Below are 288358 nucleotides of genomic sequence, written 5' to 3' on the forward strand. Positions count from 1 at the left end.
TCACATCTGTCAACATCTGCTTTCTTTGGGATTGGAATTATTATATTCTTCTTGAAGTCAGAGGGAATTTCGCCTGTCTCATAGATCTTGCTCACCAGATGGTAGAGTTTTGTCAGGACTGGCTCTCCCAAGGCCGTCAGTAGTTCTAATGGAATGTTGTCTACTCCTGGGGCCTGGTTTCGACTTAGGTCTTTCAGTGCTCTGTCAAACTCTTCATGCAGTATCATATCTCCCATTTCATCTTCATCTATCTCCTCTCCCATTTCCATAATATTGTCCTCAAGAACATCGGCCTTGTATAGACCCTCTACATACTCCTTCCAACTTTCTGCTTTCCCTTCTTTGCTTGGAACTGGGTTTCCATCTCTTTTCTCGAAAGGTCTCTTTAATTTTCCTGTAGGCAGTATCTATCTTACCCCTCATGAGGTAAGCCTCTACATCCTTACATTTATCCCCTAGGCATCCCTGCTTAGCCATTTTGCACTTCCTGACGATCTCATTCCTGAGACGTTTGTATTCCTTTTTGCCTGCTTCACTTACTGCATTTTTATATTTTCTCCTTTCACCAATTAAATTCAGTGTGTCTTCTGTTACCCAAGGATTTCTGCTAGCCCTCGTCTTTATACCTACTTGATCCTCTGCTGCCTTCACTACTTCATCCCTCAGAGCTACCCATTCTGCTTCTACTGTATTTCTTTCCCCCATTCCTGTCAATTGTTCCCTTACGCTCTCCCTGAAACTCTGTACAACCTCTGGTTCTTTCAGTTTATCCAGGTCCCACCTTTTTGCAGTTTCTTCAGTTTTAATCTACAGTTCATAACCAATAGATTGTGGTCAGAGTCCACATCTGCCCCTGGAAATGTCTTACAATTTAAAATCTGGTTCCTAAATCTCTGTCTTACCATTATATAATATATCTGAAACCTTCTAGTATCTCCAGGGTTCTTCCATGTATACAACCTTCTTTCATGATTCTTGAACCAAGTGTTAGCTATGATTAAGTTATGCTCTGTGCAAAATTCTACCAGGCGGCTTCCTCTTGCATTTCTTAGCCCCAATCCATATTCACCTACTACGTTTCCTTCTCTTCCTTTTCCTACTGTCGAAATCCAGTCACCCATGACTATTAAATTTTCGTCTCCCTTCACTACCTGAATAATTTCTTTTATCTCATCATACATTTCATCAATTTCTTCATCATCTGCAGAGCAAGTTGGCATACAAACTTGTACTGCTGTAGTAGGCGTGGGCTTCGTGTCTATCTTGGCCACAATAATGCATTCACTGTGCTGTTTGTAGTAGCTTACCCGCACTCTTATTTTTTTTATTTATTATTAAACCTATTCCTGCATTACCCCTATTTGATTTTGTATTTATAACCCTGTTCCTCCTGCCACCGAACATCACCAATTCCCACTATATCTAACTTTAACCTATCCATTTCCCTTTTTAAATTTTCTAACCTACCTGCCCGATTAAGGGATCTGACATTCCGCGCTCCGATCCATAGAACGCTAGTTTTCTTTCTCCTGATAACGACGTCCTCTTGAGTAGCCCCCGCCCGGAGATCCGAATGGGGGACTATTTAACTTCCGGAATATTTTACCCAAAAGGACGCCATCATCGTTTAATCACATAGTAAAGCTGCATGCCCTCGGGAAAAATTACGGCTGTAGTTTCCCCTTGCTTTCAGCCGTTCACAGTACCAGCACAGCAAGTCCGTTTTGGTTAGTGTTACAAGGCCAAGTCAGTCAATTATCCAAACTGTTGCCCCTGCAACTACTGAAAAGGCTGCTGCCCCTCTTCAGGAACCACACGTTTGTCTGGCCTCTCAACAGATACCCCTCCGTTGTGGTTGCACCTACGGTACGGCTATCTGTATCATTGAGGCTTGCAAGCCTCCCCACCAACGGGTAAGAGTCCAGGCTCCATAGGCAAACAGCCAGCCGACATTAAGAAATAGTCCACCAGGACGTAGGGACAAGATAAGCGGCGGAGGCTGCCAAGTATGGCTTGTTGATGAAATAACTTAGTGTTTGACTTCCTGCCAGAGGAAGCAGCACGAATCAAACTTGCGCAATGGAAGACGCAAACACCAGGGCGATAATACAGCAAAAGAGAATGTCAGTCACGTGCGGAAAAGACTCGAGTGGAACCAAATTAAGTTGTGTGCAGCTAGAAACGAAAGTGTCGTGTGGAACCGAAGGCATTCTTGCGCAAGCCGGCCAATTAGAAACGAGAGTGTCGTGTGGAACCATAGCCATTCTTGTGCAATCCGACACTTAGAAATGAAAGGGTCGTGTGAAACAAATTAACTCGTGTGCACCAAAGTACATAAGAAACGAAATAAAAGGCCAGGCAGCGGAATAGCAAGAAGCAGAGATTCAGATGCAGATTCAGAGCCAATGCCGGCAGTTTGGAGATTCCGCAGCGAGACGCCAGTGGGGCCGAGTAGGCCCACAGCAGCCGATACAGCTGATAAAGACTTCAACTACGAGGAGACGGTGATAGACTCTGGTGGACGCTCAGGAACTGCAGGTCAAGTAGGATTTTTGGAGTTATATTGGAATAGTGTTGAACAGAGGCTGTCAGTCTTTGTCTGTTACTTAGAGAGATTTCAGTGCTAACCAAGAACAAGTGATTGCTTTGTACTTGTTTCTTATATGTACCAGCAATTAGCTTTGAAGAAGCAAGGCCGAATAAATAGACTGAATCTTACTAAGGGGTTTATGGTCCAACACCTCACGTAAGTATATGTGAGAATAAAATTGATAGAAACTAACCAATCTTTTCTGACTACTGCAATTCTGTAACCTATTTTGAGGAAACTTATTTGCTTCAAATCACGGAGATTCTCGCCCTCTCATCTCCGATATAAAGGTTGACAGCAATTTATAACTAACCCATTGTCATTAACATTCCGATTACGTTATGCAGTTCGCACTTACTACATTCTGGGGATACCAATTCGATTCTACACAGAGTACGCGAAAGAACTTGCCCCCCTTCTAACAGCCGTGTACCGCAAGTCTATAGAGGAACGGAAGGTTCCAAATGATTGGAAAAGAGCACAGGTAGTCCCAGTCTTCAAGAAGGGTTGCCGAGCAGATGCGCAAAACTATAGACCTATATCTCTGACGTCGATCTGTTGTAGAATTTTAAAACATGTTTTTTGCTCGTGTATCATGTCGTTTTTGGAAACCCAGAATCTACTCTGTAGGAATCAACATGTATTCCGGAAACAGCGATCGTGTGAGACCCAACTCGCTTTATTTGTTCATGAGACCCAGAAAATATTAGATACAAGCTCCCAGGTAGATGCTATTTTCCTTGACTTCCGGAAGGCGTTCGATACAGTTCCGCACTGTCGCCTGATAAACAAAGTAAGAGCCTGCAGAATATCAGACTAGCTGTGTGGCTGGATTGAAGAGTTTTTAGCAAACAGAACACAGCATGTTGTTATGAATGGAGAGACGTCTACAGACGTTAAAGTAACCTCTGGCGTGCCACAGGGGAGTGTTATGGGACCATTGCTTTTCACAATATATATAAATGACCTAGTAGATAGCGTCGGAAGTTACATGCCGCTTATCGCGGTTAATGCTATAGTATACAGACAGGTTGCAGCATTAGAAAATTGGAGCGAAATGCGGGAAGATCTGCAGCGGACAGGCACTTGGTGCAGGGAGTGGCAACTGACCCTTAACATAGACAAATGTAATGTATTGCGAATACATAGAAAGAAGGATCCTTTATTGTATGATTATATGATAGCGGAACAAACACTGGTAGCAGTTACTTCTGTAAAATATCTGGGAGTATGCGTGCGGAACGATTTGAAGTGGAATGATCATATAAAATTAATTGTTGGTAAGGCCGGTACCAGGTTGAGATTAATTGGGAGAGTCCTTAGAAAATGTAGTCCATCAACAAAGGAGGTGGCTTACAAAACTCTCGTTCGACCTATACTTGAGTATTGCTCATCAGTGTGGGATCCGTACCAGATCGGGTTGACAGAGGAGATAGAGAAGATCCAAAGAAGAGCGGCGCGTTTCGTCACAGGGTTATGTGGTAACCGTGATAGCGTTACGGAGATGTTTAGCTAACTCAAGTGGCAGACTCTGCAAGAGAGGCGCTCTGCATCGCGGTTTAGCTTGCTCTCCAGGTTTCGAGAGGGTGCGTTTCTGGATGAGGTATCGAATATATTGCTTCCCCCTACTTATACCTCCCGAGGAGATCACGAATGTAAAATTAGAGAGATTCGAGCGCGCACGGAGGCTTTCCGGCATTCGTTCTTCCCGCGAACCATACGCGACTGGAACAGAAAAGGGAGGTAAAGTAACCTCTGGCGTGCCACAGGGGAATGTTATGGGACCATTGCTTTTCACAATATATATAAATGACGTAGTAGATAGTAAAGACCGTTACCTATCAAGCGCAAATGCTCTGACCGATTGCTCAGATCCACCCAGTAGTGAGCAGAATAACGGCTAAGAACAGAGCGTGTATGTAAATCACTTAAATGGTTTACCAACAGAGACCACGTCAAGCTCGTGATAATCTTATAGGCAGAAAATCCTCTGTTTCTGCTGAAATTAGCCTCGGTGATACTAGCGTTAGTAGAAACAGAAGTTGAAGACTGGGGGGGGGATCCTCGAATAAAGGAAACGAAATCCTTTGTGAGCGTTTCTTCCGGCTCTTTAGGAAAACAGCAGATAAGACTTTTTAAGAAGAGAGAGAGTGAGACAGAGGGAGCAAAACTCCTCGTGCGCGGCTTGTCCCTTTATTTGTCGGGGAAATTTTTCCTTAGAGAAAAAAAGCAGAGGAGGTGGAGGAAGAGAATGAAAGAAAGGAGGGACTAGAGTATATTAAGCATAATTAATTTGGGGAGCAGCAGCGGCACGAGCAGCTTTGTGCGGTGGGAGCTGAGGAAGCCGCCGAGAGTGGAAATAAAGCGAGTAGTCTGTTCGGTACCCGAGTGACAGACGGACCGAGCTCCGACTGCGTCTGCTGTGGTGCGGCGTGGACGCAGGGGTAGGGGTAGGCCGCAGCGCGGGTAATGAACAGCGGCTAGAGGCTGAGAGGGGAGGCAGAGTCGGGGCCCTGCCGCAAATGAACGTTTGATGATATTCCCAAACTCAATTTACATATTTATTACGCCGCGCAGCGGTATATGTTTAACTCTCGGACTCCAGCAAGACAAGTTCCATTTTATTTTCATGTAATTTGAAATGTAATGGAATAACGTTGCTTTTTTAAGCTGCGCTGCAGATTTCTTTAACGAAGGGCAGTCGTTACTGCAAAGCGCTGGAAGCGGTAACTTAGTTTTTCGGTGTTTTTATAGGAGTTGGGAGTTTGACCTGCCCGATGTTCGTCAAAAATGACTCCTACCCTGACGGCGGAACGATGTGCGCTAAATACAACCTAGTATATACTGAAGTGACGAAATTCGTAGAACAGCAACATGCACATATGCAGATAGCGGTAGTATCACGTACACAAGGTGTAAATGAGCAGTGCGTTGGCGGAGCTGTCATTTGTACTCAGGTGGTTCCTGTGAAAAGGTCTCCACTTAACCCTTAACTGCTCTAGTGGGGTCCCGGAGAACCCCAGACGATAGAATAGAATACATAGTACGTGAACGGAACAACAGATGACACCTGTGTTCCTGGTAATCCTCAGTGAAGTGCTGCCTTTTAACGCGGTGTATTGAATGCGGTGTTTCCAGTATTATTGTGTGGGATAAAGAAAAAGAGGTCTCAGAATACCCCACCAGAGTATTAACGTAAGTTGTTTTTGACTATCTCAATTAGTGTTTTACGCGACTGAAATCTTAGAGTACTTCGAAAACAGCACACCTTCCATGATAACGTTAATTGTTAAGGTTGTGTGAATATGAATGCATTATTTTTCAGAATTGCATTATCGAAGTCATTAACAGATGACGAGTTGGTAAGAATAGTGAATGATCCTGCGTTTTTGCAATCTGATGAGGAAACCACAGCAGATGAGGATGAATTTATACTAAGTGATCATGATTCCATCTCTGAAGCTACATCAGAAAGTAGTTGTGAAGAATCAGATGAAGAGGCGTGTATTAGACCTTCCGCTGACAAATATTTTTTTGGAATAAAGCAGTGCTACAAGTGGTCAAAATAAGCTCCTCCTACAACTCGTATCCGTGCTCACAATATAGTTAGTCATCTTCCAGGTGGTAAACGTGAAGCAAAAACGATTGATTCAACTGACATATTATGTGTTTGGGAACTGTTCATTAGTGAAGATTTATTGCAACTAATACTCACCAATACAAATTTCAAGATACATGACATGTCAAACAAATACAGAGCTCCTAAGCCACCGTTCATAAAGTCGCTAGATATAATAGAATGAGAGCATTTCTGGGTCTACTTTATTTACCTGGAGTAATGAAATCCAATCACGAAAATGTTGTTGGACTTTTTGCTAATGATGGAACTGGTCGTGATGTGTTTCGAGCCACTATGAGCGTTCAGAGATTTTTATTCATTTTGTCTTGCTTGCGATTCGATTGTGCTGCTACAAGAGATGCTAAGAAGGCTGATGACAGACTTGCAGACGTGACAATCGATGAAATGTTAGTATCCTTCCGTGGTGGGTGCAAATTTCGCATGTATATGGTCTAGGGGTAGCGTCTTTGATTCATAATCAAAACGTCTTCGGTCCCGGGTTCGATCCCCGCCACTGCCTAAATTTTGATAAATAATCAGCATTGGCGGCCGAAGACTTCCGGCATAAGAAGTCAGCCTCATTCAGCCAACGGCCTTGTCAAAGAGGGCGGAGGAGCGGATAGAGTTTCAGGGCACTCTCTTGTCCTAGGGGTGGGAAATTGCCCCTAAAGGCGGAAGAATCAGCAATGATCAACGACATGAGGATGCAGAAGGCAATGGAAACCACTGCATTAAAGACCCGTAACGTGTATCCACAGGACATGTGACCTGTAGTTGAAGAAGTGTCATGATGATCTCTACATTGGCAAAAGATTCCGGGATAGTCCCCCATTCGGATCTCCGGGAGGGGACTGCCAAGGGGGAGGTTACCATGAGAAAAAGATTAAATGATCAACGACAGGATAACGTTCTACGAGTCGGGGCGTGGAATGTCAGAAGCTTGAACGTGGTAGGGAAACTAGAAAATCTGAAAAAGGAAATGCAAAGGCTCAATCTAGATATAGTAGGGGTCAGTGAAGTGAAGTGGAAGGAAGACAAGGATTTCTGGTCAGATGAGTATCGGGTAATATCAACAGCAGCAGAAAACGATATAACAGGTGTAGGATTCGTTATGAATAGGAAGGTAGGGCAGAGGGTGTGTTACTGTGAACAGTTCAGTGACTGGGTTGTTCTAATCAGAATCGACAGCAGACCAACACCGACAACGATAGTTCAGGTATACATGCCGACGTCGCAAGCTGAAGATGAACAGATAGAGAAAGTGTATGAGGATATTGAAAGGGTAATGCAGTATGTAAAGGGGGACGAAAATCTAATAGTCATGGGCGACTGGAATGCAGTTGTAGGGGAAGGAGTAGAAGAAAAGGTTACAGGAGAATATGGGCTTGGGACAAGGAATGAAAGAGGAGAAAGACTAATTGAGTTCTGTAACAGGTTACAGCTAGTAATAGCGAATACCCTGTTCAAGAATCACAAGAGGAGGAGGTATATTTGGAAAAGGCCGGGAGATACGGGAAGATTTCAATTAGATTACATCATGGTCAGACAGAGATTCCGAAATCAGATACCGGATTGTAAGGCGTACCCAGGAGCAGATATAGACTCAGATCACAATGTAGTAGTGATGAAGAGTAGGCTGAAGTTCAAGACATTAGTCAGGAATAATCAATACGCAAAGAAGTGGGATACGGAAGTACTAAGGAATTACGAGATACGTTTGAAGTTCTCTAACGCTATAGATACAGCAATAAGGAATAGCGCAGTAGGCAATACAGTCGAAGAGGAATGGACATCTCTAAAAAGGGCCATCACAGAAGTCGGGAAGGAAAACATAGGTACAAAGAAGGTAGCTGTGAAGAAACCATGGGTAACAGAAGAAATACTTCAGCTGATTGATGAAAGGAGGAACTACAAACATGTTCCGGGAAAATCAGGAATACAGAAATAGAAGTCGCTGAGGAATGAAACAAATAGGATGTGCAGGGAAGCTAAGACGAAACGGCTGCAGGAAAAATGTGAAGACATCGAAAAAGATATGATTGTCGGAAGGACAGACTCAGCATACAGGAAAGTCAAAACAACCTTTGGTGACATTAAAAGCAACGGTGGTAACATTAGGAGTGCAACGGGAATTCCACTGTTAAATACAGAGGAGAGAGCAGATAGGTGGAAAGAATACACTGAAAGCCTCTATGAGGGTGAAGATTTGTCTGATGTGATAGAAGAAGAAACAGGAGTCGATTTAGAAGAGATAGGGGATCCAGTATTAGAATCGGAATTTAAAAGAGCTTTGGAGGAATGACGGTCAAATAAGGCATAAGGGATAGATAACATTCTATCAGAATTACTAAAATCATTGGGGGAAGTGGCAACAAAACGACTATTCACACTGGTGTGTAGAATATATGAGTCTGGCGATATACCATCTGACTTTCGCAAAAGCATCATCCACACAATTCCGAAGACGGCAAGAGCTGACAAGTGCGAGAATTATCGCACAATCAGCTTAACAGCTCATGCATCGAAGCTGCTTACGAGAATAATATACAGAAGAACGGAAAAGAAAATTGATAATGCGCTAGGTGACGATCAGTTTGGCTTTAGGAAAAGTAAAGGGACGAGAGAGGCAATTCTGACGTCACGGCTAATAATGGAAGCAAGGCTAAAGAAAAAGCAAGACACTTTCATAGGATTTGTCGACCTGGAAAAAGCGTTCGATAATATGAAATGGTGCAAGCTGTTCGAGATTCTGAAAAAAGTACGGGTAAGCTATAGGGAGAGACGGGTCATATACAATATGTACAACAAACAAGAGGGAATAATAAGAGTGGACGATCAATAACGAAGTGCTCATATTAAGAAGGGTGTAAGACAAGGCTGTAGCCTTTCGCCCCTACTCTTCAATCTGTACATCGAGGAAGCAATGATGGAAATAAAAGAAAGGTTCAGAAGTGGAATTAAAATACAAGGTGAAAGGATATCAATGATGCGATTCGCTGATGACATTGCTATCCTGAGTGAAAGTGAAGAAGAAGTAAATGATCTGCTGAACGGAATGAACAGTCTAATGAGTACACAGTATGGTTTGAGAGTAAATCGGAGAAAGACGAAGGTAATGAGAAGTAGTAGAAATGAGAACAGCGAGAAACTTAACATCAGGATTGATGGTCACGAAGTCAATGAACTTAAGGAATTCTGCTACCTAGGCAGTAAAATAACCAATGACGGACGGAGCAAGGAGGACATCAAAAGCAGACTCGCTATGGCAAAAAAGGCATTTCTGGCCAAGAGAAGTCTACTAATATCAAATACCGGCCTTAATTTGAGGAAGAAATTTCTGAGGATGTACGTCTGGAGTACAGCATGGACTGTGGGAAAACCGGAACAGAAGAGAGAATGTGGTGCTATAGACGAATGTTGAAAATTAGGTGGACTGATAAGGTAAGGAATGAGGAGGTTCTACGCAGAATCGGTGAGGAGAGGAATATGTGGAAAACACTGAAAACACTGATAGAACATCTGCTAAGACATGAGGGAATGACTTCCATGGTACTAGAGGGAGCTGTAGAGGGCAAAAACTGTAGAGGAAGACAGAGATTGGAATACGTCAAGCAAATAATTGAGGACGTAAGTTGCAAGTGCTAGTCTGAGATGAAGAGGTTAGCACAGGAAAGGAATTCGTGGTGGGCCTCATCAGACCAGTCAGTAGACTGATGAAAAAAAAAATGCCCAAGAAGCCAGCCAAATACGGCCTCAAAGTTATGTGCCTTTGTGACTCACGAACATTCTATTTATGCAATGCATTTGTTTACATAGGAAAGGGGACAAATAAAAGTACATTATCAATCCCAACACAGGATGTTTTGAAATTAATAACGCCAATTGAGGTAATCAATAGACATGTGACAGTAGACAATTGATTCATGTCACTTGAACTCTGTGATCAACTAGAAGCCAAAAAGTTGACTGTCTTAGGCACTCTAAAGCAAAATGAACCGCAGATCCCAGAAGAATTCAAACCAAACATAAAGCGCCCAGTAGAATCTGCATTATTTGGGCATAACGAAGGAAAGACAATTTGTTCTTATGTTCCTCGGAACGGTCGAGCTGTTGTGTTGCTTTCATCTATGCATCACGATCAGAAAATTAGTATTCTACAGAAAGAACCTGAAATGATCATTGATTACATTGCCACAAAACGAGGAGTGGACGCACTGGACCAAATGTGCGCCAACTATTCGTTATCACGGCGAACACGCAGATGGCCAATGTCTGTATTTTATGCCATTCTAAACATAGTAGGAGTCAATGCTGCTGTCTTGCTTCAGTGCACCAAACAACTTGATGAAACAAATGATTTAAAAAGAAGAGAATTGCTACAAAAGCTTGGAATGGATTTAGTAAAGCCCCATACACAACGTCGAGATGTCCGACCCCTTTCTCCTGAACTGAGGAGAGACGTTGTTGTTAAACTTGGTGGTACTCCTCTTACCTCAACATCTTCAGAGCCAGAACCTATGAGGAAAGCAAGATGCTACATGTGCGCAAGAAATGTGGACAAGAAAACCAAAATAGTGTGTGAAAAATGCTCAAAACATGTTTGCCCCAACCACAGATTTTCAGTGTGCCAAAATTGTTTGTAATCATATCTCAAATATGTAAAAATGTTTATAATATTCAGTGATAAAAGTGCAATTCAAAATAAAATTTCCTTAAATTACAGTTTCGTTGTTCTTATTGGGGTACTCCGAGACCCCACTAGAGTATTAGTGCATGAGCATTTCACTAGAGTAGTTAAGGGTTAATTATGGTGGCACGACGCGAATTAACAGACTTTGGTCGCGGAATGGTAGTTGGTGGCAGACGCATGGGACATTCCATTTCGGAAATCGTTACGGAATTCAATATTCAGAGGGTGTGCGGACATTTGCCACGCCGGACATTCGTCACGATTTTACCTGCTCCGATGGGTTGCGTCCCTTATCTCCCCCTCCTCCTCCTCATCGCTCTATCACGCAGTAAACGTACTTACTGAGCCTTTCCGCTGGTTTACTTAACATAGGACCAAAATCTCCTTGGATTTTCCGCCACATTTCAAGAGTGACTTTTGTTGTGGAAACTATTAAATGCATCTCGCATTGAAATCCGCAACAAATTTCGAGCCTCAGTAAAACTTCACCAATCTTGGAGATTTTGCGTTCGTCTAAATTATACTTGCCTATTTCGGTGCTCCTGCAGCAGCTTTCTGACGTGTTTTGTGTACCATCGGGGATCAGTTCCGCCTCTTATTAATTTATTTAGTATGAATCTCTCGAGTGCTGTTGATACTATTTCTTTGAACTTAAGCCACATGTGGTCTTCACTTACATAGTTCGGAAACATTGGAGACTGTCTCTTAGAAAGACGTCAACCGAATTTTTAGCTGCTTTTACAAATAGATATATTTCGCATTTAGTTTTGGTGAATTTCTTTGTTACGGAATTGAGCCTCGCTACGACTGTGTGTTCACTAATCCCTCTATCCGTCGTAATGCTCAGGATTATTTGTGGCTAAGAGGTCAAGTGTGTTTTCGTAACCATTTACAAAGTGAATGGCCTCGTGAACTAATTGTTCAAAATAATTTTAAAAGAAGCATTTAGAACAATTATGGAAGTTGTTTTCTATCTACAATAGGGTCTGAAAATGTATTTTTGTCAGCATACGGAAGGTAGATTGAACTCACTGCCAACTATAATTGTATCAGTAGCGTACCTATTTGTGATGAGACTCAAGTTTTCTTTGAGCTGTTTAGCAACTGTTTCATCTGAGACCGGTGGTCGGTAAAAGGAGCCAGTTGTTAATTTATTCCGGTTTTCGAATATAACCTCTGCCCATACTAAGTCACCGGAATTATCTGCTTCAATGTCGCTTGTGAGCTGAAACGCACATTACATTATTTTTCCTTAAGTGGGCTTCTTGTTTCTGTTGTAGTGCAGATCATCACAATTACGCCTTTTCTCTCCAAAACCTAGGATGCTTTCTCTGACCCTGTAAATACCAGAGCTAAACAATGTAGAACAACAACGTTCGTTACAAGCATAACATTCTGTATTACTTCATTTCCTTATTTCTAACATTTTAAAATTTTACGTCGACTTTAGATGACACGCCAATCATAGATGTTCTTATCTCTATTTGGTGAACGTATTTTCAGTCATGTTTTGAACATTGTCCCGCTACACTTTATTAACTAATGTTTCGCCGCAAGGTATATCGGATTTTAGAGAGTAAATTAATATGGAGTATGTCGTTCTTCTTTTCAAACTTTCACATTCCCATTTCTTCTTTCCTTATTGTCTTTTGGGCGTGCAGTTGTAGTAATTAAAGTAGGTACAAATGCAGCGATCAAAAAGAAATGATTAGCTTACATTCGCATTGTCTTTGTCTTTACATCGTTCCTTTCTTGTTGCTGCCATGCCGATGGACTGTTTCTATCGCAATCAGTAAGCGTTAAAGGAAGCTACCCTACAGACAGAGGGATCCATATTTATAGTTGGCAGAACTAATTACATACTGACATAGTCGTCGGTATTGCTTTCGTTTCCCAAAAGTTATAAATATTTCGATTTCGGAAAAGAAGCTCTGTATTTGGCTAAGATGTCGAAGAAGAAGGTCCCTTACGTACTGGTTGTATCGAGTAAGATGTGGAGACAGCGGTTTCAAAGCGGACAGAAGTAGTACGAGGAAGGTCGTCCCTTACCTGAGGGATCGTTACTCAAGCTACCTGTCGAAGGGGCAAGTGTGGCAAATTTCCGGCGTGGCAAGTGTACGGCGTGGCAAATGTCCGGCGTGGCAAATGTCCGGCAGTCATTCTGATATCCACAGTTTCAAGAGTGTGCCGAGAATACTAAATTTCAGACATTACCTCCTACCACAGTGAACGGAGTGGCCGACGGTCTTCATTTAATGATCGAGCGCGGCCGCGTTTGCGTAGAATTGTCAGTGCTAACAGACAAGCAACAGTGCGTGAAATAAAGGAGAAGTTTATATGTGATATATAACGGACGTATCCGTTGGGACTGTCGGTGAAATTTCACGTTGATGGGCTATGGTAGAAGACGGCCTGCTCGAGTGCCTTTGCTAACAACAAGACATCGCCTGTAGCACCTCTTCTGGGCTCGTGACCATATCGATTGGACCCTACACCACTGGAAAACCGTGACCTGGTCAGATGAGTCTCGATTTCAGTTGGTAAGAGCTGTTCGGATGTGACGCAGACCCCACGAAGCCATGGATCCAAGTTGTCAATAAGGCACAGTGGAGGCTGGTGGCCTGTGATTACATGGAACGCACCAGGTCCTCTAGCCCAACTGAACCGGTCATTGACTGTAAATGGTTATATTCTGCTACTTGGACACCATTTGGAGTCACTCATGGACTCCGTGTTCCCAAACAACGATGGAATTTGTTTTATGGATGGAATGCGCCCGTGTCATCGGGCCCTACCTGTCCGCGATTGGTTGCAAGAGCGTTCTGGACAGTTCGAGGGAATATTTGGGCCATCCAGATCGCCCGGCAAGAATCCCATTGAACATCTATGGGACAAAATCGAGAGGTCAGTTCGTGCACAAAATTCTGCACCGGTGACACTTTGAAACGTCCCCTTTTGAAAAATTATTACTTGACTGTGCTTATCCTGACACACAATATTTTTTTAGCGCAACGCAATCTGACTTTCAAAAATCCATACAAAAGAATGGCCCTGACTAACATTAACCTGTACCTTTCATAAATCACTTACCTCACAAAAATCTTCGTTACTCAAGCTACTGCAATACAGCGAGCGCCCCTACTGCCAGCTAAATAAAAGATTCAAACTACGGAAGCCACTAACTACTGATAGGCATAGTTAGCAAATGAAAGATTTTAATAGAGAACAAACAATGTATTTACCTTATTAGTCATAAAAAGTCATAATATATACAGCAGTTCATGACATCCATTTTTACAAATTTCAAAACTCCGCCATTTCTCTCCCCACATCCACCACTGCTGGCGGCTCACCTCCAACTGCGCAACGCTACGCGCTGTTAACATCCAGCTGCCCAACGCTACAATGGCGAGTATTACAACAATGCAATGCAGCCACAGACTGCACACAGCACAGCCAGTGATTTCCATACAGAGTGCTACGTGGCGTTACCAATAAGAAAACATAAACAGCCTACTTACAGCTTTCGCAATTATGTATAGCTGCAGAGGCAGCATGAGTCATTATTTCTGCAGAGGACTTCCAACGTCCTGTGGAGTTCACACGACGTACATTTAGTGCATTACGCCGGGCAAAAGGAAGTTCTACACCCTATTAGGAGATATCCCATTATTTTTGTCACTTTAGTCTACACGAGTATACAATTGTGCACTAAAACTCTAGAAATGTTCGGTAAAATTACAGGTACCAGCACTAAAATATAGCAGGTATGATTTAAGAAATACTGAAAGTTCCATCCGCCTTGTCCTCGGACCTTTCGTGACGACGCGAAAATCCCACTAGCAGTCGCTGACAGATTCCTTGCGCCGTTAATGTCATTCTCGCACGAGACGCGAAAGCGAAAGTAGACATGCAGCTGGTGGATTTTTGCGACTTCAGAATGTGAAAACTCATGTTGCGTAGCACTCACAAAGTTGAAAGGCAGAATAAGGCGCGTCAAATTTTTGCCTGGAGAGAAATATGGACAATAAGATGCGAAATCTATTTTACGTCACAAACAGTACTTAGTAAACGTCGTACTGGGTAAGATGATTTGCTGTAAAAGCCCTTATTTGGTGGCTTTTATAACTTACATGCTAAGAATATATGGTGTTACAGAGGACCGACACACTGAGAATCTCTCGAAAACCCTGTCGTTCGAGGTACGATTTCTTATAATAAAATAACGGGAAACGACTTAAGGTTTTTGTATTGCAACCTGCTTAGTGTGAAATTTTGCCGTTTCTTAGGACGAACACACTGAAGATTTATCAAAAACGCGTCATTTCTCGTACAATTTGTTACCATCAGGTGCCAGTAAATGGCATATCGGTGCTTAAAAACTTCGCATTGTAATGGTTCTTTATTTGCGAAACCATTACCACCCGCCTACCCAATTTTTCGATACTGTAGATTAATGAATAGTTTTCTACGTAATGTCACATATTTTCCACTCTATTCAAATTTGGTTTCATTTTTATATGTGGGTACGTCGATATTTTGAGATGTTGAAATCGATATATTATCTAGTGTGAATATCTTTGTACTTATTGTCATCTTCGAGGCTGGCTTGTGACTTTTGGCACAGAAGCGTACAGAGTAGTCAAGTTTTTGTGTTGAATATGAATAGTCTTGACTGTGTTGGAAAGGAAAAGATGAGTCTGAGTTGTGGACAATGAAAAATGTTGTGAGTTTTATTAAGTGCAGTAACGGCTGCGAAATTGTATGATGAAGTAATGTTTAGAACATGCGAAAGTATAATAAGTTTAATAAGTGTGAATTTTTCTGAAAGATTGTCTTCATAAGTTCTTCAAGTCGGCGTAATTAACGTCCGAGTGGCTTTCGCACCAACAGCGATAGTCATGCTACCTAGACAACATTTTTAATTACGAGCCAAAGCCAGAGCGAAATCGTCGTTGGATTGCAAATACAAGATAAGTGATATTGTTAATTTTCCTCAGTGACTGTAACCAATTGATGTAGCAGTACCTGCCACATTAAAGACCTTTTAGTTGCGCAATCAAAAGATCATACTTCGAGTGCGCGACGTGATAATTTTTGAACTAATTAATTGTTAGTGGAGGTATTGTTACAACATATCGTAAAATCAGATACATACAGTTCGGTCTCGTAAACTGACATACTGCCGGGAGTGCGGTGTGCTGACCACATGCTCTTTCATATCCGCATCATCCAGTGACGCCTGTGGGCTGAGGATGGCACGGCGGCCGGTCGGTACCATTGGGCATTCATGGCCTGTTTCGGCGGAGTTCAGATTTTTAAATACATATAGTTGAACTGACATCTGACAAATATAGTATAACGAATAAAGGCAGGCATTAGGATCTGAAAGACAGCATGATCGCTCTGGCTTTCATTAACAATTTTTTTATTCACGTTTAAGTTTTCTAAAAGATTCTAAGACTCTCTAATTAACTTAATAGGAGTATGACCTGTAATATTCGATTATGTATACATAAAAGTGATCTCCGTTAAGGAGTGAGTTTGAGCAATTTATTCAAGGTCTCAAGGAGTACGGACCATTGAATAGCAAGACGGTTGTCTACGCCAAGGAATGATTCCGTTGCGATACGTTATTTATTTATTCGTTCATCCACAATACGCTCCAGACACACACACACACACACACACACACACACACACACACACACACACACACACACACACACACACACACACTTACTCTTACATGATATAAAGAAAGTGCAACAGTTATACTGCGGTAAATAAATGTTTTTTCGATTTTATCTACATGGGAGCTTCCACTAGTCGTAGCAGTAGATTTTGCACGTTCTTCTTTTAAGTCTTTTCTACTTCACATTGTTCCAAAAATTCTGCTGCTGAATAGAAGTAGTGATGTAATAAGAATTCCTTTGCAGTTTTGCGAAAATGTGAGAATCATAAAGTAACTTTTATCTTATGTAGAAGGCTGTCGTAAATTTGTATCACACTTTTAGCAGTTGAAGTTTTAAAAGCTGGTATCATCACTGCCATGACACGAAACTTTTCTTTTTTTCTTGTATCATGTTTGTTGAATCGCTGCATTCGACCGAGTGACTGAAGAATGCTGCCCTCTCTGGAAGTATTTGTACCAGAGGGTCAGTTGTCAGTAGGCTACGGCTCCAAGGCTTGCTTAAACTCTACGCCTCTCACGTCACTACCTTGAGATCATGCTAATGCCCAAGTCCTCACCTCAGGTCATTTGTTGATTGGAAACGCAATCACAAACTGAGCGAGTTGGCGCAGTGACTAGCACACTGGACTCGCATTCGGGAGGACGACGGTTCAATCCCGCGTCCGACCATCCTGATTTAGGTTTTCCGTGATTTCCCTAAATCGCTCCAGGCAGATGCCGGGATGGTTCCTTTGAAAGGCCACGGCCGAGTTCCTTCCCCGTCCTTCCATAATTCGATGAGACCGATGACCTCGCTGTCTGGTCTCCTCCCCCAAACAACCTAAACCCAAACCCGCATCCCTCAGCCAGAGCTAAGAACAGCCAACCCGATCTTGGATAAAGGTGGGAATTACTGCAACAAGGATTCCAGATCTTTCGGCGGCGCTGGTCTACTGGCTAATTGCATCATATGCAGCAGCCAAGAGGACGGTCCTGAGTCAGAACATGCAACGTGGCACTTTGGTCGTAGTAAGAGAGGACAACCTGCCATCCTTAGGCTGGAAGCTGGCCATCATTGAAAGAGTACACCTGGGTGCCATGGAATGGTGCGGGTGGCTACTATTCGTACACACCAAGAGGTTTTCAAGAGACCAATCTGCAAGCTTTTTCAAAAGGGCAATCTACAAGCTATATCCTTTACCGAGTGAAGTGATACAAAAGCGAACAGTGTATTCGTGTTTTTTGTGTCGCATGTTTTCTGTTCTTTGTGTGTATGTGCCTAACAGCAGACTCGGAGCATTTCATCATTTTTTATGTTTCAGGCAAGTTTTTGTTTATGTTGTTGTGAGTTTAAGGCATCAGTATGGACAGGACACCTGGTTGAAAGAAGCAGTGATATGTGTATTTACTTGTGTTCTTCTCCATGATTCAGGACTTTTGTTACTTGTATTATTTTGGAAAGAAAGAAATATTTCTTTGGCGGCCGGTGTGTTCGCTTACTGTAAAGTGCTGCCCTCGAGGGACAACGCACAATAGGCCACCCCTCCAAGTGCGCCTAACGACACACTCGCTCATATGAGAGCAAGAACAGTTGTAAATGATGTCTCTGTCGGTAGGCTGCCCTAAGCTCGTGGCCGCGCAACGAATACACTAAATGGCAAATATGTACACGTACTTTGATGTGTGAATATTAAGTTATTCTCAAACAGTTGTTATCATATATTGCAATCCGAACGGATCCCAACCACTATACGATTTTCACGTAACATTTTAAGGTTTACATTTTCGTCTGGGGATGCTGGCAGTGTTAATGGATATTGAAGTTTTTGTTTGTTTATACCACCAGACAGAACACCATGGCTAGCATATGAACAAGGGGACAAACATGCCAATTTTACGAGTGTTCATTTTGATAAACAAACTACGTGATTTGCACACCAGACAAAGCCGACAACTGCCGCTGGAGAGCGCTGCAGTAGCAAATCAAACGGACGAGAACTTTCCGTCTGAGGCACCAGCTAGTTTCTGAGCGTGCACCAAACAACATGCAAACCACATCTGGCGTGCTAGGATACTAGAAACGCGTCCCGTGTGAGGACGGTCTTAGCGATATTCGACACATGAGACAAATTACGTGACGTATTGCTCGGCAGAATTGCTTTGTAGTTTATAGGAGGTCCGAGATGAATTTATGCTCCGCTACACTTACAAACACAGCCTAATAAAGATCCCCATCCTCACTTTGACAGGGTTAAAATTGTCAGTATTCCCATTTCACTAATAAATGCTCTGCAGCAATGAAACTACTGTTCGAAAGATTCCAAGATGCGACCACTACAACCGGGAAATGTACAATCCTAACAGTTCGTACACCGCATCCAGCTGGCGCCTTACATCTGCCTATCGCCTCCCTGTAGAAAGAAAACACGATACGTTTTCAAAGTCAAATGGTCAAAAGACACATAGAAACTCGCCACATCAAATTTCCATTGCAGCTCGTCAAGTCTACCTCGTTCATTAAACAGCACCCTCTGTTAGATATTGGCTCTCTGGTCCGGTATGAGGTCTATGCCAACGGAATACGTGCATGGTCACCAAATCGTAACACTCGCCTTGGTAACCGGAAAATAACTTGTTAGGATTCCATGCCTGACGATGTATGAACTCTTTTGAAAACATAACGCTTATAGAATGAAATTTTTCACTCTACAACGGAGTGTGCGCTGATATTAAACTTCCTGGCAGATTAAAACTGTGTGCCGGACCGAGACTCGAACTCGGGACCTTTGCCTTTCGCGGGAAAGTGCTCTACCAACTGAGCTACCCAAGCACGACTCACGATCCGTCCTCACAGCTTTACTTCTGCCAGTACCTCGTCTCCTACCTTCCAAACTTTACAGAAGCTCTCCTGCGAACCTTGCAGAACTAGCACTCCGCTGTAGAGTGAAAATTTTATTCTGGAAACATCCCCCAGGCTGTGGCTAAGCCATGTCTCCGCAATATCCTTTGTTTCAGGAGTGCTAGTTCTGCGAAGTTCGCAGGAGAGCTTCCGTAAAGTTTGAAAGGTAGGAGATGAGGTACTGGCAGAAGTAAAGCTGTGAGGGCGCGGCGTGAGTCGTGCTTGGGTAGCTCAGATGGTTAAGCCGGCACGGTAGCTCAGCGTGTTGGGCCAGAGAGCTGGTTGGCCTCTGTAATAAAAAAAAAACTGAGTGGAAGGATTAACAAACGAACTTGAACGGATGTCATGTGACGTCCGCAACGACCAGACACAACGATCGAAAAAAAAAAAAAAAAAAAAAAAAGATGGTAGAGCACTTGCCCGCGAAAGGCAAAGGTCCCGAGTTTAAGTCTCGGTCCGGCACACGGATTTAATATGCCAGGAAGTTTCAACATAACGCTTGTCACGAAGGATCACTCAGTCCGAACTAAACATACGCCAGAGTTCTTGAAACGTAAGTTTTGCCTCACACCACGCACAGCTGGTTTGCTATAACTACGAGAGCTGCCGGACGATTCCACCGATTTCACTAGCTCCAAGCCACTCCATGAAATTACACTGGCTGACACAAAAAGAGAAGCACCTAGAAGGGGAGGAGCGAACTTAATGAAACTTCACGGGGTGAGGTGGTATGTGATGTTGCACCAGTGATTACAAAATCGAGTAAAATTTACAAAGCGGTTGCAAGTACGAGACCATCATCACTACGACGTAGCGTCGTCTCTCGTATGGATACATGCACTGATTCGTCTGGAAAGGGTGCCATAAAGTCATTGTACACCCTGCCGAGGCAAGCTTGTCCACAGCTGTTGTAAACTGTCGTTTATATCCTGGTGTTGGCACTGGGGTGGAGTTGACGTCCGGACTGGTCGCACACACGTTCGATCGGAGACAAATCTGGAAATCGTACTGACCAGGGCAGTGCATCAACATCACGCAGGCGGTTTTTAGAAATAAGTGGCATGTGTGGACGTATTCTATCCCATTGAAAAATGGCTCCATGGTAGTTGTATTGTCGCCTAGAAATGGAAAAAGTGCTACATAAATATTTTCTTGCGTGTGAAAAGACACGAAGTGACAAAAGCACAAAATCCAATAAACTAAAATAATAGTCGTACCTGCGACGCAACAAAATCAAAGATAACACAATGTTCATTGTTAACACTAACTGGGTGAAGACGGTGATAGTGTTAACACTTACTTCTGTTCGAGTCCTTGGAAGAATAAGAAGCAACCATGTACGGAAACATTTTATTATGTAGATGGAAAAGTCTGCGATCTAATAATTTTTATTTGTTATCTCAGAATATAATTATTGTTCGTAGACATAAAAAACTTATTTTATTTAATGTTCGTATGTGCGAAAAGCACCTTTCCTCCGAGTTATTGTACGTTAATTATTGGCCGCCATTGCTGCAACATTCTCTAAACTCACCTGAAGCTAGGCGTGGCGCCCAAATATTCGCAAAAAAACTGACTTAATTAATCAAGAGAAGAAAAATGTGCAAGCAGTACAAGCACATATGGTCAGAATTTTAAGTTACCTCAGGCACACCAGGACGCAGGCTGCCGCGTATGTTAACGACGCAGCTCATTTTCTTTTACTATTTTCAGCTACTTGTAAATGTTTTCTAGGTCATCGGTAGCCGTGCATGCAAAAACCACATTTACCCTGAAAATAAGATAGCTCATTTTTTCCTGTCTAATCTGCTGTCCAAGAGAGTAATCATCATCACATTCTTACGAAGCTAGCCACATCTTTTTAAGCAAAGAGCGCAACAGAATACAATTGTGTACATATTTGTTAGTCTTGAAACTATTTTAACATAACATAACCAGAAACAGACAATATACAATCAGAAGCTCCGCCGAACAAAAACTTGTCTTTTTTTAAATATAAAAACCCTACACAGTTCCTGTAGACGAGCACAGCATCAGAAATGCAACCTGACGCATAGCCCAACGGCAGACAACATATTAAGTAAAAAAGGAAAGTAAAGGACACGCGAAGAATATTCAAAAAATACCTTGAGATCATATATTATATACGAAATCGAAGTAAAAAGATATCACTTGATGTTCCTTACATCAATGAACAGATTATAGTTTGACATTTAACTATGAATAAGGATATTTCCTCATATATACAAGGATTTTTCTCGTCTGTTGTGCTGTATGTATACAGAGATTTGTCATAACGCTGCCACCTTCTTTTTGTACTTTGAAGTGCTTTTATCATCACCCGTCACTTTCTGTAAAGTTTGCTGTGGTACACCTTGATATATACTACATGTATACTCTTTTCTTTACGCAGGGGCCTGAAGATGTCATAATGAATTGCCAAAAATAACATCTCAATTGCACGACTGTTTTGCGAATTTCATTGTTAAACCAATACACTCCCGCGGCCAATCACAGAGAATTGCATTTCTAATCATTTACACACCTACCGTTGGCGATACGAAGCTAAGTTAACATCTGACCATGTCTTCTGGGTGCCTTATTTTCTGGTAGTGTACTTCGACATGCAGACTTTTCAATCATCTGGATTCAGGAACGGAATGGAGACCAGTTCATTGACATTTTCTCCTTCCTCTGATAGAATTTATCTGCAAAACACTGCCCTTTGCCGGAACATTTCAAAAGTTTATTTCCAGCTGGTGCTGGGCTAATAACTAGGCATTAACCTAACATATTACATCTCAATCATAGTAGCGGAAAGTCCAATCGTCTCCACATAGGTCAAAGCCCATATTCACAGGAGTCAGGAAATGGGCTCTGGTGGCAAAAATACAAAGGCACACTAGCCGACAGGTGGGTGCAGGAATGATATGGTACATCAGCCATTAGCTTAGAAGAAACGCTAAACAGAAACTCTTTTGCACACTGGATATTACAGTCACTCTAACAGGATGAAGTGACTCTAATACACCCCAGTCCATGACGCCTGTGACTGGCAAACCATTGTACTAAACTTATTAACTGAGTGCATTTCGTATCTTGACGGGAGCGAGTAATAGAAGTATTAGTGTCAGTGGTGTTGAAAAACAGCTGAAATCACTATAACTGAACGAAGGTCCAGGGCCCGATGGGATTCCTATCAGATTCGATACCGAAGATGGGGCTGAGTTGGCCCCTCTTTTAACTATATTCTTCCGTAGATCCCTCCAACGAAACGCCGTGCCCAGTAATTGGAAGAAAAACGCAAGTTACACCCGTCCGCAGGAAAGGTAGCAGAAGTGATCCACTAAACTACCGTGCAGTACCTTTGATATCAATTTATTGTAAACTCTTATGTTCTGAGCTCCAAAGCAATGATACATCTCGAACGGAATGACCTCCTACACACCAATCAGCACTGATTCCGAAAATACCGATCACGTGAAACCGAACGCGCACTTTTCTCACATGACATACTGGAAGTCTTTTATAAGACAGCCTGGTAGATGGGGAACTTCTCGATTTCCGAAAAGTATTTGCCTCAGCACTACATCTACGCTTTTTATCGAAAGTACGACCGGTTGGGGTATCAAACGAAATTTGTGATTGGATTTCGGATGATTTAGCATGGAGGGCGCAGCATGATACCTTGGATCGGTAGACGTCACGTCATCGATAAACATAGAAGTAACTTTGGGTACGCGCAAGAGAACCTTGCTCTAGACCGTAACTGTTCATGTTGTACACTACTGGCCATTAAAATTGCTACACCAAGAAGAAATGCAGATGATAAACGGGTATTCATTGGACAAATATATTATACTACAACTGACATGTGATTACATTTTCACGCAATTTGGGTGCATAGATCCTGAGAAATCAGTACCCAGAAGAACCACCTCTGGCCGTCATAACGACCTTGATACGCCTGGGCATTGAGTCAAACAGAGCTTCGATGGCGTGTACACGTACAGCTGCCCATGCAGCTTCAACACGATACCACAGTTCATCAAGAATAGTGACTGGCGTATTGTAACGAGCCAGTTGCTCGGCTACCATTGACCAGAAGTTTTCAGTTGGTGAGAGATCTGGAGAATGTGCTGGCCAGGGCAGCAGTCGAACATTTTCTGTATCCAGAAAGCCCCGTACAGGACCTGCAACATGCGGTCGTACATTATCCTGCTGAAATGTATTTCGCAGGGATCCAATGAAGGGTAGAGCCACGCGTCGTAACACATCTGAAATGTAACGTCCACTGCTCAAAGTGCCGTCAATGCGAACGAGAGGTGACCGAGACGTGTAACCAATGGCACCCCATACCATCACGCCCGGTTATACGCCAGTAAGGCGATGACGAATACACGCTTCCAATATGCGTTCACCGCGATGTCGCCAAGCAGGGATGCGACCATCACGACGCTGTAAACAGAACCTGGATTCATCCGAAAAAATGTTCTGCCATTCGTGCAACCAGGTTCGTCGTTGAGTACACCATCGTAGGCGCTCCTGTCTGTGATGCAGCGTCAAGGGTAACCGCAGCCACGGTCTCCGAGCTGATAGTCCATGCTGCTGCAAACGTCGTCGAACTGTTTGTGCAGATGGTTGTTGTCGTGCAAACGTTCCCATCTGTTCACTGAGGGATCGAGACGTGGCTGCGGATACGACGCCTGTCATCTCGACTGCTAGTGATACGAGGCCGTTGGGATCCAGCATGACGTTCCGTATTACCCTTCTGAACCCACCGATTCCATATTCTGCTTACAGTCATAGGATCTCGACCAACGCGAGCAGCAATGTCGCGATACGATAAACCGCAATCGCGATAGGCTACAATCCGACCTTTATCAAAGTCGGAAACGTGATGATACGCATTTCTCCTCCTTACACGAGGCATCACAACAACGTTTCACCAGACAACGCCGGGCAACTGCTGTTTGTGTATGAGGAATCGGTTGAAAGCTTTCCTCATGTCAGCACGTGATAGGTGTCGCCACCGGCACCAATGTGTGAATGCTCTGAAAAGCTAATCATTTGCATATCACAGCATCTTCTTCCTGTCGGTTAAATTTCACGTTTGTAGCACATCATCTTCGTGGTGTAAGAATTTTAATGGCCAGTAGTGTATGTTGATGACCTTGCAGACATCATTAGTGGTAACTCAGACTTTCCGCAGATGATGCAGATGTCTATAATTAAATTTTCTCCGAAGAAAAGCTGCGCAATTATTCATTCAGAATCTGAAGATTTGAAAGCGATGCAAACGTTGGCAACTTGCTTTATATATTCAACCAATTGTTAGTCTCATTTATTTATTGTGCTGTTTTCTATCTCTCACTGAATATTTCCTTTTTAGTGAAAGTTTTAGACCTGACAGGCGATATGATTTTAGTACTGTGTACATTGAAAGTTTGCAGCATAGTCGGCCCTATGTGTTAGTATTATTGAGAAATTAACCAAATGAGACAGATCACATTACGTGTCAGCACTCATGTTGACGTATGCAACTTATTGAAGCACATGTTCGTGAATGCTAAAGCTTCTGCTGATTCATATGTACGCCACAATGAATACTCAGTCAGTGCAGAAACGTCATCGAGATTATACTGTATGCAAGTATCACTTGACAACGTTCAGAAGCCGAAAAACGGCCTGCAGTGAATGTGAGTAAATTTTTGATTTTTAACAAAAATTGTAGCTATCCACCGCAGTTTTTATACCGGCCTTTGGCCCTGGGATTACGGCACTTCATTTTCGTATGTTCCAGTCGCCACTGATTTTTTTTCTGCTTCAATTATAAATCACAATCACCATCAGCCTCATCAACTGCATTTAATATTTCACGTGCCGCTTGAGAGGCTGGCATAAATTTTGTTTTACTAGGACAGCAATCAAAAATAACAGCGCTCTCTGAATTCTAGAAGAATCTTGTGCTCCTCTTGTGAGAGCCACTGAAAGCTTCATCGCCTTATTGCTTTCACAGAACTCGGCCGGAGTAGAAAAGCCACGATACCGCTACCGCATGAGAAGACTGGTCTCGAGCGGTGATTCATTTCCTATGTACCCAGAGCAGGCATCAGTTGCAGAGGGAACAGTGGCCACAAGAAATAAAACTGTGGAACAGCCATGAGTCGCAGACATGAGCGTTTTCGGAAATTTTTAGAAGCCACTGGCCAAACGTTCAGTGTAAGCAGCTGTGTTCAGAAGCAACGTCAGACGTCATTAACAAGTTGCTATTAAAAATTTCTGAGGATATGTTTGACGACCTAACCTGCTAATAAAGGAAACTGTATGCAACTTGTGGCCGTGCCACGACTTCATTTCTTTCTTTTTTTTCCAGTAAGAATTGCAAAGGGAACTCGTGAAGACTAGTGGTATGAGGATATATTGTCCCAAAGTATGAACCTATTGTTTAGATGTTTAGGTGTTTCCAAGATCAACAAATCACAACTACAGTCCGACAAATTGTGGCATCAAAACTGTCCTTGAAGAATTTTCACCCACATCAAAATAAATATTTATTAAAGGACAGCATCAGGTATACTTAAATGAAATAATATTTACTTTTATTCTGACAAGCATCTGTGTAATGCAGCGTTGCATGAACTTTGTAACGGTGACCAACATAAAAAATACTGAAAGATGAAACTGATAAAAATACAACAAAAAGAAGTGTAATACTGAGGAAAAATCTCTTTTTATCTGACTCTTACTCTAAGGCTCTGGCCTCCATCGCTCTTTTGTTATTTTACGCTACGGTACCAACTAGATTGTCGCTGTACTGTAGAATTTCTTGTGTCATAAAGCGGTAGCACATTAAAAACTCTAAAAAACACATTTTCGCGTATAGCCTACGTTATTTAATCATCCTTTCAGTTGAAAGCATAAAAAAAACATACCAGTGAAAGAAAGTGAAATATTCAAATACAGAAATTTTTTCGGTTGGTTCCAAAGGGAAAACAGTGAACTTTGGAACTTTGGGGCATAGCCAGTTTCACGGATCTAGCCATGGATCTGACAATTAAACTGAAGTTTTACTTCAAATTGCAGGCAGTAACTTTATAACTCCATACACCTGTTTTAGAGTAACAGTGTTTAGACATATGGAAACAATCGATCTCTCTCTACCTGTGAATGAAGCGGGTTGAAACCTCAATGTACAGGGTGAAAAGCCTGAAACTGCCAATAGATGTATGCGACCATTATTATTAATATAACTGACTAGATTTGAGAAAAGCTGAGTAGTCGCAAAGAAACAAGTACTAGTCGTTTTTTGGTGCATTTATTTCAAACGCCGTGTTTCGAGCTCTGACCATCATCAGATTTCCTTGTGTAAACAGTGTAACAAATAATTAGTTACACATTCTTTTTAAAACATATTCACGAATCAAAAGGTGTTACACATAATTTAAACTTGGAGAATGGGAATGTTGGTCGTCAGAAGGACTACGAAAAACTCCTTCAGTGCGCTCGCACTTGCTACGTAGACCACGCTGTGCAAGAGGGCACCACCTTACGGCATTCGGGCTGTACAAACGACGGTATGTTTACTAAAAATTAAAACGGTAACTAATAACATCCAGACTTACGTATTGTGAGCCTGCTCACAGGCACATTAAAACACACATTACAGTAGTACAGAATACAAGAAAGTACATTACCAAATTGTAGAGAAATAGGCCGACCTGAGTGGCCGAGCGGTTCAAGGCGCTACAGTCTGGAACCGCGCGACTGCTACGATCGCAGGTTCGAATCCTGCCTCGGGCATGGATGTGTGTGATGTCCTTAGGTTAGTTAGGTTTAAGTAGTTCTAAGTTCTAGGGGATTGATGACCTCAGAAGTTAAGTCCCATAGTGCTCAGAGACTTTTTTTTTTTTTTTTTGGTAGAGAAAATATTTTGTTTTGGAAAGACATGATTGTCAAAGATTACAAAAGGATTTGTTTAGAATTGCAATTACTCTTCTTGCCTATTCGTCAAACATAAAATCTTAAGACCTATGTCCCATCCTGTGGTTTATTATTGCGGCTATCCATATGCCAAAATGTTTAGTGCAAGTTGAAACAGTAAAATACAACAACAAAAATACATGTAGTGTGCCTGCACGTAAGCACAATAAGAGATGCATCGTTGAAGTACATGGGCTCGAGATTGTACCTTTCAAAATATTAAAATATTTATTTCTATCAAACGTGCCATAATTACAGAAGGACTTGTTTTGATCTGCCAATGCACTTCTTGACTAAAGGTCAAATGTAGAAACCGAATACATTTTCCTCCTGAACCATTGACGAATCTAACTAACGTGGTATTCAGTAACCACTGTGGGGCACAAAAAAAAAATGGTAAAGCGAAAGATGGTTGTTATATACGCTATTTCAGAAAATTAGTTAAGAAAGTTATCATAGTTTCCACGTATCTATCACAACAAATCTTCAAAAAACCTAAGAAACTATTTCCTACCACTACTGATTTACTGACTGATTAGCAGTTTTAGAGCCACTTGACTGAATTAATGTATTTCCAGTTCTTCCAAGATGTCCAAATTGTTTCCTTCTCCTCTGCGTGCAGAACTGTTACGTTACTTTCTAATTATGCCAGCGTGTGGCTTTCATCTTTTAAAAGGAAACCTAATGCGCTACTGTTGCTCGCATATCCATTTTCATTAAACCCCGTTTTGAACTCTCGCCCTGTTTGTCCCACGTAAACACTTCCACATTATCCGCACTTTATTTTATTTACTTCCGTCTTATAAAACTTATTTTTCCAGACTATACCTCAAAAGATTCCCGACATTATTAACCGTTTGGAGTCCTACTTGAAGGTTAAACTTTTAGTTAAAGTTTGCAATCTTTTGTGAAAGTTGTCCAAAAAACATTCACACGATGTGTTTACTTCTTTTCTACGTTCCATTTTGCCTGCAGCAACCTTAGCGAAAACTTTTTCACCTAGCCTCCTAATATCAGCTACATCTGAGAGATCGATCTGTACATTTGCCCTATTTCCTTATTTATCCTGGACTCGCGTTCTGGAGGACAACGGTTCGATCCCGCGTCCGGCCATCCTGATTTAGGTTTTCCGTGATTTCCCTGAATCACTCCAGGCAAATGCTGGGATGGTTCCTTCCCCATCCTTCCCTAACCCAACAGGACCGATGACCTCACTGTTTGGTCCTCTCCCCCAATCCAACCAACCAACCTTATTTATCCCATCCTTGTCCAAATGAAACTTTGCTAATCTGTGGAACATAGCCGAAAAAAAACGACTTTTTTCGGTTTCAGGGTGGCAAGAATCTATCGGGATGATAAGATCTGGTGTTGTTGGTTTCCGAAAAATACCTAGTTTGAACCTTGAATTTTCCCTGGTTATTTGTGTATCTAAGAAGCTAAGGGTATCTTCCTTTTCAAATTCAGTCGTAAACTTAACATTTTTATGCATAGAATTTAATTTCTGGGATAAGTGTTCTGCTTCTTCAACATTACCTGCAAAGATAATGGAAATGTTTTCCTCATATCTGTAACACGTAATGATTTTTTCTTGTTCCCTATGGACATCAAAAAATTTATTTTCCAGATCATTATAAATATTTCAGGTAAATTTATAAATTGTTGTTATTTGTTTACACCAGGAAATCTGACGAGGGGCAGAGCCAGAAACATGTAATTTTGGAATGAAATGAAATACCACGTGGCGAGTGCCTCCCGGCGGGTGCAGGTCTTTTGAGGTCATGCCACTTCGGTGAGTAGCGCGTCGATGAGGATGAAATGATGATGATGAAGACGACACAAACACCCAGTCCCTGAGGGGACAAAATCTCCAACCCATCCGGGCCCCACGGCATGAGAAGCCGTCACGCTGTCCACACAGTTACGGTGGTCCAGTCAATCTATTATTGTAGGCGGTGCTGAGAAATTATTGTTAAGAAAAAAATGTGATATGCTGCGCCGTTTCCGATTTAATTGGCATTGAAGGTAGCTAGTCAGGTCGTAGTGCCCGCAAATTCAAGCAGCCTGCCAGAGATGGTGTCCCCAAACGTGTTCGTTTGCTTTCCTCAAAGCGAACAAACGTATCTTTTGCTGATCCAGCTTAAATATATTGCTTCCAACGAAGCACATTTTAACTCGTAATGAGCATTAGAACGGGAGATAACTCAAGGATCTTCAGATGTCTGTGCGTTACCGCTTTACCTGATTGCTTGACTTCACTGCTAATTAAATCTAAACCGGCGCACCCATCGAATTTTTTCTCAACAAATACTTCTCAACACAATTCATCCTGCAAACCCCTACAAGCTTTTCATACTGTTAATGACCATTCTGTGTATGGTAAAACAAAAGGTAGCTTCTGGAGTACACATCACAGTAGGGGAGAGCCGGGCAAAGTGGCCAAAGTGTCCATTGGAATCGTTAGGGTGCTGATAAGGCGCGGGAAATGCTTCAACTTATTCTCCCAGGAAGGCCAAGTCACACCATGAAGTCTAACTTGTCTGCTGTGCCGCTCCTTAGAGTTATCAAAATTTTTGTGCATTTTAATTATCCTGATGTAAATTAAGTGGGCAGTCAGTGTATCAGTTGTGAAGAGGGAATGTGATTTACGGTTTTTTAATGAAATTTTGTTGAAAGTGTCATTTCTTGACTCCATTATCCTACTTTGGTTACTGAAAATTCGATTATGCTATTGGAGGGTATTCAGCTTTTGTGTGAAGGCATCAATGCGGGCAAAGTGGTCAACTCGGCAGTGGCTTCTGTGATTGGAGTAAAATGTAAAAGCAGCGGCCGAGAGAACGGTTCCGCGGCCATCAAAATTATCCGGACACCTAGATGAAAATAACTTACAAGTTCGTGGCGCCCTCCATCAGTAATTCTGAAATTCAGTATAGTATTGGCCCACCCTTAGCCTAGATGACAGCTTCCACTCTCGCAGGCGTACGTTCAATCAGTTGCTGGAAGGTTTCTTGGAGAATGGCAGTCCACTCTTCACGGAGTGCCGTGCTGAGGAGACGTACTGATGTCGGTTGGTCTTGCCTGGCAAGAAGTCGGCGTTCCAAAACATTCAAAAGGTGTTCTGTAGGATTCAGGCCAGGACTCTGTGCAGGCCAGTCCATTACAGGGATGTTATTGTCGTGTAACCACTCCGCCACAGGCCGTGCATTGTCAACAGGTGATCGATCCTGTTGAAAGATGCAATCGCCATCTCCGAATTGCTCTTCAACAGTGGGAAGCAGAAAGGTGCTTAAAACATCAATTAGGCCTATGCTGTGATAGTGCCACACAAAACAACAAGGGGTGCAAGTCCCTACGTGAAAAACAAGAAAAATACGACCACACCATAACACCACCACCCACGACTTTTGCTGTTGGCACTACACACGCTGGCAAATGACATTGACCAGCCATTCGCCACACCCACACCGTGCTATCGGATCGCCACATTGTGTACCGTGATTTGTCCTCCACACAATGTTTTTCCACTATTCAAACGTCCAATTTTTACGCTCCTTACACTAAGTGAGGCGTCGTTTGGCATTTACCGGCGTGATGTGTGGCTTATGAGCGGCTGCTCGACCATGAAATCCAAGTTTTCTCACCTCACGCCTCGCTGTCATAATACTTGCAGTGTATCTTGATACAGTTTGGAATTCCTGTGTGATGGTCTGGATATATGTCTGCCTGTTACACATTACGACCCTCTTCAACTGTCGGTGGTCTCTGCCAATCAACAGACGAGGTCGGCCTGTACACTTTTGTACTGTATGTGTCCCTTCACGTTTCCAATTCACTATCACATCGGAAACAGTGGACCTAGGTATGTTTAGGAGTGTGGAAATCTCGCGTACACATGTGTGAAACAAGTGAGACCCAATCACCTGACCACGTTCGAAGTTCGTGAGTTCCGCGGAGCGCTCCATTCTTCTCTCTCACTATGTCTAATGACTACTGAGGTCGCTGATGAGGAGTACCTGGCAATAGGTGGCAGCAAAATACACCTCATATGAAAAATGTATGTTTTTGGGGGTGTCCGGATACTTTTGATCACATGGTGCACATCCAGTCCTTATAATAGTGACTTAGAAGCGGCAAATTAAGCTAATAAAACAAGAGAAAAAAAGAAAGTAAAAAGAAGGGAAAACGGAAGAAAACCGAAGAAAGTAAAAAGAAGAGTGCGAAGCACAGGTAACCCAACCCTAGACGAATTCTTTTAGACGACAACGATGGAGACTGAGGGTTCATGTACTGCGAAGAAAACACTTCTGATTCAAGGCCAGAAGAGTCTGGATTAAGTGATAACTACCTTCCTTCTGGGCCGACGAACGTTGTACAGAACATGAGGGACACAGTTTCACTTGTATTGTGAAAAGTATAATTCGAAACGTGTTCCACAAAAAATATATTTACTGTTAGTAACTTGAATACAACGTATTAAAGTTCCACTGTAATTTTTTACTAGTTCTTTATGAACCGGCTTCGGCTTCTTATGCCATCGTCAGATAACTTCATGTTGAACAGATAGTCCACACAATTTCAGCAAAAATGATAGCTGTACAAAGAATGCTGTACAAAGATATTGACACATTATGACTATATCGACACAAAACGCAAGCATGAAGGAATACCTGAAGAGACACTGAACAAATAAATCTTAGATTACATTGTATTCAAATATTAAAACTATGTGAGTGTATAAAACAGAAATGTTCTACAAGTGACTACTAGCACGGGAAATTATGTCTTAAGGACAAACTGGTGTATGTTATGAACAGGCAGAATAAATGGAGGGGAAGAAAGACGTGTATGGAATGTGGGTGTGGAACAGTTATAACAAGCTTATTAGCTAATGGTAAGAGGAATAATAACTGACTGCTACTTTCATAAGGGTGAGTAGTGGAACTGTGTTTGGTCATTAAGGACCAGGTTAGGGTTTTGTGATTGTTGCTTATCAATGGCGGTAATTTCAAGTAATGTTAGTTTTCTCCCTTTAGTTCCTTTACAGAGAGCATCACATTTCACGTCATATGAATGACATTCATTCAGAGTATGTTCAGCAAAGATGGAATCTTTCTCTGTCAGTCTCCAACTCCTTTCATGCTCAGTCACTCTAGTGGTTGTAGTCCTATCTGATTGACCGACATGTAATTCACCACAGAGATTGCACTCTGTTCTAAAGGCGGAATCTTTTCTTTACTGTGGAACAGAAGGTGGGCAACAGCATTCTTGGTGTAACAAGCTGGAGTATATTTGCTGAATTTTAGTTTCATGGCCAGAACCTGTGAAGTCCTACAATATGCCATTGAGACCCAATTGCTATCAGCGTGGTTTTGTGCTGTCTGAGGTGGATAAAGGAGAAGTCGAAAGCCGCTTCGTAACGAAATAATAAATATTAGCGTGGGACATTAATACGTTGTATTCAAGTTATTAACATATCTATGTTCCTCCAAGAACCTTTTGTATTTCTTATCTTTGAGTTCAAAGGTAACTGGCCATTTTGTTAGCTCATTTTGGATATAGTGGCCATTTTGCCACTTCGTGAATGCTGAATAGTTTAAAGTACTGCATTGTATCCTGAGGTAAGTAAACTATTCACTGTTATACTTCCATATTTACAGATTCTAATCATTCATTTATATGCACTTCTGTCTGTTGCTAGTCAGCTTAAAAAATAGGAATACCTTAGCCTGTCCACTTGGTCCGGTTCTCCCCTTTACGAATTTAATGTGGATGTAGATTCTCGTGTAGTACTGAAACAGTATATATTTAAAGTCATAAGGAAAGTAATGCATAAATTGAATACCAACACAAAATTATTTACCGAAGCTACTATTTTCACAAATATCTCTCAGTTGAAGATTACAAGAGTAAGAAAGATTATGAAAAAAATTTAGTAACGTCGCAAATGATTTTGCTAGGAAGAACGATCCGACACGAAATGGTGTGTTTGTTGCTAAGGATGACGCAGTGAGTTATATCGCTCGTAATCAATATCCAACGAAACATTCGTGTTCATACAGAAATTTTATTTTTTACTCCATCTGATGCTTTTTTTAAAAATATGTAAAAATCAGCCAACCGGTTGCATAGGTTTTCTATATTCCTTGACCAGGTTTCGTCACCTCTAAGGGAGACTTCATCAGAAGGTAAGATAATTACCTGTGTTTAGGAACTTCTTTCTGATGTCTTTGTACTTTGAGACAGCCTTTGATACATGGGCGGGTAAGAAGCGTACAACTTTGAACATGGCTGACGTTTGCAGCAACCGTATACACAAATTTGAAAAATATGTAAAAACCAGCCAACCATCAGCCATGTTCAAAGTTGTACGCTTCTTACTCGCCCATGTATCAAAGGCTGTCTCAAAGTACAAAGACATCAGAAAGAAGATCCTAAACCTTCTTATGAAGGCACCATTAGAGTTGACGATACCTGGTCAAGGCATATAGAAAACCTATGCAACCGGTTGGCTGATTTTTACATATTTTTTAAATTTGTGTATACGGTTGCTGTAAACGTCAGCCATGTTCAAAGTTGTACCATCTGATGCTATTTGTTCTTTCATCCAGTACACAACTCTTCAGTCGATAAGGCGAATGATCAGTGTTCGAACCCGCCAAGAGGGATATCATCATGTACGTATTTACTCCAAAATAATGATGTTTCAGAAGCACATATGTCTAGTGATGATCTTGGCGGTTTGGTGCTCATTAATTAATGCCTGCATTTGTTTGACATTAAAGCTATTCGCCGTCACTGCCTAAGGCAAATCACAGCTGTACGCTTGTTTCCATGCTGTTATTACTATAATTTCCCTTTACGGAGCCCGTGGGTTAACAGTGATTCGTTAGAGAGCCTTTTGCATGTGAGCGCCATTGTACTTTTGTTTTTCGGGTCCCGTTTATGATGCGAAATATGTTTCTTGGTTAATCATGAGTCATCCAGTCGTTCTACATGTCCATAAAATTTCAGGCATCTTTTCCGTGCAACGAAACTAAAATGTTCCTTTAGAGAATACTTTTCTTCTGAACAATGAGAATCCAGATACCGGTTTGAATCTTGGTTCCGAATATTTTCACAAATAATTTTAGTTTCTTTAGTATCATTATTAGCTGATTTGTATTTTTGTGAGATTTATGTCATGGCAGGCAAGGAAATGCAGTCGTTCTGACCGTTTACAGACTCATGCAATAAATCAAGATCTGGGTTTATACAGGACGGTCAGAAACAGTCTGAAAAGCTTGTAAGGGTGTCGCAGAAGAGACCGTGTTGAGAAATAATTGTTAAGGGAAAAAATCGATACGTTGCGCCGTTTCCGAGTTAATTAGCCTAAAGTTAGCCAATCATGCCGCCGTGCGTTGCAGATTCAAGCAGGCTGCCAGAGATAGTGCCGTCAAACGCGTTCTTCCTCAGACGGAACAAACATAGCTTTTGCTCAACAAGCTTAAATTTATGACTTTCGGAGTAGGCACGTATTACTGGTAATGAGCATTTGAAGAAGTGGTAACTCACGTAACCACAGACGTCTATGCATTACCGCATTTTAGCGCAAGTAAGTGCTCGAGTTTGCGCACGCGACGACCCGACCGGCTAACGTAAATGAGAAGTAACTCAGAAACAGCGCAACGTGTTGATATTTTTTTTTCTTAAGAATTATTTCTCAGCACAACCTCCCCTGCAACACTCTTACAAGCTCTTCAGACTGTTTCTGAGCACTGTGCGTATTGCCATCTTCAATAGACGACATAAGACATATACTTGTAGAAATTGTCAAGAGGAACTAAAAAAGTTATACCATCAGCATAGCGAATGTTACATCAAAATGTGAATTTGATTTTTCTTCATTCAGTGCACGCTGTGGGTTGCTACTCTTTAACTGTCCAGAGTCAAGCTCGATCCTTGAGTTACTTTACAACTGTGTAAGTTTACACCGATATTTACATTCTGAAGATCATTGTCATGTGCATAGCATGTGAGACTTCTCGCTGTAATGTGTATTGGAATGGATTACATTCGCATTAACGGATGAGGAGTCGCTAAAACCATTGACCGTCTTTTCAAAAACCGTTATTAATGTAATATTACGTTAACGATCTCGATGGTAGCGATGGTCTGAGGAGGAAGAGCATTAACACAGTCCACCTTGATAACCAGACCAAGGCACTCTTTGAATAGATTCTTGACGCATATTTACCGTCTCTCTTAGCTACAACTGATGAGCCTTTCTTTGACTGTACCGTCAATCGAATCGGACAAGTGTTTAGCCATTTCGGCACTGTTGTATGTGCTCGATCTCCCTGATTATATCAATCTGGTATACACACAACACAAAGGCATTCCAGCGCAAGTCGTCCAAGTTTGGTTTTTCTTTTGTTTTTGTTTTTTTTATATTTTTTTTAAGCGGCTTCTTCCAGTGGTGAACTGCAGTTTCCCAGTACTCCACCAACCAACAAGCCGATCGTCAGCGCTCGGGAAACTGAAGCCTGAAAATAATAAGCACATCCCAGGAGAGATCACGCAAATTCTGTGACGTAAATCAGTCTTTAGCATTCATATTAGCCTCAGTTTAGCGCGTAAGAATCTCCAGAAGTTTCTTCCCGTCACTAAATGATCAAGTGTATCAGCACACCTATTACTGGAGATTAATATGGAGTCTGTCCCCCATTGCCTTTATGACGGTGTTTATGACGGATTGAATGGTGACTGTCTTATTTGTCATGACAATTTTCAAGAAGTTTTGCCCGTAAATATGAATGAACTTGCGAATCTGATAAATGTCCTCAACATCTGTAACATCGATATAACTATATTCTTTGTAAGTCTGTTGCTGAGACCACAGATGTTGGTCAGGGAGGTTATTGCTTTTGAGGAGAGTAGCAGGCAGTGTGTGTTAGACAGTCTAGCTATATACTTGGTTTGAAAAGGATGGAAGCTGGCCTGTAGTGGAGGCAGCATCATTAAGAAGAATTTTGTACTAACATGTTTTGAAAAAAGAAAACTAGATCGTATCTATTGAAGACTGTCAAGAGAGGATTTTGTAAGATAATTAGTTTTTTAATATATATTTCAAACTGTGTAGTTTCTTAGTGTTAGACCATTGCGCTCGATTGAAGTTTGGTGTAGAAATTTTATAATTCAATACATGGTCTTGTCTTACAATTGGAACAAGTGTCAAGGAAAGTAATTGTGCACAGGAAAATTATCAAGAAATATTTTGCTGACTTGTCAAGTTGTTATGGCTTATTGAAGCGTAGTTTAACTTGGAGTCTTTGTTCTCATTTATCAGCCGTTAAGTTTAGTTCCGCATTTTTCATTCTTTACATTTATGTATGTTTCTGTATACTCGCACTACACACCTCTAGTTGTCTGCTGCTGTAGCAGTTTCATGAAAAGTGATAAAAATACCGTCTTGCATTGCACCTCGCATGTACGGTAAATGAAATTTGATTTTTGACAGTTTCATCGGTATTTTAAGTAGTAACAGGTTGCAGTATAGACGAGCGTTCCGTGCACACAGGTAGGCCGATAAATTTAGTTATTATAAAGCTTCAAGTCCATTGCAAGTCACAGTAATTGTCATAGTGCATTTGTGAAAGTAATTTCATATTTCAGATATTTAATACTAGTAGAAGATTTCAGTATAGTGCTATCTTGTGAATTTTCAAGCAGTTTTATCAAACAGTTCGATGCCTTTATTTTATGTTCATTTTCTGTGTAATTGGAATAACAGTTCTGATACAGTGATAATTAGCATGACTAAAGGTAAAGATTAGTAATAGTCAGGGCCAACATTTCAATCTGAGTCATTTATTATGCAGTCAAATAGCAATGTAAATTTCATTGAATTCGTAATGCTTTCTCGCAGGCGAATTGTTTGATGTACTGGTTAGTACATCATATACATCGTGTAGCGTCGGTTTCACATGCTTTCGTTCAGTATTTAATTTTAACACAGTTTTTTTACTCTGCACTGAGATTTACATGCTTTTGAGTTGAAATAAGCTTCATACATTTATCATACTCTTACAAACACGAGTTTAGAAGCTATTTTAGGTTTGACCTTTCTGAAGGTATGTGGAGGAATGGCAGCCTATGCTTCCTCAAAATCCGAAACCAGAGAAGGTAATGACTCTAGACTGGAGCGACATCGACGTTCTAACTCATCCCAAGGGTATTCCATTGGGTTCAGATCGGGATTATGGACGGAACAGTCAATTTCAAAATTATCCACAAACCATCACCCACAGATGGCTGCTTTAAGACAGGGTTATTTTCATGGTTATGCAAACAGCCGTCTCCTCCTTATTCCTCTACAGTATCCTTCCGAATTTTGCTTCTAGTTAACTGCAATAGGAACACCACAAGTTAAGCAGGAAAAACACCCCGCCGAATTTTGCGTCTACTTAATCGCAATAGGAACACCACAAATTGAGCACGAAAAACACCCTGATACCGTAATACCACCTCCTCCGTGCTTCAGTGTCGGTACTACACATGATGGCAGGTAACTTTCTCAACGCTTTCGCTTAACCCAAAGCCGTCCATCGGATAGCCACAGGACGTAGCGTGATTCACCACTCCAAATGATTCGTTTACAGTCATGCACTGTCGAGTGACGTCATTCCTTACAACACATCAAGCATCGCTTAGCACTTAGTGCAAAAATGTAAGGCTTCTGTGGCACAACCACTGCACCCCATTGAACTCCCTAAGCACAGTCGCTGTGCTTGCTGAATTGCTGGTAATACTTTGGAACTCACGAGAGACTTCTTGTAGTGATTTACGGCGATGTCTTGCAACCACCCTCCACAGTGCTAGACTTTCCCTGTCCATCAATACATGAGTTCTGCCTGACATTGGTTTGGCTGTGGCTGTTCTTCGCGGTTCCATTTCACAATCACTTTACCAAACGTCACAGAAGGTTTTAAATGTCCCTAATGGATATGTTAACCGGGTGACATCCAATGACTACACGGATCATTGACTGGAAATGTTTATGTTGGGCTGCTTGGAGACGCTTTCCAGCCATTCATGGACTTCATGTTCCTAAATGACGATAAAATTCTTGTGGATAACAATGCACCATGTGATGGGCCACAGTTATTCGCGATTGGTTTGAAGAATATTATGGACAATTCTAACGAGTGATTTGACCAGCCAGGTCACCGGACATGAGTCCCATCGAAATTTATGGGACATAATCGAGAGGTCAGTTCGTGTAAAAAATCCTTCACCGGCAACACTTCCGCAATTATGGACGTCTGTGGAGGCAGCATGGGTCAATATTTCAGCCAGGGCTTCCAACGACTTTTTTAGTGCGTGCCACGTCGAGTTTCTGCACTACGCCTTCAAAAGGAGGTCCGATACCATAGGTATAGCAAGACTTTTGTCATTTGTCATCTCAGCGTAGTATGTCCTGTGAGCTTATGTACTCCGCAATCCACTATACAGAGCTTGGTGGGAGGACTATCCTTCCCATTGTCAGCGCATTGCTGTCCCAATTCCATTCACGTGGGCGTTGGGGGAAAAAATGGCTCTAAGCACTATGGGACTTAACATCTGAGGTCATGAGTCCCCTAGACTTAGAACTACTTAAACCTAACTAACCTAAGGACATCACACACATCCATGCCCGAGACAGGATTCGAACCTGCGACCGTAGCAACAGCGCGGTTGCGGACTGAAGCGCCTAGAACCGCTCGGATACCGCGGCCGGCTGTGGTGAAAAAAGACTTTGTGTTTCAGTACGTAATCTCTCCTATTTTATGCTCGCGGTTCGTGCACGAGATATACGGCAGTGGCTGCAGAACTGTCACGCACACACAGTCGCTCGAATGGTGGTTTCCGGTACTGACTAATAATTCCTGCTGTGACTTTAATCAGCATATTTATCAATCCACGTCGTTGATCGGGTACAAATACGAAACTTTTAGCTGTTGTAAGCCAAAAGTTGCCCCCGAGAGTTGCGTACCACAGAGACGAGCTTCGAGCGTCCGCAGCAAGTTTCAATACGTGGCAGACGGAAAAGAAATAAAAGGGGTAAAAGAAAAAAAAAGACAATATCTACTGGAGCAGAGCGCGCGCAGCGAGATGTCGGCAGCGACCGAGGTATCAGCCGTGACAGAAAGCCCGACAGCCGGAAAATGCCAACCGCTCATTACCGTTCACATGCGCGCGCCATGCCCGCTCCCAACTTTTTCTCCGGCGCCTCCGCACCTCCGGGGCACGCGAGCTCCGAGTTGACGGGGCAAAAGTGACGTTTTAATTACGGGATCGCGACCGCGGAGAGGTATCGGATGAAGTCGGCCGCTACAGATGTAATTAGTTGCTCGACGGCGGCTGCGGCGGCGGCGGCGGCGTCTGTGCGGTACCGAGAGGCGGCCGCCGTTTCCGGAACGCATCACGCAGAGCTCAGCTCTCCGCCGGAGGCCGCGAGCGACCTAGCAGGCCGAGATTAATCGCCCGCCATTAAAAACGCATTTGAGTCGGGGCTCGAACTGGCAGTCCGCTCGCGGCCGCCGGTAATGACACCGGGTACACACCGGTCGTGTAATGCTCCCCGACCCCGCTGCGGCAGGTGGATGGGGTTACTGGCGCCCAAGCCAATAGACGCACTACTTCACCTTCATCCCTGTATGTATGTTGTGTGTTAACCGGGGACCTAGGAACGACGGAGAGGCTCCGTCCCCGCCGCAGCCGCAGTGGTCCACAACCCCAAGACGATTACCGTAGTCCACTTCACCCTTCCGCCGCCCCACACCTAGGGTTATAGTGCGGTTCGGCCCCCGATGGACCCCCAAGGGAATGTCTCACACCAGACGAGTGTAACCCCTATGCTTGCGTGGTATTGTAAGGGTGGTGTACGCGTACGTCGAGAACTTGTTTGCGCAGCAATCGCCGACACAGCGTAGCTGAGGCGGAATAAGGGGAACCAGCCCGCATTCGCCGAGGCAGATGTAAAACCGCTTAAAAACTATCCACAGACTGGTCGGCTCACCGAACCTCGACACAAGTCCGCCGGGCGAATTCGTGCCGGAGACCAGGCGTTCCTTCCCGCTCCGGAAAGCCGTGCGTTAGACCGCTCGGCTAACCGCGCGGGCGCCTTGATCCTTAGTCGGGAAGGGGGCCACTTTTGGAATGCTGCTACTCACTAGTGAGTGAAGAGGCACTACACTAACATTTTCCCCTTGTCACATTTGTAAAAATTTATCTTAGCACATATGCTCGCTTTTACTCCAAAAGTGTTCTGTTTTCTACTGTGCGTGAGCCTGACTAAGCGAAAGTAAAATAGGCTTCCCGTTTCGCGCAGCTCAGCCACATTGGCGGGTTAAGAGCAACCATCGACATCAGTCGCCTACGGGCTTTGAGATAATCCAAAGACGACCGCTGAAATTTTGTGACGGACGGGGACTCGAACCCGGATTTACCGCTCATTGCAAGCTGTCGCCTTGACCGCCTAGACTATCCTAGCACGCTTCCCATCCAACGCAAATTTTCATCCCGTCGTACGCAGGTAGCATCTCTGTCCATTCTCCTTCTGCTGGTACTTCACCCTGATTACCATAGAAGTTCGGATATAACGAACATCCGCACTGAAATCATTGTAATAGCCGTTGAGCTCATAAACGTGAAGATGTACACACGTATATATTCATTGAGTCTGTTCTGTCGGACATACAAAGCAGATGGCGGTAGTATCGCATACACAAGGTAAAAAAAAAGAAGGCAGTTCAATAAGTTTCCTTTAATTTACGTCTATGGTCACAAACTTATTGTTAACATATTATTGGTTTCGGTCTACAATGACCATCATCAGATCTGTTCTATGAAAACAAAGTCCTAATGTCCTGCAGCCATAGTGGCATCGTCAAATGTTAAATGCAAAATCAGCACCATTTGACGATGCCACTATGGCTGTAGTACATTAGGATTTTGTTTTTATAAAATAGATCTGATGATAGTCATTGTAGACCGAAACCGGTAATATGTTAACAATACGTTTGTGACTATAGACGTAAATTAGAGGAAACTTATTGTATACACGAGTCACTGTTTTGTTTGCGACAGTGTCACAGTTTCTGAAAAGGCAGTGCATCGCCGGAGCTGTCGACTGTACTCGGGTGATTCTTGTCAAATGGTTTCCAACATGTTTATGGCCGCACGACGGTAATAAACACACCGCGAACGCGGAACAATAGTTGCAGCTAGACGCTTGGGACATTCCATTTCTGAAATCGTTAGGGAATTCAAGATTCCCCGATCCAAAGCATCAAGAGTGTGCCTAAAATACCAAATTTCAGGCATTACCTCTCACCACGGACAAAGCAGGGGCCGGTGGCCTTCACTTAACAACTCTGAGCAGCGCCGTTTTTGCAGAGTTGTCAGTGTTAACGGACAAGAAATACCGCGTGAAATAATCGCAGAAATCGATGTGGGACGTATGACTAACGTGTCCGTTAAGGCAGTGCGATGAAATTTTGCGTTAATGGGCTACGGCAGCAGACGACTAACGCGAGTGCCTTTGCTAACAGCACGACATCACCTGCGGCGCCTCTCCTGGGCAGGATTCGAGTGTGGCGCAGACCCCACGGAACCATGGACCCAGTTTGTCAAACAGGCACTGTGCAAACTGGTGGTGGCTCCATAATGTTGTGGAATGGACTGGGTCATTTGATCCAACAGACCCGATCACTGACTGGAAATGGTTATGTTTGGCTGCATGGAGACCATTTGCAGCCATTCGTGTACTTCATGTCCCCAAATAATGACGGAATTTTTATGGATGACAATGCGACATATCTTTGGGCGACAGTTCTTCGTGAATGGTTTGAAGAACATTCTGGACAGTTGGAGCAAATGATTGGGTCACCCATCGAATATTTGTGGAACATAATGGAGAGGTCAGTTGGTGCACAAAATGCTGCACCGGCAACGCTTTCGCAATTATTGACGGCTACAGATGCAGCATGGCTCAATATCTTTTCAGATGACTTGTAATTACTTGTTGAGTCCATGCAATGTCGAGTTGCTGCACTTCACTGGGCAGAAGGATTCCCGACACGATACTGGAAGGCATCCCATGATTTTTGTCATCTCAATGTGTATATGTGTGTATATCCTGATGGGCAAAGCTAAAGGCCGAGCGTACCTGTATGGTTGAAACGTCCCCTTTTAACAATTATACAAGACTGTGCTTAACCTGACACACAATATTTTTAGCGCAACGCAATCTGACTTTCAAAATTTCCTACTAAAGAATGGCCCTGACAAACATTAAACTATACCTTTCACAAATCACTTACCTCACAAAAATCTTCGCTGCTCAAGCTACTGCAATACAGCGAGCGCCACTACTGCCAGCTAAATAAAAGATTCAAACTACTGAAGGCACTAACTACTGATAGGGATAGTTAGCAAATGAAAGATATTAATAGAGAGCAAACAATGTATTTACCTTAATATCATCACAAGTCATAATATATATATCAGTTCATGACAAATTAGAAAACTCCGCCATCTCTCTCCCCACATCCACCACTGCTGGCGGCTCACCTCCAACTGCGCAACGCTACGCGCTGTTCACATCCAGCTGCCGCTGCCCAACACTACAATGGCAGACAACAATGCAAACTAGCGACAGACTGCACACAGCACAGCCAGTGATTTTCATATTGAGCGCTACGTAACGTTGCCAATAAGAAAACATAAACAGCCTACTTACATGGTTCCTGTAGCAACAGTGATGTCACTGGCTTAAATTTGACTATGGAGGCGAGGTAGACGGAAATTTCATTCCTGACTACTTCCAGTTTCAGTCACCAAACAGTAAAGCAGTGGTTGTTGTGTGCTTCTCGTGCTGTATATTTTAAATGCGAATCCTGGTTATGATATGATGTACCTTTTGTTACAAACACCATTTTCACTTTGTATCGAGCCTTATGTTACGAAATTCGTAATCACGTTCGATGGAAATGGATGAGAGATTTCACAATTCTTTGTTTGCCTTGCTGATGCCATACAATTTGAAGAACATCACTCGTGTTTTCCTTCATGTGCACTTGAAAACCTCCAAAATTTCTTTGGGCCTATCTTCTCGAAGACACAACGCCTAAAAAACGAATTCTCTACTTTTTGTGCCGTCGAGAAGTACAGAAAGATTTCCACCGGATATATGTTAGAAATGCTTAGTGAGGATAAGGAAATTTCTACGGATACTTATTAACTGTTCTACCTTACACTGTCCATCTCTTCCACTACTGCACTTGTGGAATGAACATTTTCTTGCCTGAAGCTTGTAAAAACGAACGCAATTTTAGAAGAGGTTCTAGAGCAGTTAATAAAAGCACCATTATATTAAGACATCAAAGACAAGTTTTCAGCATTAAAGGACCGAAGGATTGATTTGTTGTACAAGAAATAGATTAGTTCAGTTATTGAGATAAACTTTTGTAAATATAGCTTTTTTTTCTTTCCTACTAGCTCTTCACCTAGCTTCCCAGACATGGGACGCCATTGATTTGTACATGGAGAAGGGTACCTTGTACTAATAATTCCCTATCTTGTTCCACTCGCAGATGGAGCGAGGAATAAAATGAGTGTCTATTGCTTCGTTAAAGCCATGATTTCCCTTATCTGGTCTTTGTGCTCTTTACGTGAAATGTATGATGGTGGCAGAGGAATCGTTTGGCGGAATCGTTCTGCAGACAGCTGCAAATGTGGTTCTTTGAATTTGCTCAATAATGTTTCACGCAAAGAACGTCGTCCTTCCATTTGAGTTCGCAAAGCATCTCCATAATGCGTGCGGGTTGATCGAATCTACCGGTAACGAATCTAGCAGCATGCCTCCTAATTTCTTCCATGTCTTCCTTTAATCCGACTAGGTGAGCATGGCAAGCAGTCTAGCAGCACTCAAGAATATGTCGCAGTAGTTTTTTATCCGTGCTCTCCTCTAAAAGTGAGCTACACACCAAATTTGGCCATCCGCCATCCCTACTGCCCAACCCATGAAGGTTTGCAGCGCTACGCCTAAATATTTAATCTAAGTGATTGTTTTAAGCAGCATACTGCTAATGTTGCATTCGAACCTTAGAGGAGTGAAACTTCCTGGCAGATGAAAACTGAGACTTCATTTCTGAACCTTTGCCTTTCGCGGGCAAGTGCTCTACCGACTTTTTTATAACATTGTTATAACTTTTCTTATTCCCTTTCCTAATTATAAAGGATCCTACAAAAAAGGGGTCTGTTTGGTACCATGCTTCATCGTTCTCTAAGTTACCATGAATAGTAAACAAAATTGTATATATACATTTGTACCTTTTCTTCTTCTTACTTCGTATAGGCCAACTAAGGACCACGACATTCAACTATTGCGCTTGGATTGGGCTTTGAAGTTTTCCCAGTAGTTTCGCGTTCTCTGGCTGTGTTGTTCCTTCCTCTCCTTTGTCCTGGAACCTCTTTTGTCCAAGCTTCTTTCTGAGTATCGTCCGATCCTTCAAGTTTCCTTCTGTTATTCCCAGTTCCTGAAGATCTTTCTCCACTTCCATCAACCATGGTGACTTGGTCTTCCTCTTTTTCCAGTAACAGAGAAGCTGGTTGGTCAATCTGGCACGATGTATCCTGTAAACGTGTCCATAAAATGCTAGACGCCTTTTCCTAACTACATCTCTGATACTTTCACAGTACTCGTAGAGCCCTCGGTTGGCTCGCCTTTTAGAACTGTCGCCTTCCTTGACTGGCCCCAGTATCTTCCTCATTATCTTTCTCTCCTGGATTTCGAGCTTTTCAGTCCCTTCCTATTGAGTTTTAAACATTCTGAAGCTTATAAGGCTTCAGGACGGATGCCTGTATGGTAGCGATACAGATTAGTGTTACGGGAGACATTTTCTATTGTAAGTATTCTTGGTCAGCTGGTATGCCAGCTCTAGCTTGTTGACTCGAGTTGATAGTGCTGTTCCTTCAAATAGATTAGGTTCCAGCCATTCTCCCAAGCACTTAAACCTGTTGGTTTTCTTGATCTCTCCCTGGTCTAGATGCAGTGTACAAGGAGATTCACCTATGTTCGTGATGCACTGCGTTTTTTAAAGTGATACCTGAAGCCCAAACTTTGCTGCTTGCTGTCTGAGAACGTTGAGTAGTTTCACTGAAATTTCTATTGAATCTGATAGAAGTTCTAGGTTATCGGCAAATGCCAGGCAATCAACATTGAGCCCATTGTACTTATGTCCCAGAGAGATACCATTTGGAATCCCCTCTCGAGCTAACTCCTTCCGCCAATCTCTTATTACCTTTTCCAGGGCACAGTTGAAGAGGAGTAGTGACAGACCATCTCCCTCTCTTACTCCCGATTTGATTTCAAAACTTTCTGAGAGGGTTCTTCTGATCTTTACTCATGACCTGGTGTTGCTTAAAGTCTGTTGGATAAGGTTGTGGGTCTTCTCATCTAGTCCTAGTTCTTGCAGGATCTTCATATGGGTAGGTCTATCAACTGAATCATATACCTTCTTGAAGTCAACGAAGATGACGACATACTTCTTACCAGCCATTTCTACTTGTCGTAGCACCGACTTCAGGTTCAGTATCTGTTCAGTACAAGAGCGTTCTTTTCTAATCCTGCTTGGTATTCCCCTAGCTGTTGAGGTTCGGCTCTGTTTAGTAAGGCCTTGGAAAAAATCTTGTATGTGACAGGTACCAATGAGATTCCTCGATAATTATTGATGTCAGTCAAGTCCCTTTCTTGTGTAAGATATGAATCAAGGCAGAGGTCACTAGATAATGTTTCAGTCTCCCAAATGGTTTTTAGGATTGATTTCCGTTAACTTGATTACAGTCTTGTCTCCCACCTGCTTCCATAGAATGGCCACTATTGTGTCTTCTTCTGATGCTTTGTTGTTTTTCAAGGACTGGATGACTTCTATTACTTCTTCTTTCGTCGGTGGTTGCGAGTTTGGATGCTTGGTGCTGTCCTGGTAATCAAAGAATGTGTCAGGTGATTCACAGTTCAGGAGATTCTCGAAGTATATGGCTATCAGATTGCAGTTGTCTATATCGTTGTAGGCTACCGTCCCATCTGATCCTCTGAAGTGGAGGCTAGGTGGACTGTAGTGGCTCAGCTTCCGTTTAAAACTTCTGTAGAAATTTCTGGCGTTTTTTTTTTTTTTTGTAAGTCGTCATTCAGTTGTGCCAATTGGTCTTTTGTGAACTGCCGGTTTACTTGTCTGATGGTTCTGGCAGTTAACTTTCGTTGTTCTATGAACTTGTCTGTGTTCTCTTGTGTCTTCTGCGAGTTCCACTTCAGCCAGACCATCTGTCTCAGCATCTCTGCTTCCTCACAGGTAGTTGACACCAGGCATGTTTCCACAGTTTCTGTAATGATGCAATCTCTGTGGCAACTTTGACTATGTTTCTTTCTCAATTCATCACAATCTCTACTTTCGAGTGATTCTAGTTTCTCTGTGAATTGGTTGCAAATCGACAGTTTTTATGTATCAAACTTGGTAAGCTTGAGTGACTTGGTTCTCTTAGTGTTCCTAGGCAGAAATCTCAGCTTTATTTTGGAGAGGTAGTGGTAAGAGTCCAAGTTTGCTCCTCTCAGAACTTTTACATTGTGGATCTCTCTACGGGATTTCCTTGAGACGGCAACATGATCAATCTGAAATTCTCCCAAGACGTTGTTGGGTGATGCCCAGGTCATCTGCTTCTTTGGTAGTCTCTTGAAGGTCGACCAAGTTGAAAGCTTTATAGAGTGCCACAAGACGCTATCCATTCCTGTTGGAGAGTCAATGTGTCTATTTTGAGTAGCGAGTTGATGTTCAATGTGTCAAAGTAGTTCTGTTGTTTATATCTGTTTTTCTTGTTCGTAGTTCCAGGACGCTCCGATTCGTCCTCAAAGCATATTGGTGTGGGCTTCCCAGAATCCAAAGGCCCACTGACACCACCAAAGGCGGAGGTGCATCTGATACCACCTGTGGTAGTAACTTCCGTGAGTTTGTCCTCCGTGCTTTAGTTGAAGACTGTCTTGGGAGACCAGAGGTTTGATCCTCTGATCAGGTTGCTACAGAGGTTGTGACCTCCGGTAGTTTTATTTAGTATTTCCTCCCGTAGACTGGTTACCTTTCCAGGCTGAGGAGACCAATCTTCCCACAGTGGTTCTTCCGCCCTCCTTGCCGTTGAGATGATGCCAATCATCTTCGTCCGCCTGCGAAGCCGTTGACCAGTTTTCGCCTGTAGCCTAGGCAGGGGCCTTACAGGGAGCTACCAGCCGGGGCAGTTGGACCCTGCTTTTTTTTAGGAGGTTGTTACTCCTTCCACTCTTACTTCCTCTACTCTTGCACTTAGAGGCCTCGGGTCTGCGGCCGGTATAGCGGAGTTTGTACCTTTTATATATATAAAATCTGCTTTTTTTGTCCTTTTGTAGAACTTTCAAAAATGTACTAGTAATAAAACTGAATTTGTGTGATATAACATGTAAAATCACACAATGTAGGACCTGCTGCATAACAACAGTCAGCAGATCTTTGCTTGAGAAATAAATAAATAAATACCCCATTTTGACACTTGAAACAAAAATATCTACTGCACAGGCTGCGACATGGTAGCAGATTAAAAAAGGAAGTAGATTGAATTTCTTTTATTTCCGTCATTTTTGGTCCTTGGACTACCCGTTTCGGTCAGCAATGACCATCTTCAGATTTTAAGACATGTTATAAAACAGATCTGAAGATCTACCGAAACCGGTAGTCTAAGGACAAAACGTTTTGTGATAATTTTCGGAATTAGAAGAAATTCATTTTAATATCTGCTCCAACTCAGGTGTTGGTCTCAAACTACGCCTATCCCAATAGTTCTACTACACTGTGAAAGCAGAAAAGGAAAGAAGGGAAAGGGAAAACAGAATGAAGAGAAAAAAAGTTCTTTTTTCCTCCGACTTGTGCAGTGAAGTCCATGAAAGCGCAAGTAGCCCTGGAGAAATAATGCACGTTTTGGGGATCTTAGTATCAAAAAATCAGAAATAGTGCATCATATCAACTACTCATTGCCGGTCGCAGATATTATACCAAAGGAATTTGGAAAAGTACTGCCTGACCATCGGATTACGGACAGTGACGCAACGATAATACTTTTCTCACCAGTAACAAAAGAATATCGAACTGCAATGGCACAGAACCGATTCACAGTGTGAGTCTTCGTCTGCCGTTGCTACACGTCATCTGGAAACAACATCGTTTGCGTTGTTTTTCGATCAGGAGCAGCGAATGTGAGGAATCCCAGAATTCGCTGGATCAAGTGCCAGACTTCTACTGCTGGACCACAAACGAAGCGATGTTCGTCCGTCTTCGGGACGTCGCACGTGGCGCAAAAGGAGGCGTCAGGGAGGTGAATTTGGTGGAGGCGGGAACAGATCGGTTGTTTCTAGAATGAAATATTACCTTGCAGAGGACTGTGCGGTGATATAAAACTTCCTGTATACCGGACCGAAACTCGAACTCGAGACCTTTGCATTTCGCAGGTAAGTGCTGTACCATATGGGCGGACTGAGCTACCCAAGCACGACTCACGATTCCTCCCCACAGCTTTGTTTCCACTAGTGCATCGTCTGCTACCTTTTGAACTTCACAGAAGCTCTCCTGCGAAATTTGCAGGAGTAGAACTCTGGAAAGAAAGGAGAGTGCGGATGTATGGCCTAGCCACAGCCCGGACGATGTTTCTAGAATGAAATTTCCAGTCTGTAGCGGAGTGAGCACTGATATGAAACTTCCCAGCAGGTTAAAACTGTGTGCAGGGCCAAGAGTCGAACTCGGAACCTTTACCTTTGTGGGGAAATGCTCTGGAAGGTAGGAGACGAGATACTGGTGGAAGTAAAGCTGTGAGGAGCGTTCGTGAGTCGTGCTTGAATAGCTCAGTTGGTAGAACACTTGCCCGCGAAAGGCAAAGGTCCTGATTTCGAGTCTCGGGCCAGCACGCAGTTTTAATCTGCCAGGAAGTTTCATATCAGCGCACACTCCGCTGCAAAGTTTTCATTGGACGTTTAGTTTTCCTACTCATCCACTTTAGCTTACACTTTTCCTCATTCATTTCTCGATGTGCTTAAAATGCACGCCGGCCGGAGTGGCCAGGTGGTTCTAGGCGCTACAGTCTGGAACCACGCGACCGCTACGGTCGCAGGTTCGAATCCTGCCTCAGGCATGGATGTGTGTGATGTCCTTAGGTTAATTAGGTTTAAGTAGTTCTAACTCTAGGGGACTGCTGACCTCAGATGTTAAGTGCCATTACGCTTAGTGCCATTTGAACCATTTGAACAAAAATGCGGAAACGCCGCGAGAAATCCATGCTTGAACATAAGTGCAGATGCCAGTCAAACCTGCAGGATGCGTTGTTGAATTTGACCACGAATGGCTCCTGTGCAGTGTCCTCTGTATGTTACAAGTGCCAGTCGTAGTCAGAATAACGTTCTGTGTGGTTATGAGTGCATTTTGTCGGAGATAAATGAATTCGAACGTAGACAAATAGTTGCTGCTGGTATGGTTGATGCATCCATCAGCAAAGTGTATGTGTTTGTTGAGTGTTCGTGACAAACGGTCAGTGTGGAGCATTGTGGCGAAAAATAAGAGGACTACACTTGCAAAAGTCACTGTAAAACTGAATGTCGCAGTCGCGATCCCTGGCTGCACCGAAACAACACGGATCGAGTTCCATATGCAAAGAATTGTAGGGCGAGCTTCAATTCCAAAACCACCGCTCGCTGACGCAAACGCCCGTAACAGGAAAACGTGACGCCGAAATCATAAACCCTAGACTATGGAGCAATGGAAGAAAGTCAATCGGTCCATTGAGACTTGTTTCAGACTATTTCTAACCTCTGCTGAATTTTTGTCCCAAGAGTGAAACATGGCAGGGGTTCGGTGAAGATTTGGGCAGTCATGTCGTGGTATTGCATGGGTCCTATGGTTACTCTGCAAGGTAGCATTACTGCCAAGGGTAATGTGACCAGTTTGCTTGATCAGGCCTATCCCACGGTACAGTGTCTGTTCCCCAATTGGGAAGCTGTGTGGCAAGACGACAGGTCACGTGTTCACACAGCTCGTACCGTCCAGGACTGGTTTTATGACTACGACGATGAATTGTCGCATCTCCCCTGGCCCCTACATTCACCAGTTCTGGATGTTATTTAGCCTTTGTGGACTACTTTGGAGAGAAAGGTGCGTGCTCAGTGTTCACCTCCACCATCGCGACTTGAACTTGCCAATGTTTTGCAGGAAAAATTGCATAAAACTCCTTTGAAAACCATACAGTAGCGGTATTTATCCATTTATAGGCCACTGGAAGCTGTTTTCAAGGCCAGTTGCATTTCTACACCATGTTACACATAGTAATGCGTTGTGTCTTCAGTGCTTCCATATTTTTGTCCATCCCCTGTATTTCTCTGGTTTCCGTGTACTACTTGGCGTATATGGACCTAATAAATAATTAATTGGTTTCTGGATCCTGCTGAAACGTGGTTGCTGTGGCGCGAACGACTTTCATAAATCGCATAATCGCGTACTTCAACAAATGCTTGTCACCTATAAATAGAATCTTTCGTATAAAATGCAAACTTTCGAGGCCGGAAACGTCACAATTAAAAAATATTTTGGGCTGTTACGCCGCGGTCGGACGGATTTCACACTAAACCCAACGTTTCGTCGCCATCTGCGAACATTTTCAAGTGAAATTATAAAGAATGTAGCAACTAGTAGCGGAAACATAATTTATTTATCTAGTTGCAAATAGATTTCGACTGATATCGGTCATCATCGGTGCTAAAACAAATAAAAGAGACAGGGCTTAAATAACAACTGCTATAACAAATGAAAAAATTGACAATAAAACATACCATAGTTACATCAATTACAACGTATACAGATGTCTGAAATTAAAATTCAAGTCATAGCATACCATTTTTCTAAACGATACATGCCATAAGTAGAAGTACTGTCCTTGGCAGATTTCTGTCATGAAGTGACACATCACAGGTCAACACTACAACAAGACAACATGAGGTGGCGCCACGCTGCAGTAAGCACCCTCTATGTAAAATACAAAAGTAATGTAAAATACAAGCAATAAGGAATACATCACATTACAAAGAAATTATACAGTGACGGTAATTGATAATACCAATTTAAATAATTACAACAAGTGAAAATATCTGACCTTTATTTGTCAGATGATAATAACAAAGTAAATATACACGTTAAAACTACGAACGTCAAAATTGTAAGAAGAGATAAACTCGCTAAAAAAATGATTCCATCCACACAAATTTAGGAAATGAAACTTATTTGTCATAATTACGAAACCGAATACTGGTATCAATGGCCATCTGCCGTTCTACGTACGAACTACAAGTGCATCACAATTTTTTGTAATAAAATATTAAAAATATTTGTTTTAACTTCTTTTTTGTTTTTTTCAACTAATTTCCATGTCTGCATTCAGAATTTTTTAGATGTCGGAGATATTAACCAGGATATTGAAATATCTTTAAGGACTGCAGTCACAAAACAAGCCCAAAAACAAACAAATGCAATTGGAAGAAAATCAAAGTACTCTGAAATTATAAGTGCCACAAAAGTAAACCTTGCAAAAATAAGTAAATAAGCAAATAGCAAATAAGGTGATTTCCATGGATGGATACATGTAAGTTGATCTAGTGATAGATGTGAAATTACTGGTTAGTTAACAAATTCCTTTAATGAATCATATTGACTATTTTGTTTCTATTCCTTTATTTAGTCTACTTTGAAAAACTTGTAGAAGATACAAACTAGGTGAAATTAGTTCAGACTAGGACGTACCAGCTCATCCTGAAGCATGGAAATTCTTAGGATAAACTGATTAAACCTAGGCTAAAATTTTTTATCCTATCGGTAAGAGCATAAACGAGATTGACCTAGGCGAAACTAGTTCATGCTAAAATCGAGTTTGCCCGGTAAAAAGTATATCAACGATGTAACCAGAACTTGGCTACATACAAGAAAGCATTTTAAAATTAACAATGTGGATGTCAGGACACTACTTTTTGCTGACGACCAAGTAATTATTAGAATGAAAATGGTTAACAAGAAGCCGTCTTTAATTTAAATAAAATAGCCGGAAAATAAATCTGAATGTCTCCATCACAAAAACAACGTCGATCGTATCTTTAAGACACCAGCCTATCCGAGTTAAGATCGGAATTGACAAGCACATGATAGAGAAAGTTAATACATTTAAGTATTTAGGGTGCAGTAAACAATGAAATACAAAATGTTAGAGCTATTTCACTATTTCTCTGCAACATTATGCAGAACATTGGGAAGAAAGTCCACGGACACACTCTACTAAAGTTCTACAAAGTTGTGGCTGTACCTGCTCTGCTCTATAGATGCGAAATGAGATGAACGGAGAATAGAAGCATGTGAAATGAATTACCTTAGACACGTAGCTGGATGTACTTCGATAAATAAAAAGAGAACATCCGAGATGAACTGAATTTGCGAAACATAATTAACACAAAAAAAACGATATCAGTTGGGATGGTAAGAACATATAGACTGTATGTCAGATGCAAGAATCACTAAAACCATAAAAAATATAAACAAGAAGCAAAATATCTTTAGGAAGACCAATGAAGAGATTGCTTGACCAAGTTTTAAGGGCACGGAACGAACCAAAAGGTCCAACCCTTGATGTAGATACAGATGTTTGTAGTTCCACTCGCATGAATGCTTAAATGTTGCACACTGTTCACATGAGTATAAGCCTAATCTGAAAGAAACACATGAGACTGCCTACCCTTTGTTAAAGCGGTTGCGACTAAACGACTGCCTGATAGACACTGGGCAAGACCCCATATCAAAAGAAAAAACGTCAAGGAATGCTCAGAAACTTAATGAATGTGAATAAACGAAAGCTCACTGTGATATGAAGTCGTTGTGCTTTAAATGTGCTGAAGGCGCCACTTAATTAAATTTACCTAAGTTCTAATCACTGACTTCACTCGAAAGATTATAGCAAATGGTGGTCCAATATAACGCTAACTATGACAGTCGTGAAAAAGGACGGACAAATTATTTTAGTTACAATATGTCTGACGCTCTGAATTTACTATTCAAGACACATACAGAGCTGACCCATCCTCTAAGCCAGGGGCGAAAAACGAGTGTCGAAAATTGCGGGCAGCCACGTAGCGGGCACTCTGAGTTTCCTTGAGAGAGTGGAGAGGTCGCTTTTACCACAACAACAGACGTCTCCAAGCACTACATGATGAAAAATGTCAGTTTCACCAAACGCGCAAGATGATTTTTTGGGGGTTTGCGACCTCGTTCTTAACGGGTTTGCCATTTCCGGTTAGCTGAGACATTCTTTTCTCTTCTCTCACACATAGGCACCCTTTTTCGTCACCTGTAGCAATGTTCCAAAGTAATGGGTCAGCAAAGATGTCGCTGAGGTTTTGTTGGTGTCGCTTGACACATGAATTCCGCTTGTACTAAATTTTTGCTTCTTACCCAGTGAATGCAAATGGTGTACGATGTTTGCGTAACCGCATTCCGTAATTGGTGCCAATTCCCGCTTTGTTTGTCGAGGATTATTGTGAACCAACAGATTTAGCGGTTTTCACAAAAAAGTGTAGTCTTCCAAGGAGTGGCTCACTAAACTAGTCGCATTTTCCTCGTCGGAAACCACAGAACCCATTTCTGGGCCGTCCTCTCAGCGAAAGCTTCGCCTCCCGTAAAAATTTTTCTCGTGGTTTCTGCAGCACTGGATCCTCGATTAAACTCGCAGCGGAGAATGTGTCGGAAGTGTTCACTTTTCTTTAATTGGCACTCCATACTGAGCAGGCTTGAAATTGGCCACAACAGACTGTTGACAGCACATATGCTCCTTTTCGCAGCAATCAAATTCCAGACTGAAGAAAACAATTCGACAACGAAGAAAACGAAGGCTTTACAATGTAATGGTGCCAAACCAATTAAGCACTGTAAAAACTTAAGTACTGGCCTAATATTTTAATAGCTAAGTTAAACATCGATAATCTCTAGTCTTGCGGCATCTTGCTTAGTGTGCGGGATACAGCTGCGCCAACTCGTTTATTGGAAATGTGTCGAAAGTTGCGTCGCGATGCAAAGGACGAGTATCCAGCCTTCAGTGAAAACTGGAAAGACGGGTTATAAGAACATAAGAAGAAGGGACTTACAGGGATTCCCTGCATGCAATGTGAGATATTAAAATTCCGGAGGGGGTTATATTGCAGCTGCCGGTGTGCGAGCGTGTAGGAGGCGTGCGCAATTGCCAGCAGGGCTCCGGGTTCCAGGTTCCAGGCTCCAGGCTCCAGGCACCTGCCCGCGGCACAAAGGGCGTGTGCGGCACCGCCGCCGCCAGAGGCCGCCCCCGCGCCACCCCCGCAGCCGCCCCCGGCGACATCGATTTGCCGGCTTTGTGCCGCCCCTCTTTGTCCCCGAAACTCGCACCGCTCCTCTAGACGGCGGCGGGGGGTGGTAGGCTCCACCGCTACCTCTGAGCGGAACTGCTCTCTTCCGCGATTACTGCACACTCTCTCCACGTTGATCGTGAGGTGTGTGAACTTGCCGCCGAGTTAAGTAACTCGTTCCTCGCGGACTGACGCCACTGTTCCTCAACATAAATAGTAGGTAAATAACAGCACGTAAACCCTTATTTACTTGGCTGGCAACACAAACTGCAGTTGGTCTTTGACCTCACTAATCAGCCTCCCTCCTCTTCCGTCAATGCACACTACTGGCCATTAAAATTGCTACACCAAGAAGAAATGCAGACGATAAACGGGTATTCATTGGACAAATATATTATACTAGAACTGACATGTGATTACATAATCACGTAATTTGGGTGCATAGATCATGGGAAATCAGTACCCAGAACAACCACCTCTTGCCGTAATAACGGCCTTGATACGCCTGGGCATTGAGTCAAACAGAGCTTGGATGGCGTGTACAGGTACAGCTGCCCAAGCAGCTTCAACACGATACCACAGTTAAACAGGAGTAGTGATTGGCGTATTGTGCCGAGCCAGTTGTTCGGCCACCATTGACCAGACGTTTCATTTGGTGAGAGATCTGGAGAATGTGCTGGCCAGGGCAGCAGTAGAACATTTTCTGTATCCAGAAAGGCCCGTCCAGGACCTGCAACATGCGGTCGTGCATTATCCTGCTGAAATGTAGGGTTTCGCAGGGATCGAATCAAGGGTAGATCCACGGGTCGTATCACATCTGAAATGTAACGTCCACTGTTCAAAGTGCCGTCAATGCGAACAAGAGGTGACCGAGACGTGTAACCAATGTCACCCCATACCATCACGCTGCGTGATACGCCAGTATGGCGATGACGAATACACGCCTCCAATGTGCGTTCACCGTGATGTCGCCAAACACGGATCCGACCATCATGATGCTGTAAACAGAACCTGGATCCATCCGAAAAAATGACGTTTTGCCATTCGTACACCTAGGTTCGTCGTTGAGTACACCATCGCAGGCGCTCCTGTCTGTGTTGCAGCGTCAAGGGTAACCGCAGCCATGGTCTCCGAGCTGAGAGTACATGCTACTGCAAACGTCGTCGAACTGTTCGTGCAGATGGTTGTTGTCTTGCAATCGTCCCCATCTATTGACTCAGGGATCGAGACGTGGCTGCACGATCCGTTACAGCCATTCGGATAAGATGCCTGTCATCTCGACTGCTAGTGATACGAGGCCGTTGGGATCCAGCACGGCGTTCCGTATTACCCTCCTCAACCCACCGATTCCATATTCTGCCAGCAGTCATTGGATCTCGACCAACGCGAGCAGCAATGTCGCGATACGATAAACCGCAATCGCGATAGGCTACAATCCGACCTTTATCAAAGTCAGAAACGTGATGGTACGCATTTCTCCTCCTTACACGAGGCATCAAAACAACGTTTCACCAGGTAACGCCGGTCAACTGCTGTTTGTGTATGAGAAATTGGTTGGAAACTTTCCTCATGTCTGTACGTTGTAGGTGTCGCCACCGGCGCCAACCTTGTGTGAATGCTCTGAAAAGCTAATCATTTGCATATCACAGCATCTTCTTCCTGTCGGTTAAATTTCGCGTCTGTAGCACGTCACTTCGTGGTGTAGCAATTTTAATGGCCAGTAGTGTATTTTCCAGCTATATTTGTAGCCAAAAACGCTGGCGGTCGAGTTTGGGTTCGTTCTGCGAACCTACATCATGCATTCTCCGACAGCCAATGAGCGTTCAGTAATACTCTGCTGTGAATGTCGTACTCAAAGCGAGCATTAAACGTGATCGCAGCGAGTTATTTAGTAAAAATCTTTTTCCATTTGTTCCGAGTTATCATGACTGATGTTCTTGGGAAGCAACAAATTCCACAAGAGCAAGTGAGGCACATAATTTGCAGGAGATACGCTTACATCAAGGTGCGTGCGCGTACCGCAACTGTCGCTTGGCATCAGCAAGAACGTGGTCTCCATCCGTTTCTCGGTCTGCGCGAGCCTCCCTCGATAGTCCATCGGACTATAGTCCTGTGGTACTCATATCCCTTCTGATCATCAATTCACATCAGCCGTGGCTTCCCTTGTCTGTTGCCTCTAATGCCTTCTTCGGCCACCTGCATGGTGATCAGGCCTTCTCGATGTACCTGTACCACTTCAGGCTCCCCTTTTTAATCACAACCACAATGTCTAACGATTCGTACAACTCCTGCAATTCGAGGTTTTCGCTGGTCCAAGAATCTCTCAAGACAGCATTCTCAAATATGTGATATTTTCTTTCTATGTTCTGTTTTAGGGTATAGGTTTCTGCTCCATATGGGAAGACAGATTGTATTACTGCCCCGTAGGTCCTAATCTTCGTGAATCTCGACAAAAACAAGGACCTCAGCAGCTTATATTGCAGCCTGTTTTCTGCTTGTATTCTTGCTATTATTTCCCGATCCATCTCATTCCTCTCATTGATTACTACCCCAAGAAATCTGAATTATTTAAGCATTTTAAAGATTTCTACTATCCACATCTAAAAGACTGTCATCGTTCTCTCTGCTCACTAAGAGATATTCGGTCTGCTCCCACAGCCTCTTCCAATAACACTATGAAACAGAAAACTACATCACCCGCATATGCCAGGGATTTTATCCTTCTACTCAGCTGAATTCCTGACTGCAGGCTTCGTACTTTGCTCAGTGCTCTTTTCAGAAACAAGCAAACAGATGGCGTCTGGGAGGTGAGGGGGGGGGGGGGGGGGAGGGAGGCAGTGTCCTTGTCGCACTCCAGTCCTCTCCTCGACATTTTTCCATTCGGTTTGACTGTGCAACTTTTCTCTCAATATAATACGTCCGTTAATACAATATGGCAGGCGCTATTAAAGAGGTGGGAATTTCGCAGAGAAGCGTACAAAAGTACATAAAACTATTGTAAGATGGCTATAATTTCGCACCTTACAAACACTCATCTACACACTTTGCTGAGATGTACAACCATAATTAGGTATCATTTGATAGGTTGTACATAGTATATATAAATATTTAAAGAAGACGGACATAGTCACGTACAACTTGTAGATAGTAGTTAACGCTTACTGCATGAAAGCTGGTGGATTGTCTTTATTATCAAAACGGTGTAATGAATGATTGCCTGTACTAGCAGAGGTTGGAATGCCAGTGGAAATGAAACAGCAGGCCTAACTCAAGCCCTGGGTGGAAAATCCTGCACAGTTGTGTTGGTCTGCTTTAGACAGGAAGTAGCCCAAGACGGACGGTCGGGGCACCTGAGCGCTGAAGCACAATACAGCGGCGACCGGCCGGGTCTGTAGTGGTGCTGGAAGGATAACTGGATAATATTTTGGAAACTCTGAAAATATTCGACGCCACAGGGAGGAACAAGGGAGCGTTACTTCGGAAATCACGTAGTCTTGATTATTTCCGAGGATTTTTACTCTGAGAAGTGTACCATTGTATGAACTCCTAAATAACGGGATAGGTATTTCCTCGCAAACTTTCCGTGCTGGACGACAAAAGACTAAAATATGGTTGATTGGCGTTCGGAAGAATCTGTAGAGAGGGAGAATGTTCCGTGCTTACGAGAATATGATTCGCCTTCTGCAGTTACGAGGGAGGGGAGTCGAGATTTGCTGGGAAGCCAGCAGTGGAGAGAATGAGGTCTTCTGTTTTGAGTGCCCGCGTTTGACAGTGGCTTAGTATCAACTTTTGTTGGTACAGACGGACTTGCTGTCTTTGCTCTCAGGAGATTTTATAGTTAGATCGGTTAGGCACTGTAATGTTGCGAACTATACGATTCTGGACTTCACCTCCGGGCAGGGTTAAAAAAAGGTTCAAATGGCTCTGAGCAGTATGGGATTTAACATCTGTGGTCATCTGTCCCCTAGAACTTAGAACTACTTAAACCTAAGTAACCTAAGGACATCACACAACACCCAGCCATCACGAGGCAGAGAAAATCCCTGACCCCGCCGGAAATCGAACCCGGGAACCCGGGCGTGGGAAGCGAGAACGCTACCGCACGACCACGAGATGCGGGCTCCGGGCAGGGAGTCGCCGTTGAGTACGCAGCGTTCAGTGACTGAGAGCACTTCCTCTGTCTATATTCATGTAGAGACGTTATCTGAATTCCGTCCTTGTGGCTGGGAGCTCGCCTTTCTTGTCTGTAGAACACAGAGAGGAGAAGACAGCATTAGATCATAATAGTCAGAGGACCGCCTTCTGCCGTCCTAGTGTTTGAACGACTTTTTTATTTTGTGGCTAGAGTATTTCGATCGTCGCAGACGTGTACGAGAAGCATCACTCCGACGCATCGGACGCAGTTCATATGGTGATATTACTAATTTCTTGTGCTTATTAGGGCTATAAAGCTTAACAGCTGTGACCACGTAAGTTTTATTTCCTCTGAGGTTGCACACCACTGTAGATCATCATTAAAAGTATTGTCTTCTAGTCTTTGTTATGTAGATGTTGTCAGTCATCTCGCGTTATTTATAATAGATCGCATAGCAATAAAAAGGGGCAGATTTGAGCAATTGATCAGTAATATTAGTTAGGAAATTCATTTGTGTCTCTTTATGTCCATTGGACATTGATATATAAATATTTGTTATACATAAAAGGGGTTTTAATGTACAATATATGTGTAAGCAGAATCAACATTCATCTTTTTGTAGTTACTTGTTCCCTTAGTCATTCATTTATGTGATTTATATGTGAAAGAGGAACAAGGAGGAAATCATATCACCATTAAGAGATCCTAAGATCTGCTTCAGGGGGTAGTCAGACAGAGTCAAATGTTCAGTTTCGCATTCAGTATTTTCCGTTGCGCACATTCATTTTTACACCTGCCTGGAGTAGCAACTTGGACTATCAGAAAAACAATGGTAATCTGCCCCTTAAACGAAGACACCGGTCGCTTTGGAGCGCATCATTGCTTAGGACTGGTTCCAGAGGGTCATGTGGCCCTCTACCAAAGATGTGCGTCATATCAATGAAATGGAGTGTACGTGCCACTTTGTTGTACATAATCAGTTGGTTGTGTGGGTTGACGTGAAGACATAACAGAATGGCAGGAAGGAGCTACCATGTTTGGACATGCCTCGACCACTCCAAGAATGAAGTTTCATGATTTGTTGGAATATCAGCAAACATTGTCCACCTTGTCAACGACGAATAGGGTACCGCTCGCGGAAAACTAAGCCGACACAAAAACCGAGGACGTAGAAAGATCCGGACAGGCAGGGCATGGAGGCGATTGTCACACTTTGTCAAAGACAGCTGCCTTCAAATCTAACAGCAGTTGCTGCTGTCAGAGAATCTAGATCCATCTTGATCAGTTTCCTAGCGAACACTGCGAAGGGTGGACGTTTAAGGTCGAGTAGCTAACAAAAGGCCATTGCCCACAGTGGAACGTAAACCTGCCTGACTTCAACGGGCGTATTTTTGTTTGTTTTTTGTTTTTGTTTCTTCATCAGTTTTTTGACTGGTTTGATGCGGCCAACCACGAATTTCTCTCCTGTGCTAAACTCTTCATCTAAGAGCAGCACTCGCAAATTACGTCCTCATTTATTTGCTGGATATATTCCAATCCCTATCTTCCTCTACAATTTTTACCCTCTACAGCTCCCTCTAGTACCATGGAAGTCATTCCCTCATGTCTTAGCAGATGTCCTATCATCCTGTCCCTTCTCCTTATCAGTGTCTTCCACATATTCCTTTCCTCTCCGATTCTGCGTAGAACCTCCTCATTCCTTACCTTATCAGTCCACCTAATTTTCAACATTCGTCTGTAGCACCACATCTCAAATGCTTCGATTCTCTTCTGTTCCCGTTTTCCCAAAGTCCATGTTTCACTACCATACAATTCTGTACTACGGACGAATTTTCTAAGAAGTTTCTTCCTCAAATTAAGGCCTATGTTTGATACTAGTAGACTTCTTTTAATCAGGGATGCCCTTTTCCCATTGCTAGTATGCTTTTGATATCCTCTTTACTACGTCCGTCATTGGTTATTTTACTGCCTAGGTAGCAGAATTCCTCAACTTCACGTACTTCGTGACCAACAGTCCTGATATTAAGTTACTCTCTGTTCTCATTTCTGCTACTTCTCATTACTTTCGTCTTTCTTCGATTTAGACTCTATCCATATTCTGTACTCATTAGATTGTTCATTCCATTCACCAGATCATGTAATTCTTTTTCACTTTCGCTCAGTGTAGCAATGTCATCAGTGAATCATATCATTGATATCCTTTCACCTTGAATTTTAATTCCATTTCGAAACCTTTCTTTTATTTCCATCATTGCTTCTTCGATGTACAGTTTGAACAGTAGCGGTGAAAGACTACATACCTGTCTTACACCCTTTTTAATCCGAGCACTTCGTTCTTGACCGCCCACTCTTATTATTCTCTCTTGGCTCTTGTATATATTGTATATATAGAGCTTACCACTATTTTTCTCGGAATTTCCAACATCTTGCACCATTTCACATTGTCGATCGCTTTTTCCAGATCGCCAAATCCTATGAACATGTCTTGATTTTTCTTTAGTATTGCTTCCATTATAAACCGCAACGTCAGAGTTGCCACTCTCGTGCCTTTACCTTTTCTAAAGCCAAACTGATTGTCATCTAGCACATCCTCAATTTTCTTTTCCATTCTTCTGTGTATTATTCATGCGTGAGCTGTTAAACTGAGCGATAAGTGTCGCACTTGTCAGCGGTTTCAGAAATTCTGATGGAGTGTTATCTGTCCGTTCTGCCTTATTTGATCTTAAGTCCTCCAGCGGGCCTATCTTCACAGGAACTGGACAGCAGCTGATTGTAGTATTGTGGCACCTCAGTTTCAAATCGTTCAAGGCGTCAAGAGGGTACTATTAGACGTTTAACCCGCAATGCGTGTGTGGTGGGTGTAGATCAGGCCGGAGGTAGTCCCTGATGCTTCTGGTGAACATGAACGACGATGCTTACCTCGACATTCTCGGTCCATGTGTTACCCTTTTTCTATAGTTTCACGCTGAGTATTCACTGGAGGCTTTTGTTCAAGAAGACGACGACGCTGTTCACAGGGCTGCAAGTTTACGTCTCTGATTTGACGTACACTCCGGCCCCTATTGCTAATTGACCGACCCGCTGAATCTCCAGATTTTAATTCCACAGAAAATGTCTGTGACCTTTTGGAGCAGCGCGTGAATCGTAGCATGCAACGTATCCCACATTTTTTAGCTGTACGAGGTTTAATCATCAGTGGTTCAACTGGATATGGCATACCAGATAAATCTTGTAGGACTGTGGCGTTTCCTTCAGTCTGGCAGTGAGGTATTCAACTGAAAGTTTCTCAAAAGAATGATATTAAATATCAGTTCACAATATGAATGAAGTCACATAAATTAACTATCGTGACAAGGAGGCAAGCCACTTTGTTGATGGACAAAATTTCTTTTCTCACAGGAACTTCCGTAGTTATAACTGAAACTTTACCTTTTGTGGTCCATCATCTCATCCATTTTCTTATAATCGGGGCTGTATCAAGCCTGTGAATAGGCTGGTAGGCGTCATTTTTCGACAGAGGTAATCTATCAAACCCACAGAGCTCTCACGATAAAATGTTACTTACAACAAGGAAAATTATCAAATAAAATATCACTGGGACCTTCTAGCTTTCAATTGAAGAGCAGTTAACGAAAGAACACAAATGATGTTCGGTCGACCACCCCCGAATAATTTGCCTCCAACCTCTCCTATTTTGCTACTGTAACACATTCAAAACACAATACAAATCAGATATATCGTAAGGAGACAGGACGGGGGTTCTTATTAAATAACTGAACTCAACTATTTACAGTGAAAAAGATAATTATTAAGGCAGCAGAAGTTCACATTACAGGAATCCAAAATGGCAGTAATAAGACAAGTGAAGAAGTCCCTATCATTTTTTCCCTGGCGACATTACGTTACCATTCTCCTCAGAGCTTGAGGTTTCTCTAATCGTAATATTCATTGGGTTTACAAAACTGTTCGTTGGTTTATTGACAAACATATTTTTCAGATGTATTAAGGAGTACTTTCTTGTTTTTACAGTAATGTATCATTTAAAATTAGTTAAATAAGTGGAAAAATAAAAATTAGAAACGCTTTAGACTGTTCATTCCATTCAACAAGTTCACTAGTTTTTCTTTACTTTCAATGAGGATTGCAATGTAACCAGCAAATCTTATCATTGATATATTTTCACCTCGAATTTTATCCCACTCCTGAATATTTCTTTTACGTCCGTCATTGCGTTTTTGCTGTATAGATCGAAAAGTAGTGGTGAAAGACATCATCCCTGTCTTGCCCTTTTTAATTCGAGCACTTCGTTCATGGTCTTCCATTCTTAACGTTTCCTATTCATTTTTGTGCTGTTTGTACGAGTATATCACCCGACTTTCCATAAAGCTTACATCTTTTGAGAATTTCGAATACTTTGTGCCATTTTACGTTGTGGTAAATATTATGAATGTGTGTTGATTTAACTGAAGTTTTGCATCCGTTATTAAACGCAAACTGCTTCTCTCATGAATTTACCTTTCCTAAAGTCAAATTTATCATCATCTAACAGACCCTTACTTCTCTTTTCATTCATCTGTATATTATTCTCGTCACATCTTACAAGCATGTGATGTTAAGCTGATTGTGGGATAATTATCGCACTTATCTGTTCTTGCTATCTTCAGCATAGTGAGGATGATATTTTTCCGAAAGTCGGAGGATATGTCTCCAATCGCATAGGGTCTACAAACCAAATTGGATAGTCGTTTGGTTGGCATTTACGTAAAAGACTTCAGAAATTTCATAGCTATGCTATTATGCCTTCCACCTCATTGGGATACAAATTTGCCGAAGCTCTGGAAACGCTGACTCTAATACTGAACCCACTTTACCTTCGATATCAACTCCCATTTCTCCTTCTATCGGGTGATCAGATAGCTACTCTTCCTCGTGCAGACCTCTTTCCAGCTATCCGCTCTTTCGTCTGCGTTTAACATGGGAATTCTTCTCGAGGTCTTCATGTTAACCCCCTCACCTTCAGTTTCACAGAAAATTGTTTTAATTTTTCTACATGCTGAATCAGTTTTTCCAACGACCACTTTTTTTTTTTTATTAAAAACAATTCTTCACATTTCCTGCAGCCATTTCCTCCTAGCTTCCTGTTTACGTCAACCTAATTTACTGTGTCTACTGGGTGGTCTTGGGTTTAAAAAAATGTAAACTAAATATTACGATTAATTTTGTAAAGAACCGACAAGTTATGCCAAAGAAGAAGAGATAGAACTACAATCGACATGTAATTCCATGGACTTTTGCGCTACTATGCAAGAACTATCTTTCCGTTGTCATTCGTATATCTTATCTGCTTCGATTCGGACCGAAGGGGACGTTCTTGTGTAAAGCTCATCTTGCTGTACCAGATAATAATGTAAGTTGTACTTAAAACCAGAAAAATGTAATGGTTATTTTGTCAAAAGAATTTGTGTATTCAGTCAATCAATTTGTAATCTGATACCTGGATTCTTTCTTCGTTGATCTATTATGGACCATGGGACAACGGCTGGCATCTATTTCTTGATGCAATAATTTACCAACAGCCGTATGTATTGTAGAAATTTACACTCCTGGAAATTGAAATAAGAACACCGTGAATTCATTGTCCCAGGAAGGGGAAACTTTATTGACACATTCCTGGGGTCAGATACATCACATGATCACACTGACAGAACCACAGGCACATAGACACAGGCAACAGAGCATGCACAATGTCGGCACTAGTACAGTGTATATCCACCTTTCACAGCAATGCAGGCTGCTGTTCTCCCATGGAGACGATCGTAGAGATGCTGGATGTAGTCCTGTGGAACGGCTTGCCATGCCATTTCCACCTGGCGCCTCAGTTGGACCAGCGTTCGTGCTGGACGTGCAGACCGCGTGAGACGACGCTTCATCCAGTCCCAAACATGCTCAATGGGGGACAGATCCGGAGATCTTGCTGGCCAGGGTAGTTGACTTACACCTTCTAGAGCACGTTGGGTGGCACGGGATACATGCGGACGTGCATTGTCCTGTTGGAACAGCAAGTTCCCTTGCCGGTCTAGGAATGGTAGAACGATGGGTTCGATGACGGTTTGGATGTACCGTGCACTATTCAGTGTCCCCTCGACGATCACCAGTGGTGTACGGCCAGTGTAGGAGATCGCTCCCCACACCATGATGCCGGGTGTTGGCCCTGTGTGCCTCGGTCGTATGCAGTCCTGATTGTGGCGCTCACCTGCACGGCGCCAAACACGCATACGACCATCATTGACACCAAGGCAGAAGCGACTCTCATCGCTGAAGACGACACGTCTCCATTCGTCCCTCCATTCACGCCTGTCACGACACCACTGGAGGCGGGCTGCACGATGTTGGGGCGTGAGCGGAAGACGGCCTAACGGTGTGCGGGACCGTAGCCCAGCTTCATGGAGACGGTTGCGAATGGTCCTCGCCGATACCCCAGGAGCAACAGTGTCCCTAATTTGCTGGGAAGTGGCGGTGCGGTCCCCTACGGCAATGCGTGGGATCCTACGGTCTTGGCGTGCATCCGTGCGTCGCTGCGGTCCGGTCCCAGGTCGACGGGCACGTGCACCTTCCGCCGACCACTGGCGACAACATCGATGTACTGTGGAGACCTCACGCCCCACGTGTTGAGCAATTCGGCGGTACGTCCACCCGGCCTCCCGCATGCCCACTATACGCCCTCGCTCAAAGTCCGTCAACTGCACATACGGTTCACGTCCACGCTGTCGCGGCATGCTACCAGTGTTAAAGACTGCGATGGAGCTCCGTATGCCACGGCAAACTGGCTGACACTGACGGCGGCGGTGCACAAATGCTGCGCAGCTAGCGCCATTCGACGGCCAACACCGCGGTTTCTGGTGTGTCCGCTGTGCCGTGCGTGTGATCATTGCTTGTACAGCCCTCTCGCAGTGTCCGGAGCAAGTATGGTGGGTCTGACACATCGGTGTCAATGTGTTCTTTTTTCCATTTCCAGGAGTGTATTTCATGAACTTATGTGCAACCAGTTTCGGCATTCCATTGATGCCATCTTCAGGCCCCACACGTCATTATCGTAAAATCATTACACACGGAAGGAGCCATATAACTGGATCCGTGAATCAAATCGTTATGCAACAGCTCTTGGTAGCCAGGCGACACAGACTCCTAAGTACTCGTAGATATGGTTCTTAACAAAGAATTTTCATTGTTAGGCGTCATATTAGAAAATCTTTAACGTTTTTCTTTTAGCTCATCTACGAGACTTGCCGTTGATCCTACGAGCCCGGCGGCCGCTGATAATAATTTAACAATTTTTACTTACGGCTTTTCTTTATATAACGAGATAACATTCCAGTCAGAAAAGGCCTGGTCACAGGATTCCAGTTCCATTATAGGATTTCATTTGTAGATGCTACTCTCGTTATCTTATATTGGGCATTGGATTGGGTTGGGTTGATTTCGGGGGAAGAGACCAAACTGCGAGGTCATTGGTCTCATCAGATTAGGCAAGGATGGGGAAGGAATTCGGCCGTGCCTTTCAAAGGAACCATCCCAGCATTTGCCTGAAGCGATTTAGGGAAATCACGGAAAACCTAAATCAGGATGGCCGGACCCGGGATTGAACCGTCGTCCTTCCGAATGCGAGTCCAGTGTGCTAACCACTGCGCCACCTCGCTCGGTGTATTGGGGAATCGAGACGAAACCACTCATATTAAGTTACGTATTGCAGTAGTTTACATCGAACAGACTTGTGAAATATTCTCTGGTGCAATAAGCACACGATTTCTCACGAGCCTTGAATAATATCTGTGGTGTTGGGTAAAGAAGGAAAGGACAATTAACTATCGACAATTACGTAACTACCCTGAGAACTGAGCTAGTTTATTAATTACTGATCTGTGTCGGGCTAACTTAAAAGATATTGCACTATTAAGAACATTCTTGTGGGTCATTTTCAGAGAGGTGTTTTCAACCGCTACTGTTGAGTCATTAAGAATACGATTACATTGGCTGACTGCCGTATATTTTTTAAACATCATTGTTTTTGTATTTTTACATTACACTAAGTGACTCACACTGCTGCATTCCTTTCTTTTCCTGAGCATTATATTCTTCTTTCAATCAACGATCAACTGAGGTATTAATTCTGTTAACCAAGGTTTCTTAGCAGTTGTCTTCCTTGTACCTACTGTTGTATTCATTATGGCAGTATCCGTAGCCGAAAAGAGCTCTAAACAAGCATCATCATTCCTTAGTAGTTCAGTATCCTGTTCTTATGGCACTGATTCTCTTGAACTTCAACCTTCTCTTCGTTATTAGTAAACACCAGTCTCACAAGACTGGCGGTGGTAGCGCCTCTGTGAGGATGCAAATAGGGTTTGCGTTAAATACAAGCTGTAACGGTCGTTAGTTACCTTTGAGATTGGACGTGGTGAGCGTGATGTCAGTGAAGAATGCCTTTAAGGCGAAAAAGACGCCATTATCAACAGCTCACTGAGTTTGAAAGAGGTCGCGTAACAGGGCTACGAAAGACTGCATGTTCCTTCTGCGATACTGCAGGAAGACTTGGCAGGAATGTAGCCACTGTACATGATTGTTGGCAACGGTGGTCACGAGAACATATGGTGGCAAGAGGACCGGGTTCCTGATGGCCACATGGCACTATTAGAGGGATCAGGGAGGAGCATGGTGTTCGGCGTATGGCTCTGGCGCATCGTATTACATCTCCAACAATATTCTCGGCAAAGAAAAATACACCATACACCTTTTCCCATGGAACTGCACAAAACACATTCCATTTTGGAGAGTCTCTTTCATGTTGCACAACTTCATGTGACTGTTCCGTACCCGATATTGTCGCATTCTGACGGTTCACCTTATCGTTTACGTGGAATTTTGTCTCGTCACTAAACATTAAGCTTGGAAGAAACTGTCATTCTCAATCTTGCCAAGAGCTCCACAGGATGCTGTTTGTCACCTTCACGAGGACCTTGCAGTAGCTGAGTGAAAACGTCGACGCAACACATGCCAGACGGACATCGGGGCACCTTGAGCTGTCGAGCTGCACGGCGAACGCATTTCTGCTGACTCCTTGTGAAACTATGACGGATGCTTTAGGCATCTGTGTGAGACACTCGGCGACGGCCCGCCGATTTGCCTTTCGCTCAAACAACCTGTTTCTCGGAATTGTTCGTGACATCGTCTAATGCTCTGTGCTACAGGAGGATCCACACCAAACCTAGTACGAAAGTCACGCTGAACAGTTATTAATGACCCTCACTGCGCAAAACGTAGAACACAAAACGCTTTCTGCTGTCCCGACACCATTTTTACTAGAACTGAAGTGCGCGCGCCCTGCCGCTACCTAGCGGGATCCAAGTAAAACTCGAGAGTTTGCTTTCTACAACAGTATGTTGTTCACGCACATACGTCAAAGTACATAATAGTTATTTTTTTTTAATCGGTTGTTTCTTTTTGATACACCCTGTGTATAGACTGAGACTTTACATTTCCATTTTTAGATTTTCTAGTTTTCCTACCATATTCAGACTTCTGACAGTTCACGTTCCGACTCGTATAATGTTAACCTTTCGTTGGTTATTCACTCTTATTTTCGTGGTCACCTCCTCTTACAGTCCCGTCCGGGAGATCCGAATGGGGTACTAATATTGATTTCAGATTCATTTCCCTTGTGTAGCCTTTCTCTATTCCTTCCACATTTCAGTTTTCCCTTCAATGCTTAGTATTGGCTTGTCATCTTCATATTCATACAGCTAGTTCTATTTTCTCCTAAAGTCTTTTTAATTTTCCTCTAAGCAGCATCTATCTTTCACGTAATTATACACGATTATAGTCTTCTCTTTGTCTTCTAACCACTCATGCGTAAGTATTTTACATTTTCTGTCTATCTTATTTTTTTAGACGCGTGTATTCCATTTAGCCCACTTCATTTGTTGTAGTTTTATGTTTTTCGGTAGCTAGCATCTATATTTCTCCTAGTTACGTATGATTCTACAGCTTTCTATTTGTCCTCTATTTCTGCTTAGCTATTTTGCATTGTTGCTGTTGTCGTGGTCTTGAGTCCTGAGACTGGTTTCATGCAGATCTCCATGATACCCTATCCTGTGCAAGTTTCTTCATCTCCCAGTACCTACTGCAACCTACGTCCTTCTGAATCTGCTTAGTGTATTCATCTGTTGGTCTCCCTCTATGATTTTTACCCTCCACGTTGCCATCCATTGCTAAATTTGTGATCCCTTGATGCCTCAGAACATGTCCTACCAACCGGTCCCTCCTTCTCGTCAAGTTGTGCCACAAACTCCTCTTCTCCCCAATTCCATTCAATACCTCCTCATTAGTTACGTGATCTACCCATCTAATCTTCAGCATTCTTCTGTAGCACCACATTTCGAAAGCTTCTATTCCCTTTGTGTCCAAACTATTTATCGTCCATGTTTCACTTCCATACATGGCTACACTCCATACAAATACTTTCAGAAACGACTTCCTGACACTTAAATCTATACTCGATGTTAATAAATTTCTCTTCTTCAGAAACGCTTTCCTTGCCATTGCCAGTCTACATTTTATATCCTCTCTACTTCGACCATCATCAGTTATTTTGTTCCCCAAATAGCAAAACCCCTTCACTACTTTAAGTGTCTCATTTCCTAATCTAATTCCCTCAGCATCACCCGACTTAATTCGACTACATTCCATTATCCTCGTTTTGCTTTTGTTGATGTTCATCTTATATCCTCCTTTCAAGACAATGTCCATTCCGCTCAACTGCTCTTCCAAGTCCTTTGCTGTCTCTGACAGAATTACAATGTCATCGACGAACCTCAAAGTTTTTATTTCTTCTCCATGGATTTTAATACCTACTCCGAATTTTTCTTTTGTTTCCTTTATTGCTTGCTCAATATACAGATTGAATAACATTGGGGAAAGGCTACAACCCTGTCTCACTCCCTTCCCAACCACTGCTTCCCTTTCATGCCCCTCGGCTCTTATAACTGCCATCTGGTTTCTGTACAAATTGTAAATAGCCTTTCGCTCCCTGTATTTTACCCCTGCCACCTTTAGAATTTGGAAGAGAGTATTCCAGTCAACATTGTCAAAAGCTTTCTCTAAGTCTACAAATGCTAGAAACGTAGGTTTGCCTTTCCTTAATCTTTCTTCTAAGATAAGTCGTAAGGTCAGTATTGCTTCACGTGTTCCAATATTTCTACGGAATCCAAACTGATCTGCCCCGAGGTCCGCTTCTACCAGTTTTTCCATTCGTCTGTACAGAATTCGCGTTAGTATTTTGAAGCTGTGACTTATTAAACTGATAGTTCGGTAATTTTCACATCCGTCAACACCTGCTTTCTTTGGGATTGGAATTATTATATTCTTCTTGAAGTCTGAGGGTACTTCGCCTGTCTCATACATCTTCCTCACCAGATGCTATAGTTTTGTCAGATCTGGCTCACCCAAGGCCGTCAGTAGTTCTAATGGAATGTTGTCTACTCCCAGGGTCTGGTTTCGGTTCAGGTCTTTCAATGCTCTGTCAAACTCTTCACGCAGTATCACATCTCCCATTTCATCTTCATCTACATTCTCTTCCATTTCTATAATATTGTCCTCAAGTACATCGCCCTTGTATAGGCCCTCCATATACTCCTTCCATCTTCCTGCTTTCCCTTCTTTGGTTAGAACTGGGTTTCCATCTGAGCTCTTGATATTCATACAAGTGGTTCTCTGTTCTCCAAAGGTCTCTTTAATTTTCCTGTAGGCTGTATCTACCTTAACCCTAGTGAGATAAGCCTCTACATCCTTACACCTGTCCTCTAGCCATCTCTGCTTAGCTATTTTGCACTTCCTGTCGATCTCATTTTTGAGACGTTTGTATTCTTTTTTGCCTACTTCATTTACTTCATTTTTATATTTTCTCCTTTCATCAATTAAATTCAATATTTCTTCTGTTAGCCAGGGATTTCTACTAGCCCTCGTCTTTTTACCTACTTGATCCTCTGCTGCCTTCACTACTTCATCCCTCAGAGCTACCCATTCTTCTTCTACTGTACTTCTTTCCCCCACTGCTGTCAATTGTTCCCTTATGCTCTCCCTGAAACTCTGTACAACCTCTGGTTTAGTCAGCTTATCCAGGTCCCATCTCCTTAAATTCCCACCTTTTTGCAGTTTCTTCAATTTTAATCTGCAGTTCATAACCAATAGATTGTGGTCAGAGTCCACATCTGCCCTGGTAATATCTTACAATTTAAAACCTGGTTCCTAAATCTCTTACCATTATATAATCTATCTGATACCTTTTAGTATCTCCAGAATTCTTCCCTGTATACAACCTTCTTTTATGATTCTTGAACTAAGTGCTAGCTATGATTAAGTTATGCTCTGTGCAAAATTCTACCAGGCGGCTTCCTCTTGCATTTCTTAGCCCCAACCCATATACACCTACTATGTTTCCTTCTCTCCCTTTTCCTACACTCGAATTCCAGTCACCCATTTTGCATTACCTATATTATTTTTTTAGATGCTTGTATTCCCTTAAGCCTGCTTCATTTGCTGCATTTTTATATTTTCTTCTTTCCTCAATTAAATTAAATATCCCCTATGTTGTCCAAAGATTTCTACTAGGCTTTTTCTTTTCACCTATTTGATCCTCTGCTGACTTCATCATTTCGTTTGTCAAAGGCAATCATTCGCCTTCTGCTGCATTCATTTCCCATGTTTCCGTCATTCGCTGCCTAATATTGCTTCTGAAACTCTCAACAATCACTGGCTCTTTCTATTTCTCCAAGTTCCATCACCGTAATTTCGTACCTTTTTGCAATGTATTTAATTTTATTCTGGAGTTCATATTCAAGAAAGTATGGTCAAAGGCCGTAGCTTAAAAATCTCGTTCCGGAATCTCTGTCTTATAGTTATTGAATCAATCCGAAACCTTCCACTGCGTCGAGAGGCAGGAAATGCCTTACCCCACGAAGAAAAATGAGTTTCACAAACATATCGAATCTTTTGGCGACTCAGACGAATTAATTCAATAGCGTTTTGAAGAAAGGAGAGGAACCTGTGTAGATTCTGATGTTTGGTTTGGGGCTGGCAGTAGGTTTATGAAAATGACATATATCGCCTGTCACTATTTCCCTTTCAGCAAATGAAAACAATTCCCCGTACTAATCTTCTGTTCCCTGGACCGTGGAGACATCAGCCTTCATCGCCTACAGCAGGGGATTCTATTGCCCATAATATCGATTAATGAAGGAGGAGGGGGCAAACCTACATATTGGCAACTGATAGTGAACTGAAATTAAATTAAATATATTCATGATAAATACAAATAAATGAGACGTAGTCTTGTCACAAGGAATGGAATTTAGCCACATTTCAGTTATGGGCTTTGTGGCGCGCTGCCATCTTGCTACAGGACAAGATGAATTTACATGAAAAATAATGTTCAGAAGACGTTATTGCATTTCCAAAATGCTTAGTTTCCTAAATAATCTGAAAGAATTCTATTCACTGCCAGTCATAATGATTTGTTATTACGATGTGTTCTCAGGTAGAATGTGCTCTGTATGTAGTAACACAATTTTTTATCCACATGAAGTGACATTACTGGAGTATGGCAGCTCTGCGCGTCCTTTGCATAGGGTGTATTCCTCTGGCAGGAGAAAAATTGAAAAAGGACAAAAGCAAACGCTAAGGGGAATGTCGAACTACTAAGGAGAAGGGGAAGGAAGAAGGTGGTTTGGAAGACACTAAACTGAGAAGGAAATGAAGATGTTTGAAAGGAAATCATGAGGGGCTTCGGACTGAGGTTGTGTTGAACAACACTTGCGTAAGACTTACCTCTCCTGGTAGTTAACGCATGTTTTTGTTTTCAAGTTGCTCTTTACATCATATGAACCAACGCATCTACGGTGTGAAGATTGTATTTGGATGTTTTGCTTGTTACTGGTTGGCGCTGATCTGCAACAATGAAGAAGGGGTCACATTATTATTGTAAATTATGTGTCTTTGGGTTGTGTGTTGTGGCAATTTTTGGATTGTATCACACAAAAAATATTTGTCGAAATAAGATCTTGTACGTCATTGTAAAGTTGTGTTGCTCACAAAATACATTGTAATTCTATCATAAACGTCTAAGGAGTTGTGGTATCAATTGAACTGAATTGGATAGTATCCTGAAGGGAGGTTATACCACGCATGTCAACAAAAGCAGTACAAAGGTAACGGAATGTGGTCAAATTAAATCACATTATGGTGAAGAAATGTGATATGGAAATGGGATAGTAAAAATAGTGTATGAGTTTTGTTATTTCGGCAACAAAGTAACTGATTGTGGTTTGCAATAGAGAGAAATTAAGTGCGGACTCGTCTTTGTAAACAGAATCTGTTGGAAAGTCTATTCTGAATGTATTTGTTTGGAACGTAGCCTCGTACGGAAGTGAAACTTAGACAATGAATAGTTCAGTAGAGAAGATAATAAAAGCACCTGAAATGTGGTGCCACAGAATAATACCTTACATGATAGAACGAATAATTGATGAATCGATTTGCGGAAGAAAGATATTTGTGGCACAACTTGACAAAAGGCTGGCTTCGACTGACAAGATGCATACAGTGGCATCAAGGACTCGTCAGTTAGGCAACGTATGGAAGCGTGGGTGGCGTTAGGGTTTAGGGCGGCGGTGAGGTGAGGGGAGCAAGAATAACATACCGATGCTAAGAGCATGTTTAAATTGATTTAGGTTGCAACAGTCATCCTTTTCAGACCACGTTGTTCAGTTTGAAGCCACCTAGGATGTTGTCATTTCGTGCATATGCACAACAGCTACATCCACACTTTACGTTTCACTCTGGCAGCCGCAGCTTTAAAATCATCATATGTTTCAAGTCTGAGCTGTTAGACGAGTAAACGCAGGAGCCATTTTTGTGTGGGTGAACGATTATCTTTGTTTTCAAACTGTAACTGTAATTGTTTCTGTAAAGCGGTTATACACTGCGTATTGCGATGATAATTTATGAATTTATTTTCGTAATTATTGTGGTGGTTTCTCTTGAAACCGCTGCGGTTCTAAGAGAAACATGACTTGCTGTGAGAGGTTGTTACTACAGTCTGGAATCGCACAACCGCTACGATCGCAGGTTCGAATCCTGCCTCGGTGATGGATGTGTGTGATGTCCTTAGGTTAGTTAGGTTTAAGTAGTTCTAAGTTCTAGGGTACTGATGACCTCAGCAGTTAAGTCCCATAGTGCTCAGAGCCATTTGAACCATTTGAACAGGTTGTTACATTTCCGGTTTCACACGATGTTCTCTCGCAGAATAAAGGAAGAGGAAATTCTGGCGTACTTTTTGGAAGGGATTTCTTCTGTTGCCGACTCAGGGACTGACAATAGCAGTGAAAGTGGAGACAATGTGTTAGCTGAAGAGAGTGATCTCGATCTGGAGACAGTATGCTATAACAAATACTTTTCCTGGCCAATCAGAAAGTCGTAGACGTCTCAGTATAGCATCAGAACCATAAGTAAAAAATGTAAAACTGTTGTTCCAGTTGAAAAGCATACAACAGAAGCAAAGCACCTACCCATACATGGCACTTCAACCTACTGTGTGTACTGTAGCACAAAGATGGAAGCCTGCTCTCTCTCAAGTAGCTGTACTTCTGTGTGTAGAATGGATCTATATTTTACCTTACCACAAAAAATAGTTACATTTCCTAAGAAATAGCTCCATTTAAAACCACCCCATATGTGTTCAATGAATGTATGTAACACCTGTTTTTCACATTTTTCTGTCTCAATGCATATCTAATAATCTATTTAAAAAAAGAAAATTCAATACATCTAATTTTTAATATTTCGAGTATGGGAGGTTTATGAAGAAATAATAAAGCTTGCACAGGACAGACTAGCGTGGAAAACTTCATGAAAACCAGTCTTCGGACTGAAGACAATAACTACAAAGAAACCCTGTGAGCTGCACCCTGTGATCTGTTGTATCAAGTTTTATTGTTTTTATCTGGCTTGCCTTTGTTCTGGCTGCAGAAACACAACATACCCCAACGAAGCTTACACGGTTTATGAACTCGCGCTTGGCACCTGGTCGTAGTGTGGGAGGAGCCACGGGCATTGCATTCTCCGTCAGCCATCTGCCCGCCACGCGACCTGAACAAGTGGCTGTTTAGGTCGGCCCGCACGCTTCTTGCCTGCGGCTATAACGGGGTATCCCGCCAGGCTGGGAATTACTTGTGATATGGCAGGGAGCAATATGATCGCGTGGAAGACTGCTGGGGCAAAGAACCGCATAGCTGAGTCTGCTGCGGGGTCCACTTATTACCGACCGAAAAAAAAGTTGCTGTCCCGCCCACCGAACCCCCCGCTAAATATTCATGTGGCATCGCCCTTGACCTCACAGCTGTCCCCCCATGCTGCTACGCGCTTTAGCTTCGTTCTCCGTCTATTACTCACCCCAGGGACTGATGAATCAGTCACACATTATATGTTTTTCGAACTACTTTGCCTTAGTCTGGAGATCAGTAACTAAGATCTGAAGCTGGTTAAAGATATCGTGAAACCATTCGTCATTTCTCTTAGTGTCTTTTCATGGACCTTGTGAGGTACCCCTTATTTACTTATAAGAGCGCATTTTACTTTATTTCCAGTTTTACTATTTCATATACGTGAAGTGAATGTATCAGCAATGCAATACGTACTGAGTAAGGAGAGAGCGGTAGGTTCCCACGCTGGATAGCAGAAGTGGTTGTCCATCTGGCGTTTTCAGAGCCAGTGGGATGAGGTGTCCATGCAGAAATCTCTCGTGACGTTACCAAAGAGATATGCAGGGAAAGTACATTTATTCTGGCGTTAATCAAGTAGTTGTTATTCATAAATATTCACTAACAAAGTTGCATTTTGCCACTCGGATATTAGGGGGAGCCTTCGTGTCATAAATACTGTTGTTATGGTCTTCAGCCCTGAGACTGGTCTGATGCAGCTCTCCATGCTACTCTATCCTGTGCAAGCTTCTTCATCTCCCAGTACCTACTGCAACCTATATCCTTCTGAATCTGCTTAGTGTATTCATCTCTTGGTCTCCCTCTACGATTTTTACCCTCCACGCCGCCCTCCAATACTGAATTGGTGATACCTTGATGCCTTAGAACATGTCCTACCAACCGTTCCCGTCTTCTAGTCAAGTTGTGCCACAAACTCCTCTTCTCCCCAATTCTGTTCGATACCTCCCCATTAGTTATGTGACCTATCCATCTAATCCTCATCATTCTTCTTTAGCACCACATTTCGAAAGCTTCTATTCTCTTCTTGTCCAAACTATTTATCGTCCATGTTTCACTTCCATACATGGCTACACTCCATACAAATATTTTCAGAAACGACTTCCTGACACTTAAATCTATACTCGATGTTAACAAATTTCTCTTCTTCAGAAACACTTTCCTTCCCCTGCCAGTCTACATTTTATATTTCTCTACTTCGACCATCATCAGTTATTTTGCTCCCCAAATAGCAAAATGCCTTTATTACTTTAAGTGTCTCGTTTCCTATCATATATATATATATATATATATATATATATATATATATATATATATATATATATATATATATAAAATCATAAATACTATCTTTCAATAATTTTATAATGCCAGGAAATGTTAATATTAATAAATAAAGGAATAACTTTGACACAAGCGAAGATTTAGGATCTTTTACGAACTATACCGATTGTACGCTCAAGTTACAGACTGAGTGCCATCGTCGGCAGTCAGCGATAGGATACCTTTCAGTCCAGCCATGCGGTAGACTATGTTCCAGTACTGTTAATAGTCAGCTTATTATCAGTGTGAATAAATTTATTTTACTGCATTTCTTAAATAAATGCACCATAATGGCATCGCATGCAAAAATTATTTGCACAAAAAACTTCTTCAATTTTTATTACGTAAAACATAGAGTAGTATTGCACTTTCAGAATCCGACGGCGCTGTTACGGCTCTGGAAGAGAACATAAGACTACGAGAGCTACTCCAAATAACAGGTAGGAAGAAATCCTAAGCGTTGGCTTGCTAAGTCAGTCAAAGAGTGGACTGGCTTAATCATCACAAAACTCGGGGTTGGTGGTGGGGGTGGGGGGTGGGGGGGGGGCGAAAGCGTGGACCCTTATACCACATCTACGGACTCACTAGCTCAACCGAAACACTTCTGAAGATTTAGGACGAATGGGGTTTCTTGCCATTTGTGGAAAGATTTGAGTTCATCGAATGAGTTTCTTTTTTCTATCTGTTCATGTCTGTTTCTTGTGAAGTTACAATTTATACTATCAATATTTATGCTGGTCTACTTCTGTCTTCGGGACGGCGTTTATCGTTCTCCGGTGTTCCGGACCACGTTAATCGGGATCCCACGACTGCCACATGGATTGACTCCACACCGTCGTACGATTAGCAGAGAGAGTGTTGTGCAGGACGGACGTATGCCGTATCGGCTCGTAGCGATTGCGGACTGTAGATCGTATCTCTGGTTCGTTTTCTCTCTGGTCACCGCGTCTTCCGGATTTTTTTTTTTTTTTAATTAGTGGTAAGATCTTATGGCACCAAACTACTTAGGTCATCGGTCCATAAGCCTACACACTACTTAATCTAACTTAAACGTACGCGATGGGTAACACACACACACCCATGCCCGAGGGAGGACTTGAACCTCGGAAGGGGAGAGCCACACGAACCGTGTCAGGGTGCCCTAAACCGCGCGGCTCTTCGGGATTGAAATGTTTGTGAGGCAGGTGAGTGGTTGAACGGATAGTCGCCGGAAGACGAGGAGGAAGGAGATCGCTTGGAGCAAACGCGTGTTATCACGCGGCGGTGGTCCGTGTCTTGGCTGATTCGCTGTGAGGGAACCGTAGCAATGGGAACACCTTTGGTTACGATTAGCTGATTCCGGCGCTCTGAGAGGGCACCTCTTTCCTGTTGACGGGCCGTGTTTTGTGATCTAGTTTGGCATTGAATGAACTGTGATAGAAGCCCGAACAACATGGAAATGACGTACTAGGACACGTATTGAAACTATGAAATGTATTCATTCAGTATGGGATGAACTGTGACAGAAGCCCAAACAACAGGCGCCGAACGGTTCTAGGCGCTCCAGTCCGGGACCGCGCTGCTGCTACGGTCGCAGGTTCGAATCCTGCCACGGGCATGGATGTGTTTGGTGTCCTTAGGTTAGTTAGGTTTAAGTAGTTCTAAGTATAGGAGACCGATGACCTCAGATGTTAAGTCCCATAGTGCTTAGAGCCATTTGAACCATTCAAACCAAGAAGGGAATGACGTACTAGGACATGTATTGAAACTATGAAATAGTGCATTGATATTTGCTATTCACTAGCCAAAATCTAGATTTGCTTTAAAAAAGCCAGATTCGTTGAGTGCATTCCACATTCATAATGGAAGTTAACTTGATGAATGTTCCTCCTTGCCACATGGTGCCTAACATTACCACTGTCACCGTATGTGCAAGCGGTGGAAATGCGACAGCGGTCGCAGGTGCTATTGGTGCTGCCATGAACAGCTCTTTTAATTGTTTCAGATTCCGATCTGGCCAGATCTATGAGTATACCGGGTACACTGCCTGAGAGCTGTGGAATTTTCCGTATTGGCGCCCTTCGGTGTTGTAAGGTGAGCTTCCTTAACTGATTCTTGGAGTCTGATTGGGTCTGCTAGCTGTCATGTACTGGTATCGGACCATTATATTATTAATAGAACCAGAACTCAAGAATTTTTGTTTAAAAATCAATCAAACTATGTTTGTAGCTTGGTTATACAAGTATACTTATTCTTGGTTCTCGCCAGTGTTTCAATTGTATTATTTTTGAAATTTTTAATTTAATATGTTAGTCGGCATCTGCCACGTGTTGTAACCTATTTCGGATTGCTTCTATTGTATTGTATTAAATCGGGGACCTAGAAACGACAACCCCATAACAGGCCACAGCACTCCACTCACCCCACTGCCGCCCCACACTGAACCCAGAGTTATTGTGCGGCTCTGCCCCCTGTGGGCGACACCCCTCCCACCCCCACCTCCCCCACCCCTCCCCACGGAACGTCTCATACCAGACGAGTGTAACTCCAGATGTTTGTGTGGTAGAGTAATTATGGTGCACGCGTAGTTGGAAATGGTGTTGGCGCAGCAGACGCCGACACAGAGCAGCTGAGGCGGAATAAGGGAAACCAGCCTGCATTCGCCGAGGTATATGGAAAACCGCCTTAAAAATCATATACAGCCTGGCCGGCACACCGGACCTCGACACTAATCCGCCGGGCGGATTCGTGCTGGGGACCAGCACGCCGTCTCCCTCGCGAAGTTCAGACTGCGAGATTATGGATTGCTTGCTCAGGCAGCTATTTGCTGAAAGTGCGTTATTGTTCTAACTGACCTTTTGGTGTTCCTATGCATCTTATTATAGCAGGACGTTTATTTTACGAGCGCCCTGCTGTTACCTGATGGTTGAGGTACTATTTCTGCAGTCTATGCGTACAATTAGCCCGGCTTGACAAGGGTGAGTTCACCAGCGGAACGACATTACTGGACAACATTTGGGATTCGCCGCTGCCGTTACCCCGTGTGAAGCACCTCCAAGGCACCGTGACTGCTGCTTTAAGTTTTTCTTCTCTGGTTTGCTGGGCATAAGTCTTTTCAGAGTTTGCATAGATTTGTCTTTTAGCTTCGATCCATTCTGGTTCCGTGCCCTTTCTGTTTCAAGTTTTCCTTAGTCAACCGGACCATTTGCTGGACCTTGTATCGCTTAAATTTGTCAGCTTTCTCAAAGGACAGTGTGAACTTTGATTTATAATTTAAAACCATTCTATTTGCTTGAACATATAGATTTTTTCAGACATTTTAAAAACCAAACTCCTCCAGAACACGCCACGAAGGCCCAACGGTACCAAGGGACCGATGACCTCGTAGTTTGGTTCCTTCTCCCGCCTTTAAACCAACCAACCAACACAATGGTACCGACCAGCCGCCGTGTTATCCTCAGCCCATAGGCGTCACTGGATGCGGATATGGAGGGGCATGTGGTCAGCACACCGCCCTCCCGGCCTTATGTCAGTTTACGAGACTGGAGCCGCTACGTCTCAATCAAGTAGCTCCTCAGTTTGCCTCACAAAGGCTGAGTGCACCTCGCTTGCGAACAGCACTCGGCAGACGGGATGGTCACCCGTCCAAGTGCTAGCCCATCCCGACAGCGCTTAACTTCGGTGATCGGACGGGAACCGCTGTTACCATTGCGGCAAGGCCGTTGGCTTTCAAACATCTTACATGTACTAAATTTGTGCTAGTCTTTGTGACATTTGACCTTCAACAATTTTTTGCTTTAAATTTGTCAAGTCTCTTAAGCGATCGTATTACACGTTGGGTCTGTAGTTCAAAACTATTGTTAGCGTGTTACCATTTTGCTATCATTACTTTAATATTTTTTAAAAGTTGTTCAATGGATGTCGTAAGCTAGAACCTAGCTCTTCCGTGAATTCCTGCTTCCTTGGCTCCCTGCAGCTCATGGACCTAGAGGGAGCGCCCAACTCGAGCAAAAATAATTTAGCCGGTGCGAGTCGGCAGGAAGTTGCCGCGAGGACGTGGATGCAGGTGCTGGATCCCGCAGACAGTACCCTAGTGGCCATAACATGCTGTGTACAGGTCCGTGCGGACCCATTTTACGGGAACTGTGTGTACTTCGTCCTGTTTGCGCTGCCCCTGGTCTAGCGACAGCGTGAAGTCGGGCGTTTGGGCACAAGTGGCAGGGTCCAACTGTGGGAACTGACCATGAGGAGAGCTGCTTATTAACCGTTTCATGCTTCGAGTAGTAGCATTTCATCTCCTTGTGTGCGAACGTGTGTTCGCCGGTTGATCTGGTTATATGTCAAATACCTTGTTCGAAGTGTGCTTTCCTAACTTCGGGGCCGTGTTCTACTTCTTTGAACTAAGGAAGTTGTTTTATGGAAACCTGTGGACCAATGTACTGTGCAAGATCAGTAGTAGACGTCAATGTGGTGCAGTACTAACTGGCGTATCGTATTCTTGTCGAACACGTGCTCACGCCGCTCATAGCTTTGCCGATGGCGGAATTTTTATCTAGCTGCCGTTCATTATTTCCACCGCTTGGCGTGACTGTTGGTGCAGTAAATTTTAAACTGTTTGTAATTACTGTAATAGGGTGATACATCCTGTTTAGGAATCCTCCGCACGTGAAGAATAAGGAATGTTTATTTGCTAGAAACTAGTTGTTCAATACTAGGTCCGTTTCTAACTAATTTATTACCACTGTATAAAAAGAAAAGAAGATTTTGTTATTTCAGTTTGTTAATTTTAGTGGACAGCGATCTTGGACTGGAACTGTTTAAAAATCTTGTAATGGTTAAGGGTTATGAGTACTACTATCTCAGTCAAAAAATTGGCCTTTTAAATTGCTTAATTTTCGAGGGCTAGTGCTCTTCTTATGGACTTAAGGTTACTGTTTCTTCTAAAAAAGGAGTTAGTTTGAGCAGCTATTTCTGTATCTCTTAGTAGCACCAAATCTGGTTGCTACTTCATACTAAACCTACCTAATTAATTGTGGCAGATTAGGTCTGTGATTTTATTGATTAAAATTTACTGCTTTTAAAAATTGCTCTTTATATTTGTTGATTCATGTGAGCAAGTGCTCTTAACTGACTTTCAGTTGTTAACTTTAGTGGTCTGGCGCTCTTAGCTCGAGTGCCCATTTCTATTTTCCGACAGCAATGTTCCTTTTGTGTTTACTGACTATTCGTGCTCATTAGTTGCGGCGAACTATATAGGCCATTTCGTTGATCAATGTTTAATGTTTAAAAACTGTCTGTTGGTTGCTAAATTATGTGTGTGGGTCAGTACCTTTAGCCTGCCAGTCTGAGGTAGTTCTCGATGTTATACAAGTGCAAAACTATCTGCTGTCAAATTTAATCTGTTGGGCGTAATATACCACCGCAATGTTAATGTTCATCCTGAGGGCTATTTAAAGCTTGCTGATCTAAGAACTATAGTTTCTACTTTGAGTCATTTAACTAGTTCCAGTAGCTCTGTTCTTGAAACTATTGTTATTTGAAAGGGTAGTTTCCTATGAGTAAATTGTTCGTGTTTACTACCACTACATGGGTTACAAGTGTTCCGGTGTAACGATAAGCGCCGGCACGACGATGAAGAATGGAAGGGCACAGAAGGCTGAGAGACGACGTCAGCCAATAGTGTGATGACTAGCACAACACCAGGACAGGAGTGGCATCTAGGCAAACAAAATATAAGCACCGCTCCGCCTAGCCACGGCGGCAGTGGAAGAAGAGCCGTCACACAAACGCTACAGCAGTGACTTATGAACTGTTGTGTTTTGCTTGCATTGAAATTGTATATACCGAAGGACATTGATCATTTTGCATGTCGCCATTTGCCTACGACACATCTTTGTGAACACGCAATGTATTGTCAATTTAAGTTACTGTAATTAATTCCAATAATGCGAAGGCTATTTAGAAAGTAGGGAACGTTTTGGCATTTAAAAAAAGCTGCAAGAAATACATTTTATTATATACATCTGAAAGAGCGACTGACATACTACTTTTCCACATACTCATCAAACACATTGAGGCACTTATCATAGCGGTGGACAAGCTCGCATCGTCATCAAAGCGCTGCGTTGTAAACCAATTCTTCATCTTGGGAAACAAGTGGAAGTCGCTTGGTGCAAGATCGGGGCTGTAGGGTGGATGAGGGAAAATTTCCCATTTGAATGAATTAAGGAGTTCTTTAGTGCGGTTTGCTATGTGAGGTCGGGCACTGTCGTGCAAAAACTAAATTTTGGACGTCAGCTTTCCTTGACGTTTGTCTTGAACTGCTCTTCTAAGGCTGTGTAAAGTTTGAAAATATGTGTGAAATCTTATGGGACCTAACTGCTGAGGTCATGAGTCCCTAAGCTTACACACTACTTAACCTAAATTATCTTAAGGACAAACACACACACCCTTGCCCGAGGGAGGACTCGAACCTCCGCCGGGACCAGCCGCACAGTCCATGACTGCAGCGCCTAAGACCGCTCGGCTGTAAAGTTTGACAGTACTGGGCAGAATTTATGGTTGCTCCATGTTCGAGAAAATCAATAAGAAGCACACCTTGTCTATCCCAAAAACACTCTCGCCACCAAGTTTCCTGCTGACAAGGTTTGCAAACATTTTCTTGTTTTTTGGGGGAACCTTATGTGCCCCCCTCCATGGACTCACAATTGACGTGTTTCACTCAAGTCTCGTCACCGGTTATGATTCGATCCAGTAATGAATCACCATGTTTATAGTAGGCCTCCAGAAATGTCAACGTTGCCCACATTCGCTGCTCTTTATGGTGCTCTGTAAGCATTTTGGGCACCCATTGTGCACAAAATTTGTGGTAGCCTAGCTTTTGAGCGAGAATTTCAAACAACAAAGTCCGTGAAACTTGTGGAAAAGAAAGCGAAAGCTCCGTTAGTGTGAAGCGACGCTTTTCAAGAATCATTTCATCAACTTTAGAGACAAGATCGTCAGCCACATTGCTCGGTCGTCCACTCTTCTCTTCATCATGAACGTTGGTTCGGTCATTTCTAAGCCGAATGCACCATTTCCGGACGGAACGTTCACTCATTACGTTGTTTCTGTACACTTCGCACAGTTCACGATTAATTTCTATAGGTTTTAGGTGTTTCGCCAACAAAAACCGTATCACAGACCGCACCTCACAACTGTCGGGATTTTCGATTGTAGCGCACATTTCTAATTCCAATATCGAAAAAACCAGACGTGCAGACACTGTCATGAGTGGATGCCGACTGAGCTGTCGAGTACGCACATACCAAAATATACGCGATCGGCGCGCGCCTAGCGGCGACAGACGGAAACTTTCCCTACTTTCTGAATAGCCCTCGCATGATTTGCTTGAATTGTTGTCTAGCGATCCAAGAAAACAGCTTCCTAGGCACTCCATATTAGACGAGTGGACAGGATACTACATTGAGGACGAGTTATAAGAAGAACCCAGTGCCTGGCGGCCACGGAATTTTCTTTTGTGTTTTGCTGCAGCCTTCTCTCTTGTCTTTTCTTTTCAGGGGTGTTTACTTGCTTTAACAGTCTCGTATCGTATTCTTGCTAATCAGTGTTTTAGGTGGGCTTTGCAGAAATTTTCTTTGCTTATTTTTCTTGTTTGCCTTCTCTGTTTCTGGCATTTGTCTCTTCCAACATGCCCACCCCACCTCTCCCACCCCCTGCTCAGGCGCCACAGCTGCCAGCTTTAGATGCAACGCGGCTAATGCAGATGTTTCAGTTTCAGAGCCTGCAAATATCCTCGCTGCTAAACAAGGTACAGCGTCTCCTGGCAAACCAAACTACTACCGCAGCACAAGCAACATCCCCACCAACTCGAAGTCCTATACAGCCTTTTCGCCAGTTTCATGAACAAGAAGTTCTTGTTTTTTGGGGGAACCTTATGCGCCCCCCTCCATGGACTCACAATTGACGTGTTTCACTCAAGTCTCGTCACCGGTTATGATTCGATCCAGTAATGCAGATGTGTTGCAATAGTTTGAAGCTCCTTTAATTGCTCACAACGTACCAGGTACTGTGAAAAGCAATTAATTTCTCTCACCAGTTAGCAGTGATTAGGCTCCTGCAAAAACTGTTCCCAAACTCCATTCCAAGTAAACTTACGTATGATCAGGTTGTACATTCGCTAACTACACTACTAGTCATTAAAATTGCTACACCACGAAGATGACGTGCTACAGACGCGAAGACAGGAAGAAGATGCTGTGATATGCAAATCATTAGCTTTTCAGAGAATTCACACAAGGTTGGCGCCGGTGGCGACACCTGCAATGGGCTGACATGAGGAAAGTTTCCCACCGATTTCTCATACACAGACAGTAGTTGACCAGCGTTGCCTGGTGAAACATTGTTGTGCTGCCTCGTGTAAGGAGGAGAAATGCCTACCATCACGTTACCGACTTTCATAAAGGTCGGATTGTAGCCTATCGCGATTGCGGTTTATCATATCGCGACATTGCAGTTCATGTTGGTCGACATCCAATGACTGTTAGCAGAATATGGAATCGGTGGGTTCAGGAGGGTAATACGGAACGCCGTGCTGGATCCCAACGGCCTCGTATCACTAACAGTCAAGATGACAGATATCTTACCTGCGTGGCTGTAACGGATCGTGCAGGTACGCCTCAATCCCTGGGTCAACAGATGGGGACGTTTGCAAGACAACAACCATCTGCACGAACAGTTCGACGACGTTTGCAGTAGCATGGACTATCAGCTCAGAGACCATGGCTGCGGCTACCCACGACGTTGCATCACAGACAGGAGCGCTTGCGATGGTGTGCTCAATGACGAACCTGGGTGCACGAATGGCAAAACGTCATTTTTGTAGATGAATCCAGGTTCTGTCTACAGCATCACGATGGTCGCATCTGTGTTTCGCGACATCGCATACTGGTGTATCTCCCGGCGTGATGGTATGGGATGTCGTTGGTTACACGTCTCGGTCACCTCTTGTTCGCATTGACGGCACTTTGAACAGTGGACGTTACATTTCAGATCTGTTACGACCCGTCGCTCTACCCTTCATTCGATCCCTGCGAAACCCTACATTTCAGCAGGATAATGCACGACCGCATATTGCAGGTCCTGTGCCGGCCTTTCTGGATACAGAAAATGTTCGACTCTTGCCCTGGACAGCACATACTCCAGATCTCTCACCGATTACAAACGTCTGGTCAATGGTGGCTGAGCAACTGGCTCGGCACAATACGCCAGTCACTACTCTTGATGAACTGTAGTATCGTGTTGAAGCTACATGGGCAGCTGTAACTCTACACGCCATCCACTCTTTGTTGACTCAATGTCCAGGCGTATCAAGGCCGTAGTTACGGCCAGAGGTGGTTGTTCTGGGTACTAATTTCTCAGGATCTATGCACCGAAATTGCGTGAAAATGTAATCACATGTCAGTTCAGGTATAATATATTTGTCCAGTGAATACCCGTTTATCATCTGCATTTCTTCTTGGTGTAGCAGTTTTTAATTGACAGTAGTGCATAATGACCAACGAGTGAATGTCGTAGCAGCTAGATATCAATTCTTTAATTGTAAGAAACGGTCAGAACAAACTTATCGCGAGTAGGTAACAGATTTGCAGGGTATGACGCGGAAATGCAAATTCAAATGTGTCTGTGGTGCTTTATACTCAGGTGCAACGTTGCGTGATACAATGTAACTGATGTCAAACTCAGAGAACAGATTTTAAAACATTCTGATCTATCATTTCACAGGTAGTGCAAATACTAGATCAGTACGATTCAGGTGCCCTGTTGGACGATAAATTTGAGCAACCAGTAATTTGACAGGTTGAGTCCCTTGTTTACGACCAGCCCATTTGGCAGTGGCAGCTTACACTCTCCATGCTGCGTAAGCAACTCTCCACACCGAGTAAGCTACTCGCTAAACAGGCGGCTACACAGCGAGCTGAATTAAGTCATGCCCTAGGTGTTTACTCACGACACAAACACCAAGAGCCGGCCGAAGTGGCCGTGCGGTTAAAGGCGCTGCAGTCTGGAACTGCAAGACCGCTACGGTCGCAGGTTCGAATCCTGCCTCGGGCATGGATGTTTGTGATGTCCTTAGGTTAGTTAGGTTTAACTAGTTCTAAGTTCTAGGGGACTAATGACCTCAGCAGTTGAGTCCCATAGTGCTCAGAGCCATTTGAACCATTTTTTTGAACAAACACCAAGACTGCCCCTCCTGACAAGCACAGTGTTACGCTTGTGGCAATAAAGGACATGTACAATCCTTCTGTTTGCAACGGAACAAACATAAGACTTCAGCCCACTCACAAAAATCTAGTCGCAAGGACCATGCCATTAATGCAGTATATTCAAAGTCTGCAACAGGCATTAGCAAAATTAGCAGGTGAGCAGTTTCCTCTATGCTACGCCAGTCTAACAAACTTTTTGTTCATTTCCTTCTTTGTGGGAAACGTGGGAAAATTCAGTTGGACACTGGTGCCTCTGTTACATTGCTGAATCGTCACATGTATAAAATGTTAGGTTCCCCGTGCCTGTCTAAAACTAGCATGCACCTGATGGCTTATAATAGACAAGACATTCCCGTTCTCAGAAAATGTACTTTGCCTGCCATGCATCACACATATACGTGAACAGTGATTTTTACGGTGCTACAATCACACACACGATTGTGAGAACATATTTGAAATTGATTCATTTGATTTGTTTAGCTTTAACATTCAGGACAATCCGATGTCAGTGTCTGCATTCCATACAAAGGCCAGTGTCGCTAGCTTGCTGAAAGAATTCCTGGAACTCTTTTCTGAAGGTTTAGGCAAGGATAACAATATTGTTGCACATGTTACCCTGAAAGACAATGCTCAGCCGAAATTTTGCTGGGCTAGAACTGTTCCCATTGCATTACAGGACAAAGTCGCTGCTGAATTAAAGAATTGCAAGATAGAAGAGCTGTTGCCCCCATACAGGGTTGTCAGTGGGCCAGTCTACTGGTTTTGCTCCCCAAACCTACAGGTCACATTCACGCCTCTGTTGACATTAAGTCAACACTCAATCAACAAATTGTGACTGATATATACCCCTTGCCATGCTCAGAAGGCCTGTAATCTTATAATGAATAAAACACTAAATTCAGTGGTCTATATTTTCGTCCACTGTAAAATCTTTAATTTACTAAAAAATTGATTTTATGTATGGCGACCAAACAGGAGGGGGTTTATAAAAATATTGTATCATCCAAGTTAAATTCCTGTTATCTTTCAACCCTTTCCTCTTCTTGTAGTATTAATTTTATTAATTCTGTTTTTCGAGTACTCTTACTAACATTAATATAAGAATATCAATGAACTTTATATTCTTTTTCTATTAGTTTTAATTCAACAACTTTCTTGTAATCTAAATGCTTTGGAAATGGTTTTTCTAGCAATAATTTACAATTCTGTATTGTATCTATTAGTTCTTGTCTCTGTCAGTTATAGTATTTTTTCTAGCTTTAATATTTTTGCAATAGCTCTAAGTTATTTTACATTTAACATATCTATTTCCAAATCTTTATGATACACAAGTTTCTTCGAATCATTGTGGTTATGTCATACTTTATCGATAAGTTCCATTAAATTTTGTTTACATCTGTAAGAATAAACTGTTATATTTCAATCTTTCGCTATTTCACACAGTTCTAAATATTCCTTCTTTAAACATTCTGTGTTCTGTACTTTATATGTTTTATATATTTTGGAGAAGTTGTTATAACTATCAGCTAATATTCGTAAATTATTACCCATTTCTATCAAAACTTTTCCATTAAAAAGTTGAATTTTTATATGGTGGACGAAAAGACAGATCCTTCATTTTATTAAAAAAGTTGAACATATGTGATAGCTGTGAATAACTGGCTACCTGGTAATTTATTGATAAAAGTTAAATTTTTATGATTGGTCTGAATAGTGGGAGGTTAATTTAGAATGTGAAAATTACAACTCAATCTGATCGATATTAATTATGTCATTATTTAAATTTTCCTGTATGTAGCCATCCAAAATATTAACATCATTATGCTAACAAATAATATTCAGTCTCTCTCTCATTCTTTGGTATAAATTTATTGCATTAGGGTCATAATTAAGTCTTAATATTTCTTCAAAATTTGGATGACTACCTTTTTTAATGTTCAGTTACTCTTACAAACTTTTCTTTGTACTCTGATGATATAATAATTATATTTACAGTTATCATTGAATAATCTTAAAAGAAGAAAAGTTGGTCATAACTTTGATCATTTGTTTGAGGAACCACCTGAGTTAATAATGTATATATTTCTATGCTTCTTTGCTTTATTACATCTAAAGCCATATCAACTGTTTTGTCCAAATTTTTTATTTGTTTCTCATCCTATTTACTTATTTCTTGTAGATGTTTTAGTTGAGGACTATAGGAATTCACCAATTTTTTTCTAAACTTATATTCACCACGAATTGATAGTAAAACTTGTTTATAATGTAATCTTGGACTTTTTGAGCTTGTTTCATTTCTGGCTGCATTAAAACACACTGTATTATATTTACAATTTGTTAAGTGAATGAATGGTTCACCCAGATATCACTAGATATTTTACACTGTTTTTCTCGAAAATGATCATGAACTGCTTTCTGAGGATTAGTGAATTCCAATATTTCAGCCATATCTTTAGCTTTAGATCAAGGATTGTTATTTTCATCAATTACTACCACGACTTTATTGTTATTATATGCTAGCTTATTTTTACCAAGGTCTATGAATGACTCCATTTATAAAGAGTAGAAAAATATTAGGTAAGGACAAATTAATATTCATGTCTGAAGGGTGTAACTCATGGCTACACTTAAGCCCTTTATAATTTTTATATTTATTAATAAAACATTTATCTAAAACTGCATCTGAGAAAATTAGCCCTTTCAATTTTTCTAGGTGTATGTTATTCCAATAATGATGCATTCACATTCATAAATCAGTTAACTAATAAAATTGTGAATTATTTATTCAACCTCAAGGAAGATGAAATCTGTATTGTTTATGAATACTACAAATGACAACTAAAATCTTCAATCATATCAATAATTTAAATTAAACTAATAAAGAACTGCAATCATAACAATGTGAAGTAGAGCTGATGATTAATAATTTTTACCCAAATATATACACAAAGGATAATTTACTTATTTGTAAGGAATGTAATAAAACTGGGGAAAAATAACTATACAAATAAGGATGTTAATTTCGAATATTTTACATCTAATTATTAGAATTATTTAAAACAGATTTCAAATGAAGATTATTCGAAAATATTACTGTCAATTAACAAAGATGAAGAACAACAAACTGAAGCTTCCTCAAAAAAGTTTTATTTGTCAAGAAGTTAAAGATTCAGATCGTTTTTACTTGAGTCCTACAACTAGGGACAAACTCTCACATACATCCAAGATCTGTCAATGAGATGATAGGAATATGGTTCAAATGGCCTTGAGCACTATGGGACTTAACATCTATGGTCATCAGTCCCCTAGAACTTAGAACTACTTAAACCTAAGCTAACCTAAGGACAGCACACAACAATCAGTCAACACGAGGCAGAGAAAATCCCTGACCCCACCGGGAATCGAACCCAGGAACCCGGGTGATAGGAATAAATGAACAATACTGTGTAAATGTGGAAAAGAAATAATTAAAAGTTATCTTAAAAATTTATAGACAAAGACACACACAATATTAACTGAAAATGAAATTTAACCATTTTTCAAAACATTTTTATCCTTAATAAGTGGAGACCCTAGAAAGTTTACAGTCACCCAACTTTGTGATATTTGTAGAAGAAATAATTTAACCAACTGCAGCAGATTGAAAAAGTGTGAGTTAATTAATTTAATTACTTCACTTAATTTACCAATTCCTACCAGAAATCTCATTATCTTAAAAGTTTCAGAACTAATGTTGGGGTTAAAAATCTTGGTATTAGAGGATAAAGTAAATTAAAGAAATCAGTATTAATTCATTTAATTGTTTTGCCAGATTTTCCTTTTTATCAAGGATTATTATGAAAGACTAGATCAAGATTGAATAATGTACCAAATATAAATTAGGTTTACAGATTTGATGAAGAGGACTTTGAAATATCTCAACCACTGGAAAAAGAAAAAATGAGACTTGATCAATTTCATCCATTCAGTAGTAAACTATTTGAAGAAGTTGAAGAACAATTCATTTGATAGTAAAGAAATGAAAATCTAGATTTAACGAAATATTTCAAGCTTGGTCTGCCAACTACAATATTGTTTTTAACAAAATATTAATAAACTTGGTACAGGTATTTAGAAAACAAATTATATAATGAAAGCATTTAACTCTGTGGTACAAGTAGCTAAAAAAGAACTAACTTCAGAAAAGGAGATAAACTAAACATAACAGTTAAAAACCCAAAACTGCATTATACAATTTCTTTAGGTTGTATAACATCAAATAATATTCAACAAGCTGTTTTAGTTTTGTGTAATAAACTTCGATATATATTACCATCTGATAAACCTACTGATACTGCAAATACTTTATTAATATTCAAATGTTGGCAGTACCAAGAGGTGGTAGAGGATGTGTAATAATAAATTTAACTGATGATAAAAGGACCAAACGATGTATTAATGGAATTAAAAGTGATGATAATATATGTTGTCCTAAAGCTATAATAGTTGCATTAGCATATCACAGAAATGTTATTTTAGGCAGAGAAATAACTGCTGCTGAAATTATGAAATTCAAAGAAGGTGATAAATACAAATTACAAAAAGAACTAACAACAATTATATAGAATCAACTGGATGAATACAATTCTGAAGGATTTACTCTAGATGATATTAAAAATGTTGAAAAAGTATTGGATTTTCATAATAAACACTGTATGCATTAAAAATTTCAATTTGTTTATCTATCTCTTTTTCTGTATAAAAATCACAACCATTTCGATGTAAGCAAAGTACATAAAATTATGTACATTGTGCAAAGTCCAGAACATGAAACCACTGAAAATAACATATATTGTAAAACTTATGAAGATACTTTTATAAGGAAGAATGGTTAAACAGTCAGCCAGAAGATTGTGACACAGGTTATAAATGAGAAGAATGTGATATGTTTGATATAATAACAACATAAATGAGGTTTTGAATTATGCAGAAACTGTAAATAAGAAGCAGTAATTAATGTTACATTCAATACAGTTTACAAAACCATGAAATTTGTGAAAGGAAAACTGCAGAGTGTAAAGTCAAACATTGCACAATATGTAGTAAAAATAGTTGTTACATTGGTGACAAATTTAAAAATTATTATGTTTTTGAATGTTCTCAATGCAATAATAAACTTAAAGGAAGAAATTTGTGTTGTAAACAAAGGAAGCGAAAGAGAATTCATTGTGCTTACAATGAAAAATATGTGTTATTTAATATGAAGCTCAACAAGAAACAGAGACACATATTCCAAATCTCATGACTGCTCACAATTTCAATTGAGATATTGTTCACAGATTTAAGAAAAATGAGGAATTCTGTCATCAGCTGATGTCTAAAGAAAATAAAAGTTTGACATTCATAGCTCATGCTAAAGGTTATGATTCATAATTCATTCTAAAGTATTATGTTGAAAATAAAATGAAACCATGTACTCAGAAACCCTATTAATGTTACTAAGATCGAACAGACTGGTCTAAAAATTATAGACAGTATCAGTTTTGTACAAGCATCACTTAGTAGTTTCCCAAAAACATTTCATTTGAAAGTATTTGGAAAGAATGTTTTCTACATTTGTTCAATGCATGTGAAAATGAAAATTACCTACGACTGATTCCTGATCTCGACTGTTATAGTGTTGACACTATGTACCAAAAGCAAGAGAGGAATTTCTCAAATGGTATAATGAAAAAGTTAAAGAAAATTATATATTCAATATGAAAAAAGTACTTACAGAATATTGTAATTCTGCTGTAGATATTTTGAGAAGAGGTTGTTTGGAATTGAAAAAACAATTTCTAGAAATATTTAATATTGATCCATTCTGTTATTTAACAACTGCTAGAATTTGTAAACAATATCTAGAAATATTTAATATTGATCCATTCTGTTATTTAACAACTGCTAGAATTTGTATGGCTACTCACAGATTTCAATATTTACCTGAAAAAACAATTGTTATATTGCATAAAGAACAAAAAGAAAATTATTGTAAAGAATCTGTGAGTTGGCTAAAGAGTTTAAACAATAAAATATTTAGCATCCAATTAATGGTGAGAAGTAAAAATAGGTGGAACAAAAGTAAACAAATGTGATATATAAACAAATATTGTTTATCAGTACCTAAGTTGCTTTTGGCTTGACTGTAAAAATTGTTTTAAAAAATTATAAAGAATAGATACTTCATATCAAAAGACATTAAGTGCATTAAAAAGAAGTGCAGAAATACGAAATGCTGGATGCAATCTGGTTGAGATGTGGGAATGTGATTGGATTAAATTACCTATGTATAAAAAACTAAAGAAATTACGTGAAATTGTTGAACCATTGAATCCAAGAGATATTTTTTTGGTGATCATACAAATACAATAAAATAAAGAGGTGAAGCAGATAGTGTTAACACAAAAATAAATTTACTGATATAAGTAGTCTTTATCCTACTGTATAGTTTTATGATTTTTATCCTACATGTCATCCAATAAAAGTATATAAACCAGAACATTATAACAGTGAATGGATGGTTTAATAAAATGCAAAGTATTAGCACCTTGGTGCTTGTATCATTCAGTTTTACCAGCATGAATAAAGATTGATAAAATTTTTGTTTTGAGTCATCTGTCTTCTGACAGGTTTGATGTGGCCTGCCACAAATTCCTCTCCTGTGCCAACCTCTTCATCTCACTGTAACACTTGCAACGTACATCCTCAATTATTTTCTGGATGTATTCCAATTTCTGTCTTCTTCTATAGTTTTTGCCCTCTACAGTACCCTCTAGTACCAAGGAACTCATTCCTTAATATCTTAACAGACATCCCATCATCCTGTCTCTTCTCCTTTCCTCCTTGTCATTTTCCCACATATTCCTTTCCTCTCCAATTCTGTGCAGGACCTCCTCATTCCTTACCTCATCAGTCCACCTAATTTTCAACATTTTTCTATAGCACCACATCTCAGATACTCTGATTCTCTTCTGTGCTGATTTTCCCAAAGTCTATCTTTCACCACCATACAATGCTGTGCTCAAGATGTACATTCTCAGAAATTTCTTCCTCAAAGTGACTTCTATTTACCAGGAATGCCCTTTTCGCCATTGCTGGTCTACTTTGATATTCTCATTGCTCTGTCCATGATTGGTTTATTTTGCTGCCTAGGTATCTCGTGACCATCGATCCTAATGATATTTTTCTCGCTTTTCTCGTTTCTGCTACTTCTCATTACTTTTGTTTTTCTTCAATTTACTCTCAGTCCATGCTCTATACTCATTAGACATTTCATGGCATTCAGAATATCATGTAATTTTTCTTCACTTTCACTCAGAATAGCAGTGTCATCAGCAAATTGTATCGATATCCTTTCACCATGAATTTTAATTCACTCCTAAACCTTTCTTTGATTTCTATTATTGCTTCTATCATGTACAGATTGAACAGTGGGGGCAAAAAACTTCTTTGCATATTGACTCTTACTAACTAATCTCTTAAGCTTCAGCCTGCTCTTCATCACTACTACATTGTGAACTGAAGTATATCTGGTCCTGGGTATGCCTTATAATCTAGTATCTTATTTTAGAATATCCGTCTGACCATGATGTAATCTAACTGAGATCCAAAGAAGAAATGGTATTGACTTATATCTTGACAAAATAAAAGTAAATCCAGGGAAATGAGCTGTTGTAGAGATATGTTTGAATTCATTATAGGGGAAATTTGGACAACATCAAAATATGAGTAAAGCTGAGTATGTGAGAGAATTCCAAAGAATTTATGAAATACTGTTGGATGACCGATTAGATAATACTGATATAAATTTTATTACTGAAGAAATGGTTGAAATGAAGTACAATTTCATGGATCATTATATTGAAAACAATACACATATAAATATTTTTATCACCACTTTTACTATGTCAAATGCAAGACTCAGAATATATTATATGATAGATAAACTTGGAGAAGGTGTTATATATTTTGCTACAGACAGTGTAGTATACACTGATAATGGCAAAAATACTGTGGAAACAGGTTGAATGTTAGAAGAACGGACTGATGAATTAGGAGGTAATAAGTTGATTACAAATTGGGCTTCGACTGGACCAAAAAGTTATTATTATGAGAAAAATTATAAAAAACAGAGAGGAAGGTAAAGGGATTCATGTTAAATTATAAGAATATTCAAAAGCTGCATTGTGAATCGATGATAAAAGCAATTAAAGATGAAGTAAAGGGAAAAATGTAATTAGAGTACAGTCAAATAACTAGAGATGTAAATACTAAAAATTTAGTCAACAAGGCTCCTAAGAAAGAAGTCTTATTTCGGTTTAATAAAATAATTGTTCAAAAAAATTATGGTACAATATCATACTGCTATTAAAATTAATAATAAAATTTTATTATATGTAAATGGAAGCCTTTTTGAAGAAGCTCAGCAACATTGTGAGTTGGAAGTAAAGGCTTTACATAGATTACGGATTGTGAATATTTATGTATCAGATATGAAGAAAAAATTTGTATGGAGCTTAATACTGAGTATAAGATTATTTTTCCAAATAAGTATTTCAAATTAATTACTAATGGCATTTTCATTATTTTGAAGAAGGTAATGTTAAACTGAGATATGAAAGAATGAAGCGACTTAAAAGTAATGATTTGGAATTTATTATTTGAATTACCTCAATTCATATTTAATCGAATAATCTCTTATTCGAGTTTCAAACTGTCCAGATTTTCAGATGGGTAAATTCTTACCCCATAGATTTTCTTGAAGTACATTCCTCGATTAACATACAATTTTTAAATTAATTCAACTGCGTACATTGTAACCAGAAAATAATGTGATATAAAATTATTAAGTGAGTATGTAAATATTAAATTAATTCGTCAAAAGCTTGTTCACGGAATACCTCCCCTCCCCCTCCCCCAGTGCATTCAACATGCCCACATACTGTTTGCATGATTTCCATGCTAGAGACCTTTTATTTACTCACACTCTGTTACAGAGACTGCAGTCTAATAAACATTGTACCATGCGGCCACAGTTACAGCATGTGCTGAAAAGGGTTTCCATGTGCCTCAACGTATGCAGGTACACGCTGCAGCATGTTCTGTCTCACACATTCATATCAGCCAGGTTCCATATGAACAGTGTTAAAGGCAGCATGAATACACTGCATCAGTATTTCCACATCTGGAATGGGCTCTGTATACACGATACTTTTGAGATGGCCCCGTAACCAGAAATCTTACGGGTTGGAATCTGGAGAACGAGCAGACCATGAAAATGGATCCCATCGTCCGATACATCACCAGGGAAGGCACGATTGAGATGCGTCTGAACGTTAATGGTGAAATGGGCTGGAGCACCATCATGTAGCAGCCACATAACCCTTTGAATCATCAATGACACTTCTTCCAGTAGCGGAGGCAAAGTCACTCGCAAGAAACGCCGTCAGTTCCGGCCTGTTATGTGACATGGAATAAAGACTGGTCCCAAAATATGGTCGCCAATTATCCAAGCCCCCACATTCCGATTGCACCAATGCTGATGATTCGCTATCCCCACACCATGGGATTTCTGTGTACTACCCCACAGATGACTGTTATGGAAGTTGAAGATACCACTCCACGTAAGGGTGGCCTCATTTGTGAACAGGATGGATGACACAAAACGTGGAAGCGTGGTCGCCAGGATTACACTTGTATGATTTTCTTACGGAGTGGAAATCTGTGTGTCACATCTTTTCTGAGCACTTATATTACTCGTATTAATCTGATTGAATTAGGAATCAATTATGTGAATTCGCATTCAAATAGCCTTCCAGAGCAATTTTCTTTCCGACTCATTACATTTTTTAGGCACATTATGCCGACCTTCACACAGCAGTTGAAATACGATAACTTGGTGTGAGACGTTCTCCTTGACTTAAAAAATTGTTAGAATCTTTAGATATTTTTCACTGCATTAATATCAGGAAGAGTAGTAACCACTACGGATATTATATTACGCATTTATTTTCAGCAAAATGTAAGAGCCGACCAAAAATTTCCGTTTAAGTGTGTTACTGCTGCGTAATAGGTAATATAGCGCAACTCCGATGCGAGTATATAAGCATCGACATGTAGGCAAGGGATTAGTGTGGCATTCGTATCTTCCTGACGTGCGTGCGGTAAATGTGGAAACACTAACTAAGGAGGCGTTATTACCAAATGTGTCCAATAAGACCCAACGTGCTATCATTCTTTTCTTGGATGGCGAAGAACAAACATCGGTAGACATTCATCGGAGAATGAGGAATGTCGATGGGGTAACATGTCTACGAAAACCACCGTTGCGGAATGGTGTGCCAACTTTCGTTTTGTTGCTTCATGAAAAAGCACGTCCCCATGTCACAAATTTCGTAACGTAGAAGTCACGCCAACTCAAGAGGGAGACATTCGAGCACCCACCCAACAGTCCTGATCTCTCCCCATGCGATTATCAAGCGTTTCCTCCCTTAAAAAAGGCGTTGAAAAGTAGAAGATTCCTGCCGGACGAAGATGTGTAGCAAGCAGCTACGTACTTCTTCACGCAACAGTACACGGCGCTTTAGCAAACGGGTACCCCCTACTTGTTGCGTAGGTGGGATGACCGCCTTAGTGCTCAGGCGATTTTTTCATTTTGGAGCGAAACTTTTTTATCGCCCTTACAAGTAGGTGTTGGTGTTGACGCCGCTGGCAGGTACACGATGTTTTATTATAAAGGAAATTTAGTTATCTGATGCCTTGTATCTGTGAATTATTATAACAGGCTATGTCCATATGTCAACTGCACTGCAAGGGCAATAACTTAACCGCTTTTCTTCTTCTCTCTGTGTGGAACTTCCTTAAACCGTCTACCAAAACTTCTAAAAAATAATTACCAAACGAACTCATTCCTAACTTAAACTCGTGTACTAGGCAAAACGCAGACTATACTGAATTCTACAAATGCTGTATTTAATATGGTTTGCTCAACACTGTCTACAAACTTGAAGCTAACTGTTTCCATCAAAATGCAGTGCCATCCTGCATGTAACCTGACTTCTGAAATATATGCACAACTGAACTTACAAAGAAATTCCTGGCCCTAAACTATGTTTTCACTTACGTCGGGTCTTGACAAATGTTTTTGCAGGTTACTCGAAAGCAGCACACAGCATACAGCAGCAAATCAACATTAAAAAACTATGACTGAAAATTCTGCACCACAAAGTGCAATGTGTGTGTTTGCATATAATAAACTGAACGAAGGGTGGGCAATTTAACTGGTGAGAAATGACTTCTACAAAATTCAAATGAAGCTTTTCTTCAAACGTAATGCTCTAAAAATCAACTGAATGTTTGCAATTGCATTTCATAACGTGGCTTTAAGAAATATGTTTAAGCAAGGAGAGTCTATCTTCCTATCAGAACAATCAATGTAACAGTCCTACTACCAGAACTTCGTTAATACAGTCTCAATGACACAAAGCAGTGCTACACGCTTGCGCGCTTACCTCAATCTCTCAACATTCCAGAAAAACTCAGAAATAATCTCCTAGCTTCTTTCTCCATAAATGCATCAAAAACATTCATACGAGCACTCCAATCCCATCATACTCATCTCACACGTATTAAGAAAATTCCCTGGCCGTTCTCCAAAATACGTCTGCTACTCAATATTGCTCAACTTAGAAATGGAAATTTGTGGTAAGGTCTTACGGGACCAAACTTCTGAGGTCACCGGTCCCTAAGCTTACACACTACTTAATGTAACTTCAATTAAATTACGCTAAGGACGACAGACAACACACGCCCGAGGGAGCACTCGAACCTCCGACGGGGGAAGCCTACATAAATAATTTAGCGGAAGGATGGGCATAAACTAGCGGTTGTTTGCTGATGATGCCGTGGTATACTGTAAGGTATCGAAGTTGAGTGACTGTAGGAAGATACAAGACGGCTTAGACAAAAAACTTCAAATAATAAGGTAATGAATAAGCAATCAAAGACTTTAAATCAACCCGACGAAAGCAAATAAATCCAACAATAACACCACATTCCTAAAGATAACCAGAAATTATTAAACCATAAACCCAAATAAGAAATAACCTTCATCACACAGAAAATACCGTAACCACCTAACGCAAGCCGCTGTGGCCGAGAGGTTCTAGGCGCTTCAGTCCGGAACCGCGCTGCTGCTACGGTCGCAGGTTCGAATCCTGCCTCGGGCATTGATGTGTGTGATGTCCTTATGTTAGTTAGGTTTAAGTAGTTCTAAGTTATAGGGGACTGATGACCATAGTGCTCAGAGCCATTAGAACCATAACCACCTAACCTTAACAAAACACCCGGAAGAATTGATGGCAGCTAGTTTTAAACGGAGAAAAATGTAAGTTAATGCGGATGTTTAGGAAGACCAAATCTGCAGTGTTTGGGTACAGTATTACTAGTGCCGTGCTTGACACAGTCAGATCGTTTAAGTATCTAGGTGTAACGTTGCAAACATATATGACGTTGAAAGAGCATGTGAGAACTGCCGTGGGGAAGTCGAATGGTCGATTTCGGTTTATTGGAAGAATTTTAGGAAGGACTGGTTCACCTGTAAAGGAAAAAATGGAGCGTTTGGCGTCATTGGCCGGGAGGCCCCTTACGGGGCAGGTCTGGCCGCCTTGATGGAGGTCTTATTACATTCGACGCCACATTGAGCGACCTGCGCACAGGATGGAGATGAAATGATGATGAAGACAACATAACACCCAGTCCCTGAGCAGAGAAAATCCCCAACCGAATCGAACCCGGGCCAGTAGGGCGGCAATCCGTCACGCTGACCACTCAACTATCGGCGCGGACACCTGTAAAGGAAACAGCATATAGGGCTCTGGTACGACCTATTCTTGTTACTGGTCCAGTGTTTTGGATCCGTACCAGGCCGGATTGAAGGAAGACGTCGAAGAAATTTAGAGACGGGCTGCTAGATTTGTTAGCGGTAAGTTCGAAGAGTACGTAATTGTTTCAGAGGTGCTTGGGGACATTCTCTTAGAGAAACACTATTGAGATAATTTTCAGAACCGGTGTTGGAAGCTGATTGCCGAAGGTTTCTACTGCCACCAACATACACTGCGCGCAGCACCACGAAGGTAAGATACGAGAAATTAGGGCCCGTACAAAGACATATAGACTGTCGTTTTTCTGTTTGCGATTGGAACAGGAAAGGAATTGAGAAATAGTGGTACAGGCTACCCTCCGCCACGCGCAGCGTACGGTGGCTTGCGGAGAATCTATGTAGATGTAGATTAACTTCACTCTAACTGCTCCATCTCTTTCGTCCTGTCACCGTCCATTCATTTCCGTCATTAGCAGTGAGACAGAAATGCTACATTTCCAAAGAATGAGTGAACTGTGTTTACTACGTATTTTTCACATAATAATATATATTGTGTGATACTTTTCTGTTTAGAATGGGTCTGTACCTTTGGATACACAGTAATCTGACGAGACAAGAATTGAGAAAAGAGTGGGAGGGAGAGTGAGAGAAAGGTGAGAGTATATATATATATATATATATATATATATATATATATATATATATATATATATACTCGTCCATTCATTTCCGTCATTAGCAGTGAGACAGAAATGCTACATTTCCAAAGAATGAGTGAACTGTGTTTACTACGTATTTTTCACATAATAATATATATTGTGTGATACTTTTCTGTTTAGAATGGGTCTGTACCTTTGGATACACAGTAATCTGACGAGACAAGAATTGAGAAAAGAGTGGGAGGGAGAGTGAGAGAAAGGTGAGAGTATATATATATATATATATATATATATATATATATATAGAGAGAGAGAGAGAGAGAGAGAGAGAGAGAGAGAGAGAGACAGACGTGAGTGCAGTTGAACAATAACATAATCTGATGTATAAATGGTTAGTTTTATGTTCTTGTATTTTTGTTTCTGAGGTGTATATCAGCCAGCACACTTCTTTATAAAGTAACATGACCCGTGTCATAGCAAAAATTGTTTTCTAGAAGCAATAAATGAAATAATAACAAGGTGTTTAGAAAAATATTCTTCTGTAGTAACAGTTTGGTCCTTCTCAAATTCACCCATTTGATGGTTTAGGGCGTAATTATCGCTCTGGCTGAAAACGAGAAAGACCTATCGTCGAAATCACATTTCTTCTCATTAACGCTGCGAGGGGGAGAAAAAAAGCACAGAAGTATTCCAGCATCCACCATCGGCGTAACTTCGTCTACGTCGGCACAAAACGAGAGCGTTTGAAAAAAAGAAAGAGAAGGAAAATCAACTTTCTAGGGAATTTCCGAGGGCGAATGGCGGAACAAAGAAATTCAATTAAACGGCGGTAATTAATTTTATTTCGACGGCGCAGGTGAATTAGTGGCCGAGTCCGGAGGTGGAAGCAGCGGCTGGACCCCGGGCCATACTGGCGGCGAAGCCGTCGCGCCGCCCCCGTGGCCGACGTCAAAAAACACGCCGGCCAGCAGCGGTGGCGCCGGAGCTTTGCGGGGCGGCCGCTCGCGCACAGTGGCGCTGCAGTCGCCCGCGCTGTCACGGAATAATAATAATGAAAAAAGAAATCGCGCAGGACGGGCGCAGGCCTCGCGCGTGTGTCGTCAGCTGGCACCGGGACTGCGGCGGCGGCAAAATATTTTTACTCTCGCTAAAAAATTTGTCAGGCAACGAGCACTTTGTGGCCCGTTATCCAAGTGGAGCGGAGTGCGTTGTGACTGGTGTCCCTGGTGACTTGTCACGATGGCTGCAGGCGTAGCCCAAAACTGTCCAGCCGGGTAATTCCAGGTTTAAATTTATTTTGACACTGCGCAACTTGTATTAACAGCGGCAGTGGACCTACTGCGCTTAGCAGTTCGCCCGAACCTTTCATGAGCGAAAAAGACAATTTACATTCTAAGCTTTTGCAAGTTGAAAATACACGACACAGCTAGAATATTACAACAGCTTGAAGAATATGGTAAAAACCATTAAGTGTGTGAGACATACACGAAGAACTGATTAAAATACACTACTGGCCATTAAAATTGCTACACCACGAAGGTGACGTGCTACAGACGCGAAATTTAACCGACAGGAAGAAGATGTTGTGATATGCAAATGATCAGCTTTTCAGAGCATTCACACAAGATGTAAGTAGGCTGTTTAGGTTTTTATATTGGTAACGCCACGTAGCGCTCTATATGAAAATCACTGACTGTACTGTGTGCAGTCTGAAGCTGGTCGGCATTGTTGCAATATTCGCCATTGTAGCGTTGCGCAGTTGGAGGTTAGCCGCCAGCAGTGGTGGATGTGGGGAGAGAAATGGCGGAGTTTTGAGAGCGGATGATCTGGACGTGTGTCCATCAGAAACAGTACATTTGTAAGAATGGATGTCATGAACTGCTATATATATTATAACTTTTGAACACTATTAAGGTAAATACATTGTTTGTTCTCTATCAAAATCTTTCATTTGCTAACTATGCCTATCAGTAGTTAGTGCCATCAGTAGTTTGAATCTTTTATTTAGCTGGCAGTAGTGGCGCTCGCTGTATTGCAGTAGTTCGGATAACGAAGATTTTTGTGAGGTAAGTGATTTGTGAAAGGTATAGGTTATTGTTAGTCAGGGCCATTCTTTTGTAGGGATTATTGAAAGTCAGATTGCGTTGAGCTAAAAATATTGTGTGTCAGTTTAGTGTTGATCAGAATAAGTAAAGAGAGTAATGTCTGAGTACGTTCAGTTTTGCTCAGCTGTTTGAAAAGCAAATAATGTAAGAGGTTTATCAACACAGTCATTTCAATAATTTTTCTAAGGGGACACCTACAATGTGCTGACATGAGGAAAGTTTCCAACCGATTTCTCATACACAAACAACAGTTGAACGGCGTTGCCTGGAGAAACGTAGTTGTGATGTCTCGTGTAAGTATGAGAAATGCGTACCATCACGTTTCCGCCTTTGATAAAGGTCGAATAGTAGGCTATCGCGATTGCGGTTTATCGTATCGCGACATCGCTGCTCGCGTTGGTCGAGATCCAATGACTGTTAGCAGAATATGGAGTCGGTGGGTTCAGGAGGGTAATACGGAACGCCGTGATGGATCCCAACGGATTCGTATCACTAGCAGTCGAGATGACAGGCATGTTATCTGCATGGCTGTAATGGATCGTGCAGCCACGTCTCGATCCCTGATTCAACAGATGGGGACGTTTGCAAGACAACAACCATCTGCACGAATAGTTCGACGACGTTTGCAGCAGCATGGACTATCAGCTCGATGACCATGGCTGCGGCTACCCTTGACGCTGCATCACAGACAGGAGTGCCTGCGATGGTGTACTCAACGGCGAACCTTGGTGCACGAATGGCAAAACGTCATTTTTTCGGATGAATCCAGGTTCTGTTTACAGCATCATGATGGTCGCATCCGTGTTTGGCGACATCGTGATGAACGCACATTGGAAGCTTGTTTTCGTCATCGCCATACTGGCGTATCACCCGGCGTGATCGTATGGGGTGCCATTGGTTACACGTTTCGGTCACCTCTTGTTCGCATTGACGGCACTTTGAACAGTGGACGTTACATTTCAGATGTGGTACGACCCGTGGCTCTACCCTTCATTCGATCCCTGCGATACCCTACATTTCAGCAGGATAATGCACGACCGCATGTTGCAGGGCCTGTACGGGCCTTTCTGGATACAGAATATGTTCGACTGCTGCCCTGGCCAGCACATTCTCCACATCTCTCACCAATTGAAAACGTCTGGTCAGTGGTGGCCGCGCAACTGGCTTCTCACAATACGCCAGTCACTACTCTCGATGAACTGTGGTATCGTGTTGAAGCTACATGGACAGCTGTACCTGTACACGCCATCCTAGCTCTGTTTGACTCAATGCCCAGGAGTATCGAGGCCGTTATTACGGCCAGAGGTGGTTGTTCTGGGGACTGATTTCTCAGGATCTATGCACCCAAATTGCGTGAAAATGCAATCACATGTCAGTTCTAGTATAATATATTTGTCCAATGAATACCTTTTTATCATCTGCATTTCTTCTTGGTGTAGCAAATTTTCATGGCCAGTAGTGTACATTACATTTTTTAATTAGTGCAAGTAAATTTCATCACGTCGATCGGTAAATAAACGCTAATGTAAGCCGAGGCAGCCAATCCGAGAGGCTGATTAAGTTCTCGAAGTATGTATTCCATAGGGCCTGCAGTATAAAGAGTGTTCAGGCTCGTTGCTGTGTGATACTAATTTTCATTCCTCTCTCTTTCGCTACAGGTCTTTTTTGGCTAAATTGCCGTTATCGAGTGATACATATATTATCTGTAAAGACTGGCATACACACAGGAACGTTAGCAACTGTATTTTGACTGTCGTTATATATTGAGAACGTAGCTGCAGATCTGTCAGAGTACTGTCATAACAGATTAATTATTATTTTAAATCGGCAGAAACAAAACGATTTAGATATTACATAGTAACTGCAAAACTGTCAAAATACTGGCATATCAATTTAATTACTGCTTCGATTCAGCAAATATACAACGGCAGTCACAGTATAGTTGCCAACAATGCTACATGTATGTCAATCCATGTAGACATTATATGCGCCATTCGATAATGGCAATGTAGCCAAAACAGATCTGTAGTGGAAGGAAAATAATAAAAATTAATATCACACATAAGCGATTCTGAACATTCGTTATACATTTTTTAAGTATTTTGTGCTAAACTATTGCGCTAGTATCTACAATCCACTTCTCACTTCTTCATAACACTGGTGGCACATTATTTGTATATAAAAACTTGGTGACCAGGTTAATCTTATTGATTTGTTACATCATAGTTCAGTGACCTTCAAATAGGAATTATGTTCTTGCATATTACCAGAGAAATATAATTTTGGAAAAATTAAACCCAGAAACAAGCTTAGCCGCAAAGAGTAAATTAGGATTCTAATTTAAGGAACACCTTTTAAATTTTTTAGCATAATTTACTATCGGAATTATTAAAATGCCCAAAACTAAAACGAATAGAGACTGGAACTTACTGTGACAACCTACATTGTGTGAAAGACTAACTTGCGTAATTTGTTACTGTTAAAAACAATTGAAATAAAAAGAGTGCGAAATGGTCGGTAATATGAAATAGTTGGGTAATACGAAATAGTGGGTTGAAAATATACACAACAAACTAATTTGGCAAAAAAATTAATGCAATTAGACTCAGGTAATACATCAGTTTAACACAACACTCAATACAGTTTTTTAGTTTAGTAAGACAACTTAACCTATTTCATTTGAAGAAATCACAAACATAATCTTTCTTCTCTGTTACAGTACAGTCGAGGTGGATCCGTAGTGAGAAAGCCAAATCTTGCACCAAGATCTCTCCTTTAAGTTCCGAAAAATTTCCGTCCCTCATTATAAATTCAGATATTCAGACGATACATCACAATCGAACGATTCAGGATTGCCACTTGTGTCAACCTGAGAAGTAAAATATAGTTTGTTGAAAAGTCTCCTTCTTTTGCTGATCGGTTTCTGGTTCTTGAGTTTTAAGTTTTTCCCTTAGAAACTTTTTTCCCTTTATACTGTTACCTGGTTTTTGGTTCGATCTCTGAATGATTTTTCTATGAAAAATAGGTTACTATATTTGATGTCACGGCTTTTCTACCTTTACTGGCCGTCTTACGTTTTGGTGTGGTGTTGTATGGTAGAAGTAAAATTTTCAATTAATAACAAACACGTGGATGAGAACCTTGGGGAAAATATGGAACAATACAACAGCACTTACATACCCTATGTAACTCCCTTCTGTAACCTCTGCATCTACATCTACATCTACATGGATACTCTGCAAATCACATTTAGGAGCTTGGCAGAGGGTTCATCGAACCACCTTCACAATTCTCTATTATTCCAGTCTAGTATAACGCGCGGAAACAACGAACACCTATACCCTTCCGTACTAGCTCTCATTTCCCTTATTTTATCGTGATGATCGTTCCTCCCTATGCACGTTGGTGTCAACAAAATATTTTCGCATTCGGTGACTGGAATTTCGTGAGAAGATTCGGTCGCAAGGAAAAACGCCTTTCTTTTAATGATGTCCAGCCCAAATCCTGTATCATTTCAGTTACACTCTCTCCCATATTTCACGATGATACAAAACGTGCTGCCCTTCTTTGAACTTTTTGGATGTACTCCGTCAGTCCTATATGGTAAGGATCCCACACCGCACACCAGTATTCTAAAAGAGGACGGACGAGCGTAATGTAGGCAGTCTCCTTAGTAGGTCTGTTACATTTTCTAAGTGTCCTACCAATAAAACGCGGTTTTGATTAGCCTCCCCCATTAAATTTCCTATGTGTGCCTTCCAGTTTAAGTTGTTCGTAATTGCTCTTCCTACGTATTTAGTTGAGTTTACGGCCTTGACTGATTTATCGTATAACCGAAGTTTAACGGATTCCTTTTAGCACTCATGCGGAATACCTCACACTTTTCGTTATTTAGGGTCAACTGCCAATTTTCGCACCATTCAGATGTCTTTACTAAATCGTATTGCAATTTGTTTTGATCTTCTGATGACTTTATTAGTCGTTAAACGACAGCGTCATCCGCAAACAACCAAAGACGGCTGCTCAGATTGTCTCCCAAATCGTTTATATAGATAAGGAACAGCAAAGGGCCTATAACACTACCTTGGGGAACGGCAGAAATCACTTCTGTTTTACTCAATGACTTTCCGTGAATTACTACGAACTCTGACCTCTCTGACAGGAAGTCACAAATCCATTCTCATAACTGAGACGATATTCCATGAGCATGCAATTTCACTATAAGCCGCTTGTGTGGAAGAGCCTTCCGGGTATCCAGAAATACGGAATCGATCTGAAATCCCTTGTCAATACACTCAACACTTCATGCCAATAAAGAGCTAGCTGTGTTTCACAAGAACGATGTTTTCAAATCATGTTGACTGTGTGTCAATAGACCGTTTTCTTCGAGGTAATTCATAATGTTCGAACACAATATATGTTCCAGAATCTTGCTGCATATCGACGCCAATGATGTGGGCCTCTAATTAAGTGGATTACTCCTACAACCTTTCTGCAGAAATCATCTTTTTGTCTTTTTCTTTTACTGTATCTTTAACTGCCCTATTCATTCCCTCCATCACAACATTAAAATGTGCAGGAGATAGAATACTTCCTTGTTTAAGTTCTTGTCTTATTTCGAAGTATTCGGAGTTCCCCAATGGTATTCTAATTCTATAATTGTGTACATTGTCTTTATTACAGTAATGTATCCATCTTCCTCATTTCTTCCCAGAGTCTTTCCCTGTTAACTGAGTCATACGCCTTTTCTATGTCTATAAAAACCATTATCACTCTTTTGTTATACTCCCAACTTTTTCCATCAGTTGACGGATATAAAAAAATATCATGTCGATCGTGCTTCTTCATTTCTTAAATCCATGCTGTTCTTCACTCAGCTTCTTTTCTGTCTTTTCACTTATTCGATTTAGTAAAATTCTTTCAAAAATCTTGGCTGGATGATTCATAAGGGCTATTCCTCTGTAGTTTCTACAAAGTCTTTTATTGCCTTTTTTGAAGATGGGAACAAGGTCTCCTCTTCTCCAATTGTCAGGTATTGTACTATTTCTCCACACATTTGATAGTACTCTATATAGCCACTGCATTCCCTCTGGACCTGCTGCTCTTATCATGTCCATTGATACTTCATCAAGTCCTGGGGCTTTCACACCATTCATCTTCTTCATAGCTATTTCTATTTCTTCCCGTGTAATTTGTCCTAATTCTGCTTCCCAACTTCTCTCAGTTTCTCTATTATTTGTTGCTTCCTCGTGTACCTGTTACTCAGCGTATAACAATTTCTTAACATGTTCTCTCCAGAGATCTTTTATATTCCGTGGATCTTCAATCACAGTACCATCCTCTGTTTCCATCTTTACTGGTACTTCAGAAGCCTTCCTTTTATTTTTCATCATTTTATAGAACATTTTCTTATCGCTATTCACATCTTCTTCAAGTATATTTTTAAACTCTTCCCATGCCTTTTTCTTTGCTGTTTCCACTATTTCTTTGCACTTCTTCTTTATATATCTTTTATAGTCCTCGTCTTTTTTAGTTTTCCACCACTTTCTCCATGCTTCATTTTTTCTTCTAACTGCTTGGATTGTGGTATGATCCCACCAACTAGTCTGTCTTACTTCTTCCTTTCCAGATGTTCTACCACATACTTTTTGTGCTGCTTCGACTAAAGTGTCTTTGAATAAACTCCATTCTTTTTCTACATCGCAGAAAAATTCTTTTGGAAATTTTTGTGTGATTGATTCTCTATACTTCTCAGCACTTTCACTCTCCTTCAGTTTCCAATCCCGTATTCTCATCACTTTCTTCTGTTTTATATTTTTCACACACTGATTCATTTTCCATTGTCCCACCAGTAATCTATGGCATCCATCTCGCTCACACTTGGAATTACCCTCACATTTGTTACTTTCTCTCCTCGTTTTTTATCTACTAGAATATAATCAATTACACTCTTGGTTTTTCCATCCCAGCTGTATCTGGTGATAACATGAATATCTCTCTTCATAAACCAGCTGTTTGCTATTTTCATTCTATTCCTCTGGCACAAATCCAGGAGTCTTTCCAGTTCTTCATTTCTGCCTCCGTATCCAAAATATGCCAATACTTGCTCAAATCCCTTTCTGTCTTTGCCAACCTGTGCATTAAAATCTCCCATCACTATATTAGCACTCTCTATATGGTTCTGTAACTCATTTTCAAAGTCCATCTTCTATTCTTCGCTACATCCCACTTGAGGTGCATAAATCTGAATAACTTTTAGTGTTTCTTTTTAGAATCTCAGATTTAAGATTATGATCCTGTCTGATATGTATCTCTCACTTTCAATACAGCTTTGTACATTCTTATTCACCATCACTGCCACACCATTTCTTCCAAACCTGTTATTCCCACTCCAGTACAGTTTTCCTCCTCCTCTCAAATTCTTCTCACCTTTTCCCTTCCACTTCGTTTCGCTTAATCCCAAAATATCTAACTTTCTGTCTGTTAGTACATCTCTCATTTCTTCCATTTTTCCATTGAGGGTTAATATATTTAAGGGGGCCAATATTTAGGTTATTTTTTAGCCCATTTGGTTTCATCTTCTTGTACTGATCAGGTCTCCCATCATTCGCACCATTACTTGAAGATGCATTGTGGTCAAATCCTGAGTGATTCGTTCCGAGGCTCGTCTGTGTTTGAAAGCAATATATGAAGACTTTCCTACGGGCTTGCTAGGCCTAACGCAAGAAAGGATTTTCTCTTGGATTAGTCTCCCTTAGCCTTTGGAGTTTCTCCTCCACCACAAGGCATTGGTTCCCTTCTCATTTAATCCCCAGAAAGGAGGGTTGCCTCATCTGCCAGTTTTGCCAATCCAAAGTCTTTCTTCTTCACCGTCGCTGCTATTAAGGTCTTCAACCGTAACCATGGGCGGGGTGGGTTCCGTGTTATACACCACAGGGTGGGGTCCCCGCCTGAACTCAGCCATCTTATCACTCTGGCCTACTGAAGTGTAGGATGCCCACCCCCGCGACGTGGATGCGCCGACAGGAATTACCCCAGTGGAGGAATAGGGAAGGGGACCCTAACTCCCTGGAGCCGGGTTAATGATTGTGTATGGTGCCGCAATCAAAGAGATCGGAATACATCCAGCAAATAATTGAGGATGTAGGTTGCAGGTGACACAGGAGAGGAATGCTTGGCGGGCCGCATCAAATCACTCAGAAGAAAACTTCTCACAGACAAAATTACCAGAGTCGCATAGAAGACGTCACATATAGTGAGGAGCGACGAACGTATCGTCTACGAGACAACTTTTAAGGCTACACTGAGGTGATGAATGACGTGGGATACCGATACGCACATATGTAGTATTATTACAGAAGGGCAGTGCACTGGCGTAGCTGTCATCTGTACTTAGGTGATTCACGTGAAAAGGTTTCCGACGTGATTATGGTTCAAATGGCTCTGAGCAGGGACATAATCGAAAGGTCAGTTCGTGCAAAAAATCCTGCGCCGGCAACACTTTCACAACGATGGACGACCATAGAGGCAGCGTGGCTCAGAATTTCTGCAGGGGACTTCCAACGACTTGTTCAGTCCATGCAATGACGAGCTCCTGCACTACGCCGAGCAAAAGGCTGTCCGACATGATATTAAGGGGATGGCATGACTTTTGCCATCTCATCGTATTAGCACTAATAAACCAAAATCCTGGATTTTAAAACACAGGTAACGAAACAATACTCGCGCTGATAATTGGCTTTTGAAGGACAAGAGGCCTCGTCTTGAAGATGGATTATTTATGAATGAGACAGTGCAACACCTGTGTTTATAAGTGAATTGAACTGATTCGGAATTAATTCGTGAAACAGGCATACTCTTGTGACTCGGTGCTGAATTTAATGTACGAAACGGATTTACTAACGCTGTAAATTATTTTGGTCCTGCCAGTGAATCTTAATATGGGGAATTGACATAACATGAAATGTGATAGTAAACTCGAAATTTAAACTCATTCTATGGTTTATCACGAAAGCATTTGGATCCATAAAGCATTCACAATGTTTCTGAAATTATTAAAGTTACAGTGGCATGCGTTCCGATGAGAATTGCAAAACTGAGACTGTTAGTTGGCAAACAGCTGGTTTATGAAGAGAGAAAGTCATATTATCACCAGATACAGCTGGGTTGGAAAAACCAAGAGTGTAATTGATTATATTCTAGTAGACAGGGAATGGGGAGAGAAAGTAGCAAATGTGAGGGTAATTCCAAGTGTGAGTGAGATGGAGACTATAGATTGCTGGTGGGACACTTTTTTTTTTTCACTAGCTGCTTATATTTTATGACCCACCGTCTAATTTCTTATGGTGGGTCGTATATTGCCACTTAGCCGCTGTGACTTGGTCCGGGGTCCGCAGTGACTGAAAGTAACACCACACCAGCTCCCGTCCCCACTCACACCGTTGCCCGTGTCCCGCCACGTGGAGGCTCTGTTTAGATCCATTTGATATCTTTTTTTTTGTGCAGCATTAGAAAAACTTATAAGTAATACAAAATCAAGTAAGATATTAATAAATAAAACGAAATTAAATATTTAGAAAGAAGGAAGGAAGAGAACTGAATAGAGAAGTTATAGGTATAATATTGCCCGTCACCTGGTTGTGGGCGGCGGCCCGGGTCTTGGAATGACCTTCAAGACGCTGGCCGTTGCTCACCATGCCTAAAAACTACCTTAACTAGAAGAGATTAGGGTACGTTAAAGCTAGAAACTAAGACTAAGACCTCCATGTCCAGCCTGCTAAACTATTTACAATATACAATAGAGAGGTAACTGATTTTGTGCTTGGCTCAAAGTTGCTAATGAAAGGGTACTCGTGGTAAAAGTAATAAGGTAATGACGCTAACGGTTTGTGTTGAACCTACAAGGCTCCTAGTAGAGTACATCAGGCGCAAGCACCTCCCGGCCCCGCCGACAACACGACCTGAACGGTGGTTTTCCCCGATCTACCATAGGTATCCGTCGGGCTGGGCTCAAAAGAGAGGAACCACAATTAAGATCCTTCCATCCAGGACGTGCGCCGCCTCTTACCAGGGGCCGTAGGTCCCTTGAAGAGGTGCCCAACTTTAAGCTTCAGATGAGAAGTTCTTAGTATAGTGGAGGTTGAGGTATAGGCTGTGTAGGTTGGTTGTACAAACAGTTCACACTGAGCCAATGAGACTTACAATGATACGTGGTGTTGCAGTTAGCACTTTCCGGCCCCGCCAGCAACACAGCCTGAGCGGTGGTTTTCCCCGATCTACCATAGGTGTCCGTCGGGTTGGGCTCAAAAGAGACGGACCACAATTAAGATCCTTCCATACAGACTGTGCGCTCCCTCTTAACTGAAGGCATAGGTCCCTTGAAGAGGTACCTAGCTTTAAGCTCTTATTAGACATGGAGATGCTGTTAACTATTTACATATAAGGTGCAATCTGTTTTTAGGATTGTGTGTGACTTGTGCACCTCTTGTCGGTTGCTCCACTCTGTTCTTTGAAGTTGACTATGGATCATCCGCGCTGGACGCTTCAATATCTGTGTTGGTGCCCTGGTCTGTATCTGTTTCTTCTTCATCACTCGTGGTGCTAATCGTATCTGTGTCCTCCTGGGCATCGTGATGTCTGTTTGGACCGACTTGCCTTCGGTAGGGTCTGTTGCGCAAGTATTCTATTTGTTGGATCTTCGAGATTTCGTCAGTTAGTTTGTTGAGTTCAGTCCACCTTTCCGGGTCGCGTATTATGGCATGTAGTTCGTTCTGTGTGTTCAGGCGATTTATGTGTAATGTGTGTCTTATGTTAGTGCGTTGTCCGCAGAAGAAGACAGTATGTTCAGGGGAACCTTCTTCCCCCCTTGTGCATCTATTTGTCTGCTGCAGACTCACGCGGTACAGGTGCATGGGATAAGGGCCATGTCCTGTGATGAAATGTACCGTACCGCGGCTGGGATCGATATGTTTTAGTTTTAGTCTTTCCCGGATGTCAGGGAAGAAGTTGTATACACGGCGGCCCTTATCGCTGTTGGCCCACTCGCTCTGCCAGGTATCCACTCGCCATGCTCTGAGTTGGCGTGTTGTCTCAATCGGTACACCAGTGATCTGCCGAACCTGGTCTATTCTCCCAATCCTAAGCCAGTACATTGCTGCGCGGTACCTGATGGTGATATCTATGGGGAAAATTCCCATGACGACACATAGTGCGTCATTTGATGTTGTGTTGAATGCCCCTGTTAGTCGAAGTAGAACACTTCTTTGGCCTCGACATACAATGGTTCTGTTGGTTGAGAGATTTAACCTGTCGGCCCACGTACTGGCAGCAAAGCATAGTACTGACTCGAAGAGAGCGCAATGGTATGTTCGTGTCACTGACAGGGGTAGTCTGAATTGTTCCGAATTTAGCCTAGCCAGTTTGTGTAGTATCTTTTCTGCTTTGTTTGTGCATATTCGCATGTGTTCGTGGAAGTTCAATCGTTCATCAATGTGTACTCCTAGATAGCGTGTGACTGCTAGTCTTTTTATGTTTGTGTCCCCGATTTTGACTATTGGGTTCCTGCGCAGGATACCCTTTAGCAATGTATAAGTTGTTTTGTTTCCTGCTATCTTTAATTTATTATCTGTGCACCATTGGGTTATTATCCTAAGTGTTCCATTGGCTCTTTCTTCTAGCTGGGCACGGTTATTTGCTGAAACTACGACGAGTAGATCATCAGCATAAGCGACAGCTTCATCTGTCAAGATGTGCTCCTCTAGTAACTGTAGGAGCAGTTCTATAACTATGTCCCAGAAGATGGGGCCGCAGATCGATCCTTGTGGACAGCCTTTTGTAATTCGTTTAATCACTTTCTGGTTGTCCATTTTCCAAACGACCGTTCTGTCTCTGCAGTAGTCCATGAAACTGTTATACAGAGACTCCGGTACCTGCAGGTGTCTGAGCCTCTTGAACAAGGCCGGCCACCAGAGGTTGTTGAAGGCACCTGAGATGTCTATCATAATTGCAAGTGTGTATTTGGAGGGTGTGTCGTGTACTATTTGGAGTGCTCTGTTAATTGCGTCGTCTATAGATTTCCCTTCCCTGAAGCCATATTGGTGTGGTGTCAGTCCCCATAGTGTTCGGTGTGCTTGTAGTCTTTTGCAGAGTAGTTTTTCTTGTACTTTACCGAGTGTATTGATAGGGCAAATTGGTCTGTATGACTTGGGGTCTGATGGGTCTTTGTCTGGAGCCTTTTTGATGATAACCGCCTTCGAGGTCTTCCACACTGCAGGCACATGGCCCAGCCTTAATGCATCGTTTAACAACGTTGTGAGAAACGGGGTGATCTGCGGTGCAATTTGTTTCAGTACCTCAGAGTGGATACCATCCGGTCCAGGCGCCTTTTTGTTTTTGAGTTCTGAGATCGCTGTCGCCACTTCTTCCTGCGCGAATGGACAGGTGACGGTTGGTGTGGTGTATACTGTGTCTACTTTGCGTCTCAGTGCTGCATGTTGTGGTGTGTCTGTGTCTGCGATGTCGTCGGGCAGGAGTTTGCTCAGCAGGAACTCCGCTGTGCGTCTCCAGCCCTTAGTCTTCTCACCATCCTCCTGTCGCAGCATTCCCAGAACCAGTGGGCTCTTAATTTTCTCTGTCACGATTTTGTATGGTTCCCCCCAAATGTTTAGTTGTGTTTGTGCTGCTACATGGCTGTTCCAATGGTCTTTCCTGGTCTTATTCAGCAAAAGTTTATATTTATCCTTGGCAAGCCGGTAGTCGTGTAGTCGTAATTGTCTTTTTCTATCTGAAATTGCTCGTTGGTAAAGTTTACGTTTACGTTTTGAGTCGTGTTAATTGTGTAGTCCAGGGAATATTTTGGTGTTTTGTCATTCTTTGTGTGGGTATGCAGGAGTTCTGTGTGTGTGTGATGATATCTGTCAGCATGTGTGCTCTGTAATCAACACTGCCGGTGATGTCTTGCGGTATGTGCTCATGTATTTTTTGTCTGACCCTGTCCCAGTCTGTTTTGTCAAATAATAGTCTTTTTGGTAGTGTTTCTGTGTTGACGTTTGGTGTGCCACTTAAGGTTAGTGTGATGATGTTGTGGTCGCTAGCAGTGATCTGGTCATGTACGGTCCAGTCTCGTACGTGGTTGATGGCGGCATTATTAACGAGGGTGATGTCTATGTTTGATGAATGACCGTTGTGTCCGATGTGAGTCGGGTGATGTCCTTCCTTGTTGAGTACGTGTAGTCTGTTTTCTTGGATGATGTCATTTATTATTCTACCTCTGTCGTCAGTTCTGTCTGAATGCCACAGGGTTGATCTGGCATTTATGTCTGCACAGATGAGAAGTTTTTTGTTGCCAGCGTATTGCGCAACATCTCTGATGAGGTCTGCGTATGGTTTGATGCAGTGACAGAATTGGGCGTACAGCGACGCGATGATCCAAGTATCCCTCTTGTGTGTGACTTTAACTGTAACTAGGTGCTCGGAACAGAGTTCTGTAATTTTGACTGGATGTATTTCTTTGTTTAGGATTATGACAGATGCCATGCAGCCTGTCCCCTCTGCAACTGTCACCGCACTTGGAGGAAAGCTGGGGATATGCCCTTGTCTAGTGTAGGGCTCCTGTATGCACAGAATGTCACTTTTTAGTTCACGTAGGACCCGTGGGAGCTCCGAATTTACAAGTATACTCCGCATAGCATTAAGCTGTGCTATTAGCAGTTTGGGTATTTTACTGTGGCGTAGCACTTGCTGCCAGTTTGACTGTAATCGAAGTATGTTCTCCCATGAGCCCTTACGTGATCCTTGTAAAGCTTGTCCATATCGAATGGTTCCTTCCTGCGGGCGCACACCTGCATGAGCAGGTCTAGTAGGCTGTCTGGATCTGTTGGAATATTCTCCGTTTTGAGAATCAGTCTATCGGTTTGCTCTGATGTACGGAAACAAACTTGGCCGTACGGGTGTAGGGTGCGGATGAGCATCCGCTGTGCCGTCTCTAAGATGTCTCTTTTTTCTAGCCTACTTAATTTTATGTGACTACGTAGGCTTTCCCGGCGTAATAAGTCTTGAAAGTCTTTTCGGGTTTGCTGCCGGAACCTAAAATCAACTTGACTCGATCTTTCGGCGATCCAACTGTTCGCCATCTTCAGGAAATGCTGCTTCTGCTGATGAGTCCCGCTGAGAACTGTCGCAAGATTGCAATTCGACGTCCTATATAGGCCACCGTTCAGTACACGGCGCATGCGCCGCCCATCACGGTTTCTGACTTCCAAAACAGGGAGGTGGCGCCGCCCTTAGTGAAACCCTGCTGGCAACGATATATCGCAATCAAGGCCGCATCGAAGAACGTTCAGTTTTGATGCGAGATAATACAGGATTCCACGTTTTGCTAAGAGGAAACCCATTGTCCCTGTTGATTAAATTATCAGCCAACCTAATTTCGATCGCCTCTTTATACACACTATTCTAAAAACCGAAAATGTTGGCAATTACAACAGTTTCCTCAAATTTCATTTTGTGTCTCTCATTCAGGCAGTGTTCTGCTACGGCCGATTTTTCCGGCTGTTGTAGCTTCGTGTGACGGCGATGTTCCACACACCTGTCATTCACTGTGCGAATAGAACGGCCAACGTAAGCTTTCCCACATTGACACGGGATTTTGTACACCCCGGGTTTCTTAAGTCCCAAATCATCCTTCACAGAGCCGAGCAGAACCCTAATCTTAGAGGGTGGACGAAACACACTCTTAATGTTAAAACTCCTTAAAATTCGTCCAATCTTAAACGATAAGCCTCCAGCATAAGGAAGAAAGGCCACAGATCCATGTTCCTCTTCGGACACCTCCGGAGACGGTCCAAATTCCATAGCCCGACGAATCTGTTTCTCGGTGTATCCATTTTCCTTAAAAACAGTCATCAAATGCTCAAGTTCTTGGGTTAAGCTGTCTGCGTCGGAAATGGCATATGCTCTCCGTACCAAAGTCCTAAGGACGCCACTACGTTGGTGTGGTGGATGACAACTCTTAGGGTGCAGATACAAATCTGTGTGTGTCGGCTTTCGGTGAACGCTGTGTCCCAAAGTTCCATCTGGTTTTTTATAAACCATAACGTCTAAAAATGGAAGCATCCCATCATTTTCAACCTCCATAGTAAATTTGATACGGGGATGAAGACAGTTGAAGTGGTCCAAAAACCTGTTAAGAGCATCACGTCCATGCGGCCATACGAAGAAGGTATCGTCCACGTATCTCCAGAAGCACGTTGGTTGCAAAGCTAAAGTCCTCAGTGCCATAGCCTCGAAGTCCTCCATAAATAAATTGGCGACTATGGGTGACAAAGGACTACCCATAGCCACTCCGTCATTCTGTTCAAAAATGTTACCGTTAAATAAAAAATACGTGGAGGTCAGCACATGACGACAAAGCTTCACCAGCTCTTCATCCAGTTTTTCACTGATCAAACTAAGGGACTCTTCCAGAGGAACTCGTGTAAATAGGGATACCACATCGAAACTCACTAACAGATCTGAAGGACTCAACTTCAAAGATCCCAATCGTCGAATAAAATCCACCGAACTGGATATATGGTGTTCACATTTGCCAACAAATGGACTGATACCTTCTTCGTATGGCCGCATGGACGTGATGCTCTTAACAGGTTTTTGGACCACTTCAACTGTCTTCATCCCCGTATCAAATTTACTATGGAGGTTGAAAATGATGGGATGCTTCCATTTTTAGACGTTATGGTTTATAAAAAACCAGATGGAACTTTGGGACACAGCGTTCACCGAAAGCCGACACACACAGATTTGTATCTGCACCCTAAGAGTTGTCATCCACCACACCAACGTAGTGGCGTCCTTAGGACTTTGGTACGGAGAGCATATGCCATTTCCGACGCAGACAGCTTAACCCAAGAACTTGAGCATTTGATGACTGTTTTTAAGGAAAATGGATACACCGAGAAACAGATTCGTCGGGCTATGGAATTTGGACCGTCTCCGGAGGTGTCCGAAGAGGAACATGGATCTGTGGCCTTTCTTCCTTATGCTGGAGGCTTATCGTTTAAGATTGGACGAATTTTAAGGAGTTTTAACATTAAGAGTGTGTTTCGTCCACCCTCTAAGATTAGGGCTCTGCTCGGCTCTGTGAAGGATGATTTGGGACTTAAGAAACCCGGGGTGTACAAAATCCCGTGTCAATGTGGGAAAGCTTACGTTGGCCGTTCTATTCGCACAGTGAATGACAGGTGTGTGGAACATCGCCGTCACACGAGGCTACAACAGCCGGAAAAATCGGCCGTAGCAGAACACTGCCTGAATGAGAGACACAAAATGAAATTTGAGGAAACTGTTGTAATTGCCAACATTTCCGGTTTTTGGAATAGTGTGTATAAAGAGGCGATCGAAATTAGGTTGGCTGATAATTTAATCAACAGGGACAATGGGTTTCCTCTTAGCAAAACGTGGAATCCTGTATTATCTCGCATCAAAACTGAACGTTCTTCGATGCGGCCTTGATTGCGATATATCGTTGCCAGCAGGGTTTCACTAAGGGCGGCGCCACCTCCCTGTTTTGGAAGTCAGAAACCGTGATGGGCGGCGCATGCGCCGTGTACTGAACGGTGGCCTATATAGGACGTCGAATTGCAATCTTGCGTCAGTTCTCAGCGGGACTCATCAGCAGAAGCAGCATTTCCTGAAGATGGCGAACAGTTGGATCGCCGAAATATCGAGTCAAGTTGATTTTAGGATCCGGCAGCAAACCCGAAAAGACTTTCAATACTTAATTTTACATTTATATCTAGCTTGTCGTAACTAAAACTACCGGTGTCGATGGCGTGTGTTGGCGTCTCTGCAGCCGTGACGTGTCGTGATGATGTAGTGGCGTTGTTGTGCACCTCTGCGGGGGGCGCTGGATTGGCTTCCTCGTTGGTTGTTGTGGGGGTTTCCTTGGGCGTCGGCATTGAGGTTGTTGGTTGGGGGGCTGCGAAGGTGTTGGTATCATCAGGGGTATGCACTTTCGTATCACTAGGTTTTGAGGCAGCCTGCGATTGCCGCGATTGGTCGTCACACGCTTTCACTTTCGGGACTCTCTTCGGCTGTTTGGGTTTTCTATGCGGTTTTAGTTTCCTAAAGGCTGCGATGATTCGTTTGTTTTTTGTGTGTGTTTCGTTTTTGCAGTCTTGATGTGTATCAGATGTGTTGGTTGTTTGTGCCTCCATTCTGCATTGATTTGACGTGATTTAGTTCCCACTTGACTGCTCGTCTACGCTACCTGTGACAGACATAACAGCTTTTGGTATGTTACGCGCACTGTCGCCTCTGTTGCCAGACCCTCCGCAGACTTTTGTTGCGGTTGTCGCTGCGGCTTTTTGTGTGGCATTCGTGGTGTCTGCCGGCGCTGTGGCCTGTTCAAGGTCGGTATTACGGTTTCGAATATCATTGTTATGAACACTACAATCTCTGGCGTAAGGGCAATAATAGACGTCGTCTTCTTCCTCTGTCAGTGAGTCAGAGAGAGTTATTTTGCGTTTGATTTGATTACAGTCTGAGGTGTCTGATTTGTCCATGTTTTCCGTTTGGACTCCAGTTGTGCTTGCTTGCGTTACGGTTGTGTTTAGCACCGTTGGGTTCAAGGTCTCACCTTGTATGAATTTGATTGGTTCGATGCGTCCTTCGCATTTTGTAGTGTCGTATGTGCGTCGTTGTGCTGGAGTGGATGGGTGATCTTGAGTCGTTAGCAACGCTGTTTTGTGCAGTTGCTTTGGTTGGTCATGTGTGGTATGGTTTTCTGGTCTGTCGGTATCAGGATTTGGGGTTATCATGTCTATTCTCAGTAGTTCGTCTTCGAGTTCGTCTATCCTGTTCATAAGGGTCGTCTGGAATGTCATCCAGTACATTATTTGTCTTTTGATTAGTTTGGCGGCTTCTGGTGACATTTGTCCTGTGAGTGTTAGGTCGTCTATGTATTCAGTGATTGCATGATGGCTGTCCTCCAGGTTTGTATTGTGTATCAAGCCTGGAATGTGACCATTGTTGGGGTAGTCGTCAGGTAATAGTTTTTGCCTCTTACGCCAGAGTATTGCACGTAGATGGTTTCTGTGCCTGGTGGATGGTGACTTGTATGATCTTATTTTTTCAGGGGTTGATTTATGGAGCATGTTGTTTGACTCAGGGGGGTGTTCAGTTGCCATAGTCAGTACTGTCAATTCGTCTATCATGCAGCTGTTTGTAGGTCTGGCAGACGCCACCCCTGCTCTTATTGCAAATTCGGTTTCTGTTCCTGCACAGGATGCAATCGATGGGCTCTGATGCTCGACAGTCCGCGCGTTTGTGGCCCTTTTTGCCACACCTTGAACAGGTCGTACCTGTGTCTGCGCAGGCTTTGGCTGTATGGCCAAGGTCACAACAGTTGTAACACTGGCTCACTGACGTAAAGTCTTTGACAGATAGGGATTGGAAGTCTATATACACCCTTCCTTTTTTGGTGAGGTACCAATAAATTCTTGGTGTGACTTCCAACACTTGATGGTTGTATCCCTTTCCTTTGGGCCCTGTGCGGAATCTGATTTTCACGTCTTTGTCGAATTCGTCTTTTGTGAAATCGTCACAGAGATTTTGGTCGTATAAACACTCAAGAAATTCTCTATCCGAGATAGTGTCTGTCACTCGATAGACTATCACCAAAGGTTGCCGCTTTCTGGGCCCCTCACACGCGATATTCTCAATATCTTTCGTCTTTTCTATTATTTTCCTACAGTCCTCCTGTGTTGCTGCTTCGACAACCACAGCTGTCTTCGTGTTTCTTATTGGCTTAATGTGTAGGTTGTCTCGTCTTGGGTTGATGTTTTTTGTCAACGTTTGTTTTATTGTTTTCATGTCTTGGTTGTTGGTAGACTTTATGAAGAGAGTGGTGGGACAATGGAAAATGAACCACTGTCTGAAAAATATAAAACAGAAGAAAGTGATGAGGATACTGGATTGGAAACTGAAGGAGAGTGAAAGTGCTGAGAAGTATAGAGAATTAATCACACAAAAATTTTCAAAAGAAGTTTCTTACTACACTCTCATCTGACTATGTGTCCGCCCCCGATAGCTGAGTGATCAGCGCGACAGAATGTCAGTCCTACGGGTCCGGGTTCGATTCCCGACTAGGTCGGAGATTTTCTCCGCTCAAGGTGTGGGTGTTGTATTGTCCTAATCATCATCATTTCATCCCCATCGACGCACAAGTCGCCGAAGTGGCGTCAAATCGAAAGACTTGCTCCCGGCGAACGGTCTACCCGACGGGAGGCGCTTTTCACACGACATTTACATTTATCCGACTCTGTGAAATTTGTCGTAGCCTGTCTATACAACGATAACAGTGACCGTTTGTCTGATTTAAGAACCGAAGAATTCCAAAGATCTGATGACGGACTGACCAACACGAGGCAGTGAAATCTGTTGTGAATCTAAGCTAAAAACTCTTGCTTATCCTAATATGCTGGATCTGTTAGTGGCGCTCATCATAATCTACCGTGTAGTACGAGCAGAGTGGAGACTCCGCTCCCTTTTTCCATCAAGTTCAGCGCTGCGACGGTCCACTGATAGCTCCACCATCGGAGCCCAGATGGCTGCTACAGTTGAGGACGTAGCCTACAGAGCGCCAACTGTTGACCTCCAGGCCCCAGCACTAAGTTATTACTTTTCAAGTTCGTAAAAAATTATATCTTCTTCCAGCCAACAAAACGTGACCATCAATCCTCTCAAAAGTTACGACAGCCCGCCAATGGCGTAATTGTTTCTTTGACAAGGTATCCTACCATGAAAAGGCGAAATGTCAGTAAGCCAATGAATTGAGTTTCCTTCTCTTGTCTCTAGCCTCATTCTATGGGTCCAGAGAAATGTTAAAAAACTGTTCACAAGGCTAGCTGTTGACTCCTGTGGTACTTCTGAACATTTAGTAAGTTGAAACCTTCCCATCTCCTCTCTATATCTCTTTTTTTTGTTACGCAACCGTCCGTTCTACAATAACCTATGAAACCTTCCCTTTGGATTTCTACCTCTTGCTTAATAATAACAAATGAAATCTTCCCTTTGAAATTAAGTCTCTTTCTCAATCTTCGCATACAAATTTAAATGCTGCTTATTAAAAGTTATTTTCTGATTATTTCGACGGAACATAGAATGTGTCGTCGTCGTGGCCCTCAGTCGTTACCTGCAATAACCCAAAACTGTTCCTTACCTTTTTTACTGTTACTGGATCGCCATCTGACTGCTACATCGAACTGCGACATGAAAGTACTTACTCTGTTTTACTATACTCTATTAGCTGTTGGTGGGCTGTCATAATAAGTGGCTGTATTTATTACCAAACCTGACGTTATTCTTTAATAGCAAAACTGACGATATTCTTTAATTAATTTGACTGAAGTTACGTAATTCATAGTTAAACTTTTTCTTGACAACAATAAAATTTTGCGAAGTTTTACTTTGATGGTTTTTGAGATGGATTATAATCGGTAATGCAATATTGCTGGCAAAAATTAATTATATTCTGAATGAAATGATTTTACAAACGTTCAAATGGGACTTACTTTTTGCAATAATCTTACAACTAGCAATGCGCAAACATACCTTCAGTAGTCTTGAGTTTCTCAAAGAAAATAATTCAATAATATTAGTGCCTCTTATAATAATGGTTAGCTGATGTCTCTGTACATCCGTTTATAATCTCTTGTAAATCATAGCTGGTGGCTGGCAGGCACACCGTTCCTCTCAACCTCTCGCTTCAGACCTGCTACCGACTCGCTTCACATCTCGCTTACTACTGACTTCCTACGAACGCTAAAGTGCGGTCTCTCCTGCCAACATTGCTTTCTGGTGCAGACAATCCCTGCTACCATTACAAAATGTATCAATGCGCGGTCTTTCCTTCTCTTTTCCTAAAATGTATCCACACACTGTCTCTCCCGTCCTTTTTAACATTATGTCAATGTGCGGTCTCTCTTGCCAACAATACTTTGGTGCAGACATTCCCTGCTACCACAATTATTTCCGACAAGACAAATATTAATTACTCCTACTTAATCCTATTCATAAAATATAAACATCTTTCGTAAATTGTGTTTTGAAAATAGACAGTAGAAATATACACGTCTTACAAAATCAGAGCTGTTTCGGCATGGTTTTTGGAAAGCTGAGAGATACTTATCCGCTGAAATATTTCCCTTATCCTTTTCGCTGCTGTGGTCATGTACGCATGTCTTCCTACGTCGTTACCGAGCCATCGTGGACGTGTACACATCGCCGCTTGGATTTTCCTACAGTGCTGCGGACGTCTGAATGCGTCCTGAGCCACCGACCTCTCACTACTGCGGAGGAGCTACTTTCATACGTCGGCGAATAAAAATAGTTTAGAGCATCCACTATGTAACATACACTGATAAACCAAAACATTATAACCATTGCCCACCTTGTGACAGTGTGGGCACGTGACGCGATAACAATAGTAAGTAAGTGGAGCAGCAGCAATGTTATTGGCTGCAAATGGGGAAATTCCATTGAGATAAGCGACTTTGAGAAAGTTGTTATGCAGAGCCTGTGAATGAGTATCTCGAAAATGGCGAAACTGGTCAAATGATCACATGCTACTGTCGTGAGCTTCTTCGGAAAGAGGTAGAAGGACAGTGTAACTACCACTATGAGCTAAATGGTTGGACATCCACGACTCTTCAGCGAACGTAGGCCTCGGAAGCTTGCCTGCTCTGTAAAGTAGGATAGATGATGATCTCAGCCATCTCTGTCGAAAGAGCACAATGCTGGTGCCCGCACAAGTGTTTCGGAGCACACAGTTCATCGTACGTTGCTGAAGATGTAGCTATGCAGCAAACCACCCCTGCATGTTCACATGTTGACCTAACGACAGCGTCAGTCACGATTGTAGCGGGCACGGGACCATCGGGATTCGACCGTTGATCATTGGAAACGTGTCGACTCTTCGGGTGAACCACATTTTTGCTACACTAAGTCGATGATGGTCGTCTCCACAAACGCCGACATCGAGGTGAACGATAGCTCGAAACGATGAATGCGCCACGGAGGCAGGCTGCTGGGAGCAGTATTATGCTGTGGGGGACATTCTCCTGCGTTTGCATGGGACCCGTGGTAGTAAGACACGCTGACACCTGCGAATCACCTGCATCCCTTCGTAGTTGATGTCTTTCCCTACAGTGACGTCACCAATCAGCTGTATAATTGTCCATGTCTCGGAACCGGAACCGTGCTACAGTGGTTTGAGGAGCATTATAGTGAACTCAACGTTGATCTCTCGGCGACCAAATTCTCCTGTTGTAAATCCCATGGACCCCTTCTGGGTCGCTGTCACCGTATACGCAAATCAGCGGAAGCTTCGGTCTCTGTTGCAAGTGACCCTCTTCTTCTGAAGGAGGGCCGACGGGAGTGGTCGTGCGGTTCTAGGCGCTATAGTCTGGAACCGAGCGGCCGCTACGGTCACAGGTTCGAATCCTGCCTCGGGCATGGATGTGTGTGATGTCTTTAGGTTAGTTAGGTTTAATTAGTTCTAAGTTCTAGGCTACTGATGACCTCAGAAGTTAAGTCGCATAGTGCTCAGAACCATTTGCACCATTTTTTTTCTGAAGGAGGCAGTTGCAACAGGGACCGAAATGTCGGTAGTTTTATATATTGACAATGCGATCACAAACCCAGAAACATTTTATTGGACATACGATACCTGTGTAATCTTTACAGAAAAGTTATTAACCTAAATTCGAAAAATGGTATGGAATGAACATGCACCTGAAGATGCCCCCAGCGCTCTAAATGCATTGCATATTGAAACATAAATGATGTTTTGTGACTGAAGCTATCTTTCATTCATGTGGGTACAGTGCTGCCAAATTATCTTTCTTTGACGTCCATTTTGTACCAGAAATATGCATGCGAAAAATTTTGTGATAGACATTTTTGACCGAGCGAGGTGGCGCAGTGGTTAGCACACTGGACTCGCATTCGGGAGGACGACGGTTCAATTCCGGGTCCGGCCATCCTGATTTAGGTTTTCCGTGATTTCCCTAAATCGCTCCAGGCAAATGCCGGGATGGTTCCTTTGAAAGGGCACGGCCGACTTCCTTCCCCGTCCTTTCCTAATCCGACGAGACCGATGACCTCGCTGCTGGTCTCCTCCCCCACAACAACCCAATAGACATTTTTGTACTGTTAGTATGCAAGGAACGGCGCTGTGGCGTCCGACTGTGCGTATTTTGGTACAGCCTGAATACCTTTGTTCAATTAGAAAGGACGTGACAGGATAGATGTTATCTCATGTTCTATCTTCTTCAACGTTCTTTTACATCTGACGAGACACCCTTCGCCAGTTACCATTAAAATGTGTGTTGAACAAAACAAGTACGTAGTAAAAGTAAGTAAGTAAGTAATAATAATAATAATAGTAATAATAACCATCACCAACTGTAACCCATTTGAGAGGTTCAGGTTCAAAGAGAGGAAAACATTAAGAAAAATTTCTAGTCCCTTAACTCCATAACTATTCCACATCAGAAATGAAACCCTTTGCCAAAGAAGAAAAAAACTCTCATGCACAGTGAGGGAAAGAAGAACTGATTCTTATCGCCACATACTCAGAATAAAACCACACAGACTGCTTCCACAATGAAACTACCAAATCAGATTAGTTTAAGGAAACGGAGAACTGAAAAGAACTCCAGATTACAGAAAATATGCTCACAAATCAAACTGAAAAAAAGGACAATAAAAAGAGGATCGAAGTCAAAATCAGTACCAGACGAAAATGATCAAAATCTTTGGAGAGTAAAGGAAAGAAAAATCAGAAACAATAAAACATTTATAAGTTAAAAGAAAGGCATACAACATAAAAAGTGGTTGCTCTAACATACTTCAAAGTCGTGTGAAATGAAATAATAACAATAATAGTGATAATAATATTGTAACGAATATATGATGTTTCAGAAATGTCGTCGTACTAAACCCAGAGTCAAGTTTCATGGTCCAGTCACGGTAACGTGACGAACGCTTATGTTCGACGTAAACACGCAATAGGCACTCACAGAGGGCAGGGGGAAGCACTAGTAGTGGAGGTTATATAAAGCGTGTCTGGGGAAATTCGGAAAACAGTGCAATCGTTGTGGTAATGAATTTTTGGAATTTTGTGGTAAGGTCTTATGGGACCAAACTGCTGAGGTCATCGGTCCCTAAGCTTACACACTACTTAATCCAACGTAAACTAACTTACGATAAGGACGACACAAACACCGATGCCCGAGGGAGGGGGGAATGTCGTAATGAGGAAGCGGAGCAGTTTATCTGACATCCATTTTTTTAACTGTTCGCTTGCCGCCATGGTTAAAGTATACCTTCTTTTCTTTTTTCGCTTGTGCCTTTTCCTGCAGTTAGGCAGGGTCGGCAAGGGTAACCGGATTTGGCAATGTTAGTTTAAGGGGTGGACGGATGCCCTTCCTGCCACCACCACATACCCCCCCGGACTGAATTAGTGTACCCCAACTGTCTGCGACTAGTGTAATCCATGGAATAGTGCGAAAGTGGTCAAATGTCTGCGAGCCGAAACTGAGGCGGAATGTGGGGACCAGCCTGGTATTCACCTAGGGGGATGTGGAAAACCGCCTAAAAACGTGGTTAAAGTATACCGCGCGTGATAAAATAGCGGTATCCAGAACCGGTGCCAAGGCAACTGTGGTGCACCACGCCATAGACGACAAGAGTGAACGACTGATGCGGAGATGTGTACAGGCGGACCTGTAATCTCTTGAGGGCTGATTGGTTGATTTTGGGGGGGGGGGGGGGGGACCAAACAGCGAGGTCATCGGTCCCATCGGCTTAGGAAAGGATGAGGAAGGAAGTCGGTCGTGTCTTTCAAAGGAACAGTTCCGGCATTTGCCTGAAGCGTCATAGGGAAATCATGGAAAACCTAAATCAATATGGCGGGAAGCAGTTTGAATCGTCGTCCTCCCGAATGCGAGTCCAGTGCGCTAACCACTACGCCACCTCGCTCTTGAGGGCAGAGTGGTGTTGAATAAGACCCAGCTCACTGGGTAGTTTATTCCAGAGTTGTGTGGCTGAAACGAAAAAGAAGATGAAAACAGATTGTGTGTTGTGTGTATATACAGTCAAGGCTAAATAAATAAATAAAATCAATATATGAGAGAAAAATCTGAGTGCTCGTTACTGGAATTTTTATGATGTATCATTGTCATCGCAGTTCAGAAACCTCTTTCCTAATAACGATCCTGTCATTATCAGCCACTTGTTTTTTCGACGAAAAGTATGTTTCTTATTGTTCATTCTTCTTCTTTCGTTTCACCCTCTTTGGAGTACGCTGGATCAATCATTTCTTTGTGCCTTTTTCTTTTCTTAGGACCCAGTATTTCTTCATTCTTTCTGATCTTCTTTTCCTCTCTTCTTCCGCGATGAAGCGTCATAGGGGAATCATGGAAAACCTAAATCAATATGGCGGGAAGCAGTTTGAGTCCAGTGCGCTAACCACTACGCCACCTCGCTCTTGAGGGTAGAGTGGTGTTGAATAAGACCCAGCTTTTGTGTAGATTTGTCTTGGAACCTTATGTTTTCATCTTCAGTAATTAATTCAGCTGATAGGTCAATAAGTGAATTTTCTGAGATCTTTAATTCTACTAGGTCTTTCTCAGTTTCTTTAAACCAGTTGGATTTCGTTTTGCGATTACGGAAAAAGTCAAAGATTTGTTTAGTTAATGTGTTGGAATTCATTCTGAGAAGAAGACCATAAAAATTTATCCTCCTTTTTCGCATAGTATCTGAAAGTATTTCAATTATCTTGTAGAGAGTTTCATCGAAAACACACTGCAGGGATGTAATTGCATTTTTGTCAGCCTTTTTACATAGGTCGGTCACTATTTGGTTTTCTCCTGACGCTTTGTTGTTTCTAAGTTCTGAAATGACCTTCTGCAGTTCTTCAGTCGTCGGTGGTTCTGAATCCGTCTTCTCACGGTTATTTGGGATGTATTCACATTTTTCAGGCATAGGTTCACAATTCAAGAGTTTCTCAAAGTAGCCTGCTGGTAATTTGCAATCTTCCTCGTTACTGCGAGCGATGGTCCCATTTACATCTCGGAACTGGAGGGTGGGTACTTTGTATCTTTATAACCGTTGTTTAAAGTTCTGTAAAAGCTTCTTCCATTGTTTTTAGTAAATTCTTCATCAGTTTGGAGGAGAGTTTTGTTTTAATGTGTCTCCTTAATGCTTTTTATATTTTTATCTGCCAGTTTTCTAACTGTAATTAAATTCAATCTGCTTTCTTCTGTTTTCTGTGACTGCCAGTTTTGCCATGCCTGTTTTCTTGCTTCAATGAGGGTATCACATTCCAGCGACCACCAGGCATGTTTTTTACTTTTTATGTTAGGTGCTATCCGTTCGGCTGTAGTAATGAGGTTTTCCTTGATATCCTCCCAGCTTTGTGTCTGAATGGTTTCTGTTGCTTTTGTGAATTCATCTGATTTTAATATCTTTTCCGTGCTGTACTTCCCACCCTTAATTTGTTTCATGCTGCGTTTCCTGTTTGGGATGACTTTGTACTTAATTGTAGAAAGGTAGTGGTCTGAATCCAAGTCCGCACCCCTGAGTACCCTAACATTCATGAATTCTCTGCGAGAAATCTTCTTGATTGCCAGATGATCAAGTTGAAATTCCCCAAGGCTAGGATTTAGGGATATCCATGTCTTTTGTCTTCGTGTTAGGTTCTTGAAATCTGTAGATTTAAGAATTAAATCGTGTGCTTGGCAAAGTTCTATTAGCCTCACACCATTTCTGTTCGTTCCCTAGTGTGCAGGATAGTCTCCAGCTATTTTCTTATATCTTTTTCTTTACCAATCTGTGCATTAAAGTCTCCAAGGACAATGACGATGTTTTTAACTGGAATTTTCTGAATAATGCTATCTAGATGATTCCAAAAGGCCTCCACTTTTTACTTGTTTTTCCTGTCGTCCTCATTTATAGGGGCATGTGTATTGATTATTGTGTAGATTTTGTTTGTTGTTGTTGTTGTGGTCTTCAATCCCGAGACTGGTTTGATGCAGTTCTCCATGCTACTCTATCCTGTGCAAGCTTCTTCATCTCCTAGTACCTACTGCAGCCTACATCCTTCTGAATCTGCTTAGTGTATTCATCTCTTGGTCTCCCTCTATGATTTTTACCCTCCACGCTGCCCTCCAGTACTAAACTGGTGATCCCTTGATGCCCAAGAACATGCCCTACCAACCGATCCCTTCTTCTAGGCAAGTTGTGCCACAAACTCCTCCCCAATTCTATTCAATACATCCTCATTAGTTATGTGATCTACCCATCTAATCTTCAGCATTCTTCTGTAGCACCACATTTCGAAAGCTTCTATTCTCTTCTTATCCAAACTATTTATCGTCCATGTTTCACGTCCATACATGGCTACACTCCATACAAATACTTTCAGAAACGACTTCCTGACACTTAAATCAATACTCGATGTTAAAAAATTTCTCTTCTTCAGAAACGCTTTCCTTGCCATTGGCAGTCTACATTTTATATCCTTTCTACCTCGACCATCATCACTTATTTTGCTCCCTAAATAGCAAAACTCCTTTACTACTTTAAGTGTCTCATTTCCTAATCTAATTCCCTCAGCATCACCCGACTTATTTGGACTACATACCATTATCCTCGTTTTGCTTTTGTTGATGTTCATCTTATGTCCTCCTTTCAAGACACTCTCCATTGCGTTCAACTATTCTTCCAAGTCCTTTGCTGTCTCTGCGGAATTACAATGTCATCGGCGAACCTCAAAGTTTTTATTTCTTCTCCATGGATTTTAATACCTACTCCGAACTTTTCTTTTGTTTCCGTCACTGCTTGCTCAATATACAGATTGAATAGCATCGGGGAGAGGCTACAACCCTGTCTCACTCCCTTCCCAACCACTGCTTCCCTTTCATGTCCCTCGGCTCTTATAACTGCCATCTGCTTTCTGTACAAATTGTAAATAGCCTTTCGCTCCCTGTATTTTACCCCTGCCACCTTCAGAATTCCAGTCAACATTGTCAAAACCTTTCTCTAACTCTACAAATGCTAGAAACGTATGTTTGTCTTTCCTTAATCTTTCTTCTAAGATAAGTCGTAGGGTCAGTATTGCCTCACGTGTTACAGCATTTCTACGGAATCCAAACTGATCTGCCCCGAGGTAGGCTTCTACCGGTTTTTCCATTCGTCTGTAAAGAATTCGCGTTAGTATTTTGCAGCTATGACTTATTAAACTGATAGTTCGGTAATTTTCACATCTGTCAACACCTGCTTTCTTTGGGATTGGAATTGTTATATTCTTCTGGAAGTCTGAGGGAATTTCGCCTGTCTCATACAGCTTGCTCACCAGATGGTAGAGTTTTGTCAGGACTGGATTTCCCAAGGCTGTCAGTAGTTCTAATGGAATGTTGTCTAGTCCTGGGGCCTTGTTTCGACTCAGGTCTTTCAGTGCTCTGTCAAACTCTTCACGCAGTATCATATCTCCTATATCATATCTCCTATTTCATCTTCATCTACCTCCTCTTCCATTTCCTTAATATTGTCCTCAAGCACATCGCCCTTGTGTAGACCCTCTATATACTCCTTCCACCTTTCTGCTTTCCCTTCTTTGCTTAGAACTGGGTTTCCATCAAAGCTCTTGATATTCATGCAAGTGGTTCTCCTTTCACCAACGGTCTCTTTAATTTTCCTGTAGGCAATATCTACCTTACCCCTAGTGAGATATGCCTCTGCAGCCTTACATTTGTCCTTTAGCCATCCCTGCTTAGCCATTTTGCATTTCCTGTCGACCTAATTTTTGAGACGTTTGTATTCCTTTCTGCCTGCTTCATTTACTGCATTTTTATATTTTCTCCTTTCATCAATTAAATTCAATATTTCTTCTGTTACCCAAGGGTTTCTACTAGCCCACGTCTTTTTACCTATTTGATCCTCTGCTGCCTTCACTATTTCATGCCTCAAAGCTACCCATTCTTGTTCTACTGTGTTTCTTTCCCCCATTCCTGTCTATTGTTCCCTTATGCTCTCCCTGAAACTCTGTACAAACTCTAGTTCTTTCAGTTTATCCACGTCCCATCTCCTTATATTCCCACCTTTTTGCGGTTTCTTCAGTTTTAATCTGCAGTTCATAACCAATAGATTGCGGTCAGAGTCGACATCTGCCCCTGGACATGTCTTACAACTCAAAATCTGGTTCCTAAATCTCTGTCTTACCATTATATGATCTATCTGAAACCTGTCAGTATCCCCAGGCTTCTTCCATGTATACAACCTTCTTTTATGATTCTTGAACCAAGTGTTAGCTATGATTAAGTTGTGCTCTGTGCAAAATTCTATCAGGCGGCTTCCTCTTTCATTTCTTATCCCCAGTCCGTATTCACCTACTACGTTTCCTTCTCTCCCTTTTCCTACTACCGAATTCCAGTCACCCATGACTATTAAATTTTCGTCTCCCTTTTATTTCATCACACATTTCTTCAATTTCTTCGTCATCTGCAGAGCTAGTTGGCATATAAACTTGTACTACTGTAGTAGGCGTGGGCTTCGTGTCTATCTTGGCCACAATAATGCGTTCACTATGCTGTTTGTAGTAGCTTACCCATATTTCTATTTTTTTATTCATTATTTAACCTACTCCTGCATTACCCCTATTTGATTTTGTATTTATAACCCTGTATTCACCTGACCAAAAGTCTTCTTCCTCCTGTCACCGAACTTCACTAATTACCACTATATCTAACTTTAACCTATCCATTTCCCCTTTTAAATTTTCTAGCCTACCTGCCCGATGCTAACGATTTGTATATCACAGCATCTTCTTCTTGTCCGTTAAATTTCGCGTCTGTAGCACGTCATCTTCGTGGTGTAGCAATTTTAATGGCTAGTAGTGTATGAAAGAAAAATCTGAGTGCTCGCTACTGGAATTTTTGTGATGTATCATTGTCATAGCAGTTCAGAAACCTCTTTCCTAGTAACGATCCTATCATTGTGAGCTACTTTTTTTTTTTTTTTTTTTTTTGAACGAAAAGTACATTTCTTATTACTCATTCTATTTCCGTGTTTCCGACTTGTTTTACGCTGGAAGAGACTCGGGCCTGATACTCTTGTTCACGGCGGAGATCGGCACCCAGGGAAACCTTGGCGACTTCCTGGAGTTCCATCTCCAACAGGCAGCCAGCGACGACCCTGCAGCGTCCTCGCCATAGTATCGCTTCCTGCCAGTATCGGTCAGCGAAACTTTCCGCGCGCCCGGGGACACAAAAAAAGGGGAAAGAGGAGAACGAACAGAAAGATCGGGAGCGAAAAAAAAGGAGGGCGCTCAGGCAGGCTGGCAGGCAGGAGAGGCGAGGATGCGTCCGTGGCGCGGTGGTAATGGCTGCCGTGAGAACGGCGGCACGTGGCGGCCGCCCGCCCCACCCCACGGGCGTGTGTTCCATTAGCTGTATTAGGCGGCCGCATGTATCCATCTCGTGGCGCGGAGCCGCTCGCGGGCCGCCCTGCCGCTTCGCGCGTGTGTCCGCAGCCGCCGGCACCGCCCACAACTTTGCTCCTCTGGCTGCAGTGTTCGCCGACATCTCTCCGTTTGGGCTCACATGTTGCTCTACATACACGAAAGAAGCATCTTTCCATCAATTTGTACAACAATACGCACAGATCTTCTGAAACGAGGTCTACAGAATGGATATTTCTTTACTTAACCTGATCTGTTTAGGTCCATCAGGCCGGCTCTTACAGTGGAACTGGGTTTCACACATACAGTATACTTTTTGCATCATTCTTACCTAAAACTAACAATTTTAATTTTTTTTCTTTATTGTTATTTTTCGCCTTATACAAAGGTGGGCTGGCAGCGGATAAATCTATTCCGCTCTTCAGCCACAAGTATTTCAGTAAAAAAGAAAATGAAGATTGGAAGGTAGCAGATCTGTGGTTAAAAGAACAGTAGATACAAAAATTAAAAAACGCGAAGCCGTTCACACTCGACGAAAGGTCACCAAAAACTGTCGGCACTGCGCTCAAACACTGAGGACGTAGACGGTACAAGTGAACGAAAGAGCGTGGCGGCGAAAACACTAAATCACAACACGATGGCACACACACGAGAAACTGGTGGCGATGATATCCGGCGCGCGAATGTCCACTTAACGTGTGCGAGTCAACAACTTTAATTTTTTTTTCTTTATTGTGATTTTTAATACCCATATAACAACAGGTAGGCTGGCAGCAGCACATTACGCCGCTCTTCAGCCCAAGATATTGCAATGGTAAAACAGAGAAGACACATGAGTTGGAACAAATCGGCGGGGAAAAAACAGTAGACACATGAACATAAAAAACATGAAGGCGCTCACACTCGATGACAATCCACACTACAAACTGTTGACACGACGCACAAGCACTGATGACTTTTCCTTTATTGAGTTTCGGTTCCCCCTAAAGGGGGCGGGCTGGCAGCAGCTTATTACGCTGCTCTTCAGCCTACAGAATTTGTTTTAAAAAGATGAAGATAATAAAAAAATAATAACAGTTGGCGACAAAATCGGTGACTTAAAGGTAAAATGGCAGAAAATTCTGGAGCTTAAAACATAAAACACAGAGTAGATGATGCTAATAAAATACACAGGAAGCAAAAAAATAATAGACAGACAATTAAAAAACACGGCGACAGTCTGGGTTCTGTTCGCAAGAGATATAAAATGCACACGCAGCGACAGCACGATTTCTGTTCGCAACACTGTGGAAAGACGCACAACACTGAACACTCACTTAAACACTGCACTAAAAAGTTGGCACAAATATGATATACCACACCCGAGAGCGGGTGGGGGGAAACTGGTCAGATGACGGGAAAAAAAGGGGGAAGGAGAGGAAAAGTGAAGGGGGAGGGGGGAAAGGAGCCAATGGAAGATGAGGATCCATAAGAGGGGTGGGGGTGCTGAGCAGACGTTCCAGGGAGTGGGGAAGGCAGAGGAGGGGAGTACAAAAGGACTCAGGAGGGGTGGGGGTGAGAAAGGAGATAGGGAGAGGGTAGGCGGGGAGAAAACACTGGATGGAAGGGGGGAGGAAGAGGGAGCCCAGGGAAAGGACAGAGGAAAGAAGGAGGGTGAGGATCAGAGTTGATAGGAGGGATAAATGGAGGGAGAGAGGGCACCATCCGGGAGGGGGAGTTGATGGAAGCCACCTTGGGAAAGGAGATGTAGGGTATAGAGATGGAGGGTAGGGGGGATACAACAGTGAAGACAAGGCAGGGGGTGGGGATGAGAGAGGAGAGGGGCAACCAGGGGGTGAGGGGGTTCAAGGCGGCGGGAGGTGTAGAGGATGTGGATATGTTCGAGGAAGAGGAGCAGATGGGGAAAGGAATGAGATCACAGAGGATCCTCGTGGGGGACGGGAGGCGTATACGGAAGGCGAGGCAGAGTGCATGACACTCAAGGATCTGGTGGGACTTATAGAATTTGGGGCGGGGGGAGGGGGGCAGATACCCAGGCAGGACTGGCATAACAGAGGATGAGACGGATTAAGGATTTGTAGGTGTGGAGGATGGTAGAGGGGTGCAACCCCCATGTCCGGCCAGAGAGGAGTTTGAGGAGTCGGAGGCGGTTGTGGGCTTTGGATTGGATGGAGCAGAGATGAACAATTTTAATATAACAACTATTATTAAAATGATATGAGTGCCTGAAGTGGCAATGAGGGTAAATTGTACTGACTACTGACTGTGAATTAATACAGTTAATACTGGCAGCGCTGGCACTACCGGTCTAATAGAGATAATACTACTAATAATTCGAGGGCGCTCAATTAGTAACACAAAACTTTCTTTTCTCGGTCAGTTTCGGTTGAAAAAATGCGGAACTTGTTGTGGGACATTGTAGAGTATTCCCGCTTCAGCCCCTACAGTTTCACCAGGTTCCGACAGGTGGCGGCAATATGCTTCGCTTTCAAAATGACGTCCGTAACGGAGGCGCGTTCCAAGCAGAGATCTGTCATTGTGTTTCTTTTGGTGGAAAAAACAGCATCGCAAATATTCACAGGCGCTTGCAGAATGTCTCCGGCAGTGCTTCCCAACCCGTGTGCAATCAGATATTAGCTAGTACCCCAAGCACTAACGTCATCAACATCAGTGCTTAACTAAATTTTAGAATGAAAAAAGATGTCGTTTGAACACCTTTTATTTTTAGAAGTACTGTAACCTCCCTCTTACTACTCGGCCTATCCTGCTTGCGATATAAAATATGACCGTGGATCGCGTGTATGCCTAATGGATTTTTTCTAATTGTATAAGGCTATCTTTCCGGAAGAAGTGTAACCGATAAGTAGGAGGCAAGTGTACAACCGACCCTTCTGATGGAAAGGCTACTGAAAATAAAAAGTAATTAGACCGAACATGGCTATAATTTGGAAAATGAAAGTTATTTTGTGCATTCACTCACGAACAACACTGGAAAAAAAGGAATACCACTGATCATGAATCCAAAAGTTACACTAATGAACGAAAAGGAAGTAATCAACGGTAACCAGCCCGCTAGGGCAATTTACATCCAAAATCCTGCACAAGATGATGGGAAAGAAAAACATGTATTATTAAACACTGACGTGGCAACTGAAGGTTGTCACGTTTTTTGACACTAATTATAAGTGAATATGTAATGATAAAGAAAACTGAGAAGTCACTCTTACGTTATGTTTGGCATTAAATTTTGAAAAAGGCAATCGAGTAATGATTTGAAAATATGTAATCAAACTGTTTGTTAGTACTGAACTTCGTTACGTGAACAATGACTTCCAGTGACCTCAGCATAATGTCATCAAAGAAATTTAGAAAAAAAGCAAGCACTTTTTACTTTGCCATTACTTATTTTGCAAATTGGATTTCATATTATTGTCTAAAAAACTGAGCCTTTTTTACTGACTTGAACAAAATTAAATACTAGAATACGTACCAAACCAAACAGCCATGTGCTCCAAGCTATATGTAAAACAAATAAAACTTCCACACTCTTCATTTGTGCATTTCTTTAGATTTGGATTTTTTCCAGTGATTCATTCTCAAACTTGAAAAATGAAATTGCTTTACTTTAGCCATATTCTGAAGTCTCTTTTGTACAACAGTTAATTGAAAGTAGACTGAGGCTAAAATTCTTAAAAGGAAAAATATTAATTAATAAACTGGCTGTAACTATTCAATTTGTTTCTTATGACACTTAGTTAGCATACTAGGAAAAAAAGGAGCAAGGATCCTGCTTGGTAAAAATGTCTGGTGGCAATGAGGACACAATCGCCTGAGTTTAACTGATTATTATTTGAATAAATCTTATCAATCAAATCACATTCAGTTGTACTGCTGGGTTAGCCATTAATACTTTTTACCAATGAACAGTCTTACTTCAGTGCTGTACATACGACGAAACTCGGAGCCGACGACGAAACTGTGTCGCTGGAACTGCTGCTGTTGTTGAAGATGGTAGCATATTGTGGAGCTGCGGCTAATTATAGGAAGTAGTAACAATTATAGGAAGTAATAACAATTCCTTTGGCTTTTTCCCAGAGCTTATAAGTTCCACAGTAAAACACAAATAAATACAATGAAACGTCAGCAGACTTCTATCTAAGTGTACACATACAGTGAAGCAATGCCCTTACTTATTAAAAGAAAGCATTTAAATTACAAATATTTACATACATTTCAAAAAAATTATACATCGGTAGCAGGTACCATGCATCCTGCATTTTCGGTGTTACAAGACGAAAGATAGTTTCTGTGGATGTTTTGTTATAACATGAACTAATGATTTTGCTTATTTCTAACAATGTTTATTATAGAACGATGTAAAATTTAGCAGTTCACCGTGTTGCTCCTCTTCAGAAAAGAAAAGCTATCCACATTCAGAATAGACATTTCTTACAAAATATGCTTCCTCTGTACCAATCCTCTTCCTGGTGACTCTTGCTTCACCCACACTCCACATTCACATTTAAAAGCAACCTAATCAAAATGCGTGCGCTACGCTTGCTGTTTGTAAATATTGCTAGACTCCTTGCTTCTGAACTGGTAGAAACTGGAACACCTTAGGCTGCTAAAACTCTATGTCTGACAACCACTACTAATAATAATAACACTGTGAAGACCCTGCAGCAATTTAGTAACCATTATTTAGTTATTGTTGCGCCGTGTCGTCAATTAGATGGATTATTTGTTGCCAAATGAATAATGAAACCATTTGTGGTCCATTGCGGGAACTCCCTACATCTCAGAGAAGACATTTTGATGCGATATTAAAGCAAATGTAATGTATACGTCTCAATTTTGCTGTCATATATGCTTGGCACAAAGTAAAAAGTTTGTGTGTAAAATGTGAACTATATGAGTAGAAGATGTTCATACATTCGTCTCATAAGCTTTAACGTCTACCAATTGCTTCATGGGTTAATGTTCTTGTTTGAAAAAAAGATAAGGACTGGTAACTTAGTAATCAGTATTAAGTCTTACGAAATAGTTATAATAATAATAGCAGCGCGGGGTATCCGCGTGGTCTTAGGTGCCATGTCGTAGGTTCAGGTCCTCCCTCGGGCGTTCGTGTTTGTTTCGTCCGTGGTGTAAGTTAGTTTAAGTTAGAATGAGTAGTGTGTAGGCTTAGGAACCGATGACCTCAGAAGTTTGGTACCATAAGACCTTACCATAAATTTCCAATATAATAATAATGAGCTTTAAGAAAATAATTTAGCTTCGCGGGAAGACGTTCGTGGATGATGGGAAGCTTTTTGTTGCAGAAAGATGTCGGCTCTGACGTCGGATGGTGGAGCGGTACCATGCGCGCATATAGGCTATCGCAGTAAGATGACATGAGGAAGTTCAGTGAACGGAGACTACGTTGAAAATTAGTGTTTTGTGGCCAAAAGAGTGTTGTGTAACGGAATATTTAAAAAAAACAACTTGCTATCAGAATAAAATATGTTGCGTTACTTACTGAACGACCCTCGTAATGATGATAATAATAATAGTGGCAGATAAAAGAAGAACTTATACGTCTACAAAATATATGTTTTCTGATACAGCGAATTCTGGGGAAAGGAAACTCAGGGAGGTCGCATCGGCTAAGAATACTGGGATATGAGGAAGATCTGATTGGAAAGAAGGATGTACAAGGTTAACGAGTGCGTACGGGAACAAAGGCAGTCCTATACTTGCTTTACCACGAGCAGGTGTCATTAACTGTCTTCTGAAGCTGGAGATTTTACTCTGAAGTGTAATACGGGGCACTACTACGGACTCGGGTTCCTGCTACTAAAAAGGACTTGGAGAAAGTGGCTGAACGATGGAGTGGTACCGAAAGGATTTTCCTCTGATGCGAGCGAGTGTTTCTACTATGTTGCTCTGACAAGACACCAAAGGTCGAGGAAAGCTATGAGGGTCAGTTAGTAGTGTTCGTTGATAAGACGGTAGAGAAGACACGGAGCCAGGATAGCTGTGCTTATGATGATATGTGATCAAATGGTCGAATATCACAGATATAAGGAACACAGGGATTCATAACTAGCTCCACGCGCCGTAAGCGTCTTTGAGAAACGCTGTAATCGTTAACTGAAAGTATAAGCGTTCGTACAACTTTCTTTTTCAGGTCAAGAGGGAATAGCTTTTTATATTTTTGTGAGGCATGGTGAGTCGCTGATGTCTTTTCCCCACACTGCAGTTACGTGGTCGTTCCAATTTAGATTTTCTTCTACAATTACTCCTCGACTAACTGCTGAAGGAGAGAAGTTGGTAGCTGTCCCATTTAGGATTAAAGATGGTAGGGATTCCCAAAATTTCGGGCTAATGAGCCTTGAATGACCGACAGCAACATCCAAACAGATTTTCGTCTTAACCCTGTAAGTAAACTGGTTAATGTATATACTACTGGTCTTAAATGTTGTTTGATAATTTATTTTCTATAAACAATCTTTTTATTGGTTTTAATATAGTCACAACAGTTTATCCAATATGTATTAATAGTATTTTTATCTGGGGGCGTGAAATGTTAACGAACAACTGACATGTGGTATGAATATTTACCGAGGACCTTCGAGACACTCGTTTTCAGAGCAGGTTTTGTGTTCAGCTGGCGTTTGCTAGCTGCGGACTTACGCTTCTAATATGTTCTGATCTAAACGACGGTAAGTTCAATTCACAGCACCATTTCCTAGATTATGAAGTATAAAATCAATATGGGAGTCTCATGTAGGCATACTTACAGCTAGTTTCCTTCTGCACCGTACATGTAAGCAACTAGATTGTCGTGAGTTCAGTTCCTACTTATATTCAACTTTATATGTTGTGAAATGCTTCTTCTGATTGAGAGGCAAAACTGCAGACAATCGTGTTTCACAAATTATCTGAAAATGTTAGCCGTTGAGATAATATAAATTATTTCCGATGGCAGTGCACATATATGATGATTACTGAAAATACGCAACATGACGAAAACATACATGCACACGTTTGAATGTAACTGGTATATTATGTACTCACTTTCGGTTGGTTTTTGTAGTTCGAGGAGCCATACCGACATCCGTGAAAACTTCTTTTAAATGTGTAAGAACGACTTCTCGGTGGTGGCAGTGTGCCATGGCGGATGAAATTCTGGCTGATCATGTAATTAACTGCTGGAAACAGGTTACAAAAGTTCACCCAGAATATTCAGAATTTGGAGGAGGCACAGATGCAGAGGATGTAGCTACCATTTCTACAGTTTCAAACAGTACCCCAGTAATTTATGGTAGTACGAGTAACGCATTATTAAGTGGACCAATGCGTGAAACTTCTAGTGCAGATGTAGCAGATGGGGTAGACTGCTTGTCTGTGCTTGAAGAAACATTTCATGGAAGTCTTGGAACTAACGCTGATTCTTAAGCGACTCCAAATGTGGATTTATATGTACAGTCTAAAGTTATTTGAGAATCCCATTCATTTGGGAAATATCTTTCTCGTGAGAGCATATGCTTACTAACAGAAGCTGACTCCTGCAGTTTTTTCTAAACTTTTTCAGCACGGATGTTGTGCTCCAATTTTATTGGTATCACTTCATAACTCACTATGGACTTAGAAATGAGTTGGGTAGAGTCACAGATTTTGAGAAGTAGAACGTACTGGATGATTACTGGTTGTTAACGAGATATTTTTGATCACTTTATTTTACTCTCAACAGCTCGTCATAAATACAACACTGCTGAACAGTTACATCGTATCCTACCACATAACTGTTGTTACCCACAACGTTTAATGAATTTAATTTGATACCTTACAAAGTACACTAACTTTTGACCATCCAGACTAAAGTTTAATTCAAGTTGGGTGTACAATAATGTAGTCTCATTAAACTAGCAACCTTCGCAAACATAAAAACCCTTCCATAATTAAAAATGTATCACACTGAATTATCCACCGTTTTTAAAACTACAACTTGAGATTACCTTTAAACAAATGAGCTTAAAAACATTTACCGTTACGCGCTGCATAATGTTCAGTAAGGTCTTTTCTAATTTTCAGGCTTATGCGCAATGAGAATTTTCATATACATATACTTTCTGCCTTTAGCCTTAACCCGTGCAATAAAAATTAATCTGACTTCTTAATACCTACCCTCCAATTCTGATCGGTCAGGTTACCGTCAGTTCTGCTACCGTCTCTCTCTAGTCTTAACATTGACGAGGTGTACTAGTGAATATGATCCAGACTTCCAAGCAGCTCATCTTACTACCAGTTTTAATTATTATTAGACCAACCGCGCTAATTCTTTGGCGGTTAAGTTACGCTTGTGTGGAAACAAGCCCGCAGTACAGTTCAGTTATGTTCAATAACATAAAGACTTCTTACTTTGTGACGTAATACCGACATCCTTGCTTTACATTTTCACAACGCCTTTTGAAGATTCCCAAGAGAAAAGCCCCATTTACTTATGCAACGTAGTCCATCATCAGCTCCAATGCTCATCAACAAGCAATTGCCGGAATGGAAAATGGCTTTCAGTGAGACTGTGTGTCACTAATCTGTCAATTTACATTCCTGAGAAACACTTCCCTCTGATTTGGTGGAGGATGGTCTTGGTATTGCGTTTACTGCTTGGTATCTACAGAAAACAAGGGCAAAATGGAGTGGCTTGTTTGGCGAACACCCTAATGCATAGAATGTACGAGCTGCTATTCGAAACTAACTGTGGTGCCGTAGGGTTTTTTTTCTTTTTTTTTTTTGCTCTGTGCTTTAGGCTTGAGTTAACCCCGCAGTTATTTAAAAGGAGTTTACCGGTTGTTCTAATTTATATAGTAATTTCTGCCTATAGTCCTGTTAATAACTAATTAATATTAGACTATATAAGTTGTTCCTGTAAGCTGTTGTGGAAGTAAAAAACCAAGTTAAGTTGTTCTGACTTAGTTGAAGGTTTCTTTCTGCCTATGTTAAAGATACAGTAAAGGCATGGTCGGCACTACACACAGACGGTAAAAGATATAACCTTAGTCCTTTCACAGCCCAACAGAGGGATACTTTCCCCGACAAGCAATGTCCATTAATCGTTAGTTTACTTTGGCTTCTTGACTGAAATACACAAGGAGAGATATGAGTGCAGCTGACGCGTCGTGGTTTGAGGATGTGTTTTTTATGTAGCTACCCAAAAGATCCGAAAATGAGTCATGCCGCGGCGTCTAAATATACGGGGAAATCAAAGTCACTTGCACAAAAGTCGATGTTGTTGTTGGGGGGTCTTCCGTCTATAGACTGGTTTGATGCAGCTCTCCATGAAACTCTATCCTGTGCAAGGCTCTTCATCTCCGAGTAACCGCTGCAACCTACTTTCTTCTGAATCTGCTCAGTGTATTCATCTCTTGGTCCCCCCTTACGATTTTTACCCTTCATGCTTCCCTCCAATACTAAACTAGTGATCCCTAAATGCCTCAGAACGTGTTCTACCAACCGATCCCCTCTTCTGGTCAAGGTATGCCACAAATTTCTCTTCTCCCCAATTCTATTCAGTACCTCCTCATTAGTTGTGGTTCATGGTGTGGGTTCCTCGTATCATGTCCTAGTTCATGAACCACGCGCAACGTATGAGTGGCCAAGTAAGTGGTCCTGACAGTCGGGATACCAGTTACTTTGGAATAAGGCTGGGCATCTCGGACATATTCCGAGTCGTGGCCACCTTTGTACTCAGACGGCAAAGACTACCAAATCCACCGGTTAGTCCCTCAACTGTTAGGGGTAAAACTCAATGGGACCTGGGGCAAGTAAGGCTAGCAACCTGCTTCCCTGGTACTATAAATATGATGCTGGGAACAATCAGAGCAAAATGCCTCGGACCTTTGGAGGTGACGGAGTCCCACCTCTAATTGACAAACCAGGAACTCCGAAGATACGACTCGGCAAACGAATGGTAACGAGATGGGGAGCTATTAATATCAATGGGGGCTACTCTGGGAAGAAGGTAGAGCTGGCAGAGGCTGCAAGTAAGATGGGGTTGGACGTTTTAGCTGCTAGTGACATTCGGATAAGGGGTGAGAAAGAAGAGTAAGTGGGAGAATACAAGGTCTACCTGTCAGGAGTCAAAGCAGGAATAGCACAATGGAGTGTAGGCCTTTTCATCAGGAAAGAAATGGAACCAAGTGTAGTTGCAATAAGGTATGTAAAGGAACGACTGATGTGGATAGATTTGACAGTGTCTAGCAAGAAAATTAGGATTGTGTCAGTATATTCGCATTGTGAAGGGACAGATCAAGATAAGATGGAGAGTTTTTATGACGCACTCAGTGATGTAGTTGTTAGAGTAAAGGACAAGGACAGTGTTCTGCTCATGGGTGATTTTAATGCCAGAATTGGAAATCGAACAGAAGGGTATGAAAAGGTTATTGGTAAATTTGGAGAGGATATGGAGGCCAACAGGAACGGGAAACAGCTCTTGGATTTCTGTGCGAGTATGGGCTTAGTAATCACAAACTCCTTTTTTAAACATAAGAACATTCATCGGTATACTTGGGAAGGCAGGGGAACCAGATCTATCATTGACTATATAATAACAGATCAGGAATTCAGGAAGGCTGTGAGGGACACTCGTGAATTCAGGGGATTCTTTGATGACACTGATCACTATTTAATCTGCAGTGAAATTGGTATTATGAGCCCGAAAGTGCAGGAGGTCAGGTCCATGTGTAGGAGGATAAGAGTGGAGAAACTTCAGGATAAGGAAATCACACACTACTACATAACAGTGATCTCAGAAAGGTGCCAGTTAGTTGAATGTAGTCAACTGCAGTCACTGGAAAAGGAATGGACAAGGTACAGGGACACAGTACTAGAAGTGGCCAAAGAATGTCTTGGAACAGTAGTGTGTAAAGGTAGGATGAAGCAAACAGCTTGGTGGAATGACACAGTCAAGGCAGCCTGTAAAAGGAAAAAGAAGGCACATCAAAAATGGCTACATACTAGAACTCAGGTAGACAGAGAAAGTTATGTTGAAGAAAGAAACAAAGCCAAACAGATAATTACAGCATCCAAGAAGAAATCTTGGGAAGACTTTGGAAACAGGTTGGAGACCTTGGGTCAAGCTGCTGGAAAACCATTCTGGAGTGTAATCAGCAGTCTTCGAAAGGGAGGTAAGAAGGAAATGACAAGTATTTTGGACAGGTCAGGAAAACTGCTTGTGAATCCTGTGGATGCCTTGGGCAGATGGAGGAAATATTTTGAAGAGTTGCTCAATGCAGGTGAAAATACGATCAGTAATGTTTCAGATTTCGATGTACAATGGGACAGGAATGATGATGGAAATAGTATCACATTTGAGGAAGTGGAGAAAATGGTCAGTAGATTGCAGTGCAATAAGGCGGCTGGGGTGGATGAAATTAAGTCGGAACTCATCAAATACAGTGGAATGTCAGGTCTTAAATGGCTACACAGGATAATTGAAATGGCGTGGGAGTCGGGACAGGTTCCATCAGACTGGACGAAAGCAGTAATCACACCAATCTTTAAACATGGAAACAGGAAAGATTGTAAAAACTACAGAGGTATCTCTTTGATCAGCGTTGTGGGTAAAATCTTCTCAGGCATTGTTGAAAGGAAAGTGCGAGTATTAGTTGAGGACAAATTGGATGAAAATCAGTGTGGGTTTAGGCCTCTTAGAGGTTGTCAGGACCAGATCTTTAGCTTACGGCAAATAATGGAGAAGTGTTACGAGTGGAACAAGGAACTGTATCTATGTTTTATAGATCTAGAAAAGGCATATGACCGGGTTCCTAGGAGGAAGTTATTGTCTGTTCTACGTGATTATGGAATAGGAGGCAAACTTTTGCAAGCAATTAAAGGTCTTTACATAGATACTCAGGCAGCAGTTAGAGTTGACGGTAAATTGAGTTCATGGTTCAGAGTAGTTTCATGGGTAAGACAAGGCTGCAACCTGTCTCCACTTTTGTTCATATTATTTATGGATCATATGTTGAAAACAATAGACTGGCTGCGTGAGATTAAGATAGGTGAACACAAAATAAGCAGTCTCGCATATGCGGATGACTTAGTTGTGATGGTTGATTCTATTGAAAGTTTGCAAAGTAATATTTCACAGCTAGATCAGAAATGTAAGGACTATGGTATGAAGATTAGCATCTCCAAAACAAAAGTAATGTCAGTGGGAAAGAGATATAAACGGATTGAGTGCCAAATAGGAGGAACAAAGTTAGAACAGGTAGATGGTTTCAAGTACTTAGGATGCATATTCTCACAGGATGGCAACATAGTGAAAGAACTGGAAGCGAGGTGTAGCAAAGCTAATGCAGTGAGCGCTCAGCTACGATCTACTCTCTTCTGCAAGAAGGAAGTCAGTACCAAGACTAAGTTATCTGTGCACCGTTCTATCTTTCGACCAACTTTGTTGTATGGGAGGGAAAGCTGGGTGGATTCAGGTTACCTTATCAATAAGGTTGAGGTTACGGATATGAAAGTAGCTAGGATGATTGCAGGTACTAGTAGATGGGAACAGTGGCAGGAGGGTGTCCACAATGAGGAAATCAAAGAAAAACTGGGATTGATCTCTATAGATGTAGCAGTCAGGGCGAACAGGCTTAGATGGTGGGGTCATATTACACGCATGGGAGAAGCAAGGTTACCCAAGAGACTCATGGGTTCAGCAGTAGAGAGTTGGAGGAGTCGGGGCAGACCAAGGAGAAGGTACCTGGATTCGGTTAAGAACGATTTTGAAGTAATAGGCTTAACATCAGAAGAGGCACCAATGTTAGCACTGAATAGGGGATCATGGAGGAATTTTATAAGGGGTACTATGCTCCAGACTGAACGCTGAAAGGCATAATCAGCCTTAAATGATGATGATGATGATGACCTCCTCATTAGTTACGTGATCTACCCATCTAATCTTCAGCATTCTTCTGTAGCACCACATTTCTAAAGCTTCTATTCTCTTCTTGTCTAAACTATTTATCAACTCTGAAAGGCATAATCAGTCTTAAATGATGATGATGATGATGACCTCCTCATTAGTTACGTGATCTACCCATCTAATCTTCAGCATTCTTCTGTAGCACCACATTTCCAAAGCTTCTATTCTCTTCTTGTCTAAACTATTTATCGTCCACGTTTCACTTCCATTCATGGCTACACTCCATACAAATACTTTCAGAAAAGACTTGCAGACACTTAAATCTATACTCGATGTTAACAAATTTCTCTTCTTCAGAAACGCTTCCCTTGCCATTCCCAGTCTACATTTTATATCCTCTCTACTTCGACCATCATCAGTTATTTTGCTGCCCAAATAGCAAAACTCATCTACTACTTTGTCTCATTTCCTAATCTAGTTCCATCCGCATCGCTTGATCACAAAATTCGATAACACCATATATGGTTAAAAACATGGATAACATTGAAGAAAGTGGCTGAATCGGTAAAGTGATTCCAAAAGTGGAAAAAATGATTATTAACCATTTTTCCGGAAACCCATTTTTAATACAGCGTTACGCGCAAGGAAAATTCACTTTGAAACAGTTGTCAACGCCAGTTCGACGCATTTGGAGATCTCTTCCACGTGAATACGTAGAAAACTTGGTTTTAAGCATGCCTAGGAGATGCTAAGCAATTATCGACGCTGTAAGTGACTGGACGTATTACTTTGCATTTTTCCTTTGTTCGTATATGATGTATCTACATGTTTTAGTTTGTTGTCAAATACATTTCTCTGCTGATTAACCCGACCACGTTCTTACTTAACAGACTTTATTCCTGTCTGTCGTGTTTGAGCCTCGTTTGCAATTTATCAGTAGTGTTTGTGCCGACTTTGGTGCTCAGGGTTAATTTTACTACTTGTTGTTGAAGCTATCTGAGCACTGTCCTTTAAATTTTATTCATAAGTCTTTTATCGTTGCCGATTTGTTTCATAATATTCTTCTACAGTAGTCCATTGCCTATTCTGATCAGGTAACTAATTTTTTCCATGTTTGAGTCATTTTCAATTGCAATGTTTTTCTGCATATTTCAGTTCATACTGTGCTTTATTGAATCTGTGCTGGAAGAAAACCTACACATGAGCCACGCTCGATAGTTACAGCGGCAAAGTAAACAATTTAAAAAATAAGTTACAGCTCAAGCGAAATAAACAAACAAATAACGAATTTTGTATAATTTACTGAAATTGTGGAACAGCGTACACAAACAAACAAATATACATTGCAGGTTGCTATTTTCATTCACCTACAAGATATAGTCTTGTAGAATCGGATGAAATTCTTTGAAATCCCATTTTTTAATGAACGGTACACTACATGTTTATTTTCATATGCACCACATTTAAATGTATTCGCAACTGCGAACATGAATAACCACCAGCTGTAGAACGGAATGGCGACAATGAAAATTTGTGCTGGACTGGGACTCGGAGCCATCTAATTTCCAAATGTTTCTTTATTTGGCTACCAGTTTCATTTCGACGATTTACTACGTCACCTTCGGTCCCCCTGACCGACGTGTAGGTTGAGTCCAACCTCATTCAGGTCAAAATAGGGGCCAGAATTGAAATACTGATATGTGTAGATTTCTGCTTGATACAGCGATCACTTGAGCTATCATAACTGTATCAAGCAGAAATCTACAGATACCATTATTTGAATGCTGGCCCCTATTTTGACCTGGATGAGGTTGGAATCTCCCTACACGTCGGTCAGGGGGCCTGAAGATGGAGTAAATGTTCAAATGTGTGTGAAATCTTATGGGACTTAACTGATAAGGTCATCAGTCCGTAAGCTTACACACTACTTAACGTAAATTATCCTAAGGACAGCCGGCCGGTGTGGCCGAGCGGTTCTAGGCGCTACAGTCTGGAACCGCACGACCGCTCCGGTCGCAGGTTCGAATCCTGCCTCGGGCATGGATGTGTGTGATGTCCTTAGGTTAGTTAGGTTTAAGTAGTTCTAAGTTCTAGGGGACTGATGACCACAGTAGTTAAGTCCCATAGTGCTCAGAGCCAAAGGTGTCTGATTTGACATCCTGTACCGAACAGCCGAGTCCTGCAACCATCTCCGAAAAGGTGGACGTACAGAGACAAACACCAAACATCCAAAGTAACTTTGCATCGTAATTGAGAATAATGCAGGCACGGAAATATTGCATCCGTTATTTGTTCGTTAGGTTGTCTAGGGGGATATGACTGTACGAAACAGCTAAACAGCCTCAAAGGTTGGCTTTCAATCTGAGCTAGCAGCCAGTGAGGCAGGAAGGGAGCCCAACGCTAGTGAGGACCGTAGCGGCGGGCGCATGCGCAGTGCGGATAGCGGGCGCAGATCTGATCGCTTGTCAGCGGCGTTCACAAACAGCAGCAAAGGCAGTCAATTCTGCCGATATCGAATTTGAAACGCGCTTCTCTTTTTGGGGCCTAGAGGGTGGAGGGGGAGGGCGAGGGCAGGGGAGAGCACAGTAGCGGCTGTTCCAGCAGCTGGAGGCGGCGGCGGTCGCGGGGGCGGAGGTGGAGGCGGCGGTGCCGCCCCCAGACGGTGCATTGTCAGAGCACGCGACCTGTCCGCGACGTGATCTGCCTTCCGGCCTCCTGTACGCACGGGCTAAGTAAACGGACTACAAAAATATTTATAAACAAATACGGTTTCCCGAAATTGAAAGCGTATCGGCGCGGCAGGGATTTCCACTGACAGGCAAGTGATGCTTGCAGTTTGCAAAAATTTCGGCACATCTACACGCTGAGATGTATGGATATATATTTTTAAACCAGATTTTATCTTCCGCATGCTTGGCGCCATACTGCGCGAGTCCGTGATAAACGAAACAAACCCTGATCTGCCTGCCGGCGTCCCTGGTACACGCGAAACGCCTCCGAAACAAAACGAAATTTAAATAAATTCGTTTGGGGAAATCGCGAACGTATCGGCTGTGTGCTGAGTCGTATCGACAGGTAAGTGATACGTACTGGATGGAATACGCCACAATGTTTTACTGACTTCCTTTTTATTCCCCCGTGTTTTTCAGACTAACCGAGTGGATGCAGCCAAGACCATCGGAGCAGAACTGCGGATAACTAAGTAATAAATCGCAGAATCCGTATCCAGCACGGCGTGTTACGCGATCGACATGTTAAGCTGGACGTCCTCTGTTCGACACCCACAGTACGCAAGAAAGTTTAATATAGCTCAGTCACAGTTAATTTTTCTCTCGAATCAGGAAATAAAGCAAAAACTTTGGAGAAATGTTGCAGATGTGCAAAATAAATAACTACATCAGTTTTTCTGTGGAAAACAACTTGCTCATTTAAAACAGGGTAATAATACAGACTGTAGCTGCTAGCGAACATGCAGATTCCGTCTTCCTAGAATTCTGAACGGCGTTCGACATTGTGCAACGTAACTTGCGTGCAATGACGAGGAACCAACGGCAAAAAGCTCCTATGTGATCGCAGAAAAAGCGAATATGCTCCTGTTTAAAAATTGACTGAAAAGTGAGGTACCTTTTGCATCACTCTACCTTCCTCAGCACATTTAAGAATTTTCTCAAAAATATTGGCATGCTAACACATTCGCGCTCTTTTTTAACATGCTGTAAGTCGTTCGTGCCCATCAATCCCAGTTGCCCATCTTCACTCTCTCATTCAGCCCAACTCATTGTCGTTATCTCTGTCACTGTCTCTGTCTCACAGCCGCCGTCTCCTTCGTTCTGTCGTACTGCTGCTCTCTCCTCTGAGTCACTGTCTCCCTCTTGCTCCTTCTTACTGCTACTGTCTCATTCCTTCCTTCCCACTGCGCTCTCTCTTCTCACTGTCACTATCTCTTCCTTTCTCGTTGTCCTTGTCACAGACTCTGCCTCTCATTATCACTTGTTCTCACAAGTTCCACTTTCTTCTTCTTCTTCTTTATTCCTTTCCCACTGACACTGTCTCCTTCATTCTTTTCCTAGCACTGTTCTGTCACTTTCGACTATGTTCCACTGCCACTGTATCGGTTTGTATTTTCTCTCATACTGTCATTCTTCGCTCTTTCTATATCACAAGGCCGTCTACCATATTCCAGTATTTTACCGTCTCTTTCCCACTGTACTGTCTCCTTCGCTCTCTGCGCAGAAACGCGAATACGTTCGCATGCCAAAATTTTTGGGAAAATTTTTAAAGGCACTGAGGAAGGCAGAATGAGGAGCTTGTACCCCACTTTTCAGAGTCTTTTAAACGGGAGCATATTCGCCTTTTTTGACCTCTGGTAGGATCATTTTCTGTTGGTTCAGTTCTTTTCCCTGCGACAACAGGGCATTTCACTCACATGAAACTTACATGGGTCATGTTATATTTTTATAGTTTACTTTCGTGAAAATTAAGTAACGACAAAATAATTTTACAACTTAGAGTGAATTCTACGTGCACAAAAATTTTTCATGTGTTTCAGTACTACAACATGGCGTTCCCAAAACCCTTCTGATGATAACAACGACACTGTACAGCATTTTTCGCAGTGCTACGTCCCTCATAACCTAAGTTTCCGCCTTGCACCGGATTTTACGTGCGTAATTTACGTGCAAAAACAGAGTAACTTTGAACCTCTGTATCTCGGAAACAGATCAAAACATCAAGAAGGGGGATTTTTAGGTTGTTCGAGATTGGGACCTTAGGAATACATAGTAAAAATTGCAGACATTTTCTGTGCATAGCCGTCTTGGAACCCGGGGTTCCCTTTTGCTTTCTCGGTAACTAATAGAGATTGTTGAAAACGGGAAGAAATGCCGAGACAATATACCGTTAAATTTTGAACAGTTTGCTGCGCTCTGTTGTTTAGATATCCGCTGCTGACGACGAAATAATAATGAAAAACGCCTTTCTCAGGTTTTTCTTAGGAACCTCCCTCGAATTAAAAGCTGCCTCTATAGCCAGCACGTTTTGTATTATCGCGAAATATGGGAGTGTCACAGAAATGATACAGGATTTAGGCTGGAAATCATTAAAAGAAAGGCGTTTTTCGCTGCGACAGAATCTTGTCACGAAATTTCAATCGCCAACTTTCTCCTCCGAATGCGAAAATATTTTGTTGACACCGATCTACATAGGGCGGAAGGATCACCACGATAAAATAAGAGAAATCAGAGCTCGTACGGAAAGATATAGGTGCTCATTCTTTCCGCGCGCTATACGAGATTGGGACAATAGAGTATTGTGAAGGTGGTTCGATGAACCCTCTGCCAGGCACTTAAATATGATTTGCAGAGTATCCATGTAGATGTAGATGTCGATGCAGGCCTCTTAAGGTGCACTTTAGAGTACATACAATGCAAAAAACAATTTACTGTTTGCCTAAGGTGGAGGAAGAGTGTAACACTCAAAATTTGATCCCATTCTGCCCGTCCTGTAGAACACAATAAGACGATCCTACTGTTGGGCACACAAATAGTCCCTCGCACAAGCTGATGATGCTGTTTGAGGGAAGATATCGTTAATGGATGACTGTAACGATGTGCAGAACGATCGATACAATAGTGTTACTCGGTACATCAGATGTCAGCTCTCTTAAAGAAAACTGAGAAAGAAATGGTCAGAAATGTTTTGTGAAAAGATTCGTCTGAAAGTAAGAAATAAAATACTGCAGATTAGAGAAACATTGGGATACCTCTGAATGATGTTCGAAATAATATGCATCAGCTGAGATGCTCAAACATTAGTGGATAAAGGAGACCACTGAGTGAAATTTCACCAGTCCGAATATCCTCTAGTACTCACTAAACTTCGAATTTAAATGCTGAACTTTAAATTCTCAATCGGCACCTCATTTGTTGCGCTTAGTTTCGAGCATCATTAATAGATTTTATCTTTAACTTTTAGACAAATCATTTAACAAAACAGCTGACGGTGTTGCTCAACTATTTTTTTCGTCTTTTTTGTTTGTTTTTAATTTTCATTTAAATACGGATCAAGAAGAAACAGAGAAGTTTCCTTGTACGGTATGATTTGATATTTTTGACGCTTCATGTACAGAACTAGCAGCAGCTGTACGTGAAATATTTCAGTTTTCCCTCAAATCATTAATTAAGTTTTTCTTAACTACCCAATTTCCTTTAAGCAAATTTTGTCCATTTTCCACTCTTCGTTAGGCTACCAAAATTAGAACTACTGCGTTTCCACAAATCTCTATTTTTTTTCCTTTGGTTTGTCCCATACGTACACGGGGTCGGCACATTGATTACCAAATATGGCATTGCTAATGTTAGTTGGGTGGCCGGATGCCCTCCCCGTCGCCATCTCTTCACCCCTACAGGACGGAATACATATTCTCCAACTGACGCCGTGTAGTGCTACCCATGTGAAAGTTTGAGAACGGTCAATTTCCAACAACAATGAAACACGTATTTTTTTTCATTTCTAACTGTGAAGCCAAATATCCGTTTTCGAAGATTTAGCATTAAAAAATGCTTAAATATTTTCATTAAACGTTTCACCCCCTTAGGGGTTGAACTTCCAAAAACAGTGTTTTTTTTATTTCTAATACAGAAGCGAAATACAAATTCCCATAGACTTAGCTTTAAAAAAGCTTTCATAATGAACTATTTCATAAAACATTTCATCCCCTATTTCACCCCCTTAGGGGACCAATTTCCAAAAATACTGGAACACGTAATTCTTTACTTGCAACCGAGAAGTCTAATAACCATTTTCATACTCGTAGATATAGCTTTCAAAATGCTTTAGTAGCTATTTCTACTTCTTCCGTATCACCCACATTGAGGTACGTCAGATCAATTATTTTTTATTTGTTGTTCATTTCTCAGAGCTTAGTATTTCTTCATTCTTTCTGATCTTGTTCTCGTCTCTTCTTCCGAGATGATGCGTTTGGATTTCTTGTGAAAATTTGTCTAGGAATCTTATATTTTCACCTTTAGTAATTAATTTAGCTGTTCGATCGATTAGTAATGCTACTTGATAATGATATTTTTTTTAAAAAAATTCACCCATTATTCATCCCCATATGGGTTAAATATCAAAAATTCTGAAACTCTTATTACTTTATTTGTGACAGAGAAACTAACTACCACTTTCCTTAAGTCTAAGCGTGAAGTGAAGGGGATGACTGCTATCAGCTGCAGCGGGACATTACGGGGAAACAGTGGTCACGAGTGATAATGTGTATCGGACCGAGATTCGAACCCGGAATCTCCTGCTTGCTAGGCTTCGAATCCCGGTCAGGTACACATTTTCACTCGTCACCGCTGATTCCGCGTGATGTCCCGCTGCAGCTAATAGCAGTGAAACCCTTCAGTTTACATTTAATATTTCACAGATGTGGATTCTGCCCCGTGTCTGCGCATTTACATTATTCCTCAGGTCTAGTTTCGAAATTCCCTTAACAGCGACAAATTTTCAAAAAAGCTGTCATTCCATGTTTCAGCCCCCTAAGGATTGAATATCGAAATCCTTTTTCACACTACGTCGCATGATAAGATCAACACCCTCTGCATATTTCAGTTTTCTGTCCTTAGTGGTTTGGGCTGAGGGATGATGAGTGAGTGAGTAAGTCGGGACACTGCCTTTTATATGTAGAGATGAGTGGTTAAATATTGGTTAAGTAATAAGTGCGTTCTACTTATCGACTTTCCACTATCGTATTGAATAACGTGAGGTCTCGCTTTGCACGAAAAAGATTTAATTGCTTAAAAGTAATTACGTTAATTAAGAAAAACTTAATTAGTTATACAAAAAGTGTAGCAGTCAATCGGTTGCACACACCTTTTTTTAAATAGACCGTAACGAGGTTTCTTTAGCTCTAAGACTGTCTTCATCAGAATGGTAAAAATTACATGAACTTTTAAATTTCCAGCAACAGTGCTTTTACAGTTCTGATTAAGACAGCTTTAGAGCTATCGAAACCTGGTTAATGTGTTTTTTAAAAAAGTTGTGTGCAACAGTTTGGCTGTTATATTTTATATAATGGCATACACGATTGCTGAGCGCACAGCCACAAAATGTTTAAAACTTAGTTATTTGAGAGAAATCTCGCCCGGATAGCCGCGCGTGTTAACAGGCGCACCGGCCAAGGAGCAAGTCCACCCGGCCGGCCTAAACGTGGTTCTTCAGGTGCTCTTCCCCTCCGACTAGGTGAATTCCGGGCTGGCACCCACGTCCCGCCTTAGTTACACGATTCACAAACGGCAAAGGCAGTGTCCCGACTGACTCACCGATTCATCTTCGCTCAGCCCAAACCACAAAGGATAGAAACTTGAAATCTGGAGACGGTATGGATCTTGTACAGCAGACTTCGCTTGAGAAAGGATTTTTTGATAGTAGTAGTAGTAGTAGTAGTAGTAGTATGGTATTCTGCTTTACGGCAGGTCTTGTCGTAGTTTAAGCCTCTTCCACTTTTGTCTGTCCATAGCCAGTCTTTACCTTTCTGAATATTTGTCTCCTTTGATATTGTCCAGCCTTTGATATCTTCTTTTTCCTCTTCCCCTGTTTCCCTCCACCATTCCTTCTATTCCTTCCTATAATAAACAGTCCCTCCTCAAACAATGTCCAATCCAGTTCCGTTTTCTCTTTCTGATGACTTTCAGCATGTTTCTTTCTTCTCCAACTCTTCTTAATACTTCTTCATTCCTTACTCGGTCTTCCCATTTCATTTTTTCCATTCTTCTCCATATCCACATCTCTAGTGCCCCCAAACTTCTTTCATCTTCCTTCCTCAACGTCGAGGTCGCCGCACCATATAGTGCAACGCTCCAGATGTAACATTTGGCAAGTCTTTTCCTCAGATCTTTATTTAGTGGTCCACAAAGTAATTTCTGTTTCCTCTTGAATCCTTCTTTTGTCATTACAATTTTTTTTCTAATTTCTGTTGAGCAATACATATAATTCATTATTAAACTTCCCAAGTAATTGAAGTTACTCACTTGCTGTATTTCCTCTCCCCCTATTTTCATACGGCATTTTCTCCCCTTTCCTTCAATTACCATGCTTTTCGTTTTCTTCTTCTTAATCTTCATTTCATATTCTTATAATTTTGTGTTAAGACCATCGATCAATTTTTCGATAGGCAGTCCCCAAATGAGTGAAAAGTTTTTTTGAAAATACGTCTCTTATAAGGCAAGAAAACGTAGCTACAAAGAAAGCAACTGTAAAAAACCATGGGTAACAGAAGAAATACTTCAGCTGATCGACAGAGAAGGAAATAAAAAATTTCGATAAAATTTTAGGTGATTTAAAGTTTAATTGGGTCTTCAATTATTTGGATGATTTGGTCATATTTAACGCCTCCTTTGAAGAGGATTTAGAGGAAATCCGAAAGGTACTATCCACGCTCAGGGACGCGGGGCTGACTCTAAAACCCTCAAAGATAACCTTAGTTAAGCACCAGGTGTCATTTTTGGGTCACTTGGTGTCCGAGGATGAAATTAGTATTGATCAGGAACGCACTAAGGCGTTGAGGAATTTTCCGCAGCCACGAAATAACAGGGATGTTGCCCGATTTGTAGGGATGGCTAATTATTTCCGCAGATTTGTCCCCAACTTTGCGTAACTTGCAGCTCCGTTAAATTTATTAAGCAGAAATAATGAGAAATTCATTTGGGCTGAAAGTAAGCAGGAAGCCTTTGAAGGAATTAAAACTGCGATTGTGAACCCACCGGTTTTAGCCGTACCTGACTTTAAGAAAAGATTTGTGGTCCAGACTGATGCTTGCAATACTGGTGTGGGGGCAGTTCTTTTACCGGAAGATCAAGATATCAGGCGTCCGTTAGCATTTGCTTCCCGACGTCTGGAGGGGTCGGAGTTCAGTTACTCGGTATATGAGTTCGAAGCGGTAGTTGTGTTATTTGCCCTAGAAAAATTTCGGTTCTGTCTCGAACATCGTGAATTTGACCTAGAGACGCATAATCAGGCCCTTAGTTGGGTCCTAACTCGTCCTAGGAAGACAGGGCTTATCGCGAGATGGGCGGCCCACATTTCGGCTTTCCATTTTATGGTTCGGCACGTTAAGACATCTAATGATCAAGTTGCTGACGCCCTTAGCAGAATGTCCCAGCAGCACCAGCTTGATGAGGAAACGCCGGACAGTCACCTAGTATGTACGATCCATACCGAGATACCCCAGCTGCCAACTGTTTAATAATTTGAAAAGTGAACAAGAACAAGACCTATTGTGGGGGGGGGGGGGGGGGGGGGGGGTTGGGGGGAGGCGGCTCAGCAAGCAAATCCTAGATGGATAGGAATCCAGTGACTATTTTCTGAAGAACGGCATTCTGTGTAACCGAAGGGGTAAGTGTGGGGAAGCTTGAATTTGTCTCCCACGAACCTTACTCATTCCTGTCTTCCAGTACTTCTACGACTCTCCAGTTTGAGAGCATTTAGGTTGCAAGTGCTACTCTGAGATGAAGAGGTTAGCACAGGAAAGGAATTCGTGGCGGGCCGCATCAAACCAGTCAGTAGACTGATGACAAAAAAAAAAGGTTTTTATAAAATCTTAGAGAAGGTCAAGGAGCAGCTGACCTTGCCGACGCTTTATAGAGACATTGGAGGTTTAGCCAAGGATGTCGAGATTGTAAGAAGGGAAAATCAAATAACTCCCTGGCGAGAGGATTGCTGCAGTCGGAACAGGAAGATCATCCGCTGTACAAATTGTTTGTCCATTATGTGGGCCAGCTTCTCCGGACGAAAAAAGGCAATTCGTATATTCTCGTAGTGGTGGACGCCTTCTCCAGGCTCGTTTGGTTGATACCTAGCCGAGGTGTGACCTATCTTATCACCATCTCTCATCTTACTAATATATCTTACGGATACATAGCTTTCATATGTTGCGGAAGGGCATTTAATAAGACAGACTGTATCCAGCGCGGTAGTAAACACCGCTATTTCACCCGATAACGGGCAGGCTGCAGGTCCGGCCGTCTTATAATCATTGTCATATTGTTTGCTGTTTTGCAATGCAGCACTTCAGATTTCTTTTGCAAAGTTTCAAAGCTTATTCAACCTAAGGTTAAAGGTCATAAGAAATTTGCAAATTTGTTCATTTATTAAAGAAATTTCGTGGTAAAATGCTTCGATTATCCGTAAAACACAGTTTATATATTATTAAATAAATAGGTTGTGTGAAAAGAAAGTTATATTGGTGGGTCCTCCCTTCCACGTTTTCCTTAATTCCAGTAAGTACTACGTATCTGTCTTATAAAGAAAAAAAAATTCTTTGGACTTAGGTACGTTGCCTTACGCCTACAGGTCAACAGAATAACAAAACGTGTTGTGAGTATGCAACTATAATAGTAATAATAAGAGAACACTTATTGCTTTTATTTGCTTCGTTCATACGTTCTTCCACAAGGATTTCGATACTTTTCTTTTACTCTTTTCTTTAGGAATTCTATTTCCTCCCTTTTCAGTTATAGTCGCCGTAAAAATGAGTTTTCTCTATTTGTCTCTTACACTTTCCCATTTTCCGGTTCCTGCATATTCAAAAATAAAGCGGGTATAAATAAAAGAAACAGCATTACGACAAACCAAACATCAATTTCCATTCGGTTTAGTAATGTACGTAACGTATTTATTTCGGTCACGCACGCACATGCCCAAGAAAAACTGTTTTACTCCAAAGAAAGTTACACACACAGCACGTTAGGAACAAAGAGGGTGCGGATGGTGTTGACAGTACGCTTGTAGTCTTTCCCGCTTCCTGACGGCGAACTCTTAACCCACGGGCCACAGAGTTAAAAAAAATATCACACATGGCAGTCACTGCTTGATTCTGCAGTTTGTCATGCCATTGTTTGTTTCCCACAGAGCGGTGACTCTTTTGGAAAATACTTTATTTTTTAGAGCATACCTAGGTAATGCTCATTGCTTACAATATTCAAGTTAAAGATTACATAATATGAAGAAAAACTTATATTAACCAATAAATCCGGTGGAGCTCTTCAAGATTACATGTGATAGCATCGGTACGGAAACAACAGCTGAATATAGTTTTCCGTAGTCTTTCGGTGTTGCCGATATAAAGAAAATTCCACTGCGAACTCTTACCAGACGTATGTTATTACCCGACCTTACCATACCCCATTTGCCCATTTACCACTCTTTGTATGGCCATGAAATTTCGGACAAAAAACCAGTACAATTTCTAAGGATTCGTGCTTTTTATCAGCACAGACATTTGACCAAATATGGCATAAATGCGACCTAGCTAGGTGGTGCAGTGGGTAGCACACTGGACTCGTATTCGTGAGGACGACGGTTCAAACCGCGACCGGCTATCCTTATTGAGGTTTTCCGTGATTTCCCTAAATTGCTTCAGGCAAATGTCGGGACGGTTACTTTCTTCGCCATTCTTTCCTAACCCCTATGGGACCGATGACCGCGACGTTTTCTCCCCTCCCGCAAATCTCCCAACCAACCAACCAAGCATAAATGCGCTATAATGGCCACAGCAAAGAAAACGAAACCGATACTATTCGATAATAATGAAAGGGTACAGTACCGCCCGACATTGAAAATAGGTACAACATACGCCACTATTTTTCTCAGAACAACACATTTTTTTGTAAAATAACTCAATTTCAATTAATACAGTGAAGCCGGATACCAGTGTGGGAAAGAATAACAATTTATTTATTTAATTGATCACATGTGCACTCCCTCAAAATAAATCCCTACATCCAGTTTGGTGAGATCTGTGAAATGAATGAATGTATGGTCGTCTGCTAACCACAGATAGTGAATGTGAATATATGATCATCTTTGAGACGATCCTTTGGCCACCTTTGGTGGAACCAAAGAGATGAAATTTACCTGAGCTTTGAGCGCCTGAAATGTGGCTGACCAATATGGTAGCAAGGTGCTCCCCCACTTCAGCAGAGGTGCGAGAGGACCTGAAGAACGGCCATGTTTCAGACTCTGCCGCTGGATCTTGTGCTGTTAAGACCTGTCTTAGTTGTGCTCCATAAAGACAAAAGAGTGGAGACATGGTATGCACGTGGAATATTTAAGAGAAGTTTGAAATAATAATTTCTCTATTTCAGGAACTTTTGTGGGGAGAATTAAATGTCAGGCAGGTAATATTAATGGGATCGTAGTAATCTTTGGAAGTGACCAACGGTCACAATGAAACTACGTGTAGCAATAGGTTGAAATACTTCCAAGTGCTTAAGTTAAGCTGAATTACTAGCGTGTGTACTATAAGTTGAAATATTTAAGAAATAGCGTGTGCAGGGCTTGAAATTAGAGACGAGTACTTCCACGTGGTGAGTACTGTGTGAGTCTCAATCTGTGTATGAGACAAAGGATAAAGAGAAGTACTCGTCCATGGTATCAGTTGAGGACTCATGTGTGTGATGAATATGTTCTTAATATTACTTTGCGAGATATGTTTCCGTGTGATGCTTGATTCAAACTATAACATTCTGTGAGAGAAACATGGTGAGTCAGCCGTCTATCCAGCAACGCCACTTGGCTTGCATTGCACAGGAAGACGTGCATATATCTCCAGAGTTCATAGTAGGAAAGTAGAATTACGAAGTGGGGCAGTGTCGTGTGAAACTGGGATAAATATTAATTGAAGTGGGAAAGCTGAAAGTGATAATGTTGTGACTATTCCCTGTGCAGTATTTCATGTTGTAGTGTGGTGTATGTCATGTAATTTAAGTATGTGTGGTTTGCATGGGAGAGTAGCAAGATAGTTTCAAAGGTTGTGGGTTATGCGTGTTCCTTTTGTACTGCTAGGTCTGGAGGAAAGTTTCGTGATGATGATTGTGAGAGTCGAAGTGTGAGAAACAATAAATGATCCACCATCCTACCCAGAAAGTGCACTGTAGCGTTAAATAATTACGAGACCATAATATAGAGATTCACCAATGTTAATCCATGCCCACTGGGCGGAATTTCTCATGTGTTATTGTTGTACGTTATAGAATTTGTGTGTTTAGGTTATAGAATTTACCGGAATAAATAAGATAGTGAAAAGAAAAAGATTGATGGCCTTTCCTTCGAATTGTATGTTGTCATGATATCCAGAATTTATAATGTGTGCGCCATTCATATTCAGTGCGATGGCCACGTGTTGATAAAATCCGTTAAATAAATAAAAAAAAAAGAAAATCTGGTATTGTCAGTGCGTAGTGAACAGTCAGAGTTCTGTAAATTACTGATAGTCAGATGTGCATTTCCGTTGCGTATTATTCATACAGGAGGATAATTTGTAACTTAATTGAGAGTACGAGAATTCACATTACTCGATAAATAAGAATGAATCCACTCGCTTGGCAGACCACTCATCTTGCAGGCTTGACTGGTTGATGCCACAGTATGAGCAAGGCATGTGGGTGCCTCTCAATAATACTACCGCCAAATGGCTGTGATGCGCCTTAACATTCGGGTACAATACAATGTTACCAGTGCGTATTTTAGCTTCGAGACATAGCATTCATTTGTAATATACAGCACGCATATTCGTCGGTTCCTGAAGGAAAAATTTCCAGGGAGATGGATTGGGAGGGACGGCCAATTCCTTGGCCACCATATTTGCCAGATATCACTCCCTTGGACTTCTTTTATAGGGGGATGTAAAAGATATCGTGCAACAAACACAGATACAGAACATTGCTGACTTGAAGCAAAGGATTCGTAATGCCATTGCCACCATTGATGACGCTTTGCTACAGCAAACATGGCAAGAAATCGATTACCGTCTTGATGTGCTTCGTGCAACTAAAGTCGCCCTTATAGAAGTCTATTAAACACTGCCAAAAACGTTTATAAACACTGGTTACAATACAAGAAATTTTGTTAAAATATTTCAACAACTGCCATTGTAATAAAATTTTGAAGTTTTAAAGGGACTTTATGGACACCCTGTATATCCATCATGATCAAAGTGGCTCAGATCGTAATTCTCTCTACCCTTGTTAAAATATTCGAAGTACGTCAAATCTTTTACACGTACGTATGCCCTCCACAAACGACAGGAAATCGCATCGGTGAGGGTACTTCGCACGAATAATATCCACTCACTGTACTTCGCACTCTCTTATGGAGCACCGGACTGTCTGTATGATTCCGTGCCTCTGATCTACTCATACGGAATTCCAAGTGAGCGTTGCCACTTTCCTTCCATGCTTGTTACTGTTTGTCATTCTGCATCGTTCACTGAGATGGGTATTGGTAAGACGATTCCGCGAGTAGTACTAAGGTTTTCTTTGTTTTTACGTAACTGTCTGGTTCTGGTCATGGTAAATTCAATTCCACAAGTATGTAAGAATGTTCTTTGACACAAACACTAAAATTCTTTGATATAAACACGAAAATTTATTTTATGGATTTAATTTGATCGTGACAACTCGATTTCGTATACACATAATTTGATCAAAAGTATCTGGACACATATTAGTAGCGTTAATATGGGGTGTGTCCACCAGTCGTCTTTATGACGACTTGGACTCTGTTGGGGACACTTTTCAGTGAGGTTTCCATATTTCTGTGGAGGAATGACACCCCATTCTTCTTCAAGCGCCGGTCTACAGCTCAGTCGACAGTCTAATCCATCACAAAGATTAGGTTCAGGTCGGGTCTCTGACCAGGCAAGTCCATTTCAACAATGCTGCTGTCCACACGCCATTGTCCACAAATGCTGCTTTATGACGTGATGCACTGTCACGCTGATACAATCACCGTCTCCGAACTCTTCCTCTCGCCTCACCTGACGTCACTTGATCACGCGGCGGGCCAGAGTTGCTATGGGCTGCCCAACTCACCTACCGGGCACGCGTCCTTTCTGCTCTCCCTCTGGCTGGTGCCAGCAGGCTAATCGTGGCTATATAGGTGGAAAATCGTGCCAGCCCGGTCCCATCTACCAACTTTAACCCTTCCTCACCCATCCCACTCAGCATCTTTTCGTTCTACATCCAACGGTATCCCTTTCTTCTTGTGCCACTACCCTCCTCCCACACCATTAACCCTTCTCACCTTCTGTCCTTCCCAATGTCTGTATTCCCGCTATCTCTTCCCTCCTGCCTGACATCTTCTTTGTTTTCCCACCTAACAGCCCTCCCCCCCCTCTCACTCACCGAACCTCTATGGCACATATTCTCTCAGCCCAGAATACTTTTTCACCCAGTGCAGGTCCTTCAGATGCTAAGTGCAAGTGCAGCGCTCCAGTGTCTCTTCACTGAAGAATTTCACCTCACTGCAACTGTGTTTTTAAATTGTATATGTTCCTCGTCCTTTTAGCTGACCGTTATTAATCTTTTTAATCAGTCCTCACATTTTTACATTTTCACCACCTTGGTTATCTTTTTATGAGCACTCTTGGCTGAAGAGCATTATATTGTATCACTGACAGCCCCCCCCCTCCCCACCCATATTGGGCGTGTGGGGGTTAAATAACAGTAGAGTGCAGAAAAACAGCCCCGCAAGTCACTAGCTTTACTCCTGACGGCGATGGCGGAGGTTGCCATCGAAAACTCGATATTGCAGGCACTGCAATATCATATTTTTCCGTTGACACCGGGCAAGCGATTTTCGAGTATACTGTACAGGAATATACGTAATAGCCGTACGAGTAAAGGTTGTAGACAAATGGTTGACAGTATATGGGAGTTTGGGTCTAGATTAGATTAGATTAGGATTAGATTAATACTTGTTCCATAGATCATGAATATGACACTTAGTAATGATGTGGAACGTGTCAGGTTAATAAAAGATGTCTGTACAAGATATCACATTATACAAAATATTGCATGACACTAATGTTTAAGTTGTTGTTTTTTTCCCTTAATTTATATCTAAAACTTCAGCCAATGAGTAGAAGGAGTTGTCATCTAGAAATTTCAATTTATTTTTAAATGTTAGTTGGCTATCTGTCAGGCTTTTGATGCTGTTTGCTAGGTGACCAAAGACTTTTGAGGCAGCATAATTTACCCCTTTCTGTTCCAAAGTCAGATTTAACCCTGAATAGTGAAGATCATCCTTTCTCCTGGTGTTATAGCTATGCACACTGCTATTACTTTTGAACTGGGTTGGATTATAACAACAAATTTCATAAGTGAATATATATACTGTGAGGTTACTGTGAGGATCCCTAGATCCTTAAATAGATGTCTGCAGGATGACCGTGGGTGAGCTCCAGCAAATATTCTGATTACACGTTTATGAGCAATGAATACTTTTCTACTAAACGATGAATTACCCCAGAATATGATGCCATACGAAAGCAGCGAATGAAAGTAGGCATAGGAAGCTAATTTACTGAGATTCTTATCACCAAAATTTGCAATAACCCTAATAGCATATGTAGCTGAACTCAGACGTTTCAGCAGACCATCAATGTGTTGCTTCCAGTTTAACCTCTCATTAATGGACACACCTAAAAATTTTGAAAATTCTACCTTAGCTACAGACTTCTGTTCAAAGTCTATATTTATTACTGAAGTTGTGCCATTTACTGTATGGAACTGTATATTCTGTGTTTTATCAAAATTTAAAGAGAGTCCATTTGCTGAGAACCACATAATAATTTGGTGAAAAACATCATTTAGAATTACATCACTTAGTTCTTGGTTTTTGGATGTTATTACTATACTTGTATCATCAGCAAAAAGAACTAACTTTGCATCTTCATCTATGTGGGATGATAAATCATTAATATATATCAAGAACAGTAAAGGACCTAAGACCTAACCCTGTGGGACCCCGTACTTGATAGCCCCCCAGTTTGAGGAATCAGCTGTTGTTTTAACATTACATGAACCACTTATTTCAACTTTCTGCATTCTTCCAGTTAAGTATGAATTAAACCATTTGTGCACTGCCCCACTCAAACCATAATGATTTAGCTTATCTAAAAGAATTCCACGATTTACACAATCAAAGGCCTTTGAGAGATCACAAAAATACCAATGGGTGATGTCCGGTTATTCAGAGCATTTAATATTTGATCAGTGAAAGCGTATATAGCATTTTCTGTTGAAAAGCCTGTCTGAAAACCAAACTGACATTTTGTTAGTACTTTATTTTTACAAATATGGGAGGCTACTCTTGAATACATTACTTTCTCAAAAATTTTTGATAGAGCTATCAGAAGAGAGATTGGACGGTAGTGAGTCGTGCATGGGTAGTCAAATAGCAAGGCGACCGCTCGCAATAAGAGGGAAAACCGGTCCGGCACAAATTTTCACTGTCATCATTCCATTCTACAGCCGATTGTTGTGCATAGTTGCAACTGCGAATATATTTAATGTACTTCGAAATGGCTGTAGTCGCCGCAGTTCCTCTTCCTTTGGGCATGCATGCATGTCCAAAGAAACTTTGCATCGTAATTCAGAATAACACAGGCACAGTGTTAACAGTTTAAAAGTGCAGGATCTACCAGAGAGAAAACGCCCCTGCGCGTCCGATATTTCGCACGAGGAAAACAGGAATGTATATGCCTTTCATCGATAACTACCAGCTATGGCTAATAATGAATGGGACACTAGACAGTAGCAGATCCCCACTCCTTCCAGCGCAGGAAGCCAATGCAGTACAGTTTGCCACTATTTCCACTACAGCAAAAGCACAAAATAAAGGTTTCTTTTTAAATTGTGACGTTATGTAATTCTCAGCAGAGTTGTCTGAATAAATATAAGTAGACACTAATCGACCCAGAAGGCATTTTAAAGTATGAGGTGGCATCATACACAGAAAACTTAATTGTCTGGCTGCGGAAGCATATGAGCTTCCATCAGTTAAATTTATCGGCTTAAGCATTTATGACCCATTGCAATGGTAACGGTTCCATGGGAGAGCTTTCATTTGTATCTGTGCGATGTTTGCTGCAGCCAGTCTAGGTATCACGAAGCCCAACTTCCGCTGACAGCTTACCGGTCACGCGATAGCTGTCATTCAGCTGCGCTAACTGTAGAACTTATCATTTAGAAACTGTTTTCCACAGGTGAAATGGTTGTGGTCGCCACAGAGGTTTTCATTATGAAGCAGCGCAGAAAATGAGAGAATGAATTGGTGCTGCTGAATAATTTGTTCTCAGAGCTTAGCAGCTTCTCATTGCCTACATAAAACACTTCAAGTAAATCCTGACACTTTCTTTCAATTTTTGTTGTAAGTCACTTCCTCCGATGGATTCCGTGGAATACGGAAATCGTTTTTTCTTGAATGTTTGACATCAACATGGAGAAGCACACGAATGATGTGGCAAAATGTACCATCATCATTAACATCATTAACATTGTACAAATACAAAGTGTTCTGTCAAGATAATAGAATTAACATTAGAAAGTTTTTCAAATTATGTAACAGCCGAGGTATGGAAATGAAGTCCCATGCAGAGCGTAGGGAAACGATGCGGGAGATCCACACTGCCGTACTAGGCAAGGCCCTAATGGAGGTGGTTTGCCGTTGCGTTCCTCCGACCGTAATGGGGATGAACAATGATGATGAAGATTGTTTGACTTCAATGTTTTACAGCCTCTGCAGCTGTCTGATCTATCACAGTTTTCATATTTTTCCATTTTTTCTTTTTTTATTGGCTTTCTTCTACTACATCACGCTTTTTATTCAGTCTCCCGCTCTAAAGATTCTTGACAGCATTTTCTTTTACAAAAGTCTTTTCCATTTCTTATTCTCGTGGATTTTAGAAATCTTGTTTTTCGACCATCGTCCTTTTACCTGAGAATAAGTGACTAATTAATTATAATCTTCTATCTTCTTGAGATAGCCGGCCGCGGTGGTCTAGCGGTTCTAGGCGCTCAGTCCGGAACCGCGCGACTGCTTCGGTCGCAGGTTCGAATCCTGCCTCGGGCATGGATGTGTGTGATGTCCTTAGGTTAGTTAGGTTTAAGTAGTTCTAAGTTCTAGGGGACTGATGACCACAGATGTTAAGTCCTGTAGTGCTCAGAGCCATCTGAACCATCTTCTTGAGATAACAACCAAAACAACATTTCACAATGCAGTCACTGGTTTCAGCCAGCCAGTGGTCATCATCAGACAGTTTATACACAAAAAAGAGACTATAACAATATTAAAGCTACCTATTCATGCAAAGATAGAACAAGCAAATTTATATCTAAACGCACATACTGCATGCGGCTACTTACAATATCCGTTGCCTGCCGAAATAAGTATAGATATCAGTGGGCAGAGGGCAAAACTTTACAGGCGGATTGCTATCGTCTCTTTGTCAATTCTTACATATCTACATACTTGAAACAAATAACCACTTCGACACACTTTACAATTACATTCATTAGAGTATTTATACAGTGTTTCAGACGAACAGTATCAAATAGCATAACCATTTCACCACCATTAAGCAGACCCAAAACATTCGAAATTGTGAACGACACGATCTGCAGATTTAGACGGGGAAATGTTTCTTGTAACCTACACTTGATATCTTTCACTGAGCATCTCTCACATCTTTGGCTGATGAATAAATACTTCTTTAAGGAAGTTTACTGCCGACCATATGTCCAGATGTCTGACGCCTCTCCTGCATTCCAGTGGCCACGCTGTAACGGTTACGTTTTTACACCGGTGATAGGCTACAGGCAATATCGCTGTTCTAAATGTTGTTTAACACTTTACTGTGATATTGACTGAGATTCGAAGTTAGTTACGATAAGCACTTTATACGCGTACCCCAACGTTCGCTGCACAAGTTGTACTGGCGCAGTTAGTTCTGCGAACATTGTTCACAAATACTTGACGAATCATTTCCACCGCACCAGTAAGCAGTACGCTGAGGTAACAGAAGTCGTGGAATAGAGATATGCGCATATAGAGATGACAGTGGTATCGCGTACACAAAATACACTCCTGGAAATGGAAAAAAGAACACATTGACACCGGTGTGTCAGACCCACCATACTTGCTCCGGACACTGCGAGAGGGCTGTACAAGCAATGATCACACGCACGGCACAGCGGACACACCAGGAACCGCGGTGTTGGCCGTCGAATGGCGCTAGCTGCGCAGCATTTGTGCACCGCCGCCGTCAGTGTCAGCCAGTTTGCCGTGGTATACGGAGCTCCATCGCAGTCTTTAACACTGGTAGCATGCCGCGACAGCGTGGACGTGAACCGTATGTGCAGCTGACGGACTTTGAGCGAGGGCGTATAGTGGGCATGCGGGAGGCCGGGTGGACGTACCGCCGAATTGCTCAACACGTGGGGCGTGAGGTCTCCACAGTACATCGATGTTGTCGCCAGTGGTCGGCGGAAGGTGCACGTGCCCGTCGACCTGGGACCGGACCGCAGCGACGCACGGATGCACGCCAAGACCGTAGGATCCTACACAGTGCCGTAGGGGACCGCACCGCCACTTCCCAGCAAATTAGGGACACTGTTGCTCCTGGGGTATCGGCGAGGACCATTCGCAACCGTCTCCATGAAGCTGGGCTACGGTCCCGCACACCGTTAGGCCGTCTTCCGCTCACGCCCCAACATCGTGCAGCCCGCCTCCAGTGGTGTCGCGACAGGCGTGAATGGAGGGACGAATGGAGACGTGTCGTCTTCAGCGATGAGAGTCGCTTCTGCCTTGGTGCCAATGATGGTCGTATGCGTGTTTGGCGCCGTGCAGGTGAGCGCCACAATCAGGACTGCATACGACCGAGGCACACAGGGCCAACACCCGGCATCATGGTGTGGGGAGCGATCTCCTACACTGGCCGTACACCACTGGTGGTCGTCGAGGGGACACTGAATAGTGCACGGTACATCCAAACCGTCATCGAACCCATCGTTCTACCATTCCTAGACCGGCAAGGGAACTTGCTGTTCCAACAGGACAATGCACGTCCGCATGTATCCCGTGCCACCCAACGTGCTCTAGAAGGTGTAAGTCAACTACCCTGGCCAGCAAGATCTCCGGATCTGTCCCCCATTGAGCATGTTTGGGGCTGGATGAAGCGTCGTCTCACGCGGTCTTCACGTCCAGCACGAACGCTGGTCCAACTGAGGCGCCAGGTGGAAATGGCATGGCAAGCCGTTCCACAGGACTACATCCAGCATCTCTACGATCGTCTCCATGGGAGAATAGCAGCGTGCATTGCTGCGAAAGGTGGATATACACTGTACTAGTGCCGACATTGTGTATGCTCTGTTGCCTGTGTCTATGTGCCTGTGGTTCTGTCAGTGTGATCATGTGATGTATCTGACCCCAGGAATGTGTCAATAAAGTTTCCCCTTCCTGGGACAATGAATTCACGGTGTTCTTATTTCAATTTCCAGGAGTGTATATATGGGCAGTGCATTGGCGGCGCTGTCATTTGTATTACATTGACTCACGTGAAAAGGTTTCCGACGTGATTATAGCTTCACAACGGAAATTAACAGACGTTGAACGCCGAGTGGTGGTTGGAACCAGACGCATAGGACATTCCATTGTCTTCATTTAACGACCGAGAGCAGCGGTGTTTCCGTACAGCTGTCAGTGCTTACAGACAAGCAACGCTGTATTAAATAACCGTAGAAATCAATATGGGACGTACGACGAACGCATTTTTTAGGACTGTTCGGTGAAATCTGGCATTAATGTGCTATGACAGCAGACGACCGACGCGAGTGCCTTTGCTAACAGCACGACGTCGCCTGCTGCGCCTCTCCTGAGGTCGTGACCGTATCAGTTGGGCCCTAGACTATGGGACACCTGGTCAGATGAGTCCCTATTTTTGATGGTATGAGGTGATGGCAGGTTTCGAGTGTGGCGGAGATCCCAGAAGCCATAGACGCAAGTTGTCAACAAGGCACTGTGGATGTCCTAGATGGCTCCATAATGGTGTGGTCTGTGTTTACATACATTAGAGTGGGTCCTCTGAATGTTCACCTACTTGGAGACCATTTGCAGCCATTCAAGGACGCCATATTCCCAAAAAACGACGGAATTTTCATGGATGAAAAGGCGCCATGTCACCGGGCCACAATTGTTTGCGATTCGATTGAAGAACGTTCTGAACAATTCGAGCAAATGATTTGGCCGGCCAGATCGCCCGACTTGAATGCCATCGAAAGTTTATTGGACATAACTGAGATGTTTGCTCATCCACAAAATCTGCACCGGCAACACTTTCGCAATTATGGGTGGCTTTCGTCCATGCCACGTCGAGGTGCTACACCAGGCCGGGCAAAAGAAGGTCCGACACGATATTTGGAAGTACCCCATACCTTTTGTCACCTCAGTGTACTACAGTGCAGATCATTTCCTGATGACGAAATACATGTCCTGCCGTTTTGCCAGTGTTTTCGATAAGCTTCCTTCCTCGCCGATTCTGCGGAGAATCACCTCATTTCTTATATTATCTGCCCAATTAATTTTCAGTATCCTTCTTCAACGACACGCTTAAACCATTTCGATTCTATTTTGTTTTACATTCTTACAGTCCATCATTTACTTTCATTGAATGAGGTGCTCGAGCCAAACATTCTGAAAAATCTTTTTTTTTATATATTTAGATCTATGGCTGATATTAGTAACATTTTGTTTGGCAGTAAATTCCCTCATTGCCTATGCTGGTCTGCTTCTTGAATCCTCAAGGCTTCTTCCATCAAGTTATAGATGCGGTCCTCAATCTTGATATTAATTTTGCCGCTATCCTTACCTCTGCTCCTCAGTATTGTCATTTTTCTTTCTTCAACTGACATTCTGTGCTCAGTAGACAGTTCATTACATTCAACACGTTTTGCAGTTTTTCCTCATTTTCACAGAAAATGGCACTGTCACCAGCGAATCTTATCATTGATGCCTTTCATCTTAAATTTCAATCCTTTCTTTTTTGATTTCATTCATCGCTCTTCTAAACCCAAAATGAACAGTAAAGAGAAAGACTTCATCTCTGCGTTATGCCCTTTTTCACCCAATCATTTCTCTTTTTGTCTTTCTGTCTTTTCCTTTCTCCCTAGTTCTGAGGCACATCGTATATTGCCCGTCTTTCTCTACAATGTGTGCCCATCTTTGGTGGGGTTAATACTTTCTGCACAGCTTTACACTGACGAACGCTTTCTCCATATCGAAAATCCTGAGGCGATAGCCCTGCTGGTCTTGAGTCTTGCTTCCTCGCCTTGACGTAACTGATTGAATTTTCTCCTCCTGAGAAATTAGGAGCGATTTATTTTACTCGGTGAAAATTTTCTAAAGCCAAGCCACCATAAATATTTCTTTATTTACAAAAAACCGGTATTGACAGACTTTGCTGTCCTCTTCAGGTCTTCAAAAATTATGTCCTAAAGTGTGCTCATTTTGAGTTTGGCCTCACGCCAAGTTGTCACATGGATAAAATGTAGCACAGAATATAAAGGTTTGTCGTAACTAAACAATTTAAATCAAGAAACACATGGCCATGTCCATATACGTAGCCTTCACGGATGATTGTTACATCATAAAAAACAGATTATCCAATAAACTGCATACCACATATTAGGCCGGCCAGGGTGGCCGAGCGGTTCTAGGCGCTACAGTCTGGAACCGCGCGATCGCTACGGTCGCAGGTTCGAATCCTGCCTCGGGCATGGATGTGTGTGATGTCCTTAGGATAGTTAGGTTTAAGTAGTTCTAAGTTCCAGGGGACTGATGACATTATAAGTTAAGTCCCATAGGACTCAGAGCCATTTGAACCATATTGAACCACATATTATGTGCTACATTTTATTTACATGGCAGCTAGGCGTAAGGTCAAACTCAATATGAACAGGTCTTATAACATAAATTTTTGAAGATCTGAAGATGACAGCAAAGTCTGTCGAAACCGGCTATTTGCAAATAAAGAAATATTTAGGAAGTTTTATAATATTTAGTGTAATGTCAGAACTACTTTTCTGGAGCCTTACCCTTTTCACAAATAAAGTTAATCTTCATCTATGAGATCCTCACTTATCTGTTCCACTGGTTTTTAAAGTATTGTGGTCATTAACTTAAACTCATGAGCTGTCAAGCTGATTTACCGGTAATCTAAGTACTGAGCCGCCTTGTTTAGTGACTATATGGCAACTGCTGATCGAATCTACGAGACGGCTTGAAAGCAGACGACTTAGTGTAACGTTCTGTAGTCACATCGTGATGGAGGGACGCTAACCCTCCCTTCCTTTCTCCTCTAATCATGTGACGTCAGATGACGCAACATGTTAGCAGTAAATTTGAGTAAAACAATATGCTGGAAAATTACGTAACAGACTATATATATATATATATATATATATATATATATATATATATATATATATATATATATATATAAATAATCAAACATTTCGGTACTTGCAGGGGCAACCGTCTGGATGATTTTCTTATCTGGCCATGTAACATCAACCACATCGGCCTTGATGTGCTGGTACTGCGAACGGCTGAGAGCAAGGGGAAACTACACCCGTAATTTTTCCCGAGGGCATGCAGCACTACTGGATCGTTAAACGATGATGGTGTCCACTTGAGTAAAATATTTCGTATCTCCGGGCGGGGACTACTAAGGAGGACGTCGTTATCAGGAGAAAGAAAACTGGCGTTCCACAGATCGGAGCGTAGAGTGTCACATCGGGCAGTTAGGGCAGTTAGGTTAGAAAATTTGAAAACGTAAATGATTCGGTTAAAGTTAGATATAGCGGGAATTAGTGAAGTTCGGTGGCAGGAGAAACAAGACTTCTGGTCATGTGAATACGGGGTTATAAATACAAAATCAAATAGAGGTAATGCAGGAGTAGGTTTAATAATGAATAAAAAAATAGGAGTGCGGGTAAGCTACTATAAACACCATAGTTAACGCATTATTGTGGCCAAGATAGACACAAAACCCACGCCTACTACAGTAGTACAAGTTTATATGCCAACTAGCTCTGCAGATGATTAAGAAATTGATGAAATGTATGATGAGATATGTGGTGTCACCGCCAGACACCACACTTGCTAGGTGGTAGCCTTTAAATCGGCCGCGGTCCATTAGTATACATCGGACCCGCGTGTCGCCACTATCAGTGATTGTAGACCGTGCGCCGCCACACGGCAGGTCTAGAGAGACTTCCTAGCACTCGCCCCAGTTGGACAACCGACTTTGCAAGCGATGGTTCACTGACAAAATACGCTTTCATTTGCCGAGACGATATTTAGCATAGCCTTCAGCTACGTCATTTGCTACGACCTAGCAAGGCGCCATTACCAGTTACTATTGATACTGTAATCATGTAACGTCAAGAGCGACGCTCATCGTTAATGGATTAAAGTTAAGTATTCCACCAGCTAGTCCGTTTTTCTAAAGTCTAATTTCCTTGTCCTGTTCCAGACCTCACGCCAGCCTGCGTGAGCTAAAACGGGTGCCTTTTCGGCTTCCTCTAGTACCCTTGGCTCTCCTTCCAACCCACAACAAGATAAAAAAAAATTATTCAGGTAGTGAAGGGAGACGAAAATTTAATAGTCATGGGTGACTGGAATTCGAGAGTAGGAAAAGGGAGAGAAGGAAACATAGTAGGTGAATGTGGATTGGGGGTAAGAAATGAAAGAGGAAGCAGTCTGGTAGAATTTTGCAAAGAGCATAACTTAATCATAGCTAACACATGGTTCAAGAATCATGAAAGAAGGTTGTATGCGTGAAAAAGGCCTGGAGACACTAGAAGGTTTCAGATAGATTATATAATGATAAGACAGAGATTTACGAACCAGGTTTTAGATTATAAGACATTTCCAGTGGCAGATGCGGACTTTGGCCACAATTTCTTGGTTATGGACTGTAGATTAAAACTGAAGAAACTGCAAAAGGGTAGCAATTTAAGAGGATGGGACCTGGATAAACTGAAAGAACCAGAGGTTGTAGAGAGTTTCAGGGAGAGCATTAGGGAACGATTGAAAAGAACAGGGGAAAGAAATACAGTAGAAGAAGAATAGGTAGCTTTGAGAAAGTGAAGGCAGCAGAGGATCAAGTAGGTAAAAAGGCGAGGGCTAGAAGAGATCCTTGGGTTACAGTAGAGAATTGAATTTAATTGATGAAAGGAGAAAATATAAAAATGCTGTAAATGTAGCAGGCAAAAAAGAATACAAACGTCCCAAAATGAGATCGACAGGAAGTGCAAAATGGCTAAGCAGGAATGGCTAGAGGACAAATGTAAGGATGTAGAGGCATATATCACTAGCGGTAAGATAGATACCGCCTACAGGAAAGTTAAAGAGACCTTTGGAGAAAGGAGAACCACCTGTATTAATATAAAGAGCTCAAATGGAAGACCAGTCCTAAACAAAGAAAGAAAAGCAGAAAGGTGGACGGAGTATATAGAGGGTCTGTACAAAGGCGATGTACTTGAGAACAATATTATGAAAAGTTGAAGAGGATGTAGGTGAAGATAAAATGGGAGGCATGATACTGCGTCAAGAATTTGACACAGCATTGAAAGACCTAAGTCGAAACAAGGCCCCGGGAGTGACAACATTCCATTATAACCACTGATAGCCTCGAGAGAGTCAGCCATGACAAAACTCTACCATCTGGTGAGCAAGGTGTATGAGACAGGTGAAATACCCTCAGACTTCTGTATGGACGAATGGAAAAACTGGTAGAAGCCGACCTCGGTGAAGATCAGGTTCGATTCCGTAGAAATGTTGGAACATGCGATGCAATACTGACCCTAAGACTTATCTTAGAAGATAGATTAAGGAAAGGTAAATCTACGTTTCTGGCATTAGTAGACTTAGAGAAAACTTTTGACAATATTGACAATACTCTGTTCCATATAAACACGGGAGAATTGCCGGATATCAGTAACGTCCTGCCACGATATTTCGGCGCAGAGTCTTCTGGCCATTTTCAGGTGAGTGCCACTGTAGTAGTAATATACTGACAATACTCTCTTTCAAATTCTGAAGGTGGCAGAGGTAAAATACAGGGAGCTAACGGCCATTTACAATTTGTACAGTAACCAGACGGCAGTTATAAGAATTGAGGGGCATGAAAGGGAAGCAGTCGTTGAGAAGGGAGTGAGACAGGTTTGTTGCCTATCCCCGATGTTATTAAATCTGTAAATTGAGCAAGCAGTAAAGGAAACAAAAGAAAAATTAGGAGTAGGAATTAAAATTCATGGAGAAGAAATAAAAATTTTGAGGTTTGCCGATGACATTTTAATTCTGTCAGACAGCAAAGGACTTGGAAGGGCAGTTGAGCGCAATGGACAGTGTCTTGAAAGGAGGATACAAGATGAACATCAACAAGAGTAAAACGAGGATAATGGAATGTAGTCGAATTAGATCAAGTGATGCTGAGGGAATTAGATTAGAAAATGAGACACCTAACGTGGTTGATAAGTTTTGCTGTTTGCGGAGTAAAATAACTGATGATGGTCGAATCAGAGAGGATATAAAATGTAGACTGGCAATGGCAAAGGAAAGCGTTGCTGAAGAAGAGAAATTTGTTAACATCGAGTATGGATTTAAGTGTCAGGAAGTCGTTTCTGAAAGTATTTGTATGGAGTGTAGCCATGTATAGTTAAGACAAGAAAAGAATAGCTTTCGAGTTGTGATGCTACAGAAGAATGCTGAAGATTAGATAGGTAGATCACGTGACTAATGAGGAAGTACTTAATAAAATTGGGGATAAGAGAAATTTGTGGCAGAACCTGACCAGAAGAAGGGCGCGGTTGATAGAACACGTTCTGAGGCATCAAGGGACCACCAGTTTAGTATTGGAGGGAAGCGTGGAGGGTAAAAACCGTAGAGGGAGACCAAGAGATGAATACACTAAGCAGATTCAGAAGGATGTGGGTTGCAGTAGTTACTCGGAGACGAAGAAGCTTGCACAGGATAGAGTAGGATAGAGAGCTGCATCAAACCAGTCTCTGGACTAAAGACCACAACGACATATACATATTCACGGTGATTTTTCCACTGTGTAAAAATTCAAGGGGTAGATCGGTGAGAGGATATGTAGACAGCCTTACTAGCAGATGACGAGATAACGGCAATCGAACAGGTTGAAACCCTTAAAGAGTGTGCAGAAAAAGTTGGTCTGCAAATATCTTTCCTAAAGTCTGAGTTTATCGCCATAAAAACTGCCACCAAAAACTTGACTACAAAATACGGTCATGTCAGTGGAGTCCAATATTTTAAATACTTACGTGAAGTCCTTGAACCTACAGGGTGAGAGAAAATAGCACAAAACATTCGCCTCCAAAAACTAAAGAGAGCTTATTGAAGAAACTACAAGGTGAACAACAAAAGATGCTTGTTCAAAAACACTAAAATTAGGTACTATAATGCAGTATTAAAACTTGAAGTCCTGCATGCCATTGAAACCCTGACAGTCCACGTAAAAGGTGACCTAGCAAACTTATTAAAGGAAGAACGTAAAATTATCAGAAAGATACTATAGCCAAAGAAAACAGAATAGGGCTGTAGAGTACAATCTCGTCAAACAACCGAGAAATTGTCCAGCCTTGCAGCAGACATTAGAAAAAGGCCATTATCATTTTATGGGCACGTCTACGGATCCCAAAACAAGGCTTACCCCCAAAATTCTTAAATACATAGGACTTAGAACTATACCCTTGATACAAAAGGTCAAATAGGACCTAGAAAAAGCTCAGATAAATTATTCAGATATTTTGGATGGAAAGGTATTAAGCAAAAAGTTGACAGATGGGAAGTTAAGTCAGAGAACGAAGCTCCCAAGAAAGCAGGAACAAAGTGGACAGAGGGAAGGAAGAGAGCCCATGCAGAAAAATTAGAGCAGTGTGGAAAAAAAGGAAAAAGAATGAAGGAGCTTTGCGTGAACCAACAGTGTCTAATCGCACATAATAATAATAATAATAATAATAATAATATAAGAGACGGATTGTTTACAACAGGCATGTTCTTGTGTAAACTTTTAACTACTAAGTATATCTTGGAATTATTTTGTTTTTGCTATTATGTTGTGTTTATTAGACTAGCCTGACTAGAGTGACTTACGTTACCGCACTTCAAATTCGTCCAGGATACAGCATATGGCTTCAGTTCTGTGGCTGACGCGCAAGGTGTGGAGTTTCGTGCAGGTAGTCCGTAAACCGCGAAATTTTTAAGCGACGACTGAAGAGCAGCGGCCTCAATCGCTGTGTCCGGCGGCTATTTAGCGTTTGTCAATAACATTTCGTCTGTTACGCTTTTCCATTGCGTTTTGATACATGCAGCGTTTGCGTCGAATTTGTGATTCATCTGGAACGGACGATCATTAACATCACGCTAAAAGAGTACCAGAAATACGCTGTCAAGTTATTCTTTATAGTTCATTTTAGACTGTCAAAATATTTCAACATTTATTCTGATACGTTGTCAGTAAAGCTGATTTCATTTATTTACGAAATTTTTTGGTTCCCTTTTTTTACTCATGTCTGCAACAGATAAACATTCGCGAGTGCTTTGCATATCAAACCAGTAATTTTTTTCATACTTCGTTTATGTTACAGGTGAAGCCCCATACCACAATTCATGATAAACAACACAAGCTGTAAAGAGTGTCAGGTTTTAACTGACGTAGTTTACTGAAGTGACCTCAAAGAAAGCAGTAAATATTCATTCTCCGAAACTGCCATAATGTCTCCAACTTTGGAGACGATACAAGAGAGAATCGAGGGTGATGTGTAGCAATTTCTGGAATTTCTCCGACTGCAAGTCAGAAAAAAAGCTGTGGAAGCTAATTAACTCAGTATTATGTCTCCGATTGTTGCACTGCCCTTAACAGTTAGCAACGATCGTGCTTACTTCCCTCATTTGAATAAACAGCATATAATTCTGTCGACTTCAAGATTGTGTTAGTATACCAAAAAAAGAAAGTTAAGACAAATATGAAACATATATTACCATGCAATGCATGACTGGTTCTTCATTACTCAAAAAACTTTGGTTTTGAGGTTTTATACTCATACATCTTAGGTTTCCGACACGTAACGAGTTCAGTGTCATCAAAAGGTGTGATCTTTAGTGATATCTGACAAATGAAACGGGGTCAATGAAAATGGGTTATACAACATTAAAAATTCCGTGTACGAATGCCCTGAATAAGGAATGGAGAAATATGTTTTTTATCCCCCATGTATATATAAATAACCTTCTTCACTTTTTACCTAGATTCCTAGAGTACTATGGAAAGAGAGAAAAGAAGTTAAATATTTAATGTGTAATTTCAGAAACGAAGAGTCGAGTAGAAATCCTGTGCAACTATGTACAGTTGAGCGTCGATCTTGTACTACGTTTTAGCACGTTCCACGGAACACTTGCATTGCTCTGCCTTTGTATGATAGAGCGTGCTTCTGTTGAAGGCCATTTCAAAAAATTATATGTCATGATTACACGTTAAAAAAGTTACAGTTTGCGATTTTATTCTGTGGATATCTTTCTCAATAAACAAATTAAAATGGACAAGGTATCAACTGCGAGAAGTATCTTTCATGTGCCAATGATTTTAACAAATGTGCATATATGGTACGGTTAACGCAGTCTTAAAATACCACCATAGGTAGGCATTAAACGATCAGGGACAACGTAGATCGAAAGTAAAAACGAAAAGCATCGTCGTTCTGTCCACAGATGAGCCAGGACCACTTAGATAAGGCGACATATAGGTCGAAGTTGCACCTTCGCTTCAGAGTATCTGAGTACTTTAATGCCAAAAAAAGGTCCCGTTGGCACGAAAACAGCTTTCAAATTAAGGCAAGTACCAAATAGGAGCCGGCCGCGGTGGTCTAGCGGTTCTAGGCGCTCAGTCCGGAACCGCGTGACTGCTACGGTCGCAGGTTCGAATCCTGCCTCGGGCATGGATGTGTGTGATGTCCTTAGGTTAGTTAGGTTTAAGTAGTTCTAAGTTCTAGGGGACTGATGACCACAGATGTTAAGTCCCATAGTGTTCAGAGCCATTTGAACCATTTTTAAACCAAATAGGAAATATTCACTGAAAAATTTCAATACAAAATTCCTAAACATATATTAGATTACAATTCAACTCCGCCATAGACGGTCCCAAGCCCGGTTGAAAAAGGAGGAGGGGGAGGAGTAACACCTCATAAAGAAACCTTGGTTCACCTAGCCCGGGTGATAGTACCTCGTGAGGGCCCCTTGCCAGGGACACGGTGAAGACCTCAACGGCGGTGAAGGCGGAGATGAAGATCATCGGTACGGCGGAACTGGCGGAAGAGGCAACCTTGCTTTTTGGGATACTATAAAAGCTATCGTCCAAGGTTATTTGGACAAAGGGCACGACGGTTCCAAAGGTTAGAGGCGGTAACCCTACAGCGTCTGTTCCACATGTTAGTGGCGGCTGATCTATAAAACTCAGAAGTGGAACTGTGAGCTTAATCAGACTGAAATCTCAATTTCAGTCACAAACCCAGTCCAATTAAATCAACATGGATACAGCACCTTCAAAGACAAATTACCCCAGTGGGTCAAATCCCACGGTTGAAAACCGCAAGTGGTCTATTCGGATTCTGAGGAGACCACAGAAGTGTGCATGGAGGTAAATCGGAGTACCTCAAAACCCCGTAATAACAAAATCAAACCAAAATCTAGAATTTGGCTAATGACATTTAATGTAAATTCTTTCTTAAAAATGGGAAAACTAAAAAACATCCTGGACAAATCCAGAGAACGTAAAATCAAAATTATTGCATTTCAGGAATCGCGATATACAGATGAAAATCCTTTTGATTCGGAAGGATACAGGATATACAAAGGAAAACCTGGAAAACTAGCCATGGCAAATTGTCCACAATTTGGAACTGGATTTATAGTAGATACATCAATACTTGATTCAGTCGCAACTTTCAAATCTTACTCGGGTCGGCTCTCCACGATGACAATAAAATCAGCTAATAAAATATACACCCTAATCAACGGACATGCACCAACTAACATCAGTAACAAAAACAAAATAGAAGAAGTAGAAGAATTCTGGAACCAATTAGATAATATTTTCCAAAAAATCCCAAATAACCATCTCAAAATCCTTATGGGCGATTTCAACGCACAAATCGGTAAAGAAAAGAAATATCGATATTGGGTAGGTAAATGGTCAGGGCATACACAGACCAACCGGAATGGCATGCGACTCATTGAAATCTGCAACAACCATGACCTATTTTTCAAATCAACATTTTTCAAGAAAAGAGCCTCGAAAACGAAAACTTGGATCTCACCTAATCCATTACTAGGTGAATATCAGTTGGATCATGTAATGATCTCCCGCGTAAATACAGTAGAAATCATGAAACTTAAAGTCCTTAATGGACTAGACCTAGATTCCGACCATTACCCAACAAAATTCTCCCTAGATGTCATTCCAGAAAAAAGAAAATTCACTAAGAAATCTCCACACCGTAAATATGATGTACAAAAGATAAATGGCAATGAACAATTTACAAAAGAAACGCAAAACTCAAAACCACAAAATTGGCAACAACTGCAAGCAGGACTTTTAAATGCAGCTGAAACTGTAGCATCGCAAACAAGAACACGTAAACACCCATGGTGGACAGATGAGTGTGACCAACTAATAAATCTCAGACAACAGGCCTGGCAAAATTGGTTGTGCAACAAAAATCAAAAGACCCTGGAAGATCTCAAAGATACCAGGAAAACAGTCACAAAAGCAATACGAACAGTCCGTAAACAACACGAAGACAAAAAACTGCAAGACATAGAAAATGATTTCAAGAAAAACAATTCCCGAAATTTCTACAGAGTATTCAAACAAAAATTAACAAAGTACTCTCCTCCATCACTCCAGTTCAAAAATGACCATGGAAAAATTGCTCATACCAACACCGAAAACTGTGAAATTCTTGCAAAATACTTTTCTAAATTACTGAATTGTGAAAAGCCTGCAGAAAAATTTGAGTTCCATCGTACACAACGAAACCCAGACTCAAAGCCACCAAGTTTACAAGAGATTAAAGAGATAATTCAGTCACTGAAAAATAACAAAGCATCAGGAGAAGACCAAATCATCGCAGAATTATGGAAAAATGCAGGAGAAAATGTTATTGCAAAACTCAAAGACATTATACATGAAATCTGGAAAACTGAAAAAATCTCCACAGATTGGAAGACTGCAATCATACATACTCTGTACAAAAAAGGAAGTAAAACAGACCCCAACAACTATCGTGGAATCTCTTTATTGTCAATAACATACAAACCGCGCAGAACCTCAGCTGGATTCAAAACTAGGCGAATACCAAGATAGGTTCAGAAAAGGTCGATCTTGCATAGAACAAATCCTTAACTTGAAAAACTCAATGAAATATTTACATAGTACTTCTAACAAAAGTTATGTCATCACGTTTGTTGACTTTAAAAAAGCATATGACAGTATAGACCGAGAATCCCTTTTTGAAGTATTAGCAGAATTTGGACTAGATCAAAAGACAACAAACATCATAAAAGAAACACTCACGGAGACCAAATCGAAAGTAAAATTTATGGGAGAATTGAGCACAGAATTTGAAATAGACACAGGAGTACGACAAGGGGATGTACTGTCCCCAGTGCTCTTCAATTGTGCTCTTGAAAAAGTTGTTAGAGAATGGATAAAAGCAGGTGCACCAGCACACAGACTGGGATCAAGACATAAGGGCATAGAATTACACTGTTTAGCATTTGCTGATGACGTGGCACTGATCGCACAAGACATTACCGATGCACAGAAACAGCTAGAATTATTACAAGAACAGGCACCTAAAATAGGATTACAAATTTCATTTGAAAAAACAAAATTTATGACTGACGTCAAAGATGCACCTTCTGATCTCAAAATTGGTAATAACTACATCTCTCGAGTAAAAGAATTTAAATATTTAGGTGAATGGATTGCAGAAAATTGTAATGAAAAGAAATCTGTCAGATCAAGAGTCCAAAAAATGGAGACGGCGTTTCAGTTAACAAAAAACATTTACATCAAAAAGAGTCTCTCGTGGAACTGCAAAATACGACACTACACAACAGTAATTAGACCCGAAGCTCTCTACGCACCTGAGACACAAAACCTTCAACACAGAACACTAAAAGAGGAATTAGAAGTGAAAGAACGTAAGATAATGAGGAAAATCCTAGGACCAAGAACTAAAGATGGGGTACATTATCCAAAACCCAATGCAGAAATATATAAAAATATCTGCAAAATAACAGACACAATGCGCATGAGAAGAATTCAATTCATGGGGCACTTAGTAACGCACAAAATCCATACAGTTTTAAAGAACAAAACTACAAGACCAAACTGGTACAAACAGACGGAAAAAGACGTGAGAGAATTAGGGTCTCCAAATCTACATGATTGAAATCAGAAAAATCACAAACACACGGGGTTTTGAGGAAGAAGAGAGAAAAACTAACCGACATACATGGTCTTCGCAACGAAAGCTAGCCCATTCGTTGTTTATGAAGGAATACTGGGCGAAAAGGAAGGCCAACAAATGTTGATTACGCGTGGTCCTAAGTGATCCATCCGCGAAGAAGAAGAAGATTACAATTCATTCGCATGGAGAAGAATCGGACAAGTTTAAACGAGAGGATGCTTTATTCTACAAATATGTCTAGTTATATCTTAACAAAATATTAGCGTGGTACATGGACTGGTAATTTGTCCATACCGTAGAGAAATGTAAAAGAGTGTGCTTCACTAAACGTGGAAGTGTAGTAACCTCTAGACCAGTCATCGTCAAACCTTTTTGCTCAAGAGCCAATTCTGATATTATTGGAAACTTGTGGTAAGGTCTTACGGGACCAAATTTCTGAGGTCATCGGTCCCTAAGCTTACACACTATTTAATCTAACGTAAACTAACTTACGCTAAGGACGACACACACATACACACACATACCTATGCTCGAGGGAGGACTCGAACTTCAAACGGGGGGAGCCGCGCAGACCATGCCAAGACGCCTTAGACCGCGGGACGCCTTAAACCAAGCAACTGCCCAGCGCGGCCGATATTGTTGAACGGTGCCTCGGAGCGCATATGCACCGATCTTACTATTAAATGGTAACCTACATAAATTAGTACCTCATGACCCCCAATAGACTAACTACAGTATACAGGGTGATTCAAAAAGAATACCACAACTTTAGGAATTTAAAACTCTGCAACGACAAAAGGCAGAGCTACGCACTATCTGTCGGCGAATTAAGGGAGCTATAAAGTTTCATTTAGTTGTACATTTGTTCGCTTGAGGCGCTGTTGATTAGGCGTCAGCGTCAGTTGATGCTAAGATGGCGACCGCTCAACAGAAAGCTTTTTGTGTTATTGAGTACAGCAGAAGTGAATCGACGACAGTTGTTCAGCGTGCATTTCGAACGAAGTATGGTGTTAAACCTCCTGATAGGTGGTGTATTAAACGTTGGTATAAACAGTTTACAGAGAATGGGTGTTTGTGCAAAGGGAAAAGTTCTGGACGGCCGAGAACGAGTGACAAAACACTTCATCACTGGCCTCCAAGAAGCCCTGATCTTACCCCCTGTGATTTTTTCTTATGGGGGTATGTTAAGGATATGGTGTTTCGGCCACCTCTCCCAGCCACCATTGATGATTTGAAACGAGAAATAACAGCAGCTATCCAAACTGTTACGCCTGATATGCTACAGAGAGTGTGGAACGAGCTGGAGTATCGGGTTGATATTGCTCGTGTGTCTGGAGGGGGCCATATTGAACATCTCTGAACTTGTTTTTGAGTGAAAAAAAAACCTTTTTAAATACTCTTTGTAATGATGTATAACAGAAGGTTATATTATGTTTCTTTCATTAAATACACATTTTTAAAGTTGTGGTATTCTTTTTGAATCACCCTGTATAATTGCAACCGGTCCTTAGATCTGAGTGTTAAACGTCGAAACCTTCGGAAAACTTCATGTCGACTGTTCTATTTTTTAGATTTGTGGCATTCTCAGTGGTCCCGAAGACGAGACACTTTGTCTGACGATGTAAGGATGATCAATTGATTAACAGTTAGACTGCTGCCCACCTAAAACCATGCTGTTTCTTAGAATGCTAGCCATTTTTTATGGCCTTTCCACACTTTTTATTAAGAACACTAGCCAACATTTAACTGTGGTACTAACCATTTAAGAAATTCTGAAACTACTTCTTCTGGACTACATATATATACATATTTTTTTCATGTTGTGTAATTTTTCGTGTGATACACTTTGAAACAAAGCTTTTTGAGTACGAGTATTGTGCACTGCTTTTTCTTGCAGCCTTTCCTGTTTGGCTGTAACAAAAAAAAGTGTTTAATGAATCAGATAATGAAGAAACATCGTAAAAGAACGCAACATTTCAACGAAAGTTTTACAAAATCGAAACGAGGAAAACTCATTTGAAGTTTGACAAAACTGTTCCTGCACAAAGTCAGGATCATCATCTGAATCGTCACCCTCACTGTCACTGTCAACAAAATCTTGCTGCAGTTGACTTAAAATTTCGTCGTCCGAAAGAAAAAGTGAAGCCATGTCTTTCGTTTCATTGCGTACTGAACACACTGCTGCCGCCCTCCAGCAGCTTCATTTCATTCAAAAAAACGGTTGTTTTAAAAACTAGATATTCCTTCAGCACAATGAAGAATGATCCATCCCGTCAATATACGTTGTTTCGTATTCAAAAGCGAGAGAAATCTTACCCCATCACATGTCAGGATCAGCAGTCTAACGAAATTTTTGCTTAGCGTTAGTTAACTGGATTACCAGTCAAAGTTTCGATAATAACAGTAATTTTACTTACATTTAAATGCATAATGCAATATCAAACACTTTCACAAATGTTTGATACATATTTTGAATTTGTTTTCTTCCACTCATTGAGTTACATTTTTAATTTAATGTCACGTTCTTTGCTACAAACATGTGCCACATTTGAAGACGACCGTCTGTATTATTCGCATGCACGAAACCATATTACTTCCATTTGAAATTTATACCATAGCAGCTGTTCGCTACGAGGCACACAGCCCAATACGTTGTCATCCTCTAACCCCGCAGTGGCCATCCAATTTCCCCTCTGCCCCTTAGGTAAGCGACTAACTTTACCTAGCTCACGGCCGAATTCACCAAGGTCAATTAAAATTAAGAACGTCATAAAATAATACTTTCTCTGTAAGTATTTTTATTTGTTACTGAGTAGTAAAACTACACTCTTAGGGACCTCTTAACGTTAGCTGACGTTTTCGGAATTGGCTGTTAGTATTATAAAAGAAGGGTGAGGACTGTGAACGCACGAAAATTTGATTGGAACGGCATGCGGCCTGCGGGCCACAGTTTGACGACCATTGCTTTAGACAGTTCCATTAATGAGTTACAACTCGAATCAGTCACACAAATACTTACCTGTGTATAAAGGAAGTTATAGGTTTCTATGAACTGCGGGGACACAGGAAAATTGCAGTTTGTCCACTAAAGCAATCACGTACAAATGGATGGATAATATAGGAAAAAGGGTGCAGTACGAACACAAGAAGAACGTATGAAACCTTCCCGCGTCCTCTATACCTCTTTTTTGTTACTCAACCTTCCCTTCTACAATAACCTATGAAACCTTTCCTTAGGATTTCTATCTCTTGCTTAATAATAACAAATGAAATCTTCCCTTTATTCTCTTTCTCAATCATCGCATACAAATTTAATTGCTGCTTATTAAAAGTGATTTTCTGATTGTTTCGACGAAACATAGAATGTGGCGTCGTCGTGGCCCTCAGTGTTATCTGCAATAACCCAAAACTGTTCCCTACCTTTTTACTGTTACTGAATCGCCATCTGACTGCTACATCGAACTGCGACATGAATATACTTACTCTGTTTTACTATACTTTATTAGCTGCTGGTTGGCTGTCGTAATAACTGGCTGCATTTATTACCAAAGCTGACGTTATTCTTTAATAGCAAAGCTGACGTCATTCTTTAATTAATTTGACTGAAGTTACGTAATTCATAGTTACACTTTTTCTTGACAGCAATAAAATTTTTGCAAAGTTTTATGTTGATGTCTTTTTTTGGGATGGATTATAATCAGTAATGCAACATTGCTGGCAAAAATTAATTATATTCTGAAAACGTTTCTTCAAATATTTACTGCTGGTAATGAAATGATTTTACAAACGTTGAAATGGGACTTACGTTTTACAATAATCTTACAACTAGCATTGCGCAAACATACCTTCAGTAGTCTTGAGTTTCGCAAAGAAAATAATTCAATAATATTAGTTCCTCTTGTGATAATAGTTAGCTGATGTCTCTGTACATCCGTTTATAATCTCTTGTAAATCATAGCTGGTGGCTGGCAGGCACACTGCTCCTGTCAACCTCTCGCTTCAGACCTGCTACCGACTCGCTTCACATCTCGCGTACTACTGACTTCCTACGAACGCTACAGTGTGGTCTCTCCTGCCAACAATGCTCTCTGGTGCAGACAATCCCTGCTACCATTACAAAATGTATCAATGCGCGATCTTTCCCGCTCTTTTCTTGAAATGTATCCATACGCGGTCTCTCCCGCCCTTTTTTAAAATTATATCAATGTGCGGTCTCTCTTGCCAACAATACTTTGGTGCAGACATTCCCAGCTACCACAATTATTTCCATCATGACAAATATCAATTATTCCTACTTAATCCTATTAATAAAATATAAACATCTTTCATAAATTGTGGTTTGACAATAGACAATAGAAATATACACGTCTTACACGTAGAAATAGGAACTATCGGTATAACGGTTGGAAATTGTTGTAGCTGTGTTTGGAAATTTCCATAGCTCCAAGCGCTAATAGAAAGGACTGATGCTCAAATCATGATAGGCACTGAAAGCTGGCTAAAGCCGGAGATAAACTCATTCGAAATTTTTGCAAAGAACCTAACACTGTTCCAAAAGGATAGGCTAAACACAGTTGGCGGTAGCGTGTTTGTTGCTTTTAGAAGTAGTTTATCTTGTCGCGAAATTGCAGAACATAGTTCCTGTGAAGTAGTATGGGCAGAGATCATTGTTGGCAACCGGAGTAATTGGATCCTTTTACCGGCCTCCCAATTCAGATGATACAATTGCTGAAAGGTTGAAAGAAAACTTGAGTTTGTTTTCAAACACATACCCGGCTCATACGTTTATAGTTGGCGGTGACTTTAATTTACCTTCGACATGCTGGCGAAAATACATGTTAAATTCCGGAGGTATGCATAAAACACCATCCGAAATTTCGCTAAACGCATTATCTGAATGTTATTTCGAGCATTTAGTTGATGAGCCCATGCGAATAGTAAACGGTTGTGAAAATACACTTGATCTTTTAGCAACTAATAATCCTTAGTTAATGAGTATCAAAACGGATACAGAGATTAGTGAACACAGGGTTGTCGTAAGGAGATTAAATACAGTAACTCTCAAATCCTACAAAAATAAACGAAAAATATATCTATCCATAAAAGCAGATAAAATTTCACTTGACGCCTTCCTGTGAGACAATCTCCACTAGCGCCAAATCAACAATATAAATGTAGATCATATGTGGCTTGAATTCAAAGAAATAGTATGGGCAGCAGTTGAGAGATTTATACCAAATAAATTAAGCAAACGACGGAGCTGATCCTCGTTGGTACACAAAACGGGTCAGAACACTGTTGCAAAAACAACGAAAAAAAAACATGACAAATTTAAACAGACGAAAAATCTCCAAGATTGGCGATCTGTTACAGAAGCTTGAAATTTCGCGCGGACTTCAATGCCAGATGCTTACAATAGTTTCCATAACGAAACTTTGTCTCGAAACCTGCCAAAAAATACAAAGTGATTCTGGTTGTATGTGAAGTATGCTCTCGGAAAGACACAATCAATGCCTTCCCTGAGCGATAGCAACGGAGATACTGTCACAGACAGTGCTGCCAAAGCAGAGTTACTAAACACAGCCTTCCGAAATGCCTTCACAATAGAAGACGAAGTAAATATTCCAGAAATCGAATCAAGAAAAGCTGCCAACGTGAATAACGTAGAAGTAGATATCCTCGGAGTAGTAAAGCAACTTATATCACTTAATAAAAGAAAGTCTTCTGTTCGCTCGACGAAAGATCCGTACCCAAAGACTGGAAAATTGCACAGGCAACATCAATATTCAAGTTGGGTAGTAGGAGTAATCCACTAAATTACGGGCTCATATCATTAACGTCGCATTATGCAGCAGGATTTTGGAACATATATTGTGTTTGAACATTATGAATTACTTCGAAGAAAACGGTCAATTGACACACAGTCAACACGGATTTAGAAAACATCGTTCTTGTGAAACACAACTACCTTTTTACTCGCTTGAAATGTTGAGTGCTATTGACAAGGGATCTCAAAGTGATTCCATGTTTTTGGATTCCCGCAAGGCTTTTGACACTACAACAAAAGCGGCTTGTAGTGAAATTGCGCGATTATGGAATATCGTCTCAATTATGTGACTGGATTCGTGATTTCCTGTCAGAGAGGTCACAGTTCTTAGTGACTGACGGAAAGTCATCGAGTAAAACAGAATTAATTTCTGGCGTTAGTGTTATAGACCCGATGCTATTCCTTATCTGTATAAACGATTTAGGAGACTATGTTAGCAGCCGTTTAGGTTGTTTGAAAATGACACTGTCGTTTATCGACTAGTAAAGTAATCAGAAGATCAAAACAAATTGCAAAACGAGTTAAAAATTGCGAGGTCGTCAACATGAGTGGTAAAAGGAATGCGTTAACTTCGGTTACACGATAAATTAGTCAAATCTAAAGGCAATATATTCAACTAAATACCTAGGAATTACGATTTCGAAAAAATTAAATTGTAAGGAAAACACAGAAAATTTCGTGGGGAAGGCTAACTAAGGACTGCGTTTTAATGGCAGGACACTTTGGAAATGTAACAGATTTACTAAGGAGACTGCTTACACTGCTCTTGTCCGTTCTCATTTAGAATAATGCTGCGCGGTGTGGAAGCCTTACCAGGTAGGACTGACGGAGTACATTGGAAAAGTTCAAAGTTTTGTATTGTAGCGAAATAGGGGAAACAGTGTCATTGAAATGATACAGAATTTGTGATGGACATCATTGAAACAACGGCATTTTTCGTTGTGGAAGAATCTTCTCACGAAACTGCAGTCACCAACTTTTTCCTCCGAATGCGAAAATATTTTGTTGGCTCCGACCTACATAGGGAGAAACGATCACCACGATAAAATAAGGGAAATCAGAGCTCGTGCGGACAGATATGGGTGCTCGTTCTTTCCGCGCACTATACGAGATTGGAATAATAGAGAATTGTGAATGTGGTTCAATGAACCGTTTCCCAGGCACTTAAATGTGATTCGCAGAGTATCCATGTAGATATAGATGTAGCTCGCTCAAAAGAGCGAAATCTATGTCATATGAGATTAACAAAGGACGTAGGGCATGTACGGAGAAGGGCATTATGAATAGCGAGAGAGTACAGCAGAACATCTGAATAATTTTAAATCTCAACTACTCGAAGAAAGACATTGAATATCCGCATAACACTCCTTAAAAGAATCGAAGAACCGGGTTTCGAAGCACGAACTATGAATATTCTCCAGGCTACTAGGCTTCGAGCCCGTAGAAAACTTGTTGATTAAAGAAGACGTATTCCGGCAAGTAATATCTCTCCTAATGCTCCATCGGGAAATAGGACAGGAAGAAACTTTAATATACGACAATAATGAAATTCACCATCTATCGCACGCTTTGTAGTGATTCGCAAAGTTTTTATGTCATCAGTCTTCGGAATGGTTTGATTCCACTCACCAAGAATTCCTCTCCTGCTCTAACTTCTTCGTCTCAAAGCAGCGCTTGCACCCTACATCTTCAATTATTTGTTGGGTATATTTCAGTCTCACCTCAGCTTTTACCCTCTGAAGCTCGCTCTAGTAATGTAGAAGTTATTTCTTGTTGTCTTTACCCATGCTCTATCATGCTGTCCCTTCTTCGTGTCAACTTTTCCATCAGTTTCTTTCTTCGCTGTCTGTGGAAAACTTCTTTCCTTATCTCATCAGTCCATATAACTTTCAACATTCTAGTATTTTCCGGTTTTCCTTCAATCTACGATTCACTACCATACAATGCTGAGCTCAAAACAACATTTCTTCCTTAAATTAAGCCCCACTTTGGATACTAGTATACTTCTTTTCGCACGAAATGGAATTTTTGCCTGTGCTTTTCTTCTAAAGTAACAGAATTCCCTAACTTCGTCTAATTAGTGCTCAGTTTTGGTGTTAGCTTTATGGCTAATCTCATATCTGTTCGTCTTCATTACTTTCGCCTTTCTTCGATTTACCCGCAAAGCTGATGCACAGAGAATCTTTTAAGAGAGAATATTTTGCTGCTTACTAACTGGTAATAAATCAGTAATTACCCTGCGTGTGTTCAGGTTACCAGCGTGTGCACTATACAAGATTGTTGGTATGAAGTAAATTGTGATATTTTATTTTGCTGCATGTGGGCATGGCCGCTTACCACTTCCGAATCCTTGCATCCTTATCATTTCAAAATTATTTCTCTGGTTAGTATGGCACATCATTTTATTAATCGTCGTTCGACTACATGCTAAATTTACCAAGAAATAAGTCTTAAACGGAATATTTCTCCACAAGAAGAGAGTTAATGTGTAAGCTTATATTGTGCTTTCATCTTACGACATGTACATTCTGAATTACAGTTATATAGATGAATCTATATATTGATTCTTTTAACTGTCGTTTTAGAACGTGCACCGCTTAATAAATCGTCGAGATATTTTGCTCAAATATAGCTGTAGACAACAGTTGTACTTTAACATCGTGTACGTCTCTGTAGTTATAAGGATGTAACAATGATGGCGCAGTTAGTATATTTGCCGTAAATTTGCCAATTTTCATCGTTCAGATGGTAGTGAAGTGTCTATGAGTCTGTTTCATCGACGCAGTAAAAATATGCGTTCAGATCTTTCGTTGGATGAATGGATCATAAGATAATTTGATTCTCACTACATACAACAGTCAGCCCCTTAACAAGCTGCAGCCTCCAACGGTCGAAGCTAACCGACGGATTTTCTGTAGACCACGTGTGGAGAACTCCACCTCCTTACTTCATCCCCCCCCCCCCCCCCATTCTCCCACCCCCACCCAACCCTGCAGAGAGCGCAGACTATGCGTAAGCAAACGTCAGACTCTATCTCAGGTAACAGGCTGCGGTCACACCAAGCTCCGCCTTTAAACCCTTTGTGCAGCCCGCCGGCTACCCATTCACTATGCCCCTCCTCCCGGAACCAGTTGCTGATCGGCTCGCGTTATGACAGTCTGCTGAGGCTGTCGCTTTGCTTGCCACCTCTGACTGCCACGTCGCAGGATGAGTGTGCGCCGTTTTGAAACTTTCTGACAGGCAAAATTTGGCTGCTGGATCGGGACTCGAACCCCGAACCTTGCTTTTCTCGGGCATCGAAGTTATCCAGGCACGACTGACGATCCTCCCTAACACCTTTACTTCTGCCACTACCGTAAAATGTGGTGAGTAGAAACAGTTTTCAGATTTAAAAGAAAACGATTATACATAATTGTAAAAGGAAGTGTCGAATTCAAAATTATGTGGTAATACATGTTTGTGCCTAACGTTAAACTTATAATAAATTTTGGGACCTAGCTCATGATTTTATGACACAAAGAAATAAGAACTTGGTATTTCTATTCACGCTCCTATTTATTGGTTTGTGCGGTAAATAGGGACATGTCAGAATCTGTTTTGGATCTAGGACAATAATAAACAGGATTTAACTGGTTCAAAAGAAGTTTTATTCAGTAGAAAAACTAATAGTATTGCAAGAATTGTGTTTTTTTTAATTCCGTTGTCCAAAAGAAATAGTTATATATCTATTTACTTTGTTGCAACATTAAATTGATGAACTTGGTTTGTTTGTTAAAATATTAAGTCACTGACATCATGTTCGAAATGATGTGTTTGAATCTACAAGTTGTACCCCCAGAAGTTACGAACAGCTTTCAGTCTTTGCCTTATACATAACTAATTTTACATATGTACAAACTGTGGCTCCTTGCTTCTTCCATACATTTTAATCACAGCATAATATAAGTTGAGAAAAGTATCAGGTGGTTCTCCATTTCCGTCAAATTCTTAGCCTTCTTCAGAAGAAATACGTTCGATTACCGTTTCTATTCACCCCACAAATAACGAAAACACACCTTAAAACTGAACTTTTGGTTACTGAAACGGAACTACAAATTTACTTACCATGCACTTAAATTAAAATAACACAACTTGGACTGGTACTTGCAGACATTGGAAGTAAGCCAATTCAGCAACGTATCCGACGTTTGTCATAGAGTGAACAAAACACCAACTAAGAAATTCATAATTCGACTATTATATTGGTTCACTACCAAACTAGACTAACAACTTTTTGAATTATTTTCCCATTTGTCTTCCGACACAACAGCACATAACCATTGTTTCTGTCCACCCCATTTTACAGTATCACCTTCCTATTTTCAAAACATTACAGAATGTCCGCTGCCTCCGTTCATGGAGAGTGCTCAAAAAACACACACATTCCCCCATCTCGAGAACGAAAGATTCATTCTGGAAACAATCCCCTAAGCTGTGAGCCATTTCTCCACGGTAACCTTTCTTCCTGGAGTACGACTCCAGCAAGCTATGGAGGAAAGCATCTGTGAAGTTTGGAAAATAGAAGAGAGCTACTGCCAGGACTTTATTTCTTCTTTGTGTCTCACAAAACCAATACATAAACTGCTACTATCTTGTAGAATTTCCATTTGCATGTCCTCTTGTAGATCTTATTAATTACATATTTGTTATTCTTACAATCTATATCGCGCCCAAGATACTGGAAATGTAACAGTCGTTACAACTACTAGCAAAAAAGTTGGAGCAATTAACCCTCACGAAAAAAACATAGAATACAACAGTTTACACGTGCGAGAAAATTTGTTTTCACAGCAGCAAAGGAAGAGAGAACTTTTGTCGACTGGAAGTAGCTAAAAAAATTTTGGGTTCTATTTAGAGTTCAGATGGAGTGGTCGTCAAAACTCAGGGATAATTTGTATCATGACGCAACCTCGTATAATGAACAGGACTGATCACACTGCTACGCAGCGATCTTGTCCACGCAAGTTACCTACTTCCATATATGTTCAAATAGACATCATGTTCCATTCCATGGGAATGACTGTACCCCACGAGTGTGATGTAATCCTGTATAGAAAGATGGTCAGCATCGGTCGTAATATAGTGCGTCTTAGGTAATCTTGTAGACTCAACGTAATTACAACAACACATATTTCAATATAACCAACGTTAGTCCAACTAATTTCTGTACATGTCTAAGTTATACCGAAATATGTGTTGTAGTGATTACGTTGATGTTACTTGGTAATGTATAACGCCCTGATGATAGTGGCGCTGTAAGCTGAAATCTAGATGTGCAATAAAAAAGACTGATGCTCACCTTCATTCTGTCCTTTTTGAATATTATTCGTTAAGGAGCACAAAATATTCTTTGTTAGTAGAGTTATCTGCAGAAATACAGGTGCCCATTTATCAACTCATTTTATGTAAGTTTAAAATGAGCACTGCAATTTTATTTGTAAAAATATCTTCCTGCTTGGTTGCAATACGTCACGCCATCCCTTATTGAACTGTGGGTCTACAATCAGTTTCATTGTGTTCAGACTTGTTACTTAAGTAACTATGAGATTCACTGTGAAAACTATTTGTGTTTAAGGAAAAAATTACGTTATTTCTAGAATAATAATAGCTGGTATTTTCTTCAAATATTTAACTTTACTGAGGAGATAACTGTTTTTCAACAAGTCGGTTAAGATTTGTCTAGAAATATCGTGGTACCGTTGTTTATATATTCGCCAAACGACTGAACTGTTTATACCAATAACCTCCAACATATACTCAACATACTACACAAAAGTAATGAGATAATTATGTCGTACAACAATATTAGTATGAGGGACCCGCCTCAGCTTCGCACAGGTAGCATTAGGTGTCTACGGCCAGGCGTCATGTCTGGCTAACCGGTAAGTCTATTTAAGAGGCAAAATGTAAAGCTATAATTAAAATTCAGGGAACAGCGTTAGGTACCTCAATATAAACTCCAAATTGTTGTTTCGTATAACTTCAACGCTATAAGCAGCGCACGCCAAAACGTCCTCAGCAAACTCAACTGAAACAACAAACATCATCATAGGTCAGTTAATTTGCACTAAATATTAATGAATTACATAAGAAAGAGGATCAGTCTATCTATTACAGTAGTTCCTGAGATTTGTCTTTACATACAGAGAAAAAAACGCGACGTAGAGCTTTTACTTATAATATGTAGTGATTTCCTTATGTAGGCATTACACATATAACGTTATCGAAATTGTTTTCGTAATGGCATACACACGTTCTGTTCAGTTAGACGTTTGTTGTGTCATGCATTTCTGTATTGCAGCGATCACTTGAAAATGGCAAAAAGCTAAAACTGCCCATTATAAGAAAATAAACAAATCTGTGGTCATTTAATCTCCTCTACACGACTTTAAAAATTTAAGAATTAAAGAAGCTAAAATAATAGTGCTATAAAATGTGATGTACAGAGAAAGAATGAAATTGATTTAGTGAACCGTTTATTAATTTACACTCTGCATATATAGCACATTCTGAGCAGTGGTCGTACGATGTAAGTAGACTGTACCAGACAGCACTCCACCTAGTTGAGATATCTTCATTAGCCATGGGTGTCAATGTCATCCAGAAAACAGCTCGATAGATTTTGCGAAAAAAAGATCCAAAACGCTGTCTGTATGCAAAAGATAAGAATTGTAGTGATCTCTGACGATTTAGTTTCATTGCATGGAAAAGACGTCTGAAATGCTATGGGTATCTAGCAGGAATGGAAGGCTGGTGATTACGATGGCTATCTGACATGCATAAAGATAGAAAGGAAGCCTCTATTGACCCACTGGCAATTAAACAGATTATGTATACTGCCAAACTGTCGACTCGACTCATATGTTCACATCCAAAACCAACAGAAGGCTCTGAGACTCAAAACGCATGCATACTGGAACGATGACAGGTGCACAGTGGAAGGATGCAGAAGTTTTGGAAAGATAAGAAAGAAAAGGAGACTAGATCTAACTAATGGCTCCACATGCTTTATAATCTGCCCCACGTATACATAAGAAGTCCAGACAAGCCTTCAGCGGAAGGCAACATCAATGCAGACTTGCCGTAGAATCTTCGGCAGAATTCCTTCAACGAAGTCACACTCATCTTCCCAAATATCTGGCAGACGGAGAAGCTGTCCTGTGACTGGAAATGCGCCTTCACTCACTCACACACACAAAGAAGGCAAAGCAAATAAGAACAGAATTGCCCTATATCATCTTTAAAATTTTCTCAGGATGTCTCCTTCCAAGTGCACAAACAACTTGATCACAAAATTGGTGAATACCAAGCCGATTTTCGCACAGCTGGATCTTGTGTAAAAAAAAAAAAAAATAGACAAAGCAGTCGGGATTAGCCTGATCATTTGTTCCCTTGTCGATTTCAAATAAAGCATAGGATTCCATCAACAGACAGTTTCTCTTTCCCATCGTCGAAGTACGAGGACTTGATCGAAAAACTCTGAACCTAGTTTCACACTAAGCAACATAAGTTCTGAAATGAAATTCACAGTTGATATGTATGACCTCTCCCTGATGAAATCCTACGTCGGATAGGGCAACGTTTTGTCTCCACTTCTCCACTCCTGTTTAACATCGTTCTGTACAAAGACATCCGAAAATGGGAAAAAGACTAGACTGCTAGACACACAACTAGGGCAACAGGAAGATGGTGCCCGGACCTTGCAAATGGCTCGGACACATCAGCAAATGATGAGACTACTGCAGTCAAACAGATAGAAACACTCAAAAAAAAGTACTGAAAAATAGATTAGCAAATTTCTTTACAAAAAACCTCAGTTCATTAGCTCAGAACTCGACATTCCAAAACTTTCCGCCTAGATAAGATCTTTGAACTTACTGGAGTGGGGAGGGGGTTGGGAGGGGGTTGGGAGGGGGTTGGGAGGGGGTTAGGAGGGGGTTGGGAGGGGGGGGGGGTAAAAAATCCCAGAGAATTCGCCGAAAGGAACTGAAGAGGAAAAACTTCCAACATCTACAAAAATAAAAAAATTATCTTCAAATTCAACAATCAAATACTAGAACACAGACAGCTATACCAGCTAAAGTCTCACACTTCACCTAAAAGGCTAAAAGTAAAATTTTCTAGAAAAGTAAGCCCAAATTATGAGAAAGATTCTCGGCACAGTCAGAACAGAAGAAGGACACAGCATAAAATACCAGTAAAAATCTGAAAAACATATCGAACCTCGCCCCATACATCCTAAAAAGAGTGTTTTATGGCTATCTGCAAACTCCCACCAACAACTTATCCATAAAATCGTAATACGCACGTAACGAATGAAAATCATACACAGAATTAAACAAATTTAAACCAAATCTAAGGAGAACCCAGGTAAATTCCTCGAAAATTTTATACAGAAATTCATAAAGAACGAAAAAACTGAAAGAAGGTAAGTGCTTTTGGAGAGCAAAACTGTAAGGAATTCGACTGAAGACAGAAAGAGAATTCACGAAGATATAATGAGAAATGAATGGAAAGTCAAACCAATGACGTAATTTAATGTGGTCCAGTCTCATTGCAGTCGATCTAAAGTAGTTTCGGCGTGTACTGTTGGCGAGAGCACTACAGCTCCACTAGCTTTCAACACATCAAGTGGAGCAATACTGACGCTGTCGGTTCCCACTCTGATGCCACTTCCGCTCCGCAAAGCTTTGTGTTTGCCAGTTCGCTATTTGGAATCTTTTCCGGATACGAAAATTTCACTTATTTCAAATAAAATTGCTATTTGCATCCTAATTCAGATAAAGAATAGATTTCCGATGTGCTTTGAGACACTATAGGGATCCACACCACAAATTAATTGCAGAATTTTTCGTGCTTTTTTTTTAGGAGATAGCGACTTCGATATTCATACTTTTTGTGAGTTCAATTTTGGCAAAAGTAGCAAAAGCACGATGTTTCCTGAAGCTTATACAAAGCAAACGCAATCAGATACTGAACAAAGTTGCGAGCCATTACCATACGATGTATTTTGGTATGCCAGGAAACAAAAGTGTTTTAGTGAGTTCAGTAGTTTTCGGGATATGACGTATAAGTTTGAAACAGTTTCCTGGAAGGTAAAAATTTCACCCAAAAAAAAGAGAGTAATTGCTAACTGCTGCTGCAGTACCTGTCGCGACGACGTCGTTATACTTTGGAGCTTACGTGTCAGACGCGAACTAATTTAAATAAGACTACAACAATAAATAAATATTAATAAGAGCAGGTAAATGCAGAACGGTTCATGCATGCTAGTTGCTGACAAAAAAATAATTTACACAAGAATGAAGCAGAAAGATTCTATTAGATGACAATCATTTTGCCAGAGAGGCAATCCTGACGTTGTGCTTGATAATGGTGGCAAGACTTATGAAAAATGAAGACACATTCATAGGATTTGTCGACCTATAAAAAACCGTCGACTATTGGTGCAAGATGTTAGAAATTCTGAGAAAATAAGTATAGGCTATATGCAAAAACAGGTAATATACTATATCCACAAGAACCTAAGAGTGAATAATAAGAAAGGAACACCAGAGACGAAATGCTTCGAGGAAAAGGGTGTACGCACTCTTTCTCTCCTACTGCTCAATCTGCACATGAAAGAAATAATGACGAAAATGAGTGAAAGTGAGCAAGAACTACAATACTAGTTGAATGGAATGAAGTCTATTGAACACAGAATGTGGCCTGAGAGTAAAAAAAAAAAAATATGGAAAGAAAGAAGGACGGAAGGAATGAAGAGCTGCAGAAATGTGATTAGCGATAATATCAAAACTGGTGACCACGAAGTAGTCAAGTGATGGACAAAATAACGAATTGTGGACGATGTAGGGGCAATCCGAGAAACAGACTAGCACATGCAAAGAGGGCATTCTCTGCTGAAGAAAGTCTACCAGTATCAAACATGAGCTTTAGTTTGAGAAAATAAAGAACATTACGAACATTTAGAGTACAGCACTGTATGGAAGTGAACCACGCATCGTGGGAAAACTGGAAGACATGTGGTGCTATGGCAAGTTGTTCGAAATTAGTTGGACTGACAAGAACTGAGAACGTTCGCTGTGGAATCAATAAGGAAAGAATTATCTGGGACACGCTTACAACAAGGAACAGAATGATCGGACATGTGTTAAGACATTAACTAATAGCCTACATAGCACTAAAGGCAGTTGTAGGGGGTAAAAGCTGTAGAGAGGAAGACAGAGATTGTAATATATTCAACAAATAATTACATATATACGTGGTGTCTGTTCTTTCGGACATGTCCGAAAAGACAGACACGTTACGTGATCCAGCAGCAATACAAAAATTATTTAAAGGTTTTCGGTGACATTAGCCGCATTTAGGCACTGAAATGAATCAGTGGCGGCGGACAATTTGTGCTGGACTGGGTCCGGAACCAGGTTAACGCAAGCGGTTTCATTTTAGTTTCTAAATGCAGCTAATTTCACTGAAAATCTTTAAACAACACATAACGACGCTTCGTCACGTTTGTTGCAAGTTCTGTTCTGAGATGAAGAGGTTAGTGCAGGGTAGGAATTCATGGCGGGCTCTGTAAAAACTGTCAGAATACTTATGACTTCTCCAAGAAAATATAATCCCTTTGTACTCATTCTTGGAGTACAATGACATTCTTTAAACGTGTTCTTGTGGATCTGCATCAGGAGTCCGGTATCCTAGAGCTCTCAACAGTCCATAAGGAGAGAAAAACTACAAAGCAGACTGCCATTTAACTGCGCTCTAGAAAAAGTAGTCAAAAAGTGGAACACAAAGGCCGCTAGCGGAATCCAAAGAGGAACAAACTATAAAGGCATCAAAATCAATGTCCCAGCTTTTGCAAGTGAAATGGCCGTACTAGCCGAGACCTGAAATGAAGCCAAAAGTCTGACTCTGAAGCTAAAAAATCTTCTTCACAAAGACTATATATTGGAAAACATAAAAAACACAGAGAACGATTTTAAATGAGAGCTCAAGAAATAGAAATCGTAAAAGAACTCAGAGATCTTGGAGAATGTTTTGGCTGGAATGTCTTTGAAAGAAAGGTAATGGCATCTATAAGACATAAGATTGAATATAGAAGAAATAAAGTTGAACTGACTTCCAGCTCGCTAAAAACACATGTAACAGAAGTCCATAGCATGGACTGCAAAAGTAAGATGCAACTACACGGCAATCAAACCGAAAGCCCTACATGTAGATGAAATATTGTCCATGCCAACTGAAAGGGTGGAGATCAAAGACAGGAAGATATTAAGAAAAATCCAAGGCCGCATATTCCATAACAATAAACTAATCCATGCCAGAAATGACATTCTTGACCAAATAACTGAAAAACTCTCAGACACTAGGAGTAAAAGAAGAATCCATTTTTATGGACTCGTCGTGAGAATGAAACCAACTAGACTAACAAAAAAAAAAAAAGCTTTTCACAACTTCCAAAACAAAACTACAAAAGTTAAATTGAGTTAAGGATAAGGAGGAGAATTTAAAGGAAATCCAAATCACTGAAAATAAGCTCACAGATGAAACAGCAACAAATAAATTTCATAAAATAAAAAACACAGGCAGGAAAGGTTTCAAGTCAAAATCAAAATACCAGACGAACGATAAAAATCTCAGAAAAAGAAAGGTATGTTAGATCAGAAGGAATGCAACAATACTGGGCTAAAAGAAAGAAGCAGAACACAAAAAAGTGATTAATCTAGCGTACTAGAAAGTCGGATGAAACGAAAGGAGAAGAAAACGTACTAGAGATCGGAATTGTGGAGAGTGAGAAGAAAACAGTTCGTCTTGTGAGTGACTGTTTTGATTGGTTCGGCTTGCGAGTGGATTTCTGTAAGAGGTCAAGCTCGGTTACCGTGGAGGCACGGCGTAGGCGGGAGTTGGCCGTGTCTCCGAAGAGACGGGCAAGGCGCAGCGCGGGCTGCCTACCCGCAGAGCGGCAGGGGCCGGAGCGGTAACCGGATTAGGCGGCGGCGATACGAGAAGCGGCGAGTCTGGGCTCGTCGCTAATTGGGGGCGGTGGCGGAGGCGGTGTGGCGGTCGCGCCGCCCCCGAGCCCGCAATCAGCCCCCGAAAGGCAGCGCCGCCGGCGCGAGGTGACCAAATCGAGTTACCGCCAGCCGCCCCCGCCCCCACCTCCTCGCTCTTCACCCCCTGGTCCTTCTCCTTGCGGTCTCAAAAGAGACCACCTTGCCCACCTCATCCTCCTCCTCCCTCACTTTCTCCACCCCCTCCTCGTCCTGCTCCATCCGCCGAGCTGCTCTGCCGACGCTAACGGAGTTTCTTAAAAAATAAACTCTCTTCCTGCCTTTCCTCGGAGGGTTAAGAAATCTAATACGCATGTACAATGAGCCGCAGCGCCGAGGAAAAGTTTTGTCTCCCACGAGACAGTAGCCTTTTTCATGAGCAACTTATGTACCGGAGGGGAGTGAAAGCTGTACGCCACCCGCTGAAGACACTTGAGGTCTCTAACTTCCGCCCTTGCTTGTGCCTAACCGTGCAGGCCATGTCCATTTGATTAGAGAACAAAGGCATTCTTTTATCAGTTTTCTCTCGTATGATTGTGTTCAGTTTTTTAGTTTATTTGCAGTCGATTTGGAAGAAACTAGAGCTTCATCTACATGCAATTGAGCACTGTTATCAATATGATATACCACCTCAAGTAAATCCTGTTAATGTGCCCCAATATTTTCTATTTTAGTAACTATAAGAAGAATCTGACAGTTATCACGCTATTGGACGTTGGGGTACGCAAATAAATGAAAACAAACACCGCTGAGTGGAGGAAAAGTAGTAAGAGAATAATTTTTGTTCTGTATAGCAAAATACACTCCTGGAAATGGAAAAAAGAACACATTGACACCGGTGTGTCAGACCCACCATACTTGCTCCGGACACTGCGAGAGGGCTGTACAAGCAATGATCACACGCACGGCACAGCGGACACACCAGGAACCGCGGTGTTGGCCGTCGAATGGCGCTAGCTGCGCAGCATTTGTGCACCGCCGCCGTCAGTGTCAGCCAGTTTGCCGTGGCATACGGAGCTCCATCGCAGTCTTTAACACTGGTAGCATGCCGCGACAGCGTGGACGTGAACCGTATGTGCAGTTGACGGACTTTGAGCGAGGGCGTATAGTGGGCATGTGGGAGGCCGGGTGGACGTACCGCCGAATTGCTCAACACGTGGGGCGTGAGGTCTCCACAGTACATCGATGTTGTCGCCAGTGGTCGGCGGAAGGTGCACGTGCCCGTCGACCTGGGACCGGACCGCAGCGACGCACGGATGCACGCCAAGACCGTAGGATCCTACGCAGTGCCGTAGGGGACCGCACCGCCACTTCCCAGCAAATTAGGGACACTGTTGCTCCTGGAGTATCGGCGAGGACCATTCGCAACCGTCTCCATGAAGCTGGGCTACGGTCCCGCACACCGTTAGGCCGTCTTCCGCTCACGCCCCAACGTCGTGCAGTCCGCCTCCAGTGGTGTCGCGACAGGCGTGAATGGAGGGACGAATGGAGACGTGTCGTCTTCAGCGATGAGAGTCGCTTCTGCCTTGGTGCCAATGATGGTCGTATGCGTGTTTGGCGCCGTGCAGGTGAGCGCCACAATCAGGACTGCATACGACCGAGGCACACAGGGCCAACACCCGGCATCATGGTGTGGGGAGCGATCTCCTACACTGGCCGTACACCACTGGTGATCGTCAAGGGGATACTGAATAGTGGACGGTACATCCAAACCGTCATCGAACCCATCGTTCTACCATTCCTAGACCGGCAAGGGAACTTGCTGTTCCAACAGGACAATGCACGTCCGCATGTATCCCGTGCCACCCAACGTGCTCTAGAAGGTGTAAGTAAACTACCCTGGCCAGCAAGATCTCCGGATCTGTCCCCCATTGAGCATGTTTGGGACTGGATGACGCGTCGTCTCACGCGGTCTGCACGTCCAGCACGAACGCTGGTCCAACTGAGGCGCCAGGTGGAAATGGCATGGCAAGCCGTTCCACAGGACTACATCCAGCATCTCTACGATCGTCTCCAAGGGAGAATAGCAGCCTGCATTGCTGCGAAAGGTGGATATACACTGTACTAGTGCCGACATTGTGCATGCTCTGTTGCCTGTGTCTATGTGCCTGTGGTTCTGTCAGTGTGATCATGTGATGTATCTGACCCCAGGAATGTGTCAATAAAGTTTCCCCTTCCTGGGACAATGAATCCACGGTGTTCTTATTTCAATTTGCCAGGAGTGTATTTCACACCTGACGTCCTCTACATCCAGAGCTCTGGAAGCCACAAGTATTCCTTTTCAGTCAGCCATTCACAGATCAGATTGACGATGAATGATGCCGTTTAAACGATTTTCTAAATATTTCCGAGATGAAAGTCAGGCTGTACATCTACATCTACATTTATACTCCGCAAGCCCCCCAACGGTGTGTGTCGCTCCGCACCCATACTTCCAGATATTTTACAGAAGTAACTGCTACCAGTGGTTGTTCCGCTATCATATAATCATAGAATAAAGGATCCTTCTTTCTATGTATTCGCAATACATTACATTTGTCTATGTTAAGGGTCATTTGCCACTCCCTGCACCAAGTGCCTATCCGCTGCAGATCTTCCTGCATTTCGCTGCAATTTTCTAATGCTGCAACTTCTCTGTATACTACAGCATCATCCGCAAAAAGCCGAATGGAACTTCCCACACTATCTACTAGGTCAGTTATATATATTGTGAAAAGCAATGGTCTCATAACACACCCCTGTGGCACGCCAGAGGTTACTTTAACGTCTGTAGACATCTCTCCATTGAGAACAACATGCTATGTTCTGTTTGCTAAAAACTCTTCAATCCAGCCGCACAGCTGGTCTGATATTCCGTAGGCTCTTACTTTGCTTATCAGGCGACTCTGCGGAACTGTATCGAACGCCTTCCGGAAGTCAAGGAAAATGGCATCTACCTGGGAGCCTGTATCTAATATTTTCTGGGTCTCATGAACAAATAAAGCGAGTTGGGTCTCACACGATCACTGTTTCCGGAATCCATGTTGATTCCAGAAATGACATGATACGCGAGCAAATACATGTTCTAAAATTCTACAACAGATCGATGTCAGCGATAGACAAGAAAGACTGTAGCTTGATTTAATACGATCGTAAATAATGGATTAAAATGTTGCGGTCTCGAGTCCGAAATTTACCTTGTGCAAGTTTTTCGTGTCAGTAACCTACATCCATTTCAGCCTGGTCTCCCCAATTCGATCACTTCTTATTTACACTGTTTGTCGTCCTAGTTTCAATTTCTTATACGACGAAATTCCACATAAATACTTCGAGGAAATAGTTTCCTAATATTTAAATTCATACATGAAATGTATTCGAAGTTGGGAATACGGACAACCATTTGCTGTATAATGGGAAGACGACAATGAAAATTTGTGGCTGACCAGTACTTGAACCCGGATCTCCCGCTTATCGCGAGCGGTGTCCTTACCATTAGGCTATCCGAACACGACTCATGGCCAAACCTCCACATGTCGTGAGCCATGTGTCTACACACCGGCACTAGTACATTTATTATGTATAAACTTTAAAATTTTAAACAAAGTGCTAATTGCACCTGAAATAAAAATTAAAATGTTTCTTGAAAGTCTATGCATTACAGCACCTTATCGGTTTGTTCGTTGCCGCGACAGCCAACCACTTTTGTTAAATTTTCTGGAGTCTAGCTGAGTTTCCTGTCACATAACACATTTTCCATCTGAGAAAATGACCCCTTAACATCTACAGAGGAGGAACTGAAAAATGGTGTTTTCGAAAAATTCTGATCTTGAAAAATTTAGAAACATTTCAAAGATTCAACAACGTGGCAGTTTTGTATTATATTTGCTCCATTGTAGGGTCCATTTCTCTAGCAGTTGACTCATCACCTTGTAAAATTTTTGGAGATTTCCGTTTGTCAAGATCAGGATTTTCCAAAAACACAATTTTGCATTTTTCCCTAACTCATGTATATCACTTCCCTGGCACCGTCTGCAGTCTTAGAACTCCATCATCCAGAATTTTCGCTGATGTCGTCAAAGGCTTCCCAGTCCTTTGGCAGATCACATGTGGCAGGAAACCGGATTCGGCAGCAATAAAAGACAATATGTTGCTGTCGGTTGCATTATCGCCTTCTTCGGTTGTCGTTGACACGTACTATTGACACGTGTTGAGATCTCCTTGATCACGCCTTGTGAACTACGAGCCTGTTTTCTTCAATATAGCACAAAATGTGTTCGCAGGAACTTGTCAGTTTTAACGATCCAAACTTTGATGAAATTGTTAGTCACTGGATGGAGGGAGATGCCAGTGACATAGATCAAGTCGCTTCTCACTTCCGAAGATTCGAGAGGTTTCCTTCCTGCTGCCACAGAAGGTGCATTAACCTCCAGAGCGATCACCACCTTAGCTACAATTGCGAAATTTCATGTGTTGTGGGTTGGCAGGAGAGCCAACACCGGGTACTAGAGGAAGCAGAAAGGCACGCGTTTTAGCTCACGCAGGCTGGCGTGAGGTCTGGAACAGGACAAGGGAATTAGACTTTAGAAAAACGGACGTAGCTGGTGGAATACTTAACTTTAATCGATTAGTGATGAGCGTCGCTCTTGACTGTACATGACTCAGTATCAATAGTAATTGGTAATGGTGCCTTGCTAGGTCTTAGCATATGACGTAGCTGAAGGCTATGCTAACTATCGTCTCGGCAATTGAGAGCGTATATTGTCAGTGTACCATCGCTAGCAAAGTCGGTTGTCCAACTGGGGCGAGTGCTAGGAAGTCTCTCTAGACCTGCCGTGTGGCGGCGCTCGGTCTGCAATCACTGATAGTGGCGACACGCGGGTCCGACGTATACTAACGGACCGCGGCCGATTTAAAGGCTACCACCTAGCAAGTGTGGTGTCTGGCGGTGACACCACATCATGCATAAAAAACTGCTGCAGAAATCAATGTCCCCAGTCTGGTTGTGATAGGTCGAGAGGACGGAGGTAAATCTGGAACTCAGCCCACGACGTGTGGTCCTTGAGATCGCGCGAGGTTGGTTCTTGAAGAATGCTACTATACACCCTCTACCCTGACACGTATTAATGACACGTGTTGAGGTCTCCTTGACCACGCCTTGTGAACTACGTGCCTGTTTTCCTCAGTATAGTACAAGATATGTTAGCAGGAACTTGTCAGTTTTAACCATCCAGACTTTGATGAAATTGTTAGTCGTTGGATGGAGGGAGATGTCAGTGACATAGGTCAAGAAATAAAAGAAGACGATATTACAATACCCAGTGATCACAGTTCTTCTAGTGGAGGATCATTCAGAGGAGGGACTTCAGGACAGTTGTGGGGGAGATCTTTCTGTTCCTCCACTAAAACAAAACTTTGTTAAAATCAATTGTGTTTTGTGTAGCGATAAAGGAGAATCTGTATGCCAGCACTGAACGCCAGTTTTGCAGACTTTCTTTTTGTACCGATCGAGGGTAATTTTTATGTGCAAATTTAAACCCTGGAATGTACGTTTATTTGAAAATTTAATTGCTACAGAGATACTGCTATTTTTCAGAATGTAGAATTCAGATTTCTAACAGTTCGTTTATGTGTGCAATTTTGAAAAGACCGCGCAAAAGTATGTGATTTTGCGTGACAAAAAGTAAAATACTGCAGGCTTTATTTAGTGCAATAAGATCAACAGGGTTCAAACAACAGTTAAATAACTGTAAAAATAAATGTTGTACAACTTTAAAATTTCAAATGACTTGTGCCTCAAAACTCGGTTAAAACGCAGGGGTCTCAGAAACACTTCGAAGTATGCGTTACAGAAAAGTCACTTCATGAGCTAAGGGATAGATGTTTGAACCCTTCATGGAGCTTTCACAAAGATCGTCTTAATACTGGAAATCAATTTGTCGACATCAAGAAACAGGCTTCATATCTCTTCTGACACATTGTGGAAACCATGTGGTATGAGTGTCATGTGAAACATATTTGAAAGTAGCACTTTTAAAGTTGTCTCATCCTTTTTTCATGTGTGGTACAGCTGGAGAGATGAGAAGTAATACAGTGTCGTATTGAATTTGTGGATATAGTAGGATCCAGGTGTTCATTAGAAGATGCTAGGCTGTTAATGGAAGAGGCCATACCTATGCAATTTGATACAATTGAAATCTCACCCACTTCTCCCTCTGAAATTAGGAAAATAATAAACTTGCTTAAAAGCAAAAACTCACATGGAATTGATGGCATTTCCAGCAAAATACTAAAAGCTTGTTCTCAACAGATAAGTAAGATTCTCAGTCACCTGTGTAATAGCTCTCTGGAACAGGGCATTTTCCCTGATAGACTGAAATATGCTATTGTTATACCTTTGCATAAAAAGGGGGATAGATCTAATGTCAACAATTACCGTCCAATCTCCCTTCTAACAGCTTTATCCAAAATTTTTGAGAAAGTAATGTATTCAAGAGTAGCTTCACATATCTGTAAAAATGAAGTACTAACAAAATGTCAGTTTGGTTTCCAGAAAGGTTTTTCAACAGAAAATGCCATATATGCTTTCACCAGTCAATTTTTGAATGATCTGAATAACCGAACACCACCCATTGGGATTTTTTGTGATCTCTCAAAGGCTTTTGATTGTGTAAATCATGAAATTCTGCTAGACAAGCTCAAGTATTGTTGCATGAGTGGGACAGTGCACAAATGGTTTAATTCGTACCTAACTGGAAGAGTGCAGAAAGTTGAAATAAGTAGTTCTCGTAACATGCAAAGATCAGCACATTCCTCAAACTGGGGAACTATCAAGAATGGGGTTCCACAAGGGTCAGTCTTGGGTCCTTTGTTGTTCTTATTATATATTAATGACTTGCCATTCTATATTCATGAAGAGGCAAAGTTAGTTCTCTTTGCTGATGATACAAGTATAGTAATCACACCTGAGAAACAAGAATTAACTGATGAAATTGTCAATACTGTCTTTCAGAAAATTACTAAGTGGTTCCTTGTAAACGGACTCTCACTGAATTTTGATAAGACACAGTACATACAGTTCCGTACAGTGAATGGTATGACGCCATTAATAAATATAGATCTTAATCAGAAGCATATAGCTAAGGTAGAATATTCCAAATTTTTAGGTATGTCCATTGATGAGAGATTAAATTGGAAGAAACACATTGATGATCTGCTGAAACGTTTGAGTTCAGCTACTTATGCAATAAGGGTCATTGCAAATTTTGGTGATAAACATCTTAGTAAATTAGCTTACTACGCCTATTTTCACTCATTGCTTTCATATGGCATCATATTTTGGGGTAATTCATCACTGAGGAATAAAGTATTTATTGCACAAAAGCGTGTAATCAGAATAATAGCTGGAGTCCACCCAAAATCATCCTGCAGACATTTATTTAAGGATCTAGGGATATTCACAGTAGCTTCTCAGTATATATACTCTCTTATGATATTTGTTATTAACAACCAAACGCAATTCAAAAGTAATAGCAGTGTGCATAACTACAATACTAGGAGAAAGGACGATCTTCACTATTCAAGATTAAATCTAACTTAGGCACAGAAAGGGGTGAATTATACTGGCACTAAAGTCTTTGGTCACTTAGCAAATAGTATCAAAAGTCTGACAGATAACCAAGTATTTAAGAAGAAATTAAAAGAATTTCTGAATGACAACTCCTTCTACTCCATAGAGGAATTTTTAGATATAAATTAAGAAAAAAAAAGAAAAAAAACAAAAATATTGAAAAAAATAAAAAAATAAAAAATAAAAATAAAAAATAAAGAAAAACAAAAAAACACAAAAAATAAAGTTGTTATATTAACTTAAGTATGTTGTTAAATTAACCTAATTATGTCATGTACTGGAAAATTCGACTCGTTCCACATCATTACGAAATATCGTATTCATGATCCATGGAACTAGTATTAATCTAATCTCTAATCTAATCTAATCAAGCAACGTTAGCTGTAATAAATTCGTAAATAAATGTATGATACTTTTCCTCCTGAAAGCAGTAATCATTTTACTGGTCGCCTTCTGTAGGAACAATAATACTGGCGATAAAACTACGGTAGGATTACACGAGTCCCCAATTGAAGTCCTGAATTCTTTCTCATTTTTTACTTCATTTTCAGTGCCGGCCGGTGTGGCAGTGCGGTTCTACGCGCTTCAGTCTGGAACCGCGTGACAGCTACGGTCGCAGGTTCGAATCCTGCCTCGGGCATGGATGTGTGTGATGTCCTTAGGTTAGTTAGGTTTAAGTAGTTCTAAGTTCTAGGGGACTGATGACCACAGATGTTAAGTCCCATAGTGCTCAGAGCCATTTGAACAAGCCATTCATTTTCAGTGATTTTCATTACTTTGTCGCAGCATTCAAAAATGGCTCTGAGCACTATGTGACTTAACTTCTGAGGTCGCCTAGAACTTAGAACTAATTAAATCTAACTAACCTAAGGACATCAGACACATCCATGCCAGAGGCAGGATTCGAACCTGCGACCGTAGCAGCGGGGCGGTTTCGGACTTAAGCGCCTACAACCGCTCGGTCACAGCGGCCGGAGCACGGAAGTGTTTCCCCGTCAGTAAAAATGTAACTTCGCAATTTACTGTGTGGAGGAACACCGAATATCGGCATGATACTAGCTACCTGACACAAGACTGTCGCAATGAAAGTGAAAGGAAAAGAAATTTAGAACAATAACGGAACTGAGTTTTAGCCCTGGTACGCATTATTCTTTTGAAGAAGGTATGAATCGATTGGAAGACGGATTAACCCGACCGATAATTATAGACCTTACCTACTGTTATCTCTTTTTATACTGCACTCATTACTGTTTTTAATAATACAAGAAAAAATAATAATAAAAAATGTCACCAAAGACATTTATTTCCCCAATTAGGCATTTACGTAAAAACGGACGAAAAAGACAACATAAATCTACGGCATTTTAAGCACAAAGATGAAAATCGTACAGATTCACGTTCAGATTGAAGACAGATTTTTAACTGGTTTAAAACGGCATTCTGCCGAAGTTCCGATCTCTGTCCATTGCCACGCAGATGCTGATGGCTCGTTGAGGTGTAGCATTCGCAGAACACGCCTTTTGTGGATCCCACTACCACATTCAAGCCACCCCACAATTACCAGGCTAAAATGTTCGTTGCGTTTCTCTCAATAGTTGAACTTCGTTTACGTTAGCGTATTTTATTCTTCATACTTCCAGTTTCTTGCATTTTTATGATGTTTCCGAGACAGATCGTGAGGGCTTTGCACGATCATGGTGTCATCAGTAGAGATCTGCACCGCTGCCCTAACAGTTTAGCGACGTTCACAATAAAAGTAAACTATATCCACTTTTTCGACGGTCGAATACATTGTGGAGGTCTGAACAGCTTCATCATAAAGTTGTCTGATCGCTACGTCAGTAGAGCACAGGCTGATTGAGTTCAAACGCGAAGGAAAGGTGCACCAGAGTTACGTGTTTGCTTGCATTTGTTACAGCTGGAGGTTCGTGTAATCTCTCCACCTAGCGGCGGGTCAGTGGTTTGCAGCGATAGTATCTTTTTAGTTTTGCTCAAGTTCCTCACACGTCACGTCGTTTACATCCAGAGGATGTTCCCAATGCCACAGACAAAAGCTTATAATTATATTTCAAAAAGCTCGATGTCTTAATTCAGCAGCTATGGACATAAAAATTATTTGCGTACGACACACTAAATTTGCCTTATTGCTCATTATAATTGAGCGAAAGCCGACCCTCTGTTTGGTACTATCTGAGTCCAGTAATCAACTGAAAAATACTAGGCGGAATTGTGAGACCGTAATAAAACATATTGGTAGGGTTAAAGGTCATAGCGTTGTTAAATCATTGTTTTCCCGCTTGGAGAAACTGAACTGTTTAGTTCATTTTTTTAAATAATCCATAACATGACATTTATTAAAATAATCCATACCACTGTACTTTACTTAATAAATATATGAAAGTGATAGATTATTTTATCAAATGCACCAAAAGCTTCAGTTTCTCGTAATCAGAAAACAGTGCTTTACGCCAATATGATTTGTAACTCACTATCTGTATGATATGTAATACCTTTTAGCTGTTTGACCACATTGTCAAAGGTCTTTGCGTATTTAAAGTAGTGTACACGGTGACAACTATTGAACTATATGAAAAAACGTAAATTAGTTGCAATCCACGGCGTGCAAACACTTTATTCAACATGTAAACGTCACTGCAGATATCCGGATTTAGGTTATGACATGTTCGATGTACCTGCCATCATTGGTGAGGATGTGGCGCAGACGAATAGCGAAATTCTGCATGACCCGCTGAAGTGTCGGAATATCGATGCTGTCGATGACATCCTGAATGCTGTTTCCAACTTACAATGGTTTTGAGGGTATTGTTGTACTTCTTGTCTGTAATATAGCCCCACAAAAAGAAGTCGCACATGTTCATACCCGGAAAATATGGGCTGTCAATCGAGGCCCATGCCAGTGGCCCCTGGGTACCCCGAGCCAGAATGCGGTCCTCAAAGTGATCCTCCAGGATATCAAACACTCTCCTGCTTCGATGGGGTCGAGTTCCGTCTTGCATGAACCACATCTTGTCGAAATCAGGGTCACTTTGGATAATGGGGATGAAATAATCTTCCAAAACCTTCACGTATCGTTCGGTAGTCACCGTGCCGTCAAGGAATACCGCACCGATTATTCCGTGACTGGACATTGGACACCATACAGTCATCTATTGAGGATGAAAAGACTTCTCGATTGCTAAATTCGGATTGTCAGTCCCCCAAATGCACCAATTTAGCTTATTGACGAGCCCATCCAAATGAAAGTGGTCTCCGTCGCTAAACCAAACCATACTAATTTCCATCATGCCCCGCGGCCAACCGTGCAGTTTGAACGTCCTAAAGCAAAACGTTCAGAAGTTATGACGATTTAATTTAATAAAGTTCAATAACTGTCAACCTGTAGATGTACCTCTTAGGAGCGCCGAGTTGTACTGCATAATGTCTTTCGTTTTTACAAGATTCTGAATTGTCGTTCATAACTATGTCTTGTGTCTTATTTCGCTGTTTCGTTTAAATCTTCACAAAAATCTACTGCATACTGTTTACAATTGTTCTTATTGAAATGCAACCAGTCTCCGCTGTAGCAAGTGTTGTCGGCATGTGTTCGCGTCATGTCACAAAATACTCCAAATTATTGGTGAATACTGCAGAATTTCACTATCAGGGTGACGACCTATAATTTTCCTTCACCGAGTCTTGTGACTTGGTTATTGCCTATTGGCAACAACAGCGCTTTGACATGTGTTCTTGATCCCCATAACCAGGCAGAACGATTTCTCTTGTTATTCAAGAACAAGGTAACCAGAAAACTTGTGCGTCTGACACAATTTACTTGTACTAAAATTACAACCGTAAAATTTTTTGTTTGTAAACCAGTACCTGTGTTAGCACAATACGTATCCAAGGATTAAAGGCTTGCTGTAGATCGCCTTGCTTTTTTCAGTCAATATTTCTGGTAAAAAATTAAAGTTCCTCCTCCCATCTAAAACACTGGATGTGCGTAGTGTCGCTTCTCACCCCAAGCCATTCTAATTCGAACTTATACCCATGTGAAGACTGTCTACCTCTGTAGAGATTCTGTTAACAAACAATCTTCGTAATTTATCTTCTGTGATGCGTAAATTAATCTCATACATATAATAATAATCAGTCCCATGGTGATTCTTGCTGTGGTCAAAACGAATTAAATGCAGCAAATCAAGTAAATACGAATATTTATTTACTCATGCTCTTAATTAGTTGATATTCGTTCATGGAATATAAAAACATATGAAGAAGAAACTAGCTTCCAAAATAATTTTTGTTCTTTATATATTAAATTCTTTTACCATTAGTTAACAACTCAGACGTGATAAAGGATATGTTGAACGCCGTACGTACAAGCTAAAAGCACCCAGCAAACAAGAAATCAAACATTTCTGTACCAACATAACGATACACTTATAAAGCTAAAGGAAGCTCAGTGGCGGTTAAGGAATATCATTTTGCTGTATTTATGGACAACAAAAACTACTTAATTGTGGGTGTGGGTCATAACATTATCATTAAGACATGTTTACGTGCATAGTTTCGGTAGTGCAGGTGAATGTGAATGTACATTTCGTGTTGTACGCACTGTACTTTTATACAGCCGAGGGATTAATTACTGCCGGCCGAAGTGGCCGCGCGGTTCTGGCGCTGCAGTCTGGAACCGCGAGACCGCTACGGTCGCAGGTTCGAATCCTGCCTCGGGCATGGATGTGTGTGATGTCCTTAGGTTAGTTAGGTTTAACTAGTTCTAAGTTCTAGGGGACTAATGACCTCAGCAGTCGAGTCCCATAGTGCTCAGAGCCATTTGAACCAATTTTTGATTAATTACTGCATAGTACGATGTCTTTACTTCTTGCCAGATGAAAACAATTCTACTAGTGACACAGAACGAACTACAGAACTGCTGAAATTAATGTGCAAGAAGCTTTTCCGTTTAAATTGACAAACGTGTACACTTAAACCTTCATGACCATATGGTGGATTTATGATTGACGCTACACTGTTTAAATTCCAAAACTAAATGTATTGCTTTCTTTAAGTTTCAGGCAAAAGCAGTCATTAATTAACAACATTCTCAATTTTTCACTAACTGTTAATTCAGCGTAGAGTACCACCACTCTAATTTCAAAGAAATACGCACACATGCCATACATAACTACACTTAATAATTACGCTTTACAACTATAATACAGTTTGCTTCTACGTCAATAGTAGTAGAATCAAAACAAATCCGAAAGCCGTGTGGTCTCCTTATTTTTTCAAACAAGCGATTGACGAAAGGAGTATACATTATCTGTGTGATGTCCTACAGTGCAAGTTAAGGGAAGCTGAATGTGTTGATAATACCTACTGGTGCAAGGACAAATTACCTGAAGTTGTAATACACATAAAAAGCGAACATTAAGGTGATTGCGCATCCAGATCGTCTGAGAATGTGACTGCATGAAACAAAACAAAAACCCAAATGAATGTTTCAGTAATCCGACTTGGAATCGATGCCTCAAGACAACTTTTATTTCTAAGAATAAAACTGAAATTTCTGTGAATAATGTTTCTTAAGTTCCACCAGAATTTGTATTACAATCATAGCTCTACAAAAGCTGGGGCTTCAGTCAGGGACTCAAGGGACTTCACATTTTACGTCTTGAAGGACGATGACAAACGGTAAGTTACTGAAAGAGTGTCTTAACACATGGATGCATACATAACAAGGCTCTTTTCGACCAGGCCACATTTTCGTTGCTCGAATGTCAAGCGTGCTTCAGCCTTCTTGTTTTCTCAATACCGAGGTGAAAGCATTAACATCTTTCGAGCCAAAGACCATACTAAAACACATTCGTAACCTTCCATTTTTTGTATTTTGCGTAATCTTTGAAACACAAATTACTTTCTTTAGGAAAAACATTATTTGGTGTATGTCAAGCTAATCGTATTTGTCCTTTAATTTTGTTATTCTAAAACTCTAATGCATGACGACGATCTTCTATCCCACCAGCTAACAAACTAAATCTGTTTGTCTTTGCTCCGAGTGGCATTTTATGTTGGCAAGATTACTTAACAACAACTGACACATTGTCAAAAAGTCAGAAAGCTACAACCTAGTATTCTTTCGGAAGTAAGTGTTTTCCTTTACGCCAAAAATGTTTCATGTGAGCATGACTTTAGTTTCAAAAACAGAATAATTATGAAAGATAATTTTATCCTTTACTTATAGCATGAAATCCATATTTTCTGTTAGAAGCAAACATCATCTATAGTAAAAAAAAAGAGATCAAAAATTTGAATTAACCGTTTCTGAATTATTTGAAGGTTAAGTGCTCTCTTAACAGAGCGATGACGGGTGTTCAGACAGTTACAGACCGCAGACAAATGAATCCATGTCCTCGAGCGTTGCAAGTGAAGACAGCAGTAAAGCTTCAGATGAGACGAACTACGGAAATGCTGAATTCTGTTTCGGTCGTGATGTAATTCAGTAGAGTAAAAGCGGAAGTGGAGTACACAACAACACGAAAATCCACCTGGTCCTGTAAAAGGTACTGTAACTGCCACTCCTAACAACGCGAGGGACTATTTTATCTCGCTACGAATTTTGGAGGCGATAGTGGAGTGTACCAATTTAGAATGTACGAGCTTTGTTATTATCAAGAAAAAAATCGCAGGATGTTATTCCTGAGAAAATGAAAGCATTTCTGAACTAATTATTGTCTGTGTAGGCAGAAACTGCGTTGAGCCAATCTTAGAGTTATTTCGCGATAACTTCCCCAATTATAATTTTCAGTTGACACATTTGAAGAGAGAGGGAGAACCTTCAGATTCGATGACGAACGGACCAGCCGCAAAAATGAAAGAGATAAAAACAGTAAAACTTCATGGATGTGTGAACTACAAATCGTCTTAAATTCTGTACCGATGTACAGAGTCTGCGTGAAAAATGTATACACAATTTAAGGAACGAAAAGTATAATTTACCTGTTTATTTTACATTTAAAAATTGATTACACATGTTGTACAACCTTCATTTTAGAACATGGTTACTTTAAATGTTCAAAATGTTCACCGTTGGTGGCTATACACATAACAGAACGACGAGCGGTCGCCGCAACTGCGTCAGTTACAGTGGAGATCGCTGCATATGTCGCCGTAATCTCCTGGCGAAGTTCCTCCACGTGCGTGGCTTACGTCAATAGACGTTATCTTTCACAGTTCCCCAGAAGTAAAAGTCCATAGGTGTTAAATCTGGCGACCGTGGAGGGAATTCAATGGCCCTTCTCCGTCCAATCTAATTCCCCGGAAAATTGTCATCCAGGAAAGCTCGTACGGCTAAGTGATAGTGTGGTGTCGTCCGGTCCTGTTGGTAGAGCACCTCTTCATCAGCTCCATAAAGCGCACGTATACCTGGCAAAACTGATGTGCGTAACATTTCCAGATACATTTTTCCACTGACAGAAGCATCAAAGAATAAGAGTCCTACCAAGCCCCTACATGATAGTCCACACCACATATAAACCCTTGGTAGGTTGACCGCTTTATCCACATAAACATGCAGATTTTCCGGTGCCCAGTACACACTGTTATGCCAATTCACGTTTCCATTAAGTTTAAATTGTGCCTCGTCACTCCACACTACCTTCTTCACAACTTGTTCGTCATCAGTTACCATTTGCCGATCCCATTCGCAAAACTGCATCCGGCGATCAGGATCGTGATCATTAATTGCGTGCAGTAACTGTGGAATCTAAACTTTCCATTTTGCAGCTTTCATAATTCTTCGTACACTTGTACTGCTAACTCCCACTTAACATGCACATTGCGTAGCAGACTTCTCTGGAGAATTAAAATCCGTTTCCAGCACGAGAGCCGACGAAGCAGGACTTGTAACTGTTCACTGTCTTCCTGATCTTCCTTTGTGAACATAAAAAATCGTTCAATGCAATTCAAACTTGTCAATGATTCGTTTAATCGTTAGGCGGGTTGGCGGGTCTGTTTAAAACGCCCGCTTCCACTGACGTTGCACTTCAACGGCATTATCAAACTTGAAAAACCAATTCATAATACATTTTCGTTGCTCGAATGTCAAGCGTGCTCCAGCCTTCTTGTTTTCTCAATACCGAGGTGAAAGCATTAACATCTTTCGAGCCAGAGACCATACTAAAACACATTCGTAACTCAAATCGAACGACAATATCTATATCTCGATAGAACCTGACAAAGACTGTATACATTATTCTGGCGGACTCTGTATTTAGCAGCATATAACAAACTGCACATGAGAAAAGTTACTCGTTGCAGAAGCGCAGCTTCACTCATGTCCTGTTTCATAGGGCCTAAAAGTCCAGTTAATAGAAACTTCTGATTCAATCTTTTTACAGAAATTACTTTTAAATTTATAAGTTTTCTTTGCGGATATTTATAATCATTGTTCTTTCTGCAAAAATCGTGCAAGTTTGGTACAGAATAGAAAGTAAGGTCACACCTATTAGACGAACTATATTGAGAGCAAATGACTTTTCGATTGTCAAATTTTCTCTTCAGGTAAAGGTAGCACGTTGGTTCATAGCGATATTGACGATACTCAACCTACAGACTGCTAATTTACTAATGATAAAGAGAGTTAATTTGCATAATGTAGTAGGTGACATGGAATTCTCGATAACTCATATCTCACGCCAGTTATGAGTGTAATCTAGTGTCAGTAACAAAGCTAAAAGCTGAGTTGTGAGCTTTTTTCGCATTATGACAGTTTACGGAACCATTCTGGAAATCACCAAGTGAATACTTAATTAGTGACCTATATCATTTATTGCTTCCTTTATGACTCTTAATAAACATTATGGAAGCTTGACTATAACATGTTAGAAGTAGCTTCTGCCATTGACAACAATCCTACTTACATTAAGGGGATGTTGACTATCTTTGGCCCGAAAAAAGCATGTTCTTTGAGAATTTTTTTCTCGGGATGTGTTGTAGATTTCAAAATGTTTCTGATACTTCCTCTATAAACTGGAATCTTTTAGATCGGAAATGTCGAAGAGGAAAGGCGGAAGTGCCGTCGGAACGAAACAAAATTTCGATGTCGACCTCCACGCGCGGTATGTCACAGGTCAGCCGGCTCGTCTGAAATCAAAATTGAGTTGAAGTTAGCGAAGTATATAACATTCTTTAAGAGTTGTACCTCGCTTAAGTTATTTGGACCATATAAACAAAATGGCGGCCATTTGAAAGAAATAGGTTTTTTTTATTTATTTTTCGACTTCGTCGGGGAAATAAAAATATTTATAGTTGATGGATCGGAATAAAAGTGGCACAACTCCTAGACAATTTAGTTAGCTTCGTTAGAAACAAAGAATCATGCCAATCGGTTCAGTAGATATGAAGTTACTATACCGCGCGATGAAAAAAAAGAGTCATTTCGAGAAAAACGCGTTTGAAGTTTTGATTGCATATACATGCAATATTATGCAACTTACGTTCAATCTGCTATTAAGGGTCCATAAACTAGTCCTTCCTCTTCCTCATAGAGGGCGTTCTGCTCGATCTGGGACATCCTACGCTGCTCCAAAATCGCTTGTACGACCGGTGACAAGCGGCTTTCGGCCGCTTGAATTCGGTGGTCGTCCGAATGCTTGGCGAACTGCGTCGAATAGAGTCCCAGGGTAACGTCCATCGTTGTCATGGTCTTCAGAATTGCTGAATACCCTTCGTTGAAGCGGCTCACTGCTAGGAAAGTCGCTATCTCCACAGTCTTCGCACCAGAATGCAAATGCTTGGAGGCCAACTTCCAAACACACGCGTTCAAACTTTCATTTGAATTTTGTGTGTTTCCTCCCAAGCACCTGTACAATAACTCGTCCTCCGAAAGGGCCTCATAGATCGGATGAATCACTTTTTGAACTTCTTTGGAGAGCGGCTGGTCGTGTTGATATTCGTCCAGATGTCCGGTAGCCTCTGCAATGCGCCACTTGCACCAACTAGTTTCTCCAGCCGGACAATTTTGGTGTTGTGGGTGGTCATCCGTCGAACACTTGTGGAACTACGTTGCCCAAATTGCCTTCTTCATCTGTTCCACCGAATTGGAATGCCGTCGGATTGCCAAGCTGTAGTACGTCGTAAGCTCCTTGATCCCTTTATCAGTTTTAGTCATGGGGAGGCACCTAGAACAATTTTTCGCGGCTGCAATGTCGAAATTCCCGAAAAAAACTGGTGCGTGAAAAAGGCCGATTTCAGGCAGGTGCATTTTTTTGTTCAACTGCGAATACCAAACATTTCCGTTCCGTATTCGGAAAAGCCGTTTCAGGGGTGGATTCTAAACACTTTTATGGATCCAAAAATGCAATTTTAAAAAATCGATTTTTTTAACCAAAAGATAGTAAACCTTGCCTTAAGAATAGAAGAAGAGAATTAATATCTAAGAAGAAAATGGAAAATTATAAAGTATACGAAATATAATGAGAACAAAAAGAACGTGAGAGATGATAGAAAAATCCTTTACAAATAAACTTAAACCGCCTTCATTAAGCCGATTTAATGGTGCCTCAGAATGACTAACAGTTACATTTATGTATCATTTTCTGAACTATTCCTAGATTACGCAACGCTACAGGTTCACCCTTAAATACGGTTGTCTACAGCTTGAAAATTGTTATATTTAAAAGTTGCAAACTGAGTCCACAGACACAAGAGAGCAGGCGTTTAACTAGTTCTTTCGTTTGACGTTACAACAGGTGTTTATAATTCTACACTGCTAACCTATGGTGAGAGTGAGGTTGTTGCAGTTAACGCATGGTCCCTTTCGCCGGTCGCCTGCGCCGCTATGGCTTCCATAGTGGTCATTATCACTTTCGCTTGACCTTTCTTATGTTAGTATATCGAACCGAAATAGTGATTATGGGTTACAAAGTATCTCCTGTAGTGTGTCAACCAACACCCCGTCGACAAAATTTAGAAACTTTTTCAGGCCCATTTTTACGGTGTTTTTGTACCAGGAACCCATGGTCCCCAGCGGATCGTTGCAGAGTAAAAATGTACGAGGGTCGATCCGAAGTAATGGCTCTTATTTTGTTGCGGTGACTCTTGATGTCCGCGCCAGGTGTCGTTGGTGTAGGGCTAGTGCTTGGACCTTCCTGATTCATTTTCAGGTGGTTCCGTTGTTCTGCGATAGCTGGCGCCAGGAGAGGAGTGTTCCAAAATAAAGTCTGATATGGACGCAGCTATAAAATAGCGATGACAAATTGAATTCCTTGTTGTTGAAGAAACTGCGCTGATTGAAATCCATCGACACTTGCTAAAGGTGTATTGGGACGATAGAATAGACGTGAGCAATGTGAGGCGATGGGTACGGGATTTTCAAGGTCGTGAAAGGGATGTGCTTGACAAGCCACGGCTCGGTCGACCCTGCTCAGCTGTCATCCCTCGCAATGAAGAGCATCTTGATCAACTCATCCGTGCTGATTGGTGGAAAATGACCAGAGAATTGTACTCAGAGTCGTCTGTAATGCCTTGGAAATAATTTTGGAACATCTTGGTTATCGCAAAGTCTGTGCGACGTGGGTCCCGCGGATGCTTACAGAAGAACGAAAAAACTCATCGAATGGAAATTTGTCGGGACTTGCTGGGCCAAAATGAGGCTGAAGGTGACAGTTTTCTGAATAGCATCTTTACCGGAGATGAGACGTGGTGTCGCAACTAAGAGCCGGAATCCAAAAGACACCCCATGGAATGGCGACACTCCAAGTCTCCGCCAAAGACACAGCCGTCTGCAGGTAAAGTGATGTGCACAGTCTTCTGGGATAGCCACGGCGTAGTTCTTTTAGATGTCCTGGAGCTTGGAGAAACTGCCAAGTCAGCACGCGACAGACGACACTAAGCTGAAATCCCGAATTTCCAGAGTAAGGCCAGAGAAGAAGACCAACTTTCATCTGTAACGCCAGGCCCCATTCCAGTTTTTCGACCACGCAACTCTGCAAAATCTGGCTGGACTGTCTTACCACATCCACCATACAGTCCCGATTTAGCGCCTTCAGATTTCTGTCTCTTTCGGTCTCTGAAAGATGGACTACATCGCGAACATTTTCAAGACTCGGATGTTGTTGGCAAAGCTGTGAGGAAGTGGTTAGCCTCAGTTGGTTCCGATTCTTACAAGAGCGGGATGCAGGCTCTGTTACATTGTTGGCAAAAGTGCGTAACTAATGGTGGTGACTATGTGGATAAATGACAGTCTGTAGCTGAAATATTGCTCTATTTAGCGGTTCTGTTGTGATTTATATGTTTCCTGTAGTTTCCATGAATAAAAAAAGGTGTCATTACTTTCGGAACGATACTCGCAATTATGATTCATTCGATTATTTGTCCCAATTGCTATGGTTTCTGTGAAAACACCACAACTGTAATAGAAAACCTTGTAACATGTAGACACTAAACGCACAGCCACAATAGAAAACCATGTAACATGGAGACACTAAACACGAAAGGATCCGCTCTCTCCTAGGCACCTATGTCCAGATACAAAAGTATTGCGATACGATTCATGCAACTGCAAGAACAGCTCAGAGTAGCGTTTTTGCATTCGTTGAACCCCATAACACGAGGCGTATGTAGCCCAAGTCTTCGTCAGTAAACGTATCCGTAATGTAGTGTATCACTGTTAACGTACAGCCAACACTGCCGGAAATACAAACCCGAGACAGAACCGGGCGCGCTTGAAGTCAAAGAGCAAAGTGGAGATTACTATTGACAACGGCAAATGCCGTGTTTGATGGAAGAAGTTTGTTTCTGAACAATCATATACAACCGTTCGCTGGACGAAAGATCCGTAGCCAAACAGTGGAAAGTTGCACAGGTCACACCAATATTCAAGAAAGACAGCAGGAGTAAAACTGCGTGCCTGCGGAATATAACCTCAGTTATGTGGCTGGATTCCTGATTTCCTGTCAGAGAGGTCACAGTTCGTAGTAATTGACGGACAGTCACCGAGTTAAACAGAAGTAATTTCTGGCATTCCCCAAGGTAGTGATATAGGCCTTTTGCTGCTGCTTATTTATGTAAACGATTTGGGAGACAATATGAGAATTCGTCTTCGGTTGTTTGCAGGTGATGCTATCGTTTATAGACTAGCAAAGTAATCATAAGATCAGAACAAATTCCAAAACGGGGTAGAAAAAATATCTGTATGGTGCTAAAATTGGCAATTGACCCTAAATAACGAAAAGTGTGAGGTCATCCACAAGAGTGCTAAAAGGAATCCGTTGAACTTCGGTTACACGATAAATCAGACAAGTCTAAAGGCCGTAAATTCAAATAAATACCTAGGAATTAAATTACGAACAACTTAAATTGGAAGGAACACTTACAAAATGTTGTGGGGAAGGGTAACCAAAGACTGCATTTTATTGGCAGAATACTTAGAAAATGTAACAGAACTACTAAAGAGACTGCCTACACTACGCCTTGTCCGTCGTCTTTTAGAATACTGCTGCTTGGTGTGAGATCCTTAGCAGATAGGATTGACGGAGTACATAAAAAAAGTTCAAAGAAGAGCAGCAAATTTTGTATTATCGCGAAATAGGGGAGAGAGTGTCCCAGAAATGATACAGGATTTGGGGTGGACATCATTACAACAAAGGTGTTTCTCGTTACAGCGCAATCTTGTCACGAAATTTCAATTAGCAACTTTCTCCTCCGAATGCGAAAATATTTTGTTGAGGCCGAGTTACACAGGGAGAAATAATCATCATATTACAATGAGGGGAATCAGAGCTCGCACAGAAAGATATAGGTGTTCGTTTCCTCCGCGTGCTATACGACCTTTAAATAATAGAGAATTGTGTAGCTGTTCGATGAACCCTCTGCCAGACAGTTAAATGTGATTTGCAGAGTATCCATTTAGATGTAGAAGAGGCAAGCGCATACCATTGTCATTTTCGTTGCTGTCCAGTTACTTTCAGTTTAATTCAGATACAAAGATAAATGAGCGTTAAGTAGTCAAACGAAATGAAATTACTCTGTAACGAGACAAAGAGGAACACTGACCCCTTATACCGAAATACTCAAAGTGTCTCTAATCAACCTCCAAAATTTTGGTTTCCTTTATTGACATACGGCTACCCATCACATTCACAAAATATCTTCCTCAATGATTATTCTACTATGGACTTCCTTAATTTCTGCTTACAAAAAAATCTGGTATGAGTAAATGATCGATACAGTGCAACACTAGAAAATACTGGCAGCGATTATACCATAATAACAAAAAAAATGTAGCATCATGCAAAAATTCACACATCATGTACACTGAGTCTCTAAATAGTTATATCACACATATTTAACTGACTGAACATCGCATTTAATACTGGTGCACTTTTTTGGGTTGACAGCAACATTGCTGTTGTCGATGTCGTAAGAGGAACCTTTGCGCTGATAAAGGATTTTTGTCGTGTCTTGCATTTGGTACACGAGGCTAGTAAATGATTCAAGTTACCTTCTTCATTACAAAAAGCACATATTGGAGATTCCTCCAATCCAATTCGGAACATGTGGACTGGCGATTAGCCGTGATTTGAGCGCATGAGTGTAGTTGTTGTTATGAATCGTCTGCTCGTATTCCGATCAGTAAACCAGACAGATTATGCTGTTTTACGTTGCAGCTGGAAATAAATGTACATCTTTTCAAATCTTGGTCGAACCGTCACAATTTTGTCAATGGAGTTGGATTTCAGTCTGTATAGAATTACTGAGCAGCATGTCTGCAAATGTAGTGTGCATATTGTGTTGCGTACTGTTAGTGATCGTGTTTTTAGGAGTGGCCCGTTCCCTATATTAATAGATTTCATTCTGTTTTTAATTCTACTTCTTCGACACAAAAGATGTAAGTGCTTTATGAATTACTTGTTGCGGATTATTCGTGCGCGATTGTTTCTCGATCTTTGACCGCGTCCTTCCGCTGTGAATAGTTTCAAAAAAATTGTTCAACTCAATGGCTGTCGATGAGCAGTAATCTGCAAAAGTGTTTTTGGCCTTCGTAGCACACTTCATGCATTAAACCTCAACGGAAAAAGGTTCACAGCGGAAAATTCTGAGCTTACACACACAATTTGCCTGTATCGCAAAGTGTTTGTTATACAGTACGACACGTTTTGGCCACAGACATTGTCTGATTCAAATAAAACCCGAAGCATAGCTTCACCGTATTATGTCAGCAACTGTCACGGATATTACAATAATAGAGTCTGATACTTAATACTGTAATGTTCAGTATATTTGTTGAAGTTATGTATTGAATCTACGCTTCAGCTATCGTTTTCATCTGTCGGCAGCTGTGGTTGGTTGGTTGATTGATTCGGGGCAGGGGACCAAACAGGGAGATGATCGGTCCCATATGATTAGAGAAGGATCTGGAAGGAAGTCGACCGCGCACTGTCAAACGAACCATCCCGGCATTTTCCTGAAACTACTTAGTGAAATCACGGAAAACTGAAGTCAGGATGGCCGGATGCGGGTTTGAAGCATCGTCGTCCCGAATGCGAGTCCAATGTGCTAACCACTGGGCCACCTGACTCGGTGGCTACGGTCGGAACACGTCGTAACGAATAATAAATTGCGATCTAGGTAAATTCCGGATGTAAATGCTAGAATTGGTAGCCTACTTGTATAAAGATTTCCTGTCGTGTGCAGTGAAAAATATATTAACTTACCAAATATGTTCAGTTAGTGACGGACGCCTTTAAAGTAAGGTAGACTGAAGTCACGCGCTTCTGCATTCGATTCTTCTATTGCTCAAAACATTTCTCCATGCATTCGTCGTGAGGCTGCGTAGAAGCTCCGTGTTTTTGGTTTTTTTTCTTCCAGCGTATGGCAGAGGACGTATGTGAATCTCTTCGTGGCTTAAAGCCACAGAGAAAGTCGAAAAACAGTCTCACCATTGGAAATCGGGACAAATAACTCTTCATAACACAAGAACTCCCCTTTATTTTCGTGTCAAGCTGTAATCTGATCAGCACCCCAACTGGAAATGTAATTCAATATCAGTCTTTTCCTGATATCTTGGGAGGTCCGACCCGTGTAGTTGGCAATTTTCTTTCACTATCACGTATCCACCCTCTAGTTTCAGCAGTGGATAGTAACTCTGACGATATCTATCTTTTGCACATATACTACGTCCTGTTTCCACCACCAGTACAGACTAAACTCAATGTGGGTTGCCGCTGCAGTGGATTCACGTGGAAAAGATACCACTCTAAGTTCCATTTGCTGGGGGACACTTCACGCCAGCCACTTAGAGCTGCGCTGAGAGCGGTTGCAAACATAACCCGCACATTGATACTTGACGCTAAGGAACGAGTGGAGGGGCCCCGCAGTTCATCGAATACGTCACTCATCCCCTACCCGAAAAAAAAAAAAATAGCCTGCAAGATTAGCCGGCCTTGCAGCTTGGCGAACTTCAAACAAGGTTCTCGCCATTCTGTCACGGAGAAAAGCTCGCCATTCAGCCGGCGAGGGTAAATACAAGTTACGTAAAACTAGGCGCATTGTAATCGTGGACGAGGGTTGTCCGGCCAGCGGCCTGCAGAAAGAGGGCACGGTGGGGGATGCAACCGGGTGAGGGGTGAGGGGTGGCGAGTGAAAGGGTGCTCCGGGCAGGGGAGCGCCGGGAAGCTGCCCGCCGGCGCAGATTACTCCTTCCACCCATTCGAAACAGCATTTAAAGTGCACCAGTATGCAAGGATTAGCAATTGGTAGCCCCGGGCGAGGCTCCTCCTATTCGCTTCCCCCCCCCCCCCCCGCTCGCCTTTAGTTTCCGCGTGCGCAGGGGGATAAAAGAAGCTGGGAGGGGGGAGGGACAGCGAAGAAGTAAAGAGAGGAGACACGCTGCGGAGGGAAAGAGAGAGACAAAGAAGCGCGGACAGTAGCAAGGAGACTGAAGAGGAAGAGGTTAAGAATGGCTCTGAAGGAGGAGCGAGAGAGAGAGATGGAGGGGGACTCTTCTATAGAGGAAAAACAACCCCGCGGCTACTCGCCGGATAAAGAGGGGTTACACAGTAAAGAAAAGTGTGCGCAGAACAAAAGGAGCAGGCAGAAGTGGTGCGTTCGTTAGACTTTGGGACCTCCCAGCAGGCCGGCGGAGCCATTGCAGCAGTGGCAGGTGGCCTCCTCCCCGTGACGTCACGACGCCGCGTCGAGTGTTTGGCCGGCGCGGCGCGGCCTCTGCAGGCGCGGCGAGGCGGTGGCGGCGGCAACGCCTCCCCCTTTCCGGGCCGGCGACTTGTTAAAAGTGGAGGGGAAAGTCAACACGTGGCGCCGCCCTGGTAATTAGAAGCGCGAACGGTACGCACAAAGGCACGCCGATGTCGCGCGCCCGGCCTGACACGCTCGCGGCCAACGCCGCAGCGGGCCATGCATGCCTAATACCGGAGCCTCCTACAGACACAAGGTGCGTCGCACCGGTACAGGAGCAGGAGGCGGTGTTAATTTTTATGCCTCATCACGCGGTGGCCTCCCCGAAATCCGCGCCGCTTGAAAAGAGTCCGGGAACTCGGCTTTAGAGCCGAATAATGACCCATCACACGGTCGAACTTCTGGGGTGTCTGGTGTGAATATTTTTTCGTCTTACCTTAGGACGCCACGCCTATTTTACAGGTACAAATGGAGATCAGAAAGTTTGTCACTTGGAAAAAAAATGAGCTGTTGTCTTGAAGCTTTATGTTATCCCTATTTTTTTCTCTTTTTTCATCAAAGTCTATCAAGGCAATAGGCGTGTTCCGTCTTCTATCAAAGGAACCTCCCCATCGCACCCCTCTCAGATTTAGTTATAAGTTCGCACAGTGGATAGGCCTTGAAAAACTAAACACAGATCAATAAAAGAAAACAGGAAGAAGTTGTGTGGAACTATGAAAAAGTAAGCAAAATATACAAACTGAGTAGTCCATGCGTAACATAGGCAACATCAAGTAGGATGTAAGCCCAGGAGCGCCGTGGTCCCGTGGTTAGCGTGAGCAGCTGCGGAATGAGAGTTCTTTGGTTCAAGTCTTCCCTGGAGTGAAAAGTTTAATTTTTTATTTTCAGACAGTTATCAAAGTTCGCTCTCTAAAATTCCAGGACATGTTCAGAATTGCTTGGGCATATGCAGGCTTTGACGGTCTACACACGGAAAAATTTGAAAACGTTAAAAACATACGTTTTGACAGAGCACAGGTAAAACTGTGCGACTGTGAAACTGTTGCATTCATTTGTTGCAGTTTATGTGACAAACCCTTATGTTTTCATCACTTTTTTTGGGAGTCTTTATCACATCCACAAGAAAACCTAAGTCGGGCAAGGTAGAAGAATCTTTTCACCAATTCGCCAAGTGTAAAACTTAGGTGGGTCGGCAACATATCCCTGTCATGTGACGCACATGCCGTCACCAGTGTCGTATAGAATATATCAGACATGTTTTCCTGTGGAGGAATCGGTTGACCTATGACCTTGCGATCAAATTTTTTTGGTTCCCATTGGAGAGGCACGTCCTTTCGTCTACTAAACGCACGGTTTTGCGGTGCGGTCGCAAAACACAGACACTAAACATATTACACTGAACAGAGACGTCAATGAACGAACGGACAGATCATAACTTAAAACTTCCGGGCTAATAGGCCGTAATCGAAGTATATACTTCGACCACGGCCTATCAGCCCGGAAGTTTTAAGTGAAGACAATACCGGCCGTGAAAGCTTACATTGTATGGACAGATCATAACTTATCGAAAACAAAATTTTCACTCCGGGGAAGACTTGAACCAAGGACCTCTGGTTCCGCAGCTGCTCACGCTAACCAAGGGACCACGGCGCTCTTGAGCTCAAATCGTACTTAATGTTGCCTATGTTACGTATGGACTACTCAGTTTGTATAATTTGCTTATTTTTTCATAGTTCCACACAACTTCTTCCTGTTTTCTCGATTGATCTGTGTTCAGTTTTTCAAGGCCTATCCACTGTGCCAACTTATAACTAAATCTGAGGGGGGTGCGGTGGGGAGGTTCCCTTGTAAGTATCCAGTCCTCTTGTTCTTCCTATCGATCTTGTACCTAAAGGCCTGAAATTTATAGCTTGTTTCGGTTGTTTCGAACCTGGCATTCTATGTACGAGTGGATGTACATCTACATCTAAATCTACGTGATTACTCTGCTATCCACAATAAAGTGCCTGGCAGAGGATTCAATGAACCATCTTCATGCTGTCTCTCTACCATTCCATTCTCGAACGGCACGCGGGAAAAATGAGCACTTAAATTTTTCTGTGCGAGCCCCGATTTCCCTTATTTTATCGTGATGATCATTTCTCCCTATGTAGGTGGGTGACAACGGAATGTTTTCGCAATCGGAGGAGAAAACTGGTGATTGAAATTTCATGAGAAGATCCCGTCGCAACGAAAAACGCCTTTGTTTTAATGATTGCCACTCCAATTCACGTATCATGTCTGTGACACTATCTCCCCTATTTCGCGATAATACAAAACGAGCCGCCCGTCTTTGTACTTTCTCGATGTCATCCGTCAGTCCCACCTGATGCGGATCCCACACCGCACAGTAATACTGCAGAATAGGGCGGACAAGCGTGGTGTAAGCAGTCTCTTTAGTAGACCTGTTGATCTTCTAAGTGTTCTGCCAATGAATCGCAGTCTTTGCTTTGCTCTACCCACAAAATTATCTATATGATCGCTCCAATTTAGGTTAATTATAAATGTAATCCCTAAGTATTTAGCTGAATTTACAGCCTTCAGATTTGCGTGACTTATCGCGTAATCGAAATTTAGCTGATTTCTATTGGTACTAATGTGAATAACTCCAAAAAAAAAAGTTCAAATGTGTGTGAAATCTTATGGGACTTAACTACTAAGGGCATCAGTCCCTAAGCTTACACACTACTTAACCTAAATTATCCCAAGGTCAAACACACACACCCATGCCCGAGGGAGGACTCGAACGTCTGCCGGGACCAGCCTCATAGTGAATAACTCCACACTTTTCCTTATTCAGGATCAACGGCCACTTTTCGTATCATACAGATATCTTATCTAAAACGTTTTGCAAGTCGTTTTGATCATCTGATGACTTTACAAGGCGGTAAATGACAACACCATCGGCAAACAATCTAAGACGGCTACTCAGATTGCCTCCTATGTCGTTAGTATAAATCAGGAACAACAGAGGGCCTATAACACTTCCTTGCGGAACGCCGGATATTACTTCTGTTTTACTCGAAGACTTTCTGTCTTTTACTACGAACTGTCACCTTTCTGACAGGAAATCACGAATCCAGTCGCACAACTGAGGCGATACTCCGTAGGCACGCCGTTTGGTTAGAAGACGCTTGTGAGGAACGGTGTCGAAAACCTTCTGGAAATCTAAAAACATGGAATCAATTTGTCATCCCCTGTCGATAGCACTTATTACTTCATGAGTATAAAGAGCTAGTTGTGCTTCACAAGAACGATATTTTCTGAAACCGTGCTGCCTATGTGTCAATTAATCGTTTTCTTCGAGGTACTTCATAATGTTCGAATACAGTATATGTTCCAAAACCCTACTGCAAACCGAAGTTAGTGGTATAGGCCTGTAATTCAGCGGATTACTCCTACTTCCCTTTTTGGGTATTGGTGTGACAATTTTCCAGTCTTTAGGTACGAGCCTTTCTGTGAGCGAGTGGTTGTATATAACTGCTAAATATGGAGCTATTTTATCAGCATACTCTGAGAAGAACCGGACTGGTATACATTCTGGATCGGAGGCATTGCCTTTATTAAGTGATTGAAGCTGCTTGGTTACTCCGAGGATATCTACTTCTATGTTTCTCATCTTGGCAGTTGTTCTTGATTGGAATTCAGGAATATTTACTTCGTCTTCTTCGGTGAAGGAGTTTCTGAAAACCATGTTTAATAACTCTGCTTTAGCGGCACTGTCATCACTGACTTCACCGTTGTTATCGCGCAGTGAAGGTATTGACTGCGTCTTACAGCTGGTCTGCTTTATGTATGACCAGAATCTCTTTGGGTTTTCTGCCAGATTTCGAGACAGAATTTCGTTGTGGATATTATTAAATGCATCTCGCATTGAAGTATGCACCATATTTCGACTTCTGTAAAACTTCGCCAATCTTGGGGATTTTGTGTTCTTTTAAATTTAGCATGCTTTTTTCGCTGCTTCTGCAACAGCGATCTGATCCGTTTTGTATACCATGGGGGATCAGTACCATCACTTATTAATTTATGTGGTATATATCTCTCAATTGCTGTCGATACTATCTCTTTGAAAACATTCCAAACTTTTCTACACTTACATGATCAGATCGGAAGGAATGATGACTGTCTCTTAAAAAGGCCTTATGAGCATTTTTATCAGCTTTTTTAAATAGATATACTTTGCGTTTCTTTTTGATGGTTGTAGGTGATACGGTATTCAGCCTAGCAACAACTGCCTTGTGGTCGCTAATCCCTGTATTCGTCACAATACTCACTATTTGTCCAGGATTATTTGTTGCTAAAAGGTCAAGTATGCTTTCGCAACCATTTACGCTTCAAGTGGGCTCGTGAACTAATTGTTCAAAATAATTTTCTGAGAAAGCAATCAGTACAATTTCGGATGACGTTTTATGCCTGCGCCGGCTTTAAACGTACTAGCCAACTTCGTCGATTAGACTTGATATTTTCAGTTAATGTTTCCAGACATGTATTCGGTACGATGTCTACTGGATGAGAAGTGTTTTTTTTCTTTTTAAAAAAAAAAAATCACTGTGAGGGTCTTTTGCCTGAAATTTCTTCCTTATGCCTGCAATTCTATGCTTTTGTTAGAAAAAAGGGTATACAAGATGGAAAGGCTAGATTGCCACTCACTACATAGCGGAGTTGTTGAGTCGCAGACGGGCACAATAAAAAGGGTGTTGAACATTCAAGCTTCCGGCCAAAAAAGATCCTTTGCCATCTGGCCACAGCAGTTGTAGGCAGAGACCATGTATGTGGAAGTTGTGCCTGTATGAATGTGTGTATGTTTTGTATTTCCAAAGAAGGACTTTTGTCTGGCATTGAAATGTTTAGCCGTCGTTCCACTCTGCGAGTTACCGCCTTCTCTGCGTAGTGAGTAGCAACCTATCCTTTTCGTAATACTGTTGTTTTTCCATCGTGGACTCTCCATTGTCAAGTATCCTCATTGTTAGAGCTTCTTCAGTTTCTGCCATCAACATGTGTCAGGAAATGGACAGCGGCCGTGAAACGATAACAGATCGTCCCGGAACACAATAAAGAGCTGCATCGCATCCATGTTACAACAAATGTTCAAAGTGGCTTCTACGGGATTGCAGGTGATAGGAACAGTAAGATAAACGTAATCGTACTTTGGTTTACACCCTGTTGGCGGACCACTTGCCTGGAGCCTGTACTGGGCTTCGTCTCAGTATCCTGTAGAACGGGATCCTCAAAATTAGGTGTACCCACAGTCTGCAGCCCCCCTGCACTTTCGTCTGATATGAAGGACCCGTAATCAGACAGAGGCCAATAAGGGCTTGGAATATTTTGTAATGTGGTTGGTGTCTGTGAGGGTATTTGTTTTGCTATAGCCGTGCTGCCTCTCGACCATTTCAGTCTCTTTGGCCGTACACAAACACTATCTCGGATTGTTTCCAAATGAATACCGGACCATTTTGCTGCTTACAGTACGCTGCGTCAATTACACAGCCCGCAACACACAAGGAACACACGGCCCATGATTAGAGAAGCTGTCATTCGTCAGCACCAACTGCCGTGGCAACGATGCATTGCCGGACACATGTTCATAGGAACTTTTTTCTTCCATTTCCAGTAAGGAATCCGTTCCTGCGGTTTGTCGCTTTTATTAATGTTCATCCTGAATATCCAAAGTTATGCTCTTATGTCTTACTTTCTAGTAATTGTCAAAGTTTCTCTTCCAACTATCAATGTGGAGGGTGGGGGCGGCCATTACCTTACAAAACTTGATTTTTGTGTCTTTTCTAAGTTTATTTCTCAATGTTCCACATCATTTCTGCAGTTCGTTGTCAGTGTTGAGTTCATTCTGGTAGTATGTGGTATTTCGCAGATAACTGAAGTGCCTAATTTGTTCAGTTGTTTTGTTTCGTATTATGATTGTAGTTCACACCGATTTTCTCCCTTTGAAAATCATCAATTTTGTTTTTAAACGGATATTTTCGTGTTTTATTCTTTAGAAATTTTGTTAAGTCCATAAGTGGATCTTTGTAGCGAAGATCAGCTATCCTGTACAATTGCAAGGCCGTCTTCTAAAGGCATTGTATTAAGAAATGTCTCACGCGATAATCTCAAGTATGGATCAGTTTGGTGCTTCCGTGCCTCGATTATATCGTCAGTGCATATACTAATTAGTGTGGGTGATAAGCTACAACTTTATCGGAGCCGTTGATTTATAGGCATCTCTTCTGATGTTTCATGGATCGTATTTATTCTAATTTTGGTACCCCTATATAGGCTTTATCATTTTTTGACGGTATCCTTTTTTGTCTAATATGTTCCATAAGATTTTCCTACCTACGTGGTCGAAGGCTTTCTCTAAGTTCATAGAAGCAATATGAGTTTCCCTGTTTAACCCTCTTTGTTTCTCTATAACTTGTGTAAGTGTGAAAACATTATCAGTACACGATCTCGCTTTCCGGAAATCACTTTACTCGTCAGGTAATTGATTTTCATCAATGATTTGTAGACATTGATTTATTATTTTGGTGTAAATTTTATATACTGTGTCCGATTATGTTATACCACGGTAATTATTGAATACATTTCGTTTATCTTTTTAAAGACTGTTATGACATCTGCAATTCTCCTCGGTTTTGGGATCTGGCTTTTCCTCTAACACATACCATATAGGCATTAAATGAAGAAGTCTTAGCTTTAAATATAAATCACCGAATTTAAGTAAATCCTTTGTGCCATCAGCTCCTGCTATTTTCGAGTTTCTGTTTCATTCATGGTCTCGTTTTGTTCTTGGATCGACCACGTAGGTAGGAAAATCTTATACGGTTTATCCATGTAAGAGGATCCTCTTCTAATGTTTCATTACACCAGGGCTGTTTATAACGTGGTATCCATTTATATCTTCTGGTACTACACTTAAGTTTGATGTCTCTTACCCAGTTTATTTAAATGCTGTATCATCTTGTTCGTATCCAGTTATGCTCACAAAATTATTCCAGGATTCTTCCTTTGTTTTCTTCGTTTGTTTTCCTCGGAATGGGTTTTACTTTATTTCTTTTTTCTTTATATTCTCGTTCGCTAATTCTGCTTTCGCCTGTAAATATATCCGGTATGCTCGTTTCTTTTCTTCAACTGCTTTTGTCATATCTTCGTTCCATACTTTTAATGCCTTCTTATTTCTTCTGTTATTCTATGTTCGTTATGATTCATTTGTTGTCTTTCCTTCTCTACATATTCGCCTTCGAAGCAACAAATATTTCCCAACGGTGAATGACTAGCATTTCGGCCGTTTATGAAACGAACCACTACAAAAATCAGCCTCTGTATGTCCATCTTGTTAGAGATGGTTAAAGGACCTCGGTTCTTCACTACAAAACGTCAAATCAAACATCCTTCAGCTGTCTAATTTCCAATATATTATTTTATTGGATTACCAGTTTCTGCGACATATTACACCGTCTTTAGGCCCTCTGATCGAAGTGTAGGAAGATTCCAACCTCGGCTGACGGAACCTTCGTTAGAATCTTCCTACACGTCCGTCAGGGGGCCTGAAGGTGGCGTAATAAATCGCCGAAACTGGCAGGCCAATAAAATAATACGTATAGTTTGGAAATTAGACGGCTGAAAGGTGTTTGATTTGACATTCTGTCAAAAATCAGCTGTCGTCGTTCAGGGAACGCCTGTCCGGTTTCTTCAACCGAGGAAAGAGAAAGCAGTCACTACAAAAATCAGCCTCTGTATGTCCATCTTGTCAGAGATGGTTAAAGGACCTCGGTTCTTCACTACAAAACGTCAAATCAAACATCCTTCAGCTGTCTAATTTCCAATATCGGGAGGATGTGGGATGAGGCAAAATTTGATAGCCAAAAGAAGCAGCACTTGGGGATGTGTGCTATGTAGAATGAGATGGGTCACTATTGTGCAGCCACAACATGTCGGACAGGTCTTCGTGACACTACGTCTTGGAAGCCTACCACAACTTATTTAGGATATTTCGGTAGCGTGCTTCTGTAATCTTCAGAATCAAGCAAGTGACTACCAGGCCGTGGCTAAGCCTTGTCTCTATAATATCTTTTCTTCCAGAAGTGTTGGTCTCTCTAGGTATGCCGGAGAGCTACAGTGAAGTCTGGAAGATAGGAAATAGTCGTGTTCGGGCAGCTGAGTAGGTGGAACACTTGTCCGCGAAAGGTAAAGGTTCCGAATTCGATTCCCTATCCGGCACAATGCCAGAAAGTTTCAAACATAATCTCCTAGGACCATACCATGGTAGTCCCTCTCCCCCCTCCCAAAAAGAAAAAAAAACACTCTAACTCGCCTTGCCCGATGGTGGTTGGATCTTTCCCATTCATTATTTTTTCCACTTTCTCATGAAGTCGTAATGATGCTCCTAGAATTTGCAAACGGTGATCAGATGGTACAGATGTCATCTGGACTGGCCTCAGAATGCAGTTTTTGCGCTTCTGTCATGGTGCAGCGGGCTTTGTGAATGGGTGTCAGAGATTGCGGAGCGACTCTTATCGTTTCGATGTCGATCGATATGTTATGGCATAGATCGGGCCGTACCCTATCTGGAAAATGAATGCAGTCAAATTATCACAGAAGGGCGGGACCACGCTAGAGTGGATGCAGTAAGTAATCCTTCGCTCCTTGTTTCCTGAACTGTCCGAAGGTGTGCAAATTGACAGATTACACTCTAGAGGTCCTCCGCACTTAAAAGCCAGGAAACCACTTGGCGACAATTTCAGTGTCACCTAATGGTGGTAGAGAAATCGAGAAATGCCCTCTTCGAGTTACATCTGAAAATATGGACGACAAACCACGCACCATGTTGGAGCAGAATGAAACTCACCGCTACGGTCGGAAGTTCGAATTCTGCCTCGGGCATGGATGTGTGTGATGATCTTAGGTTTAAGTAGTTCTAAGTTCTAGGGGACTGATGACTTCAGAAGTTAAGTCTACAGTGCTCAGAGCCATTTGAACCAATGAAATCTCATTGCGTTCTTAGTCTGGTCAGTGATCATACTTCCTCACCGTGAAACAAGAGACAATCGAATACTTAAAATATCTGTTTTTTATTCACGTACTGTTATTTTTTGCTCCTCGTTAACTGTTGTTTGTATGCGTATGTGCATATGATGAGCCAAAATTTTATAACGGTCTGCTTAGGTCCACCTCTGGAGAGCAATACAGCAACGATTTTACGTGGCATGGCTTCCTTGGTAGGTTTACGGAGGTATGTTGCACCAAACGCCTACACAAAGATCACGGAATTCCAGTAAATTATCGGCTGGTGGTTTTTGGGTGAGGAGCTTGCGCCCGATGGCGCTCCAGATGTGTTCCATAGCGTTCAAATCTGGCGATTCTGTTGGCTAAGACATTAACGTGTGTTTACTATCATGCTTCTTGAATCACTGTAGTGCGCTTCTGGCCATATGAGACTGACAGTTATCCTGGCAGAAGAGGCTGTCGCCGTCAGGAAAGAAATAAAGTACGAAGAGGTGCAGATTATCTGTAATAATGTTCACGTAATCCTCAGCTTTCATGGTGCCTTCTATTACTCTCCAGCTCCACTGGAACCCCATGTGAATGTCCGTCATGGCATAGTACTGCCCACCAGCGACATCAGTCTGTCGTGCATGTTTCGAGCAGCCGTTCGCCTTGATCACGGCGTATCTGAACACGACCATCAAACTAATGTAACTAGAAACGTGATGCATACGATAACGCGGCAAGTTTCCGTTGGTTCACTGTCCAATCCCGACGATATCGTGCCCCCTGCACTGTCGTTGGGTTACTACGGGAACACATAGAGGACGTCTGCAGCGGGTCTGCAAGTTCAATAACGACAGCAGTGCGGTGTGCTCCGAAACACTCGCGACTGCACCAACATTGCCTTGAGATGTGCCATAGACTGAAGCCTACCCTCCTCTACAGAGTGGGCAGGCCTCCGACCTCCACGTTGTGTTACGAAGCGTCGACGTCCAACACCTTGTCGCTTACCCGTGGCTACACCGTACTTTAATTACTTCCCATAGATGATCACGACAGTAAGCGTCGCTGTAGTCGTACCGCCCCATAGAAATCTACCCTTTCACGTATTCCAGTGGATTTCCCTATTTGCTGCCATTACCGTCGCTAGAATGTTTCCCATTCGTCACTGCACCATTTTCACACTTTTCTTACGGTGTCACGTGTCCGGAATGGCACCAGATGGTATTCATTCCCGCGGTGGGTATTGGTCATAATTTTTTTGCTCGTACAACGAACCAGAATTACCGGGATATTTGATCAACAGAAGCTTACGATACTAAGCCTGTATAACGACATTTGTGATTCTATTGTGTTTTCAGTATATGACATACTTACTTGGCAAGCAAGCGTAACGACTGCAATGTCCTGAGGATGATACTAGGTCCCGAAACCGGTAGCCAGTGGGAAAAATAAGTAAACTGCGACTGTAGACACAAACATACACTTTTTCAGCTATGTTTTAACTAAAATTACAAGCCTGAAGTACAAGAGACGAGCCTATGGGATTGGTTTATTTTATGGACAAAGTCATTTAAATTTCAGACTTTTCCCAAGTTTTTCTGTAACATCGTGGAACATTATTTTTATTTTTCGTTTTAAAAAAGTTAATTATTCTATAGATGCCACTTGTTTCATTTGAACATACGAGGTGTGGCTAGAAAAAAAAACCGGACTAGTACTGGTGAAACAATAAAACGAATGCAATAAGGCTGAAAGTCGCGTGGCCTGTGACGTGACTCTCGCTCCGCCTACTGCTAGAGTTTCATCTGCCTCCTGCACTCAGTCTGCCCATGGCGTCTGTTTTAAGTAGTTGACGTTTTGTCTGTGCGTCGGAAAATGTTGAGTGTACAGAAAGAACAGCGTGTTAACATCAAATTTTGTTTCAAACTAGGAAAATCTGCAAGTGAAACGTTTGCAATGTTACAACAAGTGTACGGCGATGATTGTTTATCGCGAACACAAGTGTTTGAGTGGTTTAAACGATTTAAAGATGGTCGCGAAGACACCAGTGATGACACTCGCACTGGCAGACCATTGTCAGCAAAAACTGATGCAAACATTGAAAAAATCGGTAAACTTGTTCGACAAGATCGCCGTTTAACAATCAGAGCAGTGTCTGAGTTAACAGGAGTCGACAAGGAAAATGTTAGGCAGATTCTTCATGAAAGTTTCAACATGAACAAAGTGTGTTCAAAAATGGTTCCAAAGTGTCTCACAATTGAACAGAAGGAACGCCGAAGAATGATTTGTTCTGACATCCTGGAAAACATTGAAAGTGATCCCACCTTCTTACAAAATGTTATTACTTGCGATGAATCGTGGTTTTTTACTTACGATCCCGAAACTAAACGCCAATCGATCAATCGATGCATTGGAAAACTCCTGGTTCTCCACGACAAAAAAAAGCACGAATGTCAAAATCAAAATTCAAGGCAATGATGATTGTTTTTTTTTTTTTGACATCAAAGGGATTGTGCACATTGATTGGGTACCAGAGGGACAAACAGTGAATCAGCATTACTACATTAGCGTCCTGGCTACCCTACGTGAGAGAGTACGGAGAAAACGGAACGATTTGTGGAGAAAAAAGTCATGGATCCTTCACCAAGACAATGCCCCAGCTCACAGTGCGTTGTCAGTGAAGACGTTTTCGGCAAAACACAACATTCCCATCTTAGATCATCCACCCTACTCACCTGATTTGGCCCCCTGTGACTTTTTTCTTTTCCCTAAAGTCAAGTCAGCTTTGAAAGGAACTAGATTTGAGACTGTTGAAGCAGTAAAAGAAAAATCGACGGAAGTAATGTATGGACTTACCGAAAATGATCTGCAGCATTGCTATGAACAGTGTAAAATTTGTATGGAGCGGTGTAGAGACCGAGGAGGAGATTACATTGAAGGAGATAACATGAAATTGTAAATAATTGTAAATAAATGTTTTTTCCAGCATCAGTCCGGTTTTTTTCTAGCCGCACCTCGTAAATGGCATATATTTCACACTTTACAATATTTTGCTTAAGAAATTTCTCAGAATATTTTATTACCTACTAGCTGTTTTAGGCCTTGCGTTGCTGCCGGTCAGTCTGGGTAAATGAAAATGAACATCTATATACGTTTTAATCACCTCCCCCCCCTCCGTCTCTGTCATCTCCTCCTCCCCTCTCTTTGTACATCTTCTCCTCCTTCTTCCTCTCTCTGTCCATCACCTCTTCCCCTTTTCTATGTCCATCCTCTCCTGAACCTCTCTCCTCATCTCCTTCTGCCTCTTCTCTCTACATCTTCTCCCGCCTCTTCCCTCTCTGCCTCCTCCTGTCCCATTTTCCCCCTCTCTATCAATCAACTCCTCCCCGTTTTATATGTCCATCTTGTACTTCCGTCTCTCTCTCTCTCTCTCTCTCTCTCTCTCTCTCTCTCTCTCTCTTCTTCTCATCCTACCCCATATCTCTGTCCATCTCCTATTCCCTCCTCCCTCTGACATTGAGCCTTGTTTATTGTTATTGCAAATCCAGATTATGTAGTAGCTGACAACCGATAAATACAACTATATAAATTTCCTGCTTGCAAACATTATATATATATATATATATATATATATATATATATATATATATATATATGTGTGTGTGTGTGTGTGTGTGTGTTTGTGTGCCGGCCGCTGGTGGCCGAGCGGTTCTGGCGCTACAGTCTGGAACCGCGCGACCGCTACGGTCGCAGGTTCGAATTCTGCCTCGGGCATGGATGTGTGTGTTGTCCTTAGGTTAGTTAGGTTTAAGTAGTTCTAAGTTCTAGGGGACTTATGACCTCAGCAGTTGAGTCCCGTAGTGCTCAGAGCCATTTGAACCATTTGTGTGTGGGTGTGTGTGTGTGTGTGTGTGTGCGCCCATACATTTATTACAGTAACGTGTAACAATGTGAAGCAAGTTAGTCAAGTACTTCTTGAAAATTTTTGATAATAATGTTTCCCGTTTCAATATTACGTATATATTTGTATATTAAAATATAGAACCCGTGTCCGTCCGAACGTTCATCAGAGTACTGTTTAAAAATCTGAACTAAATCGATCAAAAACTTTTCAAGGTTTTTGGTAAAAACGTTTCCCCTTTATTTGCAATATTTATTTATATATTACAGATATTAAAAAAATAAATGTAAAAAATACATACTAATTCACATGCAATGTTGCGTTAAAATTATGAAGCACTCGGTGAAGGGCTTTCGAAGATTTAAAAGTGTGAACAAACGAACATTTACATTTCTATATAGATTTCCCGTATAATTATTATATATGTATTTATATACCACACGGCACTCCGATAGGCATACAAAAGCACACAAGTACTCGAATGCAACGCTGTGTCACAATTTCACGGGATTCGGTGAAGAACTTGTGGAGATATAAGATGTAGAACAAACGGAGATCTACTTGTGAACATGTGAGACAGAACAAGCTACGGCGCGTACATGCATGCGTTAAGACACATGAAAATCATTTTCAACATGTACTGTAACTGTGGTGACATGGTACAGAACTTATTAGACCGCAGTCTCTGTAACAATGTGTGATTGAATAAATGGTCTCTAGCATGAAAACGATGCATTTACGGACAAAAGTTCATTAGACCTTTTTTGTTCCGTATCCCCTCATCGATCAATCCGAAGACTTGTACACGATGGTAAAAATCATCCTGTATACAAACTAATATACAATAAATAAAAATTAAATACATGTAACATATATATTTAGATAGCATATAGTTCTCTCGTAAGTACTGTATATAAAACACGCGCGTATTAGAATGCAACATTATCTCAAAATTTCAAGGGAATCAATGAAATGCATGTGGTGACATAAGATTTTGAACAAACGAACATTTACATTTTTGTTTATATAAATTAAACCAAGAACTGTGATAAGTTTTCGAAAGCAAAATCAGTTTTAATAAATAAACCATCATATGAAAGAAAATATAATTTTTTTATATTTTGACGATGTGTAAAACAGTGTAATTTTTCAAAACACTATTTCAAAATAACGTTCAATATTATAATATTATTTTTATTTTTGTAAGTTTTGCCAGTCTCAGGAGGCATGTTTTCTTTGTAACTGTTCACTCATGTATGCAAAAAATTATGTGCAGAAGTTAATTTGGCCAGTTCTACAACAATCTAGAACTCAAGCAGTAATATGTCGCTCCGTCATATGCGCCCAAAGACGTCTTTGTCATAGACTTGAGTGGTACAGTCCTTGTCTAGACGCGAAGTTGTATGTTAGTTTTTGTGCTGTGTACAGATGTGTGGCAAGTACGACTTATCGATGTTGAAAACACTAATTTGTATTGAAAATGCCTTCGGAGTATTTTACGAACTTGTTAACTGGGGACAGTGAACAGAATGAAATCTGTGTATGCTCGATGTAAGACTCTTTTTATCGATGTGCAGAAAACTGATACCCAAATTTAATTTTTTTGGCATATGTGGATAGGAAATAAAACAAAATGTGATGAAAATGAAAATAAGTACCTTCACTAACACTCGATAAAGCTGGACCTTTATATCATCCCCTAGACAAAAGAAGTTTGCAGCCACAAATCCATTCACGAAAAAAGATGAGTATTAAAACTTTTGCTCGCTTCATCAACCGTTTTAGAGCTGTTTTAACATAGTTGTTTCCCGTACTGTGCAACTGCGCATTTACATAGCTGTATGATTAGCTGAAAAATGCAGTTAAGTATCAGCAAATTTCTTAAAATTCTGTTAATTGGACATAGGGTGCAGCAGCGTTAGATTGGTCACTGCACCGTGCGGCGACAAAAAAGATCGTAGAATAACGTCGCGTGTGCATAAATTTATCTGAATTTCTTGTAACATTCACCAAGGAAGTCTACTTTCACATGTTTTGTTCTTCAAATTAGGGCTCCAAATGGCAACGCCGCATCAGGTTGAAGCTGTTATGCAGCTGATAAAGTTTTACCTTCATCAACAGGGTGGGATAAACGTACGATCTGACCATAGGAGTGAAATTTTCCTACGAAGAAAGAATACTGTATTATTCTCATTTTGTTGCTTTCTCATTCTTATACTTCATCATGTATGATTTCCTGCAGTGGCTTGCAGTGCAAAAGTCACTTTCTGGACATCACAGTAACGCCTGACAGTAGGTTCACGTTTAAAATGCAACAAACTCTTGTGAATACTTTTCGTAGCATGCAATTCTGAAGGTATCATTTTCTACGCACTGGTAGATAATCACTCAGGTTTTCTTTGGAATAGATATATTTGGGAAACTATACGAAAATCTCGATTCAAGGGTTTTTACAGAATCTGGAATTTCCAGATTTATACGCGCAAGTCTGAATTCACTGTTACTGATACTGGCATATGTAATTTCATATATTTGCACAATTTAGTTTTGTTGTGTTCTGCAAGACTGTTCTCTATAGCAACTTTATATATTCGCGATGCGTACTTTGGGCCCGAACAAGGCTTATTAAAACTACGTATTACGTCAGGTTGAAAACCATATGGAGTTGATTGAAAACGGAATCCTTATTAGCATCATTTTGTTGTCTGTCGGTCTGTTCGACTGGTTAGAACTCTTTCTCTCAGGTTAGACGTATCAAGTAAAACATATGTCACATACTAAGATCTACAGCCTCTTGGCGGTGTTAATTATTTAGGCTTCTAAGTCAATGCAGTCAAAAGACACGACCATTTATATCGCATATTTTGATGCCTGCAAACTCATTCATCGAAACCTATCAAGTACATTTTATTGTCCTAGAATCATGAAATTCGGCAAGAAACAAGGTTTAACAGTACAAGTAAAGGAAAAATCCGAAACTTAATTCATAATTGTATCACATGAAATACAATCTTTTGTCGTTTGTTATCCGGGTCTCTGTCAGTCTATCTACTAAGTACACAAAAAATTTAAAGTTAAAACCTAAAATTATTCTCGAAAATCTTGATATTCCCAGGACCGATATCTTGCCAGAATGTCTCTTGCCAGAGCCGTTATCAATAACAGGTAAAAAACGTAGAGATTCTCGATTATTGGGATGGATGAACTAACTACATGCACAATTAAGTTTGTGCTGAATCCTAAGAATGAGTGGTCTACTCGTACTTGGCCAATTTTTTCTTGCTCTTCTGCTACGTCAAAAAAATATTATGCCTCACAGTGCAATTTAAACAGCCATTCGAAGGAACTGATAACTTGGCATCAGGTCTGCGTCGGAAGCTTTCTTACTGTAAACTCCTATTCGTTGCAGGGATTAGTCACAAATATTCAGATTATTTAACTATAACATAAGTGCAAAAAATGATTTGGTGGAATAGCTTCTGTGTGCTTACCTAAAGAAGGTTGTTTTTAAATGTATGTGCGATTCGGTTGACATACTATAACAAAATTTCTAATACTTTGAATGGGACAAAATCCATGAGTGATGCTACTACTCAGATTAGATACAGTTGTGAGCTTTATAAATTCACTACTAATATGGGGTCATTTATGACAATTAATCTTTCACATGGTGGTTATTCAAGAATATGAAGAAACAAACGTAATTAAAAATGGGATTCTTGGAAAGAAAAACTTTTGTACGATATACGGCTGTTGAACTGTGAGGCTATTTTTCCTTGCGTATCAAACCAAATCAGAAGTTCATCGTCTCTTGCCGGCCAGCGTGGCCGTGCGGTTCTAGGCGCTACAGTATGGAACCGAGCGACCGCTACCGTCGCAGGTTCGAATCCTGCCTCGGGCATGGATATTTGTGATGTCCTTAGGTTAGTTAGGTTCAATTAGTTCTACGTTCTAGGCGACTGATGACCTCAGAAGTTAAGTCACATAGTGCTCAGAGCCATTTGAACCTTTTGAACTATCGTCTCTTAAATACACTTTGAACAATAAGTGCAGCATAAAACATGAAGTGCGTCTGTAATCAGTGTATATTGTAGCAGAAAGACAAAAATTTTAGTGCTATGCATTAGCACGTTGTTTCCGTAATAAGATACTGGATGTTTAATTCTGATGATTTCATATAGTCGAAAACGGTTAACTGTAAGGTATCTACCAAACGCGATCATGACATTTCTCAACAACGGAGTAACGAATAATATGAAACATGGTGCAAGGATTTTCTACATCACTACTGGAAGCTGCCTCACAGATTACACATTAAAGGATTGAGACCTACATGGTCTCAATACAAATATGGGAAAGGTAACATTAACTGTATTTTGTAGATGTAAAGGCAATGACCCAGACTTTTCAATGGCTAACACAAAAATAGAATGTGATGCCCGAATTAAATGCCACGCCACGTGTAACAGATAATTTTTTGGATGGAAAAGAGATTAAAAGCTACACTGAGAGCGTCAGATGTATCCGCGAAAGATAATATCGTTGTTCTTTGATACTCTGACAATATCAAAACGGAACGCAGACAAATGTTGATGAAGTGTAATATCGTCAATATTGCTGTATGTCTCAGAGACTTGGACGCTGGAAGTTTCCACCCGAATATGTTACTGGCTTTACTAATTTGACGACTAAGAGGAAAATTACGATCAAAAAAATAAATAAATAAAATGCTTATCACAGCTTATTTATGAATATAATAGCTGCCACGAATATCGCTCTCTCAAAAAGTTGCCAGGCTCTGTACTTTAGTCGTTATCCATCGGAACGCGCGTAGTGGAGCTGTGAAATAGCTTCTATACAATCGGCGAAACATTGCCACTTCTGAAACTGAAGGAAATGAAACAGATTTTTGTGTGGGAGGTCATGAGTACAATCTTTTAATGTGGATTCTTGTTTTGAGTCATCAGTCTTCTGACCGACTAATACTGTCTTGGGTCAACTTCTTCATCTCAGAATATCACTTGAACCCTAGTTCGTCAGTAATTTGTTGGATCTATTTCAAGCTCTGTCTTCTCTTACAGGCTTTACCTTCCACAAACACCTATGGTACCGTGGAAGTTATTGCCTGTCTTAACAAATGTCCTACCATTCTGTCCCTTTTTCTTGTCAATATTTTCCATGTGTTCCTTTCTTCGCCGATTTTGCGAAGAACTTTCTCATCTCTCATCTTTGTCAGTCCACCACATATCAAACGCTTCAATTCTCCTTACTGCCTGTGTTCCCAGTGTCCATGAGTCACCACCTTGCAATGTTGTGCTCGTAAAAAACATAGGTGGGCAGAAATCGCGAGACGAATCGCCTCTTCGCTAGGCTGATCTGCAAAGCTTTAATGTGTGTTACACAGGATAACAGCAAAGGAGACGCAGTGCTACCAGCATATTGTCAACTCACGTGTGTCCCAAGCTTACCTTACAGAAATATACTTACATGTCGACTGGACCAACGTTAGGAGTTAACACTTCTACTATAGCACGTGAAAGGAAAATAGCCAACTGCAAGTGTCACAGGCAATAACAACTACTTTCTTCTCGATGCGCTTTTTTTTATGACACGACGTGGACCTCGTAAACGAATTTTCAACTGCTTTGCAATTTTTTTTTTCTCTACGGCTTTTTGTGCTCTTCACGACAGACGCATTCCTATCTACATCTCTGTCATCGTAGATCCAGTGCACAAATACAACAATAAGACTTGAGATGCTTCAGTTCGGACACATTACCCAGACATTTCTGACACGTTGAAATGAACTGGTGCTTACATTAGATGGAATTCCGTGAGTCAGGCGACGGGACACAGACTGTCGACAGTTGCTAGCGCTGCAAGTTTCTTTAACAGTCGTTCTCATATGCCGAACATAAGATTACCTTCTCATATGCCAAACACAAAATTTCCTTCTCATATGGTTAACGTAAAATATCGTTCCCATACTCCAAACATAAAGTTTTCCTGTACACCCTAATCGTCAAACGTTTAACTAAAATCAACAACGCTAACCAGCTCAAAATAAGCTTGAATGAAGACTAAGGCACTTCTAAGGCCCACAGCTTTCGGGACAGCGACGACTGTTTAGGGTGGCGGGTCGCTGGTGGTGATTATTTCTGCAATGATATTTTGTGTAATCTGACGCAAATGTTATCTCACTGTGTATGTCTTTGGAAACGAAATTCTTCAAATTCTGTGAAACAGATTTATGTTTGGAGCGGGTCCTTTTTATTCCCCAGACATGTTTCGCTGAAGTTTCAGCATATCGGTGGAGTTTTAACGCTTTACATAATACAGTAAAAATACTTTTTACTGCTTCTACACATATAAATTCAAGTTTTGAAGACAGTATTTACATATTTGGAAAACAGACAAAATTTTCTATGTGGACATTGTTACCACATGATGTGAGCTTCCTGGATTTTATGTTATTCAATGCAATTACTTTGTTTCACAGTTTTTCATCTGCAACCATGAAGAACTTGATGTAGAACAGTAATTTACTTCGAAAATTTTACAACTGGGCAGGTCATTGTTGTGCCAACCATTAGTGTGTGTTTGTGTGTGTGTGTGTGTGTGTGTGTGTGTGTGTGTGTGTGTGTATAGGTGAATCAGTGTGTTCCATCTGTTTAATTATTCTGCAAGCGAATTTGTTGCCATATGTCCAGTGAAATTGTACCAGAGATGAATGCGCTAATCTTGGCACTTTAGTAAAAGCGTTCACTTTGAGTTGTGCGTCGTGATTTTAAGTAGCAACGCTTGTGCCATTGCGACGCTCTGCGTGGAGAGTGAACGGGTTGTAAATTACTTCTACTTATGAAAACAAGTTCGTACTTAAGTGATTTGCTAAAGAAACAAAGACTGTTTAACCCATCATCCTTCACACATCCCCAGAACCTGCATAGACATAAATCCTTAAACATGAAAACTGTGGTTCAGAAAACCGCAAGAAAAACGCTGGATACATTCCTTAAACTTAATACCTTATAGACTGGAAACTGTCGCTAACAATTTCTATCAATTTTTATAACTGTTCAAAACTTATCCACAATCTGACGCAGTATTCTCAGTCACAGAATTGTTAAGATGGCTTCCAACAACAGTTTATCATCGCGGTTGCGTTCTGTATGTATCGGCTCAACGAAAAGCCCAGACTGCAATCGTCTTATGTCGTTACAGTTCTCTCTCTCTTAATATTTAAATTACAAGAAATGTCTGTATGGCCCTGAGGCTCGCAATAAATAAGTTACTAGAAATAATATTTCTCGATTTTCCAGAGAGCGCAACGCTTTTTTGCAATGGTCTGTAGTATGTTATCGGAGGTTGCGCGCTGTCCTGCAGCGTACCATTACGTAATATTAAATGTTTTCACATTTCCAACAAAATTCATAGTTTCCTTACACACAGAATAAAATATGAAATTAAAAATGTTAGAAAAACAGATAACAGAAAAGGGGATAGCTTAGTGAAAGTAAAGATTTCATTGTGCTTGTAATCTTCGCTAGATTTAATACATGCGTTTGATGTAGCAACTAAAATATTAATTTAATTGTGAGACAAATGTACTTAGCTGTAACTGATGTTAATTTCCTTTTTAGATACATAATTAATATAATAACCTACCGGTCGTCATGGATTAATATTGGAACAGTAGTCCTGACTGTACCCAAACAAGAATAAACCTTTAAGTTACAGGGTGCATTGATTGTTAGTTTTAGTAATAGTGAGACTAGTTTACACACGTATTAGGAATACAGATTTTCTAATTTCTGAAATGAAAGGGGCATTCTCTAGCACGTCCCTTTTATATTATTGACATACCCACAATTGCAAATGTTGACAATGAATTGTTAACCATTGTAGCAATATCTAATTGAACCAAAATCGGTATTTTATAGAAACAGTCAATCAGAATCATACGATAGCGTGTTAGAGTCCATACTAACTCATACGGTAGCGTGTTAGAGTCCATACTAACTCATATAATTTGTATAAAGTAAAACTCAGAGCACAGATTTATGTTGGAAATTTAAACTTATGTGTAAAGTCATCGAAAACATACTTCAAATGCTCCTGTCCTGTCCATTACTTGTATATCTACGGGGTATTTTACGAACGAAGGGTCCTTCGGTTGTGCGACTCTCTGAGTCTGCCGACCGTGCAAGGAACTCCTGTGAAGACGAGTCGCGGCCTGTCCCCCCTTTGTACGTCGAGTGCAAAGGCGGGTGGACAGCGCTGTTCGACACCATGACGAAATGCGCTCGGAACGAGGTGGTCTACGAGTCTGTCGATACAGACTCGCTGATCTGCGTTCGAGCCGCAAACGTGGCCGACCACAGGGCGATCAAGGTCGCAGTGGCCGACCACATCGTCGACGCGCCGCCGGCGCGGGAGAAGGCACCTTCCGTAGGAAGGATGAAGACGACTAAGGCACTCCTCAGGGGGTTGCCTTGGTGCTGTGACGAGGCAGCGGTCCGGGAAGGGCTGCTGCGAGCCGGGTTTGGTAATGCAGCCACAAGGTTGCACAACCGGACCAACAGGAAGAGGGCGCCGCTCTATGCCGTGACCGTGCAAACGGTCGACGGCGGGAGCGACATCTTCGACTTGCGGAAGTTGCTGGGCTTCCCGGTTACGACGGAGGCTCTCCCGACCGCCATGGATCCTCAGCCCCAGTGCTTCAGGTGCCAGGGCGAGGGCCATGTTGCGAAGTACTGCCGCAACGCGGCGCGGTGCGTCAAGTGCTCAGGTGAGCACGACAGCCGCGCCTGCGACCGCGGCAGCAACGCTCTGCCGACTTGTGTCCGGTGTGGCGGCCCGCACGTCGCCAGCTGGCGCGGTTGCGCGGCTTTCTCTAGCCGCAGCCGTGCCGGGGGCGGCGAAGCGGCCGCGGCCGCACCGACGCAGCAGCAGAAGAGAAGACGACGTCGGAAACGGCGTAGGGCGGAGAACAGCCCGGTGCAGCTGAGGGACGGCGCAGCAGCAGATCCACCTGCCAGGGGCGGGGACGGCCGCTCGGAAACGGGCCGCCAGGACGCAGCTCGCCCTCCCACGAAGAGATGTGACCTCGAGCTCGGCATCGCCGTGAAGGAGGCCACAGCAGCCCTCAAAGCCGTAATGGCGGCGGAGAGGGCTGCCTTCGCAGCCGCCGTGGCTGCAGAGAAGGAAGAGGCCTTGAGGCAACTGCGTGCAGTCTTCGCCCAAGGCCTCAGTGCAGTCGTACCTGCGAACACTCCTGCGACCTCGCAGAAGGACGTTCGCGCGCCTGTCCCAGCGGTTGCCCCAGCAGCACCGCAGGTGAAAGGTGCAAAGAAGAAAACCGCCAGGGCAGTCTTCATCGCGCAAGCGTCGCCGCGCTGCCGCGCCGAACTTTTGTGTTACAGGGAGTAAGCCACTGCGGCCGGCCCAGGAGACAACGAGGGAGCCCAGCCGCGGCACCGGACTGACCCAGCGAACGACCACGCAGTACATAGGTAACGTTGCACGATACCTCACGCTAACCCCCCTCACCTTGCATGCTCTGTCGCAGCTAGCAAACCGCTACTGCTCTTACTTCCCGTCCTACTGTCGCAGAGGTTTTTTTCCCTTGGCGCTGGCCTTGGCACTTTTTTTCCTCTGCTCTTACAACCGCTACCCTTCGATCGCTTTCGACCACTACTATCTCCTGATGGACCATGTTAATGAGTAGCCTTACCCAGACGCATGGATAACATCACAGCCTGCATCCTGTGACGCCTTGATTCAAAACTAACATGCATACGGAGGTGACAGTAGAACTTTTGTGTTGGTCACCACGTTGGTGCGGGCGTGGAGGGGCCCCATCCTTTAAAAAAAAAAAGGGGTATTTTACGATTCATGTTGCACACTTACAGAGGTTGTAGTAGGTCAAATTCTACATAGGAACTCGTATCCGTGAACGTCATCCAACAACTCTGCAGAGCGTCCAAGTTACAGGCGCCGGCTCCTGTAAATGTCTGTACATCGTACACAGGGAGATTCCGTGATGATGTTACAAACTTTCAGTGACGATGAAAAAGGATAAATGTATCAATTTGAGGTAAGGGTCTCTGTACCGGAAACGAATGGAAAGCTATGGGCGAAAACGGTTCTGAGACCTCTACATGTACCGGTACTGGCGCTGCTAAGATTTTAGTGTAGAAAATTTTCAGAGGTGATAGTATGGACGAAAACATACTAATGTTTCACACTAGCGAAGATGATCAAGTGCTCATAGCTCCTTAGGTATGTATTTTAGAGTCCATTTTATCGAACATTTTTTCTTATATTGGTCCACACTACAACCTCTGAAAATTGCATATCCTCCATTCTTAGCGACAACAGTACTGGTACATGTATTCCACTGTGAGATGCATCGGAATGATTTCCGCTTGTAACTTGCGACTCGTTCGTATTCGAGCCAGGGTCCCTTAAATTGATAAATTTAACCGTCTCCATCAAGCTTGAAATTTTGTAACACCATCACGGAGTCACCCTGTACATACATACCTGTGCAGGCGCCGGCCCCTACACACGTCAAAAAAAGGTTTGCATCACCTCGGTTCGGAGAGTTCCGGAACCCGTACAGAAAATTGGAATAGAGATCAACATTAACACCATTTCCGACCTTTTTATTGTTTATGAAAACCACACATTGCATGTTGTACCACCATACAGCGAGACATACAGAGGTGGTGGTCCAGACTGCTGTACACACCGGTACCTCTAACACCCAATAGCACCTCCTCTTGCATTGATGCATTCCTGTATTCGTCGTGGCATACTATCCACAAGTTCATCAAGGCACTGTTGGTCCAGATTGTCCAACTCCACAACGGTGGTTCGGCGTAGATCCCACAGAGTGGTTGGTGGGTCACGTCTTCCATAAACAGCAACTTTCAAATTATCCCAGGCACGTTCGATAGGGTTCATGTCTGGAGAACATGCTGGCTTCTCTAGTCGAGCGATGTCGTTATGCTGAAGGAAGTCATTCACAAGATGTGCACGATGTGGCCGCGAATTGTTGTCCATGAAGACGAATGCGATATGATTGCACTATCTGTCGGAGGATGGTACAATCGTTACGGCGCCTTGATGACAACCAGCGGCGTACGTGGGCCCCACATAATGCCACCTCAAAACAGCAGGGAACCTCCACCTTTCTGCACTCGCTTGACAGTGTGTCTAAGGCGTTCAGCCTGACTGGGTTGCCTCCAAACACGTCTCCGACGATTGTCTGGTTGAAGGCATACGTGACACCCATTGGTGAAGAGAAAGTGATGCGAGTCCTGAGCCGTCCATTCGGCAAGTTGTTGGGCCCCCAACTGTAGCGCGCTGCATGGTGTCGTGGTTGCAAAGATGGACCCCGCCATGGACGTCGGGAGTGAAGTTGCTCATCATGCAGCCTATTGCGCACAGTTTGAGTCGTAACACGACGTCCTATGGTTGCAGGAAAAGCATTATTCAAGATGGTGGCGTTGCTGTCAGTGCTCCTCCGAGCCATAATCCCTAGGTAGCGGTCATCCACTGCAGTAGTAGCCCTTCGGCGGCCTAAGAGAGGCATGTCATCGATAGTTCCTGTCTCTCTGTATCTCCTCCACGTCCGGACAATATCGCTTCGGTTCACTCCGAGAAGCCTGGACACTCCCCTTGTTGAGAGCCCTTCCTGGCACAAAGTAACAATGCGGACGCGATTAGACCGCGGTATTGACCATCTAGGTATGGTTGAACTAGAGACATCACTAGTCGTATACCTCCTTCATGGTGGAATGACTGGTACTGATCGGCTGTCAGACCCCCTCCGTCTAATAGGCGCTGCACGTGCATAGTTGTTTACATCTTTCGGCGGGTTTAGTGACATCTCTGAACAATCCAAGGAACTGTGTCTGTGATACAATGTCCACAGCCAACGTCTATAACTTCGACGTTTTGTAGCGTCGTTGGGTGACGTTTTCGGATATGAGTTCCTATGTGAAACTTGATCAACTAAGTCCCCTCCATAACCTCTAGAAGACTATAACGTGAAATGTGAAACACCCTGCACGTGTTTCTCAGGATACTTTCGTCGTCACAAAGAAAAATGGATGTATATTTTTAATAATACTGAAGGATTGCAAACATTATGACGAAACTAATGCGGTATTCCGTGTTGTTCCATACCTTCGAAAAAATCTATATCATAAGGAAAGAAACATGTGCAACAGCGAACTGTGCAGGAACCAAAGAATTTCGCAAAGTCGTGATGAGTTTCTTTTATTTCTTATTTTTTAGTAATGACAAAATTAAATTTCGTCTGTAAGCAAGAAACAGAGTTTTCATTCGTGCGCCATCTGCCTCTGTTGTAGACTTATCTGAACCGACTTCATCCTAGTCGGACATCATCGGCTGTAACATTTTTTTTCCGAAAAACTGTGAAGTCCGGCGTTCTTCACTTGGCACAGCCAATGAGTTAAACTATTTGCCTCACGTTAGTCGAAATGAGATCTTTGTCATATTAGACTAGAGCCAGACCTACAGAACAAGAGCATTTGCGTACAGCTATTAGGGAAAGTACTGTGAAACTAAATCAGACTTGCCCCGATGGGGGTTTGAAGCACCGTATAGGCGAAAAAAAGGAAGGTATAGGGATACTGCATATATGTATAAAGGGCGTTCAAAAAGAAAAGAGCCAGAGGCATAATTACAGAAACCAATACCTGTATGTTAAAAGTATTGATCCTGGCTGTTGAGACACTTGTCCCACTGCGACACAAGGCGTTGAATGACTTTCTCATAAAATTCCCGGGGCTGCGATGTTAACCAGTTCCGCACGTACAGCTGGACGTCGTCGTCCGAGGCGAATCGTTTGCCCCTCAGAGCCTTTTTAAGGGGACCAAAAATGGCGTAATCAAAGGGAGAGAGGTCCGGACTGTATGGAGTGTGGCCGAGAACCTTCCATTTGAATTTCTGCAGGAGTGTCGTGACTGTGTTGGCCGTAAGAGGCTTTGCATTGTCGTGGAGCAGAATGACCCCACGGGTGAGATTCCCTGGCCGTACGATTTGATCGCTCGGCGAAGGGTGGTCAAGGTTTGCGAGTAACGCTGGGCATTCACTGTTGTCCCGTGCTGCAGGAAGTTAATCAGAAGGGCGCCATCTTCGCCATCTTGGTTAAACATCAGCATACGGGTAAACAATTCACCTCGGACGACGACGTTCAGCTGTTCGTGCGGAACTGGTTAACATCGCAGCCCCGGGAATTTTATGAGACAGCCATTCACCGCCTTGTGTCACAGTGGGACAAGTGTCTCACCACCCAGGGTCAATACTTCTAGCACACAGGTACTGGTTTCTGTAATTATGCCTCCGGCTTGTTTCTTTTTGAACGCTCCTTATACATACATGCAGTATCCCTGTACCCTACTTTTTTTCGCCTATACGGTGCTTCAAATCCCCATCGGGGCAAGCCCGATTTAGTTTCACAGAACTTTCCCTAATAGGCGACCTCGTCTGTTGACAGACTGAGACCGCCGACAGTTCAAGCAATTCGGGGATGGCGATTGCATCTTTCAGTACGATCGAGCACCTATTCATAATGCATGGCCTGTGGCGGAGTGGTTACACGATAATAACATCTCTGTAATGGACTGGCCTGCACACGGCCCTGACCTGAATCCTACAGAAAACCTTTGGAACGTTTTGAAAAGCCGACTTCGCGCCAGGCCTCACCGACCGACATCCATACCTTTTCTCTGTGCAGCACACTGTGAAGAACGGGCTGCCATTCCCCAAGAAACCTCCCAGCACCTGACTGAACGTAAGCCTGCGAGAGCGGAAGCTGCCATCAAGCGAAATTACATTACTTTTGTCATTTTTATAGATATTTTGAAATTATAATTTTTTACTAATTTGTTTTAATTTAAAAATATTTCTTTTTAACACTTCTTCTGAAATGGCTGTTATAGTCTGTTCGTCAACCTGCATTAATGTATTTATATAATGGTCCGTACCTAGTATCATTCCTTTGTTGTTATTCGTTTCCTCATTACCCTTTTCAATCATGCCATTAATACAGAAACTGAACAAAACTGGAAAAAGATTGTAGCCTCGTTCAACTAGTCTTTTGGTTATAACACCATTCTTCCTTATTTTGTTTCCCGTTTTCATTACAAATTTGTTTTCATTTTATAAGCTTTCTGTGGTCCATATCAAGTGTCGCGGAATTCCATTTCTTGCAGTACTGACTAAAGTTTTGTCCCGTTTAATCTGTCAAACGGACTGACGTAGTCGACAGAAGCTATGTATACCTCATTACTAAATTCTTTTATTTATCAGTATCTTAAAAGTGAGCATACCCGATGTTGTTCGTTCTGATCTAAATCCACTGTAGCCTTCATATAAATTGTTTCAGCTATTGATCTTAACCTCAGAGTTAAAATTTTTGCATAAGCTTTATACCCAACTATTAAAACATTGATTCCCCTATTATTATTACATCTTTTTTGAATTCTTCTTTTAGAAATCGAGTGACAACAGTATTTGACTAGATTTCCAGTATTCGCGCTATCTCTCAGAATAAATTTAGGAAATGCAAAATTCTTATTTTAAGGAAAATTCAGTGACATTTTAAGAACTCGCTGTTAATGCCATTTATACCAACTGCCTTTCTCTTTTTCATCGTTTCTAAAGCTTCTTCTAATTCTGCTAAGATTAGCACATCAACCCCTTTCCCACCTTCATACGTTTTGGTCATACGACAACTTTTTATGATGTTCTTGGCCTTGTTTTTCATTCGTTGTTTTAATCTTTAACGTATCTTTTTGTGTTTGTTTAAATGTTCGATTATTTTACAAGCAACTGCCTGTTGTCGATTAATATCATTTTCTAGGTTACTTTCATACCTGTCCCAATTTGCTCTGTTTTTTTTCTTTTTCTTTTTTTTTACATTCTTGTTTGGCAATTTCCTTTTCGATTACATCCTACTCTTAATTCTGGCTTTTCTTCTCTTATTACTTTTCCTAATTCTTCGTTCTACATTCTTAATCTCTTTTTATTATATCTTTTACATTTTGTTCCAAATATTCCAGAAGCAAGCTTCTGGACACTACTACTTAAAACCCTCTCTTCCTAAATATTCATTAATACCTTCAGTGATGGGTTTCATCGGAAATTGTTCATTTAGACCGTTTTAGTATAAGAATTGTATGCTTTTATCTTGTATTAAGTGTGCTTTGAATGTTGTTTACGTTGTTTCTTTATTTGTATAAGTGTTGTTACTCCTCTTTCATCTTGTTAATTTAGTTCATTTTTGACATTAATAAGTTAAGACCAGAATAGATATCGTTACCTCTGTATACTCTTGAATCTTTTATCATTGATATCGCCTGTTTGTTAATTATTATGTAATCAGATAATGACCTTTGAGCCGCGCTGGATTAGCCGAGCGGTCTAGGCGCTGCAGTCATGGACTGTGCGGCTGGTCCCGGCGGAGGTTCGAGTCCTCCCACGGGCATGGGTGTGTGTGTTTGTCCTTAGGATAATTTAGGTTAAGTAGTGTGTCAGCTTAGGGACTGATGACCTTAGCAGTTAAGTCCCATAAGATTTCACACACACATGACCTTTGAGCTCTAGCTGCCCATGTACACTAGAGAAAAACTTTTTCCTTTAAATAAAGTGTTAGTAACTTCCAGTTATTAAAAATTTGTCCATTTTCATTTAAACTGTTTTCCTCTTCGGCGTTAGTTATAGGTTCATTCACTCTCTTGCGTTAAAATGACCAAGTTACATCATTAAGTCATTTTTGTTTTGCTTCTCTAGTTTATTTTTCAAAATAGTATCTAATTCTTTCGTTTCCTCTCCCTTTCTTCTTCTGGTGCCCATATTGACACCAATTTCCAATAACCTTTGTCATACTGTAATATTACAACCATTATTCGTTCTTTAGTAAACGTAAATGACTTTATCTCAGTTGCCTTTATTTTGTCCTCAAGTCTTGGCATTCCTGCTTGAGCTCCGGTATCTTGTGCATTGCGGAACATCATCACATCGTTAAAAAACATTGATTGTCTTAATTTTCTTCTTCGTATCAATTTCAGCTAGTATATTTACTTTTTTTGCCTTTCCTGTCTTTAACAGATTCTTTGTTGGCGAGTACTCTGACATCACAAACTGCTATCTTTAAGCTACCCTGCAGTCCATATCCTTTCTTCCGGTGTCTTTCCATGTTATGGTCGACACAGCTATTCATCTGCTGAAGTTCGTAAGTTTTTTTTTCTTCCTAGTGGAGACTACTGGACTCTAGCTAAACATCTTTTCCTGGAAGACAGGACCGTGAATTCAGGAATTTTTTCCCTGGAGAAGCTGCCTTTATTATGCCTGACAAACTTTCTGTATCCAGTGAACCTCAGTTTGCACTGGATGACATAGTATAAGGGTCGAATAGAAAGGTTCCGTGTGAAGCCGTTGCTACAGCATATATGCAACGTAGCACGACTCTGATGCGGTTGTCGAAGCACCAAAATGCAGGCAAGGGATCAGTATGGCATTTGTGTTTTCCGAAGTACATGTAGTAAATGCGGAAACGTGAACTATCTTGATGTTATTACCAAATGCATCGAAGCAGGAACAACGTGCTGTCATTCGTGGAATGGTGCACCAAGTTCTATGCTGGTCGATGGTCGTGATTCATCACAACACACTAGTCGATCTGGCAGGCTATCCTCATCCATTATGGACCAATTCAAGTGGGAGACACTAGAGCACCTTCCCCATAGTCCTGATCTCTCGCTATCCAATTATCAAGCCTTCAGCCCGTGATGAGAATGTGCAGCAGGCAGGTACATACTTCATCACGCAGGAAGACATGATGTTTTATCAAGCTGGTATCTTCATCCTGGTGCGTTGGTGGGACGATTGCATCTATGTTCAAGACGATTTTGTCGGAGTTGTATGCCGATTCGGGACCGTATGGTCTTCGAATAGAAACATTTTACTCGTCCCTTGTATATTTCTGCGATATGCACGTGTGGGCACGTGCACATTCTCAAGCAATCATGAAGTTGAAAGATCATGAGTGCTTCAATATCAGTGCATGGGCAGGAACTGTTAGTCACAGACTCATAGGGCAATACACATGCCACGCGTCACTATGCAGGCTCCATTACACCCTATCATAGCAAAGTAATTAAAGCAATTAGCCGCAACAGGCCTAATACGGCTCCTTCCTCTGACACCGTGGTGTTAACTGAACTGACTTCCAAATATATCGCGCTCACAACACACAAGCAAGTGGCAGCACTGTCTGTGTTCTATGATCTGCACATTCGTGTCACAACTTAGTCACGTGCTGAAAATAATATCGGACAATGGTGCCCCATGGAATAAAGTTGCCTGCACTCATTACCATCTTAAGGAATCGGAAGTCACAGGAGAAGCCATGGACTTCCTGCTGAGGGCGTGAGGGTAGCTGCAGAAGACAGTGGAGCAGGCACTCCGCAAGATCCTCGTGGCACCAAGAAAGAGAAATAACAGTCTGACAAGAAGGCACGGGTGTGCGAACTTCACGTCAGACGAAACGTTCGAATTCTTTCGGCTTCCCAACAAGCAGAAGCAACAGTGCCACAAGTTCTTCTCTGTGTACAACACATCCTTTCGCTTACGGGCGATTGTGCACCCGAATGCAGTAGAACTAGAGTCAGTGAGAAAAAAGAAGTCGATCGGTTTCCGCCACATGTGTCATGTCAGACCTTTTTTTTGAATAGAAATATTTAATATGGGCTCAATTTTGTTGGGATTAGATTATTTTGCGTCTTTATTGCCTATATAAATTAAAATTAGTGTAAGGAAATAAGATTTTTATGGTCATTTTTCTAGCCATAAATGGCTGCCAATGGCATGTTGTCTTTGTACATAATTATGCTGTAAACCCATTCATAAGCACCAGAACAAGCTGTCCAGTCTGTCGAATTCATCACCGTAAACGACTCAGTTATCAATGGTGAAAACGTGGACCTATGCATACCTGAGGAGGCGGAGCGAACTGAACACCACTTCAGTTGGCTACATGTCGAGCACTGGAAGAAGAAATCCAAATTCAGACACGCACGCCTGACAGCAATGAGGAGAGGATATTCGCCATACTTTTAAAACATGTAAAACTTAAAACAACAACCTAACGAAATAATGTAAAACTTTAAAAGTACTAAATGAACTATGCATTTCTTGCAAGAAAACTGCAATAGAAGCGATAAAAATAAAACGTCTTAAAACCTATTACCAACAAAGGTAGTTAGCATGCCCTTGAAAACCAGTGGGCTTCACATCTTCAGGGAAGAGAAAGAAACGAAAAAAAAAATCATGTTTCTCGAGACAATGAATGCGTTCCAGAAGATACAGCTGTGGTGGCGCTCGCAAAGGAGGATCTGCTGCTACTGCTGCTGCTGCTGCTACTGCTGCCACTAAGATGATGAAAACGCTACTGAGGGCGTAAGAGCAACTCGACGGAGTTCCCCATGTGCTGGAGATGCCAGTATATTACCTTATACAGATGGCGTGGTGTGCAAATTTCAAGATTGGTGTTGAATAAATCTGGAAGCTGGCGATAAGGTCGCATGGCCTCAGTCTCTAACTGGACTTGATTCCGTCGTTGAGGCGTGCGTACGCGTGTTAGTTTGCACCATTCACGTCCCCATCCTTCGTTGGTGCCGATGGTGGACTTCCCTAAGGAGGAGGCTGGCTCCATCCACATTTCAGCATGCAGGGCAATTCGGAGGCGAGCCCCCAGTTCCTCTATGACCTCATCGATGCCGACGCGCTGGTCGTCGTGTGGGTGTCTTGCGATCCTCGGTGTGCCAGTGTCATGCATCCCTCCCTCCGCCCCTCTCACTGCTGGCGTAAACGGACTTCCGCGTGAGTGGAGAGGTTTCTGGTTATGAGCTCCTGTTTGCCTCTGGTGGCGATGTCGCGACCTTGCCGCGTTTTCGACGCCGTCATCGACCCTTCTCGCTGCTCTCAGAATTCACTGGGTTCGCGTGGGTTTTCTTCTTATTGAGCATCCTCCCTCCAACTTGGCTACTACCGCTGAGGATTTTGCAGCCTCACCAGCTAGCTACATGTGGACCACTGCGATGAGAACACGTCGATTTGTGTTCTGGCCTGAGCGAACAGGCGCTGCTGGCTTGGTACCCAGCGCGCTTGACACATCTCCCACTCTTCCGGCAATACCTGAGCACGTGGCCGACCTCCTGACACTTGAAGCACTATGGCTTTGTGTCCAGCTCCGGTGGGAGGAGCGCCACCGTCACGCTAAGGCCCACAAGTTTGTTCAACTCAGAGTTGGTCTGCAATCGGCTGTCCTTTGGCCGAGGTCGTGTCCACGGCCAGGATCCACATCTCCAAACCTGGCTTCTCGCAATTCTTTCCGGACTGTGTCGGCATTACACAGCCACGACAGTCCGCTAAGGAGCGACGATATACTCCTGGAGAAATGGCCTGAGGACTTTCCAGTCGTACTCCCATGCCGGTTGCACTTCGAGCAGTGACTCGTTGTACAGGTCCTTGACCTAGAAGCCGTACACCACAACTTTGTCTAGGTTCGCAGCCGAACTCCGTCTAATCGTCACCTTCATAAGGGATGTAGAATAGATTAGCTGGATATACCAAGGCGACGATGTTCTGCTGAACGATCTTTCGTCTGCTCGAGCCCACAGTCTTCAGTGTGGACGTAGCACGCAGGATCGTCTTCGCAGTGACTGTCGGCCTCTCCGTCGCAGCACACAGTGCCTTCCGAGTTTTGCGGCTCGGCAGACTCAGTAGTCTGCGACACTGTAGTGCATTTCGACGCTGTAGCCATCTCCTTCTTTTCGTTTCGCTTGCCTCTGATGTTGCCCGTAAAGCCGACAAGACAATGTGTTGAGCAGCTGCGAGAAAAGCAACACGACAACGTTGCTGGCGTGCACGCAACACCAGGCACTTCTGCTCTGACTATCCTTCCTGTAGCTCGCACTCCGCGCAACGAGTCCAGGCGGAAGAGAAAAAATAAGTAATAAAGCAGATAGTGTTATTGTTCACAACAGGTGGCATAGTATAACGTAGTGAGACAGTAGCCCTGTAGATCAACATTGCCATCTCAAGATTCTATTGATCTTAAATTATTGATAGCTGCTCATTCAATTAGTGTCTTTATATACGTATATTCGAAAACCAGATCACATCAGTATTTCTACACTCATGCTCGTAAATTAAGGATAATCCTGATACATGGTGAACAACACTCTGGTGGGCGGTTTGCGGATTTAAATCACCCTGGGGTATGACCATGCGGTGCATCTGACCTGCGGTCGTCGCACGGTGGCGCTGGCAGCAGTCCACATACGCAGAGGTGTGTTGGTGCATGTCAGAGTCGGAGCAGCGAATAGGTGTACAGACGTTCTCAGGCGTGCCACTGGTGACTGTGTGTTGAAAATGGCTCAAAGAACACATATTGATGACGTTTTGAAGGGTATAAAACTAGGGCGACTGGAGGCTGGTCAAACACAGCAGGTCGTAGCACGGCCATGTGTGACAACGTGTGATCTCAAGATTATGGCAACGATTCCGGCAGACAGGAAACGTGTCCAGGCGCTAGAGTACGGGATGTCCACAATGTACAACACCACAAGAAGACCGATATCTCGCCACAGTGCTCGCAGGCGGCCACGGAGTACTGCAAGTAGCCTTGCTCGGGACCTTACCGCAGCCACTAGAACTGTTGTCTCCAGACAAACAGTCTACAGACGACTGAACAGACATGGTTTATTCACCTGGAGACCTGCAAGGTGCATTCCACTGACCCCTGGTCACAGGAGAGACCGTAAAGTCTGGTGTCAAGAACACAGTACATGGTCATTCGAACAGTGGTCCCAGGTTATGTTCACGAATGAGTCCAGGTATAGTCTGAACAGTGATTCTCGCCGGGTTTTCATGTGGCGTGAACCAGGAACCAGATACCAACCCATTAATGTCCTTGAAAGGGAAGTGTATGGAGGTCTTGGTTTGATGATGTGGGGTGGGATTATGATTGGTACACGTACACCCCTGCATGTCTTTGACAGAGGAACTGTAACACGTCAGGTGCATTGGGACGTCATTTTGTACCAATATGTCCGCCTTTTTAGGGGTACAGTGGATCCCACCTTCCTCCTGATAGATGATAACGCACGGCCCCAACGAGCTGCCATCGTGGAGGAGTACCTTGAAACATAAGATATAAGGCGAATGGAGTCGATGTACCGCTGCACGTCTTCAAACCCCTAGGACTCTTCAGGAGCTCCGACAGGCTCTGGTGCAAGAATGGGAGGCTATACTCCAACAGCTGCTCGACCACCTGCTCCAGAGTATGCCAACCCGTTGTGCGGCCTGTGTACGTGTGCATGGTGATCATATCCCACATTGATGTCGGGGTACACGCGCGGGGAACAGTGGCGTTTTGTAGCACATGTGTTTCAGGACGGTTTTCTCAACTTATTACCAATACCGTGGACCTACAGATCTGTGTCGTGTGTGTTCCCTATGTGCCTATGCTATTAGCACCAGTTTTGTATAGTGCCACGTTGTGTGGGACCACATTCTGCAATTATCCTTAACTTGTGAGCATGAGTGTAGTTAAATAAATCTACGAGTCATACTGAAACCCTCTGTTATTTCAAGACCAATCTTATCTGATGCACTAAGCAATTTCTTAACCAAATTTTGCATAATATTTATCGATTGTTTATTAATTTATTACAAGGTCCCAACTGGAGACCCGCTGCCAGGGCTGATTCAGATTAGTTACCGTAATCTTGCAAACAGTCAGTTCCACACGAAAGTGTACGCCATAATGTTAAATTTAACGTCTGCAGCGACATCTCTGATAGTGGTCTCGAATCTGAACTCGATGCGCTTTTGCACAATCTGTAGATAAACAATGTTGGAGTTGAATGTTTTGTTTTTTCGGTTGCAGTTTTGGCTCCTTGCATTTACTTACAGCCAATTTAAACGCTGAAGAAATGTGAATTATTTATCAAAAATATCTTCTGAGGTCCGTTAAGAAGCTATTTGGTTCGAACGAGGCAAAGTGGATGCATCAAGAGGATAACATCGCAGCCTTCTCTGCACAGCGTGGAAGCGATACAGTGGGGCGTCCACGATGGATTGGCCTGCAATGTCTCCGGATCCAAATCCAATCGAAAATGTTTCGTCGTATATTAATATGAAGCTTAAAGGAAAGCCAATATATACTTTGTAGCAGCTGTCATATAAAATCAGGGTGATATAGAGACCATAACTAGAGAACATGCAGAAAATCATGCTAAAAAGGTGCCAAGCTATAATCGATTATGGTGGCGATTGGATTAACTATTAGGTAATTGTGCAATTACTAATAACATGATTTTCATGTATACATATATACTACTGGCCCTTAAAATTGCTGCACCACGAAGATGACGTGCAACAGACGCGAAATGTAACCGACAGGAATAAGATGCTGTGATATGCAAATGATTAGTTTTTCAGAGCATACATACAAGGTTGGCGCCGGTGGCGACACCTATAACGTGCTGACATGAGGAAAGTTTCCAACCGATTTCTCATACACAAACAGCAGTTGACCGGCGTTGCCTGGTGAAACGTTGTTGTGATGCCTCGTGTAAGGAGGAGAAATACGTACCATCACGTTTCCGGCTTTGATAAAGGTCGAATTGTAGCCTATCGCGATTGCGGTTTATCGTATCGCGACATTGCTGCTCGCGTTTGTCGAGAACCAATGACTGTTAGCAGAATATGGAATCGGTGGGTTCAGGACGGTAATACGGAACGCCGTGCTGGATCCCAACAGCCTCGTATAACAGGCATCTTATCCGCATAGCTGTAACGGATCGTGCAGCCACGTCTCGATCCCCGAGTCAACAGATGGGGACGTTTGCAAGACAACGACTATCTGCATCAGTTCAACGACGTTTGCAGCAGCTCAGAGACCATAGCTGCGGTTACCCTTGACGCTGCATCACAGACAGGAGCGCCTGCGATGGTGTACTCAACGACGAACCTGGGTGCATGAATGGCAAAACGTCATTTTTTCAGATGAATCCAGGTTCTGTTTACAGCATCATGATGGTCGCATCCGTGTTTGGCGACATCGCGGTGAACGCACATTGGAAGCATGTATTCGTCATCGCCATACTAGCGTATCACCCGGCGTGATGGTATGGGGTGCCATTGGTTACACGTCTCGGTCACCTCTTGTTTGCATTGACGGCACTTTGAACAGTGGACGTTACATTTCAGATGTGTTACGACCCGTGGCTTTACCCTTCATTCGATCCCTGGGAAACCCTACATTTCAGCAGGATAATGTACGACCGCATGTTGCAGGTCCTGTACGGGCCTTTCTGGATACGGAAAATGTTCGACTGCTGCCCTGGCCAGCGCATTTTCCAGGTCTCTCACCAATTGAAAACGTCTGGTCAGAAGTGGCCGAGCAACTGGCTCGTCACAATACGTCAGTCACTACTCTTGATGAACTGTGGTATCGTGTTGAAGGTTCATGGGCAGCTGTACCTGTACATGCCACCGAAGCTCTGTTTGACTCAATGCCCAGGCGTATCAAGGCCGTTATTACGGCCAGAGGTGGTTGTTATGGGTAGTGATTTCTCAGGATCTATGCACCCGAATTGCGTGAAAATGTAATCACATTACATTAATATATTTTTCCAGTGAATACCCGTTTACCATCTGCATTTCTTCTTGGTGTAGCCATTTTAGTGGCCAGTAGTGTATTTATAATAGTGTGTTCTATTTCATACAGATAACGCTGTACACTTTCTAGTGGAACTGTCTGTAATCCGTTGCATACATATCAAACCACGGCTTCTTGAGCGTGATGCTGTATTAAGGAGGAACTCCGGTACAGAATTTAAAAACTGTCAGTGCTACACTGCCACACTAATGGGCATTTTGCAAGGTGCCAGGTGTTGGAAGCCTCATTGAATTCCATGGGTTGTCTGGTGTCCCCGCCAGCAGGGTTGCGCTGGCATCCAAGTGCTCTAAGGCACTTGCTTTCCCACTGTTGGATGTGCTAAGGGAACCAGGAAGTAAAAATCCGTCGTAATAGCGAACTTTTTCATAGTGTTAAGTTATACCCCAGTCCTTCCTGTACAATAATATGTGTGGTTTCTGTATGGTGTGTATTGATAGAGCATTTTCTAAACACTGACACACCCCGTTTTGTCAGTTCAGATGCGTTTACCCCGCCGGAAGCAGACAAGTTGGTCACGCCGGTGTTAAGCAAGTGTAGGTAACACCTGAACATCATTTCAGCGTTAAAATGATTTGAATGGAACGCTTAATTTCAACAATTAATTTCATTTTATCCGTATATATTGTAAGTAGGGGCAGAGTAATATCGAGAAATACTGACAATTTAGAGGAAATGAGAAAATATGTGTGGGACATCTTTGACAGGCTTGCTACGGGCCATAACCCCTGTCATTCTCTCTGGGCAAAGGGCCCCGAGTCATTGCGTAAATACCAGAGAGCTAGTATAACTGGTAATGCACATAGACACAACCATCTCCTATCAATGTCAGTATGAAATGTTGTAATACCTATCAATTGAGACTGTACTATCTATACAAAGGGTGGCGCAAAAAGAAGACACTGATTTGTCTTGCGTAGTATCAGTGGTAGGAGTGAAATGGCGGTGTGGGGGACCTGTTGCTTTGTAGGTCAGAGCGTCCAGTTTCAGTAACAATATGGTGCAGTGGACCGTGCATCATTGCGTTTTCGCTTTGAACGTTTCTCCAAAAGTAATGTCTCTGCGATCACAGTTCAACGGCTTTTCCGTACACACTTCCGCGCAATGTTTCGATACCTGATCGCAATACAATATTGCGTTGGGTTGCCTCTTTTCGGACAACTGGGCCAGTCATGAAGCACACGCTGCCTGGTCGCCCTCGTATGGTGCGAACTCACGCAAATGTCGAGAGAGTGAGAGCGTCTTGTCTTCAGAGTCCTCTCCGCTCCACTAGGCGGCGTGCTCAAACTCTGGGCTTGTCTCGTCGCTCGCTGCACCACATCCTGAAGGACGGGTTACATTTTCATCCTTACAAAATTATGATCGTGCAGGAGATTCACGACCGTGATTATGATGAACGGGTATAGTTTTCTGAAACAATGTTTGATGCTCGTGCTGCTGCTGATGTATTGACGATGAGCGATGAAGCGCACTTTTGATTAGACGGTTATGTAGCTGTGGTGTCAGCGCCAGACACCACACTTGCTAGGTGGTAGCCTTTAAATCGGCAGCGGTCCGTTGGTATACGTCGGACCACTACCAGTGATTGCAGACCGAGCGCCGCCACACGGCAGGTGTAGAGAGACTTCCTAGCACTCGCCCCAGTTGTACAACCGACTTTGCTAGCGATGGTTCACTGACAAAATACGCTCTCATTTGCCGAGACGATAGTTAGCATAGCCTTCAGCTACGTCATTTGCTACGACCTAGCAAGGCGCCATTACCAGTGACTGTTGATACTGTGAATAATGTACAGGGCTATTACAAATGATTGAAGCGATTTCATACATTCACTGTAGCTCCATTCATTGACATATGGTCACGACACACTACAGATACGTAGAAAAACTCATAAATGTTTGTTCAGCTGAAGCCGCACTTCAGGTTTCTGCCGCCAGAGCGCTCGAGAGCGCAGTGAGACAAAATAGCGACAGGAGCCGAGAAAGCGTATGTCGTGCTTGAAATGCACTCACATCAGTCAGTCATAACAGTGCAACGACACTTCAGGACGAAGTTCAACAAAGATCCACCAACTGCTAACTCCATTCGGCGATGGTATGCGCAGTTTAAAGCTTGTGGATGCCTTTGTAAGGGGAAATCAAGTGGTCGGCCTGCTTTGAGCGAAGTTTCACGCGTAGCCCACGGAAGTCGACGAATAAAGCAAGCAGGGAGCTAAACGTACCACAGCCGACGGTTTGGAAAATCTTACGGAAAAGGCTAAGGCAGAAGCCTTACCGTTTACAATTGCTAAAAGCCCTGACATCCGATGACAAAGTCAAACGCTTTGAATTTTCGGCGCGGTTGCAACAGCTCACGGAAGAGGATGCGTTCAGTGCGAAACTTGTTTTCAGTGATGAAGCAACATTTTTTCTTAATGGTGAAGTGAACAGACACAATGTGCGAATCTGGGCGGTAGAGAATCCTCACGCATTCGTGCAGCAAATTCGCAATTCACCAAAAGTAAACGTGTTTTGTGCAATCTCACGGTTTAAAGTTTACGGCCCCTTTTTCTTCTGCGAAAAAAACGTTACAGGACACGTGTATCTGGACATTCTGGAAAATTGGCTCATTCCACAACTGGAGACCGACAGCGCCGACTTCATCTTTCAACAGGATGGTGCTCCACCGCACTTCCATCATGATGTTCGGCATTTGTTAAACAGGAGATTGGAAAACCGATGGATCGGTCGTGGTGGAGATCATGATCAGCAATTCATGTCATGGCCTCCACGCTCTCCCGACTTAACCCCATGCGATTTCTTTCTGTGGGGTTATGTGAAAGATTCAGTGTTTAAACCTCATCTACCAAGAAACGTGCCAGAACTGCGAGCTCGCATCAATGATGCTTTCAAATTCATTTATGGGGCCATGCTGCGCCGAGTGTGGGAGGAACTTGATTATTGGCTTGATGTCTGCCGAATCACTAAAGGGGCACATATCGAACATTTGTGAATGCCTAAAAAAACTTTTTGAGTTTTTGTATGTGTGTGCAAATCATTGTGAAAATATCTCAAATAATAAAGTTATTGTAGAGCTGTGAAATCGCTTCAATCATTTGTAATAACCCTCTATCGTCAAGAGCGATGTTCACTATTTGTGGATTAAAGTTAAGTATTCCACCAGCTACGTCCGTTCTTCTAAATTCTAATTTCCTTGTCCTGTTCCAGACCTCACGCCAGCCTGCGTGAGCTAAAACCCGTGCCTTTCGGCCTCCTCTAGTAACCCGGTGTTGGCTCTCCTGCCAACCACAACAGTAGCAAACAAAACTATCGCTGTCGGACAGCAGATAATCCCCCAATTAGTGCACCAGAAACCACTGTACAGTGCAAGAATGACAAGTCTGTGTGGAGTGTCCAAAGTGGGAATCATTGCTAAAGTACCGTGGTACCAAGTCAAGCTACGTTACTTAGCTGAGGAACAGCCCCGGCCCAACTTCGTGGAAAGCGGTCGGTTAGCTACGGACGCTACGTTCGAATTCTCACCTTCATAAAATTAATAACACAGCTATAAATACAATCCTATTTGTTGATTATTTAATAATCTTAGCAGACTCAGGAGATAATTTACAGAGAGCAATTTGATACCTGCATGAGGTGGCAAATGATTGTAATATGACAATATCTAAAGATAAATCTAAGATAATGGTATTCCGTGGTAAGAGGCATTTAAGAGCAAAAATCATCATTCCATCGCCCAAGCCGAGGCCACACTATGAATTTTGCTAGAATATTAAGTTGTTAGTTACTATTCCGTCGTCAAGGCGTCGCTACGTCGCGTATTCAACAACTGCACGACGTAATTCCAGAGATAACGTCCCTTGAGCAATGTTCAGACTGCAACGTAAGTTTGGTGTAAAGTTATTGCTGTTCACATTTAAATTATCACTAATTCACTTGGCAATTTCATGTTGTCAGAATAATCAGTTAATTTCACGAAAACACTTTAAATGTCCATGAAATGATGTAGTTGACATGGAGAATTAAAGTTGAATTAAGGTTTCTTCTTCTTCGTAATTATTGTCTGTCCCTACTCTGAGCATACACACCGATATGTCATTTAGGGAATTATGTCCGTTAACATCAGTAATCCTAACTTGACGATGACTTCCGACAATTGTAATCTCTTCGTGATCGCGTTTAGCTGTGGCCTACTCAAGTCTAATAATCGAGCTCACGTCGGCGATCAGTCTCTTTCTGTGTCCTTTGATCTTCGTGACTATTAAGTGCCACGAAGGCTAAGTCCCATCACAAATCAGTAATCACAAGGTTCACTTTTCTGTCACATCCATCAAAATCCTGTTATTTGTCTAACGGTAAAGATTATCCTACTTTAGTCCGACTTCTCACTAATATTTCCAGGCTATATCGTAAAACTTTAACTTCAAGTCAGTTTTAAAACAATCTAGCAGCGCTTAACATGCGTTCTACTACTGCAGAGTACAAGAGACAAGTGAAGTTAACATCTGCATTGCCAAGTTGCATTGTAGTCACAGCGAACTTACAGCCCGATGCGGCTACAACTCTCTTCTAGGATAAATGTTATCTTTGGTCGATTTATGGTCTGGGCTTTATCCTTCGTAAATAATAATTTTTGAATTCTTTCTTTGAAGTTTCTGTTTTGTATCACATGGTATTCTTTCATTCAGTCCTTTCTTTACGATAATCATTAGTATTTATATAACATCCCCGTTAGTCAAAGTGACAAGAGTGTAAATTTTGTTGTCAGTAGCTGCCGTCACTGTCAGGATGACTAATTTTGCTATTTCTTTTGCAACAAAAAGGTGGTGGTCATTATGGGTTCTATATTTGGGGTGTTACAGCATACGGTAAAGCAACAAATTTTTGACGAAAATTTGTACCTCGTCTTATCTGCAGGTCATTTTATCCATCGATATGCACTACTGGACATTAAAATTGCTACACCAAGGAGAAATGCAGATGGTAAACGGGTATTCATTGGTCAAATATATTACACTAGAACTCACATGTGATTACATTTTCACGCAATATGGGAGCATAGATCATAAGAAATAGGTATCCAGAACAACCACCTCTGGCCGTAATAACGGCCTTGATAAAACTGGGCATTGAGTCAGACAGAGCTTGGATGGCTTGTACAGGTACAGCCGCCCAAGCAGATTCAACACGATACCACAGTTCATCAAGAGTAGTGACTGGCGTATTGTGACGACCCAGATGCTCGGCCACCTTTGACCAGACGTTTTAAATTCTGAGAGATCTGGAGAATGTCCCGGCCAGGGCAGCAGTCGAACATTTTCTGTATCCAGAAAGGCCCGTACAGCACCTGCAACATGCGGCTGTGCATTATCCTGCTGAAATGTAGGGTTTCGCAGGAATCGAATGAAGGGTAGAGCCACGGGTCGTAACACATCTGAAATGTAACGTCCACTGTCCAAAGTGCCGTCAATGCGAACAAGAGGTGACCGAGACGTACAACCAATGGCACCCCATACCATCACGCCGGGTGATACGCCAGTATGGCGATGACGAATAGACGCTACCAATGTGCGTTCACCGCGATGCCGCCAAACACGGATGCGACGATCATGATGCTGTAAACAGAACCTGGATTCATCCGAAAAAAAAAAAAAATGTTTTGCACATTCGTGCACCCACGTTCGTCGTTGAGTATACCATTGCAGGCGCTCCTGCTTCAAATGGCTCTGAGCACTACGGGACTTAACATCTATGGTCATCAGTCCCCTAGAACTTAGAACTACTTGAACCTAACTAACCTAAGGACATCACACAACACCCAGTCATCACGAGAGAGAGAAAATTCCCTGACGCCGCCGGGAATCGAACCCGGGAGCCCGGGCGGGGGAACGCTACCGCACGACCATGAGCTGCGGACAGGCGCTGCTGTCTGTGATGTAGCGTCAAGGGTAACCGCAGCCACGCTCTCCGAGCTGATAGTCCATGCTGCTGCAAACGTCGTCGAACTGTTGGTGCAGATGGTTGTTGTCTTGCAAACGTCCCCATCTCCTGACTCAGGGATCGAGACGTGGCTGGACGATCCGTTACAGCCATGCGGATAAGATGCCTGTCATCTCGACTGCTAGTGATACGAGGCCGTTGGGATCCAGCACGGCGTTCCGTATTACCCTCCTCAACCCACCGATTCCATATTCTGCTAACAGTCATTGGATCTCGACAAACGCGAGCAGCAATGTCGCGATACGATAAACCGAAATCGCGATAGGCTACAATCCGACCTTAATCAAAGTCGGAAACAGTACGCATTTCTCCTCCTTATACGAGGCATCGCAAAAACGTTTCACCAGGCAACGCCGGTCAACTGCTGTTTGTGTATGAGAAATCGGTTGGAAACTTTCCTCATGTCAGGACACTGTAGGTGTCGCCACCGGCGCCAACCTTGTGTGAATGCTGTGAAAAGCTAATCATTTGCATATCACAGCATCTTATTCCTGTCGGTTAAATTTTGCGTCTGCAGCACGTTATCTTTGTGGTGTAGCAATTGTAATGGCCAGTGGTGTACACGGAAAACGCGTGCCGACTTTGAGACGGAGAGGAAGGGCGATAGGGGCTCAGGCGGAAGAGGGAGGAGAAAGAAGGAGAGACAGAAACCTTTTTTGTATTTTTAATGGAAAATTGCTGTCACGGCAAGTGGTCAAAGACGTAGCACTCGCAGGTGGGGCAGGGAGGCGCCGGTGTTGGTTGGAGGATAGCGAGACGAGTTTTCGAGAGCGGCGAGCTAAGACGGCGCGGCGGTAAGGCACCGAGGCTTCGGTTCGCCTGGGGCCGTCCGCTTCGCCCGACCGCCGCCGCCCCCGCCGCCTCCTCAGAACAGGTGCGGCCGTGCGCCGCCGCCGGCCAAGTAGTACACACTAGACTGCTTCCCTCCTCTGCGTTGCAAATTAATTTTCCACGCCGGTGCATCCATCCAAGTCTCGGCAGCGCCGGCCTCCTCCGATCCGCGGCGGACGCTCCGCGGCGGAAAACGAAGAACGGGTCGGTTGCGGCTGCGGCAGGGAGAAAGATACCGCTCGGGCCCCGGGGCGCCGCGCTGGGGCTCCGTGTGTAGCTCGCAGAACGGCTACAAAAAGCGAAGAAGTTAGCGGCCCGCCTCAGCGAAAGCAGGCTTCCTTCCTCGCATAACAATCGTGGGAGAACGGCGGCACCACACCTGCGCTAGTTGAGGAACCCAACTGCTTCGTATCTCTGCTCCACCCGAAGATATAATCCCTTCCGCTCTCGCGTTTGCAGACCAAAAGTAGTGTTAACAAATAGTTTTAAGGAAATCTTACCTGGTACTTTATTCTCTTCCCCGAGCTCTCTTGCAATTAAATTACACTGCCACTTTATACACTACTGGCCATTAAAATTGCTATACCAAAAAGAAATGCAGATGATAACGAGTATTCATTGGACAAATATATTATACTAGGACTGACATGTGATTACATTTTCACGCAATTTGGGTGCATAGATTTGAGAAATCAGTACCCAGAACAACCACCTCTGGCCGTAATAACGGCATCGATACGCCTGGGCATTGAGTCAAACAGAGCTTGGATGGCGTGTACAGGTACAGCTGCCCATGCAGCTTCAACACGATACCACAGTTCATCAAGAGTAGTGACTGGCGCATTGTGACGAGCCAGTTGCTCGGCCACCTTTGACCAGACGTTTTCATTTGGTGAGAGATCTGCAGAATGTGTTGGCCAGGGCAGCAGTCGAACATTTTCTGTATCCAGAAAGGCCCGTACAGGATTTGCAACATGCGGTCGTGCATTATCCTACTACAATGTAGGGTTTCGCAGGGATCGAATGAAGGGTAGAGCCACGGGTCGTAACACATCTGAAATGTAACGTCCACTGTTCAAAGTTCCGTCATTGCGAACAAGAGGTGACCGACAAGTGTAACCAATGGCACCCCATACCATCACGCCGGGTGATACGCCAGTATGGCGATGAGGAATACACGCTTCCAATGTGGGTTCACCGCGATGTCGCCAAACACGGATGCGACCATCATGATGCTGTAAACAGAACCTGGATTCATCCGAAAAAATGACGTTATCATTTGCATATCACAGCATCTTCTTCCTGTCGGTTAAATTTTGCTTCTGTAGCACGTCATCTTCGTGGTGTAGCAATTTTAATGGCCATTAGTATACGAGAAGCCTCTCTGGATATCTGCGATTTCTTTATCACTGGTAATAGGGTTACCTTGATCACCGCATTTAAAAATTTGCTTTACATACTATTAAGCGGTTCGGGATAGCCCCATCATCTGATCCGTTACGCGAAACATATAATACAGGGCGGACATTAGTAAAACCGATAAAGTGCAGGGGCGGAATCCTGACTGGAAATGAAGGGAAAAAAGTCCAGTGAAGAAGTGTCCGGAAATGGACAGTGTGCATGCAGCGACAACAGAGCGTTCGGGATCTCAGTGCAGAGCTGCATCGCATCCACGTCACAACATAATTATGTTCAAAGGGGCCTCCACGGGATGCAACGCACGCATCATGGACTGCTGCACTTTTTCGCACGTTCCGGCCTCTCTCCGAATAGCGTTACAGGCGTAGTGAACACGCTGTCGAAGGGTCTGTACATATGGAACCGGTTCAGCATACACAACGCTTTTCAGGCTATCCCAGAGGCAAAAGTTCAGGAGGTTTAAGTTCGGCGATTTAGCGGGCCATGCTACAGAGCCTCCGCGTCCTGTCCAACGTCCGGGAAACATGCTGTTGAGGTGTGAGCGAACCGTAATGAGGAAGTGGGCTGGTGCTCCGTCATGCAGAAACCACTTAACCTGTCTTATTGCCAAAAAAACGGTCTTAAGCAGCTCAGGCAGAGCATTCCGCAGGGCGTCCGGGTCCGTTCCTCCGTCGAGGCGTTGTGGAATAATAACCGGTCCAGGTACGTGGTCGCCAAGAAACCCTGCCCACGCAAATTAATTCTGAACCGGTGCTGCTGAGACTCCTCAACCATTCCCCGAGGGTTGTCTGTAGCTCACAGGTGACAATTATGCAGGTTGGTGATGCCAGTTCTGGTAAAGGTTGCTTCGTCGATGAAGAGAACTGACGACAGAAATCCCATAATTTTGCAACACCATCGACATGAATCTTTCGCAAGGAGGGAAATCCTCTGCTGATAATCCTTGCACTAGCTGCACGCGATAGAGATAGTAGCGGTTGTCATGCAGTATATACATGATCGTACTTTGGCTTACGCCATGTTGGCGGGTCACTTGCCTACATCTACATCTAAATTTATCCTCCGCAAGCCACCCAACGGTCTGTGGCGGAGGGCACTTTACGTGCCACTGTCATTACCTCCCTTTCCTGTTCCAGTCGCGTATGGTTCGCGGGAAGAACGACTGTCTCAAAGCCTCCGTGCGCGCTCTAATCTCTCTGATTTTACATTCGTGATCTCCTCGGGAGGTATAAGTAGGGGGAAGCAATATATTCGATACCTCATCCGGAAACGCACTCTCTCGAAACCTGGACAGCAAGCTACACCGCGATGCAGAGCGCCTCTCTTGCAGAGTCTGACACTTGAGTTTGTTAAACATCTCCGCAACGCTATCACGGTTACCAAATAACCCTGTGACGAAACGCGCCGCTCTTCTTTGGATCTTCTCTATCTCCTCCGTCAACCCGATCTGGTACGGATCCCACACTGATGAGCAATACTCAAGTATAGGTCGAACGAGTATTTTGTAAGCCACCTCCTTTGTTGATGGACTACATTTTCTAAGGACTCTCCCAATGAATCTCAACCTGGTACCCGCCTTACCAACAATTAATTTTATATGATCATTCCACTTCAAATCGTTCCGCACGCATACTCCAAGATATTTTACAGAAGTAACTGCTACCAGTGTTTGTTCCGCTATCACATAATCATACAATAAAGGATCCTTCTTTCTATGTATTCGCAATACATTACATTTGTCTATGTTAAGGGTCAGTTGCCACTCCCTGCACCAAGTGCCTATCCGCTGCAGATCTTCCTGCATTTCGCTACAATTTTCTAATGCTGCAACTTCTCTGTATACTACAGCATCATCCGCGAAAAGCCGAATGGAACTTCCGACACTATCTACTAGGTCATTTATACATATTTTGAAAAGCAATGTTCCCATAACACTCCCCTGTGGCACGCCAGAGGTTACTTTAACGTCTGTAGACGTCTCTCCATTGCTAACAACATGCTGTGTTCTGTTTGCTAAAAACTCTTCAATCCAGCCACACGGCTTGTCTGATATTCCGTAGGCTCTTACTTTGTTTATCAGGCGACACTGCGGAACTGTATCGAACGCCTTCCGGAAGTCAAGAAAAATAGCATCTACCTGGGAGCCTGTATCTAATATTTTCTGGGTCTCATGAACAAATAAAGCGAGTTGCCGGCCGCGGTGGTCATGCGGGTCTAGGCGCTGCAGTCCGGAACCGCGGGACTGCTACAGTCGCAGGTTCGAATCCTGCTTCGGGCATGGATGTGTGTGATGTCCTTAGGTTAGTTAGGTTTAAGTAGTTCTAAGTTCTAGGGGACTGGTGACCTACGATGTTAAGTCCCATAGTGCTCAGAGCCATTTTTAAAGCGAGTTGGGTCTCACACGATCGCTGTTTCCGGAATCCATGTTGATTCCTACGTAGTAGATTCTGGGTTTCCAAAAACGACATGCAACGAGCAAAAAACATGTTCTAAAATTCTACAACAGATCGACGTCAGAGATATAGGTCTTTTGTTTTGCGCATCTGCTCGACGACCTTTCTTGAAGACTGGGACTACCTGTGCTCTTTTCCAATCATTTGGAACCTTCCGTTCCTCTAGAGACTTGCGGTACACGGCTGTTAGAAGGGGGGCAAGTTCTTTCGCGTACTCTGTGTAGAATCGAATTGGTATCCCGTCAGGTCCAGTGGACTTTCCTCTGTTGAGTGATTCCAGTTGCTTTTCTGTTCCTTGGACACTTATTTCGATGTCAGCCATTTTTTCGTATGTGCGAGGATTTAGGGAAGGAACTGCAGTGCGGTCTTCCTCTTTGAAACAGCTTTGGAAAAAGGTGTTTAGTATTTCAGCTTTACGCGTGTCATCCTCTGTTTCAATGCCATCATCATTCCGGAGTGTCTGGATATGCTGTTTCGAGCCACTTACTGATTTAACGTAAGACCAGAACTTCCTAGGATTTTCTGTCAAGTCGGTACATAGAATTTTACTTTCGAATTCACTGAACGCTTCACGCATAGCCCTCCTTACGCTAACTTTGACATCGTTTAGCTTCTGTTTGTCTGAGAGGTTTTGGCTGCGTTTAAACTTGGAGTGAAGCTCTCTTTGCTTTCGAAGTAGTTTCCTAACTTTGTTGTTGTACCACGGTGGGTTTTTCCCGTCCCTCACAGTTTTACTCGGCACGTACCTGTCTAAAACGCATTTTACGATTGCCTTGAACTTTTTCCATAAACAGTCAACATTGTCAGTGTCGGAACAGAAAATTTCGTTTTGATCTGATAGGTAGTCTGAAATCTGCCTTCTATTACTCTTGCTAAACAGATAAACCTTCCTCCCTTTTTTTATATTCCTATTAACTTCCATATTCAGGGATGCTGCACGGCCTTATGATCACTGATTCCCTGTTCTGCACGTACAGAGTCGAAAAGGTCGGGTCTGTTTGTTATCAGTAGGTCCAAGATGTTATCTCCACGAGTCGGTTCTCTGTTTAATTGCTCGAGATAATTTTCGGATAGTGCACTCAGTATAATGTCACTCGATGCTCTGTCCCTACCACCCGTCCTAAACATCTGAGTGTCCCAGTCTATATCTGCTAAATTGAAATCTCGACCTAAGACTATAATATGCTGAGAAAATTTATGTGAAATGTATTCCAAATTTTCTCTCAGTTGTTCTGCCACTAATGCTGCTGAGTCGGGAGGTCGGTAAAAGGAGCCAATTATTAACCTAGCTCGGTTGTTGAGTGTAGCCTCCACCCATAATAATTCACAGGAACTATCCACATCTACTTCACTACAGGATAAACTACTACTAACAGCGACGAACACTCCACCACCGGTTGCATGCAATCTATCCTTTCTAAACACCGTCTGTACCTTTGTAAAAATTTCGGCAGAATTTATCTCTGGCTTCAGCCAGCTTTCTGTATCTATAACGATTTCAGCTTCGGTGCTTTCTATCAGCACTTGAAGTTCCGGTACTTTACCAACGCAACTTCGACAGTTTACAATTACAATACCGATTGCTGCTTGGTCCCTGCATGTCCTGACTTTGCCCCGCACCCGTTGAGGCTGTTGCCCTTTCTGTACTTGCCCAAGGCCATCTAACCTAAAGAACCGCCCAGCCCACGCCACACAACCCCTGCTACCCGTGAAGCCGCTTGTTGCGTGTAGTGGACTCCTGACCTATCCAGCGGAACCCGAAACCCCACCACCCTATGGCGCAAGTCGAGGAATCTGCAGCCCACACGGTCACAGAACCGTCTCAGCCTCTGATTCAGACCCTCCACTCGGCTCTGTACCAAAGGTCCGCAGTCAGTCCTGTCGACGATGCTGCAGATGGTGAGCTCTGCTTTCATCCCGCTAGCGAGACTGGCAGTCTTCACCAAATCAGATAGCCGCCGGAAGCCAGAGAGGATTTCCTCCGATCCATAGCGACACACATCATTGGTGCCGACATGAGCGACCACCTGCAGATGGGTGCACCCTGTACCCTTCAAGGCATCCGGAAGGACCCTTTCCACATCTGGAATGACTGCCCCCGGTATGCACACGGAGTGCACATTGGTTTTCTTCCCCTCTCTTGCTGCCATATCCCTAAGGGGCCCCATTACGCGCCTGACGTTGGAGCTCCCAACTACCAGTAAGCCCACCCTCTGCGACCGCCCGGATCTTGCAGACTGAGGGGCAACCTCTGGAACAGGACAAGCAGCCTTGTCAGGCCGAAGATCAGTATCAGCCTGAGACAGAGCCTGAAACCGGTTCGTCAGACAAACTGGAGAGGCCTTCCGTTCAGCCCTCCGGAATCTCTTTCGCCCCCTGCCACACCTTGAGACGACCTCACTCTACCACAGGTGAGGGATAACCCTAAATGCGGGCAGTATCCCGGGCAACCACAGTCGTAGTCCGATCGGGGGATGCGTGGGACGAGCTGGCCGTCCCTGACAAACCCCCATCCGTATCCCCACAGTGATGCCCATTGGCAACAGCCTCAAGCTGGGTGACCGAAACCAACACTGCCTGAAGCTGGGAGCGAAGGGATGCCAACTCAGCCTGCATCCGAACACAGCAGTTGCAGTCCCTATCCATGCTAAAAACTGTTGTGCAAAGAACGTCTGAACTAATCTACAGAGAGCGCAAACAAATCGACACAAAATTTAAACAGTTATTAAAATACAAGATTGCCCAGTAAATGCAGTAATGCTGCTACTTACGCACTGCTGACACACTGCTCGGCGGCGGAAGGAGACTACGCGATTTTACACTATTCAGGTACTAAAACGCGATGCTACAACTCTTAAATACTATAATACGCCCGAAATTTATGAATTAAAAAATGCAAGTACCAAAAACACGCAAAGAAATTAAGAATTAAACTATGTAACAAATGAGTGAGCTAGGAGTATACGACTTGCTGCTGCAGCTGCTTATCCAACGGCAGCAGGGAGCACACTGCAGCTTGTACTAGGGATCATGTAATATTCTGTAGAATTCGGTCCTCCAGATCAGGTGTACGCAGATTCTGTCGCCCTCCTGCGCATTCGGTTGTATGAAAGGACCCATGAGAACACAAACGGCCAAAAAGGGCTTGAAATGTTTGCGTGATGTGTGTGGTTGATGTCTGTGAGGCTAAGTTTACTAGGTTTGGTATAGCCATGCTGCCTCTCGACCGTTTCCATCTACTTGGCCGTACTCACACACGATCGCGGCTTGTTCCCGGCATGAATATCGGACCATTATGCTGCTTACAGTTTGCTGCGTCAGTCGCACAGCCTGCAACACACAGGGAACACATAGCTCGTGGTCATAGGAACTTTTATTCGTCAGTGCCACCTACCGTGGAAATGATGCATTTCCTGACACACGTTCATAGGACCCTCTTTCCCCCATTTCCAGTCGGGAATTCGTCACTGGAGTTTGTCGGCTTTTATTAACGTTCAGCCTGTATGTTACTAGATATTTAAGGCATAAAGGGTTTGGAAAAACCACGAGAGTGCACGCTGGAACGTAAATGCAGATGCTAGCCAAGCCGCAGGTGGCGCTGTTGAATTTGAGCACGAACGGCAATGCCCTCGATACTGTACAGGTGCCATTCGTGTTCATAACAAAGTTCTGTGTAGATGTGAGGTTGGGCTGGAATTCAAAAAGCACACATCAGTGTTTCCAATGTCCATGACAGGAAAATGTGCTGCCGAAGCTGTAAAACCTGGACTACACAGCAATGGAAGAAAGTCAGAACGAATCTTGCTTCACACGGTTCCCAACTTCTGTCCGAGCCTACGTCCCAAGAGTGCAACATCGCGGGCATTCAGTGATGACCTGTGCAACCATATCAAGGCATTCCAAGAGCTCCATGGTTACTCTGCAAGATCGCACTACTACCAGGGATAATGTGACCATTTTGGCTGATCAGGTCCACTCCATGGTACATAATTTCTCCCCAGTGGTGATGCTGTGTTCCAAGATGACAAGGTCCCTGTCCACACAGCTTTCATCGTCCAGGACTGTTTTTCTGAGCACGAGAATGAATTGTCGCGCCACCCCCAGCCAATATTATTGAGCAATATTATTGAGTCTTTGTGGTCTGCTTCGGAAGGGTGAATTATCGCTATTCATGTCCATCAACGTTACCTGAACGTACCACTGTTTTGCAAGAAGAATGTTACACAAAATTCCTTCGAAAATCATTTATTCATTCCGAGATGACTGCGAACTGTTTTTGAATACTGTTTCGAATACCAACAGTTTTCCTGCACCACATCAGGGACGTTAACGTGTTTTCTATAGGTGTTTCCAACTCGTGCCCAGCTCCCTGCACGTTACAAGTATACAGTGAAGCTAATAAAGTACCTGTCCAAATCAGTACGAGGTACCGTATTGTCTACTGCTGCGTTCTGTAACATCAGTACCCAAACTAACACAAGCGGTTCGTCATGGCACCACTTTGTGCCACCACAAATTTTGTCTGTCTGTTTCGTGTAACATGATAACAACAAACGATGAAGCAAAAATTGAAAAAAAGGAACTAGAAGAACCATAATATTGTAAAAGAGGAAACAATGTAACGAGTGTCAGAAGCAATATCTGCTCGTCAGTTCAGGCGTTGATGATGTTACAGGGTGGATTAGGAGTAGATAGGACACATCGTGTTGATTGTGACTGGTACGTTTGTCAGCTATTCTGTGTTATGAATGTATGTCTTCAAATTCCTTGTATTATGTTGTATGTCTGGCATCACAGATCTTATGATGAAGTTAATCGGAAGCGTGTTGTGAGATGTAAAATAAAAAATAAAATTGGTGTCCAAGACAAGTGTACTGCCTTGCAATGGGAAACACTAAGCAGTCGAAGTCATGGGAAGCCATTAGACAAGAGTCAGTCGTCGGTTGCTGAGGTGAATAAGATCCTATCCTTCCTTAAAAATGGTTCCCTAACGCCCCACATTCAGTTCATTGGATGTCTTACTCGGCCATATGGCTCTGCTGATGTGACGTTCGTTCGTCAAACGCTTGTGGTTTCCTGTGCGGCTGTTTATGTGAGTGGAAACGTTGTCTTTGTGATATTGAAGGTACACAACAAATAATGCTGACCGCGAGAAGCCGATTTCTTGGTAATGTCCGATATGCAGTTACCTACGTAATGTCTGAAACTATTTTACACTTTAATCTGTGATTTGAAATGGGGCTATGATCCCGGTTTTCAATGACACAAAATATTCCGCTTTGTATGAAATCTAATCCATAAGTGAATAAACGCAATGTGATTAACTTTGCTCAGTTTTTGTTGTGGCAAGGATCTTTTTCATAGTGCACCGGAATAGTTAAAGCGAAACCAAGACAAACCCGAAATCATAATCCTTACAACAGAAGCCACATAATCTGATTTTGTCCGTTATAAATGGTTTTCTTGAAAGCCTGAGACTGTAAAAACAATGGGTTTGTTTATAAATAACTTTCTGCTAACAGTCGTGATTTTCTTTTATTTATGTTTCACACGACGCGTTTCCGATGTGTGTGGTTCTGCTTTGTTTTCTTGACTTTATTGCAGTATGTAAAAAACGCGGAATTTTTAGTTATTTGTCGATTTTTATTTGTAGTTAGTGGCGAAATTTCGAAGATCTTCTACTGACGGTTTCCTTAAGTTCCATTTGTGCAGAGTCTCACACATGTTAAACATCACTCACAACTTTCAGTGCACAGCACACATCGAGAATATCTTACATAAACAGTCAGTTACAAAGATATTTTTAGCTGCAGTTGATAATGTTACAGGTCCTCCACGGATATACTTTTGCACAGAAGGTCCATATTGTTAAGATAAATACCTTCTGTACAAAAGCATATCTGTGGAGGACGTATAACATTATCTCTATCAACTACAGTAAATAACATCTCTCTGACTATTTGTTTAAGTAAGTTATTCTCGATGTATGCCGTGCACTCATAGTCCAGTGAAACTGTCAGAAAAAAAGCCTGTACCTTGCAAAAGGTGGGGTAGAAGATTTTATTTTTTTAACTCGTTCATACTGTTGGAAAGGTTAGAAAACCAAATTTTTCCAACAAAATTTCTCTTGGGAAAACTTTCTGAGGCAAAAAATTCGAAAATTTCGGACTTTTTTCAGTTTTTCAAAATATATCAGTTTCATTTGATCCTATTGCTTTGACGTCTATTTTCTTTTTTAAAGAGCACAAAATTCTCTACAAATTTGATTCTTACCATTTTTTTCTACTCCCAGTATCCAAGCCACAGCTGCAAAATACTAACACGAGTTCTTTACAGACGAATGGAAAAACTAGTAGAAGCCGACCTCGGGGAAGATCAGTTTGGATTCCGTAGAAATACTGGAACACGTGAGGCAATACTGACCTTACGACTTATCTTAGAAGAAAGATTAAGGAAAGGAAAACCTACGTTTCTAGCATTTGTAGACTTAGAGAAAGCTTTTGACAATGTTGACTGGAATACTCTCTTTCAAATTCTAAAAGTGGCAGGGGTAAAATACAGGGAGCGAAAGGCTATTTATAATTTGTACAGAAACCAGATGGCAGTTATAAGAGTCGAGGGACATGAAAGGGAAGCAGTGGTTGGGAAGGGAGTAAGACAGGGTTGTAGCCTCTCCCCGATGTTATTCAATCTGTATATTGAGCAAGCAGTAAAGGAAACAAAAGAAAAATTCGGAGTAGGTATTAAAATCCATGGGGAACAAATAAAAACTTTGAGGTTCACCGATGACATTGTAATTCTGTCAGAGACAGCAAAGGACTTGGAAGAGCAGTTGAACGGAATGGACGGTGTCTTGAAGGGAGGATATAAGATGAACATCAACAAAAGCAAATCGAGGATAATCGAATGTAGTCGAATTGTCGGGTAATGTTGAGGGTATTAGATTAGGAAATGAGACACTTAAAGTAGTAAAGGAGTTTTGCTATTTGGGGAGCAAAATATCTGATGATGGTCGAAGTAGAGAGGATATAAAATGTAGACTGGCAATGGCAAGGAAAGCGTTTCTGAAGAATAGAAATTTGCTAACATCGAGTATAGATTTAAGTGTCAGGAAGTCATTTCTGAAAGTATTTGTATGGAGTGTAGCCATGTATGGAAGTAAAACATGGACAGTAAATAGTTTGGACAAGAAGAGAATAGAAGCTTTCGAAATGTGGTGCTACAGAAGAGTGCTGAAGATTAGATGGGTAGATCACATAACTAATGAGGAAGTATTGAATAGGATTGGGGAGAAGAGATGTTTGTGGCACAACTTGACCAGAAGAAGGGATCGGTTGGTAGGACATGTTCTGAGGCATCAAGGGATCACCAATTTAGTATTGGAGGGCAGCGTGGAGGGTAAAAATCGTAGGGGGAGACCAAGAGATGAATACACTAAGCAGATTCAGAAGGATGTAGGTTGCAGTAGGTACTGGGAGCTGAAGAAGCTTCCCCAGGTTAGAGTAGCATGGAGAGCTGCATCAAACCAGTCTCAGGACTGAAGACCACAACAATAACAATCTAAGGCGCTACGGCGCGTCAAAAAATACCAGTTTTTCAAATTTCGAGCAAAGTGGCAAATTACCTAATTTTTGAACACTGTTATTTCAGTTTCTATTTGTGTAGTATAAACATATTACTCATCATGTTAACAAAAGATGAACGTGGGACATTGAATGACTTGTCTTCTTGTGGTGAGTCAGAACTGTCAGTTGGCCAGGATACCAGCGTTCTCAGGAAACAAATCATAAAAAAAATTGGTAACTGCCCTGAAAACGATTGAAAGTAAGGGACCCACAGCAAAATTATGAGTTCAGTACTACAAGATGGTCACTCTCATGAAACAATTTATTGAAGCGGATCGATCAGGCAATTGGAAACTTCATCTTGAAAGCGTGCGAAAAATGCTTCCCTACTTCCATTCAGCTGGACATTTTATGTACGCTAAAAGTGGCCACCTCTACTTACAGGATATGATGAGACTCGAGTAAAAAATGGATTTATCAGAATATGAGAAGTTCACAACTAAAGGACATTTTACAATCCGGCGATCAGAAATGTATTGGTCAGGGGTTCCTTCTGACATGACTATAAAACAAACATTGATGAGAACCATGAAGAGTTCTGGAGGACTTACTTCTGGTCGAGGAATTACGGATAGTGTATCAAGTAGATGGACATTGGGTATGATTCACATGCAGAACATTTGTGAAGAAATTTAATCGTATTGCGAAGTGAGCGCAGTAACATCAGAACAGCATGTAGATGCAAGAAGTTGTCGCATCGAACGATATGGCATAGACTTGCGTAAGCTGCGTGATTGGTTTTTAGTGCACCCTCCCTTCCCTGAAAGTGATTTTATAATGTCTATCAGCAGTGGTGTTGTCGGAACGGAGGATGTTAATTGTCATATGTGTCACGAAGAGGGGGGAAAAGGCATGAAAAGAATAGTTGATTACAATTTCCACGATGTAAAGTTCCGTAGAAAAGATAAAGTTGTGACTCTCCTTTCTGCGTTCATTCTGTAAAAGCTGGGAGCACTAAAATTACTCCTGTTGATCCTTTAACTCTTTTTCCAAAGGATTTGTTTAATGAAACAATGTGAAGAAGAGTTAATAGCCTTTCTGAAATATGAAATTTCTCCTTACACAATTTCCCCACTCTCAGAAAAAGGAATGCGAAAAGGAACAAAATCTTCATTCTACAATGCCTTCGTTCCAGGGGAAGATGTGAAGTCAGGTGCACCGAGTAAATTTTTTGTCATTGATGGAGGGTACCTTATCTACAAAGTGACTTGAAATGTTTGCTTCAAGTCAATAGCCCAAAGCTATGTTTCTTACCGGCAACGTCATTTTGGATCTCAATTTGCTATTGTATTTTATGGGTATCCATGTGAGGGAGACCAATGTAGCACAAAGAGTGCTGAGAGAATTCGTAGGTCCAAAAAGCATTCTTCGGTTGACGTTGTGGTTGAATCAGAGATGGTGAACCAAGTCCCTCAGGACAAGTTCTTGTACAACGAACGATACAAGATGCGTTTGATCACACTTCTTAAAACGGAATTTCTGGAGTGTAGCATTGAAGTGCACCAGGCACAAGAATATGCTGACGTTATGATTATGACATCTGCCATTTCAAGAACCAATGATTTTGGAAGTGTTATCATTGTAGGAGAAGATGTTGACCTGCTTGTGCTCATGGCCGGTTTGGGGCAAGGCATTGAAAACTTATTTTTCTTAAAGCCAGGAAGAGGAAATGCAGAAGACAAGTGGTTTTCCACTGCATCTTTGACAGTGAATATATTCTGTTCACTCACGTCTTTAGCGGATGTGATAGAACATCCGCTTTTTTTGGTCAAGGAAAAATTAAGTGCTGCAATATTGTTGCGAAAAATGAACACCTAACCTCAGCGCTTTGCACATTCAATAAACCACATGCTACCCGTGAAGAAATAATAACAGCAGGAGAACAGGTTACTATCGCATTGTATAGTGGAGGTATCAGCAGTTCCCACACATTAGACCATTTGCGGTACCAGCTATTCGCCAAGTCTGCCACAAAAAGCAAACTAAATCTTGCACAGTTGCCACCTACACAAGATGCTGCACATCATCAATCGTTGCGGACTTACCAAGTCCAAAGTTGGATGGGAAACTGGAAACCTCCTGAGAAATGGGGCTGGAATCACAGTGACCACGGTCCAATACTCGTTATAATGAGCCAAGATCCAGCACCTGAAGCACTTCTTCACATTGTTTCATGCTCATGCAAGCTGAACTGTGGCGGAGCGTGCTCCTGCAGAAATGCGGGTTTGAAATGTTCTTCAATTTGCAAGGAATGTATTGGGATCAACTGTGAAAACGTGCCAAAATTTTTATATGAAGACAGTGAAGAAGATGTTATGGAGGATGCTGAGGAAACCGCTGACTAAATCGACGAACTCTCTGAGGCTGACTCGCTGTTTAAAGAAAAGGTCAATCTGAGATCAACTCTACGTACAGATCCTGAATCCGTAACTCAAGGTATTTCTGGTGACACTGAGGAATCTGGCCCATCAAAACGTTGGAAGTTAAGCTCATATCTGTCTCAAGTGCGCTAAAGTGCGATATTACAAGTATTATACACCCAGAACTGTCAAGATTTGTAGTAACTGACAAGCATTTTAATTGTAATAAAGCTACTTATTTTATTTTTAATGTCAACTGTGTGGCTTTTATACACAAGAATAATTACCTACCTAATAAGTTTGCCTATTGCAGTTAATAATAGTTCAGTTTCCTGAGACACTTTATTTTGTGTGCGTGTGTGTGTGTGTGTGTGTGTGTGTGTGTGTGTGTGTCTATGTCTCTCAATGATGTATTCTTATATTTATAGTTTTGCAAATACCATGGCTGAGGTGGCCCATAGTGAACTTCAGGTAGTGATGTAAGAATCACAATAGTTAGGTGCCCAGCAATCCTCATGTTGCATACAGAGAAATTGAATACCTGAAAGTGAGGTGGTAAATTCCAAAATATAACATGATGTATATTGTATTTATACTACACAAACAGAAACTGAAAAAACAGTGTTCAAAAATAAGGTATCCTGCCACTATGCTCAAAATCTGAAAAATTGGTATTTTTTGAGGCGCTGTAGCGCCTTAGATATTGGGAGTAGAAAAAAATGGCACGAATCAAATTTGTAGAGAATTTTGTATTCTTTAAAAAAGAAAGTAGACGTTAAAGCGATAGGAGCAAAAAAACTGAGATATTTTGAAAAAATTGAAAGGCCGAAATTTTCGAAGTTTTTTGGCTGCAGAAATTTTTCCCAAGCGAAATTTTGTTGGCAAAACTTGGTTTTCTAATCTTTCCCACTATATGAACGAGTTGAAAAAATAAACTCTTCTACCCCACCTTTTGCAAGGTATATCTACTATTTGACTGGACTATGAAAGTTGTGAGCGATGTTTAACATGTGTGAGACTGCATAAATGGACCATAAGAAAACAAGGTCTTCCAAATTTCGCCACGAACTACATGTAAAAACCGATACCTAAGTAAAAATTTCCAGTTTTTTTATATATTGCAGTAAAGTCAACAAAACAAAGCAGAATCTCTCATACCAAAAACATTATAAAACATGGCCTGCTACAAAGAAATACACACCTGAAAATGGGAATCATTTCCTGAAAAGCGTCATGTAAAACATAAATAAAAGATAATCGTTAAGATGTCATATAGCTACTAGCTGCCTGTATCCCCTTTATGTGTAATTTGTGCAATGCAAATGTGTTTGTACTCTGTATCCTACAACGACTAGTAAACTGCAGTGGTTGGAGCTAGTGAGATAGCAGAATATCAAAGTCTCCCTAGCTGTAACCACGTGCCAGTTCTACTGCAGAACGAACTTAACTGGCAAGCTCTACGTTTCATTTAAAAACAGGTAAGTTCTATAACTGCTGAAAGGCAGTTTATTCTTTTTTTAATGATTCTGGCGCCATTTTATGGTAATAATTTTTATTTTGTTGTCATACGACCCAGATTTCGGCCTTAGGCCATTGTCAAGTACAAAAAATGGAATAAACAATAGAAGTATGAAATACAAAAACAAGAAACAAGGCAATCATGAAAAATAGTGTATAAATAGCATGGTTATTTACTTGATTTATATGTCAAAAGAATTCAGACTGGTATAAAATACAAGTCCTTGAAGAAAAATCATAACTGGTCATATCTCAAAAACGCCTAAATATGTAGCAACTTCAGGAGCCTATAGCACAGTTGTTATATGACACTGCTAACCAATAAACGTGTATGCGCCACACTATTATGTCTGAACAACAGCTGACGTGGTCATAGCTGATACGATCTTACAGAGATCGGCTGAGAGGCATCACAGTCTGCACAATGCAGTCTGTGATGTTTTAGGAATCAAGGTAGCTGAACTGATTATTTTGCACAATAATTACATTATCTTTGCATATATTGGTACATAAGAGTGTTTACAGCACATGACGTGGAGGTCCACAGTTAAAATTCACATGTAAACATCGTGAAGTGTATTGTCATGATATATTAGAACATGAGATATAATTCAAACTGGATACGAGCGGTAGGGATGTGGGTAGCAAGAGAACAAGAGAGGGGGGGGCGGATTAGAGGGGGATGGGGTAGTCTAAAGAAGTGAGTGACCAAAGGCGGGGGGCGGGGGGGACCAAAGTTCATATGGTTTTTGGACTTAGATACGTACTATCTGACAAATATAAATAAAACTTCTGTAGGAGTCATGTTATTGAAGTACCAATAAAATACGTGTAACCCCATCTATAACATGCATAGTAAAACTGTTTGAGCATGTGCTTCATTAACATGTACACCACAATTTGCATGCTGATTACGAACATGGTAGAGTTCCACAAGAAAGTAAATATACAATATAAAGTATTTTCTCAAGTGTAAATATTGTAGAACAAAAGAAAACTGGTACTTTTCATTTATTATAATGTTGTTCTACCAAGAACCGACGGAAGATTCTGTTAACATGTAAAACAATAGTTGTTCAGTTTTCTAACTCGTTAGAATGGTGACATATGAGACATGCTATATGATGAAGTAATACTAGATGGTTTCCGTGGATGTTGTATTGTATCTATAAAATCAAATCTTATATGTTATAATAATTCAGAGATTTGTGATTGGAGTGGGGGGGGGGGGGGGGGACGGTGGAACGAGGATGGATTGGAATGATATAGAGGTGGCAGATGGAAAAGGAGATAGACAGTATGAGGAGGCAGATAATGGGAGGGGGGAGAGCAGGGAGTATACAAATATTTATAAAATATTTGAAATTCATTTACATATTCCAAACACTTTAAGTGACAATTATAAATATGTGGGGTAAAGCACTTTAAGTGACAATTATAAGTATGTGGGGTAGTCGAGCGTTTATAAAGGTATTGGAGAAAATAGTCACTTTGAGAAGAAACATTTAGGTAACCATCAGAAATATCTGCACTTATGTCTGAATCTATACTAAACTAAACTCCGCCCAAACAGACCATGAAGGTCCAACGGTACCCACCGGCCGCCATGTCATCCTCAGCCCACAGGCGTCACAGGATGCGGATATGGAGGGGCATCTACATCATAATCCGCAAGCCACCTAATGGTGTGTGTCGGAGGGTACTTTCGGTTCCACTATCTGATCCCTCCAACCCTTTTCCAATCGTAAATGGTGCGTGGGAAGAATGATTGTCGGTAAGCCTCTATGTTGGCTCTGATTTCTCGAATTTTCTCCTCATGGTCAATACGCGAGATTTCAATAGTAACTCTCTCCGTGATGCACAACGACTCTCTTGTAACGTCTGCCCATGGAGTTTGTTTAGCATCTCCGTAATGCTCTCTCGCCAGCTAAACCACCCCGTGACGAAACGCGCCGCTCTTCGTTGGATCTTCTCTATCTCGTTTATCAGTCCTATCTGATAGGGACCCCAGATAAATGAACAATACTCAAGAATCGGGCGAACAAGCGCCTTACATGCCACTGCTTTCGTGGATGAGCTACATTTCCTTAAGATTCTTCCGATGAATCTGAGTCTGATGTCTGGTTTTCCCACTATCTGCTTTATATGGTCATTCCACTTAAGGTCGCTCTGGATAGTTACGCCTCGATATTTTACGGCAGACGCTATCTCCAGCTGTTTGTCATCAACAGTGTAGCTGTACAGTAGTGAATTTCTTTTCCTATGTATGCGCAATATGTTACATTTATTTACGTTCAGGATCAACTGCCAGAGCCTGCACCAATCATCAATTCACTGCAAATTCTTACTATCATCTGGCGTTGGTACTTTAGTATAGACAACTGCATCATCTGCGAATAGCCTCAAAGAGCATCCAAGGCTTTCTACTGGAACATTTATATGTACTGTAAACAGCAACGGTCCTATCACACTTCCCTGTGGCACTCCGGATATTACCTTTACATCTGTCGATTTCAATCCGTTAAGAGCGACATGTTCAGTTCTATCTGCAAGAAAGTCTTGAAATCCAGTCACAAATCTGCTCCGATACTCAATATGCTCGCCTTTTTTTTCTTTTTTTTTTACGAAAGAGCAATGCAGACGGTGTCAAATTGTCAAATGCATTACTGAAATCAAGGAACATAGCATCAACCTGATCTACATCTGCATCTACATTTATACTCCACAAGCCACCCAACGGTGTGTGGCGGAGGGCACTTTACGTGCCACTGTCATTACCTACCTTTCCTGTTCCACTCGCGTATGGTTCGCGGGAAGAACGACTGCCGGAAAATCTCTCTAATTTTACATTCGTGATCTCCTCGGGAGGTATAAGTTTGGGGAAGTAATACATTCGATACCTCATCCAGAAACGCACCCTCTCGAAACCTGGACAGCAAGCTACACCGCGATGCAGAGCGCCTCTCTTGAAGAGTCTGCCACTTGAGTTTGCTAAACATCTCCGTAACGCTATCACGCTTACCAAATAACCCTGTGACGTAACGCGCCGCTCTTCTTTGGATCTTCTCTATCTCCTCTGTCAACCCGACCTGGTACGGATCCCACACTGATGAGCAATACTAAAGTATAGGCCGAACGAGTGTTTTGTAAGACACCTCCTTTGTTGATAGACTACATTTTCTAAGGACTCTCCCAACGATTCTCAACCTGGCACCCGCCTTACCAACAATTAATTTTATATGATCATTTCACTTCAAATCGTTCCGCACGCATACTTCCAGATATTTTACAGAAGTAACTGCTACCAGTGTTTGTTCCGCTGTCAGATAATCATACAATAAATGATCCTTCTTTCCGTGTATTCGCAATAAATTATATTTGTCTATGTTAAGGGTCAGATGCCACTCCCTGCACCAAGTGCCTATCCGCTGCATTTCGCTGCAATTTTCTAATGCTGCAACTTCTCTATATACTACAGCATCATCTCATGGAGGAACAGAGCGAGCAGAGTTTCGCAGGATCTCTGTTTTGCGGAATTCATGTTGATTTTTATAGAGGATATGTTCATTTTCCAAAAAGTCATAATTCTTGAGCATAAAACATAATTCTACAACAGATTGACGTCAACAATATAGGCCTATAATTGTGTGGATCTGTCTTATGCAATTTCTTAAAAACGGGTATGACCTGACTTTTTTCCTGTCGTTAGGTACCTTTCGTTGCTCAGGCGATCTACGACAAAATTACCGCTACAAGGGGAGCAAGTTCTTCCGTATAATATTTATAGAATCTTTATCGAATAACACGAAGATTGAACGGAGGGCTAGTGTTACGATCTTCCTCGGAGAAACAACTTCGGAAGACCGAATTCAGTATTTCGGTCTTCTCTCTATTATCTTCCGTTTCGGTGCCGGTGTGATCGCTGAGAGAACGAATAGATGATTTTGACGCACTTACTGATTTTTTTACTCAGGTCGGTTGACAACGTCTCACTTTCAAAATCATTGAACGCTTCTCTGATTGCTCTCCTTACGCTCATTTTGGCCTCGTTCAGCTTTTGTTTGTCAGTTAGGTTTTTACTTTTCTTGAAATGTGGTCAGCACACCGCTCTCCCGGCCGTGTGTCAGTTTACAAGACCAGAGTCGCTACTTCTCGCTCAAGTACTCCTCAGTTCTTTTCACAAGGGCTGAATGCACCCCGCCTGCCAACAGTGCTCGGCAGATCGGATGGTCGCTCATCCAAGTGCTAGCCCAGCCCGCCAGACCTTAACTTCGGTGATCTGATAGGAACCGGTGTTACAACTGCGGCAAGGCCGTTGGCCCTATGTCTAAATCTGCAACTATTAAACATATTAGGTAATAAACCACATGTAGGATATAAAACATATTTGGTAATCAGCCGCTGATGTAAACTGATGTAATCAAGTGTTGTGACAGAGGGTTCTGGCAAGATAACTAATGCTACTAAGAATAAAAGAAAGCAACTTAACATTTGGTATAATACTATGTATATCCACATTTGTAATGCTAATATGTCTTCCCATAAAAAAATTTAAAAAAATGAAGATTAATGTAAAACAGCAGTTGTTCAGTTACTCTAAAAACAATATATAGAAAGTTCAGTGGCTGAAACAGTAAGGTATTCTTTAAACTAGTAATATATTAAATAACCTGTGTAGCTGAATAATTATAGATTAATTCGTATGGCTGTTACAACAATCTATAAAAACAGAGCTAAAGTATGTACAAAAACTTAAATTTTCTTTTATTTCAAAAAATATTTTTAAACTTGAGCTGGGGACGGGGTTGGTGTGGATAGGAATTTACAGAAACAAATAAAGGAGTAACAAATGGAGGGGAATTTTACCATTGTCTTAACCAGCATGCAAATTGTGGTGTCATGTTAACGAAGCACGTGCTCCAACAGTTGTACAATGCAAGTCACAGATAGAGGTACACGTATTTTATTAGTACTTCAATAACACGGCTTCTATAGAAGTTTTATTTATATTTGTCAGATAGTATGGCTCTGACATGTGAGTCCAAAAACCTTACGAATTGAAGGTCCGCACCCTTCCCCCCCCCCCATCCCCCCCCCCCCCTCTTTGGGCACTAACTTCTTCAGACTACCCCGTCATCTACGAATCCTCCCCCCCCCCCCTCTCTTTCCACCCACACCACTACCACCCATATCCATTTTGAATAATATTTTATGTTCTGTTGGCTCCACAGTTCCTCCCCCCTCCCCACCATTTCGTCACCATTGTGTTGTGGTTTTCTTGATTGATTGTGCCAATGAGAGAGACTTTCAGGAGCATTTCCGAACTGCTGTTTGAATTTGTAACGATACACATTACTACTCGCCTATATAGTGCACCATGCTTTGCATAATTAACTATATTACAAGGTAGAGATGGCTTGTTTTTACAAATATGTTATAATAAGACACTTCGCGATGTTTACACGTGAACTTTACCAGGGGACCTCCACGTCATATACTGTAAACACTGTTATGTATCAATGTAGGCAAAGATAATGTAATTATTGTACAAAATAATCAGTTCAGCTACCTTGTTCCTTAACCCATCACAGATTGCGTTGTGCAGACTGCGATGCCTCTCAGGCAGATCATTTCATTTATGTCCACGTCAGCTGTTGTTCGTACATATTAGTTTGGCGCATACCTGTTTATTGATTAGCAGTTTCATATAAGAACGGTGCTATAAGATCCAGAAATTGCAGCATATTTAGGCGATTTGGAGAAGACACTATTAACAGTGTTTCCTTGTTCTTTTGTTGTTTACATGACGACAATTATTGCTTTTATATATACAATTACCGATTTCAGCTGCGATATGCAGTCATCTTCAGATAAACCTGACAGTATAAGAAGCTTGGCAACGCAGAAGCACCCACATTGTCATACTGAAAGCCCACAGTACGCCATTACGTACAACCAAATAGCAGTACTTTCTTCTTGCCAACGCTACCCTCAGTCCCCAAGATTTTTCACTGCCGGTGTATTCAAAATGTTCTGGACTTACTCTATACCATTGGCTGCTTGTAACTAGTCTCCGTCCACTATCACAGTTGGTGAAACAAATATGAAGTGCCTGGTGCCAAAGATAAATATTGTGTACATAGAAAAAAATACGAGTTTTGGGTTGCTTGGGCAGACCATTTGATCCGTTAACAAATGTTAAATGCTAAATTCAACATGCTGTCTATAACCAATTGTAAAAACCACTCATTTTGAGTAGGTAAGGATCTGAGTGTCACAAGGGGT

General features: G+C 42.0%; 1 protein-coding gene across 1 annotated transcript; it reads left to right on the forward strand.

Moving 5' to 3' along the window:
- Positions 1 to 51521: 51521 nt before the first annotated feature.
- LOC126417050 (atherin-like) lies at positions 51522 to 223293 on the forward strand. The gene is made up of 5 exons (XM_050084942.1): positions 51522 to 51542; positions 54763 to 54892; positions 101380 to 101615; positions 198297 to 198501; positions 223043 to 223293. Exons 1-5 carry the CDS (start codon positions 51522 to 51524, stop codon positions 223291 to 223293), a joined length of 843 nt encoding a protein of 280 aa, XP_049940899.1.
- Positions 223294 to 288358: the final 65065 nt, after the last annotated feature.

Source organism: Schistocerca serialis, chromosome 8, assembly GCF_023864345.2.
Source record: "Schistocerca serialis cubense isolate TAMUIC-IGC-003099 chromosome 8, iqSchSeri2.2, whole genome shotgun sequence".
NCBI classification, from domain to species: domain Eukaryota; kingdom Metazoa; phylum Arthropoda; class Insecta; order Orthoptera; family Acrididae; genus Schistocerca; species Schistocerca serialis.

Excerpts from the sequence above, each read along its gene's own strand:
- LOC126417050 (XM_050084942.1), top strand. The coding sequence starts at position 51,522 with ATGAGGTGGCGCCACGCTGCA. Across the intron at positions 54,893-101,379 it reads CGGCACCGCCGCCGCCAGAG|GTGAATTAGTGGCCGAGTCC; the intron begins GCCGCCCCCGCG and ends TCGACGGCGCAG. Across the intron at positions 101,616-198,296 it reads GACGGGCGCAGGCCTCGCGC|GCGGCGGCGATACGAGAAGC; the intron begins GTGTGTCGTCAG and ends TAACCGGATTAG.